The 277,060-nt window shown below is 37.2% G+C and overlaps 1 protein-coding gene across 4 annotated transcripts; it reads right to left on the bottom strand.

Moving 5' to 3' along the window:
• Positions 1-60,089: 60,089 nt before the first annotated feature.
• Positions 60,090-207,069, bottom strand: LOC131694164 (endothelial zinc finger protein induced by tumor necrosis factor alpha). 4 transcript variants are annotated; one of them, XM_058982639.1, is made up of 6 exons: positions 205,796-207,069; positions 79,515-80,060; positions 78,667-79,459; positions 76,851-77,392; positions 76,684-76,788; positions 60,090-73,843 (listed from the first exon to the last, which is right to left on the bottom strand). In XM_058982639.1, exons 2-6 carry the CDS (start codon positions 79,938-79,940, stop codon positions 73,313-73,315), a joined length of 2,397 nt encoding a protein of 798 aa, XP_058838622.1. In that variant the 5' UTR covers positions 79,941-80,060; positions 205,796-207,069; the 3' UTR covers positions 60,090-73,312. The 4 variants fall into 4 exon arrangements, with proteins under 4 accessions (XP_058838622.1, XP_058838623.1, XP_058838624.1 ...); XM_058982640.1 differs by having other exon boundaries at positions 76,687-76,788; XM_058982641.1 differs by having other exon boundaries at positions 78,757-79,459.
• Positions 207,070-277,060: the final 69,991 nt, after the last annotated feature.

The raw sequence follows: 277,060 nt of genomic DNA, 5'->3' as shown, positions 1-277,060 counted from the left end.
TTAAAAAGTATTTTTCGTTCTCAAGCCTGTCGGAAAACATGCTCAAATATCTTAAAAGTTTGTCCTTGTTAAGAACTGCATTATAAAACATATTAAGTTCCTGTCGTTTCGAGTAAGAAACAACAAATCCAACTAAACAAAACTCCATTTCCTCCCAGGGAATTCTTTCGTAAGTTGCTCTTATTTGACGTTTTAGAATATGAATGTTTTGAGCAATTGATTTTATCATGAATAAAAATCTTTCGTCAATTTGACGGATATCTGAGTAATCCGCTTTCAGCGAAGTAATGCTATCCAGTATTAATTGCATTCGCGCTCGAATGTTATCGAAGTGTTCCTTAACATTTGGACCAGGGCGAGACCGGTTGGAAAAGAAACGTTGGTCTATTAATTTATTTTCAACGTAATATTCCATTTCTTCTGTCAGAGCCACGTTCCGCAACTTAAGCTGTTCGTACTCCTTCGAAAGAATTTCATCTAATGCATCAATATGCTGTACAAAGTATTGCCCAGGCCATTGATTAATTAGCATATCAAGAAGTTCCACATTACCTGATCTGATAGCGTAATAGAATGCATTATGGTATGTCTCGTCTTCATCCGTTGGTTTTAAAAATGCGCACCCAACCTTATCTAGCATCAAGCCGTCACTATTAAACAAAAATTTCAGCATTTCAATGTTGTCGTGTTTGCAAGCCAACACGATCAAATTTGATTTTTTGAGAATGTTTTTTAAGTGTTGTCCCTTTTCTTGTGTGTATAAATGTTTGATTTTGGAGATTTTCTCCATGACGCCACTAATATTACCATGCGATGCAACCCTGCTCAACTCAAATAAAATTTCACTATTGCTATCCCTTGATTTGCAATCGTTATTGTTAATCAGTAAATTTTCCATCGATGATCGAATCTCTGCGTATTTGTCGTCGAATCCAGAACATGTTGCTGATACTTTATCAAACGGAGTGTTAGGGGACGAATCATCTTTAGGTACTGATGAGCACTGTGGCGCAGTTTTCAGCATCATTTTATGACTCTCAAGAAGTTGTTCAACATCTTCATGTTGATTATTTTCGGCAAATTCTCGAACCACAGTTTTTGTTTCAGTGTAATTGTGTTGTTTGCGGATTGAATGAAGTACTTGTTCGCTAACATTTACACATGCAGTCGTATCCTTGTATTTTGCATCAGGTTCAGAAAAATTTGGCTCGTGGTTTTCCATAGCTTTTTTGTTCTCCATGAACGACAACAAACTGTAGAAGTCTTTTTCGGGCGTGTGGAGCGTTTGGTGGCTTTGATTGGAATCAAGGAGACAATTATATATTTCTGAAACGAAATAGTTAAAAAATTGGGTAAATAAAATGGATTCTCGTAAATAAACGTACTTCAAATAACATCATGCAAAACGCATTCAATATCAACGAATATTTTTGTTACCAGTTGCAACGTTAGTGAAACAGTTATTACTATTTTCCAAATCGGTTGTTTAGTTGGCGTTGTATTCAACCCATTTTTAGCCGAGTTCAAATCTTTGTGTATAAATTTAACCATTATCAACATATGAGAATAGCTCATATTTGAATTAGAATCTGCACAAAGTGCCACAATAATCATACAGTTTTCAGCTTTTCTGGTCTTAATGGATTGGAAGTCGAATATGTTGAACAAAACCCAGTAAGTCCTACAGGAAATTAGCCGAAATTCTGACTGGCTCAAATTAGTATCTGGCTCCAATGACATAACCGATTACTAGGTAATAACACTGAGAACTGACATCCAAGTAAAGTTTTCAATATGTGTAATGAATAAAACTGTCGTTTTGAAATGCCACCAGCAAGTAGCAATTTGCCACTAGCCGGCGCTACCATCGGCTAGCATACGCTATGCGGACGTTGCGTGCAAACTTAGATACAATGGTGATTCATTCATACGAACCTGTATGCGATGGTGATTTTCAACGTGTTTTCATTTAAATGTTTTACACAGGCTTTTCAAGAAACTTTGTTCCGGCTTATATGTCTATTCTCTGTAGCAATAATGTCGTCAGAAGAATTTAATTTGCACTCATTTTAATACATTTTGCATTATTTTGATAATGGTGATAGTGCTATGGTAGTGGTACCAGTTTAAATGAAAAATTACTGTGTGGCTGCACTTTTGAAGCCGTAACTCCAGAGCCGGAATCCCGATCGAACCGAAATCGATAGCAGCCGATGGGAAGGTTGTACCTTTCATTCAAGAGTAAGTTTGTGCAAATTGGTCCAGTCATCTCTCAGAAACATACACACACAAACAGTTTTCAATCTTGTCGAACTGAGTCGAATGGTATATAAGCTTCGACTTTCCGGGCCTTGGGTCAAAAGTGGTTGTTTGGAGTGATTGCATAATCTCTCTATATGAGAAATGTCAATTTGAAATCATAAAAAATGCCCCGTGTTACCGAGAGTGGAGCGAGTAAAGTGATCTTGACGCATTACCAAATACATCACGTGGTTTTCACACGCACCCTAAAACGATACCACATTTAAATTATACGTAAACAGAAACAAACAAAATAGGCCAAAAATCGAAATGTATTCCTATCGATGTTCTCAAGACAGAATTGTTCAAAATTGTTTCATATTTTCTTACACATAGTTGGGTTTTACTAAATTAAATGTCTCGATATATCAAGTATGATCAGATGTATTCAATAGATGCAAATTTGTCGGTCATTGGATCTGGTGAAAAAGTTTAAAGTATGCTTGGACAGAAACTACGAAATCTGAAGATAATCTCAGATCATTTTTGATTTGACATGTTTAAAGAGCCGACAGCTAGTTGTGCAATTATTTATGAATCATAATAACTATACATATTTAGTATGCATCAGGATTCAACTCAGTATTATAGCAGCATAACAAACATACTTTGTAATCGAGATACTTTCGCGTATGCACTAATAACTCGAAACCAAAACTACACAAAGATCATTTGGTGTGGGCAATGTTGCGAGAACTTCGTTCAAAATCAATTTATTTGCCGTGCTTGCAATAATCACATTTTGTGGTTTTTAACTTTTCAAGTTTTATGATGGAAGAGATATATGGGAAATTTTATGGGACCACCACTAACCAGATAGGGCTGAAATTTAAAAGCAACCAATTGAAGCATTGCATCCATTATTTCAAATTGGGAAGATGGTGGACAAGAGTCAAGAATTTTATGAAAAATAGGTGTGAAATTAACTGTGAACATTGGCAAGTTCTCTTGCGGTCAAGATAGTCCTAGATTGCCAATGTAATCAAAGCGGCAAATTTATGTAATTGAACACCAGTTTTAATAAGTTTTGCATCATCTAAGTATCACGGTGGCTCTAGTTTATATGGGGGTTCACTGTATTACCGCGCTTCTAAAAATTCTCTAAATTCAATAGCACCCTATGCCTTTCATTTGAGACTAAGTTTGAGAAAATCGGTTCGGTGAACTTGGAGTAACCGATGTGCGATTGTTGGTAACATACACACTCATAAGCACACACATATTTGCCGAACTCAACGAATTGAGTCGAACGTGTGAGGTGAAGATTTAATCACCTAGTCTCTTACCCCTCGCTTATGATGCTTATGGCATACTTGCTGTGTTGACAGCACTGTCACTGCACAGTGGATGTCAAATATGGTTGACACAGTCCATTTTCATCCTCGTTATACATCAGCCGTCTATAGAGGTAAGTCTTGCTATTGTATCTCTGGTGTCAAGTGATTTCTTCCGAACTCATGGAATTTCAATTTTCACCCTTCGGGCCTCTGTTAAGCAATCGTTTTGTGATTGCATAACCTTGCTATAAGAGAAGGGTAAAATGTTTTGTATGGGAAATTCTCGTGTCATCGGATTATTTCACTTATCGCCGGAACTAATACTTCGTTCAAATGAAATTCGGGAACAATTAATGTGAATACTATACCCTTGATTTAAGACTAAGATTTTGAGAATCGAGTTAGCAATATATGAGAAATAGGTGTGAATCCAATTTTGGAACTTGGCCATTTCCTGGAATTTCTGGGATCCTTAACAGTTCTCAATGTGATCAAAGAGAGTGATTTGCAATTAGTGATCTGGACCAACAATTGCAAGCAACTCATTTTAATTAGTTTTGCGTCATTTAGATATAATGATTATACCGGTTTGTATGGAAATTTCGCATTTTATCACATACTTCAACATGTAACACGGGAACCAGAGCTCCGATTCCAATGAAATTTAATAACAATAGGGATTCTGTAGCTTTCATTTGAGACTAAATTTGAGAAAATAGAGTCAGAAATTTCTAAGAAACAGATGTGAATTCACTTAAGGAACTAACCCGAAGCAACCGGTTTCGCCGAAGTTGTCCAAAGTAGTCAATGTGGGCTTGATTGGCTAATGAAATTTTTCGGGAGCAAGCATAGGAAATTTCACTCACGCAACGGTCTTTCGCCGCGGATTACAAAGAAGCCAAGCTTTAAGACTCACTTGTAACAATAAACAAAACTATAAAGCGAACGGTGCAAAAATAGTCCACGCTGGGTCACTAGAAGTGCGAGCTGCGAATGAGTGATGAAGCCGTAGTAACTAACGAATAGTGTACACGATTAAATAAAACAACCTGCAGAATAAGTTCTTTTAACTTACTTTTGAGTTGTGCGTCGCTTTCGCACTTATTAGTGTTGTCAAAAACAAAAAGAGAGATTCGACTCAGTAGAGGTCTTCCGTGGAGGAAGGTACTTTTGAGTTGTTTGGGGTGAACTCAAAATTAGGTAAATTCAACTTAAATTTGAGTATAAAAAACCTATCAATGAGTTGTAATTTTTGCCGTGGTTAAATGGAAACTACCTTCAACACGGTTTACCTAATTTTAAGTTCCCCCACGATACCACGAGATTGAGTCAAAGGAACTCAATTTTAGGTAGTTTTTCGTTTCCGTGTATATTCTTCGTTCACGAATCTCCGAACTTCGCCTCACGAGGCTCGCGAATAATCCTTGATGTGCTTTTATACAATGAATTTACAGCCCATAAAAGCACGAGAGTCCCATATGGATTTTTGTCGAAAATGAGTTATCTGTTGAATTGTAATCTGTATCACCACTGAATTACAATGCACACCAATAAGCTTACCAGGTTTGTTTAGAAAACATCGAAAAAATACCAAAACATGCCTGCATCGGAGTCCGTGGCGGAAAAGGAACATTTCGGCAATGCTCCGAAAACAACGGCCGTTTAGATAGGGTTACCAAATAGACTGAGAGCAAATTAAGGACAATTCTGCCAAATGTTTTGCCAGTTATGTCACTTGATGCAGAATTCTGAAAAAAACAGTCCAAATTCTGGCTAATTTTCCAGCGGTTGAACTGGGACGTTGTATCTCAATCGAGAAAAATTAGAATAGTATATTGACAATACCGAACTTTGGCCAAACCTCATATTGAGCTATCCAACAAATTTTGGTTACTTCTGAGTAAAACAAATTTTGGTTGCCATGAGTCGCAGAGAGTATACTAAAAAATCGCTGGAAGAAATTGAAAGTGATTCTTTTGGAATAAAGTTGATCTGAATAATTTAATACAGGGTGATTCGTCATGACGTTTTTTTAATCTAGTAAAAAATTGAAAAATGCAGTAAATTGCGAATTGTTTATTTGTCAATCAAAAGAACATTTTTTGCCATTTATTGTTTGAAAACAATTTCTTTTAAATGTTGACCATGTTGGAGCTTCAGGTAGTCCATTCGACTGGTCCAAATTTTAATGACGGATTCGAGTTGGTAATGTTGGTTTCCAATGCTTGGGGATGTCACCGCCGCTATGTTTTCTTCACTGCGTGCTGGATGTGGTCGATTTGTTCGCTAATCATCCAATAACGGGAACTACAACGCTTACTTTTTGGTTGTATGGTGAATAGTTGAGTCAGTTGGCCGATTATGTCGACCATATTATGGACGGAGTTCACTAAACACATTTCCCATAGATCGCTGATTTTCGAAATATAGTTGAACAATTTGAAGATGGTGAGCCAGTGTAAGTCGTTCCATTATGAAATGGTAAACAATACTAAACTACAATAGCACGACAGTTTGCAGTTAGTACCCGTTAACTACTGGAAAATGCTCTGTTAAAAAACTTCATGTTGAACCACCCTGTATATGCCAAGGTTTAAGACTAAAATTAAGGACATTTGAAGTAAAATAAGGACGCTTTCCAAAAACCTCGAAAATAAGGACATGTCCTTTAAAATAAGGACGGTTGGTAACCCTAGTTTAGACTACTGAGGATGCTGCAAATATGCACCAGTTCGGCATTTTTAGAGCAGCTAAAAGATCCAGCCAAAAATATATCCAGTTGGCGGTTTTATTTTGTTAAGGAGTTTTGCAATAGGATCTCTATCTAGATTCCTATACTTTTATAAGGAGGCAATAATGTGAAATGAATGTTATTTTTTTTTAAATTCAGAAATAACTCTATTAACAGTATTTTTCATTCTGGTGCGATTTTCATGAATGGGTATTTTTTACGCATTTTGTTGTTTCTGGTTGCAGTTGAAAATCGAAAAATTGACTTGCGCCTTTCGTTTTTTCCCTACTTGCAGAGTGGGCAACTAAAGCGCATCTTGTGTACATGATAGAGAATCGACTCGCATCATCTACACCAGTTGCGCTTTAGTTCCGCACGCTGAAAATAGGAGAAAAATCGAAAAGCGCAAGTTCACTATTTCGATTTTCAACTGCAACCAGAATACCTAGGTTGGCGTACAAGGTTTATGGGTAAAAAAACTCTTTACCCATGTAATGGGTTATTCCACTTTTATTGAAAATGCGTAGTTTTCTACGCAACAATGGACACTTTATTTTATCATTGTACGGTGACAGCGTCGTTTATACACTGAAAGTAAAACAACGCAAAGTTACAGTGTCAAGCACGAGGCCAATGTCAAATCGGTTGCGCCGATATTCTGATTTATTTCAGCAAGCACAATAATAACCTTTTTTCTTCGGGGATGGAGTCAACACCCGTTGACAACTCGTCCCCGTTCAAATGGGAAACATTTAGAAACATTCCTTTTCTGTGTTCATTTGATTTCTGGTCAAATTGTACCGAGCTTGCCGCACACGAGTACTACAGTTTTGATTTGATTCCTAAAAGCACTGAGAACTGACATACAAGGAAAGCTTTCAACTTGTGTAAGAAATTAAACTGTCGCTTTGCAATGACAACAGGAAGTAGCAACTTACCATTGGTTGGCGCTTCGATCGGCCAGCAATCGCTATACGGGACTTATATGCAAACTTGGATACAATGGTGACTCACGCATGCAAACCTGTATGCGATTTGGTGATTTTCAACGTATTTTCATTTAACCCTCTAGTACCCAAATTTTTTTGGCTTGAAAAAACTTTTGGAGGTGGGCTTCGTGATGAGAAAAACGAAAATAATGTTGAAAATTCTTGAAAGTAATGGATTTTTCATTAAAGCCTTAAAATAAGTAGGCCGCCTAGATGCGGTGTTGGGCACCTGGGCGAATAAAAACAAAAACTTTTTTTTTCTTCTAGTTTACTTCATCATAAGCGAATACAGATGGTTGCTTAAATTTTGGACTCCATCAGAACGCAAAATACCTAAAGTGTAACGAGTATTTCTCTTGTGCTTTGGTTGTTTAATTATTGACTTCTAATTTATAGTAGGGGAGTCCAGGATCTGCTGGCGATGGTTTCTCTTATCATGTTTTATGTTTTTAATTTAAGAAGATCGTGTAAAAGTGAATGCGTTGCATAAAAAAGCGGACTGTCAGCTGCATTACAGAATTTTAAATATGTGACGCGGGAATTTCGCCAATTTACGACTATACGCACAATGATGCCACCTGGCCTTTTTTGATGATAAAGTATTGATGGCGTGAGATGTTTTTTGAATAAAACTGCAAATCAATCGATACTTGTTATAATTTTTCAGCCTCAATGCTCCTGCATTTTAATTTCGGCGCACACTTTGTATTCAAAAGCTAAATTTTTGAAATTCTTCAGGTGAAATTCCGAAGTAAATAAACAAAAAAAACCTGTTTTAATCCACCTAGCGGTGCAATTGTGCCTTTCTCATTTCTCTAAACTATGGCACGGAGGCTTTTTATGTTCAACATAATTGTGGAAATGTCCATTACATTCTTAGTACACTTTGCACTTATACACAATGGCATGCCAGCCACGAACTTGATGAGCTCCGTGTCGACGGTGAAACACTTGAAACAAAAAAATATCATACTCCATTAGTCTAATCAGCATTAGATCAATGTTATCTGCTTGCTAACTCATTTTGTCATGCGGGGATGGGTATGTGAGGAGGGCGAAAGTCCCATGAACGAATGACTCCCCAGCTTAAATTGGTATGCTTTGTAATATAGTGGTGGTTTAAAGATGATGGGGTTGAAAGGGAGGGGTATGAGGTGGTGGTCTGAGGGGTGATTTAAGGAGATTTTTAAAGGAGGGGAGTGAACAGTAGAGGGGGAGTGTAACCCCTCTCCGCAAACCATCAACTACGCCCCTGTTAAAATCCAGAAACCTTAAGCGAGTCGAAAAAAAAATTAGGGCCGGGATTAGGTTGACGTTGTTCAGAGTGATTGCATAACCTTTCTATATGAGAAAGGCAAAAATGTGCAAAATCCAAAAAAGTGAATCTTCGTCAAATTTTTTTCGTGTTTGCATCAAATCTCGACGTTTTATGCACCTTGAATACATTTAGCATCAAAAATAAAAATTCTATTTTTAATTTTTCCTATAGATTATATGAGAAATTTCTGTGTGGCCGCACTCTGAAACCCGTAATTCCGGAACCAGAATTCCGATCGATCCAAAATTCAATAGCAGCCGATGGGAAGGTTGCACCTTTCATTTGAGACTAAGTTTGGGCAAATCGGTCCAGCCATCTCTGAGAAAAATGAGTGACATTATTTGACACATACGCACATACATACACACACACACATACACACACATACACACACACATACACACACATACATACACACATACAGACTTTTTCCTATCTCGACGAACTGAGTCGAATGGGATATGACACTCGGCCCTCCGGGCCGGGATTAGGTTGACGTTTTTCAGAGTGATTGCATAACCTTTCTATATGAGAAAGGCAAAAATGTGCAAAATCCAAAAAAGTGAATCTTCGTCAAATTTTTTTCGTGTTTGCATCAAATCTCGACGTTTTATGCACCTTGAATACATTTAGCATCAAAAATAAAAATTCTATTTTTAATTTTTCCTATAGATTATATGAGAAATTTCTGTGTGGCCGCACTCTGAAACCCGTAATTCCGGAACCAGAATTCCGATCGATCCAAAATTCAATAGCAGCCGATGGGAAGGTTGCACCTTTCATTTGAGACTAAGTTTGGGCAAATCGGTCCAGCCATCTCTGAGAAAAATGAGTGACATTATTTGACACATACGCACATACATACACACACACACATACACACACACATACACACACATACATACACACATACACACACACACATACAGACTTTTTCCGATCTCGACGAACTGAGTCGAATGGGATATGACACTCGGCCCACTAAACACAAAATAGTTTTTTTTCACGTTTTCCTCGAATTTTCAACTTTGAGCTTCAATTGCCTTTGACAGAAAGCTACGAATATTCAAATAATGTGTGTGTGTGTACGAAAGTTGTGAGCGTTGGGAAGAAATGCTAGTGCGGATGACAACATACAATCATGTTTTAGTAGTTTTTTTAGATTTTTATAGAGACCGCCTAGAGGCGGTGTTGGGAACTGGAGGGTTAAATGTTTAGACAGGTTTTTCGGGAAAGTTTGTTCTAGCTTATATGTCTGTTCTCTGTGGGCGTTAAAAGTTCGTCGCGAACCACTCTCGAAAAGCTTCGCGAGCGATACTTTCCGCATTGGGAATCCACAGACCAAATAGCAACCATTTTGCTTGTGCAAAAACTGTTTCAGATTTGCTATGCGTACGTACACAACAGCAAGTTTCTATGAAAGATGGATGCTTTAGATGGATGCTGTTTGCTTTTGAATTCCGATTGCGAATTTTCCCACGCTTGTTTGGGAGTTTAGTTAGTCTATTGGTCTTCAATCGTGAACACCGCAATCCTCTCAAATAAAAAAGGTTTTCGGGGAAAAAGCCATAACTCCGCCAATTATATTTGAATAAACTAATGCTTGTTTTTTTCACTGAAAAATGTACTATAAAAATACTAAAATTTTAATGTAACAAAATCATTGCTTTATGCTTATTCAAACTTTCTTGAAATTTTTCTCGCAAAAAGGTACCCCTTAATTAATACTTGACACACAACTTTCATCACTTGGAAAAAAACTTTCTTGAAATTTTTCTCGCAAAAAGATACCCCTTAATTAATACTTGACACACATACTTTCATCACTTGGATGTCTATTTACTGAAATTAAAACTGCTTATATACATCTCACCAATGAATATTTGTTAAATAATCAAATTGTCGATGCTATCGGATGTAAAATAATTACATAAAATAATGCCTTCGCTATTCACCTGATGCTCTGTGCCATTGCTGTTTCTGGAGATATTCTGTGGCCTGATCCTCGGACATCGTACTGCAATCTCTTTCTTGAGTTTTCCTTTGTAAAACCGGCAATTTCACCACAAATTAAGATAGCAAGTAGGAGTAACAGTGGAATTAAATAACAAATTCGAAATGAAAATAATTTTCGTGTTCGTTGTAATATATATATTGGTGCTCGCAACTTAAATTCTTAAAATCAGCTAGTGCCGATAGGTACTATATTCGGCGGTAGTCAAAACATATAGTAGGTACTTGAATAAATCGAGTGGAATTCAGTGTGCAAAACAAGAAGGCCATTTCCGCTGGCTTAAAAACAGTTTATATTTTACGATTTTCTAGCATTTATTATTGAAACATTTTTCGCAATTTACTCGCACGTTGCATATTTGAAATGAATATTTTAACCCAATGTTAAATTACATCAAAATACATTTGATACTTTTCTTAAATTCCTTGAGACTACTATTATTTTAAACGTTCGAATCCCTGTTTTCAAAACGTTAAAATTTACTTTCACTAAGTTATATTTTTTGATCAATACTTGTTTGTCTACACATTTAACTTACCTTTTAAATTCCGCTTATTTTATTGTTATTCTGCTACAATTGAACACACTACATGAAATGTGTAGAACTGATTTGAACATCATATATCATTGTGAACTGTAGACTTCTTCGGCACAATCCAGAGTGATTTTACACATGAGCATGATCCGTTTGAATTCTCTGTATTAGGCGAAGGGACGATCGTTTTGCTTTTATGCTTAGTGCATGGGGTAAATGGAATAAATATTGCCCATTGATAATACATAGTTGATATGCTGTATGCTTTATCGCGATTTTATGAAATCGCGGTGTAAAATTATGATCAGAAGAAAGTTCTTAATTCATTTAAAATATTTGCGGCATTGAGCGTAAAAAGTGCTTCTAATAATTTTTGTTCAAAACAATAAAATTAAAAACATTTTCAAGTTACATAAATTTATTTCATATACGCAATTCCTCGGTATTAAATTCTGTTGCGGAAGTTGACTTTCTGTTTCGATAGACTGTATGACAATTGCGGGGAGAGTACCAATCGTAAAAGGTGAGACGCTAATTATTGTGACACGTTAGATTGATTGGTAAATTGGATCTGAGTAAGATGCTCGACATTTGCGATTGACGTCCTCAATTGGATCTGAGTAAGATGCTCGACATTTGCGATTGACGTCCTCAATCAGAATTTGTACATTATTTTCCGGTACGTTTTTCTCAGTTTTACTCAGTTTTCACCGTTCGCGGAAGGATTTTGTTCACCCACATGAAAAAATCCAGGATTGTCGTTTCGCCAATTTCTTTAATTAATTTCATATATTAACCTATAACTGAACTGTATGGAAAACGTGTATTTTCGAGATACAATTTTGACTTCGACGTTTAAGGGGTTATATACAAAGTTGAAACTCAAAAAATCGGAAAAAAATTATTAAATATTCTGAAAGTACATACTTTTGAAAGTATCTGTGCGAAATTTCATCGAGATAGGAGTACTAAATTTCAAATTACAGCCTTTTGCAGCGAGCTGGTTCTTCCTCGAATGAAGTTAACACACAATCTTAAACGCAATTATCTCGGAATGAAATGTTTTGAAAAGTACTGTTGCCGTTAACGTGATATCTCAAAAATTACATCCGATCTTTATAAATTTTTGTTTGAATTATTTGTATTTGCATTCTCGTGTACTTGAAAGGTTCCTTTTTCATCAAAAATTTTTTGATTCTTTGCAATGGATTTTTGTTTAAAATTTGGAACACCAAAAAAACTCATTTTTTTACATGTTTTTTGCAAGAAAAAAATTTTCTATTGGGAAACCGATCCGTTCAAGTACACCATAATACATTTTTCTTCAATAATCTTTTTAGTTTTTGGATTTCAGTTGAGCGGTTCGGTTTGGAGAACGTTCACCATTAACCTCTGCCAAAAAATACGCTTCGTGGGATGGGCAATAACTCCAACAACCTTGAATATTTTTTTAATTCAACCTGGTTTTTATATCGTCGATAGTAGTATCAACGAACTGTCTTTCGCTTTTTCAAATAAAATTTGCATAAAACGCATTAAAAAATACGATATTAGCTCACTTTTCGCCACAACTTTGTATTAATAGGAAGAAAATAAAAGGCTGGTTTGAACTAGACCTGTGCGCCGCCACGCCACGCCGCCGCCGCCGGTAAATTTTAACAAACGCCGACGCCGAAAGGTAGATCGGCGGCGCGCCGCCGATGCTTTTTTCCCACGCCGACAATTCGCGAACTCGACAATCGTTGGCTCAAAATTTTAACCACAAATCTAGAAACATTGTCTATGGTCCGAATATACGACGTTAACTGATTCATGATTAATCAAATATTGATGTTTATTTGGTATTAGTGGTTGTGAATTAGATCACAACATTAACAAAGTCTTGATATTTTCTCGCAAATCATTACACGACACTCGGAATACAATTCATGGATCCATTCTTGCTTCGTCAACTGGTTATGATTGCGAGCATATAAGTTACAATTCACCATTCGTGCGCGTGGAAATGTCCACAAATTAAAAAAAAACACTTCAAGATATAAGTAATGAAATTTACGATAATTTGCCTGATCTTAATCTTTGCACGTAATCAATTTCACTGGAATACAGTGTATTATTCATCGATTTTTTAACCGATTCATGATAGTATGCTAGACACGATTACCCGTCGAGCTCGTGAAACTGTTCATGATATAGTTCATGAAGTAATTAATTTTCCACATAATCTTAATTCCACTTTCCACTTTCAAGATATAAGTAATGAAATTTACGATAATTTGCCTGATCTTAATCTTTGCACGTAATCAATTTCACTGGAATACAGTGTATTATTCATCGATTTTTTAACCGATTCATGATAGTATGCTAGACACGATTACCCGTCGAGCTCGTGAAAAATACATTACTTAGCCACAATTCAAATCCGTGAAATAATTAAGAAAACTATAAGACACGTGACTCTGTGTAAAAAATCCGACGATAAACTCAAGACTAAAACATCACGTTAACACGAAGAGAATTTACGAAAATCGTTGCACATCATTCAATTCTTGACTTTTTTAGTCAATAAAGTTAATACAAATTAATGTATCATCAAGTTATGAACTAGAATCATAAAAATATTAAGCATATTTAGACACAACCACCTACTAAACATTTGAGTATAATGCCATATTTTTTGCGCGAACTAGTTTTTTGAAAACACAAAAATTATTTTCAATACGAGGTTTACTTATCATTGATTGAATCGTGACCTATTTTAAAAAAAATTTCTCGAAGAATAGTTGGACAGAATGATCTTGACTTTTCGCGACGCTGGTGCACTGATGTGGCGATGCAGAGGGTAAGATTTCTGGTCTCAAAAATTATTCATCGTGTGATCTAGCCAAAAAAAGATTTTCAGTGTCAGTTGCATCAACCCGGTATCACAGACAAAAAAGACGTAACACGAGATGAATTTTCATAACTCGTAGAAAAAACGGTCGTTTTACATTACAAAAAAGCGCCATATCAGCGAGCGTGGTGTTAGTGAAGAGATTTTGACACAGAGCTAAATGCGTTACTTAGTTTCCGCACCCACCCAAAAACGTTACCATCTTTTTAATCTCATGCAAACCAAAACAAACAAAATGGGCCGGAAATGTGAAATTCATTCTTGTCGAAGTGCCCAAGGCGGGAGTTTTTCACAATTATTTCTTAAGTTACAACACGATGCCGATCGCCGAGTAAGCACTTAATAGGATGTTAGTAATTTAATTGATTCGGTGTATCGAATCTGACTAGATTTATGCAATGGATTCGAATTTGTTGGTCCCCGGATCTGCTGGAGCAATTGGCGGAGTGCAGGTGCTACGAAAACTAGAGATACCCTCAGACCATTTTCAATCAGACTTGTTTAGTAATCAGTTTCAACCCAACATCAAGTCGTGGAATTATTATGAATGATAGTAACTGTATATTTAGGTTTCGTTATGGTGTAGATCTGTATGACTCCAGCACATCGAGCATACTTTGCACTCTAGAGAGAAGCAAATCTTAAGTTGAAAGAAAATGTGGTGTCACGGAATCGTATGCGTTATTTTGTACTTACAAGAAGTAAAAGTAAATGCCAACCAGGAAAATGAAGTAAAAGGTCCTTACATGACCATTAAAAGTGACATTTCTGCGCAGTAATGCCATTAATGCCATTAGTAACGCCTCGTGTTAGGGTACCCGATATCTGTGGGACTCTTAAAGAGCGACGGTAAAGAAGACTAAAATGAAACAAAAAACAATGAAACGACAACAAGAATTAATTTCCTCAAACAAAACAAAAACTATTTTACCGTTTTAATTTCCCAAACATAGAACTATAAATAATTATTATGGGTTATTGAAATACAGTCGTTACTCTGCATTCTTTAAATTTGTCCATTGCAATCATTATTTCATGCGAAGTCGTAGTATGCGACATCGACAATTTTTATATTTCGTTCTTTAAATTTTGCAACTGTAAAATAGTCCCGCCATTCATTTATTATCTTGCATTTGGCAAGCAGGGTGGGCACTTGTGACGCATCAGCGAAATTAAATGCATTTCTTTCCATCAAAATAGAAATTCATAATGCATTTTGCGTTGCAAGTAAGACGTCAAAACCCTACAAAAAACTAGCCCTACATGCAACAAAACATCTAACAAAGTGGATCAGCGTAGGACGATTGTTAAACAATCTTTTCTGCGAAGGAGTGCAAAGTTGTTGCAAAAATGGAAATTAAATGCATTTTTTTCTAATTTGAAGCAAATTTGTAATACATTCTGAAAGTGATCTGCCCCTAGGTGGGCACTATTGGGGCTTCAGTTGAAAAAAAAATTACTTGATATGATTGCGAGAATTCCATTTTGTGCAATGTGTTCAACAGATGTCGCTAGTACATCGTGAGCGATGATTTTTTTTAGAATTTTCTTCAAGCTGGTAACGTCTGTTTGTATGTGCTGCGAAATCTGTTACCAATTTGGGAAAGGAATTTTACTGCTTAGAATTGTTTTTAGTTACATAGGCGTCAATATTCGTCACGCCGACACACGCCGGCGCGCCGCCGCCGATAGGGTCTAACGGCGTGACGCCGCCAACGCCGCCGCCGCCGGCCAAATATGTCGCTTACGCCGCCGCCGATTAAAAATGCATCGGCGCACACCTCTAGTTTGAACTATGAATTTAGATTCATGAAGAAGAAAATTCAATTGTGATTATTAGCTTTAATTTATTTCAAACGCCAGTCCAAAAGAAATTCAAAGTGAAATGTGGAGAAAATACAACAAAGAGTAGAAGTTCACGTTCGTTCATGTTTCGCATACCTGATTAACGATCTTACAGAATACATCATTAAAATGCAAAAAAAATGGAGCTGATAATAACAGAGATCTAATTTTCGAGTGAAATTTTTTTAATTCACTGATCAGAGAAAAATTGAATAATGCGAGCTATTTTGATATATAAAATGTTCCGTTACTCGAAAGATGGTTTTAGGTACACACGTATGTTTCTGATGGCATGTTTCTCAGAATCTTCGGGATTTTGAGGGAAACCTGTTAAGAATTCTGACATAATTCTGCTCGGAGTTCTGTTTGATTTTGACGTTCCAACGTTCCCAAGGAATCTGTCTCTCTATTCCGTTGCGCTTTTCAGGATTCCAATGGAATTCATTTCGAGGTATTGGTAACATTAATTTCAAATTTTGGTGGCTGAACGAAAATCCTCTTCAGTAGTGGGTGAATGAAGAACAGTGAGTCTAGTTATTCACGGTATGTAAACTAGGCTGGTTGGTAGATCCAAGATTGGTTTTCCTCGATCATATTCATTTATAGCAACGTAAGATATTGCTTCAAGCTTTTCTCAATTCCTATTTGATAGTTTTCACGACGCCACCTGCGCTCCGGTTTGACAAGGAAAAACTGGTGTCGAAGGAGTTAAATTGTGATTGTCTGGCGTACTCTTGATCGCACATCGCACAGTGGCACGACGAGTGATAAAACCATACAAACAATATCTTGCACTTCTTTTGCAAATATTTATTTTATTTTTCAATCAGTTTGAATAATATAATGTCAAAATTTTACTATAATCCGACGAAAAATGAATTTTTAACATGTCAACAGTTGGCATTAGAAATGCGAATCACCTGAGTCTACGGCGTGTCCGGACAAGCGTAAAGTAACTTGTTACTTCATGCTGTCGGAACCGACTGAACACTGAAATTTAACATGTCGTTGAAACAAGTGATGTCGAGGATTTTTGTTCTATTCCATTCATAAGGATTGTTCGCACCTCCGAACTTCAAATAACGATATTTCAAGAAATACACGGCCGATTGGAGTAGAGTAGTTTTGAGAGCAATTGAATGACATAAGTAATTTATCTTTATACGTCTTACAATTTTTGAGATGTTCTTCCATGGGTGACTTATCATAGAACTAACTCATAATTTAGTATAGTTTCAAGATATGCAAACCTCATCGTGCGCATTTTTGCGCCGAAGTTTTTATATCTAAAAACACTCAGATTGAGACGCCCCGTAGTCCTTATCATCCAAGATCGATGCTTTAGCTATGTGATCATCAGAGAAAGGCACCAACTACTGCCGGTCTTAGTATGGCGCGCAATCCGAACGACCAGGGACTGGAAGAGGAACGAATCTCTAAAAACGGATGGACGTAGTACGTCGCTGTTGTGCTATCTTACGACAAACGCCATTTTGGGGTAAACTGAGTTAGATATGCCATACTACTGAATTTTAATATCTGTACAAAGTGACGTTTTCAGAATTTTGAAATTCTGCTGGATTGATGAGATATAGCAGTAACACATTAGAATGGACGAGGCACCTGTGAGAAATGCTGTGACTAGGAGACGCTAGTCGCTCATCCCCACGGTGGCATAAATGCGTTGGATCTTGCGGATGACGGAGCTGAAAAAAATCCATGGTGCATTACTACTACATTTGCACAGAGCTCATAACCTAAATGATCGGAAGACTTGAAGATGAGACGTACTCAGAGCTTACCGGAATGCGATAAACATAAAGTGTAAACCAATTTAAACGCAGGAAGAGATGGACAGAAGGAACAGTAGGGCGAGCGATGTGTAAAGCCATTGGCATGTGAGGGTCGCGAATCCGTAGCACTGACAGTGGTATTTGCAACTGAAGTATTGTCATTACCAGACGACCCACCACTTGATCTGCAGCTTTTACGTGATATGGTCTTCAATATAGATGAAGCGGTTGTACAACATCGCGACACGGACCCAATGGCACTCCCGGAGCTGTAGTATTCTTACAAATTGACTTGCGCACTTCAGATAATAAGTGGCCACGTTCTGCTGATGTACCTGGAAAGTGGGCAGACCCCGAAATATTCGCAGGTAATGGTGTTCTTCACTGCAGTTGCGACGGGTGAATTTTTGACATCTAGAGGGAACTCCTCGCAACATTACCGGTTGTGAGTTAAGTTTTCGGTATCTCTGGGTCGGTTCACGTCTCGACGGGTTCCGACGTTGGCAACGGCAGTCGCTTGTGGACCGGTAACACAGTAAGCTATACGTGGGCGGAAAAAATAATAAAAAACTAAAAAAAATAATAAAAAACTAAAAACAAATGAAAATAAAAAAAATAGGAAGAAAAACCACTCACACAGCGAACAAGAGCAGTCGAGTAGCCAAGGGACTCTAGAAAAGAAGTGGTGCACGAGCACAATCCCCTCCCGAAGTAATACCCAACGGCGGTCCTGGAAGAAAAAGAATACAGAGATACAGGAGGTTGCAGTTTAGTTGGTAGGCTTGCTGGAGAAAGAGCTGCAGTAAGAATCCAACAGTAACAGCCAAGTTGGAAGTGATCTCTTTTGAAGATTCGCCCTTGATAAAACAGAAAAAACACACGCGCACATATACACACTTACTATATTGCATATTCAATGATATGCTGGAAAAATTTCTGAATTTTGGTTGTCATTTTATGTTTATTGATAAATTGAAGCGAAACAAAAGAAGATAGGGATAAAGTGTGAAAACTGAAATAAATGAGAAGATATAAAAATACGATTTTTTGTTCGTTTCCAAATTCGACTTTTCGAAAATAGGAATAGTTAGAGTTACTGTGTTAATTCATTTTAGTTTCTGTTTTCAACCCTCCCATTTAAATACATTAGTTAGAGCAGTGCCTGGTATCTCTATTCAACGCATTAGATCAAATGGTAAGCTGAATAAGGGTGCATTGTACTCGAGTTTTTGTTCCGCTCAAAGGCGAGTATTTTACATTTTTCAAACCAGATTTTTTATGTTACTGCTTATTAGAAACAAAGCAAGGCTGCTGATACCTAATTTAGCGGAATCCAATCACTTAAACAGTGTTACAATTAAAATAGTGTGTCATCCTGACTAATGAGATGAATAAGGGCTCGTCTACCCTTCAGTCTATTGGATTCAGAGCTCGGATATGAGAACATCCCCGGGTGACATTGAAAGAGGATCGAAAGGTATTTTTCATCTGGTTGTTTCATCATTCATTCGTTAAGTGCAGCACAGCTATTCAGTCATTTTCGATTGAAATTCTGCTTCAGTTACAAATTGAATTTTGTTTCTATGCTGGTTTTGAGTGGGTTTATCGAGATAAAATGCATCAGACATAGATTACGCAGTTCCTTTGATGATGATGATGATGATGATGATATGATTGTCACCCATTGTAGCAAGGAAACAACCAGTAGCAATGGACAGTATCTCTAGTATAAATTGTTCATGCTACACATACTCGTCATATTCAGCCTGTCATTGTCTTAGGGGCCAAAAGGGAAATGGGTGGACCAGCCCGCAATTCCACGGATTGTTATGATAAGGAGCTGGCATTCCCACTCTCCCCATCCAATACGTTTCAAAGGGTGCTCAGACGGTTTCTCTGCTATATAAAATAGGAAAGCATATAACGAATGTAATGAATATAATTCGAATAGTGAAAATAAAAAGTAATGAAATAAATTGACAGAATAAAATGAAATTTATGAATATAAAAGAAATTTGTGTATATAGCACATATAAGAAATTTGTGTATATAGCACATAAATTAAATAAATTAAAATTAAAATTAAATTAAAAGCATATAATTATAGTAATGACTATTATACTGTATTACATGAATACTGAGATGTAATACATATTCTGCATGTTAATACTACCCAAGCTGTAATTAAATTAATACACTGTATATAATGCATATTATTATTCATAACGAGTACCATATAATAATAAATAAAAAAGCATATAATAAATACAATGAAATGAGATGAATGATATTAAGACAATTGACACAATGCACGTGATGCTGAAAATAAAATTTTACTAATAAAATGAAGATAATATATAATGAATTAAAGTAACAAGTGCATCATAGTTATATTTATAATAAACTAGCTGTAACCCGGTGCGCTTCGCTACACCCATCAGGACCAAACGAAATATTTTAAAAATATTAAAAATAACAAATATTTTTGCTCGCAGATAGACAATGCTCTTAGTTTGACCACCTGGAGCACAATTAAATTAATTGCTCTGTTTTCCTACACACAATTGTTTGAAATCCCGTGATATCATTCGAATTCGAGGTAGCAGTACATCTGTTCCTTTATATTTTCTAGTTACAATGGTCGCTTAATTGAAATTTTTCAACCAAAGCAAAGTTGTGGTGGGTCGATGTTGCGCAGTAACTAATATAATAGGCACACAAAGTTTCAATTGCAATACATGCGGTGCACAGTGTTGCAAAACGACGTTTTCACGACCAAAATTCAATAACTCCTGAACCATTGGTTTTGGAGAATGGTTTTTTTCGAAGAAGTTTCTGGATATAAATAGATGCATCTTTTGATATAATGAATTGGGTGATTAATCCCCTAAAAGTGAGATAGAAAATTTATTTCCCCAAATAATTTAGCTAGAAGCTCACTGTCTTCAAGTTCTAGAAAATATTATTGTGAAAATCTTTACTGAAGATACTAAAGCTCTATAAAGTAACAGTAGCGAGATATGTAGGTTTGCTTGGGATAGACCCCTTCAAAACAGTTTTTCGAATATAACTTTTTACGATTACTTTTTATTATTAAAAGTGTCTTCTACAAAGTTATTAAAAGCGATGAAATACACATTTTTTATAACAACGATGAATCTGTAGTTCTCGAAACAATAAAGTTATTGTCAATTAGGGTTGGGAGTACCGGTTTTACCGTTACCGAAAACCGGTAAAATCGTCCAAATATCCTATACCGAAATACCGGTTATATAAGAATGAAAAACCGGTATTTTCGGTAATTTGGTAGGAAGGACTATTTTACAAAAGGGTTTAATTGTTGCACAGCTTTGAAACGCTTTAAAAAGCTTTTCACTTGCTAGTGTTTTCAAATTAGGTGCCATGCACAGTAAGTGCTTATGTAAGCAGCGATAACAACCCGAAAAAATCTCACATGTCAAATAAAACATATCAAAATATGGAGGAACAAGAAAATTTGCTAGACAAAATCAATCAACTCCATATTTCCATACTCCATTTTGTATTCAATTTATTCACACTACTGGCAAATCTATAACGCATAGACCCATCATAGAACTCTAACAATAGATAAATACTGCCTCAGGGTACGTTGAAATGAAATTAAAAGAAGATTTGTTACAAAGCACTGGCTTTCAAGACAAGGCGGAATTTATGCTCAAGCGATTTCATAAATTGAGTATGAGTGTTTGAATGACACTTTTGGATACCAGTGACAAATTTGACCTTGATCAACCTGTCCTATAGCGTTTTCGTTTTCGCTAGGCTGAAACCCGTTCCAATTTATGGTAAACATCACCTTCACGTCCGAGCATTTGGGTAACCAGAAAACAATAACTTCAGATCTGATTTTCTATGTATTTGTTTTTCAAATCTCGGAACGCTTACTGCATCTAGCTAACCAATATGCTTTTTGGACTAATAAGCGACGACACTTTGCATAATACGATACACAAACCAGATGCTGAATCGTATCCCATTTTTTATTTTGATTATAGAGGTTTTGATCTTAGGGTCATATGACTCTCTTTTTGTGTTAGAAAAATTTCTAACCCTTTTTGCGGGATTGAGAATCGAACCCAGGTGAGCTGCGCATAAGGCAATCGATTTACCAACTACGCTATTCCCGCCCCTTTATGTGGACTTTAAAAAAGATCATAATACCATAAGAGTAATCAAATCAGCATTCATAAAGCTTATTCGATATTGGAGTACTGTAAGAACCAATCATGTTCTCTGTTAAATGATCAAATGCCCAATTGGCTTTGTACGTTGAGCGATTATTTTGTTAACACAGTTTGTGATTTTTTTTAAATACCGGTTTTACCGGTTTTTTTCATTTTCAATACCGAAAATACCGGTTTTTTAAAATCCTCCGGTTTTCCCAACCCTATTGTCAATTTTCGAATATTTTTCATCAATTTACACCTTAAGCAACTTCCTTAATCGCAAAAATTCGTAGAAAGAACTTTATTCTTTCGATTAAATATAAAAACCTTCGTCTGACGGAGACTGCTGGGATTTAGCATCAAAAGGCTGAAAATCAAAAGGCCGAAAAATATAAGGCAAAATTTCAAAAGGCGAAAATTCGAAAGGCCTAATGCTAAAAAGGTCGAAAAATCAAATGGCCGAAAACTTAAAAGGCGAAAACTCAAAAAGCCGAAAACTCAAAAGGCTGAATCTCATAAGGCAAACTTTTTTTATTATTCGATTATTTCATATTGTGTTGTTCCTGATTGATTAATCGCCTCATGTTTGAGTAAATCGGGCGGATCGCACGTTGACGTAGTTATTTGGCATACAGATTCCAAGAACTGCTCATATTTGAAAGATGGAATTAATCCCTATGTTCGAGTAAACCGGGAATACGAACAGTTATGCAGTTGTAAGCAGCTGGCATGTAGCTCAAATGTTTGAGCATAACTGCAACTACCTAAACATTTAAATAACTTTAAATGAATTTGTTTACCAATAGTACTAATATTGTACTTGAACCAAAATTAGATTATTCTTCTTTACCAATTAATAAAAACATTTACGCCTAATGTGGCTACGCCACATGGCTTCAAGTCGCGTGCTGTCCGACATCGCTGTCGCTCCGTCGGACCTAAACTAATTTGTAGCCCCTATGTTTGAGTAATTCGGGGCGAACGAGTGGATCACAGGTTTGTTTGCGAGGGGCCGCCGCTTCCGACGGCGGGTCGGCGGCCACCTCGCCCGGCGGATCCTCAGCGGCTTTGCGCCGCTTCGGATCCTTGGTCTCGGTTATGCGGCAAAACCACATTACACTGGCTTCGTCCCAAGTGCTAGAGCAGTGTAACAACCGATGGTTGAATATATGTAAGTTCATTCCATAAATCATCGTTTGAAAAATTTTGAAATTCACAAATGATGAAGTATATAATTCGAAAGAACAGCTCATGATATAAAGAAAGATAATAAGGATAATTTTAATTATTGAAACGCTGTATGGAAAACCAAAACCCACTGGCGATCATAATAATTATGGTCAAAACAAAATATACGTCTGGTGAATCGCAGTTTAACATTATACTATACTAAAACGTAAGTCATAACCAAGTATTCATAATTGCAACATTAAACAATCATAAAAATTTCAAAAATGAAAGTAAAAAGAACTGCTCATATTTAAAAGAAGGCAAAATCAATTATAAAATGTATTCACTCGAAATATAATCAATATCAGGTAATGGATAATAGCACATTATTATCATTGCTTTGTCTGTTTTCTTTCGTCCTTTAAAAAGGTTTGCCTTTCAAAATTCTGCCTTCTGAAAAGTTTGCCTTTTGAAATTCCGTCTTCCAGAAAGTTTGCCTTTTGAAAGTCCGCCTTTTGATTTTTCAGCCTTTTGAATTCGGCCTTATGTAATTTCGGCCTTATGATTTTCAGCCTTACGGCCTCGACCCGACTGCTGAGTAGGTTACGTATAAAACCAATACTCCTGAAAGCATGGTGGATAGACTGAATTAAATAATTCAACTCGATAATCCATACATTTATAGGCGTAACAGAATTACCATCGATTTTATTTTGGATGGAGTAGTGTATGAAATTGAAGTCAATATACGCAATCGATTAATTCTTCAACAGATTGTATTATTTTACAAAATCATGTGAAAATGTGGTGCAATTTATTTTTGCATCGATTAACATTTTCCCAATCCATATATCTAACTTTTTTTGGTGAGTTAACCTGCGAAGGTGACTATAAGAATCATTCAATAAAATTATGCACATATAGTGAAAAGTTCTGTTTTCGAACCATATTTCCAATGATACGAAGACATAACGGAGTGTTGGTGGACGTGGGTAAAGTTAATTCATAAAATATGGCACATTTAAAAAAATATTTTGGCGATACAGAGAGTGTTAGTATATTCATTCACTTTCCATATAATCACTGCACAATTGAACAATATTTCTTCAAATATCATAGCAGAATACTGAAAATTGAGCCAGTGACAGAGAATCTCTGGAGGTATCTCGTTCAAAACTTGCTTTGTGGTGTACATCATAAATCAAAATATATTGGACCAATCGTTTTCAAGGCTTGCACAGTTCTTTTACATATCCCCAGGTATTGATCGAAGCTTTTATTTTTTTCTTGATATTTGAATTTTTCATAGCATTCTGCAGCTAAAAATGCACTTTTCGCTAAAAAAAATCATTAAACTTATTTTTGTGAACAAAGTTATGATATTTAATGATGTTATGATATGAAGGAGAACTCTGCAAAATTTCAAACAATTTGGTTCAGTAGATTTAGAGTTATGCTGTACATCGTATTTATTCGAGGTGTCTCCTGAATATTCACTGTAACACACCCAATTTTCAATATTTTGCGGTTAACATTAAGGAAAAGATTGCTTAAATGTTGCATTATTATCTAAATAGACTAACACTCTCGCTATCGCCATTTTTTTTATTTGAGCACGATTTTTTTTCAACAATAATCCTACCCCCAGCAAGAACTGATTTCATCAGTAGGTGTCGACTAACGGGCAAAATTTGACGAAGATCGCCGACCACGCCCCCAAATATTCGATTAGTTCCTTTTGAGGGCCATCGTGAATTCGTCCTATATAACAGTGTTGCATTCTTTCAGCCTTTTTCTTACACCCGAATTTTGATTGATATTGTAAGTAACGTTTTCCGCAAGCGCAAGATTTGGTGGCTATTTTAGTGCAGAGCTGTTCGTCCATAATCCAATGTTTATTTAACTTCAGATGAAGCGATCACAAGTGCAATTTTTAATTTAATTTTCAATTTAATTTTAGACAAATTCATGCAATTCATCAGTATTATATTGTCATTCGCGTAATAGATCTCTATCAAATAAATTCTTGCCATTCCATTTATGTGCTGGTAAACATACATGCAACAAAATTTTAGATTTTTGAAGCAAAAAATAGATATTGCATCAGAAACCCTCCCTCTCCTTCAGATTCCGAAACCAACAATCATGTCCACCGTCTTGGTGGAAGAAATACTTATGGCAAATCATATATAATATATAGCTAAAAAAGTTCTTCAGTTCACCCCCCTCTCTCCCTTTCCTAGGCTTAGGTATTTCTCACCCTCCCCTCCTCTGCACAAAAACCACCCCATGACCATCTCCTTAGTGGAAGGAATACTTATGTCAAAATTTGAATTCATCGCTAATAATAATACATTGAATGAATTTATTTATTTATAATTAATTAATATCAACAGACACAATGTGGTCCTAATGATAATTTCTTAGTCTATTTAAAAAGTCAAATTGTAATCTGCTACGTGGAATGTGAAGATCGAACTCGGATGACACTCTGTTGAAGGTCCGCTGCAAATCAATGATGGCACCGTTTACTCCATAGTTAGTCCGGCGAAGAGGTAATCGGAAGGGCGCGAGGGCGAACGTTCATGTTTATCGCACTGAGAAGCTCGGGGCAGTCAATTCGATCATGCAAAATATCCGAAATCGTCATAGCACGGAATAGATCCCGCCGCACTTGCAATGTATCGAGGCCAATAAGCAAACCCCGGCCTTCGTAACTTGGCAGTTGGTGAGAGTTGCTCCAAGGCAATCGACGAAGGGCAAACCGAACAAATCTGCGCTGTACTGTCTCAATTCGATGGACACCGTTAAGATAATGAGGGTTCCACACAACTGAACAATATTCCAGAGTTGATCGGACGAGTGAGCAGTAGAGAGATTTCAAGCAGTAAATATCTGAAAAGTGCTTAGATATTCTCATTATGAACCCCAAACAGCGTGATGCCTTTGCGACAATATAGCTGATATGCTGTTTAAACTTCAGTTGTTCATCGAGAAAAACTCCGAGATCTTTGACGCAATTCGCTCTGTCAATTGTGGATTCAGCTAGACAGTAATCGAATCGAATAGGCTTTTTTTCCTCGAGAACGTAATGACCGTACTTTTCTTAAGGTTTAGGGTCATTCGGTTGATCTCGCACCATTCCGCAAAGGTTTCCAGTTGGCGTTGAAGGAAAGCTGCATCATCAGTATTCCGGATTCTATGGTATAACTTGAGGTCGTCGGCGAAAGACAACCGTGGTCCTTCTAAACAAAAGTTAACGTCGTTGAAATACAGAAGAAAAATCAATGGACCGAGATGGCTGCCTTGCGGAATACCAGATGAAGCAAAGAACTCTTCGGATACACAATCACCTATCTTGACTGCTAGACGACGATCACTGAGATACGATTGCATCCAACGGAGAATATTAGTACCAAAGCCAAGTCTATCCAATTTTGCCACTGCAATAGCGTGATTTATCTTGTCAAAAGCAGCTGAAAGGTCCATGTAGATAACGTCAGTTTGAAGGCCGTCCGACATAGCATCTGTAACATATGTTGTGAACGACAGAAGATTCGTAGATGTTGAATGTTTCGGCATAAATCCATGCTGAGTCTCGGAGATATACTGTTTGCAGTGGCTGGAGATGGGTTCCAACACAGCCATTTCAAACAGCTTAGGAACTGCGCTTAGCGTTGTAATACCGCGGTAGTTGTCAACTACCTTTTTATGAATAGATAAGGATTACTTCAAAACCCTCTCCCCCCCCCCCTTTCGTGGTTCACTCCCATCAACCATTGGCTCATTGGGAGAAATACATATGTCAAATACTAATGAATATGGAGATATAAATAATTCTTTGCCTAAAAAACAACCCCCTCCCCCCCCCTTAAGCTAGGTTAACCCCCCCCCCCCCCAAAAAAAACCATGCAATGAACATCTTCTTGGGGGAAAAAGATATAGATATAATTAATATTGTTCATATAATAAATATATGACGAACATAAAGACAATAGAAAAAAACGATCCGCCTTTAAGAAAATAACGAATATGTGTGTTATAAGAAATAGTTAAAAAGTACTAGTTTACGCCGTTCCCATCAAAGGTACAACGATTGGATGATGGACAGTAACTCTAGCCTAACGTTTTCGAAGAACGCCTTCTCGTGATATTGTATACATTCAACATCATTGTTCGATAAGGAAACTGCCAACGTTAACATTTCAACAGTAAAATGTGTGACAAATTGAACGAGCTCAAGCTTTACTTTATTACTGCACGACAATACGATTTCCAGCAGTTTGATGCATTATGTACATAATGGAAATCAAAAAGGAGTGGTTAAAAAAACAAAAACAATTTTTATGACCTATAGAGTACACATGCCACTGGTTGGAATACGGTCCGATCCACGATGACGTATCATTTGAATATTGACAATGGCTGTGATCAATGTTTTTCTTCATCTTGTGTTGATTTTACCTGAAAACGTGCAGGTGTGTGGTTGTAACTTAGGTCGTTACCAGTTTCTAATAATAAATCGAACCAACAACATTTTGTGCTGGAACCTTAATCGGTCTATCGCAAGCTACGATCAAGTGAAGTAAATTAATTGCTGCAAAAGCTGGAGTTTAATGATGTGGCCAATTCCCGATTGGATACATCAAGGATATGAACCTGCAGTTGGTTGATTTAATCGATCGATACTCTGGTGATTAGAGTTTTTTTTAATTTTGATTATAGAGGTTTTAAACGATCTAGCAACTACACTATGCATGTCCCCCGATTTGAGCTTATTTTCGCTTTGAAGGCAAATAAAATGGAAAGATCATTTGATGAAGAATTTTTATTTAGCTTTGCTTTATATTCAGACTACATGCTGATGCTTACTGCTCAGTACCAATATTGTCAAATCAGGAAAATTAGAAATACCTATGTACTTTAACATATTTTACTTGTAAAAAAGACATTAATTCTCTGAACTGAAAGACATTAAAGCATATTTGATACAAAGTTTTCTCAGTTCTTGGGAGCAAGGATATATTATATACTTTTTGGATCAGAGACTTTTAAGCACATGCCTGGGCGACATTAAAAGATGAGTTTCATTTCATGATTTACCACGTTGAAAGGCATGTTTCGTTTAGTTGTTTAATAATACATTCGTTAGGGGCAACGCAGTCATTCAATTATTTTCGATTAAAATTTAGCAACAGTTACAAACTGAATTTTAATTCTATGTTGGTTTTGAGTGGGTTTTTCGAGACAAAATGCACCAGACATAAATGACGCAGGTCCTTTGTGCTCGAAAATGTAAAAATGTAGACTTTGGTTCACCATCTAAATATTATTCATTCTAATATTGCAAAGTGCATCGGAGAACCACCAATTTAATATTAAAATGAAAATGATCGATGATCGCACTTATCATTTGAATACTATCAAAAGTACAACGATTAGATGGTGGACAACAATTGACTAGTAACTCTAGCCTAATGCACTATGGTCCCAAAGCCGTATTTAGGAAGACAAAACTGTTGGCGCCCATTTCGAGCACAGCTCTAAACAAAGAAGGCTTTACTTAAGTGTGCATATAATAGATAAATTTTGTTGGCCGGTTTAGAATTAATGGTAGTTTGCTATTAACACTATTGTTATTTCACGCTAACATTTAGATGTACGGTAAACTGATATTTCAAGAAGTATCACATATCCAACAGACTTACCAGTGACTTTTAGCATTATCACACAAATTGACTAGTTTTCAGTTGACTTTACCATAAAACATTGAAAGGAATTTCCATGATCTTCTCTGGCAATTACAGTAGAATACAAGACCAATTTTTCAAAAGGGCGTAGACGTTTCTAAGTGCATTAAATTCAGAAATTGTTTGGTCGACTACTCTATTGTAAACAGCAAAATTACCTGAGAACGAGTTACAGGGAATGAATATCCTTGCACGAACAAAATATACACTGGAAAAATTATTGTGTCATTTGTCACAAAAACAAAAATTCCATATTAAATTTGCAAAAGGGCGAATAAGATTTCTAAACAAACTTTTATTTCGATGGTTTCTCTTAATTTATTATTATTTTAAAGTAGAAAACAATTGAAATTACTTCTACGAAGGGTAAAAATTTACATAAACGCATATTTTTCATGAAATTCCACTCTGCAGCAGACTAATGAGCGAAACAAGTTTGTTTACAAAAACACTCGCCCTTTTGACGAATTAATATTGAATTCATGTTTAAAAAATAAATTGCAAAAAACCATTTTTTTATTTTTTTAAAAATATTTTATCAACAAAAACCTAAAGAGAAAACAAACATTTTGAATATGATTGCTTGATGGAGAACTTATCGATAAAAAAGTTTTTCTGGACAATAACTTCATACAAGTTTTTAAATTTCATACGAATTGACATACAAAACTGTAATTTTATTGCAGAATATAATTCTAAGTATCATTTTAATTCAAAATGCATTTAACAAAAATCTTCCAATATGTGATAGGTTTCGGGATATTCGAAACTTTGCTCCAATAAAAACAATTAATTTGTGTGATTATGCCCTTTTAAAAGTTATTCGTGTCACACCATCATAAAATGTCAACACTTTAATGTTTATCGTTTTAAAGACGTAAAAAAAACTTTTTCAGTGCATTTGTGTCATAGAGAAGCTTTCAATAAAAAAGCTTCTCAGACAAAAACATTTGATATATTTTTTTGTAATTCATACTATTTGCAGTCAAAAATACAATTTTCTCTTTGAATATGATTCTTGACGCCATTTTAAATTGAAATGCTTTCCAGTGTTTATTTATTTCATTAAGAAGTATTCATTCCCTGTAACTCGTTCTCAGATAGTTTTGCTGTATAAAATAGAGTAATCGAACAAAAAAAAAAATATTGCGCGTAGAAACGCCTACGCCCTTTTAAAAAATTGCTCGTGAGTCAAAATATTTTATGTATCTTGTCAAAAGTATTTGAACGTATTTTGAAGAAGCAAACGTGTGATTACTTGCAAGAAGGGAATTTAATTTCAAAATATTCAGTCTGGATACCGTCCTAGTCATAGCACAAAGATGGCCATGTTGAAGGTGTGTGACGATATAGGAGCTCTGTAATCCATACAAATGAAAAAGTTGTTTTGATTTTGTTGGATTTTCCCAAAGGATTTGATACCATATCGCATGTAACGCTATGTCGAAAATTGCAATCATTGTTCAATTTTGTAGGAAATCCTACAAAATTAATCCATTCATATCTTAGCAATCGTTACCAAGCCGTTTTTTTCTAAAAATAGTATTTCAAAATTTTTACCAGTGTTTTCAGGGGTACGTTTTAGGCACAATGTTATTTAGCTTGTATATTAGACCTGCCCGGAGTACTGCTCGGTGGACTTGTTCGCAGATGATGCCAGCTTTATTTCAACTGTAGCAATTTTACCGTCACTGAAATCAGCAACATCATAAATAATAATCCATATCTCCGTAACTAGAATTCGAAACGAAACAATTCACAAGCATACGGATAAATGAAAAGAGACTGCATTGCAATCGGCTGAATGCTCGGCCTTTGTGCTGTCGACGATAAAATAAGTTCTTGCCGATAAATTTCCACTACCTCGTATCGACACATTGTTAGATCTGGGAAGAGTAAAAGATTTCAGTACTCTTGATATAACGGCCGGATACCATCAAATCACTTTAGACCAGGAGTCTAAAAAGTATACTGCGTTCTCAATACCACATAGCCATTTTAATTTCAAAGGTTTTCCTTTCGGTCTAAATATTTGTTTTGACTAATATTTAGACCGAAAGGCAGCGAATGATGAAAATCGCCAGTAACATCCGAATACGCTTATAGGTACATAGATGATATTGTGATTTTTGGATGTTCCATGAACCAGCATCTGATCTCAAACTGAACGCTAGTAAATGTAAATTCTTCAGCACTGAGGTTACGTTTCTCGGTCATAAAATTATACATAATTTAATATTATAGGATAGTTCCAAATTTGAAACCATACAAAATTATCCTCAGCCGATAAATGCGGATGAGGTACGTAGAATCGTAGCATTCTGCAACTACTACCGGAAACTCGTGCCAAATTTCGCACATTTGGTTAAACCGCTCAATAACTTTCTAAAAAAGGGTGCAGCGTTCCAGTGAACTCTAGAGGTAGAAATTATTGTCCAAACCAGGGTTGTTAATCGATAATTAATCGTCATCGTCGATAACGTTAACCACCCGTCAACGTCATCGGAAACTCCGTTAACGATAATTTATCGTCGGATTCATCGTCATCGTCGATAATTCATCGGTGGTTATCGCGATACATTTTGCGTTACTTTCCCGTTTATTGGAGTTGAAGTTGATGCGGTTAACTTTCAATTGTTTTGAAATAAATAACTATTGGAGGACATGTTGTTGGCAGTTGAAAATCAATAGTTTTGGACATTTTCTATGCACAGGGGGGTCCGACGATGTGTCAAAATGGAATTTTTTTGGCAACTTTTCGGGAGTTTTATATTGAAGGGAAAGTTATTGGGAGTTGACAATCAATAGTTTTGGACATTTTCAATACACAGGGGGTTCGACGATTTTTTCAACTTTTTGCGAATTTTTTATATTGAAGGGCAAGTTGTTGGCAGTTGAAAATCGATAGTTTTGGACATTTTCAATTCACAGGAGGATCCACCAGTGCACAGTGTTTCCAAAGTGGCAAAAAGGTGAAAGAAATTCTTTGAACCACGAAAAATATTTTTAGCTATAGTGTCTTCAGCAAAGTTTATTTATATTTTTTTGCATTTAAAAAGTATTAGTTGGGTGATTAATCCCTCTAAAGCTGAGCAGCAAGTTTTTGTTTGGTCATTTATGAAAATAAAAAAAACTTTCTTTGGCAAAGTTGTTGAGAATATCTTAAGTATAAACTTCGCTGAAAAAAAACTTTCTTTGGCAAAGTTGTTGAGAATATCTTAAGTATAAACTTCGCTGAAGAGTCTATGTGTCTATTTGTCGATTTTAAATTACATTTGTGAAGATTTCTTTCATATACCCCTGAAAATTGCTTTTTAAAAATACTTTTCCTGGTAATTTTGTAGAATTTCAAAATGTTCCAAGATTTTGTTCAGCATAAGAAAATACAGAATTTTTGTAATGTAAGTTTATATGTATCTCTTACAACTTAGAAGTTATCGAATGTTTTAGTGCCCAAAAAGCAATATTTTGGTATGGAAGCCTCAAATTCCTTCAGACGAATACCAATACGAATCTGTAAAACAAACACTATCAAAATCGTTTGGTGGGCTCTAGCCTACGTTCAAGTCAAATTCGAGTAAATTTCGTCTTTAGCATATTTTTATTATCTTAGAGATGCCAAATATACAAAAATAATAATACTGTACTGTAAGACCTCCTTAAGGGAAATTTTTACTAAATGATCAGAACGGGTTATGAGGCTTTGTCGAGGGACTAAAGAAGAATATTTTAACCGCTCAGATTTATTAAAAAGAAAGAAAAAATATGTTAGTCCAGGTGTTTGCGTTTCGACTTCGTCTCTTCAGAATCAGAAAAAATATGTGCTGATTTTGCCAATGTCATCGTTTTATTAGCCTAAAATTCGCCAAGGGGCTGATAAAAACGGGTCTTCACTGTATTCAAAAAACGACTAAAACTATTATGAGGCCGTTCATAAATTACACTACATATTTAAGGATAAAAGAAGGAAGAATGAAGCATCTTGTTACATAGTGTAGAGAAGAAACGGAAGAGGGGGCTAAAAGCTTCCTAAATAGAAAAGGTAATTAGATATATGTTGTCTTCGAATTAATAATTTTCCGTACAGACTTAAATACTATACTAACTTAAACCTATTTTCAATTTGAACATTTCTCTACTTAAATTAAAGTCAAAATGATGAAAAACGCTATTGAAGAGCTGACAGCAAACATCTACCGGGTTATTCTGGCCGTACTGCTTGCGATGAGTAGAGCGCCGAAAGAAGTCCATTCTCCGCAGAGACCTACCAGGAACGCTGAAGTCCAGCTTAGCGAGAAACAGAGTCAATGTTGTCAGCGAGAAATCAAACATTCGAAATATGTATGCATATTCTCTTTTTTAAATTTAAAATAAAATCTTCTAGTTTTATAAATTAAAATTATAATAAAATCTGTTAATCACCACACCACTAAAATGTGTAGTGTAATTTGTGAATGGCCTAATAATAGTTGTTTAGAAATTTTTTACACTACAATTTTGCGTGCAATAAATTACTAATTACACAATAGCTCAGAATTTGTTTTTTTCATGGTTAAAACAATTTTGATCACCTTTTTGCCGCTTGGACACACTGTGCACCTGGGACTCTTCTGTGCACAAACTTACTCGAAAAGTTGAAAAATTCAATTTTGACACATCGTCGGACCCTTCTGCGTATTGAAATGTCCAAAATTATTGATTTTCAATTGCCAACAACTTTCCCTTCAATATAATACACTTTCCCGAAAAGTTTAAATAATTTCATTTTGACGCATCGGTGGACCCCGCTGTGCATAGAAAATGTCCAAAACTATTGATTTTCAACTGCCAACAACATGTCCTTCAATAGGTATTTATTTCTAAACAATTGAAAGTTAACCGGATCAACTTCAACTCCAACAAATGGGAAAGTATCGCAAAATGTATCGCGATAACCGATGAACCGACGATGACGATGAAAACGACGATACAATTATCGACGATGACGATGAAGGCGACGATACATTATCGTTAACGGAGTTTCCGATGACGATACATTATCGTTAACGAGTAACGCCGATAAATTATCGTGAGAAATGTATCATATTAACAACCCTGCCAAACCCTTAGACAATATCTGGTAGTTAACCATCGACTTAACCTCACTCAATCTCACTTGGTTTCACTTCTGTTTAACTATCACTAAACTACTCAGGAAGAAGGTCAATTTTTAAAGAGACTTGAGTTTTCTTGCGTGGCAGCGAAATTCTCTGATTTTAGAGCAATTGTTTTTACTTTGTATTGAGCGCTGCTATCGTTGAAGGAAAGATATGACAAAAAAATCTTAAATGAATTGCGACATCGTCTTTGATGCTACAAAACGTTTACGACATTGTCACATGGAAAGCGCTTAAATGCAACTAGCCGTAGCATTCGAGGTTACAGCCGAACAATTAAACATGGATGATTTCGAATAGGAAATGTAATACAAACTACTCTCACATTTGATCACTTCGTCATTTTTATTTATTATTGTAATCGATTTTTATGGTTCGATTTGGTTATGTTCAGAACATGGTCATGTCGAATGAAAAGAATTACAATGGTTTGTTTTCGATCACATATCGATTGTGTTTCTGACAGTTAATTTCGCTTCCTGCATTGGAAAACATTTTTATTATACAAACATTTTAAATTTTTCTTTCATACATTTCCGTTACAATATTTTTGGGTAGTAAATTTTTCACATATCTTTACGTTGTAATTCATATTTGCATTACTATACTCCAAAGTTTGGCCCGGAATTATTAGCTTCGATCGTGAAAACCTCGATATGGAAACGTTTTCGTAGTGAGTGATATCGGGCCGTTTTTCAAATCACGTTAATTTGTTTTCTATTGCATGTCATATAAACATAAATGAAAGTTGATTTCCTGTATAACATAAACTCTGCGTCGGTTCTGTAGAGATGGTGTGTGTATATTTTGAACTATTGATTTATATCATATTTTTGGCTATTGTTCGGAGTGTTGATATGCAACCCCTGCATATCATTCTTCGTCGACTGATACTTTAGTTTGTTCTGTAGTGTGTGGCACTGTGTGATAGTTTAAGAAAGCTGGTGGGACAAAGTGAAATTGAAATGGCGAATTGAAATAATATTTCGGAATAGTATTACATATATATATATATATATATATATATATATATATATATATATATATATATATATATATATATATATATATATATATATATATATATATATATATATATATATATATATATATATATATATATATATATATATATATATATATATATATATATATATATATATATATATATATATATATATATATATATATATATATATATATATATATATATATATATATATATATATATATATATATATATATATATATATATATATATATATATATATATATAATATTTGCCAAGAAGTACTAAATAAATCTAATCGCAAAAATTTCTCATAATTAGTTGAAAAACCGGTTTATTTGTTCTATAGTTATTTTGTATGTGGACCAGCTTAGCAATGGTTGTGTTAATGATTTAAAACAATTACAATACAACGTATTGGAATGCTAGAACACTTTAATTGCGTTCGCTTTTGGGAACACCACAAACTATGGACATCATGAAAGTAATTGAATCAGTGCATTTGGGGGACATTGAGAGCCTGCTGAGATGTGTAGTGACACCGGATACGTGATTCAATCCATTTCTCTGTCAAAAATCATTATTCTCGTTTATTTATTTAAGTGCTTTTAGCATACCGATCAAATTTATTTTTAATAATAATAAATATAATCAAAGCATTACAATGATTTCCAAAGACGCTAAAACTTACACAAAATAAATATTGTGGTTGCATAGGAAAATCGAAACATTGTACTTGCGCAACTAGTGCTCACCTTGTGTAGGGGAGCCCGGGCTAGTTGGCGGTTTGAGTAACTTGGCGGAGTTCCTTTTTCTCAGTTTCTATCAGACTTGTCTTTCGCTGCGTAATGTAAAATACATTCTCCCGTTATGTTGCATAGCATTTTGTTTTGTAGAAGTTGTGGGCGATATTGTGTAGTGGGTGAACGGAGAACTGTGAATCTAGTCATGTGCGGTATGCAAACTAGGCTCGATGGCGGATCCAACACATAGTGTCTCGATCATATACATTTGGAACAACGCCACCTATGTTACGGCTTGGTAAGGCGAGTTTTACAAGAGGGAATGAGACACTTACTACACAATATTCGATTCAACAAAGCTAAGAAATAAGTTTCCAAATGTGTACTACTAATGTCATACAATACAGCGCATTCGCCGGAAGGTTAAGTATGGAAGGTCTTCTGAGTAAGTGAATTCAATCGTTTATGATCGTTACATTTACATATTTAAATACACTGAATACATGTCGATTTCTTCTTTCCGGGAAGGAATCGAAAGTTTTACTGAAATGTTAAAATCCAATTGATATAAACATTACATTAAGGCGGGGCTGGTTGATGGAACGATGACCTCGGAACATGTCTGGCGCTGTATACGAAATGGGTCATCGAAAAGTCAATTGAGCTAACACCTAACTAAATCCATGAACCAAGTTATTTGCATGAATATATTTAAATACATGCAAACATCTTTTTTCTGTAAATCACTACCATCTAGTGGGAGATAGGATGGTTAACATACACACAGTTGTGGGCGATATTGTGTTTTGAAGCGTAATAAGGAAATTTTCTTACTTTTAAAAATTATCTGTTATTTATGTTTACATCAATCATTGCACATCATCAGTGATTTCATATAACAACTTACAACTTTTCCCTTGCGTAATCAGGTCACAAAAAGGGCATATGCAGAAAGCTCTTATTTTTTTGCTTTACTTGGAAGAAATCGTCTACCTGATCGCATCAAATGCTTGTGGAGACCTATAGTGACAGTGCGTTATCGAAAAAAATAAATAAAAGAAAATACCAAAAAAAACTGAAACTGTAAATGCTGCGTGAAAAAGGCCAGGTTATGAACAAAGACATGGGAATCCCCCATCGCATAAGTCAAGAACTACCAAAACTACTAAGGGGTCGTACACAAATGACGTAGCTTTTTTTCGGCGATTTTTGACCCCTCCCTCCCCCCTCGTAGCATTTGGTCACAAAGTTCTAACCTCCCCCTCATAAATAACGTAGCATTTACCTACCCCCTCCCCCTCGACCAGTGCAAAGCGGCCGGGGGATGAAAAAAAAATTGCATATGTTTTTCAATTATTTTAAGGGGTTATATATATCTACAGGTACATATACTAATGAATTTTTCTAGTTTGGTGGTTTCTGATGAGCTGTTGGACTGGAATCGCACACAGAAAAAAATATTTTGTAATTTTTAGTGCATTTTCATGCACATATTTGGAGCATGAATATAAATGTAAAATTAAGTTCCACCAAAAATCCACACGACTTGTCGTGCTTTCTTCAACGAATTTTATTATAATTCTACACGTGGAATGAAAATTACAGTTTCTTTAAACGGAAAACCAATGCACTTCAATGTATTTTTTACACGCTTATTGCTGTAAAATGAATGACATGTATTGATGTAAAATTGTATGCTTTTTGATGATCCATTTGAGTGCATTGATTTCAACGTAATTTTCAATCAAAGTTTTGATTCAATCTTTGTATGTTTACATTCGTATTGATTTACATGTAGTTTAAATTTCATTATTTTTTGTGTGTAGTCACGGCAAACCTCTTTGGAAAAAAAACGGAAATTGCTATAACTTTGACAATTATTAATATTTATTTATTTTCTCAAGTGGATTTTGCAAATTGGACATTGTACTACGCTAAACGTATAACAAATATTTCATAAAAATATGGCTACATACCTTTATAAAAATTCAAACTTTTCCATTTCTTCCCGCATCTCAACATATAACCCCTTAAATACATGTCCTTTCAAAGTTTTTGACGACTTTTATCAACATTTTCATTACAACAGCAAATTGCGTGCAAAATAAGCCCATTTCATGACAAATATAGTGTTGATTCTTTTGTTTTGAATTTTATATGTCAATTGGAGCATGAGGAGAAGTTCTCTCAGTTCACAATCCTGCAGCTGCCAATGATTCTAAGAAGCATACGTCCATCTAAATTACTGAACTTTGTTTGGTTGAATCCGAACTTAAAATTTAATTCAGTTTCCAAAATAAGTCTACTAATTAGCAACATTAGCTAACTAGTGTAGCAAGTTACATCCGCATACAAAATCTTTTCGTATTTTTGCCAACTTGTAATTCCACGAATCGTAAAATTTACCTCATGAAAAACCGCATTCTCTAAACAATGGCTTTTAAACTTAATGCTACGTCGCACATCTTCTGACCCTACCCTCCCCCTCGTCACACTTCGTCACAAATTTAGTATACCCTCCCTACCCCCCAAAATGCTACGTCATTTATGCATGGCCCCTAAGAGACACTCAACTGGGAGGTGCCATCTCATCCCGCTAATTCACCAGACCCGGCCCCTTCCGATTTTCATCTGTTTTCATCGGTGGGTCATACGCTCGGAGAATAGAGACGGAGAAAACGTCCAAAAATGGCCTGACGGGTGGTTTGCCTCGGATGGTGAATTTTTTTTTGGTATGGTGTACACAAATTGCCCGAGAGATGGGAAAAATGTATAGTGAGAAAAAATACTTTGAATAATTTATTTTTTTTGCATTCTATATAACAAATGTGTTTTTTTTTGACAAAAAACAACGGATTAAAGCTTATACACCTGGTACTATGTCCAATGAAAAATATTCAGAAATAATGTTTCAGAGAACCAGTGAATTCAATAATAGTATGCTTTTGCTCTCCCCTTGCTAATAGGTGTTGATGATAATTTGAATGTGTCTACAAAATGCTATGCTTACAATACAAATAAAATTGTAAAAGGTCTCGTGCAGGATGCAAAGTTTGCTTATTGAATATATTGACTGGGCTTTTTCCAGGCATGGGATGAACTAGAACTATTGCAGATCGGTTCTTGAAAAGAAATACGCCATATTTTGTACAATAAACGTGAATATTTTCATCATCCAGCGAAAACCATACAATTCCGCTTAGTGACAAGGTTGCCACATTAACTGATTTTCATTATGGTTTGTGGAAATGTCGGCTTTGTAGTTGATTAATAATATAATAAATATTTGCTTTTAATGTTTCTTGTTCTTTGGTAAGGATACAGAGCTGATCTTTAACAAGCACACAGTTAAGACAAGTCAATAGAAGGAAATCTCTAACTCAATTATATTTCCATTATATGTATTCGTCCTAATAAGGATGGTTTCCTGATAACTGTTCCATGATTCGGTCGAGAATATTATGAAACGATTTGAACCTTACCGGCATGTTATTGTTTAAAGTTAATAAATTGAAAAATTATCTTAAAAACTCAACGTAGGGGTATTTTTACATAGAATGTGTATGCAAAGTTTGAAATAAATCGGTTAAGGAGTTTCTAAATGGCAGGTAACACAGCAAATCATGTTTTTTCCAGAGACGTTCTACAAAAAGCTTCGTTGCCGAGTAGTTTGTCGATATTTTTGCATAAAAAATTACGGAATGTTATTGAAATGATTAATCAGAGGAAGATGGGGTAAAACGCACCCCCGGAGCAAAATGCACCCCTCGCTTATATCGAAAACAGCTGAAAATTTCTAGAAAAGGGTAACACCAGTCGGAAGTCTGACATAGCAAACATACACTGTCAAAGTTTGATAACCGTACATCAATAGCAGCTCCAGAAATAAACAATAAGCAATAACGTGCTCTTCTCATGTAATTATTGTGGCTCGAGCAACAAGAATTTTCAGCTCTTATAAATGCTGTTTTACTAGTATATCAGAGAATTCCAGTTCTACTGCACAACGGAATTATTCTGTCGCACTACATATGAAAAATCTACTAAATAATTCACTTTTTGCTAAATTTATATTAGTGCTCCATCGGGGGCGAAATGCCCTCTTCTTTGATTTGACAGGTTTTTTAATTGAAAACAGAAAAATTGTTCTGAAAACATACTAATTGCATAACCTAAGGCTATTTAATGGCACACTGTAGTGAAATCTCGTCAGAAAACAAAACTACTTGCTTGTTCGCCGAGCATTCTGCCCCGTTGTTGCGGTGCATTCTGCCCCATTGTTGAAGTGTATTATGCCCCGCATTTTGCCCCCGCGCAGGTGCGTTTTGCCCCGCTTATTTTTTAAAATGTTAGTTTTAATGATTTTCAAGAATTGAATTATTTTCATGTTTTTGAATATTTTGCAAAGCCTTATGATTGTGATTACAGAGAAAAATGTTGGCTAAACGCTATCATTAAATAAATTCTCCCAATTAATGTTCTATAGCTGAGTTATGATCATATTTCCTTAGGGGGGTGCGTTTTACCCCATCTTCCCCTATAATGTACAAAAGTTTTGGTCAATTCCCTTCACGAAAAGTTCTAAAAAATCACAAAAAAGTGTTTTTTCTCACGCTGAAACCATTACCCCTCCCCTTATGAATCGGCTTTGAAATTTTCGAAATTCATGTTCTATAGCGGAAATTAGAACTAATACTTTCCTAGGGGTGAGCATAACGATCGATAAAACGATTGCCTTGTACGCAGCTCACCTGGGTTCAAGGCCCAACCCCGTATATAAGATTAGAGATTTTTCTTAAGAGATTTTCCTAACCCGAAGAGGCGAATGACCTAAAGGTTAAAACCACAACAATCAAAATAAAAAAAAAATCCGACAAATTATCTTTGATAATGTGAATTTAAGTTGGTATCATTAGTGAGAAAAACCTGTTTTAATCCACCTAGTGGTGCAATTGTGCCTTTCTCATTTGTCCAAACTACGATTTCATGGTTAGTTATGTTCAATACAATGATGGAAATGTATATTAAATATTCAGTATGGTTTGCAGATACATACAATCAGTTCCGTGCGCAGAAAAGTCTCAAGGTGCGGGGGGGGGCTTGATTTTTTAACGTTTATTTTAAAAGAAAAGTACATAAACCCTCAAACATTGAAGTTTATTTTAAAAGAAACGTACAGAAACCCTCAAACTTTGAAGATTTTTTCGGAGGCATGGACCTAGTCTTGTGAATCAAACGACTCTGCTCAACAAATTGACAAAAGACACCGCTGCATAGTGGTCGGAAACCCCAAAAACGCGAACTTATTTCACTAGAGGCCAAACCATCGAATATATTCACAGGGTATCTTTGGACGAATTGTACGTAAGAATATTCCCCACAACCTGATAAAACTTAAAATTAGGCATGTCTTACTACGATCAAATTAAAAAAAAATGAACTTTTTAAGCTGACGAGGTAGAAAGTTGGTGTCTTCGACAAAGTTTTAGAAATGCTCGTAATAAAGAATTTTGTTGAACTAGTTAAACTTGTAGGATTTAATGTTATCGATTTGTAAAGCGTTTTTTTGGCAATACCCTCAAATTTAGTTTTTTTAATATATAACTTTTTCCACTGTGATTTTTCGTGCAAATTGTGCTCTAGACAAATATGGAGGCATTAAAACCACATAATATTGTTGAAGACTGCAAGTAAAAATACCCAAGGAAAAACATTACAAAATGAGCTTAAAACCTTCTTACCTTCATTATGCGTAGTCCGGACATTAAAAATAGTGCCTGCTCATCCATTTTGGTTTGCACCTTTCTTTCTTATACGCAGTTGAAGTTGGTGTAAAAAAAAATAAAATTCTTCAATAACTCTGAAACGAATGAGTATTTTTACAAGAGGTGTGCGCGGCGCCGCCGATTTCAGGTAAAAAATTTATATGCAGTGTTCAACAATATTTTTACATGCAGTCCTCAACAATATTATGTGGTGTTAATACCTCAACATTTGTCTGGAACATCGTTTGCACGAAAAGTCACAGCGAAAAAAGCTATATTAAATAGCTAAATTTAAGGGGTTTGCCTTAGAAAACGCTTTTAAAATCGATAACATTAAGTCCTACAAGCTCAAGTTATTCAACAAAATTCTTCATTATGAGCATTCCTAAAACTTTGTCGAAGACACCAACTTTCTACCTCGTCAGTAAAAAAAGTTAATTTTTCTATTTCAATCATAAGCCATGCCTCAATCTATTTTTTATCAGGTTATGGGGAATATTCTTACGAACAATTCCCCCAAAGATATCCTATGAATATATTCAATAATTTGGCCTCTTGTGACGTTTTTGGCACTTCCGACCACTGTGCGTTGAATGCTGGCTCGTGGTGGATTCGGATTGGTTTGTAGTAGTTGTTAAGCCAACCGACTAAACTTAAACCTCTTGTATCTCGTAAGCCTCATCCATCCGGGGCAATTGTTAAGTACTGCTTTAGTAAGGATTGTGTTCTTGCTTATTTTGTTTTGTGTGAATCGTCATGTTTTTACCCATAGCTACTTTTCCTTACTTGCTGTCAAACCTTCGCGATATATCTCACCTGCTCATCTGCTGCAAATATCGTACCCTGTTGAGACATGAACCGGTCCGGGGGTGTCGACCATAAGGATTTACATCTGTTTACAACCACCTTCGCCGGGTTTCTTATCCTTCTTGGTGCTAGTCGTTCCTATTTATCTGCTAGCTGGTGCTGAGAACTTCTTGGCGGCAGTATTTCACCCTATACCGATGCAAATTTTCGCGATCCATTTCGCTGCCACTCTAACGGAATAATCATCGGCGGTAAGAAATTTTTAGACAACGATATCCCGATTTTCTCCAACTTCGTATTTTTCCTCCTTAACTGCCGTTGCTAGCCCTCTGACCGACATTTGCTGTCTACTCACTACTTTTGCTAATATCGAAGCTTGTCGATACGTTAACTGATCCTTCAGAGAAGCCGTCCAATTTGACAAACATCCTTTTCCAGCCATCCTCGAAAAGTTTCGTCCTTGGTGTCTTCATTGACTTGTTTCTAAAGTGACCGAACTCAAATGACATTTTATGTGTCCAAACGGTTTGTAGTATATTTATTTTACTGGACAGGAAGATAATAAATTTTTAAAAGTAATTCAAAACGCTCATGGGGGGTTTGAACCCCCAACCCGCCCCCCACCCGTGCGCACGGGCCTGCATACAATGGATCGTCAGCCAAGATCTTGAGACACTGAAACATCGCTTGAAATCAGCGGCGGATCAAGGAGTCCGGGGGGTCCCGACCCAGCCGAAAATTTTCAACTTGTTGAGAATTAGTTTTAATTTTAAAGTGCATACTCCTACCTTAGCCCATAGATTGATTGCGGGATTAGGTTGACGGTTTCTAGAGTGATTGCATAACCTTTCTATATGAGAAAGGCAAAAATGTGCCAGTCCAAAAAAATCAATTTTCGTCAAAAAATTTGTTTCCTGAATTCATCAAATATCAACGTTTCATGCATATTAAAGCCATTTGGCATCAAAAATGCAAATCCAATTTTGAAATGATGGTGAAATGGTTGGGTGTCATTTGTTCGAAACCGAGAGTTTGAAATTTCAAAAACCCTATTCCGAAACATTCAAACCCAAAGCCGACCCGAACCCGAGAATAATAAATTTAAAGAACCCGAACATGACCAGAAACCCGTCGGATTCGGGTCGGGTCCGGATTTGGAGTCTAAAAACCCGAACCCGACCATCTCTACTGCGCCATAGACTTTTTATTCTGACTATACTGCCGTTCTAAGCATGTCTCATGTCACCGTTTAATCGATTTTGTCTTTTCATTGCCACACGTTTTAAATTCAAGTGTATTTTTATTTAAACACTTCGAAACGTGAATTTGATCTGAACATTTGGGGAAAGAAAATAGAGCCATTTTGTCTCTACGTGAAAGGTATATTTTGCATAGGGCAATGAAATCAACATATGTTAGATGAAAGTATAAATCCTTATTGACTTTTGAATAGGGCAAACAAGATTGTAAACAAACTTTTGTGTTGCTGATTCCTCTTAATTTATTACAATTTCAACCCAGAAAACATTTTAAATTGATTCTACTAAGAGTAAAGATGTTGATTTATGTGTATTTCTCATGAAATTCAACTCGGCAGCGGAACAATGAACAAAATAAGTTTTTTTTACAAAAAATCTCTTTAGTCCTTTTGAGAATTAATATAGAAATATTATTTTTCAGTTAGCAGCAAGCTTCCGTGCTGATCGGTCGATTTATCTCGGACGCGTTAAACCGAAAGTTTGCTCACGAACTATACCACTCGTTTATTTGCCAATTTTTCATCGGTGTTCTAAAGCATTGCGCTTTCGTCGCGACAGTGCCTTTCCGCCATGCGCGAAAACACGTTTCGCGTAGACTATTCGCAGTTTCCGAAACACCTTTCCCACGATGTAATCTTAAAACTCGTCGGGAAAGAACTCGGTCTCACACGAAATAATGTGTTACAAATTCAGCCAAGCAGAAGGCTGGGTTGTACCTTCGTGAAGGTCAACAACCTTGCCCTGGCAGAAAAGATCGTCGAAGAACACGATAGTAAACACGAGTTTACAATCGACGGAAAAAAACACAAGCTGCGGATCATGATGGAGGACGGGGCGGTGGAGGTGCAGATCTTTGACCTACCCGAAGACATCACCAACGAACAAATATCGGCTTTCCTAGCCGAATACGGTGAAGTACTCAACGTTCGTGACCTCCTGTGGGACAATCGCTATGGCCCTTTCGAAGGTGTGAAGACCGGCGTTCGTGTCGCTCGGATGGTGGTGAAGAAGAATATTCCTTCTCTCGTCACGATCCAGGGAGAAGACACCGCAGTCGGATACAAGGGGCAGCGGCAAACTTGCCTACACTGCCGAGAATTTGCACACATCGGCATTCCATGTGTGCAAAATAAAAAACTGCTTGTACAGAAACTTTCAGCCGACCAGTCATACGCAAACGTGGCAAAAATGCATGTACAGCAGAAAGGACCGGTAAAACCGAACAAAAACCTACCCAAGTCGGGCGAACCACTACAATCATCGGGATCAAAACCCCCGACACGAGAGCCGTCGACAGCCAGTCAAACAAAACCTCGAGAAGCCATCGAGACACGATCTGCAGCCGCACAGCAGAAAAACACCATGCCTCCCCCTGCGGCGCCAACCACCACCAATCAGAAACCCACACCAACTCAAGCGACCATCCAACCTCTCTCGGCCCTCGCAAACGTCGTCACACAGCGCAAAAGTGATGGAAACGAGACAGACAGTTCTCAAGCCTCGACTAGCAACCGACGCTCACGCAGACTGCCGCCGGGGAAGAAAATGCGACACGGCGAAGACGATTTCACCACCATCGAACACGGACGCGTCCAGATCTCCGACGAAGAAATGTAAACAATGGACTTCGTCAGTTGTAACATCGGAACCATCAACATCAACACAATCACCAACACTACCAAACTCAACGCCCTACGCACATTTGTTCGCTCGATGGACCTTGACATCATGTTTCTACAGGAGGTTGAAAACGAACAACTCACCATACCCGGCTACAACGTCGTCTGTAACGTCGACCATGCGAGGAGAGGAACGGCAATTGCGCTCAAAGAACACATTAAATTCTCACACGTAGAGAAGAGCCTGGACGGAAGATTGCTTGCTTTGCGCGCAAATAACATCACACTGTGCAATTTGTATGCCCCGTCGGGATCTGCCCAACGAGCCGAACGAGAGCGCTTCTTCAACACAACGATCGCCTACTACCTTCGCCACCGAACCGCACACACCATCCTGGGAGGCGATTTCAACAGCGTGCTGCGAGCGTGCGACGCGACGGGAAATAATTCCAGCCCCGCTCTACAAGCGACCGTCCAACAGCTACATCTACAAGACGTGTGGCAGCAACTCCGACCCCGAGAGATCGAATACACTTACATTACACACAACTCTTCCTCCAGACTCGATCGCATATACGTCAGCGCAGGGCTTAGAAATCAGCTGAGAACAACAGCCGCCCATGTCTGCTGTTTCTCAGACCACAAAGCAGTCACAGTGAGAATATGCCTTCTTCTCCCCGACCGAGCACATGGTCGCGGGTTTTGGTCTCTCCGTCCCCATCTCTTGAGCACCGCAAATATCGACGAGTTCCAAATTCAATGGCAATATTGGACTCGCCAGCGCCGTAACTTTCCGTCGTGGATGGATTGGTGGCTGTCGTGTGCCAAACCTAAAATAAAATCATTTTTTCGATGGAAATCAAAAATCGCATTCAACATTTTCCATTGCGAGCAACAACGTATTTACGGGTTACTACTAGGGTTCGCAGTACCGACCCTTTTTGGCGAGAACCGGTACTACGGTACTGAAGCCCTTAGTACCGGTAGTACCGGTAAAGTACCGGTACTCGAATATTTTTTTAAAAAATTCGAAAAAAGCTTCAAACTGAAATTGAATGCTCAAACTTATGATCTTATTCTCAGATGATTGATTTGTGCAGATTAAAAAACATGTTTATTGTTTTCAATTGCTGCGGAATGGCAAGACTCATTTCACAGAAGATATTTTTGGTATAGGGCACCTTCTTTTATTTGGAAATCTAGGCCACTTTGAAATCAATAACTGCTAAATGGTGCGACTTTCGTCGACTTGAACAGATGGTAAATTAACAACAGTAAATCAAAGCGAAAATGGCAGTAAATCCGAGCAGGTTATTCGCATTTCCTCTCTTGCTTTTCTGAAAATTGGTTTCGACCTTTATGTCGTTTGCCTACTATTCTCTAATGCATATCAAGGCTCCTTGCTTTCCTGTAAACTAAGGAGATTTGCTGAATTTTCCGATCACCAATAATTACAAATCGCCCCATTTGAAGCAGTTCACCGAGTCAAAAACTGTTAGCTACTAAATCGCTGTTCGTTCTTTTGTAGATAAAGGTTTAAGAGCAAACCAAATACAGACATGACTTAGACCATAGTCTTATTACGCGCCACCCAGTGGATAATGGAAACCAATCAGAATATCGCTAATAAAACTTTAACTTCTAGAATTATTATGATGATGGCCCCACCTCGTTCCGACACAAAGGTGTTATCTCAACGATTTATCTAGAATGCAATTTAATATAATTAAACGTTATCTTGCGGACCGATATTTTGAAACAGATTCCCCTGCAGAGTTAACATATTTGTCATAAAAAATTGTATAGTACCGAAAAAACCGGTACTGGCATTTGTTCAGTACCGGTATTACGGTACCAAAAATGGGTCGGTATTCCCGGGATTTTCGGTACCGGTATTACCGGTACCACAACCCCTAGTTACTACGGCAGGCATACGACAGCTACCAAAACAATCGTGCAATGCTTCCCACCATCAACCGACTAAAAGCTGAAATGCTTTCACATCAGCGCCACTTCTCAGAGATGTTCGTGAGAATAAACGAAACACGCGTGGCGGGAGAACCCATCTCAACCTACCAGCTGGGGGAGCGCGAAAAACGAAGAAAAACCATCGAACACCTACGGAACGAGAGAGATGAAATCATCGACAATTCAACTGCCATCCAGAACCACATGGTTCAATATTTTACTGACCTATACGCACGAGCCGATGTGGAAGAACCACAAAGCGACAGTCCTTTCCAATGCGAACGAGTCATCCCAGAGACCGATGTCGAAAATGAAGCCACCATGAATGAAATCACGACTGTTGAAATACTAACTGCAATCCGCACCAGTGCTTCCAGAAAATCGCCAGGGCCTGATGGATTGCAGAAAGAATTCTACCTGCGAACTTTTGACGTCATCCACCGTGAATTAAACTTGGTACTGAATGAGGCTATCAGATCAAACATTCCAACCCAGTTCGTCGATGGGGTAATCGTACTGGTGAAAAAACGAGGGGCAGGCGACACCGCTCGTGCGTACAGGCCAATAAGTCTGATAAATTACGACTATAAAATTCTCTCTCGGATCCTCAAACAGCGTCTTTAAAACGTTCTTCGTTCCCACAGCGTGCTGACCGACGTGCAAAAGTGTTCAAACCCAAACAGGAATATTTTTCAAGCCACCCTGGCCTTGAAAGATAAGATCGCTCAACTAAAAGCCAACAAGCGAGGAGGAAAATTGGTTTCATTCGACCTCGACCACGCGTTTGACCGAGTCAACCACAACTTTTTGTTTCACACCATGCGATCGCTGGGTTTCAACACGGCTCTGGTAGAGCTACTTTCCCGCATAGCAGCAGCATCATCATCGAGGCTGCTAATCAATGGACATCTGTCGGTACCCTTCCCCATCCAGCGATCAGTTCGGCAGGGTGATCCTCTGGCCAGCCATCTCTTTGGAATCTACCTGGAACCGCTTCTACGACGCCTAAAACAGGTGTGTGGAACGGATCTAATGGTTGCATACGCAGACGACATCAGCGCCATCGTCAGTACCGCAAACCAGCTGAACGAAATGCGGGCTTTGTTCAAGCGATTCGAACGAGTCGCAGGCGCCCGCTTGAACGAATCAAAAACGACAGCAATTGATGTGGGGTTCACGGTAAATCAAATATCAGTACCGTGGCTCAGGACCGAAAACAGCATAAAAATCTTGGGTATAATTTTTACCAACTCGGTCAGGGAAATGATATCGCTAAACTGGGACATCCTCACGACGAATTTTGCTCGCCAAGTATGGATGCACTCGCTGCGCATGCTGACCCTACACCAAAAAGTCACACTACACACCAAAAAAATCTGAAATTTATCGTTGACGTAATTCTAAACTTGCCACAATCTAACAAGCCGTAATTGACGAAGTGACGAAATATAACAGTGTTCTGTTTAATTTTACATGAAAGATGTACTTTCCATGTGCAATGCCATAAAATTACATCCTTCAACATTTTAAACAAACGCCAAATGTGGAGTAAAATTACGTGTCTCGCAAAATTCAACGACATGTAAAATTAAAATCAAACGTAAAACTATGTCATTTGTGATGCTCGTATATGTCATGGTCAGGAGACGTAAATTTACACGATTTTTTCTAGGTGTGTACTAAACACCTTCATTTCATCGAAGATGTGGTACATGGCAGCAAATTTACAACCGACAACAGCTCAAGCGGCTAAACTTACAGCTACCATGCGGTCCTACCTCTTCCGTGGCGCATGTGCGACGGTACCTATGCAGCAACTAGCACGCAGCAAAGATCACGGCGGTTTAAAACTACAACTGCCTGCGATAAAATGTAAAGCGCTGCTGATAAACCGCCACTTACAAGAGATTGAATCCCTCCCCTATTACTCTTCCTTCCTTTACCAAGCAAATCCACCACGAGCAAGAGCAAGGGAAGAGAAATCCCTGCCTAAAAACTATCCTAGCAAACATCCCAACACTTCCTATCCAAATTCGCCAAAGCCCAACCACCGATCTAATTACCCGCTTCTTCATTGAACGCACCGACAGAGCCAAAGTGGAAATTTCCAACCCAGGAGCAAACTGGAGACGCATATGGAAGAATATATCCTCCCGTGCGCTTCTTCCCGAGCAACGCAGTATATTATTCATGTGGGTAAACCAAAAAGTCCCACACAGACGACTACTACACACTATGAGGAGAACAGACGGTGAGAACTGCCTGTACTGTGTAGAACCAGTGGAAACCATACAGTAGAGATGGTCGGGTTTCAATTTTTTCGAACCCGAACCCGACCCGAACCCGAGAGCATGAAAATTTAGAAACCCGAACCCGACCCGAGCCCGAAATTATAAAATTTGAAAAACCCGAACCCGACCCGAGCCCGAACATTTTAAAGCTTAAAAACCCGAACCCGACCCGTACCCGAGAATGAAAATTTTGTAAAACCCGAACCCGACCCGACCCGAGAATTTTAAAATTTGAAAACCCGAACCCGACCCGAACCCGAAAGTTAAAAATTTGAGAAGCCCGATCCGAATCCAACTTGCTACGGAGAATCAACCAAAGATCTCGAAGATTTTTAATTCTAGGCACCCGATCTGGACCCTAGGCTCATCAAGTAGAATCACTCGAATCTGAAGTAGCAACATAGGCATTGAGTTATATCTGCATATGGCAAAACAAATCACTGCCGAGTAGAATCCGCATTTATATTTACTATTATTGAACGTCGAATTTGTAATGTTCTGAGAAACTTCTAAATCGTCGATATCTTAACCGGAAATTAAGTTAAATCGGTGGCTAACTCATGGGGAAACAGAAAGCTTGTTCACAGTTTCCAACAACCTTGTTCGTCGTCCTTAACCAAAATTTCTGATTTTTTTTATCAGAAACCATTCCTGCAAGGCAGTTTCGTATAATTTATTACATGTATTAAATTAAGCTATGGCAATTGGCAATTCGTATTCGACAGTTTACATGACGTCACCCACGTTACTGGTTGGTAGGGTCAAACCTGTATCCCATCATTAGCGATAGGACGATCTATGATGGGGTATCTAAGTTATTTTATGCTTCAGATTATACGGTAAGCACGCCAGTAAAGATGCTTCGACTTCTCCAATGGAGCTCTCGGAACGACTCCAAACTTTTAAAAATCCGTTAATTGCTTCAACAGAACACACAAAATTTTTGCGATCAATTCCTTAAGTTCGTGGAAATTCATGTATTTTCATGAAGGAATCCGGATCATGCAAACAGCTCAGCCCGGGAACAGATAGAAAGTGCTTGTTTCATATATGTACCACTGATTTGATAGTGATGCTATTATACCATCACCATATGAGTATCATGAACAACGGAACCTGGCGGAAGTGAAGCTAGGTTTAGGTCTGATGGAACAAAGTCTCTAGAAAATAAATTTGGCCTAAACTATCCGCTTTTAAAAAAATAATGTGCCCTTTTTAAATTTGAGCCTCCATAATGACACCAAAGTACCACCAAATCCTTAATTTTCCGTTATAGTTTATTTAAATTGCAAGCAATCTTTATCATAAACCAATTTGATTATTAAACTTCCGTTAAAGCAGGTACAACCTATTTGTTTCATTTGACCAACTTAACAGTGCTCGCTTAAAGTTTGTTTGGGGTACAAATGTACCACACAAACCCGTTTGCGTTAGTGTTTTGTCATGTGTACATAATTAAAATAAATTATTTTATCTCTTTTTCAAAGCAAAATATCGATACATAGAAAGCGAGAAACTTGTGTAAAATTGTAAGTTCCAGCTCTGCCGAATAATAGTATCTGTTATTTGCAGGCATTGCATTTATCGCTCATATGAGTAAATGCGCCCAAATAGTTTGCTACTGCGACAATAAAAACTCACATTTTCACACGAAAAGTTATTGGCACACACACAACTTCTCCGGATAAATACAACGTGTTATTTCTCCGGATAAATAAAACAGCCGGAGAATGAGTGAATGAGTTTTTCACGGTATCTTTTCTTCGCTCGCTGCTTTCCTGCCGTTATTCCAAAAAACGAAAAAAACAAGTCTATCATTTTTCTTTGCCGCTTTTCTTTGTAATTAAGTGTATTTTTTAAGTTTTTATTGATTTCCACGAAATTAAAATTTTATCGCCTTCTCCGGTGAGAAGGAAAAAGTCAAATAAATTTTATCCGGAAAATCATTCTCATGCTATTTGTGGAGACGGAGAATTTTGCGACTTATCTTATCTCGGAAAAGTTAGACATCGGATAAGCTTCTTTTCGCGTGAGTGAGAGAGAATTACAATGCCTGGTTATTTGATATAACAAAGCACTATACCAAAGTAACTAGAAAATGCGCTTGGATTGGTATCGTAATTTTTGCTTTTGCGGATTAAAGAGGCAAAACACATTCATGAATATGATTTGTATATAGTATGCAAAACGCATCATTCGATTTGTTATCTTCTGCAGTCCAGGCTCTGGAACATACTTACTTATATACACGTATAATGCACCGGCTCTACCTGTTCCTTCAACGCCTTCCTGTTTCATCTCCGTTACTGCATATTGCTGTATTTTGAACGTTTGTATTGGCGTTTGGTTTTCAAAAAAGCATCGGATTAAATACGCTTTTTGAGCGGTTTTTGAATAAAATGTTCAAAAGGAAATTTAAAAGTCTTTACAAGATCGTATAAATGGTCGAAATCGATTTGAAACTACCGGAGTTATAGCAATATGAAGAAAAAGAGAATTTTGACGTATTTTAAAGACTTACTCTATACAACATGAAATATTACATAATTAAATAGTCAAAACGCGAATATTTTTAAACAGGTTACTTTACGATTGATTTTAGAATAAGACTACCTAATTTATTTATTTATTTATTTATTTATTACTACAAAAAAGACTGTCATGAAATGGTTGGGTTGTTTTGTTAAAAACCCGAACCCACCCCGACCCCGATAATTTGTAATTTGAAAAACCCGAACCCGACCCGAGCCCGAAAGTTCAAAATTTCAAAAACCCGACCCGACCCGAACCCGAGAATTTCAAATTTGAACACCCGGAACCCGACCCGAACCCGAGAAGCTTTAATTTACAGAACCCGAACCCGACCCGAATCCCGTCGGGTTCGGGTCGGGTCCGGGTTTCGGGTCCAAAAACCCGAACCCGACCATCTCTACCATACAGCACAAATTTTTCGAGTGCGACAGAGTACAAGAGGCCTACACACTACTACGAGAAAAAGTGCTGGTGGTGACCGGCGGACGGCGTTTACAAAACGACGAATTGATGAGACCTTCATTAGAACGATTTACGGCGACAACAAGAACAAAAGTCCTCAAACTTTTGTTTTGCTACATCTCCTTCATTCAGAACAACCTAGACGTTAGGGTGAATGCAAGTAATTTGGACTTCGAGTTTTAAATTCTTAATTAACACCAAAACAATTTATTTTGTGATAACATTTTAACTATAACAAAACCGACCAATAAACATATTTTACAAAAAAAAAATTAGAAAGGGGTGGGGCAGGAGTGAGGGGACTGTAGTCGGTGTAAACAAGACAGTTAAAAAAACTTAAAATTTGTTTAGGCGATATACTTCACATAAAAGCATAAGAGTCCCATATGGATTTTTGTTGAAAATGAATTATCTGTTGGATTGTATTCTGTATCACCATTAAATCTCAATTCACAAATAAGATTACCAGGTTTGTTAAGAAAATATCGAAAAAATACCAAGATGTCTGGTTGTCCTATCCAGAAGGCTCAATGTGAATGTAAATATTGAACAGCGTTTTGCTCGGCTTGTTGTTTTTCATCTTTTGCTTTTATGGGCAGACAGATAGTGGTAGTATGTACATCAATTTACATATAATAAAACAACATTCGAACAATATTTTCCAATTTTTCCGTGAATTGGAACATAGGACAGATATGATTAGCACGGCAGTATACTGTAAAAAAACATTCTAAAAAGTTTTAACAAAGTGCGCAATTACATTCTCAACGCGTTTTTGTATGGAGGACTTCCACGCGGAGCCCAGCGAATTTTAGTTTATAGTATTATCTGGTTGATGCTAGAGCCGCCATCATGCTTGTAATTTTTCTGGATTTAGTTTATTCGACTACATATCGATCCAGACAATTCCGAAATAAAAATTGTTCGCAAATTTATTTATGTGTTTCAATGTCGTACTATAGAAAAATTCACAAAATTTTGGAAAATGTGTTTGGATACTCACGTAATAGTTTCGGTAACATAGGTAGTGGACACCTAGAAAAAATCGTGTAAATTTACGTCATCTGACCCTGACATACACGAGCATCAAAAATGACTTAGTTTTACGTTTGATTTTAATTTTACATGGCATTGAATTTCGTAAGTCATGTAATTTTACTCCACATATGGCGTTCTGAATGCCAGTAAATGTAATTTTATGTCATTGCGTTGCGTTGCGTTGCGTAAGCACGGTATACTTCGTAGATTGCAGACTGATGACTCTCATTTCCAGCCAGACTACTTGAGGAGCATTGTTTTGGAATAACAATTGATCTAGTCCAAGCAAGAATTTCGCCTGAGAGCCACCATTGCGGACCACGACCATCTTTACCGTAACTTGGGATGAGAAAGAAAGTGTTGATGTGGTACTTACTTAACGGAAGGCCCCGACTCAGTGACACTCCCATAAGTACCACGGATTGGGTAGTGGGTGGGTTGTTAGTCAGGATTCGCTTCAAACAAGCGATGCGACTGAGAATATACTTTCGTACATAATATGTTTGAATAGTTTATTGACTGTAGGATACGTGATGTGCTCCCCTCCCATTTATGTCACAATTAGTCATATCGCTCCCTCCTAATAGCGTGGCAGAATTTATAAATGGTCCTTATTGGTATAATCACAAGCATATCGAGATCCCGTAACTTGAAATTTTCCACCTCGTTCGAGTAAAAGTTGCGATATTACAATGAAGACGCGAAACACAAAAAATATAAATGCTGTGTTCCTAATCGATATTGACATCATGCACAAATCAAACACCCCCCGTTTCCAAATAGAACGTACTTATTCTTAGCTCAATATGATTGACTGATGAGTTAATGGACTAAAAGTAAACCATTAAATATGACCATAGAACATTTGTATTTTGTGCCGAGGGATGAATGGCGGGGGGCATCAATATTTCGAACCCCAACGCTACGTAAAACGAGGGCTGCGATCCAAAGTATTGAGAAATACAAAGCCGTGCCCTTACCATGTCAAGCGAGGCTCTGACAGGGTTGACTTTCTTTCCCTAGCTATTCGTGGGAACCAAACAGAAAACACTAAGAACACTGTAAACATGAGTTTGAAGGAGATTGCGACGATGGAGGTAGAAGAGGAGAAGGATTGCGTAGAAAGCAAACTTGGAGCGCTGCTGAACTCATTGGAGGATGATGTGTCCTGCACTTCGTCCATTCTCAACTCTCCAAATAGAGTCGAGGATTGGACAGTGAACAGGAAGGACACAGACCAGTCCGGCGGAGCAACCGGTGGGTCGGAGGACTCCGAAAATAAAACAAGAGGAACAGGAAGAGTTCGTGACTTCAGCGGAGTTGCGAAGAAACGCTATGGGTGGCTGCTGAGAAACGGCCACAGACCCACTGAAGCGCTGGAGTTGGAAAACCTCCCAAGTGACAGCGTTCGACGGACACGTCGAACAAGAATGGATTCGGGAAGGAACCGCAACCGAAAAAGATCAATCGCCTGTCTAGACAAAGATACAGCCAAGTGGCTTCTGGATGCCACAGCTGCGATCAAGCCCTGGGAAGGCGCTTCATTGGAAGCCGTTGAAGCGCCACAGATTCCAAAACATACGTTTTACGGGTATTTCATCGACAGCATCGAAAGGTCCGATAGGAACATCCTACGTCTAGTGCAGAATCAGAACCATAATTTCTGCACAGAATGCTGTAGGGTCGTGGAGAAAACTACGGTCCTCAAAACGGTACAGCTCCTGTTGGCGGTAGATTAGGCTTCAGTTAAATTGATAACCTCCCAACACAACCAGCTGAAAGTTCTAGGCAAGCATGGACTATAAAAGCTCCTGTGGTTGATCCACCACGGAGCACCTCACGACGCACTTTTGATCATAGCAAGCCTGCAGCAACGGTAGCGAGTGCATCAGCGGCAGCCCGTCTTACGATTTATACACCAAAGGACCCTACCGTATGTGGCTCACGAACTGATACACAAGGAGAGGATCGAAAACCCCCTGTAGGCGAAGGAGCGCAAACGGCAAGAGCCGAAGCAAATACTGGGCTACAAAAGGCCACTGGAACGTCGAACAGCACACAGCCTGTGACTAACCGTCGGGACAATAAATGGGACGAAGCATTTGCCCCAAAAATCGACAGCAAAGAAACACCGCAAAATGAGCAGCATTCGCTGCATTCAACTGAACGTTCATCTTGCAAAAGGGGCCACAAGCGTCCTTGCCCGGAGGTTCAAGGAAAACCGTTTGTTTATCTGAACGATTTCTCACGGATCGACTCAGATTTTGACCGATTCCCCAAAAAAGCAGCCTTTGAGGAGGAGACAAATGAAAGAAACGTAAGCGTGCACTGGCGGAAGCACACAAAACAGCGGTAGCTGTACAAAAGCTCACTAAAGCTGCCAAACTAAGTCTAAAATAATCAAAAAGTAAAGAGTGGAGTTTCTTTGCACCTCAAAATGAAGTTTTCTCACTAATAAACGTTTTCCACTGATGCATTTGATGTGTATCACTTATTTTGCCCAACTCGGCCAACCCTGGGATTGGGTGGCCGATTTTTCTTTCCGCCTTTGATTGTTAATAACTCTTTTCCTGATTTTGTTTTATGAATGAAATTTTTTTACATATTTACTCAAGGGTTGAATCTTCATGACAGCACAAACCGTTTATTAAAAAGTCTAACAAGAAAGAGCACAGAAATTCTGAAAACAAAACTCGGCCAACCAGCCCAGGTCTCCCTTACCCTTAGTACGTTTCGAACATGGATACCTTGCTTCGTCCTTCGCGACAAGTGCGCTGCTTTCGCTGCCTGAGCTATATTCGAATGCAATGAAGCATGCAGAGTTTCAAGAGGAACAGTATAACGAGTAAACTCACAGTATCACATTAGCATTATGTCGCTTTATATTTGCTCTATAACAGCACTAAATGCATATGTGAGGCATATATGCTTGCTAAAGATCCTTAATGCATGTATGCGTTATATCAGCTGCAATGGCTTCATGATTATGGTAACTTGAGAGCTTTGGGCCTCCAGCACACTACGCTTCTATGAACGACGCCATCCTTGTTTATTTAATGAACTGCATTGCTCGGGCAAGCTCATTCGCCTAGTGAACAGCGAACACAGCGTGCTTTCCCAAGCAGTTAAGCAAATTACAAATTATTGTTCATCACCCAATCAAGCCTGATAGCAATCTGTGTTTTCGATGCATATAATGTAACTCTTTTTAACATAACAAGGGTGGGGGTACAGATATTACCTACGCTTGTCCACGGGGGTGGGGGTGTAGGTGTCAAAAGCAAAGGTTTTTCTGTCCGGGTCATCAATTTGATTGGAAGCCTCTCAATTGAGTTCACTTACCCTCATGATCTATAAGTTGCTGGTAAAAGCATGTCATTGGACATCTAATGCATTGATCCAAATATTTTCGACGGCGACGGATAGTATCTAGCAACAGCTGGGAAGGACATAAAGAACACTGCTCGGCTCGAGAAACTTAAAAAAATGAAATCTGTCGCTTGAACAAACATGATTGCTATAATTTTTGAACCCATTTGTATTTTTTCTCCAATATTCCAGGACGAACTTGTTTTCAGATAAATCTCGGATGGAGCCCTTATACTGGTATTTCACTGACAATACGAGTTCTAATTGACGCAATATTTATTTATTTTCCATGGTAATGTTCTATGCCGTAAGAATATTTTAGCCATAGATTATGCATAGCTGTTGTAAATTTTGACTGAAAATATGTTACACGTTCATTTTGGGATTATAGGGGTCTAGGGATTTACATTTTTCAAGACATTGACTTTTCGAGGTCCCCCTATATCATATTAGAAACCTATTCGTGAGAAGTAATTTGCAGACATGGCACATGCTAAGGTGTAACTTCGTTAACATGCATTTCTCAATTCATGTTCATTCATGATATTTGGAGCAGGCTAACTTTCGACATTTTGTTTTAGAAAGGTAATCTAAATTACTTATCAATGGTTTTTAAATTTATAGGGAGGGAAATATAAACATTCACATTCACTTTATTGTTTCGTAATAATGATTTATCGTAGTAATTACACACATCTCATTTCAAAAAAATTAAAAAGTATTAAGGATAACGTATCTCAGTCTATTGTTTGTTGCTTGATCAGTATTAACTCAGGATGCCTTACTGCGCATTGTCTATGTACTATGATCAGGAAGCTGTTCATTTGGTTACCGTTTGTACTATTTGTAATCTGGTTTTTGTTTGCTATAGATCAACAAAAATCGACCTGAACTTTGAATTGAAAGGATCGAATATGTTTTCTTCTTATTTATAACCATTGCATGTTCCAATAATTACCAATTTTGATACGAACTAGTACACTATATTTCAAAACAATATTACAAGAAATGTAAAAATCGCTCTATCCATAGGGAAATGTATAGAATTCGCTCGGAGTAGGTCAAACCTTCGTTGCGAATAGTCGTTTTTCCAGTTCTCTGCAAAATTTATCCGCCATGGTCGCCTAAGCTACATGAATTGAATTATCCTGTCATGTCATTATTCCCATTCTAGCATTACCTTTCCGGAAATAACCCCTTTGGATTTCGACGCGAGTGGCATATACAGATATTCATACCAAAAACCTATTTTAATCCACCTAGCGGTGCAATTGTGCCTTTCTCAATTATGAATCACGAGAATGTGTGCGTTGTTTATATTCATTAAAAGAGTTCGAGTTCTAAAATTTTGAAAAAAAACAGCCACGGTAATATTGCGAAATCGGCAAAGTCCCAAAAAGTCGATTTTTACAAAAAAAATTTTTTTTCGAGATAACATAAAATCTCGACGTTTCATGCATTTTAAAGATGTTTGGCATCAAAAATACGAATTCGATTTCTGAAATTTCATGGGGTCCCCACTGTGAAAAAAAAAATTGAGCTCTGGCTTATATGGGAATTTCATAAGTGACCGGACGATTTAGTCTATATTTCCGGACCCATATAAGCGATCCGTACGAAATTTTATAGACATCTGTGGGGATATTATAGCTATCATTTGGAACTAAGTTTGTGAAAATCGGCCCAACCATTTCAGGGAAACTGATGTGAGTTCGTAAATTTTGAAAGATGGCCGCTTTTCCCGGGCACTTCCGGAACCGTCTATGGTGGTTAATGTAGTCAACGAAAGTTTGGTTGGCCGTCGGTGACCTAGAACAGCAAATTTAAGTTGTTTGAGGGACATTTTAGCGAAATTTTTACCTTTTTTGCTTTCATCGGAGTATCGGTTTGAATCACAATTTGCTATGTGATCGCACGCCACAACCTGTAACTCCGGAACCGGAAGTCGGATCGGGATGAAATTAAATAGCCATTTACGGGGACGCAATACCTTTCATTTGAGGCCAAGTTTAGTCGAATCGGTCTAGCCATCTCCGAGAAACCGATGTGACTGTTATTCTGAATTTAGATACTTCCGACGGGGCTTCCGGAACCGAGGATGGTGGCCAATGTGGCCAAATAGACTTTGAATGGATGTTAGTGACCTAATACTACAAATCGAAGCAGTTGTGGTCATATTTTGGAAAAATTTTCACCTTTATACATTCATTGCAGAATTTATTAAAATCGACATTTTCTGCGTGTTCGTACTTATCACCCTGTAATTCCGGAACCGGAAGTCGGATCCATTAGAAATTCAATAGCAGCCTATGGGAACGTTGCACCTTTCATTTGAGACTAAGTTTGTCAAAATCGGTTCAGCCATCTCTGAGAAAAATGAGTGACATTTTTGGTCACATACACACACACATACACACACACATACATACATACACACATACATACATACACACATACATACACACACAGACATTTGCCGAACTCGACGAACTGAATCGAATGGTATATGTCACTCGGCCCTCCGGGCCTCCGTTAAAAAGTCGGTTTTCAGAGCAATTGCAATACCTTTCTATTGAGAAAGGCAAAAAGGTGCGAAATCGGCAAAGTCCCAAAAAGTCGATTTTTATAAAAAAAAATTTTTTCGAGATAACATAAAATCTCGACGTTTCATGCATTTTAAAGATGTTTGGCATCAAAAATACGAATTCGATTTCTGAAATTTCATGAGGTCCCCCCTTTGAAAAAAAATTTGAGTTCCGGCTTATATGGGAATTTCATATGTGACCGGACGGTTTAGTCTATATTTCCGGAACCATATAAGCGATCCGTACGAAATTTTATAGACATCTATGGGGATATTATAGCTATCATTTGGGACTAAGTTTGTGAAAATTGGCCCAACCATTTCCGGGAAACTGATGTGAGTTCGTAAATTTTGAAAGATGGCCGCTTTTCCCGGGCACTTCCGGAACCGTCTATGGTGGTTAATGTAGTCAACGAAAGTTTGGTTGGCCGTCGGTGACCTAGAACAGCAAATTTAAGTTGTTTGAGAGACATTTTAGCGAAATTTTTACCTTTTTTGCTTTCATCGGAGTATCGGTTTGAATCACAATTTGCTATGTGATCGCACGCCACAACCTGTAACTCCGGAACCGGAAGTCGGATCGGGATGAAATTAAATAGCCATTTACGGGGACGCAATACCTTTCATTTGAGGCCAAGTTTAGTCGAATCGGTCTAGCCATCTTCGAGAAACCGATGTGACTGTTATTCTGAATTTAGATACTTCCGCCGGGGCTTCCGGAACCGAGGATGGTGGCCAATGTGGCCAAATAGACTTTGAATGGATGTTAGTGACCTAATACTACAAATCGAAGCAGTTGTGGTCATATTTTGGAAAATTTTTCACCTTTATACATTCATTGCAGAATTTATTAAAATCGACATTTTCTGCGTGTTCGTACTTATCACCCTGTAATTCCGGAACCGGAAGTCGGATCCATTAGAAATTCAATAGCAGCCTATGGGAACGTTGCACCTTTCATTTGAGACTAAGTTTGTCAAAATCGGTTCAGTCATCTCTGAGAAAAATGAGTGACATTTTTGGTCACATACACACACACATACACACACATACATACATACACACATACATACACACACACAGACATTTGCCGAACTCGACGAACTGAATCGAATGGTATATGTCACTCGGCCCTCCGGGCCTCCGTTAAAAAGTCGGTTTTCAGAGCAATTGCAATACCTTTCTATTGAGAAAGGCAAAAAGGTGCGAAATCGGCAAAGTCCCAAAAAGTCGATTTTTATAAAAAAAAAAATTTTTCGAGATAACATAAAATCTCGACGTTTCATGCATTTTAAAGATGTTTGGCATCGAAAATACGAATTCGATTTCTGAAATTTCATGAGGTCCCCCCTTTGAAAAAAAATTTGAGTTCCGGCTTATATGGGAATTTCATATGTGACCGGACGGTTTAGTCTATATTTCCGGATCCATATAAGCGATCCGTACGAAATTTTATAGACATCTATGGGGATATTATAGCTATCATTTGGGACAAAGTTTGTGAAAATTGGCCCAACCATTTCCGGGAAACTGATGTGAGTTCTTAAATTTTGAAAGATGGCCGCTTTTCCCGGGCACTTCCGGAACCGTCTATGGTGGTTAATGTAGTCAACGAAAGTTTGGTTGGCCGTCGGTGACCTAGAACAGCAAATTTAAGTTGTTTGAGAGACATTTTAGCGAAATTTTTACCTTTTTTGCTTTCATCGGAGTATCGGTTTGAATCACAATTTGCTATGTGATCGCACGCCACAACCTGTAACTCCGGAACCGGAAGTCGGATCGGGATGAAATTAAATAGCCATTTACGGGGACGCAATACCTTTCATTTGAGGCCAAGTTTAGTCGAATCGGTCTAGCCATCTCCGAGAAACCGATGTGACTGTTATTCTGAATTTAGATACTTCCGCCGGGGCTTCCGGAACCGAGGATGGTGGCCAATGTGGCCAAATAGACTTTGAATGGATGTTAGTGACCTAATACTACAAATCGAAGCAGTTGTGGTCATATTTTGGAAAATTTTTCACCTTTATACATTCATTGCAGAATTTATTAAAATCGACATTTTCTGCGTGTTCGTACTTATCACCCTGTAATTCCAGAACCGGAAGTCGGATCCATTAGAAATTCAATAGCAGCCTATGGGAACGTTGCACCTTTCATTTGAGACTAAGTTTGTCAAAATCGGTTCAGTCATCTCTGAGAAAAATGAGTGACATTTTTGGTCACATACACACACACATACACACACACATACATACATACACACATACATACACACACAGACATTTGCCGAACTCGACGAACTGAATCGAATGGTATATGTCACTCGGCCCTCCGGGCCTCCGTTAAAAAGTCGGTTTTCAGAGCAATTGCAATACCTTTCTATTGAGAAAGGCAAAATCAGACATAAAATGTTAATAAGTGAAGCTCTTGTTCCATTTTTCCAACCTTTCAAACAAAATCCGAAAGAATAGTGCAACAAAATTACCAAGTTTGAAGAAAAAGTGAAAATTTGATCACCAGGTTTTGTACCTTCAGCCACCAAAAACCAACCACCAAATTCATGGTTTGGCGGAAGCTTTGCCGCACTTTCAGGAACTCGTATTTTTAGTGAAAGCACTGGAACAAGTGGAACAAGCAAACATTTAGGATATGGTTCTTTGTTTCTCACTCATTCACAAATGTGGGTTTTTATCTGGAGTTTACAGGTAAACTCAAGGGCATGAAAGAGCACGGGCGATCTACAATCAATGTCGCCAGCACCACAATGGGGACAGCAGTTGCGAGTGTGTCAGGTTCTGCATCAGCATCGGCGCGTATTAATGACCGGTGAGCTCGTTCTAATATTATTCATATTATTATATACTATCTGTTATCCGTCGCGCGTTTCTGCGACTTTCAGCGAAATAGAAGTAAAAAACACAAATGTCTACTATGTATAAATTTTTACGGCAATCGGTTAAGCCATTTAGGAGTCCATAGATTGCATACAAGCGGATATAAGTCGATTTCGGCGAAACAACGTTCAAATTTTTATATATTTGGACCTTCTTCGGTAAACTGTTCAGAAATGAGTACAATACAAATCCGCGATAGACTGACGTTGGGTAAGTACCGCATCAACGCTTAGGGCTCGTAGCGGTTGCGATCCAGTAAGACGCTTTTAACCGCTTTTTGAAGTGCGGGTATTTGCTGCGCGGTATTGCCACACACACACACACACACACACACACACACACACACACACACACACAGCAATCGATGCCAAGAGTTGTGTTTGTTTGTTTTGGTGGTGCATGGCATTCAACTTAATGTTTGAAAATTGTTGCAAATGTTCACCGCGATAGCGTTTTACAAATTCCATTCGGTCGATTCGGTTTATGATCATTTGGAATCATCAATTCGGTCATTGGAATTACAGTAAAAATACTAAACACGTTTTCATCTATGGGTAAAAACAAATAAATAGATGCAGACAGGTGTCTTCCATGGAGGCGTTGCCGGCCAGTGGTGGAGGGATTGTATATACACACACAAACACACATATGGATTGAAGAGTATGCCAGAAGTACGCATATCGACTACCAGGCGATTCGCTACCGTATCGGCCAGCGGAACCCTGCTGCAGCACGGAGAAGGATGCCCGGCGAGCAAATGTGGAAGACGAAAGCTTTCAATAAAGACCACTTCGTTGAGGCACTTCGGCCGGACGGCGGGGCCAAGAGCGTGGGTGTGGTTAATCTAACAAGACGGATTGTGACGGCTTGTGACGCTACAATGCCGCAAATTAGACGGCGTCCAGCTTATTGGTGAAACGGGACATTCAGTACGCTACGCGCTGCTTGTATTAGAGCCAGAGGGTGGGTTCAGAGAACAGTATCGGAGTCAGATTGAGAGGAGCGCAAGGCAGCGTTTAGGGAAGTTAGGACCGCTTTAAAACGGGAGATCAGGCTTAACAAAATAGATTGCCATAAGGAACTGTGTTGAGAAGTAGGCGCCAATCTTTGGGGCGACGTGTACCCGGTCGTGATGGCGAAAATGTAGGGCCCGTCGATGCCAGCCGAAGTGTGCCCGAGTAAGCTAAAGATAATCGTTGAGTGTCTCTTCCCGAAGCACGATCCACCGACACAGTACGACGAAGAAGAAGGAGCAAACAAGAACGATCGGCAAGTGACTAATGATGAGCTTACAGAAGCATCGTAGCGACTGAAATCAAAGAAAGCCCCTGGTCCTGATGGAATACTTGGTGCTGAAAGCTGCGATCCTGGCATACCCGGATATGTTCAGGATGGTGCTGCAGTAGTTGCAAGATGAAGGCAACTTCTACGAAATTTGGAAAGTACAGAAACGGGTGTTGCTGCCAAAGACAGGGAAGCCACCGAGAGATTAGACCTCGTATAGGATTGCTATTTGCTGGATACACTTGGAAAACTCCTGGAAAGAATCATTCTTAACAGGTTGAAATGCACGGAGGGCGAGCACGGAATTTCCCAGATGCAGCTCGGATTCCGCAAAAGAGTATCGATAATGGATACAATGCGGACAGTTCTCGAGTGTGCGGAGAAGGCATCTAAACGGAGGCGAAGAGGAGATCGATATTGCGCTGGGGAGCCATCGCCGCAGCGCTACACAGAATGAGGAACTATCTATGCTGGATCGTGAAGAGCTACTTCCAGAGTAGAGTGCTGTTTGTTGTACGCGAAGAACGAAGGGCAGAAGTCAATGTGAGTGACAGCGGATGCTTCTCAGAGCTCCATTATCGTTCCTATTCTTTGGAACGGGATGTACGATGAGGTCTTAATACTGCGGCTGCTCAGGAAAGTGAAAATCGTGGGTTTCGTGGACTATGTGGTACTAACGGTGATGGGTGAGACACTTGAAGAAGTGGAGGCATCTGCAACGGAGACAATAGACGCGATGGAGAACTGGATGAACGGGGTCAGATGAGCGCCTACAACATCGTCGGAGGCAGTATGCGTTATCGCCAGGATAATCCTCATCTGCATCACCCTGGCGGAGGATATCGAATACTACTATCGAATAAACACCAGAAATGTGAGGAACCTGGTGAGAATCGATTCGATGGCGAGGTGGCAGCAGGAATGGGGCACTACGGAGAAGGGAAGGTATGCGAGGAGAATGAAAAACCAACAACTCAGAGGCTTGGTGGGTAAAGGCGGTGGGAATGAGAGAGTTATGGGTCTGTAAAAGGTGGGATGGAGTGGTATCCTGACGAGGGGAGGGGTGCTGGAGTGTGTTAGCTGTAGATTTCAACAACAATATGGCATATCCACTCAGAACAAAATTGAAAAAAGTTTGGTATGGATCTTGCTTACCGAAATTACCAACTAATGTCAATGCTAGGGTCCACAAAAGATCCAATAGACACTCTAAGCAAATCTGAGATATACAAAATATTATGTTCTCATTGCGATAAAGTTTATATTGGGCAAAACAAGAGAACATTAGAAAGTCGGTTTATGGAAAACGTCGCAGAAATTACCAAAACTTTTAGGGAACTGGAAAAAGATGTACCATTTCACTTAAAATCTAAGGTAGCAGAACACGCCTTTTTCAAAAAACTCGACCTGACTACCAATCCCTGGAAATACGATGTAGCTGAGAGCTTGGAAATTTTCAAACAGTCCGGATATTCATGACTTTTCAAACTACTACTCGCACACAAAGTACGGCCAGCTTCACGCGTCTAGTTACCTACCGATCTTTCTACCTGTTTCTGTAAAAAAGCTTATAGCAATAACAATTTTCTTTAGACTGATATGACCAATGAAGAAGACTGTAAGTAATAGTTGAAATACTAGTATCTGATTTATGGTGAAAAGCAACTGTTTTTCATTATTACTATTATTGCGGAATTAAGCGGAAGCCATCTCACAGTGGCACGACTTAGAACAAAAGGTGGACTAAAGTCCAAACTTTGCCGTATCGGTTCAAATAGGACGATTTTATGTAATTTTGGTACGCTGAATTAGTTTTTGATATTAAAACATTTCAAAAATAAGCGTTTACCATTCATTAGAGTGCCTCAAAAAAATTTCAAAGCAAACATTTTGCGCCTCTTAGTGGAATGTTTAACTACATTCACTAATCAACAAGATGGCTTACGATTTTTTTTTCGAAGGTGTGTTTTAAGTTACTTAGATTGCTTATTTCATATCTTAAATGAAAATAAATCCAAACCCCTTTTTTCGTGTATATGGTTCATTTAAAAATGGTCTTATTTTATTTGGATAATATCGCATACCCTTAAGCTATATCACTCTATTTGACAGGTATTGCGTAAGTTAGCAAGAAATAGTTCCAGAAACATTTTATAACCTATTTCAGATGGTTGAAAAGATTTACTGATTTTCAATCATTCTTAATACCCCTACCATCTAAAAAACATACTTCCCACTCGGCTCCTTACTCTTGATCACTAGTAAAACCCTTGTAGATCATGCTCTCAAAGCTATTTGAAAGTTGTGCATGTATTCGTGTCATTATTCTAGCTATAAAGTGATTATTCGAATTCAATATCAGTAGTAACCATGCGTCTCCATTCACAGTTTTTTTTAAAATTTGATTGCTTATCGCAAGTTTTCGCAAAACTAGCATATACTCATTTTAAAAAGGAAATTAAAAGCTTTCGAATGAGTATAGTGTGATCGTGGGCATTCACGGGCGTCGCTGTTGTTATCGCATTAGAAGTTCGAATTCCATAAAAAAATCATGACAAACAGTTATCTAAACATTAACTAAACCAACTAGTGGCGATTTTACGATGTAATTTTATCATACGGATAATTTTGGTGAAGTAATGAAATGCATAAAATCAACCATTTCTTTGAAAAACAAAAATAACTGGATGTAGTTCCTATGGTCAAATTATGCAAAAAACACCTGAATTGTGCGCTCAACCCTAGAATGTTGCACTGGGGTACAAATGTACACCACGCCTTCTTTGGGGTCGTGTAAAAACGAGAATTCGGCATTTGCCGACCTGGGACCCTAACCATAATTCAATTTAGAGTTCCTAGTAAGAGTAGGAAAATATTCTATAGCCAGTTTCCTTATAGCCTTCGTGGAAGCAGGTGTCAAAGCTGGCGTGGGGTACATTTGTACCCCAGTGTACGGTTGCCGTTAGTGTTTCGTCAGGTTTCGTGCTGTCAGTGATTCGTGACAATACCAGTTTAAATACCGATTGTTTTACTACGGTAGTAACAATTAGTATTATATAATCGTTTTTAATCGTTTAATTAAATTTTGAAGCGGAGCAAAAAAATTGTTCTAATTTTTTCTGATTTTTGTTTTATAGTTAATTTTTTATACTTTTTCAAAGCTATGGCTCGCAAATATAATTTGCACATAATAACAGCTGTAACAGTACTGGTCAGAAATATTTTTTTCATTTCAATTTCGACCCCATTTCGTGGTATTTTTCCAAACCCGATTTTTAAACTTTCACTCTTCAAAATAATTGAAGTTTTTCAAATATATCGAAATTCCATTTTATACCGTATCAAGATCATTCTTTCAACTTTTAGAATCATTTGATTTTTTTTCAAATCGGTTAAAAATTCGCAAAATTATATTAATTTTCGTGAAAAAAGTCAAAGCAGCGATTTTTTCACTTTTTATTTTGTTCAAACCAATGTATGTATCATTGATTCAATAAATTCCGTACTTTCACTTACACAGCTGTTTTCGCAATTAAAAAAACGAAGAAAATGGTGTATACATTTCTTTTGTTTGCATTTTTACCTGCAAAAATTGCGATCAAACGCGTGGGGTGCATTTGTACCCCAGTGCAACGTTCTAGGATGGAAATCGCAAGTGCAACGTTCTAAGGTTAAAAAAGCTGCCAAAAATCATTTTACGTTCCAATCACTTAAAATCTCGCAAAAATGTCTCTGATGGCTCAGCTGATAGGAGAAAAATACTAGTGAGAATATCGCATAACATTCCGAAGAGAATATTGAGAATATCGCATTAAGTCCGGGCTTTTCCTACTGTGCATCTGTCCAAATATGTTATTGACCAAAAATTATAGTACACTATAAACAACTAAAATAAAAAATAGTATTGATCCGATCAATACAACCGAAGATAAGGAATTTTAAGTAGCAGATGAATCATCAGTTAATAAAGCGCCTAATCTTCGAAAATATATTTGTTAGAAATCCTGAAATACGTGTGAAGTAATTTTATAAACAGCATTTAAATAAAAAACTCAGACGATTTAGAAACGTCAAGTTTGGAAGGTGTGTGATTTGTAAAAGAATGAGCCGAATGAATGCAGTCCAGGGAATCATTCAAATGCATGTAGGGTTTTATCATTTTGTCGCATATCTGCCCCCTGTTAGTATTAACCCATTCCCCACAAAAGACAAACGAAAAAACCTGTTTTTCTCCTCATCATTTTTATGATTACGACATGATAGTTGAACGAATCATGATTTATTTTACATCAAAAAACATCTCTCTTCATTAAGTATAAGTAGAAGTTGTTGCTAGGAAAATGAACAAGACTTAGTCGTGCCTGGCGATGCCATATGGCATCGCGCGCGGGGAATTCGTCAAGGTAGGTTTTTACTTGGTTGGAACATAAAACAAATTTTGTTTTGAAAATTTACATTAAGAAAGGTACAATACATACGATATTGAAATTTTCCGTACTGACTATAAATGTATTGATGGAAATGAAAACAATTTTTTGAAGGCCACGTATTAAGGAGGAGGCGGGAGGTTTGGTTCTCGAAACCACTTTTTAAAGATTACGGAAGTCGTTCAAGGCGCTACCGGTGAGCGATGGTTATGAAAATTTTCTGAGAGATGTAGCTAGGATGTGTCCGTGGTTAGTACTAAAATGAGGGGAAAAAAAAATTCCGGAAATTTTTTTTTTAACGAAAAGTTTTCATTTTTTTTTCCACTTTCTAATGCCAGCCATGCACACACCCCAGATACACATCTCAGAAAATTTTCATAACTATCACTTTACTGTAGTACCTTGAAGAACTTCCATAAACTTGAAAAACGTGATTTTGAGAAAGCTACCTGCCTCCCCTTTTATATGTAATCCCCAAAAACTTGTTTTAATCTATGTCAATACATTTACTAACAGTACGCAGAATTTCAATACTGTATGTTTTGTACCTTTTTTAATGCAAATTTTCAAAAAAATGTTCGTTTTATGGCTCAACAAAGTTGAAATCTTCCTCAATTAATTAAAATGTTGGTCCAATTTTAGTATATTAGAACATGCAAAAGTTTTTAGTTAGTACTATTAGTTTATAAAAATCTTCCTTTGCAAAAGAAGTACACTGTTTCGTCCAAAAAAACAATAATTTTACTTTGATTTATTCTTAAATATCCTCATCTCTAAGGTGGTATACAGACGTATTGCTTAGATTTAGAGATTTCATTTTACTTACATTTAGATTATTTTTGTTGCATAACAAAAAGTTATTTTCATTAATATTTTGCACTGAAAAACGACTTACACTTGAAAAAATCTATTATGCGATTAAATTGTCTCAATTCTATGGCACGTGCCGCTTCAGTACAGGAAAAAATGATAATTAGATTTCGCAAATAAAATAATTAAACTACACAAATGCATATGTCTGGATAAATTTCTTTTCATTCTGGTTTTTATGCCTAAACTTTTCCTAAACGTTGTTGGTCGTTCCAAAATACTTTTTTCTGACTCGCGATACATTTTCTGGTATATAAAAATTTGTCCTAAAATGGTTCTTGCTTTCCTTACAACATTAACGAAAATTATAACTAATTGTTAAAATCGTTTTTTTTCCGAGACATTAAATTAAAACAATAATTTAGAGCATTTTCTTATCACAGATTTAGTTTTCTCTTTTGACTCCACGTCTAATTTCTAGCAATGATTGGGAAGATTTTAAATACGTAAATAAGAAGAAACATGAAACAAGTTTCTTGGGAAATATGTTACACTAAGTCCAAGTTTGACAATACGCTCCTGTCTCCATTAACGCTTCGATGTTCATTCGTGCGCTTACTGAGATGATAATTATTGGGTTTCTAGAAGTATCAGTAAAATTGGCCTAAAAGTCAAATATCACGAGTCTTTAGTCTTTTTAATCGTTCGAATTTGAGTTCTTTTTAATTTTTTGCTTGGCGACTTTTGTTTTTAACACAGAAATAAAGGAAACTAAATACGTTTGATTGAAAATGTGAAAACCAATCATTCACTAATATTTAATATTGAGTCAATCTGTTCCATAAGTTGACTAACTTCATTCAATTTATCGTACTTTTTCACTTGAGTGTGCAACACGTTAGTTTACGGATCTAGCTGAATTAATAAACGGCAAGATATGTAATTTCGTTTTCTGACAGGACAGAATAGCATTCACAATCCATTCGGTTCATTCGCTGTGTACACTCTATTTTATTGTACCTGTGCCTGATTTCCTGCTAGATCCTTAGACTTCAATGTTTTGTTTACAAAAAAATATCTCGTTACATAACCGTAACTTTATGTTGCATTATCCACTACATTTAGTGTTGTTTTCTATGGCAATTTTCTTACAAACTATAATTCGCCATCCGTTTCCTTCGAGTTTAAGCATACACTCAGTTGTCTGCTTGAGTGTACCGAAAGAAAATGCCACTATATATCCGGTTGTTTGTGTATGTGAGGTTGTTCGTTCCTATTACATTCACTTACCCTTAAATTGGTTTGAAGACGTAAGTTTGCAGTAGCTATCACCTGTAAATAATGATTTACGTCACCCGGCGGTGTTAACACCGTATGCGTGCAGTTTGCGAGTATGAGTAGAAACAATTCAGTTAGCATAAATAAAATTTGTCTGTGGCACATAAAACAAGCGCGTTCGGGAACAAAAGTCTGATAAAAATCCACATATGTTACATTTTCTGTAGTTTATCTTGCTATATTCCGTTTTGTATATATGAGTAAGAAAAAGAAATTCTTGGGTAAATATTTGATTGTAGTTTCTGTTCCTGCTTCAATTATGTTCTGGCCGTATGTTCCTCTATTGTTGGCTTGTTTCGATTGCAATATAAATATAATAATGAGTGTCGTATTTCATATTGTTCTAGTTTGTTTACCGTTTTATCTATTGTTGGTTGGTGTGTATGAGTTTGTAAAACTTAATTATCCTATTGTTCTCTTGTTTGTTGTTTGCTTGGTTTGTATTACTCTATTGCATCGGTTTCGCGATCGATTTCAATTATCAATTAACTATTCTTGTTCTGTTAATCACTTAATAAAGTTTTCCACTGTTAAAAAAGTTTTAATAAAAATAGCACCATCTGTTTTGTTGTTGTGGAAGTTATATATCTATATTTTATTTCTTCGGTTGCTCTATGTTTAATTAGTTTTGTTTTGCATTTACAGTCGTGTTCTTTCATTTGTGTTTCGTTTTATTGTAGAGGTATCTTTAACGTCGGCTTTTTCTTTCATTCTTTTGTATGGACTTTGAAGTGGAATTCACATTCGTGTTTTATACTGGAAAGGAAACGGGTGGAAAATTCCTAATGTACAATAACTAGGCACTCTTGTTTCTTAAACTTTTATATTTAACTCATAGAAATCAGCTGTTGCTTAAATGCATCTAGTGCGTATTCTCAGTTGGAATCAGCTGAAGTCACTGTTTCATAAATTCCAAACATTGTTTCTTTATGAATTTGGCATTTATCTTACTGGTAACAACTGCTTCTCCGTATAAAGAGTTCGACTCTACTTATAGCGATAAAGGTTATTCTATGCAGTTTCGGTTTAATTTTTGTTTTACTCTTAAACACACAAGAAAAATGTTTCGAATATTGATTTTGGAAATGCATTGTCAACGTTCGTTTCCATTAAATGTTGTTTAATTTCTACTTTGTAGCTGAATGGTTCGTTTTCTATGTTTGTGTGCAAATCTTCCATAATCGGTCTAAATTCATCTCGTATACGTTCAGTTTAGAAGCAATATCTTGCCATATCAGTCTTTGGTTTCGATTTCTGTCAGACCTACACATTACTGAACCTGTTAGAAAAACGTAGTTACTCTGTGAATAATTTTCTTTGCTCGATTTTAATGCATCTGAGAAGTTTCATTGAGCGTAGCCTTGTGTAGAGAAATGGAATAGGAAGAGAAAATGTAAAGAGGAAAATAAATCTCATTGCAGTACAGAGTGAGCGTTTGCTTTAAAATACAGAAGTATAAGTTGACAGTTCAACGTGAAATAGTTATTTGCCGCTGCAGTTGTTCACGACATCGTCAACAGAAGGAAATTCATTTAAGAATTGAGTTCATCCCTCGTATCGAACCAAGGTAAGCTGCGTACAAGACAATCGATTTACCAACTACGCCATGTTCGCCTCCTGTCTTCTCGATGATAATCAATTTAGCTCACTCCACGAACTTTGCTATGTTTGCTAAGTAAACGAGCGACAGAATTTGCACTATTTTTTTCAATTCGAAGTCTTTTCATTTTAAGTTTTCGTGTCGCACAATAAAAACACGAATGGTATTTATTTTTGTATACACTTTAAATTTGAGAACATCATTTTGTTGTGAATAAATCTGAATGGAACTGGCCGCCGTAGCGTGGTCTTCTGGAGCCTTTTGAGGAATCTCGGGTTTTGCGCCCCTTTGGATTTTACATTGGCTTCCGTTTTCAGTTCGACTAGCGAACAATAGTGTATACCTGGAAGTAGCATACGAATTTCGACTTATTTTATGATGTATTCGAATTGTCTTATAAAGTAGTTTAAGATTTCAGTACCCCTAGGGTTGGCCCACACTCAGGGTATACATAAGAGGCGTTGATGCAGATGGAATGTACCTCAGAGTAAATAAAGAGATGAATAAACACGCTCTTTGTACTTTTCATGCGAATCACCGCTCTTCTCTTTTACAATAAACCTCTTCACTTCGATGTGTGTTGCTCCCATGTGTGCATTCTACTCCTTGGTTCCTCACATTAAAAGAGCAGAAATAACAGACTCTTTCGTGTGCATCTTGGTCCCACGCGCACGAAAGCAGTGAAGGGAACCAGAAAACATGTTAAAAATATACTTCCGATCCAACTTTTTCTGAATTGTAGTTTGATACGACTTCCTCCCTGTTTGGGCAGTCACAAAAAAGTGGCTCTTCAAGGTGACTCTTTGTGCATCTCTCGGTGCACAAATCTTTCTATTTTTCGTTCTCAATTTTCTCTTTATGCGGGTGATCTGCACATCGCATTGTTTTTGTGCTGCTAGGGGTATCGGTGTATCTCGCATCTTATGCACATTGTGTGAGCAAATAACAAGCCTGCTTTTTATATTTTAACATTTTTAGGCAAAAAAAACGATTCTTTAAAAACACTACAGTGAAGTAGCCCGTTAATAGGAAGATTGAAAAGAATTTGAAATAGATTAGACTTCCACATAAAAATATAATATCCAATCATATAAGTTTTTGTTCTCTGATTTCGGTTGCTTGCCGAGACCATCCTGACACTAACTCAGTAGATTATCACCAAAGGCTCATGAGAGGTAAACTGCTCTGTTTCGCATTATTCCATTAACACTACGTTTGGTCTGATCCAGTAATTATTGTGCATCGAAAATGAAAAATTTGCACATAAATGAAAATTGTAATTAATGTAAATTGTTTTTCACCCTAACACTCTGTAGATTATTTTAGCATCGGAAGATATTGCAGTGTAGGAGATCTAGTCTGAGACTGTAACATAGAAGTCTTCGGCACTGGGCTACTATTGGAAACTGCCTCGATGTAATCAACAACAATATCTCTTCAGTGGTGTATCGCTATCAAAGCTGGTGGCCCAACGTGGGTTGGTAGTGTTGTCTGTGGGACATTGGGAGGATACGGACCCTCCAGCGGATGTCACTGTGCTACTACCGCTTGGGGAGCAGCTATGACCGTCGCTATGGATGTTGAACCTGTCGCTATCGTTGCGTTTGTGTGGGTAAGTTGTAAATTTGCATTTGGCCCACTAGTGCCGTTTCCAGTCGAAGTAGGCGGTGCGATGGGACCATGGGTAGTATTGCTGGTAGTAGTGGTTGGATTTGCGGATACTACTGATGCGTTTGCTATAAATGGTTGATTGAATGGTGGACCGTAGCATTGCGGAAAGTACAATTCGTGTTTTACCGGTCCCATCCGCTGGACGAGATTATTTTGCTTATCCATCAGGAAGGTAGGCGATACCTTTTGCTCCAGAGTACCGTTGTTGTTGTTATTATTATTGTTTGTATTATTATTGTTGTTATTATTGTTCAATGCTGTCATCGTTGCCAATTTACGCGCTTTTGAAGAATGTGGATTCATGTGATTGTCGATGTGTTTTTTGACTTCCTGTTCGGTGGCAAAACGTCTTCGGCAGTTTGGCATAGGGCAACAGAATGGTCGGTCTCCCTGGATTTGAAAGAAATGGAAATATTAGTTATATTCATACTTATACTTCGAAACCACGATGTAAAGACCTAGCTATATTTCACAATACGTTTGGATATAAGAAAGCATTGGTCAGTGGGTTGTGATGATAAAAGAAAACATATAGCAGCTCTAGTAAGGATCATGTGTGGGTAGGAATATTTTGAAGAAATTTGAAAAAATTGAATATGTTCAACAAAACTATGCCAAATATTTTAAATGGAATTGTCAAAGATTTATTTGCAAAAGTTATCTTGCGAGAATCTTTCTTTTTAGTGAAAATCGGCGGTAGACCTCGACACTTACCGGTCGGCTCGTTGAGGAGGCTAGGGCCGAGGACTACAACGAGTAAATCGCGGCGAAGCGAGGAGCTAAACGGCTCCTGGTGTCGTGACAAAACTGGGAGCCTTATGGTTCACGAAACGGACATCGGTACTGAGAGAAATTCCGCCACATTCTGTAGTCCTTGACTTTTCGGCGAACATGGACTGGAGAGTGTGCGAGAAGTATCCCCATAGCGACCACCAGGGTTTCGCTACCGCATCGGCCTATGGAACTCTGCTGCAGCACGGAGAAAGACGACCCGCAAGCTAAAGTGGAAGACGAAAGTCTTTAACAAAAACCTCTTTGTTGAGTCACTTCGGCGAACAGCGGAATCAAGTACGTTGATACGGCTGATCTGATAAGAAGGATTGTGACACCTTGTGACGTTGCAATGCCGTACAAACTAGAACCACGCAGTAGACGGCATCCAGCTTACTGGTTAAATAGTTAGCTCATTACGCTTGTCTCAGAGCCAGATCGCGGGCTCAGAGAGCATGATCGGAGAATGAGAGAGGAGCGCAAGCGACGTTTTGGGTAGCTAGGACCGCTTTAAAGCGGGATATCCAGCTTAGTACGCCAGTTTGCCATAAGGAGCTGTGCTGAGAAGTAGACGCCAATCCCTGGGGGACGCGTACTGAGCCGTCATGACGAAGATGAGGGCTCGTCGACACTAGCTTCAATTTGCCCGGGTTAGCTAAAGATAATCGTTGAGGGTCTCTTCCCGAAGCACGATCCAAGTAGCTGTTTACCGACACCGTACTGCGAAGAAGAAGGAGCAAACACAGCCTAGTGGCAAGCGACTAACGACGTGCTCAAAGAAGCGTCGATGCGACTGAAATAAAAAAAAGCCCTCGGTCAGGATGGAATACCAAACGTGGCGCTGAAAGCTGATATCCTGACATATCCAAACTTTTCCAGGATGTTACTGCAGACGTATTTAGATGATGGCAATTTCCTAGAAATGTGAAAGGTACAGAAGGTGGTGTTGCTGTTAAAGTCAGGGAAGTCACCGGGCCATCGAGCCTCGTATAGGCTCACCGCTCACCACATGACGGATATGTTGTAGGTCAGCAACTGCAAAGCTGTTCAACGGATTCAGATCACCGTCGAAAGGAACGTGATTGCATCGAAGCATGCACTGAAGCAATTGGGAGTGATAATCGACGACCGGTTGAGCTTTAACAACCACGTTACACCTTACACCTGCGAAAAGTCGGTCTGTTATCTAGTGTTTTGTCATTGATACTACGTTCCTGCCTGGGGTGCGGCGCGGAGAACCAAGTGGAACCGCGAAAAGCTGAACAGAACGTTCCGGTTGGTGGTCGTACGAGTTGCGATTGCGCACAGAATAAGATCCTCGGAGGCTGTTCGCGTTATCGCCGAGATGATCCCCATCTGCATTACCTTGACGGAGTGCTACAATCAATGAAATTCCAGAAACGTATGGAAGATGAATCGATTCGATGGCCTACTGACTCAATGTTGGTTAATTTGAGCCGGATTGAGTTACAATCTTCGACAAAGTTGTAGACAATTTAATTATCTTTCTTATTATCACTTACAGTGAGAATACGATGCGTACAGTGCCACCTAGCGGCAAAAATGCGAGCATCACCTGTTAGAAAATCATTCAATATCGGTGTTAACCTTCCCTAAGTCACTCTAGTGCACAGAGTGCGCGCCACTCAGAAAATTAGCGCTCACGCGACTTCAGGAGGGTCGGACATAATGCTTTCAATAGTGAATAATTTCTGAAAGGATGTTTATTGACAAACGGTTAACCTTCGTTTTTGTAGGTGAAACACAGTTCTATGAGAATAATTCATAACATAATTAAGAGTGTTTGCCAATAGTGAAGTTATGCGGGTTCAAAAACAGGCTAAAATAAAATCAAAATCGGTCATAACTCTTTATAAAGAATTCACAGCAATTGGAGAAAGTTACGTGTTTTGTAATGATAAAAAATATCTTCGAGTATTATTATCGCGAACAATCAGAAACAAAAAGGTATAAGTAAAAAAAAGAATTTAAGTGGTTCGCAATAGAAAACGTCTCGTAACTCGAATACTGTGAGTATCACTCGAGAACACGTCTTCTGCAAAATTTATAAAAGTACTGTCCTCTGAAATTTTGTCGAAGATAGCCATGCGCTATCTATTTTGGTTCGAAAGATAAATTTTCTATAGCCTACTATGATAAATTAAAAAAATATATTGCCGGAAGATGGGGCTTTTTTCACACACAATCATTGTGGAATATGTAAATTCCCTAATGTGGGCAGTTTTGACTCCAATGAATGAAGTACCTCAAAACGCTGTTTTGTGTCACTGTGTGCAGCAATGAGCTTCTATTGTGAACTAATTGTTAGTAAAAATGAATGCTTCCAATGGCGATGTTGGTTTTGAGGTTTAAATGAAAAATCGTTTATTTCGCTTTAAAAGGCGCTTTAGTTTCCTCAATCATCACCACCCACACAGAATAAACCATAATTTTACAACTACCTGGTGTGTTCTAGTGTGCTGATCTAGTATCGCTTTCTGCCTGAAGTCCTTGCCACACTGTGCACATTTGTATGGTTTTTCGCCTGTATGTATGCGTATGTGCTGAAATAGTAGAAACAATAGTTACTGGATCGGTCTTCTTTTGTTCCTACACCTACACTTACCTGATTGAGTATCGTGCGCTGTCGGAAGAAGCGTGGACAGTACGGGCATCCAAACGGTTTCTCATTGGTATGAATTCTGAGATGCTGTGTGAGATGGGACTGTTGTCGGAATCGTTTGCCACATTCTGGACATGGGTAAGGTCGTGATTCAATGTGAATGCAACCGTGCTGAAGCAATGTGCTTTTCTGTTTGAATTCTTTCTGGCAGATAGGGCACCGTACATACAGAGGCATTCCTGCGGATCGACCATGTTGAATCACATCCTGCAACATTGATTTACCACCAGGAGCTTTGTTCAAATATGGAAGGTTATTTCCGAAGATGGAGTGATTCACGCTTTTCGTGTCCTTGAAGTACGACGAGTACTGTAGGTTAGCTTCTGGTGAAAAACAACCGCGAGACTCTGGAGTTCCTTGGGAGGCCTCATCGCCAAAAGTTTGTTCGTCCTTCGGTTGACCTTCCTGTTCTGGTGGATACGGTACATCCTGAGGCCACAGTGTGGCGTGAGGGCCGTTTTTGAATATTAGATGAGGAGAAACGTCTGCAGAGAGATTTAAAACGTATATATTTAATTATTTTGGTCTTCATTACTTCTTCTCTCAGAGCTGTTTTTATTCTTTTTACATTCGAACAATTGCGAGGAATTTGGGCCAATTAAAATAATTGTGCTGTGCACCCATGTTATGTTAAGGTCGACATTTTAATAAACAACGGAAAACAGCAGTTAGTAAACAAAAGTTAACGGAATTTTATACTGCAAACAAAAAGCGTCCATATTCCCCTTGCATTTTTGCATTGACATTTTTATTGTTTGTAGCGTTTGAACTGTTTGTATCGCTTATTTTGTTTGTAATGTTTGTATTGTTTGTGTTGCTTCTATTGTGTGTATTGTTTGTAATGTTTGTATTAATTGTAATGTTTCTAATGGTTGTATTGTTTCTATAGTTGTAGTGTTTGTATTTGTTTGTTTGTATTTGCATTGTTTGTATCGTTGGTATTGTTTGTGCTGGCTGTATTGTTTGTATTGTTTGTATTGTGTATGTTGTTTGTATTGTTTGCATTGTTTGTATTGTTTGTATCGCTTGTATTGTTTGTATTGCTTGTATTGTTTGTAGTGTTTGTATTGTTTGTATTGTTTGTATTGTTTGTATTGTTTGTATTGTTTGTATTGTCTGTATTGTTTGTATTGTTTGTATTGTTTGTATTGTTTGTATTGTTTGTATTGTTTGTATTGTTTGTATTGTTTGTATTGTTTGTATTGTTTGTATTGTTTGTATTGTTTGTATTGTTTGTATTGTTTGTATTGTTTGTATTGTTTGTATTGTTTGTTTTGTTTGTATTGTTTGTATTGTTTGTATTGTTTGTATTGTTTGTATTGTTTGTATTGTTTGTATTGTTTGTATTGTTTGTATTGTTTGTATTGTTTGTATTGTTTGTATTTTTTGTATTGTTTGCATTGTTTGTATTGTTTGTATTGTTCGTGTTGTTTGTATTGTTTGTATTGTTTGTATTGTTTGGATTGTTTGAATTGTTTGTATTTTGTATTATTTGTTGGTTTCCATTGTTTGTATTGATCGAATTGTTTCTATTATTTATTTCGTTTGTATTGTTTATGTGTGATCCCAATGCAAGGCAATATATGTAATATATAGCATTGTTCGCATGGTTAGGTCCTCGCATTCGATTATAAATTAGGAAAATCACAAACTGCATTTCTTGAACAGCAATCAACGTTAGAAAAAGCAGGTGTAAAAGGAAGGCAGTGGGAGAATAAGTAAATATAGGAGTATAAATAATCAATAATCGATCGCTCGCCTTGGTGGGTGCGCACGTGCTGATTCAAAATGGCCTTTTGACGGAATTTTTTTCCACATTCTGGATACGGGCAACCGAACGGCTTATCACCTGAGTGAATTCGAATGTGCTGGTTCAGTATAGCTCGCTGTCGGAATGCTCGTTGACAGAACGGACACACGAACGGTTTTTCGTTGGCATGAATTCGGAGGTGTTGTGTTAGATGGGATTGTTGGCGAAACCTCTTTCCGCACTCAACTGCCGGACACCCGTAAGGCCGAGAGTCCGTGTGAATTCGTTCGTGTTGCAGAAGAGTACTTTTCTGTTTGAAGTCCTTCCCACAGGTCAGGCATTTGAAAAGTCGGAGATCAGAGCCTTTGGATTTGAGCGTTCCGTTGGATGACACGTGATGAATTTGATTACTATGAACTAAATCTGGCATGGTATATTGTTCCAGAGGATTTCCCTGCTCGATGCCAGGAGGCATTCCCGACAGTACACCGGATTTGTTGAGATAATGATGCAGCGGGGTGAATCCAGGAGGTGGCAACATGGATCCCTGTGGTCCGTGGTGGCGTTGTGCGTAGTATAGTTCGGGTTGTGCAGACTCTGGGTAGCACTGCTGTTGGTTAGGTCCTGGAGCATTATTTTGTTGCTGTGGTTGTGATGTTTGACTCTGTTGATTTTGACTATTATGAGGCTGTTGATTGGGGTGTTCGGTGTTTTGAGATGGTGAGTTTGTTTGTCCGTTGGTTTGGACATGACTCAATTGCCCGTTTTGTTGCTGATGAATGCTTTGCTGCATATTTTGAACCTGTGTAAGGTTGGATTAGTACACATGAAAGTGATATCGGAAATTCTGTCCTTACCTTAATTTGGTCGTCCATTTCTGTACCGTTATTCTGTGGGTACGGACTTGTTGCTGGACTGTGTAGTTGGCCATTGGCTTGTTCACCTGGTTGCCGTGATCTACTTTCCTGGTGTCCATTAGTAGGACTATTTGGAGTTGGCTGTTGAGGTTGTTGTGCTTGCTGTGGTGGTGCACCACTGGAGACGGAAATTTGATGCGCTCCATTATTATGCGGAGGAATATGAGTTTGAGAACTCTGTTGCAGTGCTGGATAAATTTCACCACCCCACTGACCACTGAGGGCAGCCGTTCGCTCAGCTACTTCCTGAGAATCTTTGTAGAGAACGTAGGGAGTATCTTGAGAAATGCAGTACATAATTTGCCGTGGCACTTTAAGGCCCGCCGCTAGACATGCCGCGAATGATGCTGAAAAATTGATAGCCATGTTGTCAGGTTTCGCACGAATCTAATTTTGAAGATTTTTGCATAACCGGGGAAGCAAGTTAGCCAGTAGTAAGTGGTTCAACGACTCATTTTTTCGTGTTTTGAGATGCTCTAAAATGATCTGGAAAATAAGATAAACGAATACTTATTAATTACTTTATTAAATGTTTGGAAAGGTAACTAAAATGTATCGATGCATTTTATTTTTCAGAAGTTCTGATAGGGTTTACTGATATTCCAAGAACGTGGATTCTGAATCCTGCTGCTGTGTCCGTGTTAGTACAAAAGTTCTGATTTTTTACTGATGAGAACCAAATTGACCAAGCATTCGATATTAGACTCATAGATAGTAGACTAGTATAGCCCTTGCGGACAAAAGTTATACTTTTTCGGTCCCGCTTATCATCATTGAAGTATCACCATTAAGTTTTTTACAATAACTCCCGTTTTACGCCATCGATTTCGTTCGAGTATTCGCAATAACGATCATTGCTACTATTTACAGTTGGTATCAGCATGATAATTGTCAAAAAATGCGGAAAAAACGAAAAAAATGCGATTTCGAGAAAAACGAGCTTAAAGTTTCAATCGCAGCATCCTTCACATTATAATTCGAAATTTATTTGTGCCATAATTCATACTAATTATAACATATTACAATTCTGGAAAAAAGTTGAATGTAGCTGAAGAAATTCTTTATCCAGTCATGTCATTACCACTGAGTTAATATATTTTTAAAACTCCTTTTCCTGAAACAAAAAATTGAACGGTTTCTACGTCTTTCTTTTATAGCTAAGCTACCAATGTAGCTACCAATAAACCACTCCCGAGGATGGCTATGTGCTATGCGCAAAAACAGCTTTCGCCGAATTGCATTTTCACATAACATGCAATGTATCGGAATAACGGACAAGCATGTGCATTTCTAATATTTAGGAAAAAATAACAATCTATATATGGTGTTTACCCCATTTTAACTCTATCATTTTTGCCAACCTTCATTTGAAGTAATTTATGTATTAGATTTTTCAGAGCAGATTCAACCATCTTTGCTAAATGCACTGTTAGGAGAAAGTAGGTAAAGCCGGACACTATGAGGTCAAATTACAAATCGTGCTTGTCCAGTAATTTATTGCTCACAAATGGTATACAGGCCACGATTTGAGATCATGATCTATCAATATAGTTACTTATACTGAAGAAATTCAAACAAAAAGATGTTTAAAATGGCTAATAAAAAGTGGTATATTTTAAAATTAGGATGGGAGCTGTATATTCCAGAATCATTGGACGTCATATAGAAATTTTATTTTATAGTTTTTTTTTAGTTTCGCCGTTTGTGTGAAACAAGTAGTGTTCATCTCACCTACAGTTTCCATAGCACCATACTGTCCCCTATAAATTGCTGGGTGAAAGTAAAGGCGCTTTAGCTGCATTTTCGTTCCAAGAAATCATGAGTAATTCGCAATTTTCATGGCATGTTTGCTATCATACTGATTCATAGAAACGAAATAGAGAGACCGCGGCAGATTGGTACAAAATTGATGCACGGGCAAGTTAATACAGTCAAGAGATCTTTTATTCATAATCTTTAGGGTTCATAGATCCGCGTATCTCAGAATATCCTAATAGCTGCACAAACACTCTTCAAATGGTACGTCATTTTATTTACTAGTTTCGTTTGTGTATTCAGTTCGTATGGTTTTTACCCCAAAAGTCATTTTTTACTTTTTGTGTAAAAAAGTTTGTGAAAAAACAAAAATAATTTTCCACTTATCGTTTAAATCGGTTTATGCAACGGAACTCTCTCGAAAAAAATTCCAGTTTCAGTTCAGCAAGATCTACATCGTAGAAAAGCAATTGAGGAAACAGCTGAGGCTTGTGCGATAGTCTGAATAGGTGCATAAGATTTAACATGAAGATTTATGCATGAAAAAAATATCCGTGCGATGGGTGCCGCGTTTGTTGACGATCGACGAAATACGCTTTCAAATGGACATATCGCGCGAGATTCTTCAGCTGTTCGAAAAGAATTTACACCACAACACCAACAAATTCAACACCCACATTACTCATTTTGTTTCCCAAAAAAAAAACGAAAACATTTCTGGGTTGGTCAACATATGGCTCAAATGCCGAGGTTTAAGGGTCAGTAAACCAGTATTTTTCAGGATTACCTAAACATTTTTTTTCTGATTGGCTAAACTGCCGCTATACGCATAACTCTCCCATGTGCTATGGGATTCCCTATACACATGGGACAATTATGCGTATAGCGGCAGTAAAGGGTTGAGAAAAGCGTTTGACCAAATGAATTGGTGAGTACGTCGAGAAATAAATTTTTGATTGACTTGAATTATGTGTGTTGCATTGAGAGGCCGGGAATTTTTCAATTGATCCTCGTAGCAATGGATGATTGGTTTTGAGTATTATTACAGAGAAATGCTCTCGTGTCTTTATGCCGAGGTCATCATCCTTAAACCTGTTTTGGTGCCCGCGATCAGATGTTCTTCCTTGCTTCTTGTACTTACGGGTGACTAATCATTCATAAGAAGACCATATCTTTCTGTACGAACTATTGGTAGGAAAATAAAAATGTCAAATGTGTTTGTGCGTAATTCGAAGAATCGTTAAGGAGTGATGCTGTTCAACAAAATTACTGCTATGAACCACAGTGATAGGCAGAATGTGTGTAATTGAGTAATTCTGACGATAAACAAGTCGAAGTTTCACAAGAAATATTAGGATTAGCAGGTCTTGTGCAACAATAGCTGAACCAGTGAAAACTTCGTACCAATAGGAAGGCATACGAGAATATGTACAAGATTGTTTACAGAAACGATCTTAGGCACTTCTGTGCAGTCATAACATGCTCTTCCTGTTTAAGCCAGATTTTGCATCCTCTCACTACGTCAGTGATGTTTTGCATGAAATGAATGAAGCGCAAATTCGTATTTGCACTGAAAGAGCCGAATTCACCAAACTCTCTAGAGTTACTTCCAATCATGCGAAATTGGGCTTTCTTGATGAGAGAGCTGTTTAAACGCAAACAGTAGGTTAAACCAAAAAAATGCCAAAAATTGTGGAACAAAGCAACTAAATCGATGGCAGAGAACACTGTACAAACTCTCATGGCCAGAGTTAACTTAAAAGTTCGTCAATTTTACATGTTGTAGAAAAAGGTTATTTTAAAAATTGTGTGTTCAGACTTTGTCGCAAACAAACTTTAGTCAAGTAGGAGGGAATAGTTTGTTCGATCCGCATCCTAACTACAAGAAAACCGTTAGGAATACCCGGGAAGCACCAAGTATCAGGTATGACGGTTTCGACTTCTCCGCATTGCGACATGCATTTTGCAATTTGCTCAAGAAGGGTACGTTGTGATAGATCATATAGCCTTACCTCTTTATAGTCATTTTCTATATACACGTTAATCTTAATTCCAACATTGTCACTTTAAATTAGGCGTTTTAAGTTGTTCTGCAAAACGATACGTTCGGCTTGAGCTTATGTACTGAATGATATCAATCTTACATATTGAAGATAGAGATCCGTAATTCTAAGTTCCATTTTCACCACCAGAAGGTATTCCATTTCACGAAAACTCGGTCATATTTTACAAAATTTAAAGTCGACGACCACAGAGGTGGGCAAGGGTTGAGCTTTTTCATCAACTTTACTCATGATGACAAGAATAAATACAATGTTTCCGTTGTTCTCTAGTCAATGCACACTAGATCGAGAGGCTGCTCGGCCTTGGCTCGATAGTAGGTCTGACTCGCACAGAAGTAGAACGTAGACTGTGTTATAAATGACTTGTTATGAGGCGACCAGTCGTTGTCAAAGTAACTTCAATAAATCAAATGTTGGTGTTTTTAGAACAACCTTCCACGAAAAGTATGAGTTTGAAGTGCGTAATATGTGGAACCCAGCCCCCTGTCAAGGAAGGCGTGTCTGTGCAGCCAGCATCACTGCCATGAATATCAAACCAATAATGTTGATCGAACCTTTAAAATGCTGTATTTGGATACGAAGTGTCGGTTTTCTTAATGAGATGGTATCTAATTATTCCGTAAGATGCAAAACGTCGTTTAGAATACCTGAATATTATGCAAATCGAAAATAAATAATTGTTTGTTTGGGGGGTGAATAGCTATAACGCCCCATATATGTTAGTCGATGTCAAACTCCGTATGTTAGTATAGGGTTGCCAGGGAGCTGGTGGAACCCATTTGAACTAAACAGAAAGTCTATGCTGGAAATGTTGTTGTGAACTATCATGACATTTGATTTCGTATTAAATCACCCTTTGAAGTGTAAGGTTGAATTGATGAAGAAATGTAGATGGATAGGAACATTATTTTCTCAACATTAGAATTATTAGAAAACAGTAAGTAAGTTTGAGAGTAGATGTACAGTAATGTAAGCTTGAATGTAGTGCATTTAGATTTAGAATGAGGCAACATTTTGTAACTTATAACCACAAGGACGAAAACTGTATCGACTCGTCACTGTCTACCCTACCCCCTATTATTACTAATTTAAAGGGTTTCTATCGGATGCAGGCCGGTTAATTAACGAAATCATGCGGTTCTGCTACTTAACTGTGTGAAAATATACGAAATACCCTATTTGCCCAGTTATTCTGATGTCGGCATTGCATTGTGAAACGATGCAAAAGCGTATGAGTTTGTATCGTGAACTTCAAAACGGGAAAGAGTCGGATTCATTTTGCATGCGAACATGTGTCTAGTTTGGTAGAGTGTAGATAATCTAAAACTACTACACAAATCAAATATTTATTATGCCACTCTCGAGCTGCAATCATTGTGGTAATTATTCATGAGAGAAAAATTCAGATAGGAAATCGACAATCCTTTTATTTTCTATTGAATGCAGAAGTACAAGAGACGATCACTATGAAATTGAAAATGAATTAATTTGAACAACTGTACCCAGCTAACAAAATTTTATCTTTAGATGCACTTAAAAGGAGCGTCCCAATAATAGGCGTGCGCAGTCTTATCCATTAGGGGAGACTAACTGCTCAAATGCTTTCAGTATTGTCAAGCCATTATTATCAGTTAGATTTTTGGTCTAGGTTTCGATACCAAATACAAAAAAATATTGCTTATTTATTGTAGTTTTTATCGTCTAGAATAAAAATTTAAACTTTGGGTTTGATACATGTCTTCAACTTCTTCACAAGCTGCTGATTAACATCGCTAGCTGCTATTTACCTGTATCTGGTCATTGAAATAGCATCTTTGGCCATTTTTTCACTCTATAAAGTTGATATGCATTGTTTTCGAATTAATAATCCTAACAGAACAGAAGTACTAACAGTGTGGTTTGTGAATAAAATATTTGAGTTTTTCATTCAATGCATTATTAATGGAAAAATTCAATTTTCTTAATGGACAATACATGTTGTGCTAGGCCAAAAAGTCGAAAAAAAAATTGAATATATTTGAAGTACATTTACTTAATAGCGCTTATTCAAATTTTCATGGCGACCTGAGAACTAAGCTATACTACCCCTACTGCAATGCACGACACAGATCCGCTTGCTCATCTTGGAAGATAAGATGCATTTTGCAATTTGCTCAAGAAGGGTACGTTGTGATAGATCATATAGCCTTACCTCTTTATAGTCATTTTCTATATACACGTTAATCTTAATTCCAACATTGTCACTTTAAATTAGGCGTTTTAAGTTGTTCTGCAAAACGATACGTTCGGCTTGAGCTTATGTACTGAATGATATCAATCTTACATATTGAAGATAGAGATCCGTAATTCTAAGTTCCATTTTCACCACCAGAAGGTATTCCATTTCACGAAAACTCGGTCATATTTTACAAAATTTAAAGTCGACGACCACAGAGGTGGGCAAGGGTTGAGCTTTTTCATCAACTTTACTCATGATGACAAGAATAAATACAATGTTTCCGTTGTTCTCTAGTCAATGCACACTAGATCGAGAGGCTGCTCGGCCTTGGCTCGATAGTAGGTCTGACTCGCACAGAAGTAGAACGTAGACTGTGTTATAAATGACTTGTTATGAGGCGACCAGTCGTTGTCAAAGTAACTTCAATAAATCAAATGTTGGTGTTTTTAGAACAACCTTCCACGAAAAGTATGAGTTTGAAGTGCGTAATATGTGGAACCCAGCCCCCTGTCAAGGAAGGCGTGTCTGTGCAGCCAGCATCACTGCCATGAATATCAAACCAATAATGTTGATCGAACCTTTAAAATGCTGTATTTGGATACGAAGTGTCGGTTTTCTTAATGAGATGGTATCTAATTATTCCGTAAGATGCAAAACGTCGTTTAGAATACCTGAATATTATGCAAATCGAAAATAAATAATTGTTTGTTTGGGGGGTGAATAGCTATAACGCCCCATATATGTTAGTCGATGTCAAACTCCGTATGTTAGTATAGGGTTGCCAGGGAGCTGGTGGAACCCATTTGAACTAAACAGAAAGTCTATGCTGGAAATGTTGTTGTGAACTATCATGACATTTGATTTCGTATTAAATCACCCTTTGAAGTGTAAGGTTGAATTGATGAAGAAATGTAGATGGATAGGAACATTATTTTCTCAACATTAGAATTATTAGAAAACAGTAAGTAAGTTTGAGAGTAGATGTACAGTAATGTAAGCTTGAATGTAGTGCATTTAGATTTAGAATGAAGCAACATTTTGTAACTTATAACCACAAGGACGAAAACTGTATCGACTCGTCACTGTCTACCCTACCCCCTATTATTACTAATTTAAAGGGTTTCTATCGGATGCAGGCCGGTTAATTAACGAAATCATGCGGTTCTGCTACTTAACTGTGTGAAAATATACGAAATACCCTATTTGCCCAGTTATTCTGATGTCGGCATTGCATTGTGAAACGATGCAAAAGCGTATGAGTTTGTATCGTGAACTTCAAAACGGGAAAGAGTCGGATTCATTTTGCATGCGAACATGTGTCTAGTTTGGTAGAGTGTAGATAATCTAAAACTACTACACAAATCAAATATTTATTATGCCACTCTCGAGCTGCAATCATTGTGGTAATTATTCATGAGAGAAAAATTCAGATAGGAAATCGACAATCCTTTTATTTTCTATTGAATGCAGAAGTACAAGAGACGATCACTATGAAATTGAAAATGAATTAATTTGAACAACTGTACCCAGCTAACAAAATTTTATCTTTAGATGCACTTAAAAGGAGCGTCCCAATAATAGGCGTGCGCAGTCTTATCCATTAGGGGAGACTAACTGCTCAAATGCTTTCAGTATTGTCAAGCCATTATTATCAGTTAGATTTTTGGTCTAGGTTTCGATACCAAATACAAAAAAATATTGCTTATTTATTGTAGTTTTTATCGTCTAGAATAAAAATTTAAACTTTGGGTTTGATACATGTCTTCAACTTCTTCACAAGCTGCTGATTAACATCGCTAGCTGCTATTTACCTGTATCTGGTCATTGAAATAGCATCTTTGGCCATTTTTTCACTCTATAAAGTTGATATGCATTGTTTTCGAATTAATAATCCTAACAGAACAGAAGTACTAACAGTGTGGTTTGTGAATAAAATATTTGAGTTTTTCATTCAATGCATTATTAATGGAAAAATTCAATTTTCTTAATGGACAATACATGTTGTGCTAGGCCAAAAAGTCGAAAAAAAAATTGAATATATTTGAAGTACATTTACTTAATAGCGCTTATTCAAATTTTCATGGCGACCTGAGAACTAAGCTATACTACCCCTACTGCAATGCACGACACAGATCCGCTTGCTCATCTTGGAAGATAAGAGATGAAAGTAGCCCTTCCACTGTTTTCACAGGCAGAGATCGAACCGGGGATAGCAGACAAGGTTATCAATATGCCACTGTCTCAGCTAATCTCCGGTCTACCTGGTGAATATAATAATGGTACACAAACCCAAGTCCTAAACACTACTACAGCAAAGAAACCACATCATGGAACAACATCATCACATCGATCAGCCATTTCAAACAACCCATAAAACGTGCCAGAACATTGTATCGCCATTCAATGGAACGTGAATGGTATCAGAGAACGCTATGCGGAATTGCAACTTTTAGCATCGGAATTCGAACCAGGTATCATTACTGTACAAGAAACGCGCCTCGCTCAAGCAGACATAATGACAAATTTCACAGAAGCTAGTATAAATGGTCAATTCGTCCAGGGTCAATATCTTGGGCTCAGAATGGAGTAGCACTCGCTGTCCACATAAGTTTCTGAGAATAAATACAAATCTACAAGTGGTAGCCGCAAGGCTAAACCATCCGATCGAAGCCATATATGTATCAATTTACATCCATTGTCACAGTGGCCCAGGTATTTACACAACGAGCTAGAACAACTAGTGACCGAGATACCACCTCCTATTGTCCTGAAGGGTGATTTTAATGCCCACAGCTTACTTTGGGGTAACAGCAAAACCGATGGTGAAGGAGCAGTAATTGAAGACTTAACAGCCAAACACAACCTTATAATCCTCAACACTGGAGAACACACACGCCTAGATCCAAGAAGGGGAGCCACCTCGGCTATCGATCTAACTATCGCATTATCACAAATTGTATCTAAACTACAGTGGCACGTGGACGCAGATAACAGTACGAGTGTTCACTTTCCAATGATAAGCACCTCATCGCAACTTGTACCAGAAATTCGACGTCGAAGGCAATGGATATATGATAGAGCGAATTGGACGATATTGGAAGATATCCTGCTAGAAGAATTTACCGTGACCAGTCATATTCAGCAGAAGAACTTTGCGACGAAATAATCAATGCAGCAGAACAGTCCATACCAAAATTATTTGGAAAACTTGGCACTAAAAGCGTTGCTTGGTGGAGCACAGAAGTACGAGTAGCAATTAAGGTTAAGCGAAAAAAATAGAGCTTTGAAACGACTACACAACGATGATCCAATGAAGAAGAAGAATTTCAACAAGCACGAAATGAATCCAGAAAGGCTGTAAATGAAGCAAAAAAGGCAACCTGGGATATCTTTGTCTCCAGAATCAATTCTCAAACACTCGGAAGCGAGTTGTAGCGTAAAGTGAATGCATTACGCGGCAAAAGGAATATTCACAAACCGGTTTTACCTTTCTCATATAGAAAGGTTATGCAATCGCTCTAAAAATCGTCAACCTAATCCCGGCCCGGAGGGCCGAATGCCATATGCCATTCGATTCAGTTTGACGAGATAGGAAAATGTCTGTGTGTATGTATGTGTGTATGTGGAAAAAAATGTCACCTCTGTTTCTCAGAGATGGCTGGACCGATTTGCACAAATGTTGCACAAAGTCTCAAATGAAAGGTACAACCTTCCCATCGGCTGCCATTGAATTTTTTGTTGATTGAACTTCTGGTTCCCGAATTACGGGTTGAAGAGTGCGACCACACAACAAATTCCCATATAAACTGAAATGAAAAATTCTCAAAGGGGGAGTAGGGGAAAATTTCAAAATCGAAAATCATATGGAAAGGTCTCTAAAAATCGTCAACCTAATCCCGTCCAAAAATTTGTTTGGCTTGTATTGGCTTAGGTAGGAGTATGCAGTAAGGGGTTGCTACTTTAAAATTATAACTAAATTTCTTATCGGATCTTCCTCCTTGATCCACCGTTGGTTTCAAGCGATGTTTCAGTGTCGACACATAGTATCTCAAAATTGTGGCTGTCGATCCATTGCACTATGTACAAATCGTACTGAATATGTAATATACATTTCCACCATTGTACTGAACATAACCAGCTATGGAATCGTAGTTTGGACAAATGAGAATGGCACAATTGCACCACTAGGTGGATTAAAACAGGTTTTAGTGGTGAATAATCAAACAATAGAGGATCCCCTGCAGATTTAAGAAAACTTTGCCTGCTACTTTGAAGCTGTTTCTCAGTCACAGTCAACTAACTCTTGCTTAGAAGTAACAGTGCAATATATACTTTTAGAACAGAAACTGTAAATTGAAATCAATCATCAACAAAATACTGGGCCCAAGTATAATCGAAGCTCATAAAATTTCTAGAAGACACAAATCTGTTAAAAGAATTGTAAGTTACCATTAATCAATAAAGCATGGAATGAATGACCGTCAAAACGGTAAAAATCCCCCCCACCCAAAAAAAATGCCAAAAACATCTTAATCCACCTAACAGTGTGATGAGAATATTTCTTATAACTCTCACAGCTCCCTCTTCAGATATTATAACGATCAAATTAGTATGGGACAACATCATTGCAAGAGATTTCGAAAGTCCAAAGGTAAAGCGAAAAAGAAATACCCTTTAACATAGGCGAACAATATTTAAGTTCTTCATTCAATGCATTATTAATGAAGAAACTCATTTCGCTTAAAGGACTGTATATGTTGTGCTAAGCCAAAACAACAACAACAAAATGCATATACATATTTGAAGTATTAGTATATCCTTAATAGCGTTAAATCAAATTTTCATGGCGATCTGTGACCAAGCACTGAAATTGCAGCTTTTGATAACACGCTACCTCAGTGCTATTATTTCGATATCGATCGTTCTGAAAGTCTGTTTAAAATTGCTTTCTCCAGTGACGCACGCAAGATTTTTTTTTAAATGAGCATTTTTGTGTCGATTTTCATGACATCTTCAGCGTTCTTCTATTAAAAAGTGTGCCATTTCGCAGAAATTCAAAATATCTAAACAATCCTACGTACGTCGTTTTTTATTGTTTTTCTGGATAAGCAAAAAAGGCGATGGCAATATTTTTTTCTAAATTTCTCAAAATTTATTTGAAAAAATCATATATGTTTAATCATAGTAGAAGATAGGGTTTTGATTATGCGCCTCTTCAAGAACTCTGAAACTGAACTAAAAGGTATGTATGCACTAAACTAAAACTGCAAAAGTAGTATTGAATGTTTGATGTTTCATGAATTGAACCTTAGTGATATGTTGAAATTAATTTCACAGTGGATAATAAAAAAGATATAGTTTCTTTTTTACGATAAAAGTTTGCACTTCGCTAGACTAAATTTATTAAAATCTGTGAATTTATTTTTTGATAGTTCGAGATAGAGTTTCCTAGTCTTTCAGAAAGTTGTTGAAATAAGTTGTATTTAAAAAAAACTAAAATAGTGAAGCTCATAAGACATACTTGTACTTTTCATTTTACAAAATATTTACTACAAAAAATTAGGCTCATCTGAAGAAAATGTTCTGTTTATACAACTTTTACAGCTTTGACTTTTTTTAAGATGGCTTTAGAAACAACTTCGGATATGTTGAAGGAGAAAAGTTTGTCTCAATATATCGCACCTCTTGTTTCTTTCGTTAGAAAGTTATTTATATATTTTACTCAAAATGGACTACTTTTTGAGTTATATTGCAATATATAAACAAACATAGTAGTTTTTATTTGTTGATGATGTCTGCTATGAAGTAAAATATATCATATGGCAATAATTATATTTAATGTTAAGTACTTGAATCAAACAATATCTAAAAAAATATTTTAAAATTGCTTATTACTTTGAAACGAAAATAGGTTGGTGTTTACCAACAAATTATGCGCCCTAAAATAATTTTAAATTCTCCAAAGATTACAAAAAATACAAAATATAAAAGTCGTTGTTTAAGGAACACTATAGCTCACATTTTGATTTCTCGCGGAATGTAAAAGCTAGAGTCAATCAAGCACCAAGATTGATTAGTGAAAAGGCAATTAGTTACTAAATGATTTGCATTTCACGTATTGTATTTTTATACCAAAGCAGACATAACCTGCAAAGCTGACGAATACCCTTCCCATATGTCGTTTAGACTGAATATGATTCGTGTCCGGAACGCTCGGTGCGAAGTGAGGATCGAATCGTTTGAACCTGCCGCCCAATTAATCCTGGGCCACTCGCCCTTGATAAAGTGTTTTTATCATGCCCACATCAGCACAGAGTGCGTGCGAACCTGTTTCAGCGTTGTGTTGTAACTTCTTCTCGCGAATCATTCCCTCGACTTTCGGCGACCACGTTTGGCAATTGTACGGGCCCTGCTGTCTGACCGAGCAATAACTTAATCCAAAAGGTTCGAACCAGAAAAAGGCGAACCACAACGGTTGCGACTTGGGAAAAGGTGGCGTACAGCGAGGAATGGTAAACATTAATCAAGATTCATAATTACCACGATTCGGATGTCAGGAGAAATTTATATATCAGAACACACAAAGGACGGCACTTGCTGTATACCCACCGGAGATATCTCCAGTGATCCTCGCGCCGTCAGTACACTGAGAGTTAAAGCCTTGTATTTTACGATCGCCCACATGCCAATTTCGGTTTATTGCGAGCCTCGTCAACAAAGTGAATTGACAAATTTTCCATTGTGGTGTCATTCCTGCAAACAGCTAAATGCAATGAGACTGTCTAAGGATTGACAGCACGTGCGAAATATTTAAGCGTAAGATTAAATGTTCCCACACGGCTATATAGATATTTTTTTTATTTTTTTTTAGTTTCTTTTACTATAATACTATTGTTTATTTAGGGTTCATAGACATAGGCGGCTCCATCTGGCTAGCAAAACAGGGGCACGCCTTCCTAGCAAAATAGTGTCAAATTTTGGAAACACATTCCTCAACACGTTATTTAGAGATTAGCGAATAGCTGGATAAATCACACCATCCTTGAATGCAGCGAATAGCTGGATAAATCACACCATCCTTGAATGCAATCACTATTGTGTTTTCTCCGCTACTGCACGGAGTCCATTTCGCCATTGACTTGTTGAACTTCAAGCATGAAAATTGGATGAGATCCTTCAGTATAAGAATCGCTTAAAAACTTGTCAACAGCAAAACTCGGATAGGATGAACCTCCATTATACGAACCGGATAAAAATAAATAATTCGTAAGCACACACCTAGAAAAAATAGTGTAAATTTACGTCTCCTGACCATGACATATACAAGCATCAAAAATGACTTAGTTTTACGTTTGATTTTAATTTTACATGACGTTTAAATTCGTAAATCATGTAATTTTACTCCACATATAGCGTTTGTTCTGAATGGTAGGAAGTGTAATTTTATGTTATTGCGCATGTAAAGTATATGTTTCATGTAAAATTAAATGGAACACGGTAATGTTCTGTCATTTCGTAAATTACGGTTTGTTGAATTGTGTCATGTTTGCAATTACGTCAACGATAAAATTCAGATTTTTTTGGTGTGCAGGATCTGCTGTATATAGCGACCGTTTTGCTAGACAAATGAAATGCTAGTCAATTAGTGATCTTTTTGTTAAGATTTTTTGACCATTAAATTGACATCGTTTACGTTTCTTTGATTTAGGCAATTCAGGTTCCGTAAAATTAAGACAATTTGTGTTGATCCGTCAAGGCAAATATGAGAAGATTTAGCACAAGTCCAAGTGCAAATATCGATTCAACCACGTTCGTTATAGGTCAGCATATTGAGATGCGTTGTTTCTCAGTTCTTGGCCAATTGATTGAATTCCAATGTCTTATCACAGCCGTTAAAGGCATGGTACCTCAGGCTCAAACTTAGTACGAATGACTATAAGTTTCATACAAAAAATTACTTAGCGCCTACAACCTGTTAGTTGTACAGCAAAGTGCTGTCGAACTCGATGGATATGTCTAGACCGACCATGAAACTTATGCGAAAGCCAAGTTAAATTAAATCCCGGGGCTCGAATTTTCAAAGGCTACGCTGTTTCTAGCAGATTAAAGTTTGTTTTCTCGATTAAACAATATGTTTTGGCAAGAGAGTTGTGGCAAGGGAATCAGCATTTTTGTGACGCATAAGACTAACAATTCGGATGAATATAAAAGGGTTTTTGCTCAATAAACGGATTTTACTCTTCATTAAGTCCCATGATGGTCAAGTTATGTTATGGCCAGATCTAGCCAGTAGCTATAATTGCAAGGACTTTGCTATATTTCACCCCAAGGAGGAATATACTTCCGCGAAACCGATGTGAACGTTTCATGTACTCCCCCTCCTTTAAAATATTCTTAATTCCGGCTTATATGGGAATTTCATACCGAACAATCCGGACTACATTTCCACAAACATATAAAAGTCATACAAAATTTAATAGTAGATCTATACAAAGTTTAATAGATAATAAAACTTTCATTTGAGACTAAGTTTGTGGAAATCGACCCAACCCTCTCTGATAAATTTATGTGACTTGGTGTTGAAGCATGACCACACTTCCGGTACCGTCTCCTATATAATAATCAATCTGGCTCACGTGACTTGACATTGCCGATAGTGACCTAGAACTACAAATCCAAGAAATTAAGCTCACCCACTAGGACAATTTTAACCTTTTATTCCAATGCAGTATCCGTTCAAATCGGTATTTTATGCGTGATCATATTCATCATTCCATAATTCGGGAATTGGAAGTCGGATCCACAAAAAATCTAATAGCAGTCGATCGGAACGTTGTGCCTTTCATTTAAGACTAAGTCTGAGAAAATCGGATCAGAAATTTCCGAGAATCCGATGTGGACAAATTACAACTAGATTTTTTATGTGACCGCACTATTCAGCTTGTAACTCCGGAACTAAAAGACGAATTCAAATGAAATTCACTAGCAGCCAATGGAAGTATTGTATATTTCTTTTGAATTTTAGTTTGTAAAATTCGGTGCAGTTATCTCCGAGAAACTGATGTGGACATTTTGTTACCATATCCGCATACACACAGCATTACGCACATACATATACACAGATATTTTCCGATCTCGAACGAACTGAGTCGGCTCGGCTTCTAAGATTCGGCCCTCTGGACCTCGGTTAGAAAGTAGGTTTTTGGAGCAATTGCATAACCTTTCTATATGTGAAAGGTACAAAGGTAGGGGAGATCGGGGCTAGTTGACGGTGTTTTCAGTTTTCATTTTTACTGCTTTAATGTAGGTAGATCGTACTATATAGAACACGTTGAATAAAAGGGCAGACTGTCGGCAACTTCTCTGAATTTTATCGGTCTCGTAGTAAGTTAGTAAGATAGCAGCACCACAGGAAATAACAATCAAATGGGAATTCAATTACTTCATGGGTCTCAATGGAAAGTGATGCATGACGTTTCGATTAAGCTGTATATGAACCGACATTTGCCATTATATTTCAGGTTAAGTACCACGGCATTTTGACTTCAAAGTGTACAACATATTCAAAGGAAATTTTTCGAAATGCTGCAGGACTTGTGTGTTCCCTGCATTGAGATACACGAGAAAAATGTTCTCTTACTTTGGAGTGAATTCTAGAAATCAAAATATATGACTGGAAACATGCCCTGCGCATATTTTATAAACAAGTTTTTAAAAAATAACTTATGATTATGAATATTGTGTAATATCTAGGGTGATGAGCCTATTTTCACCATACTAAGCAAGGTGCCTCACTAATTCGGTAATTTCTTGCCTTACAATCAATGGAATGCGTAAAAATTAACATAAACCGCTTTGCTTCGTTGTTAAGAACCAATATAATAACACAAATGCGTTGAAAACAGTAAAATTCTCGTGTTTGAGCACAATGAAAACTCGAATCGAGTGCCCCTATTGTTGCGCTACCATTTGACTCAATGCGTTGAACAAAGATGGCAGACACTGCTCTAACCAACGGCTTCAAAAGGGGAGGGTGATAATAGGAACATGGTGTTAATTAGGGTTGTGGTACCGGTAATACCGGTACCGAAAATCCCGGGAATACCGACCCATTTTTGGTACCGTAATACCGGTACTGAACAACAGCCAGTACCGGTATTTTCGGTACAATACCATTTTTTATGACAAATATGTTAACTCTGAAGGGGGATCTGTTTCAAAATATCGGTCTGCAAGATAACGTTCAATTATATTAATTTGCCTTCTAGATAAATCGTTGAGATAACACATTTGTGTGGGAACGAGGTGGGGCCATCATCATAATAATTCTAGAAGTTTAAGTTTTATTAGCGACATTCTGATTGGTTTCCATTATTTACTGGGTGGCGCGTAATAAGACTATGGTCTAAGTCATGTCTGTATTTGGTTTGCTCTTAAACCTTTATCTATAATAGAACGAACAGCGATTTAGTAGCTAACACTTTTAGACTTGGTGAACTGCTTCAAATGGGGCGATTTGTAATTATTGGTGATCGGAAAATTCAGCAAAACTCCATAGTTTAAAGGAAAGCAAAGAGCCTGGATATGCGTTAGAGAATAGTAGGCAAACGACATAAAGTTCGAAACCAATTTTCAGAAAAGCAAGAGAGGAAATGCGATTAACCTGCTCGGATCTACTGCCATTCTCGCTTTGATTTACTGTTGTTAATAGGGTTTCATACATTTACCATCTGTTCAAGTCGACGAAAGTCGCACCACTTAGCAGTTATTGATTTCAAAGTGGCCTAGATTTCGAAATAAAAGAAGGTGCCCTATACGAAAAATATCTTCTGTGAAATGAGTCTTGCCATTCCGAAGCAATTAAAAACAGTAAACATGTTTTTGATCAGCAAAAATCAATCATCTGAGAATAAGATCATCAGTTTGAGCATTCAATTTCAGTTTGAAGCTTTTTTAGAATTTTTTAAAAAAATATTCGAGTACTGGTACTTTACCGGTACTGAGGGCTTCAGTACCGTAGTACCGGTTCTCGCCAAAAAGGGTCGGTACTGCGAACCCTAGTGCTAATAGGCTCATCACATCTATAGTAAAAAGTATTTTCATGCACTATCGAAAAATTATAGGTAGATTGAAAATCATTTTTAATACCACATTTTTAAAATTAAGAAAATTTACTTAGTATGCCCGAAAACACAATATTGCCCACAATTTCTACAAGATATAAAGTTTTGCACATAGGATAATGTGTTTTATATTACTTGAGATACACAACGAGCGGTAGCGCTTTATGTCCAACACAAATGGGAAAAAGAGACTCCGCCAACTTACCCCAACCGCCATAGGGTAGCCCCGGGCTACCCTATGCATCAGACATTTTGCATATTGTGGCAACATTAAGAGAATGTTAACATGGGTTTAACAATACAAATAAAATAAAAACATTGCCTTTTTAAGATGACATTTATTACAAACAATTGTAAATTATATGTTCAATTAATCTTTAACCTTTGTGAAAGCGATGCTGTGATATGATCCAAACTGTTACCACCCAACTGCGGCTTCTTTTCCGCCTGTTTCTCGAATGACTTTAGTCGTCGTCGTTCTTCGCGGTAGAACTCCTTCTTCTCGGATGGTTTCATGAGCGTGGCTTTGCGCATCACTCTGGCATTCCTGCAATACTCCTGGGGATTGTATGCTGCCACTTTCCAATCATCCCAACATTCATCGTCATCAAGGAGCGTTTTACCTGGAACTTTGGATGGGGTATCGTTGTGATAAACTAACTCCGGAACAGAATCCCTCAGCAGCTTCTTCTGCGCTGATTTGCCCTGGTCGTGGTAGATCAGTCGAGGATTCTGTTCTCGGTATCTCGAGGTTTGATTCGACGGCATGGTAGATATGCAGTACTTGTAGAGTTCGTACGATGCACGATCCGGGCAGGTTTTGGTGTGGTGTCTCAGTTCTGGAAATGGAATACGATGCGCAGTATTAAATGGGCATTTTGCTAACTTAACCGTTGGGTAATTTTTTCGACACTTGAAGAGATGCATCGGCAATGCGTGTGGCATAATTCGATGCGCACGATTGTATGGACACTCCACGAACTCATCGATTTCCGGCATCATTAATGTTCACTTTTATGGGTTATCTAACTGAATGTTTCACTTGATGTTGTTAACTGAAAGGAATATCGCTTTCTCTTATATAGGTGTTATAGGTACATTGTGTACATACCCAATTGTTTACCGTATTTATTGCATACCTCCGCGTGCCGGTATTTTTGAATATTATCTGAACAGGTAAGGTTAGTCACTATACTTTTTACCTAAGTTTGAATGGTGTTTAATTTTTTGAGAGGAGTATATGTGCTTTTTCATGCACTATTTTTAAAAAATGTTCGACATTCATTGTTGGTACAGTACAATTATTCAGGATGTGTTGCGAAAAATCAATTCAGCTTTCCGTAATAAATATAAACGGAAAAGATAGTTGTAATACTAGGGGAACTGTGGGTAAGACGGACAGGTGGGTAAGATAGACAAATGGTTATTTTAGACATATAACATTAAAACTTCATTTTTTATTAACCAGATTTCGATAAATTGGAACCACCCTGTCTAACTCGTTACTAAGGACTACCCCACTCTTCGTATTTTTGGGTAACATGCGGGAGCTCGTGAGAGCTTTATCTGAAAAATCTTTCCAGTTTACCTTGGCTTGGGTCCCATCTCATTGCTCCATCCCGGGCAACATGAGTGCGGACTCTTAGCTACATAGGGTGCTTTATAATGCGACATTTATGGAAGACCAATTTTCAACGAATTTTTCATAGAATTCTCGGAAGTTGACAAACTTTGGGGAGCAATGAGAAACCAGGAAGATGGTGATAGCCTCGATAGTTTCGAAGGTATCGATGAAACCTTGGTCCAAGGGATGGATGTGGGTCGTGACTTTATCCGTGTGGTGTCCTGACTTAGTGACTCATGTCAAACGATTACATGATGGATGTACATTAGAGTGACAGGAAAAAATGACCCCTATCGGCAAATGCCTGAGTCTATTCCTAGTCCCACTAGGAGTACTTGTTCCAAATTTGAAGCAAATCGGACAAGTCTAGCTACCGGACCTACGTGCCTGAAGTTTATATGGGATTTTTCGACAATTTACATGGAGGAAACCCACTAACTCACATTTTCGCCGCTAGGTGGCACTGTATGCATAGTATTATTACTGTAAGTGAAAATAAGAAAGATTATTCAATTGCCTACAACTTTCTCGAAGACTGCTAGTAAATCCGGCTTTGTTAAAAGAAGTTATTAAACTTTTAACGAAGTGATGTCTGAGTCAGTTTTGCATGGGGCCTAGCAGTGGATGGTTTTGTATCAGTACTTGATTCACACGAACTAAAAATTTTTGTGAGATAATGGTTAGATTTAGGTCAATAGTATGTTCAGAAGATTTATACTAAGTAATACGAGTGTTTTGGTTAGAAAATTTTAGTGCCACATTTTACCGCATAGAGGGCAGCAACACTAACTTTTCAACGGAAAGAGATAGAGATTAGATGTCTTCCACAAAGTTGTAGAACAAGCATTTTTAAATAATTTATCTGAACATCTCGATATTCTATCTCATTTCTATGAAAAGTTAGTGCCGGCGCCCTCTATGCGGTCACAGGTGGAACTACAATTTTCTAACCAAAACATAACTAGTATTACTTAGTATAAATCTTCTGAACATACTATTGAGCTAAACCTAACCATTATCTCACAATAATGTATAGTTGTTGGGACTCGAGTACCGATACACAACCATGCGCTGCTAGGCCCCATGCAAAACTGACTCGGACATTACTTCGTTAAAAGTTTAATAACTTCTTTTAACAAAGCCGGATTCACTAGCAGTCTTCAAGAAAGTTGTAGGCAATTGAATGATCTTTTTTATTTTTACTTACAGTGATAATACTATGTATACAGTGCCACCTAGCGGCGAAAATGTGAGTTAGGGGGTTTTCTCCGCGTAAATTGTCGAAAAATCCCATACAAACTTCAGGTACGTTGGTCCGGTAGCTAGACTTGTCCGATTTGCTTCAAATTTGGAACAAGTACTCCTGGTGTGACTAGGAATCGACTCAGGGGTGGCCCGATTGAGTTTTCAAAAATTCACCATTTTTCTGGGCACTCTAATGTACATGTCTGATGTATTGGGCTTATGAATAGTGATGTCTGTACTTGTAACGTCGGCTATTACGATATCGAAAACATTATCTGGGCGTGCACCGAGTATAGTTTCGCCAGGTCTTTGTTAATGGACTTCTTTTGGGTCCAAGGGAGAGCACCCAACGTACCGGTTCGAGAGGTTATGGCAAGCCGCAATCTCTTATATATGTCCCTTAACTATCTGTTACTAAAAATCAATCAATATCAGAATTTAGCCCCTCTCTTTCTCTTTTTGTCGTTCTCAGAAGTCCATTGTATTGGTGTCGATTTGCGCCAGAGTGCTACTATCCGATCATTTTCAATCTCACCACTGTGGTAGCATGTACTAAAATTGAAGCCTAAAACGATGGTCTTACCCATCGTAGAGAATTCCTTGTCGGCCCTACAAGAACCACCCGACATCCCGCTATGAGCTGTTTTGGTAGTCCAAGTCTGTCATTACAAAAACAAAAGCTAACGAGTATTTATATTCAATTCCGTAGTGAATATCCGGTCAGCTTAAAACCCGAGTAAACAAACATAAAAGAACATATATTCAATTTCCCTTCTCCCTTCAAAGAACTAGTTCAACTATTTTGGTTTTTTTTGTTAAAAAGAAATCTAAGACTGGTTGAAAGGTTCCGAAAAGGACACAATAGCGATTTTTACGTAATTAATAATAAACGTGTCCATCTGAATAAACTACCTCTCTACGACGAATATTAACCTTGGTCCGGATTTTCAACTCAGCTGATGAATTATATATTTACTTCGAAACCACGCATGGGATTAACATCGTTTATTCGGATCTTGAACTAAATGTAGAAAAAGAGACCATCAGAATTGCAATCTGAGTGGTGGAAGTGAGTAAAAATAAACAACCAAAGTTTGAATGCATCGTTTCACGGTGAGTTTTCAAAAAATGAACATGCTAATTAATAGTTTATTTATATACGTAATCACTGATTGGTCTATAAGTTTCAAGAAAATACCAAATTTTTCTTTGGTATTTTCTCGAAAGCGATACAGTAAGTTTACTTTTGGCATTCATCAATCGAGTAAACGATGAATTTCTTTTCGAGCCGACATTCACAAAGCAGTTTTTCTTGAACGACTGAAAAAAATTCACAAAGAACAAAATTAATCCAATTGTTTATATCGTAATTGTCGCATTCGAATTAAAACAGTGAGAACAATGTCCCTACTGTAAATCCGAGCAGGCGAAAAAGTGTAGGCGGAATAGGTAAAGGTGAGGAGAAAATGTCACGAGTATTGCATAAAGGGTAAAGCGCTTATTTTCACCCTGTTAGGGAAGATGCCTTACTAATTCATTAATTACTCGGCCTACAATCAGCTTTGCTTCGTTGTTAAGAACCCAGATAATAAACCAAATGCCCTGAAAACGAAACTTGTGCTAGATCGCAACGAAAACTCGAGTAGAGTGCCCCTATTATAGCCATACGATTTGACTCAATTCATTGAACAAAGAGGGGTAGGGTGATAATAGAAATATGGCGAAAATAGGCTCATTACCCTATATATATAAATATTAAGATCACTTGTAGGGAACTACCAAAGTGGTGGAGCGAATCAACGTAGAAAAAATAATACGCGTGCGACAGGAGATATGAACGTCGTCTATAAATATTCAAGACTGTTTCTTCTGAACTGAATCGAACTTCTGAACTGAGAATATTGTTGTCCAAGATCAGTGTTGTTGTTGTGGCAATATTGAATCGGGCAAATCAGAGCAGATCTACAAAATTGGTACATATTTGTTAAAAGTTGGAGTATCGGTGTGAAGTCTAACCAGATTAAGGGCAAACTGGTATATTACTCCACAAGGAGAAAATTAGTTTTAAAAGCGTCATTATGCATTACGGACACAAAACATAACTATAACTAGTCAAATCAAACTGCTTCCACTTTATTTCTTCAGACCTACTGAACTTGACCAATCCACCGGACTGACGCCAGTCCAACATTGGAAATACTATTTGTGAACACATTTATTATAACTCTTATCACTCTCTGCGGATATTATATCAATTGAGAACATTTAGAAAATGATTTTTTGCGATATTTTTGATAACACATACTACACGAGACTGTGGCAGGACTCAGAGAAATGCTCAAATCAGCATGGGACAATATCAGTGCGAGGAATCTCAAAGGCTAAACAAAAGGATATTTGAAGTGTATACTCTCAATATCGTTTACTAAAAGTTTCAATGCGACTGAGAACTAAGTACTGACATTGTAGCGCTTGATATCAAGCTAATTATTTCGAAATCAGCATTATCCACAGTGAGCACCAAATTTCGAATTCAATTGAGTCAATCGATCTGAAACTTTCCAGTATTATCTTTGATTTTAACTAATCCTAATGCCGAAAAACAACTTTAAGAAACCCAGCAGGGGAAATCACCATCATTACTGGAACAATTTGGTCGTGAAACATTTCGATAATCCTGCGTCACTCGAAAGAATCAGAATATATTGGCTCAAATGGCACGTTCCCCGTATTTAGTTGGGGATTTGTGCCTTGTCGTGTCTTCTCATAATTTCCTGAGCGGAGGAAAGAAGAAGGAGGAGAGACGACGTAGAATTGGAAGGGTGGGAAATATAACAGTATAAAAACAAACAACAGGTAAGTTAAACTCACAAGTAGTTCAAAAATTTTTGCAAGTAAGCCTAAAGCTCTTCATTATATTGGATAAGGAAATTTAGTATGTCTCTGAGTTTCAGTCGTCCAAATACGGTATCGTCTATGTAAGGACGGCCGAAATCTCGAAATCGCAATTGCGCTACTGCTGAACAGTTGTGTATCAGATGATTTGATGTTTACAAAGATAACATGAAAAAGACTCAGCGCGCTGAATAGTTGCCATGTGATAATTGAGTTTGCAGTGATTACTTAAAGCCCTGGATAGCATTCCGCAGTAGAGATTCGAAAAATGTAGGAGATTTTTCGAAATCACTGGGCACGGTTGTATTAGAAACGCCTTTATTTGACGACACGTCTGCGATGCTCGGACGAAGCCCATGACCGCATTTTTTCTTTTATTTAACTTGTAGAAATTGGCAGGTCGGGCTCGGGACCAACCAAGTCAATCGCTGCACCTGCTCTGGCTAATTCGTCAGCCCATTCATTTCCAGTAATGTCGGAATGTCCGGGCACACAATCAAGGTAGATAGTGTTGACAATGCTTAGTTCTTCGATTTGAGTTCGGCACGCGATCACTAGTTTGGACCGTGATTTGTTTGAGCTAAGGGCTTTGATTGCAACCTGACTATCGGGGCAGAAGTACAGTATCTACCTAGTGCGTGAGACTGTTCCAATCTCATGTTTATGTGAATCATAAGATGCTCTTATGAAACTCAAGCGAGTAACGTATGCAATGCCCAATAAAGTCGTATTTTTTCATAGTCATCTTATGAAAACATAGTTTTGTTACTTTTCTATACATCATATGATAATTCTTATGAATCTCGCTGTATGTTTTGGCTGAGTGTAATAATATCACCCTATAATATAGGTTCAATCAGGGCTCTTAGTTTGAGTTCACCAGTCTATGTATAAAATATACTCTATTAATTAAATATTAATTAAAGAAAAGGCCTACTCATCATGGCTACCGTATACTGAGAGGTGGATTTTTGTCGTAGAAACTAAGGAAATATTACATTGCATCAGAAGTGGGATTCCTTTCCCAACCATCGGAATTCGAAAATATCGTTTCCGATGCAGCGTGTCGTCGTCGAAGACAGTGAACAAATTCTAATTCGACCGGATAAAGACAGCTGAATGGCCAAAGTGGAAGCAGACGTTTTTGATTTACATGATCGCTAATAAATGGTGACTTGGAACAGAGCAAAATTTCAACATTTCTGTGGTTGATCGAACAACGGGGAGTTGAAATGTTTAATACGCTATTCCCGAATGATGGAAGTTTTGATGATTAACTAAATGAATATGATAAATATACGAAAACATCTTGTCATGCTTGCTGACATACTACGACTGACGACCTTCTAACAAACAAATTCGTCAAGCTGGAGTGAACGCCAAAGTGAGTTTTTTGGCCAAATAACGGCCGGAGATTCCAGTATTCTTTTGCATTGCTCTACTGATTTTCGCTCGTGTTATCCAGTCATATATTCCACCTCTAGATTTGTTTTACTTTGCATAATCAAACGTCAGTGTTTCCCGGTAACGTTTCAGCATGGTATTCCTGATCGATTTTTGAAATTTGGAATCTTTGACGATCATTTCTGTTGACTTCATTGGTTTTCAATATGAGCGACCAAAATTATTTACGTCTTTTGCGTTTCACTTTTAATAACTGTTGAACATGTTTATGAATCTCGATGAAAATTTCACCACTAAATGCACAATTCTTCCTGCGCAAAATGCAGTATTGTGAGCTACGACAACCGGAGGTGCAGAAGTAATCAAAAGTACGAGTCCAAAGCTTAACTGAAGATTATTATTTTAATTCGTTTATTTGACACGGCTCAATGCGTTAGCTTAGAGGAGCCATGGGTCTTTTATATATTTACACAAAGTATAAAATAAAAATAATAAATTTTATTTTTAACCTGTAAGATCCCGTGCGCGCAACTTGGTATTGCGAGCGGAGATCTTTTTACGCGTCGGGAAGATGTTCCTTCTTTCGACAACTTCGGGGCCGAATAATCACGTTTTGTTGATGAGACTCAGTCATCTTGATAGATCACGCAAGAATAAAAATAACGGTATCCTTTGTTGTTCAGACAATGCGCACAAGTATCTGTTTTTTTCGTTCGCTTTGCACTGGCTTGGACAGAAGCAGGAGCACACTGAGTATCGTGACCGATGCCTTTGATGGTTGAAAATAGCCAATTTAAGCTGAAGATCTTATAATCCGTCTCCGTCTCCACTTATTCAAAGATTACTCAAAAACGGGCAAGAATTCTATAATGTTCCAAATGTAGAATCGTTCAAGGAACACAAATTGTCTTGAAACATAGTGGACATACGTGGACAAAAAAGTATTTCAATAATTTAGCAAACATGTGTGCTGAAGCTGTCTGCTACAAAAGCATGAAAGTTATTGACATTTTCAATAAACAAACAAAGAAATATCTTATGACATCAATACATATAAATAAAGTACATACCGTCAGCATAACTTTCCATTATTCCAAATTCGAAACCGGCATTTTTATCAAAATCCAACTATACTTAAATAATACTGATATTTCGAGCGCTCGACAAAAATATGAGCAAAAAGCGATGGTTATGGAAATTTTGGAGCGCTTCACTTAAAATAGCATGCGGTGGCATCATCTGAAGGACAATATATGTACTAGAACCCAAAGTACTACCATGAAATTTTCAACTTTTGGCCAGATTTTTAGGCAAATCCGCCACTGTGCGCTGCTGCCAATAAACAATTGTAGGAGAGAAAATATATTAATGCCGAAGAAATTATAGAAACCGGAGTGCAAGAGGTAACAGTAGTGAAACGTAACTGTTATAATTGCGGTCAAGCTTTCAGTGCTCAGCACTGTCCGGCGTTTAACATCCGGTGCAATAAATATGGCTGAATCGGCAATTTCCGGAAAATCTGCAAAGGAGGAGCAGCTGATACTACCAAGGGGAGACCACAGAAGACGAATATAATGAAGAGGAGTGCATGAAGTCTGTCAGATCAATTGACTGGCGTGACCAACCCGGGGACAACATGACAGATAGTGTTTGTTTCATATATGTACCACTGATTTGACAGTGGCGCTAGTATACTTTCTCCATATGAGTACCATAAACAACGGAACGAAATATTTCCAAGGAAAAAGCATGTTTTGCTACGTGTGTTATGAACGCCATCAATGCAGCTAGACCAACATTTAGAAAAAGCGTATTAGAAAATGTGGATAATGTGGATTTATCACTAACTGAAAAGCAGCAGCATTGTTTGTGATTGTTTGTGAAATACACGTATACGAACGATAATATTGAACATGGAAAGGATCGTTAACCTGATGCACGGGCTTGTTAGCAATAACGGAACTTAAAATTAGATTCATAAAAACAGACGCGGCGTACGTATTGATCCGTGATCATCGATACTAGTAAGATTGAAGTCTTATTGGCGCTGATTCCCGAACAACTATTTGTTGAGAAAAATATTAAACGAGGGTTGTATACAAACCGAATCTACAAACGAAATCCAAGAAATAATTTTAAGTTGCCCAAAATAACCATTAACGGTACCGAAAGATTCACTTTGCAAGACGGATATACCAGCAGCTTCACGCACGCGTCGTTTGTCCCCCTTCCCTGTCAGCATACGACCACAGATCCTAACAGATCTTCACTAATGCCACTATCGCTCGAAACGAAACTGAGACAGGCTCCAATCCGTCAATCTGTCGAAGTGAACGAATTGACAGCGGTTGGGTATAGAACCCGACCCAGTCCCGAGTTTAAGCAAAAAGGGCAAATGGTGGCTTGTACTCCGGTTTGTCAAATTGCAGAAGCAGGCTTGTTAAAATAATTGAACATGTAATACACATATGGTCAAGGCTTCTGTCTGTCACGTTACATTTTTACGCATATTTCATAAGATAAGTCAGCAAAAACAATAATCATGAACCGTTTTCACTTTATTGTCATTTTAATACGTCTGTCACGTTACACAATTTTCGCAGTTAGTTTGGAGGTCGCCCGACTAAATAGAAAAAGTTCGTTCGGTTGGCCCCATGAAAACATTGGTTGGTTGCATGAAAACAGTTTTAAGTTGAAGCTTAGAAAGCAAGGAAGGGTTTGAAATATAGTTTTTCTGAAGAAATTATTTTATGGAGATTTTATGGAGTATTAGCAATGATCTGTCACGTTACAACCAGAATCTGTCACGTTACAGTTATGCATGAAGCAAGGATATCAAGACAATCGTACACAAATAATCCTTAATCTAGAAACTGAGTATTAACGGGAAATTTCATGTTTATTTTGAAAAACATATTGGTTTTGATGAACAAACGTGAAAAACTTTGGAAAAGGTCGTAATTTCACGAAGTAACATATTATGTGGAAAGAAAAACCAAAATAACTTGAAAACATCTGCATTTTGAAGGATAATTTTTCGTGAGCATTTTGAATTGAAACCCCATTTTGAAATACATTCTATAACTAAATTATTTAAAGAATAAGAAAAATAAAAGAATTCAGAAAAACTGGTGCCAGACTGGAAAGAACTAGCTTCGATGCCTTTCATTTCGTTCAAGGTTGGAGTAGATTTGAAACTGAGAAATGCTGCATTGTCACCGTCAACTTGGCCGAGAGGGACTTGCTTCCGGGAATATCACGAGAAATTTAATGTATGGGAACCTGCTGAATAAGTGTTAATGTATATGTAAGGTTATGTATATGAAAAGTAATGTAAATGTGATATGCAGTGACTTTTGTGATGAAACGTACATATGTAATTAGTTTAAATAACAGTCTGTATGGCGCTTTGCGTCAAAGATGAAGTTAATAAATATAAATATAATATAAATATAAAATGAAAAAAATTCAGAATTAAAATAATTATTGAAATATGTTAAAACTTTTTATTGTTTTTTCTCTACGATGCAATTATATTTTAAAGTTTTTTTTATTACCAATTATATTTTAAACGAGTTATGTTTTTTTGCGTTTGGTATTTGTGAGTGATTTATTAAAAGGGCGCATTTTCAATACTAGATATTTTTGTTAAAAAAAATCAAAATATTTCGAAAAAAAAAATATCTTAAGAGCATTAAATTATTTTTAGTATTAATATTGTATAAGAAAATTATATTTATGATTGGCAAATACTATAAAATTTAGAAGAATACTTGAAGTTAAAAATGTTTTCTTACTAATAACTTCCTAATAGTGCAATTATAGTTTCATCAGTTTACAGGCTTTCGTAACAAAAAAAAACATTGTTTTTCTGTAATTGTATTTTCATTTTTTTGTTTTTTAGCAATATATTTGTATTTTTAACATTTTTTTGTTTTTTTTTTTTGAAAAATTTCACCAAAAAATATTCACACAGAACAATTAATTCCCTAGAACTCGCTATCATATAGTTTTGCTGCACAAATGGCGAATTTCGAAAAATATATATTGAAAGTAGTGCATTCAAGATCTCATACGCCCTTTGTAAATATTACTCTTGAATAAAAATTGTTTGTTTAATATTGAAAAATACTTAGTCTCCCATATACATGAAACCTAAAAGGTTTCATCAGAATCAAAGATGGTCACCAATATTGACGCAATTGAATCAAACTTGATAGAATTGCTTTACAGCAAAAAAATCTGTCACGTTACATAAGATAAACTGTGTTTTCTTAAAAATTAATAAAACTTTAAAGTTTTCACAATACAGTTTCAAAAAGTAGACTCAACGTAGTAAGAAAAAAGGCAGGTTAGATATTGTATGCTTGGTGTGGCCCACAAAACTTTTTTTGAATTTTTGATCTGTCACGTTACAAGTTATTTGGTTTCCATTACTTCACAACTGAAAATAAGTAATAATCCATATTCGTCAAAATTTTTCAAGCAATATCATCAAATTTAAATTAGATTACGATAGAAAAATGTGGTTGCAAGCAAAAAGTTGAAAATATGGATTTTGGTTACCTTTTTATCTCCTTACGGTCTTTTAGTTGAATTTTTTTCTGGGATCACCATTCATATTTTTTTATATTAAAGTTTATATACATACGGAAAACAAAAAGTTTGACGCAAAATTTGATAAAAAATAATTTCGCCTGTGGTTGCCATTTTCGGAGCCTTGACCATATGCTCACATAAAAAAAATCTTGTAACTTCACATCTTGCCAGATGCACATAAAAGGAGCGTCCCAATTTACATAAATTTACATTTAATTACTTGTAAACATGTGAGTTGTTCGGCTTTCCCTGGTTCATTCAGTCTGAATTTTTCATCAAAAGAGTCACAAAATTTAATTTTATATATCGAAACATGTAAAATCCTAGTATCAAACAGAAAAATACGTCGCTACATTGTTTAAGTCAAACGTAATTTTCATTTTTTCTAAGAGTGCTGCTTAAGTTTATCCATACCGACAAACAAAAAAAAATATTTTTTCCTGGTGGCTCATATGAGCGACCGAAAATAAAAGTCGCAAGGATAGAACATTTTTCGCAAAACCCGTTTCAAATATATTAGAATATAAAAATCGGAAATAAACTTGAAGCATAAAAATCGGACAAAAATCCTTCAGCATAAGAATCGCTTAACAAGTTCTCGTAAAACCCGTAAAACACGGCAATGATGAACCTCCAGTATAAAAATCGTTTGAAAATAAATAAATCGTTCGTAGGAGCATCACATGCATGGTCAGATAAACTCAAGGTTACAAATGGTTACAAATGGAACAAATTCTGAACGCTTCATTCTGAGTTGATCCGACAACATCCCAAAATTCTTTTTGATAAAAGTATTCACAAACCAGCAAATGTAAATCCGAAGATAATACGAAAAAATAATTATCGTTTATTGCGATTAGTCTAGCAGCAATATCTTGATGAGGTTACAATGAAGACAAAAATTGTTGAAATAAATTAAAAAAAGAGAAGTGAGATTGCATAAAAAGCGAGTTGAAGAAGAACAGATGAAAACGAGCAAGCAAAAAAACTTTTGACGAAGAATATAAAGAAAGGAAACTGCAGTGTAAAAACCAATCCAATCTAAAAACTAATGATGTAAATGAAATGAATTAATCCGCAATGCGTATTCATAGCAAAAAAACAACCAAAAGAATAGGTTCTTTACCGTGGTTAAATGGAAATGTTCTTCACCACGGTTACCTAAATGTACCTTATTCAAATGTTACCCCAAAATTGAGTAAAAATTCAATTTCAGGTAGTATTTCGTATTCTTGAACGATACGTTCATAAAAAATCCAATAGATGTAGATGAGTTACCCCATTTGTTGGATTCTTGCTAAAAATGCGCTGCGCGGAATGAGAAACATCGGTGCGCGGAATTTCAATCAGCGCAATATATGATGCGTGGAATTTGGTACACATCTTTCATTTTCGCAATTTTTGGAAAATTCTGTTGAAATTCTCCTGTCATTATAATTTTCCATGAAGAATGAAACATGACAAAATTGCTATCCAGTATGGTGTTGTGCATTACTCTATCAATTTTGGTTGATTTTTCGGAACAAATTTTGGTTCACTTACGCCTTAGATGCTCGGAATTATGTGCGTTCACGGTACTTGACCTGAGGGTTTTGGCAAATGGAGCTATACCGCCAGAGTTCGGACTTAACAACTTCCATGACTCGTTTCGGTCGATAGAGGTGGAATAGAGTGCCATTTGGCATAAACAGTGCACCCGAAATGTTTCAGAAGAAAATGGTGCACATATTTGGAGACATACCTGGGGTTGAAGAGGCGACGTGTCGGCACGTTCAACCTGTTCATTGAACAGGTAAGCCAAATCAGACGAACCGAAACTCATTTTGAGTTTAACTTAACTGCAGTATGCACCACGTAAAATATTTTCAATGAAAACAAAATTGTCAAACACTAAAGTTGCACACTCAGATTGGAACTATAAGGCAATCAAGCGTCTCCAGTAGAATTTCAGAATTTTCCGTCTTCATGGTTTCATCGGTCCAACCTCAAATGTTCACGCATCTCGTACTCTCACCGAGCGCTTTGAATTGAGTAGCAGCATTGGCTGAAACAGCAACGTGAGAGCCATAGACGACGTTGCGTTTCGGCTTCGCCTCATCAGAAACCGACACTAACACATTGTCGGAATAGATTAGCGCCGGCTTGACGCAAATCCCTTAAAACTAAAACACACTATGTGTTTCAATCAAACGACTGATCAAACGCGATGTCCCGTTTGAGCAGAAGTTCTGTTTATGCCGATGAGACACAAGTGAAGCCGAAACTTGTCTTGGCTTAGCAGGCCTATGCGAAAGCACTATGCTATATTTCACCCTAAGGAGGAAAATTTGGTAAAAACCAAAATTTCTCACTAGGGTGAAAATTTGTTGGTAAAAACCAGTCTTTGTACAGGAGGGCACAAATCCTTATTTCATACTATGTTGCGTTTCGGCTTCGCCTCATCAGAAACCGACACTAACACATTGTCGGAATAGATTAGCGGCGGCTTGACGCAAATCCCTTAAAACTAAAACACACTATGTGTTTCAATCAAACGACTGATCAAACGTGATGTCCCGTTCGAGCAGAAGTTCTGTTTATGCCGATGAGACACAAGTGAAGCCGAAACTTGTCTTGGCTTAGCAGGCCTATGCGAAAGCACTATGCTATATTTCACCCTAAGGAGGAAAATTTGGTAAAAACCAAAAATTCTCACTAGGGTGAAAATTTGTTGGTAAAAACCAGTCTTTGTACAGGAGGGCACAAATCCTTATTTCATACTATGTTGCGTTTCGGCTTCGCCTCATCAGAAACCGACACTAACACATTGTCGGAATAGATTAGCGCCGGCTTGTGTTAGTGTCGGTTTCTGATGAGGCGAAGCCGAAACGCAACATAGTATGAAATAAGGATTTGTGCCCTCCTGTACAAAGACTGGTTTTTACCAACAAATTTTCACCCTAGTGAGAAATTTTGTTTTTTACCAAATTTTCCTCCTTAGGAAGAAATATAGCATAGTGCTTTCGCATAGGCCTGCTAAGCCAAGACAAGTTTCGGCTTCACTTGTGTCTCATCGGCATAAACAGAACTTCTGCTCGAACGGGACATCACGTTTGATCAGTCGTTTGATTGAAACACATAGTGTGTTTTAGTTTTAAGGGATTTGCGTCAAGCCGGCGCTAATCTATTCCGACAATGTGTTAGTGTCGGTTTCTGATGAGGCGAAGCCGAAACGCAACGTAGTATGAAATAAGGATTTGTGCCCTCCTGTACAAAGACTGGTTTTTACCAACAAATTTTCACCCCAGTGAGAAATTTTGGTTTTTACCAAATTTTCCTCCTTAGGGTGAAATATAGCATAGTGCTTTCGCATAGGCCTGCTAAGCCAAGACAAGTTTCGGCTTCACTTGTGTCTCATCGGCATAAACAGAACTTCTGCTCGAACGGGACATCACGTTTGATCAGTCGTTTGATTGAAACACATAGTGTGTTTTAGTTTTAAGGGATTTGCGTCAAGCCGGCGCTAATCTATTCCGACAATGCGTTAGTGTCGGTTTCTGATGAGGCGAAGCCGAAACGCAACATAGTATGAAATAAGGATGTGTGCCCTCCTGTACAAAGACTGGTTTTTACCAACAAATTTTCACCCTAGTGAGAAATTTTGGTTTTTACCAAATTTTCCTCCTTAGGGTGAAATATAGCATAGTGCTTTCGCATAGGCCTGCTAAGCCAAGACAAGTTTCGGCTTCACTTGTGTCTCATCGGCATAAACAGAACTTCTGCTCGAACGGGACATCACGTTTGATCAGTCGTTTGATTGAAACACATAGTGTGTTTTAGTTTTAAGGGATTTGCGTCAAGCCGGCGCTAATCTATTCCGACAATGTGTTAGTGTCGGTTTCTGATGAGGCGAAGCCGAAACGCAACATAGTATGAAATAAGGATGTGTGCCCTCCTGTACAAAGACTGGTTTTTACCAACAAATTTTCACCCTAGTGAGAAATTTTGGTTTTTACCAAATTTTCCTCCTTAGGGTGAAATATAGCATAGTGCTTTCGCATAGGCCTGCTAAGCCAAGACAAGTTTCGGCTTCACTTGTGTCTCATCGGCATAAACAGAACTTCTGCTCGAACGGGATATCACGTTTGATCAGTCGTTTGATTGAAACACATAGTGTGTTTTAGTTTTAAGGGATTTGCGTCAAGCCGGCGCTAATCTATTCCGACAATGTGTTAGTGTCGGTTTCTGATGAGGCGAAGCCGAAACGCAACATAGTATGAAATAAGGATTTGTGCCCTCCTGTACAAAGACTGGTTTTTACCAACAAATTTTCACCCTAGTGAGAAATTTTGGTTTTTACCAAATTTTCCTCCTTAGGGTGAAATATAGCATAGTGCTTTCGCATAGGCCTGCTAAGCCAAGACAAGTTTCGGCTTCACTTGTGTCTCATCGGCATAAACAGAACTTCTGCTCGAACGGGACATCACGTTTGATCAGTCGTTTGATTGAAACACATAGTGTGTTTTAGTTTTAAGGGATTTGCGTCAAGCCGGCGCTAATCTATTCCGACAATGTGTTAGTGTCGGTTTCTGATGAGGCGAAGCCGAAACGCAAAATAGTATGAAATAAGGATTTGTGCCCTCCTGGTTTTTTACCAACAAATTTTCACCCTAGTGAGAAATTTTGGTTTTTACCAAATTTTCCTCCTTAGGGTGAAATATAGCAGAGTAAAGCCATGTCAAGTGATCCTCGAATTTTTCGCAAAATCACCGATCTTCATGAGGTATATTTTATTGGATAGGGATTATGGTGAATAGCTTTTGGTATAAATATTTCGTTGAAACACCTTTTATCTTTCAAGATATTAACCCTTAAACTTTATTGCATGATAAAATTGTAAATTTTATATCCCAAAAACCACTGAAGACAATTCAATGATTTTTTTGCACACTTATGGAATGATATTTGCTCTATCTCATAAAAATATTGTTGCTGTATGATTATGCGAATAACGGTACTTTGCATCTATTTAAAAATTTAAATTATATTTTTTCTTGTGTTCTTCACGCTAAAAATTTTCAAAGCGTATGTCAAATTATGCGGCAATCTTTCACCTTCAATAATCTGTATTAATCATTTTTCATTTTTGCTCCTATCGAGAGTTATGGAGGATTTTGTAACAGTGCGCTCTTTCAACGCACGGCCCACTTTGATGCAGTCCGCGAGAACGTACATATTGGCAACGCCGCACGTCGCAACGTCCTAATGCGCATCGCTTTGAAGGAGCGTATCTCATGTGCAAAATTGGCATCTATGAGATTAAAGAAAAAAGCCAAGCTTTTCTTTATGGATTATTGAAGGTGAATGTTTTATTCAGGACTTATTTAATTTTCTTTCACTCAATACCTCGGACAAACGCGCTCGGATATTGGCAGCCGATGAGCAAAGTTGAGCAGTGAGCATGTTGACTACGTTGACATATTTTTTGCAAATTGACATACTTCACCACATTTTATTGTCAGTTCATTTGTCTGAGAGGTAGTGTGGTTTATTGCGAATCTTTTCTTAAATACACATTACAACTTTTCAGCCATGCGCCATCGGGCTTTACGTTAAATTACGCGTCCATTTAGTTTGCATCAGTGCGAGTGAAAAAACGTTTTGACGTTTGTTTTTGTTTCGATCGCACTCGAGTGTTTCCCATATAGCAAGAACTCGACAATGGTAAAATGCTAGATTATCTCAAAATAGACAAACTTTGCTAAAAAACATTCGATTGTTTCATGTTATAAATATGGGTCGATCACACGAATGATTCATTCCGTTAAAAAAATTCATAAATGTGTTCGTCGTATCTGGTTATTGTGGCATCCATGTGAAGTGATAAATTTAAAAATTATATTGGTCAACCCATGTGCGGCATATGTCGTAATGGGTGCAAAAAATACAACGAAAATAAATATGGACATGAACAAAACATAATGTTCGTTAAATTTTCAATTTTTCATCCCATGTTTATAGTAATGGGTTTCTCAATTACGCGTTTAGAATATAGGATTTTTTTCTTCTTATAGTGTTTGCCAAAGTAATGGAACTGGAATATTCGTTGACTCAACAGGTTCATGCGGAAAACTGTAACGATGATTTATAAATAAAGATCGTTGATGATTAACTGAAATTTGATAAAATAAATAACATCTTACCAGAACTTGGAGCACCACAAATTTACAGAATTAACAGAAACAATAGTGATAAAAACCATCGATGCGATTGAACAACAGATACAAAATAAACTTTTTTCAAAAGATACATCGTTGTTTAAAGGTAATATCACTTGGTGAAAATAAAAACGTGAAATAAAATGCTGTTGTCATAAGATTTTCCTATATTAATGTTGTAGACTAAAAATGAATTTGGATATAACATAGATGTACTTTGACTAACAGAAGTGTTTTTGATGATGTTAATTGTTAGAAACGTTAAATTATATTAATAGAAAAAATATTAAGTAACTATAATTTTTGTTGTTTACTTCGGTCAAAAATTTTTAAAGCATCTCAAAATATTTGAAAAAAGTCATCTTCGATAATACATATAGAAAAGTTTACCCTTTTGCACTAATCGAGAGATGTGGTTTCTTTTAGTCATGCGATGCGCACTTCCAACGCGATGCGCATTCTGTCGTAGCGACGTGCGGTGTTGCCAATATGAACGTTCTCGCGGACTGCATCAAAGTGGGCCGTGCGTTGAAAGAGCGCACTGTTACAAAATCCTCCATAACTCTCGATAGGAGCAAAAATGAAAAATGATCAATACAGATTATTGAAGGTGAAAGATTGCCGCATAATTTGACATACGTTTTGAAAATTTTTAGCGTGAAGAACACAATAAAAAATATAATTTAAATTTTTAAATAGATGCAAAGTACCGTTATTCACATAATCATACAGCAACAATATTTTTATGAGATAGAGCAAATATCATTCCATAAGTGTGCAAAAAATCATTGAATTGTCTTCAGTGGTTTTTGAGATATAAAATTTACAATTTTATCATGCAATAAAGTTGAAGGGTTAATATCTTGAAAATAAAAGGTGTTTTAACGAAATATTTATACCAAAAGCTATTCACCATAATCCCTATCCAATAAAATATACCTCATGAAGATCGGTGATTTTGCGAAAAATTCGAGGATCACTTGACATGGCTTTACTCAATATTAACTTCGTCATCAATTTTAAAGTTTCCCGAAAAATACTTCAGTTTTAAATCAATTCCGCAAAAGTTATATGAATAAGAAACGTTTTTCTGAACGCCGATTTTTAATGTCCTGTAAAATTGAAAAGTTGACAGATGGAGCTTAATTAGGGGATAACAAACTGCAAAAACTACCCTTATTAACCCTTATTATGCCTTTATAAGGGTAAGTTGCTAAGTTTTAGTATAAAGTTGAAATTTAGTATGAAGGTAAAATTAAAACAGAATACTGCAAAATCTACATTCTGGAGCACTGTGCAATAGGCCACGCAAGCACCGCGAATCCAAGAAGAGAAAACTGCTGAAATTATGTTTGCAGATAACCTGGGAGATATTGTCGATTTTGGGGCGTAATAAAACTACGAAACCATTCTTCAATCATTTTGTTATGTATTTCTTTTCTACATCGCCCAGAGCATCCTGGATCGAATCTTCTACAAGATCGAGAAAATTTATTTTTGTTCCTTATATAAACTATCTAAGAATACACGACAAAAATGTTCGAACTCAATCCAAAGTATTTTCGAAAACATATAGCGCAACGCATAGGTGCGCCACATAAGTTTGCGAGTGCACGGACGAATGTGATTATAGTGAATATAACTCACTTGATCACTGGGTCATTTTTATAGCACGTTTTAGTCAAAATTTTATCCCAAATCCGATTTCACGAACATATCCATTTTTAGGGACCTAATAGAAGTTATACTTATGTGAATTGGAAATCTCCGTGGTTTCATTGTTTTCAATCAGAATTTCGAGCTGCACTTTTCACGCTCAATAGATGCTGCAAAAGCGAATTGATCCACAAAATAACCCATAACTGCGCCAATTCGTAAATTTCTTTAACGAAAATATGTTATTTGAAGTAATAATTCAATTATTTAGTTTTTAACGTAAGTGCCCATACCTTTTTAAGATATTTGTGGTGGTATTTAATGGGAAATATTAATCGAAATGATGAGTGAAGCGATTATAAGTAACAAAAAATCCCTCAGAGACAAGTTTCGAACCCGCAACCTTTGAGATTTGTGACGAACTTTCTTAGCGAGGCGAAACCACACAAATCTAAAGAGTATCATATAGATGGTGGGAGGGTCGTTAACGCATCTGTCACTTCAAGTGCGACTCTAGGAGGACTCGGCTAATCACTTTCAGTCTGTAGAATACTACTAGCCGATTAACTGAGGGAAATGAAGCTGAATCTCATACAAGCGAAATGGTTCACGTAAAGTAAATCAGTACGGTATCGTTAGCTACTTAAGAATACATCAATTTATCATTTCAAACTTATTTCTGTTTGGTTCACATGATTTTACAGACAAGCTATCCTCAGCGCTATGGTGTCGGTAGGGGCCCCGTGTCGTTGCAACTGCTGCTCTGCATCTCTTGCTGTCGATTGATGCACCTGCTGAGTCGCGCGACCGGTGCACTGCTTGTCACACCGTTATACTCTCGCACCGGGCATCGTCACGAATGCACTGCGGTCTGTCACGTTGTGCCTGTGTCGCACTCGTGGTACTTGCTCACTGTGCGACTCCTAGCACACGGACGTGGCCGTTTCTTCTTTGTCGCCTGAACCACGTAGAACGAATGATTTGGTGGAAGATAGCGAGTGGTGGTTGTTCGTCCGGCTTCGATATTATTGGCGCGAGATCGTCGTCGCACTGGTAAAGACGACGAGTCTGGACTGTAAATAAAAAACCCTCTAACGAGGTTATGTCTCGTTTAATGAGGTTTGCTGGACACTCACATAGGCAATCAAATGTACCTGATGAAGGGCTTTTGATTATTTGTCGTAACTATTGCTTCGCTCTAACCTATCAGATGCACTATTCAATGGAATTGCGTGGAATTTATCACGATTCGGTGTGCTTTCAGATAATGAAATGTGGCTAGGATTTACTCTGCGTCAATGGTTGTTGTCGCTTACTTTTGACTTTGAAAGGTCGAGCTGAGCGACACCTAAGGTAATATTGCTGTCCGAATCATATGATTTTTCGATTCTAAGGCAGAACACAAGCGTCAGCAGGACATGCAGGAAGAACTCAACGGGATGATCGTTAGATATGTCGTGTATTATCACCAACAATCCTTCGGTGCTCGATTGGCACGCGGCAAATTGCATATGAGCCGTATTTTTACCTTCTATGGTTGGTTTAATCTGCTGAGGATGAATATACTCCCGCGAAAGTACTTTTAATCCAGACTTTTTTACTGGCAGACACCATCCTAACCCTTAAATTAAGTTTTTGGACGATAAATTTGTACTGTACTGGAACTGGCTGCGTTCTTATTTGGATCGTGGAGAATGCACTCCAAGAAATGTTTCGGCATTTAATCAGCAGAATCTCGAATGTGTAACAGACTCCGGCCCAATGCACTACCCCTTATGCTATCCCTGGAATAATATAACGTCCCAGGAAGAACATATGATTATCGCACTGGCGACAATGATTGTAACCTGCCTGCAAAGCGCCATCACACACAACCGCAGCTGCCAAGGTATTGACACTTACGTCAAAAACCAAATACCAAAGCTCTGTTATCTGGGTAAGGGACGAGAAATCGACAATCTTCATTGGCTCTGTCCCCATTGAAGTGCGATTGATAATGAACTAAAAATTAGACACCAGACAATAATAAAACCCGGGCCTTGGTATCCAGCGGATAAATTTAATAGATCAAATGTGTTGGGTGGCAGCTGCGGTTGTGTGTGATTTCACTTTGCAGACAGGGTACGATCACTGTCGCCAGTGCGATAATCATATGTTCTTTCTGGAACGTCATCATATCCCTGCGATAGCATAAGGGTTAGTGCATTGGGCCGGAACCTCAAAGGTTGCAGGTACCAATCCTGCTTCTGTAGATTTTTTCCAATATTTGCATATAAATAGCTCAATTATATTTATTCATTTACGACCATCTTACCCACCCTAGGTATTTATCTTTCCCGCATAAAGTGAAAGTAAAATTTCAATGTGATAAAGAAACTAAAAATAACTAGAACCATCCGGGAAAAAGATTCAAACTTAAACCTTGGACACCATCCTTTATTGGCAGCTTCCTAACTGTATTGTTCCGATAGCATTGGGCACAATTTCAACTCGCCTAGGTCTCCCCTATTATGGCGATTCAGCCCAAATCCAAGTCCAAGTTCAAGATGTAGTGAAAACGAAAGCAATCTATCCGCCGGCCGGTTTGTCAGATGTCGACTTTTCTTAGTAATGGCACCCGTTCCATTCATGGTTTCGTAGATGAAAAAGAATCCACACTAGATGACAATTTTTCGCTCGGCATGAGTCGCACACTAAATATTAGCGCACTGCGGGAAATGCTATTTTTCAGGTTCATATTCCTGGCCACGGTCCAATGTGCGATTTCACCTTACACGTGAGATTGATTTATTCGCGATGAAATGGTTGGCTTGTAAACCAACCTAGATCACTCGCTCTGCTATGGGCGACAGTAATCGATGTAAAAGGTGCCGCTTAAGCAATGGGTTTGGCTCGACACACATCGCCAACCACATCAAGAACCGACTTATATGGGCAAGGCAAGGAATAATCTTTGCTCATCTGGAGCAGTCCATTCAGTGCGAGCTACGAAGAAGGTAAATTTGTCACTGCATGAGGATGCTGCGAACGTTCGGTATCCAAATCCAAAAACCAACCCCAACGCACGAGGGCTTGTGGTAGATTTGTAGCTGGAGATAAGTTTTGCACCGCAGGTTATCGGCGTTTCGCTTTAGGCTGTTAAAGTAACTAATTGCGTTGTTCGTGAAAGTTCGAAAGATGAAATCGAAATGAAATACTATCTAGTTTGAGGGTTTCACTCCTTGGTTGAACTGAAATAAATAAATATAGGTACTATGAAATTCACATTTGTATCATGTATCTTTTATAAGTTTACCAACCTTCATAAGATGTTATTTACTCGGACAGGATCCTGTAAGTAGTCCTGTCATGAAGCATTGCTCTTTTCGTTTAATGTTTGGTTAGAGCTTCCTAAACTCCAAGCATTTTTAACGCTTGGTGAGATAAATTTCTTTGATTGTTGTACAGTGAAGACCCGATTTTATCAGCACCCGATTTTATCAGCCCCCGACTTTAGCTACCCCCGATTTTATCAGCTTTTCGCCCCGATTTTATCAGCTTCATATGAAAATTGGTAGTTGGTAGTTTGATGGGCTCTAGCAGACGGACCAAATTGAATTCGAGTAAATCCTTTCTTAAGCATATTTTTCATATCTTAGAGATCCGAAGTATGCAAAAAAAATCATTTTTTTTAATTTTGTACTGTCAGACCTCCTTAAGGGAAGTTTAAGCTAAATAATCAGGAAAGGTTATGAGGCTATATCTAGGGACTAAAGAAGAGCTTCGGTTTTTTTTAAAAAAAAAGGAAAAATATATGTCCCGATTTTATGAATGTCCCGGTTTTGTCAGCTTAAAATTCACCAAGGGGCTGATAAAAACGGGTCTTAACTGTAATGAATTGTGGTAGTCCAATTGTTTTCATAGCTGCGATTTCCCACTTTTCCAATTCCTTTTTAAGGGCACTCGATGAGGAAACAGAAATCCGTAACGATTGGCTCAAATGGCACTTTCCCGATGTTTATCAGTGATTTGAACATTGCCGTGATTTGTCTTTTCAGCATTTTTTTTATAAAACAGATTGGGGGAGTGGAAAGACTAGGAATAAGGAAAATAACAACACAGAGAACATAGACAATACGGAGGTATTCTTCTATCGCAGGGATCTCGATGAGCGGACAACACCGCTGAAGAGATATTTTCAGTCAAATTCGGCTTAAACCCATTTAGGTATATAAACTTTCACCGTGACATTTTGGAAGCTATAGTTCAGTTTATTACCCTTTTTCGCCAGAAATTCCAGAGATCGGTCATCGATACTGCAAAAATACTGCTGTATTTTCTCTGTAATTGACTTGGTTCTCAGAACTTCCCAGCAAACTTCACGCGAACAAGGATTATGCACTGATAGAATGTATTCGAAAATCGCTACGAATTAGTTCCGTACAGACAATTTTCGTAAAATATGCGAACTTTTCGTACATATGATAAAACATTCATAGTTCTATTGAAACACTTTTATTTTTTATTACAAATTTTTCGTAAAAAACACGAAACGACTTTCGTTGGCTTATTACGAAACGGCTTCATTACGCAAACGAATTGTTCGCCGCTATATACGAAAGTCTTTATAATATTTGCGAGCACCATTCGTGAAACCGTCAACGTGAAAAGAGCTTCAAAGATGTTGAGGTGTCCTTGTTGCTATACGTCAGATAATTGTATAATTGAAAACTTTTCGTAGGGGTTAGGTATTTTTAACATATAATATGTATGCAATGTTTGAAAGAAATTGGTTAAGCAGTTTTAGAATGGCAGGTAACACCGCAAATCATATTTTTTTTTTCAAAGACGTTCTACAAAAAAAACTACGTCACCGAGTGGTTTGTCGATATTTTTGCATAGAAAAACTGCAGCATGTTATTGAAATGATACACTATAATGTACAAAAGTTTTGATAAATTTGCATCACGCAAAGTTCTAAAAAAATCGCAAAAAAGTGTTTTTTTCACGCTGAAGCCTTTCCAACCCCCCCCCCCCCCCCTTAAGAAGAGAGTGCAAAATTAGGAAGAATAGGAAAAAGTGAAGTGAGTCGAAGATGTAGCGTACGGAGACGAAGCTGACAAGCAGCTGCAACGTTGGCTCGCAGCCGATAAAACGAGAATTTAGTCCGCATTGTCTCAGCTACAGATCGGCAGACCTGGGTGACCCTATATACATCTATTTCCTCACCTCTGTGAAGTTGGCCGGAAAATTCGCGGAAATTCGATGAACTAAATTTTAATCGTTTGGTGGCCGTTTGGTGGTGATTGGTAGTCGGTTTTTAACGTTTGGTGGTGGGCGGGTAATTAATAAAAAAAATATTAAAAAATTAACGTGAAGTTGGCCGGAATAAAATGAAACATCATTATTTCACTACCAAATCTATTCAGATCGATAGGAAATCGTTTGGTGGTCACGAATATGCAATTTTTTTGGTTTGGTGGTGAATAGTTAGTTAGTTATTCGCAAAAACAACAAATCGAAACTAACAACCAAGCATCTCCATTAAAATTCTTATCGGAGGAAGCGCATGGTGTTTCGTATTTTCAAAGCTTTACAACACGTGCTTTCACATATTGTTTGTAATGCTAAATTTTCTTTATATTCAAAAGCATATATACCACCGTTGTTTGCATATTCGTCCCGTCCCAATATCACAGAATATGTGTCAATTATGCGTTCCGTAAATTGACTGTCTACGCGAGGGTCAAAGGACTGAGTCGTGTTATTGCATCCGCGGTTATAACGTCCGCATGGAGTGCGTCGCAACGTATGGGACATTATGACGCACAGGCATGTATTATAATATCCGAAAGTAAGAATGTGTCAAAAGATCCGAAATCGTTCGTGTTGCAAGTCCGAAACGATACTGCGTCAGTATGTCTGGGATCCTATAATGCATATGAATGTTATGATGTAAAGTTATTGTGTTGCAAGGTCTGGGAATAAATGGCAAACTCATAGTTTCGAATGTAATGTTACATAAGAACTGCGTAATAACACGGGGATGTTTCATAAAGTCTGTGACGTTATGAAAACGAATATGCGTCATGAAGTACTGAACTGTATGACACTTATGATTTAAGGATCATATTTCGTTATCAAAATCCTGGACACTGTATCGTACTTTTACACAGCAATAAATAAGAATTTTATGTTAGACGTCATTCCAAACTTGATACAAATTACCAAACCATTATTCACAAAATGACGAGACTTGCATGCGAGATTTTAGAAATAAAGCGATATGGTAAATCAAATCAATCGTTAAACTATATCATTTTTTATGATCGTATATATCAGGGTTACACTGAGCGACTATATTCGTAAATCTGGCACATATAGGTTTCGTTCAAACACAAATATAAGCAATTCTCCAGGTAAAGTTTCTATTTTAATTGCGAGTATTTTATAAATACCACGAAACGACTTTGGGAGGCTTAGTACGAATCGGGCTTATTAATCGAACGATTTTTTTGATGGAATATTTGAGAAAGTTTCTAATATTGTGCTAGAGAGCGCTATTTTGAAACAAATGTATTCCAAATAATTAGATTTTTGTTAGTAATAACACTTAATTAAAACAAGTAAATTATCATTTTTATGGATCCGCTGTATGGTATCTTTCATCATATATCTTTCTTTAAGTGAGACTATCAACTATGTTTGCTTAATCGGTGTCTGAATTGTAGAATATACGTTGGTCAAATTCGGACCTGATACGAGATCGCAAAAAAACCGTTTGAGGGGATAGTGTGCGAAATCGGTCAAGCTTTCAAGAAAACATTAGTTATTGCAAATCGATTGACAGATTTCAATGTTACACTTCAAAAAATTATGAATCTTATCGTTGACGTAATTTCAAACATGACACAATTTAGCAAAACGTAATTCACGAAGTGACGAAATATAACCGTGTTCCATTTAATCTTACATGAAAGCTGTATTTTTCATGCGCAGTGCTATAAAATTAAACTTGTCAACATTTAAAACAATCACCGTATGTGGAGTAAGATTTCGTGATTTAGGAAAGTCATCATCATGAAAAATGAAAATCGAACATAAAACTATGTCATTTTTATTCTCGAATATGTCAGGGTCAGGTGATGAAAATACACACGATTTTTTTGGGTATGTAGCTCGTAACTCCATTTTTAGATGATTTGGGTCAGCTCCTACTTTTATTGTATATTTACTATAAAGTTTCACATATCGAAGAGAACTTTTCATTTCCGGACCAATTGATCAGACTTTCGCAAAAAAAACAAATATATTAAAATCTGTTGACATGGTCGAATCACTCAGTCCCCCTACGAATTGTTTGTATGTATTCAGATGAAATTGTTATTTAAATTAATTGATTGTGAATTCAAATCTACTTAATAAATAATTAGATTGTTTGATGAAATGCACGAAAAACTTCGTTATATCTATCGTTCGTAATATACACGAGAAATGTTTGGGTATTTTATCAAAGAATTCGTACAATTACAATGAAATCGATTCGTTATCGACCAACGAAATTTTTGTTGTACTATTTACGAGCTACTACTACTAAACTAACTTCAAAACTCAATTTTGATAAATTTTACGATAGAGTTTTCGTGAACATTACGAACAACATTCACACTATTAGCGCAAAAGATTCGGAGTAGACCCATTTTTTCTTCAAATGATCTTATTGCAAACCATGGAAATAGTTTTAACAATAATTATTAACTGGCCCATTCTAGTACCAAAAAAATGGTAAGCATTTTCCGATACAATCGATTTTTGCTATTCTCATATAGAAAGGCTATGCAATTGCATAATTTATTGAACTAAATTTTAATCGATTGCTGGTTGTTTGGTGGTGATTGGTAGTCTGTTTTTAACGTTTAGTAGTCAGCGGTTAATTAATAAAAAATATTAAAAAATTAACGTGAAGTTGGCCGGAATAAAATGAAACATCATTATTTCACTACCAAATCTATTCAGATCGATATGAAATCGTTTGGTGGTCACGAATATGCAATTTTTTTGGTTTGGTGGTGAATAGTTAGTTAGTTATTCGCAAAAACAACAAAGCGAAACTAACAACCAAGCATCTCCATTGAAATCCTTATCGGCGGAAGCGCATGGTGTTTCGTATTTTCAAAGTTTTACAACACGTGCTTTCACAAACTGTTTGTAATGCTAAATTTTCTTTATATTCAAAAGCATATATACCGGCGTTGTTTGTATATTCGTCCCATCCCAATATCACAGAATATGTGCCAATTATGCGTTCCGTAAATTGACTGTCTATGCGAGGGAAAGGACTGAGTCGTGTCATTTCATCCGCGGTCATAACGTCCGAATGGAGTGCGTCGCAACGTACGGGAGATTATGACGCACAAGCATGTATTATAATATCCGAAAGTAAGAATGCGTCAAAAGATCCGAAATCGTTCTTGTTGCAAGTCCGATACGATACTGAGTCAGTATGTCCGGGACCCTATAATGCATATGAATAATTGGATGTTATGATGCAAAGTTATTGTGTTACAAGGTCTGGGAATAAATAACGCACTTACAGTTTCGAATTTAATGTTGCATAGGAACTGCGTAATAACATGAGAATGTTTCATAAAGTCTGTGACGAAACGATTTTTCATGACACAAATGTAATTGCTAAACGGTCGTCTATATGTCAAATAAGAATCAAACTCAATTTTTTCCATCAATTCCCCCAAAAAAATTACAGTGATTCTATTTTTTTTTTGTATAAATGCCACCACTGATTGATTGTGAAATTTAATTATCGTGATATTTTCAATTCAATTTTATTACCCTCTGGAAGTCGCTGATGTTCGAAGACGATTTTGCTAGAGTTTCTGAACATGGTGTATTCAGTGAAATAGTATGTACGTATGGCTGCTGATGGGATAATAAGGGAAAGTTAGTTCGATTTATTTTTTAGCACTCTGCACTCATTAGCACCGAAACATCTGGTTGTTGAAAATTTACTTTATATTAGTTCTGTCATGGCTAAAAATAATGGTGTGGATATTAGAAAAAAATTAGCAATAATCAAACATTTGTGGCTGATCGGGAGTCTATCGTTGCATCTCTAGAGAAGATAACACTTGGGCTCGCGTAAATGCTGTTGCTTTTCACAAGCCATTTTTGCTCATGGTCATTTGATCGTGATTGGTAGTCGATTTTTAACGTTTGGTGGTCAGTGGGTAGTTAAAAAAAATATTTAAAAATTAACGTGAAGTTGGCCGGAATAAAAACGAAACACGGTTTATGATCGTTACGGTTGAAATCTGGAAAATGCAACCAGCGATAATCGTTTTTTCTCTACTTCAGTGCTAATCCATGATGTCGGAAGTAGTGCGCTGTATAGTGCATCATTGTACGAATACAGCGCACGACTTCCGCCGGGATTCCACTGTTTAGAACTAGATAAAATACGATTGTCGTTGGTTTGATTTGACAGTTTTCAACTGCAACCAGAATACAATGCTTAAGGCTGCTTACAGAGTGGTGGTGAGGAGCTGAGCTGGTGCTGAAGCTGACATTAAGAGGCGAGATGCGAGAAACCTGCTTGCTGCATACCAAAGGAATAATGCAGAGTGAAAGCCGAGCGGATCTGCGCCGACTGCCTGCTTTTACTCTGACAGGCTCCATTTGATATAATGCAAGCAGGTGTCTCGCATCTCGCATCATACTGTCAGTACCAGTACCTGCTTCTCGTACCAGCATCAGTTTCTCGCAGCCACTCTGTAAGCACCCTATGTTTATATATACATACAAAACCATGTGTACCGGCGTTGTTTGCATATTCGTCCCATGTATATAAGGAATACCACAGAACATGTGGCAATTATGCGTTCCGTAAATCGACTGTCTACGTGAGGGTCAAAGGACTGAGTCGTGCCATAACATCCGCGATCATAACGTCCAAATGGAGTGCGTCACAACGTCCAGGACATTATGACGCACAAAAGTGTATTATAATATCCGAAAGTAAGAATGTGTTCGAAATGATATTGCATCATAGTGTCCGGGAAGCTACAATGCATTGGGGAACCCGGGGCTATTCGGACCTACCTAAGCTAATCACCCTTTTAGGTGGATAGACGTGAAAAAATTTATCGGTCCCAGGTCCTAAATGTTAGTTTGAAACCTCAGCTACATTTTTATGCTATAAAAGTTCATTTTCATTCCTTCACGGCAGCGCTAGGCGACGATTTGCAAAACTCTACGTTTTTCCATCCTTTTACATTGTAGGGGTAATTCGGACCTCCCTACGGGGCAATTCAGACCGTCAATTTTTTAAGAAAGTCATACGATTTTCTGAGAAATCGAGGTTACCCCCACGATCTTAATAGCTCCGGGTTCCCCTATAAATAATTAGATGTTATGATACAAACTTATTGCGTCGTAAAGTCCGGGAATAAATGGAACACTCATTGTTTCGAATAAATTGATGCATCGGAACTGCGTCATAACGCCCCAGATCAAAGCGTGTCAATCGAGGATGCTTCATAAAGTTTGTAACATTATGAAAACGAATATACGTATGGAAAATAATATACGTCAAGAGGTACTGAATTGTATGACGCACAAGAATTTTTGGATCGCATTTCGCAATCGACATTCTGGACACTGTAACGTACTTATAATCAGAAAGAATAGAAATTTTATGTTTAACTTAATTCCAATTGTTTATAGATCTGCTGGATAATATCTTCCATCATATATCTTTCTTTGGATAAGACCAACAACTGTTTTCGCTTAGTTCATAATTCCATTTTAAGGTGATTTGGGCCAGCTCTTACTTTTTATTGTATATTCACTATAAAGTTCCACATATCGAAGAGAACTTTTCATTTTGCGATTTGAAATTAAGTTTAAAACAAATAGGTATAACTTCGAATTCACTTCTACAGCTTTCAACTCATTTTTTCTTCAAATGATTTTATTGCAACCATGGAAATAGTTTTTTGATATGTTTATACAGTAGGATTCCGTTTTTGGCAACAATTTTTTTTTTCAGTTGCCAAAACCGGAACCGTGCCAAAGATGGAACCTTATTTTTATAGTTTGGATTTTCAATTTACGACTTCAAAAATGTTGCAAGGATTTTTAATCATGAGAAATGAAATGGGATGAAAGAAAAAATATGCAAATTCAATTTTATTCATGATTTTATCAAATTCAGACGTCGTACAGTGGGACAAGCTTTCGACGCTCAAAACCTCTACCGCCCTGGGTATATATCCTGGAGGATCAGTGTCTTTAGCAAAACATCTTAGATGGAAATGATCATTATTTTGACAACTTTGGTTTTAATCTAGATAAGTAGAAACAGATATAGATCAGTTCTATCTTTTGATAGAGGTGTTCTATCAAAAAACACATGTACTGAAGACATTTATACTTTATAACCTATGTAGATGGCGCTACATGACATTTAAAAAAGTACTCGAGAAAATGAATTTTAACATTTGTTTATGAAAAATATAATATAGAAATAAATGTTTTATTCCTAAATCTTCGAAAATATACAATAATAAAAATGCTGAGTGATAAATGTTATAATGACATTTTAAGGTTGTTTTCATCAAAAATATTAAAAAAATATGTTCCACAAAATTTTTAATAATCCACGAAGCGGAAGATGGCGGCAATTTGGTGGAATTTTGTTTGTGACTAGTAAAAACCTTTAACTTTATAACCACGAAGAGAAAAAGTGGGGCAAGGTGGGCCTTTTGCAGACAAATGAAATGAGGAAAAAATATAATTAAGTTAAATAGTTCCTACTTCGCTAGAGAATTTTTGAGTAAACTAAAATATATGCAAATATTTTCTTGTTTTCGAATTCAAATATAATATTTAGAACTGAGAATAAATTTATCAAGTAATTTATAAAGTAATCTTATTTAAATCACTGCTGTGTCTAGTCCTTTCTGCAGTTTTCCGAATTGTAGTTCAGTCATAAGGCTGTGCTTATTCTTTGCAAGCAAACGTTTATCAGTCAGTTGTCAAAATAATGCTCATTTTCATCCAAGACACCTCTCCGAAGACATAAATCCCTCAGGATACACACCCAGGGCGCTAGAGGATTTGAGCGTCGAAAGTAGCATTCTGCCCACTGTACCGTCCTGTAGAATTCTCACAATCTTCGCTCACTTTTCGAGTGCAATTCCCCTCATTACGAATATGTAAAATAGCATTTAATTCGAATCGCTTTTCTTCGGCCCACTGAACGTCAGAACTTGAACAATTCACTGAATGGTAGTGTTGATTTCGCTCCTGGGGCTGTTATGTCTTCTTTCTGAAAATTATTGAACAATTTTGTTTAAAAAACACAGTTCTTTTTAAAAATTAATAAATTTATTGCTTCTCCATAACTAACCCTTCGTTGATCTTTCAAATGGAATTGATAGATTGAAAATTGAACTGCAATGCTTGAAGATATTTAGGTTTGAAGAAAACCATTTTTGTTGTGAAAATCACTTGCAACTTGTCCATATTATAGGGAAAAGTCGTCGGTTGCCGGCACCTCTATGTAGCTTTTGACAGAAACCAGATATGGACATTCTGAAATACATTATTTGTGTTATATATTAGCGCGATCTTTTTGTGCCGATTGCTGAAGCAGACTCGAATGTTCTGTTCTACAACCAATATATTTTTTGAACAAGTGAAACTCTACTCAAAATTTTTTTTTGATGATTTGCTTAGTGTTACAGAAAGAAGTAAATCGATCGAAAAAGTATGAGCATTGAATATTTACGATGTGAATTTATTCTATTTTGTGATTCAACATTGAATTGCACCGAAATATTCGCCACAAGTTTTCTTTTGATCAGTTTTCAAAAAGGTTACTAAAATCCCCAAACATTACCTAAACATGGTCGGTTGTTGGCACCCAATTTTTTGTGGCAAATGGTATCAATAACCTAATCAATATGGGTATTTTGGAACGGGCTTTACGAATAGATACCAGAGATCGGTCTTTGGCACCATTCTGAAAACCAGGAAGGCGACTTCCGGTTTAGCGTTTTACATTTACATGAAGAAAGCCCACCTGGTCGTGTTTTCACCGCTAGGTAGCACCGTATATACCAGATTGTCACGAACAGATAATTTGGCGGGGGTCGGGGTTACCCTGTAGCTCCCCTCCCGTTTTGACTGACTTCTATCTGATCTGTCTGAAGCCTTGGTAAACAACTGGAGTGCCTGAAACTAACTCAATGGCAGTGAATGCGATCCATCAGTGCCTTAGCAGTGCGTAATATTCGCACTAGTTTTTCACATACAAATATTGTGGTTCTGATGAAGAATGATGTTCATAATGCCTTTGATGGGTATTGAACTGAATAAATTTCCTTTTCCCTTTGAATCGTGATGATCATCATTCATATTTTTCCATTTTTAGTAATTTTTTTAGGGTGCCTACAACCGACCACATTTTTCAATATAATAAACAGTTATCATTTTACTAAATTGTTAATAACTTTTTTTAAGTTGACAAATGAAATTAAATTCATCGATAAGTTATTAGATAAGGCCTCTAGCTTTCTATTGGTATGCTTATTCCCATATATTGTTTAATTGGAGTAATGTTGTGAGCCAAAAACAAAAGTGTTCCGACAACCGAACACATTCCCCTACATAAATAATGCATCTCTACACTTATTGTAATGATTAAATAAAACACGTATAGTGTAAAATATAGGTAATCCTTAAATACATAACACTGTTTTAAAACAACATTACGAAAAACATCTCAAAATTATCACAGTAATGTATTGAAGCTATGAGACAATTTTCACAACATTAAAAAAATTGATTTGCTCCTTTGAGGGTTAATATGACTCCCATGTTTGGAAATGAAGTCAAATGTGATATAAATTGATACAAAAAATATCTTTTGCACATTTCTAAAAGACTTGTAATGACCAACAAAAATGTTGCCAAAAACGGAACCCATTTGTTGCCAAAATCGGAGTTTGCCAAAAAGGGAGCATGCCAAAAACGGAACGTGCCAAAAACGGAATCTTACTGTAGTTTGTTTTGCGCCACTCGCGATTTTTGTTTTTTCCAAAAACACAATATTGAATTGAAAAAACCTATTTTAATCCACCTAGCGGTGCAATTGTGCCTTTCTCAATCATGAATCACGAGAATGTGTGCGTTGTTTATATTCATTAAAAGTTTTTAAATGCATATATTACATTTTATTATTATACATCACATGACAACTATTTCCAGGAAAATAAATCATTATTCGAGTTGTAAAATTTTGAAAAAGAAAAAACAGCCACGGTAATATTGAACTGTATAAAGGTGCGAAATCGGCAGTCCCAAAAAGTCTATTTTTATAAAAAAAAATTTTTTCGAGATAACATAAAATCTCGACGATTCACGCATTTTAAAGATGTTTGGCATCAAAAATACGAATTCGAATTCGATTTCTAAAATTTCATGAGGTCCCCCACTTGAAAAAAAAATTTGAGTTCCGGCTTATATGGTAATTTCATATGTGACCGGACGGTTTAGTCTATATTTCCAGACCCATATAAGCGATCCGTACGAAATTTTACAGACATCTGTGGGGATATTATAGCTACCATTTGGGACTAAGTTTGTGAAAATCGGCCCAACCATTCCTGGGAAACTGATGTGAGTTCGTAAATTTTGAAAGATGGCCGCTTTTCCCGGGCACTTCCGGAACCGTCTATGCTGGTCAATGTAGTTAACGAAAGTTTGGTTGGCCGGTCGGTGACCTAGAACAGCAAATTGAAGTTGTTTGAGAGACATTTTAGCGAAATTTTTACCTTTTTTGCTTTCATCGGAGTATCGGTTTGAATCACAATTTGCTATGTGATCGCACGCCACAACCTGTAACTCCGGAACCGGAAGTCGGATCGGGATGAAATTAAACAGCCATTTACGGGGACGCAATACCTTTTATTTGAGAGAAAGTTTAGTTGAATCGGTCCAGCCATCTCCGAGAAATCGATGTGACTGTTATTCTGAATTTAGATACTTTCGCCGGGGCTTCCGGAACCGATGATGGTGGCCAATGTGGCCAAATAGACTTTGAATGGATGTTAGTGACCTAATTCTACAAATCGAAATTGTTGTGGTCATATTTTGGAAATTTTTTCACCTTTATACATTCATTGCAGAATTTATTAAAATCGACATTTTCTGCGTGTTCGTACTCATCACCCTGTAATTCCGGCACCGGAAGTCGGGTCCATTAGAAATTCAATAGCAGCCTATGGGAACGTTGCACCTTTCATTTGAGACTAAGTTTGTCAAAATAGGTTCAGCCATCTCTGAGAAAAATGAGTGACATTTTTGGTCACATGCACACAGACGCACATACACACACATACATACATGCACACATACATACACACGCACAGACATTTGCCGAACTCGACGAACTGAATCGAATAGTATGTGTCACTCGGCCCACTGGGTCTCCGTTAAAAAGTCGGTTTTCAGAGCAATTGCAATACCTTTCTATTGAGGAAGGCAAAACGTTGCAAAAACGCATCTTGTCCATATATAAAATTGTTTTCGATTTTTGTATATTTATAGTTTCGATATATAATTAACCGTTGTGTGTCCGATGCGGTACCCGGGTACCTTTTTAAGTTTCAATTAATTAAATTTTTATGTGTTATCCATAGCTGGAAATTTAAACTTTGTGACATCTTAGAACTTCACTAAGTCAAGCTTTTGGGTTAATAATATTGTTGATATAGTAAGGGTGGAAGTGAGGAGGGGCTCCTGCATTTTTTTACTACGTAACAGGCCGACGTGGGTACCCGGGTACCCACAAAACTAAAATGTCCGTAACTAACGTAATATCCAACCGATTTCGATACTTTTGGCCGTTTTGGATTCAGGAACTCATCCACTTTTGGCCTTGGTAAAAATGAATCAGGTTACTTCATTCGATTCCCGGGAACCCGGGTTTCCGGAAGCAGGTTCCAGTGCTGAGGTATTATTTGCAAACTTAAATGGAATACTAGCAATAATGGTATCAAAATTCTTGGAATTGCATCAGTAGGCTGTATCTCGTGATTTTGTAACCATTTAGTGATTTGTCCCCGGAACGGACATTCCGGAGCAGGTTCCCGCGGGGCCGTGACTGGCCATTCCATTCCATTTCCATTTTTTCAAATTGCCATAGGGTCCCGTAACAAAAAAACAGACTTCCGAGACAATTTGAAGAGTTTTGATACACATATTGCTAGTACATTAATCAAATTTACAAATCATATCCTAGTACTGGAACATTACTCCGGGAAATTCGGATTACCAAAAACCAGATCCATTATTCCGGTTCTATTGTACAGAATCAAAAAATGGACGAGTTCCTGAATCAAAAATATCTAAAAGTGTCCAAATCGGTTGAGGGAAGCCATAGTTATGAGCATTTCAATTTGTGTTGTTTTTGTTGGACACATAACTGTTAAGACGACTGCATTCGCTATATTTGTATGCGTACTTCAGGAAAGTTACAATAATGACAAAATATAATTTGAATGCTTGGTCTATACATAAAATGTGATTATATTGTCTAAAATTTGATTTTTCTTCACTGGTCCGGGTTTTTTACCACACACAATGGAAAAGTTTTTACAAGCTAATCTTATGCTACAAAGATTTAGTTCCAGATATTAGTTCGGTCACAGTTTTCTGTCTTCTTTCTTCAGATCTTCTTAAATAAGTTTAATCGGATTCGATCACCTACTACAAATGAAATGACCTGATAACCAAGAAGGTTTGGTTCAATATGTAATATTCGATGTTGATTGGTTGTGATTAAACCATACGTAAGAAATATGTTTGATTTATTATTACTATAAATGTTCTAAGAAAATAAATATTTTACATTAAGTAGTATAGTCCTACGTCTACAGCTCGCCCTTGTAGTTTTTTTCTTGACAAAAACCTTTTCACAGTATTTTCGAAACTTGATAAAAATGATTTCATCAAATATTGAATATTGATGCAGGATTGATTTTAAGAAATGTGCGGCACCTCTCCCCAAATTACCCTAACTTTCAGCTCTATTGAAGACCGGAGTATAGCAAACAGTGTTATAAATTTTTAGAACATGAATATGAGAGTTCCAGCGTCAGGCGCGATGCCGCACTCTCCACATTTCGTGTATAGTGTCGCTTACTACCCTATTATGATATTGTGAGTTTATCCTTAGACGAATTATAATACTGGAGATGTAAAATACTTCTTTTTATTCATCTACAATTATATTACTAATTAGAATTAAAAATAATCGAAGCTCTTTTTTGACGGCTGTAAATGAACCTGATGCGACTAGCGGTGAATAGAAAAAATATTCATTCAAATATCCATGTTATTCATTCAGTTGAATATCGTACAATATATTCATTTCACTAATTATCTAAGAAAATGTTTTCAAATGTCGGTAAAGCATATGAAACAACAACCGTCGCTTGCATTGTGACGTGAACTACATTGAAGCGTTTGATTCGTTGCCAAGGCCGTCGAGGGCCGCGTCAGGCCCCAAGGCTTGTATTACTGCCGGCCCTTTTTAACCTAAGTCCTCTAGTGTAATATGAGTTAGTATCTCTTCAGCCATGGGAAACTCGTGAGTCCGTGGTTTCTATTAGACTCCGGTTGACTCATATTGCCACATCTACAGATTGCGTGCCAGACAGGCGAATTTCGACAGCTTCTTATTCCGCGGTATCAAAATAGGGTAAAATTGCCATAGTTATAAGTTTTTAAATTTGTCGGTATTCAGGAATCAGCAGCGTCTGGCTCAAATGGCACATTCCCCATGTAGATCGGAGATCTGTGCCTTGCCATGAATCGTTTTTTCATCATTTCCCTGATGGGAAGGATTGGGGAAGTGGTAAGGTTAGGGGTAAGGAAAAAAGGATCTGCAGGTGCTACAATAGCAGGAATAATGCTTCCAACCCACGGAGGGATTTAGAATTTGTATTTAAACAGTGAGCGGATATATTTCGTTTCGCGAAACAAACGCTTTCATTGATGGTCTGGAACATAATCAGCACGCTATGTCTAACATGGTGAAATTGTATGGCGTAAACATTGGCCATCTTCAGCTCCATTTGTACTTTTAACAATAGATCTTAAGGAACATCTCAAAAAGTAAATAGGAATATATTTTGACCGCAATAAGCCACTTTCTGCTTGTAATCGTCACTCTTTTTTTCGACACAGTAGCTTGGAATATAATATTTTGCTTCTACTGTGCAGACAAAGCAACACATGGATTGATTTACTTGCTGGTGGCGGTGGAGCAGTTTTTGGCTTTTGTTGTAAGCAAAATGAGAAGGTAACAGATGCAGCTCAAAATTCTCGTTTAAAATTATCAAATCAAAAAGATTTTCTATTTACATAAGTAAACTGTGAGAATATGTGGGACGTGACAACAATATTAACACAGAACACAGTAATCAGACGCAAATAACACAACTGTGAGTACAGTAGGCAATTGAGCACTGCTGCTGTCGCATGAGCTGAACTGATTTGATTTCTTTATTTCGCACATTATAATTGGGTTCTTATAGACATCACACGCATCTTTGGTGAGTCCCAAAATCACCGTTCTATCTCAACACAATGCATTTTTAGAGGGAAAATACTAGTACGTGCTATAACAATACAAAAATATAAAAATTAACCATTTTATTCAACAGTTAGTTAAGGTCAGTCTACCTTCTCATCTCGCCCAGAGTAGAACCTAAAAATCGTTCCGCTATAGATACACGGTAAAAACGACTGCATACGAATTGTGTTGATATTGATTTGGAAATGTCCTGTAAGATCAGCTACTCGGGAAGCGAAACAATTACTAAACGTGTAGATTGTCTGACATAAAATACTCCAACATTACGACCTGCAATTCCGCTACTAAAATAATCAATCGTATGTCATCACTTCTAAATGAGCATGAAAATGACTCTCTTTTGGCTGACATCAACAAAGCGTCAAACAACGCTTCGAAAAGGCCTTTACTTATATAGAGTCCAAAATTGACATCATGGAATCACATATAGAAGAAATACGAAATAGCAAATCACCATGTAGCATCGCAGCGTAAGACTTTTTAGGCGGATGAAGACCTTGCCAACCGAAACCTTCATTGAAAGAAAACAAATGTCGGAATTCCATGCTAGTCTCGTTGAAGAGCTAGACGCCTTACCGCAACAACCACAATCAGTGGCGGAAATCGACTCTGAAATTACATCTGGCTGGCGCTTCATTGGAACCAAAAAAATATGGAAACGCTTCTTAAAGGCCAGACTTTGCGAACCAAAAATAATGAACATTGTACGCCTATACCTGTCATATATGAAGGACCAACACCCATATATTTGCGTGGGAGGAATGACGCCGACCAGTATCAAAATGACGCTCGCGTCCGAAGGACTACCGACCGCTCCTGACCATCTCCGGCGCATATTCATCGAAGTCTATCAGGAATATGGGCTGAATTCAGACGAAGCAGCAACAGACAATGACTCCTATGGAAAAATTTTGTCAAGCGAAAGAACTCGCCGCCTTCAACAACTCCGCGAAGCTACGCATAAATTTAGAATGTCGATTTTCGCAAGTAACGACGCCTGCTATAGAGGAAGAAAACATAAATGTAAGTAATTTATATATTCCCAAAACTTCTTCGCATCCCCAAAAGACTTCTATTGAAATTTAGTCTATTGCTGAAATTTTAATCGAATGAAAAACCCAGCGAAAATTAAAGAAATCCATCAAAAAATAATTTCTTCCTCTTTTAATATAATTCTTGGAACGGAAAATAGCTGGGATGAAAGCGTAAGAAGCGAAGAAATTTTTGGAAATCAATTTAATGTATTTCGGCATGACCAATAGAAACCACGAAACACATAGAATTTGAACATATATGGGCAAAAGCAGTAATATCAGGAGAAGTACACATACTCGCCTCTGTGTATTTTCCACCTAAAAATTATTCGAGCTGTTTTGTAAAACTGTAAAATCTGTCATGTCAAACATGAAACCTGAAGTAAAACTGCATATTAAGAGCGACTTTAATCAACCTAACATTAACTTCATCGTAGACATTGAAACGAATATATGTTACTCCCAGTCGTAGGCGAAAATGAAACACTTCACTTATTTGACAAAATATCAGAATTTTGCTTGTACCAAATGAACCATGTAAAAAATAAACAAAATTCATATTTAGGCCTCTTATTCACTTCTGTGTTAATACATCTTTAACTCCATTATGGAAAAAAAGTATTTCATACAACAATCGAATGTTCAAATTTCTTTCATCAAAACTCTTCCCCGGACGACGAGTATGAGGAAGTGCCAGAATACCATAAAACCGACTTTGAAGAAGTTAAACTTAGACTATGTAGAATAAATTGGCAAACTGTATTGAGTATAGAGGAGGTGTCGACGAATAAGTGACTAAATTTTATATAAGTGTAACGAATTTAAACAGTATGTGAAAGCGCGTATTGTGAAACCTAGAACAATATAGAACACCATGCGCCTCCTCCAAGGAGGACTTCAATGGAGACGCTTGGTTGTTTGTTTCGCGTTGTTGTTTTCGCGAATAATTAACTAACTATTCGCCACCAAACCAAAAAAATGTCACATTCGTGACCACCAAACGATTTCCTGTCGATCTAAATAGATTTTGTAGTAAGAAAATGATGTTTCGTTTTTATTCCGGCCAACTTCACGTTAATTTTTAAATATTTTTTTTAACTACCCACTGACCACCAAACGTTAAAAATCGACTACCAATCACGACCAATCGATTAAAATTTAATTCAATTTATTTTGCAATTATATAACCTTTCTATATGAGAATGACAAAAATCGATTTTGTTTAAAAATGCAGACCTTGTTTGTTACGTTTTAACGACATTCAATTAGCTAAAGATTACTGGGTAGGGAAAGTTATGAAACTTAGAGCCATAGTACTCAATTGAGAGCAAGGTTGTCACGGTAAAGATAGATACGTCTACCTTTATCAGGACACATGTTAGTGAACTTGGGTGATTCGTAGTTATTTTGCCTAAGCTCGACCCTCATTAACAGAAAGCAAAAATTAAGCTCTTACGATAATAAGCCTGTTCTAATGACCCTGCCACTTCTAGTTTTCCGATCTGTTTACTTCACATCCTTGCTCTCACTTGAGTACTATGGCTCTAAGTTTCATAACTTTCCCTACCCAGTAATCTCTAGCTAATTGAATGTCGTTGAAACGTAAAAAAGAAAATGTGACAAACATAGTCGAAATAAAAAAAAGGAAATAAGACCTTGTTTGTAGTACTAGAATGAACCAGAAATAATTCGCGATATCTCAGCAAACCAGCAATCGTATTTCATATTGCTTAAAATAAATTACAAATAATAAGCTTGAGCTTGTGCGATCACCCCTGGCTGCTTCTCTGTTATCGATCTGGACTAGCTGAAGTTGCACAGAGAATCAGTAGATAATTATGTTTGGGAGTAGCGAAAACATCTTTCAAAGTGCAACTCCTGGTTATCCTAACATTTGCGGTATTGATCAATACCGGTACCGGCCAGGCCCGAACGTAGATCGCAGAAGGAAAGGGAAGGAATGGTTAGTCCGATACTTGCTTTTGCTAGAGGCCGTATATACTACTGCGCACTCCACAAGTATCACGGGAGGAGGATACTTTGTTAGTAAGGATAGAAGTTGGATTCTAGTTCTTCTACACCGACACCAGAGAGGTGACTCCACTATCTGGACTAGATATCGATCCATCAACTCATGGACCGGGGACCAACGGCTTTACTTCCCTTCCGAAGGAAGACATAACCACAGATTTTTTCACCTCAGAAAAATGTCAACGACTGCGGCTGGAATTGAACCCAGGACAACTGGAATGAGTGGCGGTCACTCTTACCACTCAACCACCGGCGCCGTAAAAAAAATAAATTACAAATAATTTATTTATTTATTTCGTTTCATCTTTGCGACAAGCGCATACAGATTACTGTTTAACGTATAAAACTTATACTATTTTGTACCATCACTAAAATTTCTTAAGTCTAGGCATATACAAACACAACCAACGATTCAACAGTTTACAGCTTACTTTACACAACAATCACAAAATTGGTCAAATTTCAAAATTAACGCGAATCGTTCGGATCCCACACTCCGTATTGATTGTGAAACTCACGAAAACAAATTCCATGTGGCCATGTCGATGGGCGAAGAGCGATTCGTTTTAATTTAGCATCTATTCCAACTTTGAATGAAATAAAAGGCATCGAAGCCTCTTCCTTCCATTCAGGTAACAGTTTCTTCACCACTATAGCAGTATGCCCCAGTGCGGTAGTAACCATATTGGAGATATCTTTTTCGCTCGTAGAATTTTTGACTCGTGTGAAGAATAGCCAACATAGAGGTACGTTAGATGTACCAGACGGTGATGAATGGGCATAGTTGGTTACATTCCGGGTACCGTGCATTAACCTTGTTGACGATAAAGGAGATGCTTGAACCGAAAAAGAATCCTCTCGTGCAGGCAGATTAGAGCGCGAGCGTGAAATTTCGGCTACAGCTTGCTGAACACCTTCAATTTGCAATTTCATTTTACGCACCTCCTCAAACAAATCCGAAGCACATTCTTCCGTTTGAGATTGTGTGTGACAAGCAACAGATGGGGTACGGACAGGAATTATGGCAGCAGCGTCGGACAACAGCTCACGCTTATCACGAAATGCTTGGATGTGACAAACGTCGTTAAAAATTTCCGTACACGGTGTACACATCCAGTGAATATTCCGGTGCTTATTACAGCTCATCACTTCGGCGAGAGTTAACACAACGCATTCTGCGTGATACCGATCTGAGCAAAAACCACCGCACGAAATGCCGTTCTCGTCCGGTGTTATATATTCAGCACATTTTCTACAGGTCATCTCGACAGCTTTGGCAGTGAGCAGTGTTTCACTTCTATTGTCTATAACAGTCGTGCGGGTAGTACAGATGAAAGTTGTAAATAACTGAGCGTTTGATGATCGGGCGAGCAGTTATAACTTTCAAGGTAATTATCACAGCTGGCAATTTAATATGATCCGTGGTCCTTCATCTATTAAAGCAGGAACTAAGTCACTTTGAACACTTTAACGTTCGTAACAGCGTTAATTTCGCAATATTAAAAGGCACAGCGACAGGACACAACAATCTTGCACAAAAGCAGAAAGCAGAATGACTAATGACAGACTAAATCAAAATTACAAATAGTGCAAGCAAAAATTATATTCTGTTGTACAAAGTTCACATAAAATGCAAATCTATGATCGAAATACAATGTTTACTTAAAGTTATTTATGAGTCCACTCCAACTTAAAACAAAATTATAAATCCAGCATATTTTTGACAGTTTGTAAACATTGTATATTAATCAATTTGAAATTGGATTAAACTGCAAAACTGTTCGTAAAAATGATCATCTCTTTATAATACTTCACAAAATGTCTTATTCGCAGAGTTGGATGTTTACGCAATAAACAATGTACGCATTACTTATTGAGAAAAAATGGCTTGTGAAAAGCAACAGCATTTACGCGAGCCCAAGTGTTATCTTCTCTAGAGATGCAACGATAGACTCCCGATCAGCCACAAATGTTTGATTATTGCTTATTTTTTTTCTAATATCCACACCATTATTTTTAGCCATGACAGAGCTAATATAAAGTAAATTTTCAACAACCAGATGTTTCGGTGCTAATGAGTGCAGAGTGCTAAAAAATAAATCGAACTAACTTTCCCTTATTATCCCATCAGCAGCCATACGTACATACTATTTCACTGAATACACCATGTTCAGAAACTCTAGCAAAATCGTCTTCGAACATCAGCCACTTCCAGAGGGTAATAAAATTGAATTAAAAATAAAATCACGATAATTAAATTTCACAATCAATCAGTGGTGGCATTTATACAAAAAAAAAATAGAATCACTGTAATTTTTTTGGGGGAATTGATGGAAAAAATTGAGTTTGATTCTTATTTGACATATAGACGACCGTTTAGCAATTACATTTGTGTCATGAGAAATCGTTTCGTCACAGACTTTATGAAACATTCTCATGTTTTTTTTTTCAATTTGTTTATTTGATAAGGCACGTATGCGTTAGCTTAAAGGTGCCATTTTTTCATTGTTTTACATTTTGAATTTCTTAAAACTAGGGGGTTACACATTTCAATATTATTTTGTTTTATATAATGAAACTAAAAAAAAACTTTACAGCTAACTTATACATATAAAAGAGGGTATAATATAATATTCGTAAGATTTGGGGGACGGGTCATTTTGTGTGTTCTTTTTATAGTAATTCACTTTATGATTTTTAGAAGGGAGATTGTAGGAGAAATTAATTATTAACTAAGCGGAACATTTTACAAGCTTATTAACTAGAAATAACTAGAGAGAGTGGTTCAAGATTAGGGGAAATAATTAGGGCTATTTTAAAGTAGTGGTACTGTTGTGCATTTCTTAACGAGATTAAATATTGATCAACTAAAACTAGAAGATAGGGGGGCACATAAGTTTTGGGAAGATATTCAAGGGGAGAAGGGGGTGAAGTCATACATCTGTGTATCAGAGACATGGGAGGGAGGGTGGACAAGGCTGAACGAGGGGGGATATAAACTTTCAGTTTCCGGCATCAGGAATTAACGGCCAGGATTACAGATTCGAACGGATTGATCAACTAAAACTAGAAGATAGGGGGGCACATAAGTTTTAGGAAAATATTCAAGGGGAGAAGGTGGTGAAGTCATACATCTGTGTATCAGAGACATGGGAGAGAGGGTGGACAAGGCTGAACGGGGGGGGATATAAACTTTCAGTTTCCTGCATCAGGAATTAACGGCCAGGATTACAGATTCGAACGGATTGATCAACTAAAACTAGAAGATAGGGGGGCACATAAGTTTTAGGAAAATATTCAAGGGGAGAAGGTGGTGAAGTCATACATCTGTGTATCAGAGACATGGTAGAGAGGGTGGACAAGGCTGAACGGGGGGGGGGGATATAAACTTTCAGTTTCCGGCATCAGGAATCAACGGCCAGGATTACAGATTCGAACGGATGCATCAAGTATTGGGACGCCGGGCGGTTTTTCTCGAGCCGGCAGGGGTTCCTCCAGACGATTTCGTAGTACGGCTCAGATACGGATCGGAAACACACCGCGTTGCGCGTGTGATGTTGTACTGTAGATCTCGTGTTGTTGGTTCATTCGACAGATGTTTTGTCTCGTCTTGGAGTCGTATCAAACCATCGTTGGGGTACGGTAGGCGGAAGAAGGCACTTCTGGGAATGATAAGAGAAAAGATAGGGGCATTTAAATTTGGATATTGATGGTTTTGAGGAACGTGTATATAAGGGATATGTAGAGAATATCGCGGCTTGCTAGTACATCTCGGACCGGGACATTAGGTGATCTTCCTCGGGCCCGAAGGGAATCGAATAGTTGAGATCTGGCAGAACAGTACTCGGCGCATGCCCAGACAACTTGTTCGATTTCGTGATAACCATTGCCACAAGCGCAGATACCGCTATCCACGAGCCCAATACGCAGGAGATGTGCGTCCAGCGTGTAGTGATTGGACATGAGCCGAGACATCACGCGAATGAAATCCCGACCCACATTCATCCCCCTGAACCAAGGTTTCGTCGATACCTTAGGGATTATCGAATGTAGCCACCTTCCCAGTTCACCATTGCTCCATGAAGTTTGCCAACTTTCGAGGGTTCTGTGATGAGTAATACTGAAAAATTCACTGAAGCTAATTGGTCTTTCATATATGTCACCGTGTAAAGCGCCCGCCTTAGCTAAAGAGTCCGCTTCTTCATTACCTGGAATGGAGCAATGCGAGGGAACCCAAACTAAGGTAATCTTGTACGATCTTACAGGCAAAGCACGCAGGCGCTCCCAGATTTTCCCCAGAAAATATGGAATGTGCGTTCTAGGTTTAATTGAACGGAGAGCCTCGATTGAGCTGAGGCTATCCGAGACAATAAAGTAATGATCGGTGGGCAAATTATCAATGATCCCAAGGGTATACTGAATAGCAGCAAGTTCTGCGACGTAAACTGAAGCAGGATCATTGAGTTTGAATGAGGCGGTGAGGTTTTGATTGAATATACCGAAGCCAGTGGAGCCGTCGAGGCTTGATCCGTCGGTGTAAAACATCTTGTTGCAGTCGACTTCTCGAAATTTACTATGAAAGATGCTTGGGATCACTTGCGGACGTATGTGATCCGGGATTCCACGAATCTCGTCTTTCATGGATGTGTCGAAGAATACAGTTGAATCATGAAAGAGATTAACACGGTTGGGATAGTATGAAGAAGGATTGATATTTTGTGCCATGTAATCGAAGTACAAGGACATAAATCGGGTTTGAGAATTGAGCTCGACAAGCCTTTCGAAATTTGCAATTACTAACGGGTTCAAGATATCGCAGCGGATGAGCAATCGATATGAGAGTTCCCAAAATCGATTTTTCAGCGGAAGGACGCCCGCCAGCACTTCTAAACTCATCGTATGTGTCGAGTGCATGCAACCCAAAGCAATACGCAAACAACAATATTGGATTCGCTCTAGTTTGGTGAAATATATGTTCGCAGCGGAGCGGAAACAAAAACTCCCGTACTCCATCACCGACAATATTGTTGTTTGGTACAGCCTGATCAGGTCTCCTGGGTGGGCACCCCACCATGTTCCGGTTATTGTACGGAGAAAGTTGATCCTTTGCTGGCACTTCTGTTTCAGATACCTAATGTGACAACCCCAGGTTCCTTTAGAGTCGAACCAGACCCCGAGATATTTGAAAGTTGAAACCTGAGCAATAGTTTGACCCATTAATTGAAGCTGTAGTTGCGCTGGTTCACGCTTCCTTGAAAATACAACTAGCTCAGTTTTCTCCGTGGAGAACTCGATACCCATCTGGAGGGCCCAAGCAGACAAATTGTCCAAGGTATCTTGCAATGGTCCTTGCAGATCGACGGCTTTGGGACCTGTAATAGAGACCACACCGTCATCTGCAAGCTGCCTTAGCGTGCAGGAATTGACAAGACATTCGTCAATGTCATTCACGTAAAAGTTATAGAGTAGGGGGCTTAGACATGAGCCCTGGGGAAGACCCATGTAGCTAATTCGTGATGTCGATAAATCACCATGCGAAAAATGCATATGTTTTTCAGACAGCAAGTTTAGCAAAAAGTTGTTTAGAGTCGGTGAAAGACCATGCTGGTGCAGCTTCTCAGAAAGAATTTTGATAGAAACTGAATCAAAAGCCCCCTTTATATCTAGGAAAACTGATGCCATCTGCTCTTTGCTAGCATAAGCCATTTGAATTTCTGTTGAGAGCAACGCAAGACAATCGTTCGTCCCTTTGCCTTTGCGGAAACCAAATTGTGTATCTGACAGTAAGCCATTTGCTTCAACCCAATTATCGAGGCGAAACAAGATCATTTTCTCGAACAACTTTCGGATACAGGACAGCATCGCAATCGGTCGATACGAGTTGTGGTCGGAGGCTGGTTTTCCTGGTTTTTGAATGGCGATGACCTTCACTTGCCTCCAGTCATGAGGGACAATATTACCCTCAAGAAACTTATTAAATAAATTCAACAAGCGTCTCTTGGCAGAGTCTGGCAGATTCTTTAACAAGTTAACAAGTTACATGATAAGAGAGCAAGTGAGAACTTCACCATCGAAAATGGTGTTTCGTTCGCGTTATTGTGAGGGGACGCGGCGCGGTAGATCTTCTGTGCCGGGGCGGAATCCGGACAAACCTTTTTGGCAAAATCGAATATCCAAAGGTTTGAATATTCCACGCTCTCATTGGTACTGTTTCGGTTTCGTAAGCGCCGGGCCGTACTCCAAAGAGTGCTCATCGATGTTTCTCTCGTTAGTCCGTCGACGAACCGGCGCCAGTAGCTACGTTTTTTGGCTTTTATCAAACTCTTCATGCGCGTTTCCGCCATCGCGTACTGTCGGTAGCTAGCTGGCAGCCCGTCGTCCCGGAAGGTCTTATACGCAGCGGCCTTCTCCGCGTACACGTCTGAGCACTTTTTGTCCCACCATGGATTGGGAGGACGCCCGCGTGAGTTCGCGTCTGGTACGCGTTTAGTCTGAGCTTGAATCGCGGTATCGAGAATCAAGCCAGCCAGGAACCCGTACTCTCCCTCCGGAGGAAGCTCTTGTGTCGATTCTACTTTTTCGGATATCGCGGACGCGTAGCTCTTCCAATCAATATTTCGTGTGAGGTCATACGAAACATTGATTGTATTCGGTGGCCCTGAACCGTTAGCAATATTAATTACGATTGGCAGATGGTCGCTGCCGTGGGGATCAGAGACTACCTTCCACATGCAATCTAACCGCAGCGATGTCGAGCAGAGGGACAGATCTAAGGCGCTTGGTCGCGCTGGAGGGGCAGGAATCCGTGTCATTTCACCCGCATTCAAAATACTCATATTGAAGTTGTCGCAAAGCTCATGGAGTAGGGTAGATCGATTATCGTCATGAAGGCAACCCCATGCCGTACCGTGGGAGTTGAAGTCACCTAAAACTAGCCTCGGTGCGGGGAGGAGTTCCGCAATATCGCAAAGCCGTCGGTGGCTAACTGAGGCTCTAGGGGGGATGTAGGTGGAAGCAATGCAAAAGTCTTTGCCTTTAATTCTGGTTTGGCAAGCGACAACTTCAATGCCTGGTGTCGAGGGGAGGTCGATCCGATTGAAAGAATAGCACTTTTTGATCCCCAAAAGTACTCCTTCGTAAAAGTCTTCTCGATCCAAGCGAATAATATTAAAATCGTGAAAGTGTAGGGTTATTTCTGAAGTGAGCCATGTCTCGCATAGGGCAAATGCATCGCATTTCAAATTATTTAGTAAGATTTTAAACGAATCGATTTTCGGGATAATGCTTCTGCAATTCCACTGTAGAACAGTGATTAAATCCTTGACCTCGTTCGATGAATTAGCCATCGAAGGATACAATCGCTGAAAGGAGGGGCCATTTCGCAGTGAACTGCATCAAGAATGTTTTTACTGCGGGGAGAAAGCTTATCAAGATACTTTTAAGGGGGTCAGAAATGTTCAACGCTGTAAGAATACGGTCCACAATGTCAGAGAAATTTATTAAGCCAGCACTGTTTTCTTTCTCTGGCTGAGATATGGGAACACTTGGGGTTTTTGATGTTCCTGGAAGTGCTGGGAACTCCTTTTCTGAGCTCAGGTTACTGAGACCGGGAGCGACTTGCTTCGGTTTTACAACAGTACTTCCTTGAGTAGTTATTTTAGGGGGACCATGAAGAGACACCTTCTGGCCTTTACGACGAAGCTTGGAAGAGGAAATGTTCTTCCTTTTTCTACTACTTCTAGGCACAGCAGAAGATGTTCCCTCCTGGGGTTCATCACAGTCGCCTTCGTCAGTAGACAAGTTGGTAAAGATGTTCGTAGAGACAGGTGGCGTAGCTATCTTAAGCATTTCTGCAAAAGATCGCTTAGAGCGTCCCTGAAGGGAACGCTTAAGATTTTCCTCGCGCTGTTTGTACGCGGGACATGAAGGGAGATCATGTGGGTTTCCCCCACAGTAGAGACATTTTTCGACATCTCTACCACAGGAATCATCCGCATGATTCCCACCGCATTTCCCACAGCGGGCTTTATTGCTACAATGGGAGGCTGTGTGTCCCAATTGTTTGCAATTAGTACAGTTCATGACCCGCGGCACAAAGAGGCGAACAGGTAGACGAACCTTGTCAAAGAGGAGGTAATTGGGCAGGGCAGAGCCGGCGAAGGTCACCCGATAAGAGTCTGAGTTGACGTATGTTTTCTTCCCGTCAGCTGCGACTGATGCTGAATGCAAACGTTTGCATTCCAGTATCTTCACTGGCTTAAGCATGGGGTCTTTGAAACAGCCAGTCCCATATTTCAGCAAGTCCTCGCAATTCAGACTCGAATCGGAAACGACCCCACTGACTTCAACCCTGCTAGCTGGAATATACACCCTGTACTCCCTCGTAAAGGGCTCGTAGCCAGCAATATCATTTGCCTGAGTTGAACTGTTAACAACCACCCGAAGCTTATCAGGGCGAATTTTCGATATTTCTGTCACGGCCGAATACCGGTCTGTCAGAACGCGAGAAATCTGCAACAGATTCAAACACTTTTTTGCTTTGGTCCGAAAGAAGATCACAAATGGCCCGGTGGCCGAGCTCGGATATACTTTGAGCCGGGGAGCCGATTTTATTTCGACGTCCATCTCACCTTGAGACGAACCGCTGTCAGGGGAAGTCATTTTTGCACGGGCCTATTGCCCAGTGCACGTTATTAAGACAACCAAGAAGGGGAAACGAAAACTAATACTTAGCTTGTGTAGGTAACGGTATCCAGACGGCTTACTAGAAGAACACTGCTTCACCGGCTAACGGTACAGAAACAGAAACACAAAAGAAGGGAAAAAATACTGAAACCTCAACTAGGCGTAGAGTGTGCAAATAACCATGAACGCGGATTAACACTATTTGTCGCTATAGAGTGTACGGACCGATGACAAAAGACTTCTATCTCGACTGAGTGCTCGATAACGAATGAATAAACGCATTTTGAACATTCTCATGTTATTACGCAGTTCCTATGCAACATTAAATTCGAAACTGTAAATGCGTTATTTATTCCCAGACCTTGTAACACAATAACTTTGCATCATAACATCCAATTATTCATATGCATTATAGGGTCCCGGGCATACTGACTCAGTATCGTATCTTTTGACGCATTCTTACTTTCGGATATTATAATACATGCTTGTGCGTCATAATGTCCCGTACGTTGCGACGCACTCCATTCGGACGTTATGACCGCGGATGAAATGACACGACTCAGTCCTTTCCCTCGCATAGACAGTCAATTTACGGAACGCATAATTGGCACATATTCTGTGATATTGGGATGGGACGAATATACAAACAACGCCGGTATATATGCTTTTGAATATAAAGAAAATTTAGCATTACAAACAGTTTGTGAAAGCACGTGTTGTAAAACTTTGAAAATACGAAACACCATGCGCTTCCGCCGATAAGGATTTCAATGGAGATGCTTGGTTGTTAGTTTCGCTTTGTTGTTTTTGCGAATAACTAACTAACTATTCACCACCAAACCAAAAAAATTGCATATTCGTGACCACCAAACGATTTCATATCGATCTGAATAGATTTGGTAGTGAAATAATGATGTTTCATTTTATTCCGGCCAACTTCACGTTAATTTTTTAATATTTTTTATTAATTAACCGCTGACTACTAAACGTTAAAAACAGACTACCAATCACCACCAAACAACCAGCAATCGATTAAAATTTAGTTCAATAAATTATGCAATTGCATAGCCTTTCTATATGAGAATAGCAAAAATCGATTGTATCGGAAAATGCTTACCATTTTTTTGGTACTAGAATGGGCCAGTTAATAATTATTGTTAAAACTATTTCCATGGTTTGCAATAAGATCATTTGAAGAAAAAATGGGTCTACTCCGAATCTTTTGCGCTAATAGTGTGAATGTTATTCGTAATGTTCACGAAAACTCTATCGTAAAATTTATCAAAATTGAGTTTTGAAGTTAGTTTAGTAGTAGTAGCTCGTAAATAGTACAACAAAAATTTCGTTGGTCGATAACGAATCGATTTCGTTAATTGTACGAATTCATTGACAAAATACCTAAACATTTCTCGTGTATATTACGAACGATAGATATAACGAAGTTTTTCGTACATTTCATCAAACAATCTAATTATTTATTAAGTAGATTTGAATTCACAATCAATTAATTTAAATAACAATTTCATCTGAATACATACAAACAACTCGTAGGGGGACTGAGTGATTCGACCATGTCAACAGATTTTAATATATTTGTTTTTTTTGCGAAAGTCTGATCAATTGGTCCGGAAATGAAAAGTTCTCTTCGATATGTGAAACTTTATAGTAAATATACAATAAAAGTAGGAGCTGACCCAAATCATCTAAAAATGGAGTTACGAACTACATACCCAAAAAAATCGTGTGTATTTTCATCACCTGACCCTGACATATTCGAGAATAAAAATGACATAGTTTTATGTTCGATTTTCATTTTTCATGATGATGACTTTCCTAAATCACGAAATCTTACTCCACATACGGTGATTGTTTTAAATGTTGACAAGTTTAATTTTATAGCACTGCGCATGAAAAATACAGCTTTCATGTAAGATTAAATGGAACACGGTTATATTTCGTCACTTCGTGAATTACGTTTTGCTAAATTGTGTCATGTTTGAAATTACGTCAACGATAAGATTCATAATTTTTTGAAGTGTAACATTGAAATCTGTCAATCGATTTGCAATAACTAATGTTTTCTTGAAAGCTTGACCGATTTCGCACACTATCCCCTCAAACGGTTTTTTTGCGATCTCGTATCAGGTCCGAATTTGACCAACGTATATTCTACAATTCAGACACCGATTAAGCAAACATAGTTGATAGTCTCACTTAAAGAAAGATATATGATGAAAGATACCATACAGCGGATCCATAAAAATGATAATTTACTTGTTTTAATTAAGTGTTATTACTAACAAAAATCTAATTATTTGGAATACATTTGTTTCAAAATAGCGCTCTCTAGCACAATATTAGAAACTTTCTCAAATATTCCATCAAAAAAATCGTTCGATTAATAAGCCCGATTCGTACTAAGCCTCCCAAAGTCGTTTCGTGGTATTTATAAAATACTCGCAATTAAAATAGAAACTTTACCTGGAGAATTGCTTATATTTGTGTTTGAACGAAACCTATATGTGCCAGATTTACGAATATAGTCGCTCAGTGTAACCCTGATATATACGATCATAAAAAATGATATAGTTTAACGATTGATTTGATTTACCATATCGCTTTATTTCTAAAATCTCGCATGCAAGTCTCGTCATTTTGTGAATAATGGTTTGGTAATTTGTATCAAGTTTGGAATGACGTCTAACATAAAATTCTTATTTATTGCTGTGTAAAAGTACGATACAGTGTCCAGGATTTTGATAACGAAATATGATCCTTAAATCATAAGTGTCATACAGTTCAGTACTTCATGACGCATATTCGTTTTCATAACGTCACAGACTTTATGAAACATCCCCGTGTTATTACGCAGTTCTTATGTAACATTACATTCGAAACTATGAGTTTGCCATTTATTCCCAGACCTTGCAACACAATAACTTTACATCATAACATTCATATGCATTATAGGATCCCAGACATACTGACGCAGTATCGTTTCGGACTTGCAACACGAACGATTTCGGATCTTTTGACACATTCTTACTTTCGGATATTATAATACATGCCTGTGCGTCATAATGTCCCATACGTTGCGACGCACTCCATGCGGACGTTATAACCGCGGATGCAATAACACGACTCAGTCCTTTGACCCTCGCGTAGACAGTCAATTTACGGAACGCATAATTGACACATATTCTGTGATATTGGGACGGGACGAATATGCAAACAACGGTGGTATATATGCTTTTGAATATAAAGAAAATTTAGCATTACAAACAATTTGTGAAAGCACGTGTTGTAAAGCTTTGAAAATACGAAACACCATGCGCTTCCTCCGATAAGAATTTTAATGGAGATGCTTGGTTGTTAGTTTCGATTTGTTGTTTTTGCGAATAACTAACTAACTATTCACCACCAAACCAAAAAAATTGCATATTCGTGACCACCAAACGATTTCCTATCGATCTGAATAGATTTGGTAGTGAAATAATGATGTTTCATTTTATTCCGGCCAACTTCACGTTAATTTTTTAATATTTTTTTATTAATTACCCGCCCACCACCAAACGTTAAAAACCGACTACCAATCACCACCAAACGACCACCAAACGATTAAAATTTAGTTCATCGAATTTCCGCGAATTTTCCGGCCAACTTCACAGAGGTTATTTCCTCGTTGATGCGTACCACAATAGGAGAGCGTTGGCCATAGTTGTGGAATCTCGGCAGCGCGAGCACCAATCTGCAACAACGTGGTTGCAAAACCGCGAGATAGTCTATCTGGGGAAAGTAAACCCTGGCGATCAACCCCGATTCAAACAGCGAAAACCGAATTCGGCAGGTCCCGATCCAGTGCTTGCCATCCAACAACGGTAGCTATCGACAAACTACCAATCGTGAACATCAGCTCCATCCCGTGTGGTAAAATTCGCTGCACCTAGTACCGACACCGCACAGTGGCTTGAGGCTGGCTAAAACCTCAAAAATTTATTTTTGTGATATTGGTATTTTATATTTTTCCTAAATTTTTCTTGTATTGAATGATGTATATTCAAAATTTTATGATCATTGGATAAGAATACGATTTTTAACATCAGTTTAAACGTAGCAAAGTCCGGACTTTTTAATGATTTTCATTTCTGAAACCATTTGCTCTGTTCACTTCAAATGAATGTTGCTCTTTTGATTTTGGTCCGATTTTAGCACAACTAGTTTCATTGTGTAGGGGAACGAAAGAACTTGGTTAACGATTAAAATACATTCGGTAAATTTGCTTGAAACTATTACTTTTTCGTTTAAATATGTTTGAGGTGGTCAGATCAAAAATACTTTTTTCACTAATGTATTCTGTACAAACATGTGAATCATTTCGGAACGGTCCCATAGTATATATTCTATGGGAAATAACCTCTACTTTTGGAATATCATGGTCTAGTTCTGCGCCTAGGTGCGCAAAAAGATTTAAGGAGATTTTTAAGCTTTGTTGCTGATATGGAGGCGCATGGTGTTTTGTGTAAAATAGTTAGACAATCTACAGTAAACCAACACGTTGTACAATAGATTTAAAGTAGTGTTCTTCATTTTGCATGATATTACTGATATTTGTGAACAGTAACGGAAAATCAATCATGAAAACGGGATAATAGTCATAAGAAGTCACTGTTTGCTACATTACGGTCGTCAGTAGAGCTGATAGTTTTTTTTTTGATTTTTTAGTGTTTTACACTCGCGATTATTTTTATTCTCGTTTTATCTGTATATCGTTTTATTCGGTAGTACGTGTGCATTGAAATTTCGTGACTTCAAGCACGATTATATCTGCCGGTGTGATTCGTGAAAGTGATTGTTTTTGGTTGAGATTTTTGTTTTCACTTGTCATTATCACTGCACAGACGTTACGCTCAATTTTTTCGCCTAAAGCGACATCTGCTGGTGGGTAGTTGAGTTGTCACACGTTGCGTGCAAGTTTGCTTCCATTGACGCACGTTACGTCTCCTGCGCATATTGCATACCCGCTAGGCGTTATTTCTACATCAAAACCATGGCTTGTAACAACTGCTCGAAAGTGGTTAATGATTCTGATCGAATCACATGTCGTGGATACTGCGGAAATTCGTTCCACATGATATGCGTCAAGATGGATTATGATGTTCGTGACGTCCTGGGAACCCACCCACGGAATCTATTCTGGATGTGCAATGGCTGTGCTGATTTATTCTCGAATGATAATTTCCGTAGAATGGCTTCGCGTTGTTGCGATATAGTGCCTGACGACAATTCTCTGAAATCTATAAAGAACGACATAGCTGATTTGAAAGATGTCGTCAAAGCTCTCTCGGTTAAAGTTGACTCTAAACCGCTATCCCCAACTATAACGCCTTGGAATCGAATTGCTGAATATAATCCAGTTTCAAACACGCCTAAGCGCAAACGCGAAGATGATTCGCCCAAAACAAAAATTCCTAATATTCGTGGATCCAAAGCTGCGTTTGAAACAATAAAAACAATTTCACCACCTGAGGAGCTGTTATGGGTTTACTTGTCAGCATTCGATCCCAGCACGACGGATGACGAAGTTTCTACTCTTGTGAAAGATTGTCTGGGGGAGAATCTGCAACCGAGAATAGTTCGTCTAGTTCCTAAGGACAAGGATCTCTCATCTTTGAGCTTCATTACTTTCAAAGTTGGCGTTAGCAAATCATACAGGGATAAGGCTCTGTCCAAAGATTCTTGGCCGGAGAACATCTACTTTCGTGAATTTGTGACCAATTCAAAAATCCAACGACCTATCATCAGGATTGCGGCGGAGAAGAATCCATCTGGTGGTGGACAGTAGCGCCAAGCTGTTCCGGATAAACTCATCTGTCCAACTTCTTGCATCCCGGCGAGCGATTCAGGTCTACCTGGCGAATCGGCGACTTCTTCTGTGTCAGGTAAAGCCAAGAAGGGTATATGTCCTTCCGAAGCAATACAAGATGCTGCACCCCCTCAATGTAAATTCCACTTACAGTCTGCTGATGAACACAACTCTACCGCCGCTGTGAATCTTCAATGTCAAAAACAAAATTTGGATCCCATCGTAACGAGCTCGTCTCTTCACAGCACATTCGGCTCTACAACGATCACAGAAGGACTAAGCACTCTATGCTATGCTGGTATGACTCATCGCACCCTGGGACGCACTGCAGCTAGCACTATGGAAGCCCTTGATCCCCCTGCCACAGTCGAGCCATTGCAGCTAGCGTTCACCAGTCGTCACGGTCCTGTGTGCAGGAGTGGTGAAGCGGTCTTCCAAATCGATACCAACGACAATCAATCGCGGCATTCAAACCTACAAATATATTACCAGAACGCCGGTGGTATGAATTCAGTAATCGAAGATTATCTGGTAGCAAGTTCGGATGAATGCTTCGACATAATCGCCCTCACAGAGACGTGGCTTAGCGATAGCACTCTGTCAGTGCAAGCATTTGGTGCCAACTACGATGTTTTCCGAACTGATCGCAGCTCACGCAACAGTCTCAAGGCTACCGGCGGCGGGGTACTTGTGGCTATCCATCGTCGATTGAAAGCGCAACTGATTGACGATACTTTGGGGGTCTGTGTTGAGCAGGTGTGGGTGCGAATCAAACTGGCTGGCTACGCACTTTTTCTTTGCGTGGTTTATCTTCCACCGGACCGTACTCGCGATTCGACATTGATTGATTCACATACTGAGTCACTGGAACGGATTTCCGCTCAAGCAAGCCCGGTTGATGAGATCCTGATTGTTGGTGATTTCAATTTCTCCGGATTAAAATGGCGCTCTGCTTCTGCCGGATTTATGTTCGCTGATCCCGAATTGTCATCTTTTCATGCTGGTATCACCAGTTTGCTTGACTGCTACAGTCTAAATCTGCTGCGCCAAACGAATAATGTGGCGAACGAGAACAACAGAATCCTTGATCTCTGTTTTTCGAGCAAATCTGACTGCGCGTTAAAAGTTATCGCAGCACCGTTCCCCCTGGTAAAGACTGTTAGACATCACCCTCCCCTGCATATATTGCTTGAAGCGATTCGAGTGAAGCATGACTGCAATGTTTCTGACACCGTCAGCTATAATTTTAGAAAAGCCAACTATAATAGCATTATTGACTTCCTGTCGAATATCCACTGGACTGAAATTCTCGACAATGATGATGTCAACGTTGCAGTGCAGACCTTCTCCAATGTTATGAGCTATGCTGTCGATCGCTATGTACCCAAAAGAAGTGGCCTTCAATCTAAGCACCCAGCGTGGCACACTGCCGAGCTGAGACGGTTAAAAGCGACTAAAAGAGCCGCTCTGAAGAAGTACTCCAAGTTTGGGGGCTACGTGCTGCGACAACACTACGTTCATGTTAACCAAGTCTATAAAAAGACATCGAAGCGTTGCCATGCCGATTACTTGCGAAACGTGCAACGTAAGTTGAAGTCCGAACCTAAAACATTCTGGAAGCATGTAAACGAGCAAAGAAAGGAATCCGGGTTGCCATCAACGATGAGCTATGGAGGACGTATGAGTTCTAGTTTACAGGAGATCTGCCAACTATTCTCTGAAAAGTTCGCGAGTGTTTTCTCCAACGAGAAACTGACACCGACCCAGGCTTCACGCGCGGCTCTCAATGTACCTCAATCATACCAGTCTTTGAACTCTATCAATATCGACAATAATATGGTACAACTGGCGATTAGCAAAATGAAGGCTTCAACCTCGGCAGGCCCAGATGGTATACCAACTATTATTCTAAAAAAATGCTCTGCCGGTCTAATTGAACCTCTTTGTCATCTGTTTCAATTGTCGCTAACAACCGGAGTATTTCCCGAACTCTGGAAATCCTCCTTCATGTTTCCAGTTCACAAAAAAGGTGATAAAAAGGTAGTTGACAACTACCGTGGTATTACAACGCTAAGCGCAGTTCCTAAGCTGTTTGAAATGGCTGTGTTGGAACCCATCTCCAGCCACTGCAAACAGTATATCTCCGAGACTCAGCATGGATTTATGCCGAAACGTTCAACATCTACGAATCTTCTGTCGTTCACAACATATGTTACAGATGCTATGTCGGACGGCCTTCAAACTGACGTTATCTACACGGACCTTTCAGCTGCTTTTGACAAGTTAAATCACGCTATTGCAGTGGCAAAATTGGATAGACTCGGCTTTAGTACTAATATTCTCCGTTGGATGCAATCGTATCTCAGTGATCGTCGTCTAGCAGTCAAGATAGGTGATTGTGTATCCGAAGAGTTCTGTGCTTCATCTGGTATTCCGCAAGGCAGCCATCTCGGTCCATTGATTTTTCTTCTGTATTTCAACGACGTTAACTTTTGTTTAGAAGGACCACGGTTGTCTTTCGCCGACGACCTCAAGTTATACCATAGAATCCGGAATACTGATGATGCAGCTTTCCTTCAACGCCAACTGGAAACCTTTGCGGAATGGTGCGAGATCAACCGAATGACCCTAAACCCCAAGAAATGTACGGTCATTACGTTCTCGAGGAAAAAAACGCCAATTCGATTTGATTACTGTCTAGCTGAATCCACAATTGACAGAGCGAATTGCGTCAAAGATCTCGGAGTTTTTCTCGATGAACAACTGAAGTTTAAACAGCATATCAGCTATATTGTCGCAAAGGCATCACGCTGTTTGGGGTTCATAATGAGAATATCTAAGCACTTTTCAGATATTTACTGCTTGAAATCTCTCTACTGCTCACTCGTTCGATCAACTCTGGAATATTGTTCAGTTGTGTGGAACCCTCATTATCTCAACGGTGTCCATCGAATTGAGGCAGTACAGCGCAGATTTGTTCGGTTTGCCCTTCGTCGATTGCCTTGGAGCAACCCTCACCAGCTGCCAAGTTATGAAAGCCGGGGTTTGCTTATTGGACTCGATACATTGCAAGTGCGACGGGATCTATTCCGTGCTATGACGATTTCGGATATTTTGCAAGATCGAATTGACTGCCCCGAGCTTCTCAGTGCGATAAACATGAACGTTCGCCCTCGCGCCCTTCGCAATAATTTATTCCTCCGATTACCTCTTCGCCGGACTAACTATGGAGTGAACGGTGCCATCATTGGTTTGCAGCGGACCTTCAACAGAGTTTCATCCGAGTTCGATCTTCACATTCCACGTAGCAGATTACAATTTGACTTTTTAAATAGATTAAGAAATTATCATTAGGACCACACTGTGTCTGTTGATATTAATTAATTATAAATAAATAAATAAATAAAATCAAAGAAGGGTTCAATGACACTGTATAGAAAAATGTATTTAATATTTTACGACTTTTGACATCAAAAAATGAGCTCAGCACCTCAAAATTAGCTTAACTTGTGATTTTCAGCCAAATTAAGTAACATTTGAGGTTTTGTCCGACTATTGTTTGAAGATCCGCCATTGTGCACCGGCTCAGCAACAGTAGTGCGAGCTGTGCCCAGTTAACCTTCCGGAAGTCGCGCTAGTGCACTGAGTGCACGCTGCTCTGAAAATCTAGCGAAATCGTCTTAGCGCACCAGCGGCTGCTCGTTCAGTAGGCCATTTGCGCGACTTCCGCAGGGTTAACCGACTGCTCGATGCGACCAGCCTTTGGCCAGTGATCAAGCGCGGCCAAGCATTACTGGCTTTCCCGTCATCATTTGACGCACTTGGTCGAAAGATACATCAACATCCGCAGCATCAAACCACCCACTGCCCACTGTGGTGGGGTTTGTAGACAACGAACGACTGTAAGAAGCTGATCATAAAGAATCCAGTAAACACGGATATCGAACACACCACCAACAGGTAGTGGTCATAGAAAATTATTAAGTAGAGGGAGAAATTACCAAACAAAAGAGATAGGCACGATCGACTCACGAAAGACACATACACAAATGGTCATAAGTATGGTTTCAGAAACCATCAGACGGTTCGTCCCCGTTGGTCAGCAATTACGCTCCGGGAGAACCGTTTGATAGTCTCTCAGAACTAAAGTGTGGATAGGAGAAAAAGAGGAGTATAGCACAGGGAGGAATAAATTGGAAAGGAACCTTGCAAAACATGGATTAGGTTTTTAGTTTTTTTTTAATATAACCGTTTGACCGCGATTAGTGTTTTTACGTTCACTTCAGATAGGATTACCCTACCCAGTACTACTGCAGGCCAGTACCAGTACACTACTGGCCAGACTTTTGAAGCTATTTAAACCGTACTATAAAAAAACACATACATAGACAGTTTCCGATCTCGGTGAACTGAATCGAATGTTACAAGAGACTAGCACCTTTGATTCCGGAGATACAAGAGGGTTACTGCAGTAACACAGGAATTCACTATGGAAACCGGTACAATTGTAATACCTCGGAGGCTCAAATCTATTGAAATGGTCAGAAAATTACCTCGATTTGCATTTCTAGACCACTCATGACAAACTACAGATTCTTTGAATATATTATCCACTATCGATAATTCCGGAAGTTGTGAGTACCAACCACCCAGCTACTTCGGTGATGACTGAACCAATTTTCACAAACCTAGAAATGGAACATATAATTTGCGATGGGGTAGTGGACCCTCTCCTACCCCTTACTCCCCCTCCTTCCTCTTACTCCCCTTTCCTTACCCTTACTTACACAGATAAAAAAATTCGTGTAAAATTATGCTAACTATACTGCACATAAAGGGAACGCGACCAATAGTGTAAAATTATGTGAGTGATTAATTTTACATTGGCCACAAATCGTACTATAAATAACTTACGTATGTATTGGTGACGATACCGACATCAAAAAAAATCCGTTAAATAATACCAAGACTTGAACCGACAATCATTGACTCACCAGAGACACCCCCTTATGACCTAGGCTAAAGCGACACATAACAACGTGACTGCAAAGTGGCGTACATAAGCTTCGCTTGAGCGTGGACGGTCCAAGCGCATTGAGTTGCGGCTCGTGCTTGTATGTGTATGACGCAGTTAGTTTTTCTCTCTGCTCAACACCGTTTCGTGTAAAAATAAGATATTTTATCTGAAAGTTGAATGAATAGCGCGCAGGTCTCGAGCAGAATAATGTAAATTTCCATAGGAACATACAGAGTTGCATAATTTTCAGGGGTCGTTTTATGTGCATGATATATAGCGTAAATTTATTCGTGAAACATAATTACACGAATAATTTTTCTGCGATATCATGAAATACACTTAAGTTAATTTTCATATTTTTGTGATGTGTACTCTAAGTAACTATAACGGATGAAAAATTTCTTGGATTTGCCAGTCTAGATAACTACAACCAAAGTCGCTTTGACCACATTGGTCACCTACGACGGTTCTTGATTCCATAAAAGCAGGAACTGAAAAATGTTCAAAGGAGAAAGTAAAGAAAAATTTAAATCAAAATCGGCAAATCTATTAAGTATTTTTGATGTCAATATTCTTACAAATGTATAAGACAGCACCAAAAAAAAATTTTTTTTGACGAAGATCGACTTTTTTGGACTGAGTTGATTGACATTTTTGCCTTTGTCATATAGAAAGATTATACAATCAACCTATTTGTTTTTGAATTTTATTTCTTTCGTTTCTCTTAGTCTTAAATTTGTCGAAAATAGCCAACAAAATCGATACAAAAAAATTGCGGCAATTAAAACATAGTAACATATGAACTAGTTGGTAAAAAGAAGCTAAAAATTCGTTTTCTGCTAGCTAAGCTATGTCAGTAATTGCTATCAGCCATCCGTGCGTGCGAAACGAAAAAATCAATAAGTAGTTCAATCACAATAGCATCGGCGCGGCACCGATAGCTTGGTGTCGATTGAATGCATACGTTACGGCTTGATGCTAGCAGAAAGAGAAAAAATGATCGCATGATCGTTCCAGGCGAGGATTCGTGAAGAATTTTTTGCCGGCGTATGCGGTAAAACATGATAATGATATGTACTATCAACGACCATGTGGTAGACTTGGGTTGAAGGCCCAACTCCTACTGACAGAAGGCAAAGGATTGTTCACATTTTCTTTCGATCATGTTCATATGAGCCCGCCTAGTCCTAATTATCCGTTCTAAATTTATAACTGATTCACTCTAGAATACCTATCCGTCTTTCAATTTCATTCCTTTCGTTTCTCTTAGTCTCAAATTTGCCAAAAATAGCCAACAAAATTGATACAGTACAATTATATTGACCATAACCAGACATAGTTTGGAGAAATGAGGAAGGCACAATACGCACCACGAGGTAGATTAAAACTCCCGATTTTGTTCATACCAGACTTTGTCCGTTTTTTGACCCGATTTTTCAAGTCTCACATAAAAGTGCTTTCTATAACAAATGAGCCAACCGAAATTCGAAAGAGGAAGGAATTATTAACCGTAGTTTTCTTATACTGTAGATGCGAAATATGCAAAATAAAAAAATACATCCTTTTTAAATTTTTCATTGAAGAGAGTCTTTGAGGAAATTTATACTAAATAATAAAATAGGATTATTAGGCAATGTAGAAATACTAGAGAAGAATATTTTAGCTGCTTAAATTAATTAAAAAGAATGAAAAATGTCTTGGTCACTGTCCCCATATTGTCAGACTAAAATACACCATGGGGCTGATAAAAACGGATCATCGCTATAATATTATTTATATTACTCATTCTGCTCATTGCATGATCAAGTTTGTATTTTCTTTGCATGTTTATTTCTTATCCATTCTTCAATTATTTAAATTCATTCATTTTCCACAGATAATATAAATTCGTAAATATAATGGAATTGATCATGCAGTGCACCAATTCATTCGGCTTTTTTCTGAAACGAAGTATTTTCGTGAATTGTAAATAGTAGGTTTCGGTCATTTCATAAACAAGAATGGCCGCATGGTGAACGAAAGTTTTCGTGAATTTAAAATATTTAGTATACATTGCACGAATGTTATCGTTGATAATGACATTATTTTTCGTAAATGAAACGAAATGTTTCGTTTATTCTAATAATCGTTTATGTATATTACGAACGATTTCGTTAGTCGCACTAATTCATTTCGTTCAACTTAGAAAAGTTTTCGTATTTTTAAGCATATTATTTTTTCAATCGTTCTTTTAGGATCGATGTTTGACAACGATTTTTTTTAACTAGAAAAATCGATCTGGCAAAATCGATTGTATTTCACCTTGATCACCCCTATTGAGGACTAGAAAGATTGTTGTATGAAGTAATGGCCGCTTCATGAACGAAAGTTTTCGTAAATTTTATATATTTAGTGTACATTGCACGAATGTTATTGTTGATAACGACATTGTTTTTCGTAAAAGAAACGAAATGTTTTATTTATTTTTAATAAACGTTTATGTATATTACAAACGATTTCGTTGGTCACTTTCGATCTTTTAGGATCGGTGTTTGACTGCATCGATTTTCTTTTTTAATTAAAGGGATCGATTTGGCATCATCAATTTTATTTGAACCTGATCATCATTATTGAGGATGACAAAGATTGTGATGTGATGAAATGGCCGCTTTATGAACGAAAATTTTCGTGAATTTTACTTATTTAGTGTACATTGCACGAATGTTATCGTTGATAACGATATTATTTCAATACACGTTTGTGTATATTACGAACAATTTCATTGGTCGTACGAATTCATTTCGTTTATCTAAGAGAAGTTTTCGTATTTAATAGCACATTTGACCTTGCTCCGGCAGAGAAAAACTCAAAGAATTTCGTATATAGCAGCGAACAATTCGTTTGTCTAATAAAGCCGTTTCGTAATAAGCCAACGAAAGTCGATTTGTGGTTTTCACAAAAAATCTCGTAATAAAAAATAAAAGTGTTTCAATAGAACTACGAGTGATTCATCACATGTACGAAAAATTCGTATATTTTATGAAAATTGTCTGTACGAAACTAAATCGTATCGATTTACGAATATATTCTATCAGTGTCAATGTTTAATTTCATTCATTTTGTTGAATTTCTATAAGATAATTTGTATCAATATTCGAGCTTTTATTCGTGTGTTCACTCCATTTCTAGTTAGGTGTATACTTCGTATGAGTTCTGCAAGCTAATGAATTTACACACATTCATATGTATAAGAAATGTATCACAACAAGGTGCATGGATTTGGTTTTAGAAAAGGTGATTTCTCTTTAATGGGTGTTGTATCCCTCATTGAACACACGACAATTTGCTACCAGCTACCGTTGCGGCAATATTATTTTGACAGTTCTGATGCACCTGAAACCGTAGTAGTTCATTTACTTGACTAATTTAATTCATTTTTTATTCATTACAATTGAATATTTTTTCCAATGTCGTAAAAAAGGTAGCTGAATCAACTCAACTGAGCGACAATGGCCATCAGCAAAATATTGATTTTACCAACCTCTAGCTGGTCGAATTTATGCGACATGATGAAAAGCAAGGACATCACCGGTACTGTGCACTGTTTTTTTTCTGGTAGCCCCCCATATATATACACCAGATTTTCGCGATGCTGCAAAAACCAGGAAATGCTCGAGCTCAAACTGGTCCCCCTTTTCCGTAGCCAGTCATTTTTATCTCATTTCAAAAGCCTCCAACATTTCGATAAACTGGGTACAGTGTCCAGTGCAGCAGTTGCGATCGACTCACGAAAGACACATACACAAATGGTCATAAGTATGGTTTCAGAAACCATCAGACGGTTCGTCCCCGTTGGTCAGCAATTACGCTCCGGGAGAACCGTTTGATAGTCTCTCAGAACTAAAGTGTGGATAGGAGAAAAAGAGGAGTATAGCACAGGGAGGAATAAATTGGAAAGGAACCTTGCAAAACATGGATTAGGTTTTTAGTTTTTTTTTAATATAACCGTTTGACCGCGATTAGTGTTTTTACGTTCACTTCAGATAGGATTACCCTACCCAGTACTACTGCAGGCCAGTACCAGTACACTACTGGCCAGACTTTTGAAGCTATTTAAACCGTACTATAAAAAAACACATACATAGACAGTTTCCGATCTCGGTGAACTGAATCGAATGTTACAAGAGACTAGCACCTTTGATTCCGGAGATACAAGAGGGTTACTGCAGTAACACAGGAATTCACTATGGAAACCGGTACAATTGTAATACCTCGGAGGCTCAAATCTATTGAAATGGTCAGAAAATTACCTCGATTTGCATTTCTAGACCACTCATGACAAACTACAGATTCTTTGAATATATTATCCACTATCGATAATTCCGGAAGTTGTGAGTACCAACCACCCAGCTACTTCGGTGATGACTGAACCAATTTTCACAAACCTAGAAATGGAACATATAATTTGCGATGGGGTAGTGGACCCTCTCCTACCCCTTACTCCCCCTCCTTCCTCTTACTCCCCTTTCCTTACCCTTACTTACACAGATAAAAAAATTCGTGTAAAATTATGCTAACTATACTGCACATAAAGGGAACGCGACCAATAGTGTAAAATTATGTGAGTGATTAATTTTACATTGGCCACAAATCGTACTATAAATAACTTACGTATGTATTGGTGACGATACCGACATCAAAAAAAATCCGTTAAATAATACCAAGACTTGAACCGACAATCATTGACTCACCAGAGACACCCCCTTATGACCTAGGCTAAAGCGACACATAACAACGTGACTGCAAAGTGGCGTACATAAGCTTCGCTTGAGCGTGGACGGTCCAAGCGCATTGAGTTGCGGCTCGTGCTTGTATGTGTATGACGCAGTTAGTTTTTCTCTCTGCTCAACACCGTTTCGTGTAAAAATAAGATATTTTATCTGAAAGTTGAATGAATAGCGCGCAGGTCTCGAGCAGAATAATGTAAATTTCCATAGGAACATACAGAGTTGCATAATTTTCAGGGGTCGTTTTATGTGCATGATATATAGCGTAAATTTATTCGTGAAACATAATTACACGAATAATTTTTCTGCGATATCATGAAATACACTTAAGTTAATTTTCATATTTTTGTGATGTGTACTCTAAGTAACTATAACGGATGAAAAATTTCTTGGATTTGCCAGTCTAGATAACTACAACCAAAGTCGCTTTGACCACATTGGTCACCTACGACGGTTCTTGATTCCATAAAAGCAGGAACTGAAAAATGTTCAAAGGAGAAAGTAAAGAAAAATTTAAATCAAAATCGGCAAATCTATTAAGTATTTTTGATGTCAATATTCTTACAAATGTATAAGACAGCACCAAAAAAAAATTTTTTTTGACGAAGATCGACTTTTTTGGACTGAGTTGATTGACATTTTTGCCTTTGTCATATAGAAAGATTATACAATCAACCTATTTGTTTTTGAATTTTATTTCTTTCGTTTCTCTTAGTCTTAAATTTGTCGAAAATAGCCAACAAAATCGATACAAAAAAAATTGCGGCAATTAAAACATAGTAACATATGAACTAGTTGGTAAAAAGAAGCTAAAAATTCGTTTTCTGCTAGCTAAGCTATGTCAGTAATTGCTATCAGCCATCCGTGCGTGCGAAACGAAAAAATCAATAAGTAGTTCAATCACAATAGCATCGGCGCGGCACCGATAGCTTGGTGTCGATTGAATGCATACGTTACGGCTTGATGCTAGCAGAAAGAGAAAAAATGATCGCATGATCGTTCCAGGCGAGGATTCGTGAAGAATTTTTTGCCGGCGTATGCGGTAAAACATGATAATGATATGTACTATCAACGACCATGTGGTAGACTTGGGTTGAAGGCCCAACTCCTACTGACAGAAGGCAAAGGATTGTTCACATTTTCTTTCGATCATGTTCATATGAGCCCGCCTAGTCCTAATTATCCGTTCTAAATTTATAACTGATTCACTCTAGAATACCTATCCGTCTTTCAATTTCATTCCTTTCGTTTCTCTTAGTCTCAAATTTGCCAAAAATAGCCAACAAAATTGATACAGTACAATTATATTGACCATAACCAGACATAGTTTGGAGAAATGAGGAAGGCACAATACGCACCACGAGGTAGATTAAAACTCCCGATTTTGTTCATACCAGACTTTGTCCGTTTTTTGACCCGATTTTTCAAGTCTCACATAAAAGTGCTTTCTATAACAAATGAGCCAACCGAAATTCGAAAGAGGAAGGAATTATTAACCGTAGTTTTCTTATACTGTAGATGCGAAATATGCAAAATAAAAAAATACATCCTTTTTAAATTTTTCATTGAAGAGAGTCTTTGAGGAAATTTATACTAAATAATAAAATAGGATTATTAGGCAATGTAGAAATACTAGAGAAGAATATTTTAGCTGCTTAAATTAATTAAAAAGAATGAAAAATGTCTTGGTCACTGTCCCCATATTGTCAGACTAAAATACACCATGGGGCTGATAAAAACGGATCATCGCTATAATATTATTTATATTACTCATTCTGCTCATTGCATGATCAAGTTTGTATTTTCTTTGCATGTTTATTTCTTATCCATTCTTCAATTATTTAAATTCATTCATTTTCCACAGATAATATAAATTCGTAAATATAATGGAATTGATCATGCAGTGCACCAATTCATTCGGCTTTTTTCTGAAACGAAGTATTTTCGTGAATTGTAAATAGTAGGTTTCGGTCATTTCATAAACAAGAATGGCCGCATGGTGAACGAAAGTTTTCGTGAATTTAAAATATTTAGTATACATTGCACGAATGTTATCGTTGATAATGACATTATTTTTCGTAAATGAAACGAAATGTTTTGTTTATTCTAATAATCGTTTATGTATATTACGAACGATTTCGTTAGTCGCACTAATTCATTTCGTTCAACTTAGAAAAGTTTTCGTATTTTTAAGCATATTATTTTTTCAATCGTTCTTTTAGGATCGATGTTTGACAACGATTTTTTTTAACTAGAAAAATCGATCTGGCAAAATCGATTGTATTTCACCTTGATCACCCCTATTGAGGACTAGAAAGATTGTTGTATGAAGTAATGGCCGCTTCATGAACGAAAGTTTTCGTAAATTTTATATATTTAGTGTACATTGCACGAATGTTATTGTTGATAACGACATTGTTTTTCGTAAAAGAAACGAAATGTTTTATTTATTTTTAATAAACGTTTATGTATATTACAAACGATTTCGTTGGTCACTTTCGATCTTTTAGGATCGGTGTTTGACTGCATCGATTTTCTTTTTTAATTAAAGGGATCGATTTGGCATCATCAATTTTATTTGAACCTGATCATCATTATTGAGGATGACAAAGATTGTGATGTGATGAAATGGCCGCTTTATGAACGAAAATTTTCGTGAATTTTACTTATTTAGTGTACATTGCACGAATGTTATCGTTGATAACGATATTATTTCAATACACGTTTGTGTATATTACGAACAATTTCATTGGTCGTACGAATTCATTTCGTTTATCTAAGAGAAGTTTTCGTATTTAATAGCACATTTGACCTTGCTCCGGCAGAGAAAAACTCAAAGAATTTCGTATATAGCAGCGAACAATTCGTTTGTCTAATAAAGCCGTTTCGTAATAAGCCAACGAAAGTCGATTTGTGGTTTTCACAAAAAATCTCGTAATAAAAAATAAAAGTGTTTCAATAGAACTACGAGTGATTCATCACATGTACGAAAAATTCGTATATTTTATGAAAATTGTCTGTACGAAACTAAATCGTATCGATTTACGAATATATTCTATCAGTGTCAATGTTTAATTTCATTCATTTTGTTGAATTTCTATAAGATAATTTGTATCAATATTCGAGCTTTTATTCGTGTGTTCACTCCATTTCTAGTTAGGTGTATACTTCGTATGAGTTCTGCAAGCTAATGAATTTACACACATTCATATGTATAAGAAATGTATCACAACAAGGTGCATGGATTTGGTTTTAGAAAAGGTGATTTCTCTTTAATGGGTGTTGTATCCCTCATTGAACACACGACAATTTGCTACCAGCTACCGTTGCGGCAATATTATTTTGACAGTTCTGATGCACCTGAAACCGTAGTAGTTCATTTACTTGACTAATTTAATTCATTTTTTATTCATTACAATTGAATATTTTTTCCAATGTCGTAAAAAAGGTAGCTGAATCAACTCAACTGAGCGACAATGGCCATCAGCAAAATATTGATTTTACCAACCTCTAGCTGGTCGAATTTATGCGACATGATGAAAAGCAAGGACATCACCGGTACTGTGCACTGTTTTTTTTCTGGTAGCCCCCCATATATATACACCAGATTTTCGCGATGCTGCAAAAACCAGGAAATGCTCGAGCTCAAACTGGTCCCCCTTTTCCGTAGCCAGTCATTTTTATCTCATTTCAAAAGCCTCCAACATTTCGATAAACTGGGTACAGTGTCCAGTGCAGCAGTTGCGAGTTGGTAATCTGTAGCACCACATCACCATACAATTCCGCGGACAGAATTTTCCATCAAGTCATGTGCAAGTAGCAGCAGGAAAGGGGTTGAACAAATAAATATAACAAGCTCTTGGTGGACGTTTTTTCCACGCGAAAAACAACGTGTGTGCGCGAGGATATCAAAAAAGTACGCGTGGTATCCGACTCAAAACTTCACCCTTTAGTTAAAATGATGAATATAGATTGCTTTTAACTCGGCACAGCAACATTCAGTCGCATTCAATTTCGCTCAGTGTTCCTACAATCGAAAATTTCGTAGTGAATCGAGGGAAGGGAAATGTACGGGGAAAGTATGCATTACAGAGGCTTTCAGAACGGATATGGAAATTACGAACACACACGACACATAACGTTACATAGATATACTATTCAGAATTCAGGTAACAGATGGATTTCCCAATCAGTCCCCATTCATATTTTTCTTTTGTCGGATGGAGTTGGAATACTTTAAATGTATAATACTCGGATTTGACTCAGGTCCAGTTAATTGATAAACAAGGCACGGACGGTAGAAAAACAATTTGAATATTTTGGGATTACTAGTTTCGTTAAATTTACCAGAAAAAAGTACTCCTTAAATTTACCCGAAAAAATTATCCACCTGGGAGTGTGTTGCGATATGTCTTTTAACTCTAATTATGTTAATTAACAGTTATGTGTCCAACAAAAAACACCTTTAACAGGCCGACGTGGGTACCCGGATACCCACAAATTGAGATGCTCATAACTATGGCTTCCTTTAACCGATTTGGACACTTTTAGATGCTTTGGATTCAGAAACGCGTCCACTTTCTGATTCTGCAAAATAGAACCGGATGAATGGATCTGGTTCTTGATAATCCGGATTTTCCAGAGTAATGTTCCAGTACTAGGGTATGATTTGTAAATTTTAATAATGTCCTAGCAATATGAGCATCAAAAATCTTCAAATTGTCCCGGACCAGTTTGCCTTCACATCTCGCCCTGAGCAGAAGCTAAAAATCGACCCGCACAAGTGAAACAGTCTATTCTACCTACAAGCCGATCGGGTTTCTATCGCACAAGCAGTCCATATCATATCAGTGCACAAACAATATTGTATTGTTACCCCCGGCTGCGGAGTGAAATGAGTTTGCCAAATGAAACAAAAGGGCCCGTGCTACGGGATAACACTACTTCGATCAACTTTAATAGAACTCGTGTTAGACCCACAGTTCAGGAAGTGGAGCAATTAGTTAAAGTTAAAATGGAGCTTAATCTCGCTGAAGTTACGTACATTTAGCTATATCACGTTAAAAACTGTGTTTTGATCACGTTTGGAAGATTAGCACAGGCAGAAAACTTCATTAAAAAGAACAACTTGCAACACGAGGTCGAGTTTAATAACACCAGAATCAAGATACCGGTGCATATGGAAAACGACATGGTGGACGTACGAATCCATGATTTGGCCCCGCGCACTAAGAAAGATTACATCAAACAAATCATGTCGCAATATGGAGAAGTAGAATCTATTACGAATGACACCTGGAGAAATTTTGTAACCGGCATTCCCAACGGCGTTCGTTCTGTTGGACTTTACTACACACCTCAGACGAACAATTACGTCAAGAACTAAAAATAAATTGTGCAATACCTTCCCAAGTAGCAATTGAAACTTGTTGAAAGTTTTAAATGTTGCACAACTGCTACACAATATTTTTTATTGTTGGATATATTTGAAAAGAATTTCGACGGGTTTTAAGTATGCAAACATCAATAACAGTTGTGAAACTAATCAGAAACTTTGCTAACTTGCACAAACAGCCTAACAAGTTGTAAATGCCTCTTTGTTGGCATTCCACCCTAAAACAGAACTGTCCAACTACCCAGTGCTCGACAAACGGCACAGCTATTGTTTTCAGTATTTTGTTGCTCAATTGAACAGTGCTCAATTTTTCTAACGACTGATATAAAAGAAATGTATAGAAAGAATACCTCTAGTTGAAAACAAGGAAAATATCCACATAATAATAAATAGTAGAGTAAATAAAACAGTATTCAATTAAATACAAACTAATCACATTCGCTACTAATTAGGTCGTAGGTATTGTTCTATGACGATTACTCAGTCAATGGACATTAGAGTGACAGGAAAAAAATGACCCCTATAGGCCCACCCCTGAATCGAATCCTAGTCCCACCAGGAGTACTTGTTCCAAATTTGAAGCAAATCGGACAAGTCTAGCTACCGGACCAACGCGCCTGAAGTTTGTATGAGATTTTTCGACAATTTACATAGAGAAAATCCGCTAACTCGCCTTTTTGCCGCTAGGTGACACTGTATACATCGTATTATCACTGTAAGTGAAAATAAGAAAGATAATTTAATTGTCTACAACTTTGCCGAAGACTGCTAGTGAATCCGGCTTTGTTGAAAGAAGTTATTAAGCTTTTAACGAAGTGATGTCTGAGTCAGTTTTCCATGGGGCCTAGCAGTGCATGGTTGTGTATCAGTACTCGATTCCCATGAAGTAAACATTTTTGTTAAATAACCGTTAGATTTAGCTCAATAGTATGTTCAGAAGAGTTGTAGTAAATAATACGAGTCATGTTTTGGTTAGAAAATTTTAGTTCCACATTGTACCGCATAGAGGGCGCCAATACTAACTTTTCAACGGAAAGAGATAGAAATTAGGTGTCTTCTACAAAGTTGTAGAGCAAGCATTTTTCAATATTTCTTCTGAACATTTCGATATTCTATCTCTCTTCTATGAAAAGTTAGTGCTAGCGCCCTCTATGCGGTCACAGCTGGAACTAAAATTTTTCAACCAGAACCAGACTTGTATAAATTACTACAATTATTCTGAACATACTATTGAGCTAAATCTAACGGTTATTTCACAAAAATGTATAGTTCGTGGGAATCGAATATTGATACACAACCATGCACAACTAGGCCCCATAGAAAACTGACTCAGACATCACTTCGTTAAAAGTTTAATAACTTCTTTTAGCAAAGCAGGATTTACAAGTAGTCTTCGACAAAATTGTAGACAATAAAAATGTCTTTCCTATTTTCACTTACAGTGATAATACGATACATACAGTGCCATCTAGGGGCAAAAATGCGAGTTAGTGGGTTTTCTCCATGTAAATTGTCGAAAAAACCCATACAAACTTCAGGCACGTTGGTCCGGTAACTAGACTTGTCCGATTTGCTTCAAATTTGGTGCAAGTACTCCTGGTGGGACTAGTAATCGAATCAGGGGTGGGCCGATTGAGTTTTCAAAAATTCATTATTTTTCTGGGCAGTCTAATGGACATTTGTAAAAAATACATTCGGCCAAATAACTCTTGAACCAAAACCAGCCGGTCCAATGGCAAAATAGCCTTCGGACAAACGGCATTCGACCAAATAGCATTCGACCGAATGACATTCGGCCAAACAGTTCGTTTGGTCAATCGACATTCGGCCAAATGACCCATTCGGCCAAGTGGTAATTGGCCAAAAAGCGTTCGATCACCGTCCATAAATATTGGCACCCTAGAACCAGCGATGTTTTTGTGAAATGTCAGTAGAAGAATAATATAAATGTCTGTAAAAGTCTGTAGATGGTTGTGTAAATCCTATTTGCACTAGGTCATTACTTTAAAAGTAGTTTGAAATTAGTAAACTACTGTGAAGGAATCACTCGTTTTGGGATCAAATTTTTCTAGTGCAATTTTGTTAAACACTGTTACTATTTTAAAAGTCTGTAGAGTTCTGATTACGTCTGCACACCAAAAAAATCTGAATTTTATCGTTGTCGTAATTGCAAACATGACACAATTCAACAAACCGTAATTTACGAAATGATGGAACATTGCCGTCTTCCGTTTGATTTTACATGAAACATATACTTTACATGCGCAATAACATAAAATTACACTTCCTACCATTCAGAACAAACGCTGTATGTGGAGTAAAATTACATGATTTACGAAATTAAACGTCATGTAAAATTAAAATCAAACGTAAAACTAAATCATTTTTGATGCTCGTATATGTCAGGGTCAGGAGACGTAAATTTACACTATTTTCTCTAGGTGTGTGTAGGAGACCATCAAAAGTCTGTTAAATACAGACATGTCTGTAAATCTGGCATCGCTGCCCTAGACACACACTTTCCGATTGCGTCGAACTGAGTGGAATGGTAAAATTCAGTTTTGGAGTGATTCGCAGGCTCTCTTATATAGGAAAAATAACCAACATTTCCGCTAAACGTATTGTTCATTCCAGCTCTATTTTTATCATATCTATTATATCGTTTGTGACGTCCATACCATTGGAAATCTCATCAAACTGTTTTGTAAAACAATAAGAGTGTAAAAATAAATAAACCAAGTTTAATTCAAGTGCATACACTCAAAATTATCTCCCTACTCCCAAAAGCAATTGAATGTTAATAGCTATGCCCAGAAACGTTTTTGGCAGCTAATTAAGTTTTTATTATTTTAATTTACATTTATCAGTTTTGTCTTTTTCGAGCATTTCGTTCCCTTCCTGTGCCAGTCCGCCTTAGTCAGATGAACGATTTGATATATTATGTGTTTTCAATTTACAATAATGCATGCATCGATGCATCTTTGGCTTTTTTGTGTTTCACATGGACATACGATTGCGATAGGTTTTCTTGCATAACATTGCGCTCGTGAAATGGTAGTTTTGGGTTTTGATTCTGTTACATTAATTATTTTAATTATTACCAGTAAAAGCGTTAACTGAATAAAATTAAGTAAATCTATCAATTGTGTCACCGATATAGAAAACTCACAATTGTTTATTATTCAAATAAAAGGGTTCATATTCTATAAAATAAAATGTTGCACTCATTCAAATATGGTAAAATGCAGTACCAGGTAGGCGAAGCGCAGAGGTATTTATGTATTCACTGGCATTGGTATGCAACTGGACCTCAAGTACATACACATATAAAACATAGAGTGGGTGGTGAAATATCAACCACTCCGCTTCGCACTCGAAGTCCTATCCTGGAGAACGCTTCCGCGCGAATCCAGGCTCGTCATCGCGTATGCAAATGATTCAGGGTGCATGCGGGAGTTTTACGAACCACAAAAAATAAATTGGGCAAAAATCAATATCAGAACGAGGAAAGGGGTGTGTCAACATTCCAGAAACCACCCAATTTTCACAGATTGCCTACCGTGCACTAAACCGATATTATTAATTTTACCGCTGACGATGCAGAAATAGTTAAATTCACGTAGTACCCTTAGTACTCGTTCGATGTTTTTTTTTGCGAAAGACATGAACATAATATGGCGAAAACAGTGGGCGAAAAAGTCGTGAAAGTATGACACGCGTTCAATTTTTGCTTGAGCGACCGAAATTAAAAGTCGCAAGGACAGAACACGATTCGCAAAAGCCGATTCAAACATATTAGAATACAAAAAGCGGAACTAAACTTCAAGCGGAAAAAATCGGACGAGATCCTTCAGCATAAGAATTGCTTAAAAAGTTCTCACCCGTAAAACTCGGAAAGGTTGAATCATCAGTATAAAATCCGGTTAAAAATATTTAATCGTGATGTTCAAGATTAAAAAAAACCTACTTTGTGAGAATCGGATATGTTTTTCTCCGGTTTTTATACTGAAGGTTTTCTTTCCTGACTCTTAATAAGGAGAGTCCTTGTCCAACTTATATACTTGAAGATTATATCCGGTATTTAAATTCTAATATATTTGAAGCGGGTGTTACGAAGCATATTCTGTACTTACGACTTTTATTTTCGGTCGCTCAATTCAGACAAATAAAATAAAAAGTGATAGGGTGATGTACCTATTATGGCAGTAGAGCCTATTGTGACCCTATTTCGTACCCCTTGGTTTCGAACCAAGCATATGAGATAATGACACTATCGATTTGGCTAAAGCAGGTGAGAAAAAATAAGCTCAAGTTATATTCTTTATTTGTTGTGCACATATGTATTTAGAACTATCCTCGAAATTCAACTTTAAATTAAAACAAAATCACCTTATTGAAATATCTACTAATCCGCCTCACTCACGTAGTGAACAAAAACTGGATGCAACGGCGCTTAGCAAAATAAACACTTACGAGCTAGCATTTACCGCCTCATATCTCGTTATTCCAGCACAAATATACTAAACATTGCACTGATACGTACCTTTTTTTTAGCTGGAGAATCTTTTTACGATAATTTCACTTTAAAATCACTCGTCAAACACTAGAATAGGCCTAGTGTTATAATAGGATAAAACTAAATACGGGGGTTCCTATTATTGGCATGTTTTGCTGATACACTACCACAATCAAAACCAACTTTTTGTATCCATCATACAGAAAAGAATCACCAGTGCGGCCATACCAAAACATGAACTTGTAAATATAATGTAATGCAATTTCAGGTATAAGTAATCAATTACTTCAAGTTAGTCAACTAATTGTTGATTGCAGATATTTTATTTTCATCTGCACATACAATTCGGATCGGGAGAAAGCAATGTGTGATGTGAAACTTGTCATTCCAGTTGCTAACCTTCGAATGGTTTTTTTCTGCGTGCGCAATTCTGGGCGTTCTTCTACTAACAGCTGATGAGCTTCATTGATGTGCGTGATGTTTATGTTTGTTTTGATCGGCTGAAAAAAAAACAGAATGATTCGTTTTACAAATCACACATTGGCGTCCATGATCTGGATACCTAGTTAGAATCGACGCAAATGGAATATGAGGCATTGCGTTTCAACTAGATTGTTTTTCGATGAGGTGGAAATTGGCACACCCATGAGGCGATAATTGGATCGTTGAGGTGGGAATAGATGCACAGAATGGAACATTTATTTTCATTTATGCTGAAAATTGAGGCAATTCTGCTAAATAAGCATTATATAGATGTTTCAGAAACAGTACACTGATATTTTATTCTGAGAAAGGTTATAGATAATATGGCTTCTTTTAAAGTTGTTCAAAAAATAGTGCTACCCTCTCCCTAATGGTGCCAAAATAGGCTCATCACCCTAAATAGCTAATTTATAATCTAGTTGCTTTTTGAACTAAAGTTAGTGTCACTGGACGCAATTGTTGAGCCTTTCTGGTAGCTAGACCTGACGTATTCGGTAGTGAATAGAAGGCTAGGTATTAGCTGCCCTGTTGAGTGCAATTACATTTTGGGAGAGATACCGCACATTTTAAAAAATCAATATTGGATTTAAGTAAACCATACAATATTTAATGAAATCGTTTTTATCAATGGTCAATGGTTCTTGTTATGAAAAAATCATTTAATTTCCACGGACGTTTTAAAAAAATAGGTGAATTCGGTAGAGATGCCGTATGTACAGGTGAGACGCCGCACCGTTGTCCCAATCTGAAAAAAGGTGAATAAAAGTATTTTCACTTAGGTTTATCCTTAAAAGTTTCATTCTTAAGAAAGCATTAATGTTCATTTACTGACATTCCGATGTGATAAAATACATTTTAGTTAAGCATCCTCCACCATCGAGTGCGGCATCTCACCCACAATTTCGATGCGGCCTCTATCCCAATTGTTGGGAGAATGTTCCGCTTAGACCCTTCCAAACTACCAACTCCGCGACACCTATGGAAGAGTCTGATGAATCGTCGTCCTTCCGTTAAGTAGGTGGAGCATCAACACTTCCTGTCTATCTTATCCTTTATCCTTCCCCGTGAACGATGGAGATGGGGGCGGCCGGCAATGATGGCTATCATGCTGTTGAGGTTTTAATATGGGTAGGATTGGTATGAATTCCTTCTTACTATTTCCTAAGCAACTCTTATTAGATAATCAGCAGTCAAACATGATGAAGTCAGTGTGCAATCCGCCAAAATCATCGTCACAACGCAACGCTTGTAAAATGTTCCGCTTAGTTAATAATTAATTGCTCCAAAAATCTCCCTTCTAAAAATCCTAAAGTGCATTACATTACAAAAAACAAATGACCCTCTAATCTAACGAATATTATATTATCCCCTCTTGTATATGTATAAGTTAGCTGTAAAATTTCTTTAGTTTCATTATATAAAAACAAAATAATTTTTAAATGTGTAACCCCCTAGTTTTAAGAAATTCAAAATGTAAAACAAAGAAAAAATGGCACCTTTAAGCTAACGCAAACGTACCTTATCAAATAAACGAATCAAATGAAAAAAACCTGTTTAATCCACCTAGCGGTGCAATTGTGCCTTTCTCAATCATGCACACGAGTATGTTTGCGTTGTTTATATTCATTAAAAGCTTTCAAATGCATATATTATACTTTATTATTATACAACATGACATGATAAATATACAAGAAAAGAAATCATTATTCGAGTTCTAAAATTTTGAAGAAAAAAAACAGCGACGGTAATATTGAACTGAAAAAAGGTGCGAAATCGGCAAAGTCCCAAAAAGTAGATTTTTATAAAAAATAATATGAGCCTGCCTAGTTCTAGTTTTCCGTTCTAAGTTTATAACTGATTCGCTCTAGAATACCTATCCGTCTTTCAATTTCATTGCTTTCGTTTCTCTTAGTCTCAAATTTGCCGAAAATAGCCAACAAAATCGATACAGTAGAACCTTGCGGCAATTAAAACATAGTAACATAGTAACAAAATAATTTTCGTTATAACATAAAATCTCGACGTATCATGTATTTTAAAGATGTTTGGCATCAAAAATACGAATTCGATTTCTGGAATTTCATGGGGTCTCCCCTTCGAAAATAAATTTTGAATTCCGGCTTATATGGGAATTTCATATGTGACCGGACGGTTCAGTCTATATTTCCAGAACCATAAAGGCGATCCGTGCGAAATTTTATAGACATCTGTGGGGGTATTATAGCTATCATTTGGGACTAATTTTGTGAAACTCGGCCCAACCATTTCCGGGAAACTGATGTGAGTTCGTCAATTTTGAAAGATGGCCGCTTTTTCCGGGCACTTCCGGAACCGTCTATGGTGGTCAATGTAGTCAACGAAAGTTTGGTTGGCCGTCGGTAACCTAGAACAGCAAATTTAAGTTGTTTGAGAGGCATTTTAGCGAAATTTTTACCTTTTTTGCTTTCATCGTAGTATCGGTTTGAATCGCAATTTGCTATGTGATCGCACGCCACAACCTGTAACTCCGGAACCGGAAGTCAGATCGGGATGAAATTAAATAACCATTTCCGGGGGCGCAACACCTTTCATTTGAGACTAAGTTTGATTGAATCGGTCTATCCATCTCCTAGAAACCGATGTGACTGTATTTGGATACTTCCGCCGGGACTTCCAGAGCCGATGATAGTGGCCAATGTGGATGTTAGTGACCTAATACTACAAATCGTGATTTACAAATATGTCATCTTCAAAGAGCATGCCTGTATAAATATGTTATCTCCAGTAGTCCTCTGCTCGTTCCGTTCCACGACTTAACCAAAGACAATGTTTTAAATATAAACACGCGCGAGAGAAATCCCGTGAACTTGGCTGCACGGTTACAAAGTTATTTTATCTACTAGTTTTGGCAACCAGGAGTTTTGTGCAAACAGCAAATGACTTGTAGTTTTAATGAATGTTTGACGAATTCATTTTTTGAAATATTTCACAAAATACTCCATTATGCAACTCGGAAAAGTATTGATTTACATTACTGAGGCTGTGTACATGTTTTTCGTTGCACTAGAGAAGATATATGGTGAATGCAGTTGATGAGTAATAGCAATATTGCCCGGGTGGTCGGCTACTTTGCTGATGCCATTCAAAATTAATATCACGATATTAGCAGAAAGCCAGTCGATAAGATTATTATGTTCAGGTTTTGCATCTACGAGCTATATATAATGAGGGATTAGACAGCCGATCAATGGTTTTGTAATTTTTAATGTGTTTAAAAATACTCGTATTTTATTTGTATCGTTAAGTAGTAGAGTAGAATGGGGTCATATAGGTATGGGGGGGTACAATAGGTATAGGGCATTATCTTTGCTATGTTATTGCAAAGATCGATATTCTTTTGTGAATTAGATACACGGTAGAGAACATCGTTGACGACAGCCATTTCGGCTGTTACCGTGGATCAGCTCTATTAGTTACGGCATAGTTAATGTTTTCGCGTGTTGTTCTGAAAAAAAAGATTGTATTTCGTCCTCAGTACAGTACATTTAATCAATAAATGTCAAATGGGTTTTTTCTTACGTAAAAATTAATGCTGAACACGAATTTTGTGTTGGTTATTCGATATTTTTGTTTTTGAAAAAAATATGGACGTCAATATGAAACATATGCTTGGGGCACGATAGGTCAGCTATTTGGGGGCACTATACAGCCCATATATGCATAAGAGTCCCATATTGAAAAACAGTAAGCTGAGAAAAACGCTGTTCAAGATTTACATTTTCATTGAGCCTTATGGATGGGACAACCATGTTTTGGTATTTTTTCGATATTTTGTAAACAAACCTGGCAATCTTATTTGTACATTATGATTCAGGGGTGATACAGAATACAATCCAATAGATATCTCATTTTCGACAAAAATCCATGCTCTTGTGCTTTTATGGGCAGTATATGTCGCTGCTGATCGTCTCACAGCTCAGCAACCACGTGAACCGGAATGAACAACTTCAATTCTACTCTCTGGCGTCGACGAGGGTACCGAAGAAGTCATTCGCAAGTATACCCAGACACAGCTGCCGAAAAAATATAGTTTTTCAACATTTTCTTTCGCGGTTTCATGATTTTTCACATCATTTGCCACTTCTCACCTGAATGACTTTAATTTTGATTTTGTAATAACCTGTCGTACCCGCCAGATTTTAAAAACATCGAAAAAAGTACCTTCGCCATATTGGATTTATCTTGAAAAATATTTAGCCAAGCAAAAAACCATTAATGCCAACATTAGAGGTGTGCGCCGATGCATTTTTAATCGGCGGCGGCGTAAGCGACATATTTGGCCGGCGGCGTTGGCGGCGTCACACCGTTGTACCCTATCGGCGTCGGCGCGCCGGCCTGTGTCAGCGTGACGAATATTGACGCCTATGTAACTAAAAAAATCTTGGCAGTACAATTCCTTTTCCAACATTTCGGTTTCTATTGTAACAGGCACATACAAACAGACGTTACAGCTTGAAGAAAATTCTAAAAAAATCATCGCCCACAATGTACTAGCGACATCTGTTGAACACATTGCACAAAATGAAATTCTCGCAACCACATCAAATATTTTTTTAAACTGAAGCTCTAGTAGTGCCCACCCTGCTTGCGAAATGCAAGATAATAAATGATTGGTGGAACTATTTTTACAGTTGTAAAATTTGAAGACCGAAATAGAAAAATTGTCGATGTCGCATACTACGACTTCGCATAAAATAATGATTGCAATGGACAAATTTGAAGAATGCAGAGTAACGACCTAGGGGCAGATCACTCTAAGAATGTATAACAAATTTGCATCAAATTGAAAAAAATGCATTTAATTTCCATTTTTGCATCAGCTTTGCACTGCCTCGCAAAAAAGTTTGTTTAACAAACGTCCTACGCTGATCCACTTTGTTCGACGTTTTGTTAAATGCAGAACTAGTTTTTCTGTAGGGTTTTGACGTCTTACACGCAACGCAAACAACATTGCACGCGACGCAAAATACATTATGAATTTCTATTTTGATGGAAATAAATGCATTTAATTTCGCTGATTTTTAAAAATGCATCACAAGTGATCTGCCCCTAGGTAACGACTGTATTTCAATGACCCATAATAATTATTAATTGGTTTATATTTGGGAAATTAAGCAACGGTCAAACAGTTTTTGTTTTGTTTGAAGAAATTAATTCTTGTTGTCGTTTTATTGTTTTTTGTTTCTATTTAGTCTTCTTTACCGTCGCTCTTTTAGAATCCCACAGATATCAGGTGCCCTAACACGAGGCGTTATTATTGGCATTACTGCTCAGAAATGTCACTTTTAATGATCGTGTAAGGACACCTTTCAAGGTAGACACATCCCAGTTAAACTCAGCCGGAAATGAACCGGAATTCTGGCTGGTTCCAGTTCGTATTCCTGCTCCAGTGACACAACCGATTCTAGTAAGAATCGGTTGTGCCACTGGATCTTGTGTATGATCTGGAACCAGCCAGATTTCCAGTTCAATTCCGGCTGAACTTTACTGGATTACTTCATTGTCCAGGCTGGCGTTTACTTTTACTTCTTGTAAGTACAAAGTCGCCGAGGCATATACGATTCCATGGCACTACATTTTCTTTAAACGTAAGATTTGCTTCTATCTTGAATGCAAAGTATGCTCGATGTGCTGGATTCAAACAGATCTACACCCTGACAAAACCTAAATATACAGTTACCGTAATCCGGGATGACTGTGATCCTCGGGGTGACTTTGATCACTCGAAACTTTTTTCGTAGATCGCTTATTAAACCAGAATAGTTTACCGAATCATTTTAATTTTAAATGATTTTTACTCTAAACTTATAAAATACTTATTAGTTATACTTTTTGAATATATTGTTCGGTTTTTTGGCACAAAACCACAAAATGATGATACATTGACTAACTTTATTGACTTAAAAAGTCAAGAATTGAACGATGTGTACTAGGGGCAGATCACTTGTGATGCATTTTTAAAAATCAGCTGAATTAAATGCATTTCTTTCCATCAAAATAGAAATTCATAATGTATTTTGCGTTGCGTGCAATATATTTTGCGTTTCTTGTAAGACGTCAAAACCCTACAAAAAATTAACCCTACATTCAACAAAACGTCGAACAAAGTGGATCAGCGTAGGACGTTTGTTAAACAAACTTCTCTGCGAGGGAGTGCAAAGTTGATGCAAAAATGGAAATCAAATGCATTTTTTTCTAATTTGATGCAAATTTGTTATACATTTCTAGAGTGATCTGCCCCTAGGATGTGCAACGATTTTCGTAAATTCCCGTCGTGTTATCGTGATATTTTAGTCTTGAGCTTACCGTCGGATTTTTTACACAGAGTCACGTGTCTTATAGTTTTCTTAATTATTTCACGGACATGAATTGTGGCTAAGTAATGTATTTTTGGTGATCAGCGCAGTTTCATTTAATTTCAAAAATTACACTGAATCTTAACAAAAGAATAACAGTGTTACAGGTCCTAGTAGTTTCCTTGTATCTAATGCTCGCGCATATGAGACTTGTTGTACACAATAGCTCACATAGAAATTTCAAAACCAAAGAGTAAAGCGTATAATCCGTGAATAATAGTCTGAGTTCCTTGTAATTGTTTACGTAAGTATATTAAGATTATGTGAAAGATTTATTATTTTATGAACTATATCATGAACAGTTTCACGAGCTCGACTGGTGAATCGTGTCTAACATATTAAGAATCAACTATATCTTGAAAGTGGAAGTGTTTTTTTGAGTTTGTGGACCATTGTAACTTATATGCTAATATGGGTGCAACGCCCAACTCCTACTTAGCAGAAGGCAAAGAATTCTTCACATTTCCTTTCGATCATGTCCATATGAGCCTGCCTAGTTCTAGTTTTTCGTTTATAACTGATTCGCTCTAGAAAACCTATCCGTCTTTCATTTCCATTGCTTTCGTTTCTCTTAGTCTCAAATTTGCCGAAAATAGCCAACAAAATCGATACAGTAGAACCTTGCGGCAACTAAAACATAGTAACATATAACTTAAATTTAGGTAGTTTTGAGTTTTGCGTCGCTTATTGGTGTTGTCAAAGACAAAGAGAGAGATTCGACTCAGTCGAGGCCTTCCATGGAATAAGGTACTTTTGACTTGTTTGAGGTATATTCAAAATTAGGTACATTCAACTTAAATTTAGGCATATTTTACTCAAGGTTGAGTATAAAAAACCTGTCAATGAGTTGTGGTTTTTGCCGTGGTTAAAGGGAATCTGCCTTCAACACGGTTTACCAAATTTTTCCTTATTCCACGATACCCCGAGATTGAGTCAAAAGAGCTCAACTTTTGGTAGTTTTTCGTATCCGTGCTTACACGCGCAATAAAAGTGTCATTACTATGTATGGGAATTTCGTCATTATTCGCCTTACACGATCATTTAAAGTGACATTACTACTCAGTAATGACATTAATAGCGTCTCGTGTAAGGGGCCCTTATAATCATCATCTCTGGACATAAGTATAACTATTCAGCCATGTATACTCATTCTTACATCTATACGATCAAATCAATCACTGGAAATTTCGGCTTTCGCAACTAAACGGAAACACTTTACTTGCCGGTTTTGTGTTTTATGTTCAAACATGTACATTCACGTACGCCTGTGTTCGTTCCTGTAGCTCTTTCCCGTTTATAATGACAACGATGACTGATGCGAAAATAATTTTGAAGTTGATTAACAGCAACTCAGAATCGAAAACACTCACGCAGGACGTCTCAAATATAAGGAAGGGCGAGGTAATATACTCGTAATAAGTAATAAAATTAACACGAAACGCTATCAACGAATCAAAAGTAATTCTGCTTACCATTTCAACGGTCCTTCATATTGGTCCCGTTATTTGAAGTCACTTGCTTAAAAGCAATGTCTATTGCTGTAACACCGTAAGAATGTCTTTGTAGTGTGTATGCAATAATTTGGCACTGATTCGGCTTACCATGTCTATACCCCAACATCCCCTAACGTTCGTCTAAACCAATGTGTAATTACGAGAGAGAACAACAAACCAACAACGTCGACAAGTGAAGCCAAGAATCCCATAAAAATGCGCCGAACAATAAATTCCTTTGCATGCACTTCGCGTTTCCTTCACCCCCAGCCAGTATACGACCCAAAGTGCCTCGTCATCATTCTTTACGGTAAAGATTTCATTTCAAAGATTGTATACAAATTTGCGAGATTGTTTCCCGGAACACTCATTCTATTTTGTTTCGATATTATATCCACGGAAATTTGATCGCAATTATCATCCCGAATAAAGATTACACTAGTTTACAGTGATTTGTATCCCCACAATATTTTTATCATTTCTCTAGTAAAATGGCCCACTGAAAACGAAAATGCGGTCGAAAAAATTCTATATGAAACAGATTTTGAGATATTGCGAAAAAACGTTCTCGTATTTTAAAAAGGTGGCCCTTCACTTCATCATAAACATATCCAATTGTACTCTACCGTTTTTAATGATTTTAATATCATTTGAACGACAATTGCAATACCTATCGATTATTCCTACATCATTTTTTGGTCACTATTACAATTAGATCTCTATTCAGTAATTAATTAAAAAATAATTGCCATATTCTGCAAAAGTTGGGATTTTTTTATTTGACTGTAAATTACTCAAAGAAGAACGATTTTTTTCAATATTTTTGTTTTTCTTATATAGAAAGGTTATGCAATCGCTCTGAAATTCTGCAACGTAATCCCGGCCCGGAGGACCGAGAATCATGTCCCATTCGACTTAGTTCGTCGAAATCGGAAAAAGTCTGTATGTGTGTGCGTATGTCCGGAGTTCCAGAGTTTGAGAGTGCGACCACACAGAAATTTCCCATATAAACTGGTACCACTATGATATCAAAATGGTGCAAAACGTTTTAAAATGGATGCAGAATTAAAATTATCGATATTTGATGTAGTCTCGTAAAAAATTTGACAAAGATTGACTTTTGTGGATTTTGGCACATTTTTGCCTTTCTAATATAGAAAGGTTATGCAATCCCTCAGAAATTCATCAACGAAATCCCGGCCGGCGTAAATTTTTTTTGGACTTGCGTAGGGTTTTTGGAGCTATGATTAATAATGAAATCCACTTGTTTTGAAGTCATGCTGCTTCTTCAGCTAATAACTTTTCTCAGCGATTTTTCACAAATTTACAATGTTCCACGAAAGTGTTCTATATATAGTGTTCTCATTTATTGATTGATGAGGAGATTTTTTTTAAGAATTTATTTTCAATGTTAACCGATTTTCCATACTAATTTCCATATAAACTACCAAAATTTGCACAATTACTAAGGGCCATAAGAGAAATCAGTAGAGCCTGGTGGAGCTAATAGTCAAAAATTTAACCTGTCTAGTTACCAGTTTATATGGGAATTTGCTGTGTGACCGCACTCTTCAACCCGTAACTCTGGAACCGGAGTCCGATCAACTAAAAATTCAATAGTGTCGTATGGGAGCATTATACCGTTCATTCAAAACAAAGTTTGTGCAAATCGGTTCAGCCATCTCTGAGAAAATCGAGTGATATTATACATACGTACACAGACATTTTACGATCTCGACGAACTGAATCGAATGGTTGGAAAGTCGAGTTTTGAAGTGATTGTATAGCCTTTCTTTGGGGGAACATGGGGAGGCTCGACCAAGCGCGAAATTCTACAATTGGCAATAACGTGTTCTATTTGGTTTTTAAAATTTTTAAAAAATATTTTTGTACTTGTTTTTGGTAATTTTGAAAGTTTGGAATGAAAAATCCTTTCCTCATAGAAAATATTGCGTAATTAATAAATTCGCGTTAAATGATGTATTTTGTTATCAAACTTTGTATGGACATAGTTACTCGAGTAATGATTTTTTAAAACTAATATATCATGTAATTCCATAATTTTCCATGATTTTACATAAACTAGGATATTGGAATAGCTGTTACTAAAAATTGCACAACATTGAATGCAAGAACTAATGCTGGGGAGACTTGACCAAGATGTATGGGGAGACTTGACCAAGTGGCAATAAGCTGAAGAAAGATACAAATTTCTGTTATTTACTCTTCTATAGCACCTACTGTTAATTTTAAACACATCACACAAAAAATCCGAGCACCAGTCTATATCTTTATAGCACTAGTAAATAACATTAGCAGTTATATCACTGATTTCATGCCGTGTGAACATGCAATGTAAGTGGTACAGTTAATCACTAAAAGGAAATGGATTTAAAAAATCCAGATTTATAAAATGCAAGCCTTTTATATTTTTTACTGGTACCTAAGCTGCCCATAACAGCATAAGAGTTCCATGTTGAAAAACAGCAAGCCGAGAAAAACGCTGTTCAAGATTGTCCCATCCATTGAGCCAAATGGATGGGACAACCATGTTTTGGTATTTTTTTTTATATTTTCTGAACAAACCCGGTAATCTTATTTGTGCAGTGTGATTCAGTGGTGATACAGAATACAATCCAACGGATAACTCATTTTCGACAAAAATCCACATAGGACTCTTATGCGTTTACGGGCAGTAAGGATATCGACAATATGAAAAAAAATGGCTACAGCAAGTTTAGTGCCATTATTTTTTGCTCGGATCTTTCAAAATTCGCTTGGGCAAGTCTCCCCAGGCCTTGGTCGTCTCCCCGCAGTGGGGAAACTTAACCAAAAAAAAACGATCTCAGAAAAACTTTTATAACTTTTAAAAAAGAAAACCAAAAACTCTGCAAAAAATCATGAATACGCATTACACGGTAATCACAGCAAACTTTATTATAACTATGAAGTACGCATTTTGGAGGGAAAGTGGGACTACCCATGAAATGAAAATATTGTTTTTACTCTCTCTTGTGTAAACAGAATGTACGTCAGAATCTGCATACTTTCTACTCAACACAACAAAGTAAAAAATGCATAGTTTTGACTCTTTCAACAAAGTATAAAATGGGTAATTTGTACTCATGTCTGCAAAGCTAAATGTATAGTTTTTACTTTCTTGAAGAAGTAGAAAATACCTATTTGTTAATTCTTAGAAGAAGTCAGTAATGCGTAAATAAAATTTTTGTTCTTCAATTTCTTTTAGAGAAGTAAAAAAATACATAAACATTGATTTATCTAATTTATTTAAATACAGTCAGTTTTTAGGGGCTATGCGCCGAAATCGACTCACGCATTATGTAGGCTAAGAGTCGGGAGCTGTTATTTCTAACTTTGTAACACTAAACTTGATCATAATTGGGATTCATGCGTTCGTATGTCTGTTGAATATAAAAAGTTAAGAAACTTGATATTTTAAAGAAATTTACCAGAAGGAAGCATACGTACCATAGCTCTAATATATGATTTATAATGAGGTTTAGATTTTTGTCCATATTTCTCTTCCTTCGACAAATAATCGCGGAAGTAAAAGAGAAATGTTGTTTGCAACACGAACACTTATTTGAAAATGGCCTCACGTCGAAGTGTAAAATTTCTTTTCTCTGTGGGATATACTTTTACGCATTTTTCTTCGTTGTTGACATTCTCGAAAATGCATAAAACATACTCTTCGTTCATAACTAAAATCTAATCACTTTTTGACGTATAAATGATATTCTCAAAAATGTGTGAAACATAGTCATAAAAGAGGTAGTCTAGATTTACCGTGTATACTACTGTACATTACGTTTTATTGATTTTTGAAGGATCAAGTTTCCCCATATTCCCCTATATGAGAAAGGCAAAGGGATCATCCATAAATGACGTAGCATTATATGGGGGAGGGGGGAGTTTTGTATTTTGTGATGATGTGTGACGACAGGGGGGGTAGGGGGTCATGTCATGCTACGTAGCTTTTTTAAAGGGGAATAGAATAGAATTTTTAAAAAAATTACGTGGAAAAGGGGGGGGCAGAGTTACCGTCAAGCTACGTAATTACCAGGGGGTATTTAGAGGTTTGTGACGAAATGCTACGATGGGGGAGGGGGGTGTTACAAATCACTCAAAAAATGCTACGTCATTTATGGATCATCCCAAAAAGGAAAAATTGACTCACTCTCAGTCGTTAATAAAAAAAAGGAAAACAAATGAATAATGTTCATAAAATTGTGAACTAGTTCACAGACATAACTGCGATAGCTGAATCCATGTCTAAAGTTATAGAAAAAAAAGAATATTAAATTTTTCACAATTAAGAGCGTCATGTGGGCATTACGAACATATGAACACAAAATTGAACACGGAATTTTGCGTAACCTAAAAACGTGATCGTTTCATAATTCACGATAAGTGATTTACGAATTTTAGAGCATTTTTTCCGAGTCGCCTTACACCATCATTATAAGCAATATTACCGCTCAATGGATTGCCTACGATTTACGATTGACAAACAGTGCCAAATTTAACGATTTCCAATCTTTCTTTGACGATCCACACGGAAACGCGAAATATGTTGAGGTAGGGTCCCAGATGATGCTCAGAACAAGTCGACGCATCTCATGCCGTGTTTGTGCACTTGGGCATTCTACGTCTTAACATCAGACACAGTCAACCCACACCAAGCAGAATAAAACAGTCACCCTCATTCCTCTCATTCTCTTTAGCCACAAAACGCACACGGAAACAAAAAACTACCTAAAATTGAGTTCCTTTGACTCAATCTCGTGGTATCGTGGGGGAACTTAAAATTAGGTAAACCGTGTTGAAGGTAGTTTCCATTTAACCACGGCAAAAATTACAACTCATTGATAGGTTTTTTATACTCAAATTTAAGTTGAATTTACCTAATTTTGAGTTCACCCCAAACAACTCAAAAGTAACTTCCCCCACGGAAGATCTCGACTGAGTCGAACCTCTCGTTTTGTTTTTGACAACACTAATAAGTGCGAAAGCGACGCACAACTCAAAAGTAAGTTAAAAGAACTTTTCTGCAGGTTGTTTTATTTAACCGTGCACGCACAAAAAATAAAACAGGTTAACCGAATCGGAATTGACGCGACAAGTCGTGACGTTGATAATTGAAGTTTCTTTTGATTCATGCATACAAGAGTAGCAATTTTCTCAATCAGCGTTAATTTATGATAATACGGTAAAAGTATGATTTCCTGCTCTCCTGTACAGTGTGCAGTTACAGCGAATTTAAAAATTTTGCAATGAGTAGAAAAAATCATAGGACGTAAGGTGAAACGTAAAAACAAAGAAACACGCCATTAATAATCAACATCCGGCTCTCTATCAGAGAGCACTACCTTTGTGTGCCTGTGTTGACGATGCTCACTGATGCACTCAATGATGAGTGTTGGGAGAGCGCGAATTTTCTCACTTTCTAATCATGGGGTGGATCGCCCCCACTCAAAAAAAAATAGATAAAGAATTGAGTGGCTTGATCATCTTTGTCGAACGGCATATACACGATGCGTTTTATCGAACAATCAGGTGCACGTTTCACATCGAACCGACTTACAGTGGAGCATTGAATACATCAAATCTGATCAAAATTGTTTGAAGGTTTTCGCTCAACAAAACACTTATAAATTAGTAAAAAGTGTATTGGAGGGTTCAGAGAGAAAACTTATTCGAATCAATCCACCCTAAAGTGATGTTTTACTTTTTTCGATATTCAATTCATGTGTTTGATGAAATATGTAAATAATTAAAATTACGTGGATAGTTCTGAAATAAAATATGTATGGATTAATCTACCTAAAAGATATATACTGCTTTTCGTATCACTTGCAAGATAGATTCTACAAAAATAACAAGGCTCCAGAGGAGTAAGTTTCTGTTGTTATTTAATTTCTATAAAAAAAATTTAGTGCTTCAGATGCACTCTTTGTGACATGATGCACGAGACAGCAGCATTCCCAAAAGCCAGTTATCGGCTTTAGCCCTTTTGAGCAGCGAAAGCTAATTCTTCAATAGAATTTCATATTTATTTGATTCTTTCCTTCTCACCGGAGAAGGTGATAATATTTTAATTTCGTGGAAATCAATAAAAGCATCAAAATATACACATAGTTTCAAAGAAAAGCGGCAAAGAAGTACAATAGGCTTATTTTTTCGTGTTTTGCAATAGCGACAGCAAGGCTGCGAGCGCAAAGAGTATACCGTGATAAACTCATACGCTCATTCTCCGGCGGTTTTATTTATCTGGAAAAATAAAACGTTGTATTTATCCGGAGAATTTGTGTGAGTGCCAAAAACTTTTCGTGTGAAAATGTGAGTTTTTTTTTGTCGCAGTAGCAAATTATCCGGACGCATTTACTCATATGAGCGATAAATGCAATGCCTGGTGTGTTTCAATACGAAATCGGAAAAATACGGTGGATTTTTTAAATTCCTTCTAAAAGAATTGTATAGGTTTTGCTCAAACTTGGAAAACTGTTTCCGAAACCCGAAGGGCCAATCTCATATATCAATCGACTCAACTCGACAAATTGGGACAATGTCTGTATGTGTATGTCTGTATGTATGTACACTAATGTCATGCAATTATCTCAGCAATGGCTGAATCGATCTTAACGAAACCAGTTTCAAGCAAAAAGCCTGACGTCACTAACGCTTAATTTGATGCTATTACTTTTGTTTTTGGATATATTGTTTACTTTCTGAAATATTGGTGATTTTGTCAAAACACGACATGCTTTAAGCGTACAGCTTTCAAACAACGCAATTCAGTCATGCAAATATTTAGGAGACTCATGAAAAAACATTTGTATCAAGTTATAGATTGTCCAAATCCGTTTACGAACGGCGGAGATATTAAACAATTTATGTGTTTATTCCCCCTTTAATGAGACCGTCACAAAAAGAGTATTGCTTTACTAGTATTTTAGAAGCGAAACTAAACCGATTTTGAAAATCGTTGTATGAAAACAAAACAAACATGGAATTCGATTCCGAAATTATTTTGTGGCATTACTCAATAATAAATGAACTATTTCTCAAAAATTATTATTGAACCTCACTTCAAAGACAAGAAAAAAACGTAAGTTCACTTTGAAGTGAAATGTTTTTTCCAAAGTTGATGTATTTACCACTTGGATTAAGCGTTGGATTCGGCCGCGGGTAGATATTGGATGGTATAGGAATACACAGATCACCAAAAAGCCACCTAATAGTAAGATACTATATTTCTCATATAATTCATACTCATATTATAGACATGGCATCATGGAGAGAAACTATATTTTTTTGATCCAGAAATTCTAGTGATAATTAGCCTTCTTTTGCAAGATTTTGGTTATACTGGTAATGGTGCAAGAATTACCAGTTGCATTATTATCCATGTTATAATAAGGATGTAAAGAATCAAAATACCGCATAACGCTAGTTTCCAAAAAAGGTTATGAAAGAAAGTATTTTCTAGGTTCTGTTTAGCTCGCTGAGCACGAAAACTTTTTTTTCTTTTTTTTTTTCAAAAAAGATTTCATCGCAAAAACAATTTTTTCGTTATTGGGCAATATCTCGCGAGAAAATTTTCCTATTAATGCCCAGTTTAAAAGGTATTCATATGACTTTTCTTTTCTTTCGAACTGTGAATTTGGCACGTAGCTGGTTTTTTTAATTTTGTACAGAGCCGTAACAATCCTGTTTTGCGTGAGGAGGCTTTTTTATTAAACTTAACGTATATTTAAAGCAAGGGACTGGAGAAAAAAAGGTATTTTTAATATTTAGAGCCACAGTACTCAAGACGATACGGACTCCTGCGGTAGAGCACTAGGTTACGTCGTCAATAAACTCTAAGCTTGCTCATATGACCGTTTCCACGCTGTTCTAAACTTTCTTCCTTCATCGTCTCGCTCATTACAAGATAAAAACAAAAAAATGATTCACTCTTAGTCGTTAAGAAACAGGAAAAAAGAGACCCACCCCTTGGTCGGCAGTTGCTACATGATTTGGTATTTAATGTGGATGAAGCGGTTGCGCAATGTCGCGAAACGGATTCAATGTCGTGCCCCAGGAACCCAAAGCTGCAGTATTCTTTTAAGTTGACCTGTGAACTTCAGGTCATGAATGGTAACGTGCTCCCAATTCACCTGGAATTTGTGCAAAACCTGGAAGTATTCTGTGTTGCAGTGGCAACCGTAAGATGTTTACGATACCGACTTACACCTAGAGGCGACCCGTCTCAACATGACCGGAAAAAGCAAATACCTCCAGTGTAGCGGAGATTCGAGAGTCGGATCTCACACAACTCAGCCGCTATCATTGTATCTACTGAGCTTCGCATGCTGGGAGCTTGCCAGCTGACGAAAAAACACGACACACTAATACAGTATCTTATCCAAATGATTAAGGCGTTAAACTTCTATGACCAAATCAGCCACAAGAAGCCCAATTTCAGCGAAGATCTACCGGATATCAGCGATGTTATAGCTTTTGAACCAGTATTTGGGAGGTCCCCGTGCAATATCGCGAAGGGCAACAATGGCTTAGGCGCTAGGAGAAATGAACAGGCGAAGAAATCGACGAGATGTCATCTGTCAGCTGTCAGATGAACGCGAGGATACGCAGTATCTTAGAAATTGGGTGTTACACGAACCCCGTTTATCGCCAGATTTTATAACCCGTGGTACCACAATTCTCAACCTCCATCAGGGCGATTGGTCGGGACTGGAGACTGCGACGAAGGTGAGATGATTCGGGACACTATTCGCGGCGAATCATATCAGTATATCGGATTCCTGCAGCTCCCCGGAACTCGCCACACCGACATCAAACTAAAGCTCCGAAATAACGTTCTTGAACCAAGTGAACTGTATCTTGAAGTCTTTCTTGAACGCGTGAAGTAAAGTCAGAGAAATCAACACGTTGGCTGTCCCCGTGTTAACCTACAGTTTCGGCATCATCAAATAGAGTTGGTCAGTTCAGCTCTGGAAAATCTCGAGAGAAAATTGAGGAAGGCGTTATAACCAGCGGCAATGCGCCATCCTCAGTCGGCGCTGGAAAAATTCACATTGTCACGGAATTAAGGAGGACAAGAAAAACATCCAGGCTATATGTGTAGCGCAGGTGCTACAGCTACAAGAAAACTTTGTAGAAAATACCAGCCGACATGGAGTATATCAAACAATTTGTGCTACGGACCGCAATTACAGCGCAAGCGAACTACAATCTTAAATGTAATTTGCAGACTACAGAGGAAAAGATTGCAGAGTGGAAGTAGATAGCTGTGCACGGTGCCTATCCACACCAGTTGAAGCAGCCATACATCGACAAGACTGCATCTATTTTTTGAACAACTTGTGTTCTCATTCGGCCCTTCGTTATGCAATTTCGGGTCGATACTAATTACCACAGTATAAACTATACAAATGGATCTCTTGATTTTTATTTGATTATTCTTTAATTTCGTTCGGCGCAAAACACGTGGGGGCAAAGCCCCCTCTTGCCCCTTAGGTTGCTACGGCTCTGATTTTGTATACTAGTGTACAGTAGAGTCAATCGCAGAAACAAATTTAATGGCACAGCCTACTTGCCAAATAAAATATTGTTTTGTCCCGAGGAAATTAGTTTGTGTTATGAGAAAGCTATAACCAAGGCTATAACTATAATTTATGTATAACTCCTGGTATCGCCTGAAGTTGGAGGTGTATCCCATCGAAATGTTGCACTATGGGGAGATATATGACCAAAAATCGAAAAATATGTTAACTCCAATGAAATGTAAGTCTATACTGAGTGTTTGATACACTATAATTAAGGAAAACTTTGGACATCCCAGAAAAAAAAATATTTAAGTTAGCTGGGTAATAAGGAAGCTTGAAGATGAAAATTTTGTAAAGAGACATTCCACGTGCGTTTTTTAAACTCTTCGTATTTCTATTGAATTTTGAATGCAGCATATCTTCAAATATGTCGTTTGAAAACTAATAATACCTGTTTTGTGTTGATATTACAGCAAACGAATGTTCAATGTATTTCAACTTTTATGAAAAATAGCGGATCAAATTCTAAAAAAAATTCAACAATTAGCTCCGGAAAAAATTCCCAAAGATCTTCCGAACACTCGTATACTGCAAGTTTGATGTTTATTCTAACTAATAGCGAAGGCTTCAGTTGTCCATATTTGCTCTGGATACACCTTTCGTTTGAGTGCTCCGTATTCTACAAGTAAATTAGCGAGGATTACAATCAGAGCTTATGCGTTGGACAAATAATTGATCTGACTACGTTTTTGCCATACACATTATTGTATAGCATTAAATGACAACGATTTGCATTGAAAATCCCAAGGTAATAATCATAATCAATGTGATTAATACACATTTATTGGTAAAAAAAGCCTTGTTTTTTTAAGGATATTCAAGTCTCAAAAGTGGTTTATATATCCATGAACTTTTTTAATGGTCACTTGCTTTTTCAAGCATTTAAAAAATATTATATTAGTTCGAACCATTTCGTTTTCATTGTACTGATTTGTAAAGACTGAATAATCATATCTCCGGCACAAGAGTTCCGAATGAAACGATTCTCAAGCTGTAAAGATTAACGGCATTGCACTACAAATTTTCTCTCAGTTTACTATGACCATTTGCGCGTTAAAATACTGAACCTGAAAATTCTATTCGGCCCAAAAATTATTTTTTGAAAATAGTGCAATTGGTATCGTGTCTAAATTATTTAATTGCTAGTTAGGGATGATCCATAAATGACGTAGCATTTTTTGAGTGATTTTAAACACCCCCCTCCTCCATCGTAGCATTTCGTCACAAACCTCTAAATACCCCCTGGTAATTACGTAGCTTGACGGTAACTCTGCCCCCCCCCTTTCCCCGTAAATTTTTTAAAAATTCCCCTTTAAAAAAGCTACGTAGCATGACATGACCCCCTACCCCCCCCCCTGTCGTCACACATCATCACAAAATACAAAACTCCCCCCTCCTCCATATCATGCTACGTCATTTATGGATGATCCCTTAAACAGATGAAGATTTATAAATCGAACAAAACTTCAGTTTTTCGTTCGAATATGGCATGGTGTAAAACTGCATTGTAAAACTTCAAATATGGTTTTGAAAGATTTGCATAAGAAAAGAATATAGTGAATGTAAGAAAAAAAATAAATGAACAAAAAAATTATGCTAAATATCTATAAATTATAATAATACTGTCTTGTTTTAATTATATAATAAAAATTCATACGTTTTTCCCAATTTTATTTCAGAACCCTGTATTCCGTATAACGGCATATTTTCGTTCATGTAAGTACATATTCGCATATCAAAATCTATAAAAGAACGCGTATTGAAAAATGCTGTTCACGGTGTTGCATTGTTCTATATTATCACAAAAAAATGAATCACATTAACCTTTCAACGCCAGTTGATTCATTCGCAAATGGAAATATTTAAAAAGACGCTGGACATTTTTGAGACACGTCCTTTTAAAGACATTTAGACACTACGTTTGGCAATTTACAAGCACATATCGACTACACAATGAATGATTACGGCATTCCCTCACAAATAAAGTTGAATACTAGTAAATATACTACATTATAGGGTGATATTATTTCACGCTGTTTTCTTTTTTTTAATAATAAGCTTAAGGCTACGGGCATCTATATAAATGTGAAAGGATAACAGTCATGCAAATATTTAGGAGACTCATGAAAAAACATTTGTATCAAGTTATAGATTGTCCAAATCCGTTTACGAACGGCGGAGATATTAAACAATTTATGTGTTTATTCCCCCTTTAATGAGACCGTCACAAAAAGAGTATTGCTTTACTAGTATTTTAGAAGCGAAACTAAACCGATTTTGAAAATCGTTGTATGAAAACAAAACAAACATGGAATTCGATTCCGAAATTATTTTGTGGCATTACTCAATAATAAATGAACTATTTCTCAAAAATTATTATTGAACCTCACTTCAAAGACAAGAAAAAAAACGTAAGTTCACTTTGAAGTGAAATGTTTTTTCCAAAGTTGATGTATTTACCACTTGGATTAAGCGTTGGATTCGGCCGCGGGTAGATATTGGATGGTATAGGAATACACAGATCACCAAAAAGCCACCTAATAGTAAGATACTATATTTCTCATATAATTCATACTCATATTATAGACATGGCATCATGGAGAGAAACTATATTTTTTTGATCCAGAAATTCTAGTGATAATTAGCCTTCTTTTGCAAGATTTTGGTTATACTGGTAATGGTGCAAGAATTACCAGTTGCATTATTATCCATGTTATAATAAGGATGTAAAGAATCAAAATACCGCATAACGCTAGTTTCCAAAAAAGGTTATGAAAGAAAGTATTTTCTAGGTTCTGTTTAGCTCGCTGAGCACGAAAACTTTTTTTTCTTTTTTTTTTTCAAAAAAGATTTCATCGCAAAAACAATTTTTTCGTTATTGGGCAATATCTCGCGAGAAAATTTTCCTATTAATGCCCAGTTTAAAAGGTATTCATATGACTTTTCTTTTCTTTCGAACTGTGAATTTGGCACGTAGCTGGTTTTTTTAATTTTGTACAGAGCCGTAACAATCCTGTTTTGCGTGAGGAGGCTTTTTTATTAAACTTAACGTATATTTAAAGCAAGGGACTGGAGAAAAAAAGGTATTTTTAATATTTAGAGCCACAGTACTCAAGACGATACGGACTCCTGCGGTAGAGCACTAGGTTACGTCGTCAATAAACTCTAAGCTTGCTCATATGACCGTTTCCACGCTGTTCTAAACTTTCTTCCTTCATCGTCTCGCTCATTACAAGATAAAAACAAAAAAATGATTCACTCTTAGTCGTTAAGAAACAGGAAAAAAGAGACCCACCCCTTGGTCGGCAGTTGCTACATGATTTGGTATTTAATGTGGATGAAGCGGTTGCGCAATGTCGCGAAACGGATTCAATGTCGTGCCCCAGGAACCCAAAGCTGCAGTATTCTTTTAAGTTGACCTGTGAACTTCAGGTCATGAATGGTAACGTGCTCCCAATTCACCTGGAATTTGTGCAAAACCTGGAAGTATTCTGTGTTGCAGTGGCAACCGTAAGATGTTTACGATACCGACTTACACCTAGAGGCGACCCGTCTCAACATGACCGGAAAAAGCAAATACCTCCAGTGTAGCGGAGATTCGAGAGTCGGATCTCACACAACTCAGCCGCTATCATTGTATCTACTGAGCTTCGCATGCTGGGAGCTTGCCAGCTGACGAAAAAACACGACACACTAATACAGTATCTTATCCAAATGATTAAGGCGTTAAACTTCTATGACCAAATCAGCCACAAGAAGCCCAATTTCAGCGAAGATCTACCGGATATCAGCGATGTTATAGCTTTTGAACCAGTATTTGGGAGGTCCCCGTGCAATATCGCGAAGGGCAACAATGGCTTAGGCGCTAGGAGAAATGAACAGGCGAAGAAATCGACGAGATGTCATCTGTCAGCTGTCAGATGAACGCGAGGATACGCAGTATCTTAGAAATTGGGTGTTACACGAACCCCGTTTATCGCCAGATTTTATAACCCGTGGTACCACAATTCTCAACCTCCATCAGGGCGATTGGTCGGGACTGGAGACTGCGACGAAGGTGAGATGATTCGGGACACTATTCGCGGCGAATCATATCAGTATATCGGATTCCTGCAGCTCCCCGGAACTCGCCACACCGACATCAAACTAAAGCTCCGAAATAACGTTCTTGAACCAAGTGAACTGTATCTTGAAGTCTTTCTTGAACGCGTGAAGTAAAGTCAGAGAAATCAACACGTTGGCTGTCCCCGTGTTAACCTACAGTTTCGGCATCATCAAATAGAGTTGGTCAGTTCAGCTCTGGAAAATCTCGAGAGAAAATTGAGGAAGGCGTTATAACCAGCGGCAATGCGCCATCCTCAGTCGGCGCTGGAAAAATTCACATTGTCACGGAATTAAGGAGGACAAGAAAAACATCCAGGCTATATGTGTAGCGCAGGTGCTACAGCTACAAGAAAACTTTGTAGAAAATACCAGCCGACATGGAGTATATCAAACAATTTGTGCTACGGACCGCAATTACAGCGCAAGCGAACTACAATCTTAAATGTAATTTGCAGACTACAGAGGAAAAGATTGCAGAGTGGAAGTAGATAGCTGTGCACGGTGCCTATCCACACCAGTTGAAGCAGCCATACATCGACAAGACTGCATCTATTTTTTGAACAACTTGTGTTCTCATTCGGCCCTTCGTTATGCAATTTCGGGTCGATACTAATTACCACAGTATAAACTATACAAATGGATCTCTTGATTTTTATTTGATTATTCTTTAATTTCGTTCGGCGCAAAACACGTGGGGGGCAAAGCCCCCTCTTGCCCCTTAGGTTGCTACGGCTCTGATTTTGTATACTAGTGTACAGTAGAGTCAATCGCAGAAACAAATTTAATGGCACAGCCTACTTGCCAAATAAAATATTGTTTTGTCCCGAGGAAATTAGTTTGTGTTATGAGAAAGCTATAACCAAGGCTATAACTATAATTTATGTATAACTCCTGGTATCGCCTGAAGTTGGAGGTGTATCCCATCGAAATGTTGCACTATGGGGAGATATATGACCAAAAATCGAAAAATATGTTAACTCCAATGAAATGTAAGTCTATACTGAGTGTTTGATACACTATAATTAAGGAAAACTTTGGACATCCCAGAAAAAAAAAATATTTAAGTTAGCTGGGTAATAAGGAAGCTTGAAGATGAAAATTTTGTAAAGAGACATTCCACGTGCGTTTTTTAAACTCTTCGTATTTCTATTGAATTTTGAATGCAGCATATCTTCAAATATGTCGTTTGAAAACTAATAATACCTGTTTTGTGTTGATATTACAGCAAACGAATATTCAATGTATTTCAACTTTTATGAAAAATAGCGGATCAAATTCTAAAAAAAATTCAACAATTAGCTCCGGAAAAAATTCCCAAAGATCTTCCGAACACTCGTATACTGCAAGTTTGATGTTTATTCTAACTAATAGCGAAGGCTTCAGTTGTCCATATTTGCTCTGGATACACCTTTCGTTTGAGTGCTCCGTATTCTACAAGTAAATTAGCGAGGATTACAATCAGAGCTTATGCGTTGGACAAATAATTGATCTGACTACGTTTTTGCCATACACATTATTGTATAGCATTAAATGACAACGATTTGCATTGAAAATCCCAAGGTAATAATCATAATCAATGTGATTAATACACATTTATTGGTAAAAAAGCCTTGTTTTTTTAAGGATATTCAAGTCTCAAAAGTGGTTTATATATCCATGAACTTTTTTAATGGTCACTTGCTTTTTCAAGCATTTAAAAAATATTATATTAGTTCGAACCATTTCGTTTTCATTGTACTGATTTGTAAAGACTGAATAATCATATCTCCGGCACAAGAGTTCCGAATGAAACGATTCTCAAGCTGTAAAGATTAACGGCATTGCACTACAAATTTTCTCTCAGTTTACTATGACCATTTGCGCGTTAAAATACTGAACCTGAAAATTCTATTCGGCCCAAAAATTATTTTTTGAAAATAGTGCAATTGGTATCGTGTCTAAATTATTTAATTGCTAGTTAGGGATGATCCATAAATGACGTAGCATTTTTTGAGTGATTTTAAACACCCCCCTCCTCCATCGTAGCATTTCGTCACAAACCTCTAAATACCCCCTGGTAATTACGTAGCTTGACGGTAACTCTGCCCCCCCCCTTTCCCCGTAAATTTTTTAAAAATTCCCCTTTAAAAAAGCTACGTAGCATGACATGACCCCCTACCCCCCCCTGTCGTCACACATCATCACAAAATACAAAACTCCCCCCTCCTCCATATCATGCTACGTCATTTATGGATGATCCCTTAAACAGATGAAGATTTATAAATCGAACAAAACTTCAGTTTTTCGTTCGAATATGGCATGGTGTAAAACTGCATTGTAAAACTTCAAATATGGTTTTGAAAGATTTGCATAAGAAAAGAATATAGTGAATGTAAGAAAAAAAATAAATGAACAAAAAAATTATGCTAAATATCTATAAATTATAATAATACTGTCTTGTTTTAATTATATAATAAAAATTCAAACGTTTTTCCCAATTTTATTTTAGAACCCTGTATTCCGTATAACGGCATATTTTCGTTCATGTAAGTACATATTCGCATATCAAAATCTATAAAAGAACGCGTATTGAAAAATGCTGTTCACGGTGTTGCATTGTTCTATATTATCACAAAAAATGAATCACATTAACCTTTCAACGCCAGTTGATTCATTCGCAAATGGAAATATTTAAAAAGACGCTGGACATTTTTGAGACACGTCCTTTTAAAGACATTTAGACACTACGTTTGGCAATTTACAAGCACATATCGACTACACAATGAATGATTACGGCATTCCCTCACAAATAAAGTTGAATACTAGTAAATATACTACATTATAGGGTGATATTATTTCACGCTGTTTTCTTTTTTTTAATAATAAGCTTAAGGCTACGGGCATCTATATAAATGTGAAAGGATAACACCAGTAACAATTCACGGGGTCCATTCATCATACATTTGCGGTGGTTTGACAATGCGACCATTTCGCGTACGAGATTTCCATCAGGGGCGGATCAGAATAAAATTTTGAAAAGGGTTTGAAATTTCGATTTTAAAATCTACATATTTATTACACTGCTCGGAGATAAACGGAATATTGTCACATCTGATTTCAGTAGGGTAACCATATCGACAAAAGATGTTATCAAAAGTTTTTACTACTTGGCTAGCAGACTTATCCCTCAACATTTTCGCACATAGCAGACCAGAATAAGCAAGAAAATTGAATCCACCATATTCAAAAATATTCATCGTAACTTTATGAAAAGGATACTCGGGCTTACTATCTTGCATCAGAGGCTCTTGCTGATTGTTTCATTCCGAGGGATTGCCCTTCTTATGACCATTCTCAGGGATGAACCGTTTCAACATCAAATTTTGGTCTTGTCAAACTGCAAATGACGTGAAAACCCAAGATGATACTACATAAGGTGTAAGCATACGTAAAGCGAGAGTTTTGGTTTTACGATTGACAAGATCGACATTGCAAAAATACTACTTTAATCCCCAAATAAAGCGATTATTAAAAACGAAATTGATTCCAACATAAATTTTTGAATATAGAAACTAGTGCTTTCAGCCTTTTTGAGGTGCTCAAGGCTTTTGCCACCAATAATATTATTGTACACACATACATACATCTTATGTAGATTATCTTTAATCTGTTTTGCATCTGTCAAATCTGCGATTCTTCGTATTCTTATGCGGATACGCTCTTCTTCCCTTTGAGGCAGACCCTCGTTTTGTTCATAAGCGAATATAATAGCTATAAGCCCATTCTCTATCTGTGCCCACTTTGCTTCATTTTTGGTTATACAACGGGATACATAAGTTTGCAACAAGTTTCTGAGTTCCTCATTCTGAGCTGCGGTCCACTGCTAGACCGCATCCTTTCGTATTATCTCAGGCATCATCAAATTTTCCGGACAAATTGGGTATGAACTTTGCCAAATACTTGAACAGTCCTAGTAACCTCATACCTCATTACGTTTGAAAGACACACTTAATTTTTTCTGCCGAATCTCAGCTTTCTTCGCATATTTTGCCGAAATCTCAACAGCTGAGACCTCAGCAAACAATTTTTATGGTGAGTCTCAGTAAACGTGATGTTTAATAGCTGAGACTCGGAAAATATTTTACCGAAAATCAGCAAACAATCTCACTTTACTGAGATTTTAGTTTCTAAATTTACTGACTACACTGCTGTTGGGAAATTACCGAGCCGAATTGAGTGTGTATTATTTGGGCGAATAGTACTATTTGAAATAATATGCCCCATTAATCTGATCTCGGAACTTTGATATTGAATTTTGCTGTCGTTGAACCAAATGCTAAACTTCATTACTCTTTCCAAAACGTACACAGAAAAAAATATTTTGCTATTTTAAGTTTATTTTCATGTACATATTTGGAGCATGAATATAAATGTAAAATTAAGTTCCACAACAAATCCACACGACTTGTCGTGCTTTCTTCAACGAATTTTATTATAGTGGATTGAAAATTACAGTTTCTTTAAACGGAAAACCAATGCACTTCAATGTATCTTTATACGCATATTGCTGTAAAATGAATGATATGTAATAATACACGAATGAAAGTGTAAAATTGCATGCTTTTTGATGCTCCAATTGAGTGCATTGATTTTAACGTAATTTTCTATCAAAGTTCTGATTCAATCTTTGTATGTTTACATTCGTATTGATTTACATGTCGTTTAAATTTCATTATTTTTTGTGTGCAGGGTTCTATCGTGTTCTTCGTTATCCTTGCCCGAAATTGTAAGGTCATCAAAATAGACTTCAACCCAGAGTCGACGCGTGGTTCCACCGTCAGCCTGTTCAATACCACAAAGTCCTTCAAAATCGTCGATTCTAATATCGGACTAATAAGACCAACGAAAGATGTTCGTCGGACGGGTTTTTTTCTGATCGCAGAAGTCGAGCAAAACAAATTTGGTGTCAAAACCCATTGGTGAATCGTCAAACAAACATCTTGTGGAATACCAATTCAACGCAGAAATAAAGCAAACAAAAACTTCCGTGTATGCAACTAATTGCTTCGCTTTGAAAAGATTTCTCATGTTAAATTTAAACAACACAATCATGTCTAAAGGCATTATTGAATACTCATAAATCATGTTGAAAGATAGGTTGATACATTCATTACCCTATTTAAAATCAATTATTAATTCTACCAAATAGGATAAAAATTTAAATGTTTTATATGCAATTCAATGAATCCAGAAAAAAGAATTCCTCGTGAAATGTCGTAAGAAAGAGACTTTTAACATTATTAAAATAGAACGCGAAACGAGTCGAACAAAATCTTTTTTGAAGTTATGTCCATTTTACATTTTAGTATACATGTTTTCAATATGTAAATGCAAATAACCAACGATTTCTGCGAAGCAAAAACAGATGGTTCATTATTATCGTTGAACCAACCAAATCCATATGCGCTTATAACTAGTGTGTCCCAAGGGCAGAAAGACCTGGTTAGACTAGCCAAGAAAACAAGCATTTGACCGACAGCTACGAACGTACGGTGCAGCTGCGAAACGAAACGTGTTTGAAATTTATAAAGTGCTCCCGTTTCGCACACAGAGCTCTAACGAGCATATGGACATCCCTACAATGCACGCTGGTTCAATATTTCATTTGAACCGGTGCAAAAGAGAATAGAAAAGCCGTCGTCTATGCACTATGCATATTATTATTTTGTATCTCGAGCTAAATTGGCTAATTATGATATTGTCGAGATTTAAAACCACTTCTGTAATCAATCATAACCCTCAGATTTCTTTTCAAATTGAGCTCGCTTTTGTAGAGATGTACTGTAATAATGGTCTTTATTTAATAGGAAGCGAAGTTGAAATTGATTTAATGTCTATGAAACTTAGAACTGCTCACCAAAAATGCATAACTTTCAACATTTACTAAAAATGTTTTTGCCTTTCTCATTCACTCTAAAATTCGTCAATCTAATCCCGAACCGAAAGGCCGAGTGTCATATGCCAATCGACTCAGTTCGTCGAGATCGGAAAATGTCTGTGTGTGTATGTATGTGTGTGTATGTGGAAAAATGTGACCTCTGTTTCTCAGAGATGGCTGACCCATTTGCACAAAGTTAGTCTCAAATGAAAGGTACAACCTTCCCATCGGCTGCTATTGAATTTTTTATTGCTTGGACTTCCGGTTCCGGAGTTACGAGATGAAGAGTGCAATCACATAGCAAATTCCCATATAAACTGAAATGAAAAATTTTCAAAATCAAATTTGTATTTTTAATGCCAAATGACTTTAAAATGCATGAAACATTGAGATTTGATGTAAACTCGAAAAAAATAATGTTTGACAAAAATTGACTTTTTTGGACTTTGGTACATTTTTGCCTTTCTCATATAGAAAGGTTATGCAATCACTCTAAAAATCGTCAATCATACCGGCCCGGAGGGAGTATGCCGTGAGGGGTTGCTACTTTAAAATTAAAACTAGTTTAAAATTTCTTAACAAGTTGCAGGACCCGGACCTCTCGGATCTTTCTCCATGATCCGCCGCTGGTTTCAAGCGATGTTTCAGTATCACATAGTATCTCAAGATCGTGGCTGTCGATCCATTGTATGTATGTGCAAATCGTACTGAACATGTATTTGATTGATTGTATTGATTTTAGTTGTATGACCAATTATATGTTTAGGTCAAATGTTCAAAAACAGTAATTTAAGGTCAAGATAGCATCATTTTGAAACCGCCAATTTCGGAGGTTTAGTATCTTGGATGAGTTTTACAAACGTTAAACAGCGCATCATTTGATAAAATTTTTTTGACGGTATTTATGGTGAATTTTCTCAGGTTAATATTCATGACTACAATAAAGTCTCAACAAATTCGCTAACGACACGAACTCTGTTACTATTTTCTGAAAAATTAATTCTGCATAATTTTAAAACTTCAAAAATTACGGTTTGGGAATTATGCCGTTGGGACAGTGAGCTCGATTTTCACCAAACCCCCACCAAACCGAATTTCTGGCTACGCCGCTGACTTCAAGTAAGTAGCAACAAATTCGTTCTACACTCGTTCACAAGAAACTTCTTCGAATGCTGAATATCTATTATACATTGAAACCCCGATTTTATCAGCCAAATATGAACATATGTTTGATGGGCTCTAGCAATCGAACAAGACTGAATTCGAGTAAATCCTTTCTTGAACATGTTTTCCTTACCATGAAGATGGAAATATGCAAAAATAAAAAGTTCATCATAATCAGAAATAGTTATCAGACTACATCAAGGGACGAGAAGAGTATTTTAACAGATTTAGTTTATTATAAAGAAAAAAAAATGCCCGATTTAGTCAATGTCCCCATTTTGTCAGCCCAAAATACACCAAGAGACTGATAAAAATGGGCTTTATTGTATGTATTATTCACCGTGTTTCACATTAATAGGTACATTTCATTTTTTAGGATTTTTTTATTACATCGAACTACAACAATTTTTAGGTAGTTTTCAAGGGGTTATTTTATAGACTTCTTCCAAAATTTGGCGAACCTATTCCAATTCGTATACCAATTAATTGGTATACTAAAGGGCAGATAGAAAAAATACTGAAATTTTCAGCTTTTATCCTACGCAATATTACGAAAGCTTATTAAACAATTTTTCCTAATAAGTTTGTGAAAATTATAAACTATTTGAAATTTTTTAATAGTTTTATTTTTTATTTAACCGTGATTTTTTAATTAGTAGTGACCATCGCTTCACAACGTAGTCTATTTTTCATGGCTTGCGGTAAGCACGATCTCTCTAATTGCTGAACTGAAAATTATGGAATAGAAATTAATTTTTAGTATTCTTCACAGATTTAACTCGCCGCGCAGATAGCTCTGAATTAGACCCACTGGTTCCCTAAGACGATTTCGCTAGATTTTCAGAGCACTGTGCACTCAGTGCATTAACGCAAGTGACGGAAGGTTATCGAAAAGTTTCGTGAAAATGAAAATTCCAGTAATGATGATGATTTTCCCAAACGGTTCGTTTTCGAGAGGTTTTTATTTGTTCTTCGGCATTAGGATTAGCGATAATAATTCAAATCAAGGATACTACTGGGAAGTCACCTTTAGAAAAAGTCGATGTTGAAGTAAAATTTGGAACTATGCACGCATGCACTTCAGAGATAGCGTGATATCAGGAGCTGCGATTTCATTTCAACGCTTTTTTTGTGGAAAGGGCGATACTTACAAATGTAAACATAAAGCTTTTTTCATACATGCAAATGAGGGCTTTGAAACGGAACAAATTAACCTAAAAATTTGGGTTCTACGATATTGCTTTCTTAAACTACAGCAAAAAATACAACGGGCGAAACTGTATTTAAAGTTTCGCCTTCCACGCTCCATGCAAACAAACAGGGCGATACTTTTTTTGCTAGCAGTTTAGAGGCGAAACTGTTTTTTCGTATTTTTTTAGGATTATCAAGCTGATACCAGCTGTAAATAGTAACAATGATCGCCATTGAAAAAAAAAAACCCGGACGAAATCGGTGGTGTAAAACGGTAGTTATTGTAAAAAAACGTAAGGGCGATACTTCAATGCTGATAGGTGGGACCAAAAAAGTAAACAATCGCCAAAGGAGCGATACTATCATTTTGTCAATTTCAATAGCAAAAACAAATTTTAATTTAATAATTTCAAATACTTTATGAAGTTTTGGGTCTCGATCACTTAATTATGCAATCTAGACACACATAGTTCTTAAATAGGAAAAAAAACCAAGTCTGGAAATATTCACTGTTGATTTTCTTTGAATGGTATCACTGCTAGTATCGCCCTTTTCAAGAAAAAGCGTTGATTTTTTAGTTCTCAGTTGCGTTGGAAATTTGAGTAAAGTATAAACATCAAATCGATTAAAAAAAATCGATTTTTTTGGCTCAGTACAATATATAACCCCTTTAGGAAAATTCAGTTTTCCCACCACAATACATTGACTGAGGAATTTAGATATTTTCTTAACAGAGCATTAGCAATGATTCGTTTGAATGTCTATTTTATGGGCCATTTTTCGCTTTCCCATTGATTTGGTTTGAGATTTCTAGCACTGATGTTGTCCTATGCTGATTTGAGCGATTCTCTGAGTCCTGTCACTATCCCATGTAGTATGTGTTATCAAAAACATCGCGAAGCATTAAGTTCTAAATGTTCTCAAACGATATAATATCCGAAGAGAGTGATAAGAGTTATAAGAAATGTCTCATCACATTGTTAGGTGGATTAAAAGCGTTTTAATTTAAGCGTACGAAATTTTTTGCACGAGATATTTTCATTCTCAAAACCATTTTAAGCGGTGATTTTATTTTTTCCATAATCTTTGATACATTCTTTGGTGGAATTGAAAAATCACTGCATTTGGCTCATTTTTTGAAACCCCTGGGTTATAATGGGTTAATCACTCTGATGACAGCCGGTTCAATCTGACATTTGCATGCTGGATCAATTTGACACGCGTTATTTTTTTCCGCATGTCCCGTCACAGTAAAAACGAAGAAAATAATAAGTATATTATACATTTCTTTTGTTTGCAGTTTTACCTGCGAATTTTTTTTTTTGGATTTGTACCCCAGTGCAACATTCTAAGGTAAGAAAAGTAGAACGAAATCGCTTGGAAGTGATTTTGTGTTCGTTCGGTATTTTTCAAAATTTTGCTGTCCCGTATATGTATTTTCGATTGATTGACACCGGTGTAGTGGAGTGCACCGAAACTGCACCATTTTTGCACTTTCTAGCAGAAGTGCAGAAAATTGGGTATGTTCCATTGACACTTCTGCTAGAAAGTGCAAAACCAGTGCACTCCACTATACCGGTGCACATCAATCGAAAATCTCAATAGTATATTTAACAGGAAATCGAAGCTAATCTCTTAGTAGGTCGTTTCTCCTGTTGTGTTATGTGTTAGTAGGCAAAAATATTGCGAGAATAGTGTAATTTGACGTAGTGATTTTGTCGTCACATCCTAATTATTTTGCGCGAATCAAACCCAGGGATGCCACATTGAAATCTGTGTTTCTATCAAAAAAAAATCTTTTTACCATCTGTGATGACTAAAACTGGAAAAAATCTGCAAAAATCTGTGATAAATTTCCAAAAAATCTGTGATAAATCACAATATTTCCAAAAATCTGTGAAAATCTGTGAAATTTTCAACAAAATGCCAAAAATCTGTCATCTGTGAAAAAGAATCTGTGATTAAAAATTATGAAAAAAAATCTGTGACATTACAGAAAAATCTGTGAAGATGGTAACCATGATCAAACCACCAAAAATACACCCACTTAGCATCCACAGCGCCATCTGAACTTGACTAGTTGCTGCAACGATTTCACTGATTGTGGATTGTGGATGGAGGAGTATTCTTCGCAGAAATGACATCAATTAATGAATTCAGAGCAACACGCCGGTGAGATCGTTTTGTGTTGTTCTTCAATTATATGTTTTACCATATTGTAAATACGTGCCAGAATCAAAAATATTATTTTTCATTCTACAAGTGCGAATATATTGCACATATCCAATTGATACGTGGATGTATTCTCGCGGGGCTTATTGTATATGAAGACGGTCTAAGAATGTACGTGTAGGAACAGGCATTCTTGAAATGGGTCGTTGGATGAACAGTGGAGCTATCGCCTTTCATTTACAGGGTTAAACATGTGTACATCTATGGATAATAAACAATTTATCAATAAATAGATGTAGATAAGTTTCTTCCATAAAAGCACTGCCGGTCAGTGGGATTGTAAAAACACACACACGTGATTAACCCTAGAACGTTGCACTGGGGTACAAATGTGCCAAATATAGACTTTGTAAATTAATTCCTCGTTTTAGAGAGAGAGAAATGTAATATGTAAACGCAAATTATTACCTACTATCTTTATAGTTCGCAGTTCCGATTTCTCGAAAATTTCAAAATAGCGCGGTTACTAAACGTTAATAACATAATTCCATATCAACATTTGAATAGGGCTAATAAGATTTGTAAACAAACTTTTGTTTTTGCTGATTTCTCCTAATTTGTTATCATTTCAACACAGAAAACATTTGAAATTGATTCTACCAAGAATAAAGATGTTGATTCATGTGTATTTTTCATGAAATTCAACTCGGTAGCAGAATAATGAGCGAAATAAGTTTGTTTACAAAAGTCTCATTAGCCTTTTTGAATTACTATTGAATTGTTTTCATACAAGTCTAAACAAACATATGATTACGGCGTAAAAGCCAACTGTCAAAATTCTCTTTAAAGGGGGATTCCGAACAAACCGTTACTAGCCGTCTTCTGTTGAATACTTGCGTATTAAAATGCAAATATTTTCTTACCTTCGTCCACCGTCCCACAAATACTTATCGCCAGCTGATTTGTCTTCTCGAAATACAAAATGAAATCGATAATTTCTCGCTCTGCTTCACTGTTTCACGACAGTGTTGATATATGTACTGATGCATTTATTTATAAGAATTGAAGTTTTTGCTTGGTTCCACACTACCACTTTAAATTTATTGTGCAAGAGTAAACTGAACTTTTTTCTTGATTACGATTTTGTTCCTTTATCCAAAGTTGTTATAATATGTAGTTTACAATAATACACTAGACATTTATACACTGTACATATTTATTTTTTTACAAATTTCATACGATATTTTTCAATTTTGCATAATTTTTCATTTTGTCCGAAGTACATTAATTTTGTTCGCAGAAATGATCAACTGCTGAACTAAACAAAATCACCCAAACAGGTCCCGCTTTTTGTTAGAAAGTCCAAAATTTGTCCGAAACTACACAACTGAGAACTAAAAACCAACGCAACTCGCCGCTTCTTCAATTCACATTTTTCTTACACATTTTTAGTCAACAAAGAATGACATTTTTTGTTTCCATGTAAACCGAGGTAAATTTTTAATCCATATTTGCAGGAGCTGTCCTTCTTCTGCACCGATACATCGAGTCCTTTCGCTTCTCGCCAACGCTTTTCTCTCACATTTTCAAGGACTTTGTGAGTGCGATATGTTTGTTCGTGGTGTCGCTATGATCTGGGTGCGCGATTGCAAATTTCAGCATCCATGTCCAAAAGTTAGACAGGTAAATTTTCACTTTTTTCTTGGCGGTCAGTTCCTTGTCGATTAATTCCAATACCGGATGGAATAGGCAGCTGGCAGTTCTCACTTCTTCGTTATATCGGTTAGGTAGAAGTGTGGGAGGATCACAACCCCTTTCGGTTTTCCTTACCGTGGATAATCACAAATACTATTTTTTTTTACTCCTGCTGTCTTTCATTGGCCTCGAAATGCGACATAAAGAAAGTCGTGCATTCTCGAACAAAAGAAAATCACTTTCCGAAACTTTTCACTTCCAAGATTCTTGTTTGTCGTTCTTAGTGAAAATCCGCTTTGTGCATCAGTCACGTTGGAAAAACAAGGGCAAAATACTACACATACGACGGCGGCTGCGATGGTGAGGAAGCTGTCTCAAGTACACAAAAGAGGATACAGGGAAAACTCAGAGTAGTATTACCAACTCTTAGCTCTTTTTTTGCAATAAATTGGTTTGGCGCACATTGAGAACAAAATCAAAATGTTTCTGCGGAGACCGGCGACCGAACGGATAAAGAGTACATTATAAACTGTGTTTCTGTTTTCTATTTTAATATTGGCATAGTCGTTTTGGAGCAGTGGTGGAGCATCAAGCATCCCGCGTGAGAACATGCAGCAAGGTTCACACAAACATGAGCGCGAAATGTTGGAGCACGAGTCTCCTTCTCCTGAAGAGTGCGACAGGTCGTGGTTGTCCCTTGCTTTGCGCCATGGCACTCACTGCTGGGGAATTTGTTGGGAAGGACATGGCTTGATTGGATGCGTATTGAGATCCATTTCGGTGTTATTGCTTTGTGATAGCACATCATAATTCATAGCACAATGCCTTTCACCCAAATATACAGGAAAATACAATTAACACTCAGACGAATATGAGTGTTTTTCTAATTCTAACGCGCTTCTTGATGCGTGAGCTTAATGACGGGTGTTATTGCAGTGCGCATATAATAAAATAATTAAACAGCGATTTTTTTATTCAATTCATTTGTTTGGTAAGGCACGTTGGCGTTGGCTTGAAGGTGCCTTTTTTCTGTTTTACATTTCGAATTTCTTAAATTAGGGGATGTGTATTTAATTATTATTTTTTTATAATCAAACTAAAGAAATTTTACAGCTAACTTATACATATACAAGAGGGGATAATATAATATTCGTAAGATTAGGGGTGAGATGTCATTTAGTGTGTTTTATATAGTAATGCACTTTACGATTTTTAACAGAGGAATTATTGGAGCAATTAATTACTAACTTAGCGAAATATTTTAAAACATTAAAACTAGGAATAACTAGAGGGAATGATTCAATTTTATTAGGATTAAGGGGGAGTGGCGAATCAGGGCTATTTTTAAATAGTGGTACTGTAGGGCATTTCTTAACGAGATTATATAATGAGCAACTACAACTTGAAAAGACAGGGGGTACATACGATTTGGGAACATATTCAGGTCCTACATCTGTGTATTAGAGACAGGGGAGAGAGGGTGTACAAAGCTGACAGGAGAGAGAAATATATTAGTTTTCAGTTTCCGGTATCGGGAATCAACGGTAAGGATTACAAACTCGGGCGATTTTCATCAGGATGCATTATGTATTGGAACGCCGGGCGGTTTTCTTCGAGCCGACAAGGGTTCCTCCAGACAATTTCGTAGCACGGTTCAGATGCGGATCGGCAACACACCGCATTGTAGGTCTCGTGTTTGTTGGGTCATTCGCCAGAGATGTTTTGTGTCGTCTTGGAGTCGCATCAAACCATCGTTGGTGTACGGTAGGCGGAAGAGGGCACTTCTGAGAATGATAAGAAAAATAATATGGGCAGTTAAATCTGAATATTGATGGTTTTTAGGAAGGTGTATACGAGGGACGTATAAAGGAGATGGCGGCTTACCAGTAAATCTCGAACCGGGCCTTGGGCGATCTTCTTCGGGACCGAAGGGAATACAATAGTTGAGATCTGGCAGAACAGTACTCGGCACATGTCCAGTCCATATACTCAATATCGTGATAACCGTTGCTACAAGCGCAGATACCGCTATTTGCGAACCCAATATCATGGAGATGAGCGTCTAGCGTGCAGTGATTGGACATGAGCCGAGACATCACACGAATGAAATCCCGACCCACATCCATTCCTCTGAACCAAGGTTTCGGGATGATAGACTGTAGCCATCGTCCTAACTCTTCATTGCTTCAAGATGTTTGCCAACTTTCTAGCGTCCTCCGACGAGAGATATTGAAAAATTCATGGAAGAAGATTGGTCTATCGTAGATGTCACCTTCTAAGCGCCCCGGAGAGCTTCTATTGAGCTGAGGCTATCCGAGATGATAAGGTAATGATCGGTGGGAAAGTATCAATAATCCCAAAGGTATACTGAATGGCAGCAACTTCTGCGACGTAAACTGAAGCAGGATTATTGAGTTTGAATGAGGCGGTGAGGTTTAGATTTAATATATCGAAGCCAGTAGAGCCGTCTAGGCTTGAACCGTCGGTGTAAAACATTTTGTTGCAGTCGACTTCTCGAAATTTACTATGAAAGATGCTTGGGTTCACTTGCGGACGCCCGCATGAGTCGAGTGAATGCAACCCAAAGCAATACACAAACAACAAAATTGGTTTCACTCCAGTTTGATGAAATGTAAGTTCGCATCGGAGCGGAAACTCCATCACCGACTGTATCGTTGTTTGGTACAGCCTGATCAGGTCTTTTGGCTGGGCACCCCGCCATTTGTTAGTTGTTGTACGGAGAAAGTTAATCCTTTGTTGGCACTTCTGTTTCAGATACCAAATGTGCATCCTCAGGTAGCTTTAGAGTCGAACCAGACCCCGAAATATTTGAAAGTTGAAACCTGAGCAATAGTTTATCCCATTAATTGAAACTGTAGTTGCACTGGTTCACGCTTCATTGAAAATACGGCTAGTTCAGTTTTCTCCGTGGAGAACTCGATATCCATGCAAACAAAATGTTCAAGGTGTCTTGTAATGGTTTTTGCAAATCGACAGCTTTGGGACCTGTAATAGAAACAACACCGTCATCTGCAAGCTGCCTTAGCGTGCAGGAGAATGTCTCGTCAATTGCCAATGTCAATGTCATTCACGTAAAAGTTATAGAGAAGGGGGCTAAGACATGACCCCTGGGGGAAGACCCCAGTAGCTGATTCGTGATGTTGATAGACCACCATGCGAAAAATACATGTGTTCTTCAGACAAGTTTAGCAAAAAGTTGTTTATAGTCTGAGAAAGAACATGGTGGTGAAGCTTCCCAGAAAGAATTTTGATAGAAACTTAATCAGTCTAAGTCCCCTTAATATCCAAAAGAACTGATGCCATTTGCTCTTTGCTAGCATAGGCCGTTCATATTTATGTTGAGAGCAATGCAAGACAATCGTTTGTCCCTTTGCATTTGCAGAAGCCAAATAGTGTATCTGACAGTAAGCCATTTGCTTCAACCCAATTGCCGAGACGATATAAGATCATTTTCTCGAACAACTTTCTGATACAGAACAGCACTGCAATCGGTCTATACGAGTTGTGGTCGGAGGCTGGTTTTCCTGGTTTTTGGACAGCGATGACCTTCACTTACCTCCAGTCATGAGGGACAATATATTTCGCTCGCGTTATCGCGGCACGGCAGATTTTCTGTGTCGGGGCGGAATCCGGACAAAGCTTCTCGATCCAACGGTTTGAATATTCCACGCTCTCTTTAGTACTGTTCGGGTTTCTTATGCGTCGGCCCGTGCCTGAAAGAGTCCTCATCGATGTTTCTCTCGTTAGCCCGTTAATGAACGCCGGTAGCTACGTTTCTTGGCTTTCATCAAACTCTTCATTCGCGTTTCTAACATCGCGTACTGTCTATAGCTATAGTCGTCCCGGAAGGTCTTATAGGCGGCAGCCTTCTCCGCATACACGTCTGAGCACTCTTTGTCCCACCATGGGTTGGGAGGACACCCGCGAGAGGGACGAGTCTAAGGCGCTCGGACGTGCTGGAGCGGCAGGAATCCGTGTCATTTCACTCGTGTTAAAAATGGTCATATTGAAATTGTTGCAAAGCACATGGAGTGAGGTAGATCGATTATCGTCATGAAGGCAACCCCATGCCGTATCGAGGGAGTTAAAACCACTTAAAACTAATCTCGGTGCGGCAGGAGTTCCGCAATATCCTCAAGCCGTCGGTGGCTAACATAGTCACTAAGGGGATATTGGCGAAGCAATGCAAATCAATGCCTTTAATTTTGGTTTGGCAAGTTTTTAAAACCTGGTGTCGAGGGTAGGTCGATTCGATTGAAAGAATAGCACTTTTAATCACCAAAAGCACTCTTCTATAAGAGTCTTCTCTATGCATGCGAGTAATATTGAAATCGTGGAAGTTGAGGTCTAATTCTGGAGTAAGCCATGTTTCGCGTAAGGCATATGCATAGCATTTCAAGTTATTTAGTAAAATTTTTAAGGAATACATTTTCGGGATAATACTTCTGCAATTCTGCTGTAGAACAGTGATCAGATCTGTGACCTCGCTCGATGAATTAGCCACCGAAGCATACAATCGCCCTCCTGGTCATTTCGCAGTTTTTGCCGCAGGGAGTAAGCTTATCAAGATGCTTTTAAGAGGGTCAGATATATTTAATATGGTAAAAATACGGTCCACAATATCAGAGAACTTTATTAAGCCAGCACTGGTTTCTTTCTCTGGCTGGGATATGGGAACACTTGGGGTTTTTGATGTTCCTGGAATTCCTGAAAACTCCTTTGAGACAAGTGAACCCAAGCATCTCAGATTTTTGAGACTGGGAGTGACTTGCTTCGGTTTTGTACCAGTAATTCCTCGGGTAGTTATTTTCAGGGTATCTTGAAAAGACTTTGACTGGCCTTTACAACGAAGCTAGTGGAAGGAAATGTTCCTCCTTTTTCGATTGCTTTTAGGAACAGCAGAAGATGTGCCTTGGGGTTCATCACAGTTGCCTTCGTCAGCAGACAAGTTGGTATAGATGTTACTAGGTTCTGATGGTTATCTTTAGAAATTCTGCAAAAAATCGCTTAGAACGTCTCTGAAGGGAATGCTTCAGTTTCTCTCGCGCAGTTTGTTTCCACAGGAATCACCCACTTGATTTCCACTGCATTTCTCACAACGAACCTTATTGTTACAATGAGAGGCTGTGTGTCCTAATCGTTTGCAATTAGTGCGGTGACCCGCGCACAAAAAGGCGAGCAGGTAGACGAATCTTGTCGAAGAAGAGGTAGTTGGATAGAGAGACTGAGTTGACATATCAATATGAATTCTCCAAAAGGGATGAGATTTCTGTAAACAAACTTATTTCGCTCATTATTCCACTGCCGAGCTGAATTTCATGAAAAATACGCATGAATCAACATCTTTACCCTCGGTAGAATCCATTTCAAATATTTTCTGTGTTGAAATTATAACAAATTAAGAGAAATCAGCAAAACAAAAGTTTGTTTACAAATCTTATTAGCCCTATTCAAAAGTTGCTATAGATATGTCCTATTTTCGTTAGCTGCGACTGATGCTTAATGCAAACGTTTGCACCCCAGTATCTTCACTGATTGAAGTATGGGGTCTTTAAAACAGCCAACTTATGTATCAACAGGTCATTAAATCGGAGACTACTCCGCAGACTTCAACCCTGTTAGCTGGTATATACACACTGTACTCCTTCATAAAGGTCCTGTAGCCAGGAATATCGTTTGCCTGATTCAAACAATTTACCACCACCGGAAGCTTATCAGGTCGAATTTTCGACATTTCTATCACGGTCGAATACCGCTCCGTCAGAAGTCATTGCTGCATGGGCCTATTGCCCAGTGCACATTATTAGAAGAACTAAGGAGGGAAAACGTAAAGTAAAACTTAAATACTTAACTTGTGTATATAATGGTATCCAGGCAGCTCACGAAAACACACTGCTGCTGCTATCCTGGTCGACTAACGGTTAATGCACGTACAAGAGAATAAACAAGAATGTGCAAGATAACCTTGAACGCGCATTAGCACTATTCTTTGTCGCTATACACTACACGACCTGGAAACAAGATAGTAAGAGCCATAGTACTCAAGGGAGAGCAATGAGTTGAAGGAAGAAAGTTTACAAAAGCGTGGAATAGGGTTATATGACCAAACTTAGAGGCGATTTAATCTTTTGTCTCCGGGAAACTCTAAGCTTGCTCCTATGACCCTATTCCACGCTTTTCTAAACTTTCTTCCTTTAACTCCTTGCTCCCCTTTGAGTACTATGGCTCTTAATATTGAAAAATATACTCCACCTTCCAGTGCCTTGCTAATTAAATGCCATTACAACAGTTAAAAAATTGATTCAACACGTCGTTAACAAAAAATGGAAAAAAAGATTTGTTACTGTTCTACATTCTGCTAATAGGAATCATTCACTAATAAGTGACATACACTTCGCAGGAAACCTGGTTCAGACTTTTATTTTCTTTTATCAACAATCCACCGGGGTATACAAAAGATCATTGTCTCACTGTGTTTATGTAGAACAAACCAAGAAGACACTAGAATATCGGTTTGAGTTTATTGTGTAAATTGCAAAAACTTCGATAGAACTTGATGAACAAAAATTCCATATTTGATTTTTAAAAGACTTATAATAAATAAACACAATAAAAGCGTTTCTGTGTATTTCTGCTATTACCATGGTTTAGGGACAAAATGTCTAAAGACAAAAGGTCGAAAGGACAAAAGTTTGAAAAGGACAATAGGTCGAAAGGTCGAAAGAGACAAAAGGTCGAAATGGACAGTAGGTCGAAAAGGACAAAACGTTGAAAGGGATAAAACGTCGAAAGAATACAATATTGAAAAGCATAAAACGTAAGGCGCAATAAGACTTCTTCACGCAGTTTCTTATTATATCGCAGTTTTTCTTAACATAGATTTTTGATTAGAAGCGTAACTGAGGGGAAACAACTAAGACGATCAATTTCTGTTTTCTACTGTTTGTTGTTTTACAATTGCAGTTGATTTTTAACCATGTATTTTATTTGCTTAGTTCATTACTGTCTTGCGTTTTAGTAGAGTAGACTATTCCCTTTTATTTTTGCCTTCTCTGACTACTATTGACAGTGTGTTGTTCTGTTTTAATGATAATTTGGGGCCTTTGAATTAGATTGGAAATCTGTGATGACTGCTTTTTTGTACTCGGTTCTCTGTCATTCATCATCCGTTTCATACGCAGCTTATTCGAATTATTCTCTCTTCGGGTAGTATTTCCTCAACTTTAAAACCTACGCTGTTCTTGGCATATAACGAACTATATCCATAGGCAATTGCCAATGATCTGAATCTGAAAACTATGTTTTGAAATTAATGAAAACTCGCGCCAAGAGGAATACTAAACAAACCGAAAGATGAGAAACTGGTTCATTGTCACGAAAGAATTTGAAAACACTAGCCCCGAAGATTACAATTGCTTTAATTCTTAAGCAATATATATATACTTATTTTATACTTTTACTTTGTTATATTAGTTTTAACTTATATGTTAATCTTAAACAAACAATGAATTATAACATGAATTGAAATTTTACTATAAAAATTTTTACATTATTCATCGATGTTAATTTTTATTGCTGTTTTTCCATCTTTATATCATGAGCTGTTTTTTATATAGTGATTGATCTGCTAATTATATTTCTTTCTGCGATTTGGGGCACAACATATAATATTTGGATCGCTTGTCGCAAACAATTATACAGAAAATATTATTAAAATATTCAATTATCCAAAACCAATTTCGAATGTACCGGACACAAAATATGTTCGATATAGCTAGTACGGAACTGCTTTAAAGTTTACCGCAGCGTATTGCTGTGTAACCGCATAACCAAGGCCAAGGAACCGAAGCGGTGCCAAGCCACTGAGGATCCGCTGGACGAGGTGGCCGCCGATCCGCCGTTTGAAGCTGCGGCCCTTCGCAAGCAAACCTGTGATACACCCGTTTTCCCGGCTTACTTAACCATAGGGGCCATAAATTAGCTTAGATCCGACTGATTTATTTATTTATTTTATAATTATTTATTTATGCATCTATATATTCATTTATTTATTTATTTCATTTCAGGAAGTACTCTCCTGCTTTAAAATGATGTACTAACTATGATTGGTATGCGACATTTTTAATTCTATATTTAATATTGTTAAACATTTTTTTTTGTTTCACTGTAATATACAGGGAAAAAGATAATTCTAAATGTATTATTAACTATTTTTCTAGGCTTAAATGATATAAAATACAAACTCACCCCTTTATTTGAATATTGACAATCCTTTAAAGTTTTATCTATGATTATATTAGCAACGATATTTCATTTTTGGTTCCTTGAGGGGCACTTTTATCAAAAAGCAAAAAAAAAAATGAAAGGTTTAAAATTTGGTTTTGGCCTTAAATTTATCCGACCTTTTGTCCTGTCTACCTTTTGTATTTTCGACTTTTTGTGCTTTCGTCCTTTTGTGCTTTCGACCTTTTGTCCTTCGACCTTTTGTCTTTCGACCTTTTGTCTTTCGACCTTTCGTCCTTTCGAGCTTTTGTATTTTCGACCATTTGTCTTTCGACCTTTTGTCTTTCGACCTTCTGTCATAGATTCTTACCTTAGTGTTATAATAGTGTAATTGAAGTATCACAAAGATTTCAAGCCTTTCGTTATGAATCACGAATTTACACAACCTTCTGAACAGCGTGTCGGTTTTACCCCAACCAATAGGTGTCGGTTTCACCCAAACAGCGAAGATTTTTTCAAAAAATCATTAAAAATAATGAAAAGTTCAAACTTCTCTGCAACGTACCCAGTTCATCATATGAAAGTCCGATAAGAATAGATATTAAAAAAGTTATGATTTGAAAAGCGTTTGGTCGGTTAAAACCTTAAAATATACCAACAAAATCTTAACGATACGTTACATCTCCCCCCATCAAGCCACCTCCCTCCAAAAATGCACCATCTTCAGACCCCCTTTCACTCATCCCAATCACCTTAACCCAGTAGGCATACCAAGATAGGCTGGGGGTGGTTCTGTCGTGGGTTGTTCGTCCCCTTCACAATACATGATAGGGTGATGAGCCTATTTTCACCATACTAAGCAAGGTGCCTCAATAATTCGGTAATTTCTTGCCTTACGATCAATGGAATGCGTAAAAATTGACATCAACCGCTTTGCTTCGCTGTTAAGAACCAATATAATAACACAAATGCGTTGAAAACATTAAAATTCTCGTGTTTGAGCACAATGAAAATTCGAATAGAGTGCCCCTATTGCTGCGCTACCATTTGACTCAATGCGTTGAACAAAGATGGCAGACACTGCTCTAACCAACGGCTGCAAATGGGTAGGGTGATAATAGAAACATGGCGCAATTAGGCTCATGACCCTATAATAAGTTAACCAAAAGACAACATTGAGTTAATGCAAATTAAGCTACTTAAAGTTTTTGTTTAAAGCAGGGGCGGATCCAGAATAAAATTTCGTAGTGGGTCTGAAATTTCGATTTCGAAATTAACACATTAAGGGAGCCCGGGGCTAGTTGGCGCTTGGGATGAGTTTTTTTTTATTTTAAATACATTTGACATGGCTCAACGCGTTAGTACGACTGAGCCGTGGGTCTTCCGTGTTTTTACAATATGTAAAAATAGGAAAAATATCGTTGCAGCCTATTCGTCGGGTCTTGTTGACGCATCCTACTGCTGCTTGTTAAGATCCTCTTCCTTGGTGGTGAAATATTAGGTGCGTTGTCTGTCGCACCTTGGGGGTCATTCGGTGCGTCTTCTCTCGTGTTTTCGTTTATGTCCATGTCGTCATCGGTACTGCATTCATGTTGCTCACAGTCGGATGATCTTATTTGTTGTTTGTGCTTACGGGTCGCTATTGTAAATCCTTCTTCATCGGTATTTGATTCCGTATTGGTGGTGTTGGTTTGGAAACATTTGCTCTAATCGTTGTTACTTCGATGTTGGTAATGGCAGTTGGTTTAGAGGTACTGGGTTCGATCGTTGTTGAGCTGGGGTTAGTGAATGCCCGGTCCGCAGTCGTTGGTTTACCAACCGGTTGTGGTTTAGCATACGACGCCTGTATACCGGCTTTGGTCGTATCAGGTGGAATTTCCTTAGCAGTCTATGCGCAAGGTTTCCCGTGGTGTAGCGGCTGATCACAAAATTGACATGTGGGGATCTGCCCTAAATACGTGATTAGTGTTCGTTGAGAATATTCAGCACCTTTAGGTGATGTGCATGTGAAAGTCCAGTAAGAGGGAATAGGTTTTTTTTCGGACGCATTCTCACCGCGCGAATGCTGTTGCGGAGTCCTGGGAAGAAGTTCCTCCAAGTATTTTCCGTAACACTATTCACCTCTCCGTATTTTGACATGATTTTTTTTGATAACGGAGGAATTAGTACGTGATGCCAGGTCATGTATCTTTATTTCAATACTGTCAACATCTATATACGTTAGGATACTGTATTGTCTTGCTTAGTATTGTCAATCATTGTTTGCTCACGTTTCACACACTATGTAGAAGGGATCAATTTTTGCCTTTGCAAATAGCAGCGGAGCGATTTCCAGCGTCTGAACTGAGCGAGATGAGAAACCGAACTGATTGGGGTAGGTTGGCGGAGTGCCTTTTTCTCCGTTTCAATTAGACATGTTGCACTGTTTCTCGGTGTGTACCTCAAGTTGTGTGAAATACATTGTCCAATGTGTTTTTGTTGCATAACATTTTGTTTTGCAGAAGTTGTGGGCGATATTGTGTTTTCGAGCATACTATGTAAATTTTATAAATTTTAAACATTTTGTGTTGTTTAAGGTGATTTGAAATCTATCAAACGAATGATTATATTTTTCAACAGTGCGTGAAAAGAGCTTTCAGTATACGTATAGATATTGCACCTATCCAAAAACAAAAGTTGTTTTTTAAATACTTTTTCATAAAAAATGCGGTTGGGGAAAGTTGGCGGTGACGCATGCAGGGCAAGTTTGCGGTACGATTTACAGTGCGAACAAAATTGTCATCCAAATTTTTTATTTCCTGAATTCACTCCAAAATAAGAGAATCTTTTTCTGGTGTATTTCGTCATTTCAGGGGATATTTACTTCGGACAATTGTCTGAAGAATATTGAAAATGTGCGTTCGAATATGAATTACGCATTGAAGTTAATGTGGAAATGTTGATTAAGATACAATTTTATTGAAAAGACATTCAGTCCGTTCCATAAGGAAACTTAAAATAATTGAATTTCAATTCGATTGTTTATATTCTGGCAAACACATGCACACCGCCAACTTACCCAGGGGCTGGGGTCAGTTGGCGGGTTCTCCGCGTCATATACTTTTGTCTATAAAAACAAAGATACATTATATGTAATGCAACAAACACTTTGATCAAATTCAGAGATATTGCCAACGGTCTGCCCTTTTATGCGACGTGTTCTATTTTACACGATCTGCCCAACTCAAAATGGTAAAAAAAATGAAAACTGAAAACACAGCCAAATAGCCCCGGTCTCCCCTAGGTAATATGCAACAACCTAGTTTAATAAACCAGTGAAAAAATTAGTTTGAAATGATTTGGAGTTTGAAACTACTTTAAAATTGAAACTAGTTTAAAATTCCTAACAAGTTGAAAATTTTCGGCGGGGTCCGGACCCCCCGACCCTCCTCCATAATCACACATAGCATCTCAAGTTCGTGGCTGTCGATTCATTGTATGTATGTGCAAATCGTACTGAATATTTAATAGACATTTCCACCATTATATTGAACATAACGGGAATTGTAGTTTGGACAAATGAGAAAGGCACAATTGTACCACTAGATGTAATAAAACATGCTTTTGAATGTCAAAACAAATGAAAATGGTGTACTAATAAACAATCTCGTACAGCAGCTCGCCGTAAACAACTAAAACTCCGTGCAAGATTCAGCTCGTAATTTTTACCTGAAGCAAAAAGTTGAAATACTTCCTTTTTAGGAAGACTTTTCTGCACAGTATAGACTGTTATGGCGATGGAAAGTTGATTTTTTTTTTAATATTTTACTGTATCGATTTTGTTGGATATTTTCGGCAGATTTAAGAGTAAAGGAAACGAAAGTAATGAAATTGAAAGACGGATAGGTATTCTGAATAAGTTGTAAACTTAGAACGAAAAACTGGGATCTGTCAGATCCCTAACGGTAATGGTAAGGACATTTTTCCACTCTCCGTGGTTTCAAGTCATCTCGATTTCTATTATTAAGACTGGCCCTTGTTTTTAATATAATATAATACGATAATATGACTCAGTATATACATATACTATTTCTGCCAGCGTGAATCGATCAACAAAAACAGTTACATCTTGTGTGTGTAGTCTGAAAAACAAAAAAACCTGCTATTTTATTTCTACCCTTAGTGATCTATAGAGATGAGATGTGTCACAGAAGGAAGAAGTGGAGATCTGGCCAAATTCCGTGGCTATGTACGTCCGGTTATTACTCACTTTTTCAGGTATTAGTTGCGTGAAAATTTTGCATAACAATCTAACTACGATGATAAAATGTACTACGGCTACACGATCTGGCACTGCTGAGAAAGGAAACTTTTTCTTTTAATTCCACCAGATGGAATTTATTGAATTGAACATATGCATATTTCGTCGATGTCTTGCCGACTTCTTCAGTATCTGCACTTGTATGTTCAATTTAATAAATACCACCTGGTTGAATTAAAAGGAAAGATTTCGCTCTTTATTTTTTCATTTATTCTCAGTATATCACCAAAACGGTACACAAGAAGGAAAACTAATTCGGAGTATTGGAATCTAGGGGCAGATCACTCTAGGAATGTATAACAAATTTGCATTAACTTAGAAAAAATGCATTTAATTTCCATTTTTGCATCAACGTTGCACTCCCTCGCAGAACAGATTACTTTACAATCGTCCTACGCTGATCCACTTTGTTCGATGTTTTGTTGAATGTAGGGCTGTTTTTTGTAGGGTTTTGACGTCTTACACGCAACGCAAAATACATGCAACTCAAAATGCATTACGAATTTCTATTTTGATGGAAAGAATAGCATTTAATTTCGCTGATTTTTAAAAATGCAAGTGATCTGCCCCTAGATTGGAATCCGTTATGAAGGATACATGGAGAAAATACGTATTTCTAATGGAGTTTTGTGAAAGGCGGGTTTGACTGACCCATGCCTTTGCCTACAAAATAATACATAGAATAATTGCCTGACCTAACTTTCCATATAGCAGTGACAAATTATTACGTACTAATTCTGTGGTGAGAAGGCGAATTACGTAAAACTATGCCCAGAAACCACTACAAAGAAGTGAAACAGGTTGAAGTAATATTATTAACTGAAAAAGCTACATGAAGTACCATAAAATCAATAACCAGATGTAGGAAACCAATGTTAACAACCCTCGTAGCCCGTAGGTGAAGAAAGAACATCAAATTGCGAATATCAGGACAGCATTGGACGTGTATGACAGCGCGAGAGAAATCATTGAACCCCATAAAGGCGAAAGATTTGACGTTCGACGTATTTTTTTACATCTTTTAAATCATACAGCGTGTTTAGTCCACGGTTGAGAATATCTCGAGAGGTGATAGAAAATTATATTCGCGGAAAAAATGTTTTCCATGCACCATAAAATCTCCACCGCTGGATTGAGAAAATGTTCCAATAAATAATGCTAAATAAAGAAGGTAAACTAGTCAAACGTTAGTGTAAAAGATAAAGGTTTCATCCAAAATAACAAAATAAAAGCAATACAATTATTCTTATTAAAAACATGAGTTTAAAGATCCATAGTTCGTTCTTTAACATCATATTCCTATCACTTCTTGTGTCATTAGAAAGCTGAGATTTTTTTCCGTTGCAACGGAAGGATATAGTAATATCGTTTCAAAGTTAAATTGTGAATCTTGCTGATCTGCACTATTTGATGATTGTAGTAGTGATGTTTATTATTCACTTTTCCAGAATATCAACAAAAACTTTAGTAACACGAATTTAACAGTATTTTATTTCTAAAACATACTAAATTCACTTAACTGGAAAATTTTCTCATTCAAATTATCATAAATGACATATTAATTGAAGCTAATCCAGGGCAAATTTAAACAAAGACTGTCAACAAGTTTGATCAGAAAGTGTTAAATCTTGGTCTATGTAGTTTATAGATACTTTATATGTAGATTCGAGTGGTTCAAAGTTAAGTTGTAGACTACCTATTTATAATTTATTAGTAATGAGTGTGTACAACAATTACCTATGATGGTATTTATCTGTAGAGTTAACGTTTTGACAGACACACGAAGAAATGAAGGAAATAAAAAAAACTAGTCATATCTAAAAACTAATCTTGATTTTGAAAAACAAAATAGTCCATGTAGATACACTCGAAATTCCAATGTGTTATTTTACGCTGAATACCAACCTTGTCGTGATAACATTTTAATTTTTACTTTCGATATTCTTCTGGATAGGGGAAAATGAGTGCCCATTGACAGGACCAGGCAGGGGAAATCTCTCGCTCTCTGGTATGCACATGCACTTGCAATTTGCTAACCGGCTGCGTGGTCTCTTGCTCACTTTTTTGCTCCTCGCTCACCGGTTCAATGCCAAATCTCAACACATCTTCAGTCTGCAGCCGTGCAGAGTAGGACCAACATCATCAAGCGCGTATGTGTTGACTACTTTTTGTGCAACAAAATCAGTCAATTTTTTATAGTCATCAGCTACCGCGAAGCTGGTTGTTTTTTTGCTCGTTTGGACGCGCTTCTCCTGCCCATGCGCATTCGATTTGTTATTTTAGACATGTTATTCTTTGCCGCGTGCCGGCTTCTGCCGCCTGCGAGCCAGTCCTGTCGCGCTTCCTTCTTGGCCGTGATCGTGAACGGAGGAAGGACGCACACATCGACCTGACGGTCTGAATGCAATCTGAGCAGGTGCTGTGCGGGTGGTACTGGGTGGATTGGAGTAGCTGGTGTTTGGAAGTGAGCTGAGGAGGATGCTCTGTGCGGTTGTGGATGACTGCGCGACATTGTTGAAAGTTGTGATGCATTGGAGTATTCGATTTCAAACCATTAATACCTACAATCGCTTAACATGATGGTACTTGTACGGGGGAGTTTTCAACTACTAAGTTCTGTATGGAGCTCGAATGAATTTGATCTACTTGCCACAACATCAAAAAAAAAACTCAATTGCATAACCAGTAATTAATGCACACACTTTTGTTTTCGATTTGACAATACATTCTGTCAGCATAGAATACCATCATCGTTAGGGGAACTGGGGGTAAGACGGACATATTAAGCATATACTGAAATATAACATAGTAAGAGCATATTTTGTCAACATATAATACTCTATATTGTAGCTCCATATGTTGGCTTTGGAGTGCCCAGAGGAATTATATTACAAAAATCATTAAGTAGTATTTTTTAAAGAACTGGAAAACGAAGAAATATCTGCACTTTTTCCAGACTGCGGATGAAACGGACATATGATGGAGTAAGACGGACATGTTGCAGAATATATGATCACAATACCAAATATTAAAATTTACTGTTTCTGGCGGATGTTTAGAATAGATTGTGGTTCTTCTTAATATATATGTTCAATTCGAGCTGAAAAATGACGTTTTGTGGTTCGATTTAGAGTTGAAGCAAATGATGTATTTTCTAATATCGTTTTTGCCGTTGTCATAAAGAGAGCTAGACAATCAGTTCCAATGATCAGCCACAATCACTTATACAAATCTGAAAAGTAATATATTAAACGCGTAATTCGTAACATTAGTTCCTCGATTACACACAGCCAGAGTATGGGACCTGCACAAAATCGTCTACCAGGTCCTAGGAATCCCGTATTGAGCCTCGGTCACATTAACGTACATCCTGCAGTCTACTGCATGTGAGACTTCAGCTAACTGGTTCTTCACGTTTGACTGCTTTAATTTCGTTTCTACGGGCGAGACATTCATAAAAGGATGAATCAATAGAATTAATCAAGACTGTCCGTCATGCCCCACCAGTACATATATTTTTTAAACGTTTATTCGCGCATAAATAAACTTACCTGTTATCTTTCATGATGGTGTAACTTAAGAGTTACTTCATCGAAATAAAAGAAAAAATCCGCGAAAGAACTGATTTTTTATTGCTAAACCTTAAAGTCGGAATCTTGAAAATTACATCCGCACGAAACTGACCTACTGATTATCATTATTTGCTTAAATTTTGCACGTTTAGCACTATTTAAGGCCTACAAAGTGTTTCATAATTCAAGGTTACCCATAATGATAGGGTACACATACAATGCAATTGAAGTTTTAATATTATATCACTAAAGTAACCATGTGTCCGTCTTACCCCACGTACTACGTCTGTCCCGTAGTTAATCATACGAAAATTAACTTGAAAGTGAAACAGAACCTACACACGTAATCATATAATGTTCGAACTTTTCTAGATATGGTGTTGAAAATTGGGTCTTTCATGGAGCGAATTCTTCATTCGCGTGACTTATATTTGCTCCTTCCTTCATAATAAATTTACCAGACCTGTGCAGCCACCATAGCTGTCCATTCTGCTGCAAAGTTGGATCTGAAGATAAACTTGATATGGCATGCGTTAAGCCAAATTTAACTGAGCACCTAGTATTTTTCAACTACTACCTTTTTACATTTCTTATAAAAGAAATGTATAGAATTCGCTCAAACTTTCAAGATTTTTTCCGAGGCCCGGAGGGCCGAGTCTTATATACCAATCGACTTAGCTCGACGATTTGGGACAATGTCTGTGTGTGTGTGTGTCTGTGTGTGTGTGTATGTAACGGACAAATTCTCATTCGCGTTTCTCAGCAATGGCTGAACCGATCTTATCCAAACCAATTTTAAATGAAAGAACTAAAAAACAGTATGAACGCTATTAATTTGTTTTTGATTCTGATGTTTAGTTTCCAAGATATGAATGTTTGAATGCGTAAAAATGGCGTTTTTTGCAGTTTTTTGAAATTATCTGCCGAAATCGACAATATAGATTAACAATTTATATGTTTTTGGACAGCTTTAACGAATACCTTTCGAACAAGCTATAGATTGTAGAAATCGGACTATTATCAAAAGAGATATTTAACATTAAATGCGGACGAAAGATTTTTATCATTTCCCATAGCCAGAAATATGACCAAAAACATATAATCTATTATTAACGCCAAAACGGCTTATTTTAGGTCAATAGTATCTTCGGAGAATTTAATGGAGGTAATATGGCCTTTCTTCTGGGATTGTGCTTTTGGTGATTAATCCCCCTATGAGTGAGATATTTTCACAAATTTTCTTGGAAGTGATTATATCGAAATGATGTCTTCAGCAAATTTGTAGCTCTTACTTTTGCGAATAACTTTACTAAAGATTTTAAATATCTATTATGAATACTTTAAAAGTTATGGCTTGTTGTTTGTTGATTACTCTTTGTCGCCCATTTATTGTTCAATATAGTAATAATCCATTAAAATAAGCTAAACATTATTTCGATAAAACGACTTTTGTATTTCATTTTACTATCTACAACCGCTACAAATAATCACCGAACACTTCCAAGTTGTCTGGAAGGAACTTGATACCTTATCAGTACAAAAATGTTCATTTGTGCGAACCTTCTCACTGCAATTTTTCTAGCTTATAACCATCGGATCGATCTGAAACATATCGGAAAATGAAAAGCGAAAAAAATAACTCCAAGCAACGGCGTAGCCAAGAGAAGGTTTTGGGGTTTAACACCGTACAACACCCCCCCCCCCCACAACACCCAAAAAAAATATTGGATTGAAGTTGAAAATTTATTGATGCAGACTGATTTAATTCAATATTACAATAACAATTATCTGATCCGTGGATTGATAACCTGTTGTTGTTAACATCATTAGGACTTTTGATAAATTGTCGGAATGGGGTCCTGATATGTAACTGATCTATTGGTTTTGATTTCACAGTTGTCTAATTGCATCAATATCAAATTCCTGCCTGAAAACATTCCAATAGAAAATTCCAGAGTTCTGTAATCAATCATAATCCTCAGATTTGTATTCAAATTGATCTCGTTTTTGTAGAAATGTATTGTAATAAGGTTCTTTATTTAATAGGAAGCGAAGTTAAAATTGATTTAATGTCTATGAAACATAGAACTGCTCACCAAAAAAATGCAAAACTTTCAACATTTGCCAAAAATGTTTTTGTCTTTCTCATTCACTCTAAAATTCGTCAATCTAATCCCGACCCGGAGGACCGAGTGTCATATGCCAATCGACTGAGTTTGTCGAGATCGGAAAATGTCTATGTGTGTATGTGGAAAAAAATGTGACCTCAGTTTCTCAGAGATGGCAGGACCAATTTACACAAAGTTAGTCTCAAATGAAAGGTACAACCTTCCCATCGGCTGTTATTGAATTTTTTATTGATTGGACTTCCGGTTCCGGAGTTACGAGTTGAAGAGTGCAATCACACAGCAAATTCTCATATAAACTGAAATAAAAAATTTTCATCATCAAATTTGTATTTTTGATGCCAAATGACTTTAAAATGCATGAAACATTGAGATGTTTGACAAAAATTGACTTCTTTGGACTTTGGTACATTTTTGCCTTTCTCATATAGAAAGGTTATGCAATCACTCTAAAAATCGTCAATCATACCGGCCGGAGGGAGTATGCAGTGAGGGGTTGCTACTTTAAAATTAAAACTAATTTAAAATTTCTTAACAAGTTGAAAATTTTCGGCTGCACCTGGACCTCTCGGATCTTTCTCCATGATCCGCCGCTGGTTTCAAGCGATGTTTCAGTATCACATAGTATCTCAAGATCGTGGCTGTCGATCCATTGTATGTATGTGCAAATCGTACTGAACATGTAATATTCATTCCCACCATTGTATTGAACATAACCAGCCATGGAATCGTAGTCTGGACAAATGAGACAAGCACAATTGCACCACTAGATGGATTAAAACAGGTTTTTATTTTGGGAATGCGTCGAGTTGAGACGAAAACGTAATATGATTAATAACGAGGATAACACTTTCCGAATGTAGAGAGAAATTTATGAAAAATGACGATTTCCATTCGACTCTAGCAGGTTCTGATCGATTTTGATGAGCATTTGATTTTTGTTGTATGACCAATTGTATGTATAGGTCAAATGTTTAAAAACAGTAATTTAAGGTCAAGATAACATCATTTTGAAACCGCCAATTTCGGAGGTTTAGTATCTTCGATGAGTTTTACAAACGTTAAACAGCGCATCATTTGATAAAACAATTTTGACGGTATATTGTCCAAGAAGTATTTATGGTGAATTTTCTCAGGTTAATATTCAGGACTACAATAAAGTCGCAACAAATTCGCTAAAGACACGAACCTTGTTACTGTTTTCTGGAAAATAATTCTGCATAATTTTAAAACTTCAAAAATTATGGTTTCGGAATTATGCCGTTTAGACAGTAAGATCGATTTTCACCAAACCCCCGCCAAACCGAATTTCTGGCTACGCCGCTGACTTCAAGTAAGTAGAAACAAAGTCGTTCTACACTCGTTCACAAGAAACTTCTTCGAATGCTGAATATCTATTATAATACATTGACACCCCAATTGTATCAGCCAAATATGTATTGCCAAATATGATTTTTTTATTGCATCGAACTACAACAATTTTTAGGTAGCTTTCAAGAGGTTATTTTATAGACTTCTTCCAAAATTTGGCGAACCTATTCCAATTCGTATACCAATTAATTGGTATACTTAAGGGTTTATATGTTGCAGATACAGAAAATACTGAAATTTTCAGCTTCTGTCCTACACAATATTACGAAAGCTTATTAAACAATTTTTCCTAATAAGTTTGTGAAAATTATAAACTATTTGAAATTTTTTAATAGTTTAATTTTTTATTTAACCGTGATTTTTTAATAAAGAGTTACCATCGCTTCACAACGTAGTCTATTTTTCATGGCTTGCGGTGAGTACGATCTCTCGAATTGCTGAACTGAAAATTATGGAATGGAAAATAATTTTTAGTGTTCTTTACAGATTTAACTCGCCGCGCAGATAGCTCTGAATTAGACCCGCTGGTGCCCTAAGACGATTTCGCTAGATTTTCGGAGCACTGTGCACCCAGTGCATTAACGCATGTGACGGAAGGCTATCGAAAAGTTTCGTGAAAATGAAAATTCCAGTAATGATGATGATTTCCCCAAACGGTTCGTTTTCGAGAGGTTTTTATTTGTTCTTTGACATTAGGATTAGCGGTAATAATTCAAATCAAGGATACTACTGGGAAGTCACCTTTAGAAATAGTCGATGTCGAAGTAAAATTTGGAACTATGCACGCAGGCACTTCAGAGATAACGTGATATCAGGAGCTGCGATTTCATTTCAACGCTTTTTTGTGAAAAGGGCGATATTCACAAATGTAAACACAAGGCTTTTTTCATACATCCGAATGATAAATAAATAACCCCTTTAGGAAAATTCAGTTTTCCCACCACAATTTGGATATTTTATTAACAGAGCATTAACAATAATTCGTTGGAATGTCTATTTTATGGGACATTTTTTCGCTTTCCCATTGATTTGGTTTGAGATTTCTGGCACTGATGTTGTCCTATGCTGATTTGAGCGATTCTCTGAGTCCTGCCACTATCCCATGTAGTATGTGTTATCAAAAACATCGAGAAACATCAAGTTCTAAATGTTCTCAAACGATATAATATCCGAAGAGAGTGATAAGAGTTATAAGAAATGTCTCATCACACTGTTAGGTGGATTAAAAGCGTTTTTACTGTACTGTTGCCTTTCTCATATAAAGAAAGGCTATGCAATCACTCCAAAAATCGACTTTTCAATAGAGCAAGGTGCTTAGTGTTCCAAGGTGATTCGTCCTTGCTAGTGAGGTAAGCGTGCCATAGGCTGCGGGGAAAATAATGACAGCAAACAACTTTGTGTGCAAACTGAAATCAAAGCAAACCTATATCGGCATGCATGTATCAATAACAGTAACTAATAAACAATGTTGTTAGCTGTCGTTGTTGAAACCAACATGGATGATCGGCGTTTTTGATAATCGTATCACCTGAGAATAAAAGCTCCTTGGCCCGGAGGGCCGAGTATCGATTAGGTTCGTTGAGATTGTAAAATGTCTGTGTGTATGTATGCAGGGCCGTCGAGAGCCGCGTTGGGCCCCAAGGCTTGTATTACAGCCGGGTGTTTGTAAACCTACGCCCTCTAATTCAGCATGAGTTAGTACCTCTTCAGTCATGGGATACTCGTGGAGTCCGTTGTTTCTATTAGTCTTCGGTTGACTCATATTGCCACATCCACAGATATCGTGCCAGACAAGTGAATTTCGACAGATTCTTAATCCGTGGTATCCAAACCGTGTAAAATTGCCATAGTTACGAGTTCATACTTCATACAAAGTGGAGTGCCTAACTGGGAAGAGTGTGTATCTCAATAATGACAATTACTCATCAATAGTGATATGTCATAGTAGATAGTATACTTAGATTAAAGAAGGCGCATAGCACAATAGATCTAAATACTGGTCGCAGCGGTTCGTCTCCGACAAAAAAAAATAGTTACTAGTTTTTCAATTTGCGGGTACTCAGGAATTAGGTCAAAATTTACGTGTAAAAATTAATTGGGGGGGGGGGTGGTGTAAGGGATCCAACGCAAAAACAATTTTTTTCGCGAATATGTTTTCGAACTTTGCCTGAGGCGAATTGATCCAAACTTTTGTACATTATAGTGTATCATCTTAAGAACGTTCTGTAATTTTTCAAGGCAAAAATATCGATAATCGACTCGGTGCCGAACATGATTTGCGGTGTTACCTGCCATTCTAAAACTACTTAACAAATTTCTTTCAAAACTTTGCATACAGATTCTGTGTAAAAAATACATAACCCCTACGTTGAGTTTTCGAAATAAAAAATAACCCTTTAATTGAAAATTTATCTTAAAAAACAACGTCACCGAGACGTTTATCGATATTTTTGCATAGAAAAATTACAGCATGTTATTCAGATGATACACCATAATGTACAAAAGTTTTGATCAATTCGCTTCAGGCAAAGTTCTAAAAAAAAATCGATCGAAAAAAATTTTTCACGCTGAAACCTTTACCCCCCTCCCTTAATCAAAAAAAAAAAAAATAATTTGTATAAGTTTATCTCATATTGAATCCTAGAAAACTGTTTCTAATCGTAGAATTTCATGCAGGTTTTTTTAATACACAATGTGATATGTCTAACGTAGGAGCCGGTTTTGATATGCTGTGAAAACATATAGACACAGAACGCAGTAATCAGACACAAATTAAACAACTGCGGGTACAGTGAGCAACCGAGTACTGCTGCTGTTGGATGAACTGAACTGCTTTGATTTATATATTTCGCATATAATAATTGGGTTCTTATAGACATCACACGCATCTTTGGCGAAGCCCGAAATCACCGTTCTATCTCAACACAATGCATTTTTAGGGGAAAAATTCCTTTATTTACCGGTTAACTAAGGCTAGTCTACCTTTTTATCTCGCCCAGAGTAGAAACTAAAAATTGTTCTGCTGTAGATACTCGACAAAAACGACTGCAGACGAATTGTGTTGCTATTGACTTTTGGAAACGAGATTGTGCTCAATCCGGGATAAGTTAATGCCCTGCAAATGCACCATATCAAACATTGACAATTAGGCAATCCATGAGACGTTTCTGATCAGCTGATTATTTCTTGTTTACTTATTCTGACGTTACTCCGAGGGGTGCGACGTCCGACAATATCGTTGACTCGATCCAACATCAAACGAATCGGACTAACAAAGTTATTTGTCGGACGAGTTTTTCTGTTCGCAGGAGTAGACTTGTTGACAGAACCCACCGCTGAATTGTCAAACAAACGTCTAATGGATTGCCTAATTACAGTCGTTTATTTCGCAGAACAACGTGCAGCACACCAATGAAAGGTGCCACGTTAACATCATCCCCGTATATATAGGCAAGAGCTCTAGAGAGATGCGCTTACATGAATGATCTCCACACGCCCTTGACATCGTGATTGACAAATTTATGTCAAGGTTCAGAGAAGTGGCTTCCATAACAGCTGAAACTTCAAATTTCTTGGTGGTTCCTAACGATGCATTCGTACAAACCAACTCCTTCGTACGTAACCATTTTATGCGGATCAACCGAAAATCGGACGTTTCATCAGACAACACTGATAGACTCCCATTCTCGAATTCTGCAAAAAGACACTGCGCCATGGAAAACTTTGTGCAAAAGCAGCTAAGAAAAGCCCACCTACTACAACCGTAAACAGCACACCGTTGTCTTACGCCAAACCACAAACGACTACAAAACCAATATCTACGGATATGACAGGAACACATATTCACTCAACCACATTGTCTCCACCACACCGACACCACCTTGCTGGTGAAGCGAACATAGAAGAGGACGGATGCGTTTGTCCGTGCGCTCGCATTCCTGTTTGACACTCTTTTTCTTTCTTCGAAAATACTTTGAATTGGCTTCTCAATATTTTGTAGTGTATTCCGTCGATTCTAGTAATAAAACTTGTTTTTTTAACTTGTGTACAAAGTAGACAACTGCCTTAAGAACGTTTGTTTCAAAAATGTCAACTATAAAATACAGATTTGATTTTTTACGCTTTCATATAACAATTTAATAAGGTGAACGATTTCAAAGAAATTAATAAACATAAATACTGGACGTGTTCGCCCATCTTTCGGGTAAAATCGCGGGCCCCCAAATATGACCCGAGCCCCAGGGCATTTGCGATGCCTGACCCCCCTCTCATCGGGCCTGTATGTATGTTTGTGTTTGTGTGTGTGTTAAATAATGTCACTCAATTTTCAAATGAATGGTATAACGGGACCATTAGACGCTATTGAACAGATTGCTCATCAGGTTCGTGGCAGTCGTGCACTCATATATGCTTACCAAGTGTAATAAGAATGTAATAGCACCGCTAGGTGGATTAAACTGTTTTACTGTAAAAGTCTATATTACATTAGAATTTACCTAAAAAAAGTTAAAGCTTTTTTTGTGGCATAAAACAAAAACTTACTGTAAATTATTGTAAAATTATTGTACTGTCACAGTGGAAATCAATGTTTTGTTACTGTACATTTCTATTCGGGAAATCACAAACTGTGCAATTATAATTTGAATCTGCCTCGCTGTGTTCCACATCAAAAATACCAAGAAAATCATTTCTTATATAACTGCAATAGTTCTTTGGGATAATGCCTCAAATCTATATGCATTCGAGCAGACCTACAAGCTATACTAGTTCACTTGAAAAGTTAAAAATCATTGTAACTTCGTGGAATTCAAAATAATGCATATAATGTTAGGCCTTCTTTGGCCATCGTGTTATCAAGGAAGAATTAATTAAGATACGATATACTACCTCCTTGCCTTCATGAATAAGCGAATTTTTTCACACATTGTTTTACCAGTTGTTCTCGATTGAAGGAGGCTACTCCTACTGTCATCGGTCATAATACGATCGCAAGCTATCCCATATGATCATGATCCCAGCCTCATTTGGATTACATCCGACAGCTCATGGTTGTTTTACAGGTTCAAAATTTTCGCACGAGCGCTCAGTGCTCACGATAATCGATTGTGGCGTCTGGTTTTCGAAATATATCTCCACAGAATTGCTGCACACTAATTGAAAACATGTTGGTTGGTTAAGTAGTAGGCGAGGGAGAGGAGTGCCGAGATCCTATCAGCCAGGATCGAGTGATAATTAAAAAGGAGAGAAGAAATATGGGATTGCATTTACAGTTCAACAGATAGTGATCTTCATAAAAAGGTTCACTTTTACGAGTTTTTCGCTAAGTTATACATTTAAAGATTTTGAATTACTGTTGTGTTGCGTTACGTTGTGACGATGATTCTGGCGGATTGCACACTGACTTCATCATGTATGACTGCTGATTATCTAATAAGAGTTGATTAGGAAGTGGTTAGGAGGAATTCATACCAATCCTACCCATATTAAAACCTCAACACATGATAGCCATCATTGCTGGCCGCCCCCGTCTCCATCGTTCGCAGGGAAGGATAAAGGATAAGGTAGACGGGAAGTGTTGATGCTCCACCTACTTAACGGAAGGACGACGATTCATCAGATTCTTCCATAGGTGTCGCGGAGTTGGTGGTTTGGAAGGGTATAAGGTCTAGGATTCGCTCCAAGCAAGCGATGCGACCTGTAAAGAATAGTTTATTATGTAGTTGTTTAATTAGTCTTCGAGTACACGATCTTTCGAAAAAACAAAGATCTTGTTTAGTTTTTGGTTCTTTTTAAACTCTGGGCAGCCGGCTACCGAGAGTATCCTATATTTCCTAAACAAAACCAATTTGAACTCCACACAGCCGACCGTGGGAGTATTGCCTAGAAAAGCTAATCTTATCTGCGTGTTGGGCCGGATCACTATCTTTTGTAAGGGACCATCCATAAATGACCTAGCATTATATGGGGGAGGGGGAGTTTTGTATTTTGTGATGATGTGTGACGACAGGGAGGTAGGGGGTCATGTCATACTACGTAGCTTTTTTAAAGGGGAATAACTAACATAGCTTTTCATTTAAAAAAAATACAAGGGGGGGGGGGCTTAGAAGTTTGTGACGAAAAGCTACGATGGGGGAGGGGGGTGTTAAAAATCACTCAAAAAATGCTACGTCATTTATGGATGGTCCCTAATAGTATTTAGACAGAATTCGCTACTTCTTCTCTACCCAGACAACCATTTTACTCTTATATCACAATCTATGATTGCATTGCGCGTACATTTATGCGTAAACATTAAATCGCACAAGATGCTTCAAATGCGCCATATATGCGTGCAAAAGTGGAGGCGATATATATATGCATTATGAAAAAAAAGTTCTACAATATGAGATGTAAAAAATAAGTTTATGCGATTTATGTACTGCATGCCGAGTAATTTAAATACTCATTGCGACTTTAAAACCTCATATTTGCGATACAAAGGAACATTATAAACGAATTACTTTAGCAATATATGCGATGTGTGTCAGTTATAATTACGATTTTTTGGTTGTTATATGCGATTTACACCGTATTTCTTTTCAGTGCCAAAAAAACTAAAAAATAAACTAAATTAGTTCCAAAGCCAATATTACTATCCATGGCGTGGTTTTCTTGGAAGCTCTACGCACATTATTTTTGTATTTGTTCCTCTTATATCCGACATAATAAGTCTTCCATCCAGCCTCGAACCTTGAACATCTTAGTCGTCAAGCGGCACTCTCTTCTCTGATATATCAGGAAAGCCGATTTTTGACGATGACATTCTTCTTTCGTCATATATTTAACCAAATTATTTCGTATAACCGCAATTTACTTGCTAATGTCATTACGTGATATAATTTGCTACTTTGTACGAGGAAAATATTGCTTATATATGCATATGTTTTGTCACGATATATCGCTTAATTCCAATTTCATTGTATCTCATATCGTGAGTTAATTTGAATTTTTTTTACAGCAGACACATTACTTACATATATCACAGTATGGTTACTAACTCTTTTTAGACTTAATATTGCTAAATCAAGACTAAAATATCTGGCGAAATTGGGTACTTAATATTCTGGTTAACATAAACTTTGAATTTATAATCAATAACCATTCATGCATGTGGTATCTAAAAGGGGTATAAGCAATATTTTCTCACGAAATATGTTGAAATCAATATATTCTCTCGATAGGGCACGACATTAACTGAATTAACTCGTGTATTTGGTAAGTTGTGCTTTAGAAATTTCTTTATTTATACATCTGACGTAGTAAAAGAATTTTTCCTTTCTATCTAACGAACTTATAAAAGTATATCTGTGCAGATATTTCTGGCACAATTACAATGGCTAAACCAAACAAAAAACTTGAAAAATTGTTGCTTTAATTTTCAAGAAAATCTAAAGATCCCGTAAATCTATAAAGGTAAGTTCAAAATATATGTAGATTTATGCAAAGAAAAAATTTAATAAAGATTTAAATTTATTCATAGATGTTTATTGTTGCCAGTGGTGCAAATTTTCATTTTCAAATGCCCAATTTCAGCTCAATCAAACCCAACCATGATTCAAATTCAAAGCCTCGCTTAATCCTTCACTTTCAAGTTGGCAGGTTTTTCATATGCTATATTTCACCCTAAGGAGGAAAATTGGGTAAAGTGGGCTTTTCATAACCAAACCATACGTTTTCATTTCAAATTGATGCTTTTTCATCCACCAACCAAAGTTGTCATCTGCTCTGTAGAGGCCAGCTTGGGTTAAATGTTGACATATCTTGTGTTTTAAAGCTTACATGAACAGTAAGAAGTATGTTCAGAATAGTTTTGCTTGAAAAATCTAGTCAATGAAATCGAAAATTAATGGAAAATGATTGAACAGCCCGGCTGTTTGAATGAATAATGCAAACGAAAAACTGCGAATTGAACACAGTAGGGCATGATTTGAGATTTGTTCTTCTTTCAATTTCAAAACAACCTGGCGAAAATTTGCAGCTCTGATTGCTGCAAAATTTTTCGAAAAGCAACAACTACGTGTTCTTGCTGTTCCGCTTTCGTGAGTTCGTGACGAATTTTTGATGTGACCGAAACTTTCTTCCAACGAAAAGCTGGACAAACAAAGAACGGAAGGGTGCTACAAAGAAAAACCTAGTTATAGTGTGTAGAAAATATAAAATCCTGCAAGCCACGGAAGACCTACCAAAGCATGAAGTGTCCGACATCGAAAACAAACGAAATTCGTAAAGCTTAAACTACTGTTTCGCGGATATACCACTGTACTAGCGATATGACCGTTTATACCTTTTGTCGTGGATTTTAGACAACCATGCTTGCCGTTAAAATTTATCACACCTTTGATGAAAGAACCTGCTAGAGTCGAATGGAAATCGTCATTTTTCATAAATTTCTCTCTTCGGAAAGTGTTATCCTCTGTAAGTAGGGGTTTGCCCACTACTCGGGTTCTGGTTTGCCCGGCGAACCCTTCTTTTCAGGGCGGCCTAGGTGCCTCTACAGAATTTCGGATTTTCGTAACAACAAAAAACAAAAGTAAACAAACAAGTAATTTACTAAATTTACCGACTTTTATTTCTCCGCTTCTCTACTTCACTGCTGCTGCTGCTGCTTTTGATGACTGCGGAAGGCGGGGGTTTATCCGACCGGCCGGGACTCCGACGGCCGAGTTCTACTGCTGGTATCGTTGGCTGCTCCGGCAGCGGTCCTTGGCGTTTAGCTAGGGAGGTGAGCTTGGCTCCTTTGTTGGAACCTCCCTAGCGACGTTGGCGACGAATCGCCGGATCGTCTACTCGCCGTAAACGATCCCGGAAGTTACCGCAGTAAACTTCCCAGGGGGAACCTTTGTCCGCCCTGCTTCGTTCTCCTTGGCTATTAGCTATAGAGGAGAGCTAGGCTCGTTCGACTTATCCTCTATAGCGAGAACGGTTGATGTTCGGTTCCTTTTTAATTAGCCGGGGTAGCGAAAGAACTCCTTTGTAATTAGCTAACCCCTTTTGGCGAACCGACACCACACTATGCACTGTGCCCGAACCACAAACCGGCACTTTTCGACAGGGATTTTACTGTCACACGCGCGCACTAAACTCCACAGTTACGGTGGCGCAAAACTGTCCCGAAAGAAAATACTCTGGACGTCTGTTCTTGTTCGTGGTCCGTCACTTTCTACCTTATCTCGATGGCCGCCTTTTTTCACTCCACCAACCAACCACCAAAAAACACACCGCCGCATAGCTGTCATTGCCATGGTACAGCATAGTTAGCAATCACTTTTACAGCGAGAGGAGAGCGGAGACCTACCTAAACCCTATGTTACTAATTCACAAACGTAAAACAAAAATTATCTAACCTATCTGTACGAATAAAACCGTTCACAAACGCGAAAATGAACAAAAATTTACAACTAAATGTGAACGGTACCGAACAGCGGTGAGCATAATTTTACGTAAACAATACACTCTACGGAGTGTATACGCAAAAAAAGGGTATATTTCCACCCAGTGCAAAATTGTTACCCTGGCGGGTTACACCTCGTTATTAATCATATTACGTTTTCGTCTCAACTCGACGCATTGCTAAAATAAAAACCTGTTTTAATCCACCTAGTGGTGCAATTGTGCTATTCTCATTTGTCCAGACTACGATTCCATGGCTGGTTATGTTCAATACAATGGTGGAAATGTTCAGTACGATTTGTACATACATACAATGGATCGACAGCTACGATCTTGAGATACTATGTGATACTGAAACATCGCTTGAAACCAGCGGCGGATCATGGAGAAAGATTCGAGAGGTCCGGGTCCTGCCGAAAATTTTCAACTTGTTAAGAAATTTTAAACTAGTTTTAATTTTAAAGTAGCAACCCCTCACTGCATACTCCCTACGGGCCGGGATGATTGACGATTTTTAGAGTGATTGCATAACCTTTCTATATGAGAAAGGCAAAAATGTACCAAAGTCCAAAAAAATCAATTTTTGTCACTCATTATTTTTTTTCGAGTTTGCATCAAATCTCAATGTTTCATGCATTTTAAAGTCATTTGGCATCAAAAATACAAATTTGATTTTGAAAATTTTTCATTTCAGTTTATATGGGAATTTGCTGTGTAATTGCACTTTTCAACTCGTAACTTCGGAACCAGAAGTCCAATCAATAAAAAATTCAATAGCAGCCGATGGGAAGGTTGTACCTTTCATTTGAGACTAACTTTGTGCAAATCGGTCCAGCCATCTCTGAGAAACAGAGGTCACATTTTTTCCACATACACACATACATTTTCCGATCTCGACGAACTAAGTCGATTGGCATATGACACTCAGCCCTCCGGGTCGGGATTAGATTGACGAATTTTAGAGTGAATGAGAAAGGCATAAACATTTTCAGCAAATGTTGAAAGTTATGCATTTTTTTGGTGAGCAGTTCTATGTTTCATAGACATTAAATCAATTTTAACTTTGATTCCTATTAAATAAAGACCCTTATTACAGTACATCTCTACAAAAGCGAGCTCAACTTGAAAAGATATGTGAGGATTATGATTGATTACAGAACTCTGGAATTTTCTATTGGAATGTTTTCAGGCAGGAATTTGATATTGATGCTATTAGACAACTGTGAAATCAAGACCAATAGATCAGTTACATATCAGGATCCCATTCCGACAGTTTATCAAAAGTCCTCATGTTGTTTAAAACAACAGGTTATCAATGTACGGATCAGATAATTGTTATTGTAATATTGAATTAAATCAGTCAGCATCAATAAATTTTCAACTTCAATCCAATATTTTTTGGGTGTTGTGGGGGGTGGGGCGGGGTTGTGAGGTGTTAAACTCCAAAACCTTCTTTTGGCTACGCCGTTGCTTGGAGTTATTTATTTCGCTTTTCATTTTCCGATATGTTTCAGATCGATCCGATGGTTATAACCTAGAAAAATTGCAGTCAGAAGGTTCGCACAAATGAACATTTTTGCCCTGATAAGGTATCAAGTTCCTTCCAGACAACTTGGTAGTGTTCGGTGATTATTTCTAGCGGTGGTAGATAGAAAAATGAAATACAAAATTCGTTTTATCGAAATAATGTTTGGCTTATTTCATTGGATTATTACTATATTGAACAATAAATAGGCGACAAAGAGTAATCCACAAACAACAAGCCATAACTTTTAAAGTATTCAAAATAGATATTTGAAGTCTTCAGTAAAGTTATTTGCAAAAGTAAGAGCTACAAATTTGCTGAAGGCATCATTTCGATATAATCACTTCCAAGAAAATTTGTTAAAATATCTCACTCATAGGAGGATTAATCAGCAAAAGCACAATACCAAAAGAAAGCTTCGATTTTCGCAAACTTAGTTTCATCTGAATGGTATAACGCTATAAAAGCTGCTATTGATTTTTTAGTTGATCCGACTTCTGGTTCCGGAGTTACGGGTTGAAGAGTGCGGTCACACAGCAAATTCCCATATAAACTGGTACCACCATGATGTTCAAATGATGTAAAACATATTAAAATTGACGTAACATTACTCTAGTTTGCGGGTCTGGATCACTAATGATCCATTAAAGCAGCTTTGACCACATTGGCCACCTATGACGGTTCATGATGCCCCCGGGGAACCCGCCAAGTTCCTAAGCTAATATCACACCCATTCCCCAACGAATTCTCTACCGATTAAAAAAAAAAACTTGATTTCAAATGAAAGATACAGTAATACCATTGACTGCTGCTCAATTTCATTCGGTTCTGACTCTTGCTTCCGGAGTTACAGGGGTGTTATTAAGGATACACTGGAATTTCCCATATAAATCGGTACAATCGTAATACCTCAGAGGCTAAAAACTATTGAAATGGTCACCAAATTACTTCTAATCGCAGATCTAGATCACTGATTGCCAATCAAACATTCTTTGAATATATTGTCCACTATCGACGATTCCGGAAGTCCGGAATTTCGGGCATATTCCACAATTAAAGTCACATCGGTTCTTCGGTGATGACTGAACCGATTTTCTCAAATGGAAGGCAAAATATGCAGTTGAGTATTGCGTCGCCACCCCCTTCATCACTCTCCTCCCCTTGGATCACCCTCACGCCCGCATTTCCTTCATCCACCCCGTATACCGAAATAAGATGAAGGATTTCTGACGCATTCTCCACTCCCACTCTACTAACCCCCCATTCCCTCCACTTTCAAACCCATTCCACCAACATTTCAAAATATATTTCTTTTGCCTTTCTCATATAGAAAGGTTATGCAATTGCTCCAAAAACCGACATTCTAACCGAGGCCCGGAGGGCCGAGGCTCATATAACATTCGACTCAGTTCGCCGAGATCGCAAAATATCTCTGTGTATGTATGCGTGTATGTATGTATGTATGTTTTTTTAGAGAGCAGTAAAAAAAATGTCAGGAAAACCCTGAGTGAGGAAAGATGTTCAAAAACCCCAATGTCTCAGAGAAAGGGCTAAAAACACTGCTCTTGCCCAGAATCTGATTCCTCCCCGGCACTACCTTACGGCATTACTTCGGGGAGGGGTTTTTATGTGTATAGCACACACTCTAATTCAACTACTTACTAGTTCGTTTCTTCCGCAGGGTTACAGCCCCACTCCTCTACACATCCACAGGTATGTATGTATGTATGTATGTATGTATGTATGTATGTATGTATGTATGTATGTATGTATGTATGTATGTATGTATGTATGTATGTATGTATGTATGTATGAATGTATGTATGTATGTAGGTATGTATGTATGTATGTATGTATGTATGTATGTATGTATGTATGTATGTGTGTGTATGTGCGGATTTGTTAACAAAATGTTCACATCGGTTTCTCGGAGATGGCTGAACCGATTTGTACAAACTAAGATTCAAATGAAAGGTATAATATTCCCATAGTTTGCTATTGAATTTCATTTTCAACCGACATCTTGTTCCGGATTACGAGTTGAAGAGTATGGTTACAAAACAAAATTTGTTGATTTGTCCACATCGGTTTCTCGGAATTTTCTGAACCGATTGTGACAAACTTGATTTTAAATGAAAGGTCCATCAGCTGCTGTTGAATTTTGTGTGGATCCGAGTTCTGGTTCCTGAATTACAGAGTGATACGTACGATCACGCAGCAAATCCCAATTCTAACGAATACTGCGATGAATGTAAAAAGGTGAATTTTTTCCAAAATGTAAACACAACTGTTGAATTTGTAGATCTAGGTCACCAACAGTCATTCAAAGCCTCTTTGGCCACACTGGCCACCATCGACGAATCCGGAAGTATCCAAATTCAGAATGACGGTTATATTGGTTTCTCGAAAATGGCTAGACCGATTTGATCAACTTAGTCTCAAATGAAAGGTGTTGCGTCCCCGGAAACTGATATTAAATTCCATCTCCATACGACTTCCGGCTCCGGAGTTATGGGTTGTGGAGTGCGATCACATAGAAAACTCCGATTCAAACCGATACCGCGATGAACGTAAAAAGGTGCTCTTTTATATACTCACCAAGTGTAATAAGAATGAAAGACATTTCCATAATGTTATATTGTACGAACCAGCTATTAAATCATAGTTTGGAGAAATAAGAAAGGCACAATTGCACCGCTGCGCTAGGTGGATTAAAACAGGTTTTTATATATTGGCCCTAGATGAACAATTCTTCATAATTTGGTTCAAATCCGTGAAGGTCGATTTCAAGTTTGCATTTTTTTATCACTTCGCGTGGAATGACCCATATGCTTTTCAGATTGGTGTTACATTTCAAACAAAAGAAATGTAAAGCGAATTCTAGCTCAAACTTCCAAAATTTTTCTGAGGCCCGGAGGGCCGAGTCTTATATACGAATCACCACAGCTGTGTGTATGTATGTAGCAAATTCTTATTCGTGCTTCTCAGCAATGGCTGAACCGATCTTATACAAATCAATTTCAAATGAAAGTCCTAGCATATAGGTAGAACTTAGCTTGGAATAAGATCAAAAACATGAAATCTATTGTTAACGCCAAAACGGTTAATTTCAGGTCAATAGCATCTTCGTAATGTTTAATGGATGCAATATGATTTTTATTTCGATATTGTGGTTTCGATATTGTGGCCTATTATGTTTGATATTTTCATTCATTTTCTTTGTTCGTGAAAACAATTAAAATTGCTCTGTGATTGTTCTGGAACGCGATAGGATGAATTTGCCCAAGTAGACGATCACGGAGGCTGCCAAAAAGCTCGAATAGAAGCATGCGACTTCAACGTTTCTCTTAAACACATGCAATTGAAGCAATACTGATCACTAGAGGGATGGTGAGGGAACACGCACATTCGTTTCGATTATACTGATAATAGCAGCAGAAAGGAATGGAAAACAGTGCACGAAACGAGCGAGAGGATAATTTAAATTTTTGTTCCGTGTGCAAGCTACTTCTTTCTACACAACGTATTATGTTGCTTGTTGAAAATTTGTTACAAATCTTAAAATGAAAGTTTCAGTTTAACTCTCACTAGAACACAATTGATTGGTCCTGAAAAGAACCGTTGCTTTTATTGTAATTTACGCCCACTCCCAGCGGACACTGTGAGCCAGTTTGATTTCTTTTGCGAGAAAGTTACGTACTTGGTGCACTATTTTGTATCCTCAAACAAACCGACCAAGTAGGCATCACTGGCTTCATTACGGCTGAGTTTTGTAAGCGTAGCTCGACTTTGAAGTAATACACAACCTTACAAACCAGACGCTGCACAGTGGTTAAAATGAGCAAATTCATGCCTTTAATTATGTTGTGGCCAAACTATAGGGTTTTGAGTTTTGATGATTTCCGACAAGTTTTTGGAGTTATTAAGGAGGATTTTTTGAAGTAGACGGTCCAAAACGAAGTGTAAAGGCATTTCTGAAATATAACTTTTTACTGAAAGGAGATAGGCGGTTTGAGTCTTCAGCAAAGTTGTAGAAAATGTTATTTTAAGTAATTTATCTGAAGATACTAACTCTCTATCTACAGCGGATTCGTTGTTATGAGAAGTTTTCGTTAGCACCCTTTAAAAATCTGTTTTTTGGAAATAACTTTTGTCATATTCATTTCTCCACAACAGTGTTCTCTGCAATGTTTTAGATATTATAAAACGCCACAACTTTATTGAACGTTTTAAGACGATCCTATGCTTATATAAAGAGTTAGACATGTTTCTTTGATTAAAAATGTCATATTTCTTAGCCAGTTTTCTAAAAAAGTTGCAAAAATATGCAAATGAAATAATGTTATGTTGAAAGTACTATCAATCTACTGCAAAGTCATGAAGGAATGGTAAGTATCCGTTTGTATCCAAGAATGTTGCGCACAAATAAAATGGCTGGTATTTGAGTTCTAACGGCGTTTATATTCTATTCAATCTTAAATAATGGGAAAGTAGCAAAGGTCTGCAATAGAATGATGATGATCTAGATATCTTATCCTCTTTCGATGAACTGTTGTCTGCGTTGTTATGCAAATTTTTATTTGGATCGTCCTCGGTTTTACTCGAAAACTGCAACAACTTACGTTTACCAATTTCGACGACAAACAACATCGCTAACTAATAAACGGCTACATGAAAATGCTTGAAAAAATGAAAGCATACTGGAATGCCTAACATAAAATTTATTGTCAGTAATATATAGATCAAATAGAATAGAAGCATCCGATGAACAACGAATATCGAATTTGCTTTATTTCAATTTTGCACTTATACACGGTTTACAATATACCAAGTAAATATTAATGTAAATATCGACGAGGGGGGTAAGAGATTAGGTTCATTCGGTGAAAATTGCTTTTAATAGATTTTGATGATACACAAAGCGTTAGTCAATTTCCATATAATAATGCAACATTTTAACTTAATTTCTCTAATTTTCGCGGCAAAATATTGAAAATAATTGAGAGTTAATCTATGGAGGAGACTTTGTTCCACATAACTCAGAATCTACTGGACCAATTATTTCAAAATTTTGTACAGTACTTCTACACACAAATTCCAATGGAACTACGAGCACTTTTTGTTAAATTGTGATATTACTTTTACAATAACTCATTAATTGATGATAATAACTAAAATAATTTTGAATGCAGTACATATAAAATGGATGCATATATTGAAGCCAGATAGCGCTGCAGAAAAACCTCAAATGCTCGCCGTTTCATTCTTTTATAACATTCTTGGATACTAACAGATACTAACCACTCCTTTAGGATTTTGTAGTAGATTGTTAGTACTTTCAAAATAACATTATTTCATTTGCATATTTTTGCAACTTTTTTAGAAACCTTGTTAAGAAGTATGACATTTTTAATCAAAGAAACAGCTCTAATTCTTTTTATAAATATCGGATCGTCTTAAAATATTCAACAAAGTTGTGGGTTTTTACAATATCTAAAACATTGTGAAGAACATTGTTGTAGAGAAATGAATATGACAAAAGTTATTTCAAATAAACTGATTTTTATGGGGTTCATTGGAAAACTTCTCATAACAACGAAACAGCTGTAGATAGAGGGTTAGTATTTTCAGATAAATTACTTAAAAAACATTCTCGACAACTTTGCTGAAGGTTCAAACCGTCTATCTCCTTTCAGTAAAAAGTTATATTTCAGAAATGCCTTTACACTTCATTTTGGAACATGACCGTCTACTTCAAACAATCCGCTTTACTAACTCCAAAAACTTGTCTGAAATCACCAAAACTCAAAACCCTATAGTTTAGCCACAAAATAATTAAAGGCATGAATTTGCTCATTTTGACCACTGTGCGCTGGAATGTTAGCCAGCGGATTAGTTGCTCCGTTGCCCTTTAGTTGGGGCGAAATACTGGCATGGCGACAGTTCCTGATCGGTAGTTGGTTGCGATAGGCCACCAGTAGCTGGGGCACTTTTTCGAACCGTCACCATTGCCAACTGCTTTCCTCCGGTGGACTGGCTGCTTGCTAGTGCTTGAACGAATACGAATGATGAGAAAAACCGACCGACCAATATTCATATATGAACACACGAGAAAGCACTACTATCGCTCTCTCGCTCGTTTTCGTGCCATTCCTTTCCGTTCGGCTACCAATACTAGCATAACCAAAACGAATATTCTGTCTTTCCATCGCCTTCAATCTAGTGGCCAGTGCTAGCAAACTTGCATGTTCAGTTTTTCAATAACAACATTCCAACAATATTTTCAAAGAATGTTGAAGATTTGAAAAGAAGGAAGGAAAAGATTTTCACAAATTTAAATTCTTTTGTCTTATTTGTTAGCGCTGATACTGGTCATGGGATGGGGGGGGGGGGGGAACACGCACATTCGTTTTACGGAAAAGCAGTGCACGAAAACGAGCGAGAGAGGATAATTTAAATTCTCTTTCTTTCCTTCCAAACATCGTATTTCTTATATAGCTTGCTGAAAATTATTTGTTATGCACCATAAAATGTAAATTTCAGTTTAACTCTTATTAGAACACAATTAATTGGTCTTGTAAAGAACCGTTTATTGTTTTATTGCGGGAGCATAATTCAGACGCACTCCCCGCGGACACGGTGATCCAGTTTAATGTATTTGGCCTGAAAGTTATGCGCTTGGCGCACTTTTTTGCATCCTCGAACAAACCGACCAAGTAGGCATCGTTGGCTTCTCGGGGCATCATTATGACTGAGCTTTGTAAGCGTAGCTCGACTTTGCAGTCCTGTACAATCTCACGAACCAGACACTGGAACGATAGCCTACAGATTAGTTGCTCTGTTGCCCTTTAGTTGGTGCGAAATTCTTGCAGGGCGACAGTTCCTGATCCTGATCCTGATCCTGGTTGTGATGGGCCACCAGTAGCTGGGGCATTTTTTCGGACCTTCGTCATTGCCAACTGCTTTCCGCTGGTGGACTGGCTGCTTGCTAGTACTTGAACGAATACGAATGATGAGAAAAATCGACCGACAGATATTTATATAATCGCGCTAATATGCACTACTATCGCTTTCTCGCTCGTTCTCGTGCCGTGCATGAGCCTTTCCTTTCCGTCCGGCTTCTAATGGCCTAACCAAAGGAATATGCCGTCTTTCCCCCACCAACTGCTCTCGTCAAGCAACCCAATACGAATAATCATAGGAACAAACATGTAGTGGACCTATATATAAACTTTTCATTATTTTATTGTTCGGTTGGTCCACTATATTGACGGCTCTGTGCAGGATGGGCTAGAAATTTTCACTTTTCCGAGTCGCTTTCGAAAGATTTTTCAAACACACATTTTTTTTCTTAGTGCATGTTATACATACTCTAAATTTTAATACAGCATAGAGGAACATATTTTCAACAAATTGGCCTAAAAATCAAATCATTCTGTTAAGTATGATAAAAGTTATTAACGTTCAAAATCTGACGCGGCGCCGCAGCCGATATTTTGAAACGCCTATATTGAAAGCTTAAATGTATTCTACATTAAAAAATTTAATTTTCAAAAAAATGTAGAAAAATTGATCGATATTCCCCCGTTTTACGGTATTGCTTTAATCTTTCCAAATGAATCCATGAATCGAGCAAGAGGCGATTCTTTTTTTCGAGTGGTACACATGGTTGCATGGTTGAAATATTAAATACTCAGGTTTTTTTATGCGGGGGATACAGATCGCGTAAATGAAACAGCGTAAATTTCAAAATCCGCGTAAATTTTGAAATCCGCGTAATTGAAAATCCGCGTAAATGAAGACGGCGTAATTTTCAAAATCCGCGTAAAAATAAACCGGAGTGTATTCACTTTCGCATATCAACGAACGCGTCAATAATTTCCCAACAGTACTAATATTAAATACTGATGGAGCGAGAATACAAACCTCGAAATAAGCTAACCAGACGACTAACCAGAAAAACTGTGCCTCCACAGAATTGACAGAAAGAACATGGAAACACACTTGCTATCGTCGAAAGTAGAAAAATAACTGCTTCCCTGCGGAAGCGAAAGTGCTTTGCTTGGAACTAAAATGAAAGAAAAACAAGACTCTGTTTTTCCGCTTAGCTGTGGCCGTCGGTGTGTTTTTCTTGAATTTTTGACTATTTTCTTTGTGTGTGTAGACACAAGGCATTGAATTGGATTGCCGCAGTCCTTGCTGAACGAAAGTTAAAAATTCAATATATATCTGCAAACTTCCATAAATTATGTGAGAGCGAAAGAGGTAAAACAGTAAGCACCTATACTAGCGACCACGCTGTGCTATGATCAGATCCATAAAAAAAATCACTAGTGATTTTCGCTGAAGTGATAATATGCTAATAAAAAATCATTGCTTCATTATCACCGCCTGTGATCACGGCATGATTATGATTTTTTTCGATCGCGATTGAGAAGTTGAGAAAATCAGGCACGATAGAAAAGATGCAAAATCGGGGTTGATTATATTATACATACTTATTGTGAGAAACTTCTTTTGATAATGATTTAGCTAAATGATTTTTGGAGTGGAAGTGAAATGAATAGTTTTTGACAATGGACAGGGGAGTGCGTCTATGTGTCAAAATGGAGAATTCTGAGACCGGAAGAACGAATTTTAAGTGAAATTTGCCTTCTATATATTTTTCCACAGGTAGAAAACAAATTTTCTGAATCAAATTTACTTTTCATTAGATCAAATAACACATAATTATAATATTTATTAAGTTTATAAAATTAGCAATTTATTTTTCAATGCGTTTTAACAGATGAAAATAAAAACATCACTATTGAACTCTCGTGCCATCCGACTACACTAGTTTACAGCATTTCTGAACTAAATAAACTAGCGGTCATTTTCAACGTAAAATCGTGTGCTGAATCCGAAAATGAGGTCCAAAAATGTACAGTAGAACAGTTTTCGAGTTACAGTGAAAAATTAATTTTACCTTTAAAACTAAAATCCAAATATCTTCGGTTGTATGCATCGATATGAGGTTATATTATGTTGAATTAAAGGTAACTGAATGCACTTTCAATCGTTAGAACATTTTGTTTTAGTGCGACTACTGGTTCTGACGTTATTTACGAATCTATTGAACTTTTTCTTAATTTTTCGTCGTTTTTTGAACAAAAATGAGCGTGCGGTCAATATTTTCGGCAAGATAAAGCAATCCCAAAAATTATATTTTTATGGGAAATTAAAGCCTGCTAATAACCAGTGAAAAAGCACTAACTAGTTTAAATCCGATGAAAATTGCGAAAGTTATTCAATTTTTTGTAAAATGGCAATTTTGTGTTTCCCTGGGTCAACTTATTGAACCGGGTTGATTCCAATTTTTTCTCGGGCTTGTTTAATAATATATGTGGGATTCTCTGTCAGAATTCTGTTGAACAAGCAAATGGAAGAATTTAATGGTGGGTAATATTCGAACTCGTTTATCCAAATGATTAAGGACTTCTGATAACAATAATTTCAGCTTCGGTGTAATGTAATATAGTAATGTCACCAAAAATTCGGCATTAAAAAATACGCATAATATTTACATGTACAGAATCGTATATGTACAAAACACATTGTAAACTGCACGCTCCATAATGCCTTGATACACACATCGGAAGCTTATGACTGTGCAAAACGCTAAATTCGGGCACTAGCTTCACGAATGATGACTTATCCACCTACTTCGCCATGTTTTGTTCTACTAACAATTCATTTTACATTATTAAAACGTCTAGAAGTTTATAATTTGAAATAATATTGGATTCATATTGACTTCTATGATGTAACGATTTTGTTGTACTGGGTCACAAAACTTCAACATACTACAATATATTTCGTAAAACATCTAAGTGCAACTACAAAATATTCTACGTTCTTCAAATCATTGTTAAGTTCAGATTTTGAGATTTTAAACCTAAAATAAGTCTTGTTCGATGTCCTACATAGTTTCAAAACACGAACTGCTAGATGTTCTAGGAAGAAACACAAATTAAAAGTTTTACAAATTATTAATTTTATAATACTTGACGTATGTAGTATCACATATTTCTACGGATTCGTATAGTTTGTATTAATCTTGTATAAAACCTAATTGAGCAGCTAGCGTTTCAAAATACGAATTTTATAACGTATGCGGGTTTAGTTTACAACGAATTTTGTATCATAAGTGTGTTATTTTATGTAATACACTTGTAAATATTACACGCAGTATTGCATACCAATCATTCGATGACTTATAATTTCATTGAGCCTGAAATTATTGTTATCAGAAGTCTTTAATCATTTGGATAAACAAGTTCGAATGTTACCCCACATTAAATTATTTCAAAATTCTTCCATTTATTTGTTTAACAGAATTCTGACAGAGAGTCCCTAATATGTTATTAAACAAGCCCTAGAAAAAATTGGAATCGAGACGGTTCAATAATTTGACCCAGAGAAACACGAAGATTGACATGTTACAAAAAATTAAATGATTTTCGCAATTTTCATCGGATTCAAACTAACAAGTGCTTATTTTCATTGGTTACTGCCAGGCTTTAATTTCCCATAAAAATATAATGTTTAGGATTGCTTTATCTTGCCGAAAATATTGATCACACACTCATTTTACTTTAAAAAATGACGAAAAATTAATAAAAAGATCAATAGATTCGTAAATAACGTCAGAACCAGTAGTCGATTTAAAACAAAATGTTCTAACGATCAAAAGTGCATTCAATTACCTTTAATTCAACATAATAATAACATAATAACTAAGCTCGAACATTTTAAAATTGAAAAATCCAACCTGAGAATGAAAATTTTGTAAATCCTGAGCCCGAAAATTTTAAAATTTGAAAACCCAAACCCGAACCCGACATTTTGAAATTTGAGAAACCTGATCCGACTTGTTAATACGGAGAATCAACTAAAGATCTCGAAAATTTTTAATTTTTGGGCACCCAAGCTGTATTCTACTCGATTATGAGAAAATAACTGGCCAATTACTCGAGCATACTATTTGTCGTAAATTTCGGAAAGTCGACTAGCACACCACACGGACACGTCTATTCGTGGCAAATTTAGTTCAGTGAATGCCTTGCGAGGCCGATACATTTTTGCTTGTCGATCCGTACACATCATACACTCTCAAGCGGGCCTTACACGTTCAATATTTTTGTCAATACTAGACAGTATTGACTAAAGTATTGTACGTGTAATGGTAACAAGTTGTATTGACGATGTATATTTTAAATGGGATTGATGTATTGAAGCAATATCGTCAATGCTCGTATTGACGAAAATATTGAACGAAAATAATAAAATAAAATAGTATTTGTAATCAACCAATTGTATACCTCAATGAGGTATTAAGCAGGTAATGGAGAAACATTTTACAATATCTGCTTAATACCTCAATGACGTATAATTCTTTTTTGTAGTATTGATTCTGTATTCCTGCGATTTTTGCAAATACCAAATCAAGACCTTATTGAATACCTCCATACAATGAATTTTGATATTGGAGGATTGAAAAATGTTTTATTATAACTCACTTCTTTATCAACTAGTTATTCGTAGAACATGTCTGTGTCATTATTTTTTGGTATTTTACCTCCTACGTAGAGCTTATTAACACCATAATATGGTATTTAGTCGTTGGTATGAAATCAGTAATGCAAATTTTCATTTTCAAGTGCCAACTTTCAATTCAAAGCAACCCTAACCATGATTCAAATTCAAAGCCTCCTTCAATCATTCACTTTCAAGTTGGCTAGATTTCCATGACGAAACCGTACGTCTTCATTTCAAATTGCCTTGTAGATGCCAGTTTAGGTTAAATGTTGATACGTTTTGCATTGTGAAGTATACATGAACAGTAAGAAGTATATTCTGAGTAGTTTTGCTTGAAAAACCTAGTCAATATCCCAGTAGAGAGATATTCACATGGTCAATGAAATTGAAAATGAATGGAAAATGATTGAACAGCTCGGATGTTTGAATGAATGATGCAACTTCGATCTGAACATAGTAGGGCATGATTTGAGATTCGTTCCTCCTTCAAGTTCAAACAAACCTCTTGAAGATTAGCAGCACTGTATGGAACATTTGAATTTAGTATTTCTCAGTTTTTTCTACTCGGGTAAGCTTATCCAAGAATGATAGAATTACCCGAACTTGAAGTAGCACCATACGCGTCCAGTTTAATCTGTCTTTGGCACAACGATTAACTGGTGAGTGGAATTCGCATTTATATTTACTTTTATTGAACGTGGAATTTGTAGTATTCTGAAGAACTTATAAATCGTCAATTTCTTAACCGGTAAGTAGAATAAATCGGAGGCCAACTCATGGGGAAACAGAATTCTTAAAAATGTTTCAGTTTTCCACAACTTTGCCCGTCGCTCTTAACCAAATTTTTTTTTATGAAATATCATTCCTGCAAGAGCAATTTCGTATAATTTATTACATGTATAAAATCAGGCTATGGATATTGGCAATTCGAACGTTAACACGACGTCTCCCGCGCTATTGGTTGGTACGGTCAAACTTGTGTCGAAGGGTGCCAATCAAGATTTTTTTATGCGTTCTTGATGTCACATCATTAGCATTAGGACGATCGTCTATGATGGGGTATATAATTGCTTTTATGCTTCAGGTAGTACGGTAGGTGCGCCAGTAGAAATACTTCGATATCTCTAATGGAGTGAACTCAAAACTTTTACAAATGACTCCAAACTTTTTACAAATCCGCTAAGGGTTTCAACAAAAAACACCGTACTTTTGCGATCAACTGCTCAAGAACGTGGAGATTCATATATTTTCATAAAGGAATCCGGATCATGCGACGGCCCAGCCCGGGAACAATCTGACAGAAAGTTGTTGTTTGATATATGTACCACTGATTTAGTTATTTAGTTATTTAGTTATTTAGTTATTTAGTTATTTAGTTATTTAGTTATTTAGTTATTTAGTTATTTAGTTATTTAGTTATTTAGTTATTTAGTTATTTAGTTATTTATTTATTTAGTTATTTAGTTATTTAGTTATTTAGTTATTTAGTTATTTAGTTATTTAGTTATTTAGTTATTTAGTTATTTAGTTATTTAGTTATTTAGTTATTTAGTTATTTAGTTATTTAGTTATTTATCTTTTAGTTATTTAGTTATTTATTTATTTAGTTATTTATTTATTTATTTATTTATTTATTTATTTGGTTATTTGCTTATTTAGTTATTCAGTTATTTAATTATTTAGTTATTTAGTTATTTATTTATTTATGTAGTTATTTTGTTGTTTAGTTATTTAGATATTTAGTTATATGGTTATTTAGTTATCTAGTTATTATGTTTTAACGACTTTCAATTAGCAAGGGACTGGAAAGTGAAGAATATTTTTCAATATTAAGAGCCATAGTACTCAAGGGAGAGCAAGTAGTTGAAGGAAGAAAGTTTAGAAAAGCGTGGAAAGGGTCATATAAGCAAGCTTGGAGTTTACCGGCGACTTAAGCTTTTTGTGCTAAAACCATTAAAGTTACAAATATGACGTCCTCAGCAAAGTTGCTTGAAAAAGGTTGTACACTACAATTTTGCTGAACACTTGACTGTTCTATCTCTTCTTATTTCGAAAATAATTTCCAGATCGTACAAACAAATAGAACCACTTTAATAACACCCGTCTCAAAAGATGCCTCTATTGACACAAATTATTTGTTCCGAAGACATGAAAGCTCTAGAACCAGTAGATTAGTCTCAAATGTTTTGTCATTTGAAATTCTGGATTCGGAATACTGTGAAGTGGTGTAACCCCTTAAGTCTGATAGGACAAATACAGCCCTAGAAAATAAATTTTGGAATAAAGCTGCTTGAATTATCTGCTTTTAAAATAAATAAATAAGACGATGTGACTTTTTAAATGTTGCTCAATTTGAGCCGCCATGATGCCGCCAAAGCACCACCAAATTTCTGAATTAACAACGCCTTTGTAGTCAATGACGAATTATAGAAATTTTAGGTGAAATTAAATACGCTTATGAGTGTCATCCATTCGTATCGCGAAGTAAAGTTCATTACTATAAAAAAGACTAGGTGTTGTATATAGTTATGTAAACAACGTCAAGAAATGGTTGTGATTGATTTTTTCAAAACTCAAACCTTACCGAAACCTGAAATTGAAAAAAAACCGAACCGCCATGATGCCGCCAAAGCACCACCAAATTTCTGAATTAACAACGCCTTTGTAGTCAATGACGAATTATAGAAATTCTAGGTGAAATTAAATACGCTTATGAGTGTCATCCATTCGTATCGCAAAGTAAAGTTCATTACTATAAAAAAGACTAGGTGTTGTATATAATTATGTAAACAACGTCAAGAAATGGTTGTGATTGATTTTTTCAAAACTCAAACCTTACCGAAACCTGAAATTGAAAAAAAAACCGAACCCGACCCAAACCCGAAAGTTTAAAATGTCAAAACCCCGGATTCGACCCGAGCCCGTGAATATCTAGTTTGAAAACCCAGAACCCGACCCGAAACCCCTACTCGACAAACTGAATCGAATGGTATATGACATTCGGCCATCCAAGCCTGTGTTTTCAGAGTAATTGCTAAATGTTATATATATATATATATATATATATATATATATATATATATATATATATATATATATATATATATATATATATATATATATATATATATATATATATATATATATATATATATATATATATATATATATATATATATATATATATATATATATATATATATATATATATATATATATATATATATATATATATATATATATATATATATATATATATGTATACTGCTTCAGAAGAGTTTTATAACAGGTTTTTGTGCATTCTCAAACAAGCTTCCAATACTGTAGATTAGGCCAACTAATTGGAATGTGATCTTAAAGCGGTGGGAGGTTTTCATGAAGTTGAAAGTTTTAATGCTGCTTTTATAAAAAAATCCCAAAAACCGCTTATAGATTTTAATACAAAAAATGGTGCTTGGGAAAGGATCCCAATCTTCCAAACATACCGGAATTGCGACCAATTGAGAAATGCTGGCATGAATCCCATACAAAAATAAATGGCCCAAACATGGACTTTATGAGGAGTCTATTTTTATTTTATTTTCTGAAAGTTAGAAAACGATGGGTTAAATGAGTGAATTTCGATTAACATTTCCTTGTTTTTGATACCGTACACCTTTTATACTTTGTCATATTTTCCATATTCCAATATTGATTTCAATTCTTGTGTTTAAATGATCCTAGAGTATTAAAGTACGAAAAGCACATTTGTATCATTAGGTGGTTGGAAACAACCACCTGTTGCTACTGATTCGATGTTTAAAAAGAATAGCTACAACTAGAAATTATCAACGGTTTTACAACTTTAGGAAAATAGGCTTTAAATGACAGGTGTTTCATAACCGGGAATATTCCACTACAAGCGTAATGCAATTGATAATAATAGAACAATTTACGCCTACTAAATAATAATGTATCGACAACTTTCTGTTGTACAATTTGTAAAATTTGTGTACGCCCTGTTACATATACGTACTGTAATTACCCTATACCAGGACCCAAAGCCACCTATCATACCTATAAATTCTGCAGGTCAAATCGACATTCCCTCCATCAAGGGTCGCTCCAATCTGACAAAAGGCCAGCGGTAATAATGTGACCACATGACCAATTGGGGCCCTGTCAAAAGGAGGTCACAAGTGAAAGGAAGGTCTTTATGAATTTGCTGTTGTTTTCACTGCGTGTGAATAAGTTCCTTTTTGAATAAATGTCCAAGCAAAAAAGGAAAAAAGGCAAAGAAATAAAACAGATTAACAGCAACACGCCCTGGTCAGCTGAACACTGCCGGTGCAAGGAAAATTAGTGAACCCGCCCGAGCCTATAGAAGGATGCAAGTCTTACCGCATCGCGCCCCGAAATACGATGGAAAACTCGGGCAAAATTAATTCCATCTTGTGTCTCAGTCTGGAGCATGAAAGAAGCAGAGAAACGACAGGCTTATCAAACAAATCGCTTAATTGATTGATACTCGATTGACCTTTTACCGGGCCAGTTGTTAACTTAATTTACAACGTGCTTGACATGAAAGGTGCGACAACCGCGAGACGTTGATCGTATACGGAAAGCCTACGAAAACGCAGCGAGCTTCCAGCGCTTTTTGTGATCTTGTCCCGGCATAGCTTTAGGACTTACGCACAAGTTGGATATTATGCTGCACAGCAAGAGATGTACCCCCTCCCCACCCCTCTCCAACACTTGTCATCCAGCTCGGATCCTTTACGCGATTTTTTATGCATATCTTCAAACAGTACAACAGGCATTGAAGCGAACGAAGAAATGATTAAATCGACCTGAACTCGACCCGCGTCTCGCCTGTGACCGGTGTACACGAACAAGTATTAAAAAAACGAGTCAAAAAAGCACCCTGCAACTGAAAATACATTAAGCTTCATAATTTAAACGCAATATTTATTCAGGTCTTATCATTATTTTGCCATTTTTATTTAATAAAACGCACTTACTTTCGTATTAAAAACTAACAAAGGAGTATAAAAGCGACATGAACTGTCGAGCATAAATAACGCAGGAATCAATCCCCGTCGTTTGGATCGTGGTCGAGTTGGGAGAGAAGAATGGCGCTGCTCGACAATGAACAACATAATTTAGGATGAATGGAGTTATTGAATATTTGATTTGCATGTCAGGTCGTTTCGAAATTTTAGTGTTTTTAACACCGCTAAGGCGACAGGCCTGTGAGGAAATTTTAAACATAACAAGTTGCAATAATAGATTTCTGATTTACTCTATGCGAAGATCAGCTCCAATACAATCCTTGCTTTATGAGTTAGCAGGATTGAATTGTTTTTGTTTTCACCGACGACCCGTGCGGGAACATTGTTAGTCTAATAATGGATTGTTTAAAAGTTAGTTAGCATGAATGCTGCTTCATGCAATAAAGCAAACATGAGGTACCTACACTACAAAATAAAATTAACATATTTAATAACTGAAATTTAACCGGACACAATTTCTACATTTTGTTGGTAGACAAACTTTATACATTAATAATTATATACACATATAGAATGCATTTAAGGGAAGCGTAAAAATATTGTAAAATATTGGCCGTTATAAGGCAAAAAGCACTTTTGAGGTTATTTTCAATTAATCCTCCAACTGGGTCCAGTCGCAGAGACCACTTGAATATTTTTCAATTTACATGGTTTCAACTAAATAAAAACAAGTTTTGTTTATTGCGTTGAATATTACAAATTTCAGCGTGTTACATTTCATATTAGGTTGAAATAAGCAGCGCAATAGTCAAAACAACTGCCGAAGCATCAAAGTTTTGGAGTTTGTGGTTGTGCTCAGTGATGTACCGCTGGGAAAAATCTCATCTTGCCGGGTTTTATTTTTCGGTTTTAACCGGGTTTTTTCCAAAATCATTTTCATCCGGCTTAAATGTTTTTTTTTTTTCGTTTTATCGAATTTATTATGTTAATTTAATGTTTTTTTTTAAGAATCAAGCATTTACATTTGAACAACCGAAAATAAAAGTCGCAAGGATAGTCGGGACATCACGTTCGATTGAAACACAAAGTGTGTTTTAGTTTTAAGGGATTTGCGTCAAGGCGGCGCTAATCTATTCCGACAATAAGTTAGTGTCGGTTTCTGATGAGGCGAAGCCGAAACAACTGAGTATGAAATAAGGATTTGTGCCCTCAAGTGCAAAGACTGGTTTTACCAACAAATTTTCAACCTAGTGAGAAATTTTGGTTTTTACCAAATTTTCCTCCTTAGGGTGAAATATAGCATAGTTCGTAAAGATAATTTTCATAAAATATACGAATTTTTCGTACATATAATTAATCGTTCGTAGTTCTATTGAAACACATTTATTTTTTATTACGAGTTTTTCGTGAAAACCACGAAACGACTTTCATTGGCTTATTACGAAACAGCTTCATTCGGCAAACGAATTGTTCGCTGCTATATACGAATATCTTTATAATATTTAGGAGCACCATTCGTCGAACCGTCAACGTTAACAGAGCTTCAATATGGAGTCATTGTTGCTATACGTCATATAATTGTTGAGGATCACGACGGTCTCGGTCTGACTATTTAGTAGCCGTATCCGTGTCCGCCGGTTTCAGGAAGATTTTCTAAACCTCTTCCGCTTCTAGTTGATCCAGAATCTGGAACAGTACGGATTCAGTTGAGCCATCGCAAATCGATGGTTTTGTATGAATAATTTTGAGTCTTTCTCTGCCGGAGCAATGTCAAAAGAATATGCTATTAAATACGAAAATTTCTCTTAGATGAACGAAATGAATTCGTGCGACCAACGAAGTCGTTCGTAATATACACAAACATTTATTGAAATAAACGAATGATTTCATTTCATTCACGAAAAATAATGTCGTTATCAACGATAACATTCGTGCCATGTACACTAGATAAGTAAAAGTTACTAAAACTTTTGTTCATCAAGCGTCCATTTCTTCACACCACAATCTTTCTAGTACTCAATAATGATGAGCAGGTTGAAATAGAATCGAATTTGCCAGACCGATCTTTTTAATTAATAAAAAATCGGTGCTGTCAAACATTGATCCTAAAACACCGAATGCGACAAACGGAATCGTTTGTAATATACATAAACGTTCATTAAAATACACGAAACATTTCGTTTCATAATGTCGTTATCAACGATTACATTCGTGCAATGTAACCTAAATAAGTAAAATTCACGAAAATTTTCGTTCATCAAGCGGCCATTTCTTCGTACCACAGTAAAATCGATTTGGCCACATGGATTTCTTTAAATAGAAAAAAAATCGATGTTGTCAAACATCGATCCCAAATGATTGACTGAAAACAATAAGGGGCTAATAATACGAAAACTTTTCTAAGATGTACAAAATGAATTCGTGCGACCAACGAAATCGTTTGTAATTCACACAACTGTTTATTAAAATAAACGAAACATTTCATTTCATTCCCGAAAAATATTGCCGTTTTCAACAATAACATACATGTAATGTACACTAAATATGTAAAATTTGCGAAAACTTTCGATCATCAAGCGGCCATTACTTCGTACCACAATAAAATCGATTTGGCCACATCGATTTTTTTAAATAAAAAAAATCTATGTTGTCAAACATCGATCCCAAAAGATCGACTGAAAACAATAAGAGGATAATAAATACGAACACTTTTCTAAGATAAACAAAATTAATTCATGCGACCAACGAAATCGTTCGTAATATACACACACGTTTATTAAAATAAACAAAACATTTCGTTTCATTCACGAAAAATAATGTCGTTATCAACGATAACATTCGTGCAGTATACATTAAACGTGTAAAATTTACGAAAGATTTTGTTCACCAAGCGGCCATTCTTGTCAATTAAATGAACGAAACCTACTATTTAGAATGCACGAAAATAGTTCGTTGCAGAAAACGACGAATGAATTCGTGTATTGTGTGATCGATTTCATTATATTTACGAATTTATATTATCAGTGTAAACACCTACTTAATACGGGAAAAGTAAACATAAGTATTATGCAGAAACAGAGTGGCTTGGATATTCTTCATTCATATGCACCGCAATCAGAACTCTCCCAAATTACAAACCACATTTTTCGACATCAACTACATTAGTACCAGTAGAAAGATTTTTGGTACGTTGGTGATTCACTGAAAGAAACACAATCGACTTAGCTCGGAACACGTTGGAAAGCTATCATAATCGACCAATACTTATCAGAATTTTTAGATTCAAGCAAAACTTGATGACAATAATGCTCAAAAATCAAAAAAATGTTTGAATAACAATACATTGGTACTCAATTATTAAAATATCGAAAAATTGCCAAAACCCCAATCTTCCCATGAAAAAAACCTTGGGTTTTTTGCCCAAAAACTAAAAATCCCGATTTGGTACATCACTGGTTGTGCTACAACATCATTCTCTAAAGTAAAACACTTGTTTTGCAATAATGATAGGTAAAAGAACATCAAACATGAAGTGTTAAGGAGAGGTGAACATCAACACTCAGGCAAAAATGAAGCGAATTTCATAGCAATATAGTATATTTTTTAGCCACAATGATTATTTTTTGAAATGGCTTTTATTTTATCAAATCGGTTTGCTATGATTTCCTATTCCATAAGCCATCTTTGATTTATCATAAGACAATATTATACATTTTTCTTATGTTTATGAGAATCATAAGATGCTCGTATAAAATTCAAATCATTGGCACATGCACACCAAATTCTAGTTTAGACGTTCGGTAATTTTTCTTACGGTTTTGATCTGTAAAATTTCGTTTCTACTGAATGATCAGCAAAAAAGTTGTAATTGACAATATTTTGTCAAATCATTACCAAGTGTTCGGTAATTCGAATGAAAACGTTGTTGGACATTTGTTTTTTTTTCACCGATGGATTTTGTGAACAATAAAATGTCATTTTATCTAAACTGTTCAGTAACATTTTTACCAATTTTCAATAGTTAATAATAAATACTGAGAAACAAAACGTAAAAATCACTTTATTACTGAACGCTTTATTAACAATCACGCTTGTCAAATACCGCCTTTTTGTATGTACTAGAAAAGTATAGAAACATTGGCAGGTGTTAAAATATATGAAAATTATAAGTAGCCAAGAGATTGTTCGTTTCTGAATAGGTAGACGGGCTTGGACGTTTTTTCCTCAATGGCATACCCTTATAAGCATTTGAGGCAACAGTTTTTCATGTTCGTTTCTGTCTTGATGGATATCGGAACATTGACGACGATTGAGGGAAAACTAATGCATGAGTTGTTGCATTCTACCTATCGTTATATTTATACTTGTAAATATTCCGAAAGAATAAACTTTCACTGAGCCGCTATATGGACAATAAATATAAATAAATACCTATGGAATTAAATACAACTTATTCTTTGCATGTTTTCTACTGATCAGTACCCTTTATGTGACGGTTTTCAGCAAAATTTATCAGTAACTTTGCAATTTCTGGCAGTTGAAGTAATTTCCATTTTCACTATTTTTTGCAAAATTTTACCGAATTTCGGTATTTCGTGATGATCAAGTCAGTAACTGTTGACAGTTGAGTGTTCACTAGAAGTTTACCGATCTTTCACTAAACAAAATGTTTACTGAACTGATTACTGATAGTTCAGCTGTTTGAAAGTCAGTAAAAAATTACTGACAACTGTAAAAACAAATTGGTGTATATGTTTTCATAAGATTCACATGGAAAACATACGGTTTTTATGAATATCTTAACATTTTATAAGGTATTGCACACACCAATTAGGAAAATTACGACTTTTTTGCTTCAAAACAGAATATCTCAGGATGCGCTCAAATTATATTGAGATTATACGTGTTTTTTATGTAAAAATGTCTGAGGAACACGATGGCATTAGAATTTTCAAAATTAAAATTCTGTGGGGGGGGGGGGGTGCTCCCATGGCTCGAGGGGTGGTTCAATTGACACAAAAATTCGAGTTTTTATATATTGACCCTAGATGAACAATTCCTCCAAATTCGGTTCAAATCTGTGAAGGTCGATTACACGTGCCTTGATCACTTCGCGTGGAGTAACCCGTATTCAATTTAATTATGAGATTATCTAAATCTTGGCTGACAATTGGAACAGTGCAACGTGTACAATGTAAAAGCAAATAAATGTATTTTATACATATAAAAATCAGTTGATATATCATGGTTGTATCACACTGATAGATGGGATCAATGCGTTTTGGAGAGTAATTCGTTGCAAAATTACTGCCGAACGAATTGTGATAGGGAAATGAACCGATTTTCGCTTCTTCTATTACCCTATTGGTTCAAATAGTAGGGCGATAATTGGGGCTGTTTTAAATACATATAATGCATATAAGAACTCAGCGATAATATTGATGTTTATACGCATTCCATCGATTACAACGTGTGGCATACGTTGCACGATTCACGAATCAGTCCTCTTACTGTCAAGTTTTTGTTGAAATGAATGTTTGCAAAGGATTTTTAACGGAATCAGCGCAGCAAGCGCTGATCAGAGGCGTAATCAGATAAAGCCGTATGTTCCGCGTGGCGCTTCCTTTCATTTAGCCCAAGTTGCTACTGCCGAAACCGGTGTTCGCACATAATTTATGCTTTGCGCATGCTACCGAATTAATTTATTTAAATTAATCGCTTTTTTACAGCGCTTGTTCATTCGTTTGTAATCATCATTGGTGGCGAAATCAAATATATGAAAAAAAATTGTACAAGCTTAAAATATTGCATAACATCCAGAGATGTTCGACATACATGTCCCGTCAAAACTTTGGAATCGCTTTAATAGGTATTGCAATACCCATAGTGCAACCCCTCCCCCACCAAAACTTTAGCATCATCTAGTAAAGGATGCCGCAACTCAGTATGCACGAACATGGTGCGGTATTACGAAATCCTGAGCACTTACTTATTTACTCTCTTCTTTAAACCAATAGGGTCCGGTATATAGATATATATATATATATATATATATATATATATATATATATATATATATATATATATATATATATATATATATATATATATATATATATATATATATATATATATATATATATATATATATATATATATATATATATATATATATATATATATATATATATATATATATATATATATATATATATATATATATATATATATATATATATATATATATATATATATATATATATATATATATATAGGGTAAGGTGGGGCAAATCCGACCGTTGGGTAAACCCGACCCCCCTCTGTTATCGAAAATCGGAAGCACTACGCGAACTAATATCAATGTTGTCGTGTAGAGAATCGAAAATAATCATAATGGTGGTATAACAGAATTTTATTAGTCTACATTGAGATGCTCAAACGACAATAAGTGTGTTTTTACAACTTTTGTTTTGATTTTTGTGCATCATTGACTACAGGATATTTCTGATTGTTACAGTGATGGCATGAAAAATGTAAATGGATTTAAATTCTTTGATTAAAGTCCCACAAAGTGCATAGATGAATTTAGTCCAACATTTTTCCTATTTTTTTAATTGCATCGTAATGAAAAATAACGCGGTGGGGCAAATCCGACCTCCAAATAGTGGGGTAAATCCGACCGCTTTTTTATTAAGAAAATGTTTATTTATCAAATTGAAATATATTTTTATTGTTATTATTTATTATTTTTTTGTACAATGGTTCATAATTACAAACGACATCCACAAAAATGGGATGAATATAGTATTCGTCGAGTAATTGCTGCGATGCAAATTGAAATATCTTTACGTGCTACTGCTCGTGTTTTGACATTCCGAGATGGACATTGAATTCCATTTTCTTCATGTTACAATTAAATAACATAACATTCATTGATTTATCATCGAAAAACTATAAAATTTGGTTAATATCTGTGCTAAATCAACCAAAAACATAGGCGGTCGGGTTTACGGGTTTCCTAGGTTTCCCTTATATTATTATTCCTTTCCAATCCCACTAGATGCGCAGCAATATTTTTCGCGGATGCAATCCCGCTTTGGCACCATGACTTTTTCTTCACAACATTGTCGTGTGCTATCTTTTTCTTATCACCAGTTATTAATCTCTTCAAAAATGGTTCGTTTTTAATTCGATTTATTAACATATCAGAAATGAAAACTCGATCCAACAAATTCTTTGCTGATGAGGTAGCCACACCTCAAGTTTTTTCTTGCAGCCATTCTTTCTTATAGGATTCAGTATTGTCATTTTTAGGTCGCGTGCAATGTCATAGCAGCTTGCGTTTCGATTATTCTCTACGATTTGAACTATGACGTCCACCTTTTTCATGATAGGACGACGAGAACGTGGTGCATTCTTCATGTAGAAATTCCCAGATCTGAAGCGACGAAAAAAATACTCAGCTGTTTTAACAGAAATAACATCTTTCCCATATACTGCATAAATCTTCCTCTGAGTGGCAGCCGCGGTATTTCCCTTTTGAAAATAAAACAATAAACCGTACAGGTTTTTTTTTCTTTTGGTTAAACCCTTTTTAAATATTTTTCTAAACTTCTAACTAGCACAAATCATAGCACCAATCCCAAACAGCGTGAAGATATTCTTCTTTCAGGCGATACCAAAAGATTTCATGAAATAAAAGCGCGCCGTCAAAACTGAGTTTAATGCACGCTACCGAAAGTTCCCTCAAAACGTTTTTGACTACCTTATACTTGAATAAACCTTTGCTCAAATAAAAGAAGCAAACCGATTCCTTGGCTTGCGAAAACGCAGCTTGCGTTAATTTTTCGACGTACAACCGATGAATTTCATATTGCTAAAATAGATTCAAAACTCTTGTTAAATCTGTTGGTGTTGTTTCATGCCTACTGGAGGCAGCGTTTGATTGAAACCTAGCTCCAGGGAGCTTTTTCCTGCTTCAAATAAAACAAATAAATAATACCAAATAACAAATATGAATCTCATTTGTGGCAAGGTATGAATAACGCACATTAAATTAGATTAATTCTTACATACGTGCATCGTGCAATTGTCCAGGAAGAAAATATATGCCAAGAAGAACAGTTCATGGAAAAAAGAATGATGCATTTGCTGCTTCTAGATTGATTATCTCCCATTCAAATCAAAGATTATTGCTTGAGGCCATCAAAGATAGAACTTCCTTGACCTGATTCAAAGTCTGTACTAACAGGTTATAGTGCTCAATAAAATTACAAATTACAAATTACTACGGAAACTCAGTGGGTTCTAGTGTGAGAATAAATTAAACTTCGGGTTAGGTGCGATGAAAGAGATTCAATAGGTAAACATAAATATATTGCAAATAAAAATATAAAAAATGACGGCCTGAAGTACACCGTAGTGAGGTCCAAATTTCCCATACACTGTTAAATGATGGAAAACGTAGAGTTTTTCAAATCGTCGTCTAGAGCTTCCATGGAGTGGTGAAAATGAATTTTATGGCCCCAAAATGTAGCTGAGGTTTCAAACTAACAATTAGAACCTAAGACCTATAAAATTCTGTCACATCTATCCACCTAAAAGGGTGATTAGCTTAGATAGGTCCGAATTGCCCAGGTTCCCTTACAACGTGATGAATCATTACAGTTTTATTCCATTTTTTCAATTAACTGAAGCATAGTAAAATAAATGTTTTCCTATGAATTGCGGACGAACGATTTTGTATGTATAACGATGAAATACAGCTATCTTTCGTAGGAGTATGTTAATATTTAGAGAAATTGTAATATTTTAACTTGTTTCGAAAATATTTGTCATAAATGTACGGAATATCACTAATAAAAATCCAAAAGTTTTTTTATTAACAAAAAAAAATGAATAATTTTTAATACTATTTTTAAAAATACATCAATTTTACCGCATTACCGCGCGGTGCGGTGCGATAAACGGTGCGGTTTTATTATTTTTTTGCTGTCTGTTGCGGACAATCCGTTTACCATCCACATCCGCACCACGACGAACCCTATGTGTGAGCAAATCCGTGCAACTCAAACTCGAACCGACCCCACAGATGTCAACCCGACTAGCTGGTACATACAATTTGTAGTTCTTCGTAAAAGGCCCGTAACCAGCAATATCAGTACCATCCGAAGCATATCAGGGTGATTTCGATATTTCTGTTACGGCCGAATATTGTTCCGTCAGAGCTCGAGAAATCTTCAATAAATTCAAACACCTTTTGTCTTTGGCTCGGACGAAGATAATAAAGGATCCGGTGGTCGAGCATAGATATATCTTGAGCTGGGAAGCCTTGAGGCAAATCATTTGTCAGGAGAAGTCATTTTTGCACGGGCCCATTACCCAGTGCACGATAGTAACAGCACCTAGAAAGGGGAACGCAAAATAATGCGGTATTTGTCTTGGATACGTTATGCAAGCAGCTCACAATAAACGAAACACTGCAGCTGCTCTGCTAATGAACGAACGGTTAACGCACACACACAAAAGAAGAAAAAAGTTCGAATTCTCGAAGAAGTCGAGAATGCATAAGATAACCTTGAAGCCGGATTAGCATTATTATTTGTCTCTATACGCTGCATGAACTGGAATGATTGACCGATCGGCTCGAGATTCACTGCACGGTTTTAAATAACAATATTATTGAATCCACGCAAAATAATATGATGGCTTGATTGTAGAAGTACTATGGAGTCAAAGGAAATTGAAATTAGTTCCTGGTTTCTTAAATAGGATTTTTCTTAATTCGGTTGCGGTTTATTTTAAGATTTAATGTGGATTTCTCTGCCTATTACTAAGTTTCATACATGCATCAGCTTGCACAGGTTACTGAAAAACGGAGCAAAAATCCAGTGATCCCTGTATTCACATACTCTGTGACCTTTTGCCACTTACAAATCGTTTTGATTATGGTTTCACTGCTGAGCATCCAGATTTCCATTCATGTCTTATTAAAATGCGTGTAATCACCATCATCAGACGCTCTGGTTTTAATGTTACTATTTACGTCCATATACGCATCAAAACCGGGAGTACCCGTTGTCAAAAACTCGATAGGGTCCTAACCATTTAATGTAGGTTTACCAGCTCGAAACTTTCAACAAAATTATAATCATTAACGTTGGATGTATTCCCAACCTTCGACCGTTCGGTCTTTCGGAAGACACGGTTAATTTTAAAGTATCAAAAAACTGTTTTCGACGGCTCGAATTTATGCTCACTTCTTTCTTACCAGAATACAGCCATCCACTTATGGTGACGTCCCTGCAGCACCCTAGTGTGGATAGCAAGCATTGATAATATTCAATAAAACGAAACTACCACTGGTGGATAATTTTGACTGCAAACGACGATGTAATATATGGTTCGATTGATGGTGCGGAGGCTGCGGTAATATACAAGTGACCCTAATGACGATGAAGCTGTTTCATAAACAACACTTGGTTTCGTTGCCAGAAAAGATTGATCGATTCAGTATTCAATTTTATTTTAAAGCAAACATTTATTAATCGTATGCGAAAATTGCCAGTTATGCTAGAGGAGCTAATTGTATTTGCTGTTTTCTTCTATCAATAGCCAAATCTGTTCAGAGTTTACGAACAACGATAAGAATTGAAATTATATGTCCATGAACCAGTAGTATACTTTCAATATCGATCATTATTAAGTTTTGCCTTTCTCGTATAAAGAAAGGCTATGCAATCACTGTAAAAATCGACTTTTTAACCGAGGCCCGGAGGGCCGAGTGTCATACACCATTCGATTCAGTTCGTCGAGATCGGCAAATGTCTGTGTGTATATGTATGTATGTATGTGTGTGTGTCATTTAAACTCACACACTTTTCTCAGAGATGGCTGAACCGATTTTCGCAAACGTAGTTTTATCTGAAAGGTATAACGCTCCCATAAGCTGCTATTGAATTTTTAGTTGATCCGACTTCCGGTTCCGGGGTTACGGGTTAAAGAGTGCGGTCACACAGCAAATTCCCATATAAACTGGTACCACCATGATGTTCAAATGATGTAAAACATATTAAAATTGATGTAACATTACTCTAGATTACGGGTCTGGATCACTAATGATCAATCAAAGCAGCTTTGACCACATTGGCCACCTATGAAGGTTCATGACGCCCCCGGGGAACCCGCCAAGTTCCTAAGCTAATATCACACCCATTCCCCAACGAATTCTCTACCGATTTTTACAAACTTGATTTCGAATGAAAGATACAGCAGTTCAGTTTGTCTTCACATCTCGCCCTGAGCAGAAGCAAAAAATCGTACCGCGCAAGTGAAACAGTCAATTCTACCTAAAAATCAATCGGTGCCTATCACACAAGCAGTCCATATAACAATAGCTTATACCTACTGTGCGATATAGTGATGAGTGACGGTGCCCAGCAAAAAGCAACCCAGATGCGGCCGAACTGTGTTGCTGTTGATTTTTCAAAATGCCCTGTAAGACCAGCCATTCGGGAAGTGAAACAGTTATTAAAAGTGCAGATGAAACTCAATCTGGCTGAAGTGAAAACCCTACAAATGCATCATATCAAACATTGCGTGCTGATTTCGTTCAACAACATTAACCAAGCTGAGTCATTCGCCTCGCGAAACAACATGCAGCACACCGCCGAATGCGGCAATGTTAAATAGGGTGTTGAGCCCATTTTCGCTATGTTTCTATTATCACCCTACCCATTTGAAGCCGTTGGTTAGAGCAGTGTCTGCCATCTTTGTTCAACGCATTGAGTCAAATGGTAGCGCAACAATAGGGGCACTCGATTCGAGTTTTCGTTGCGCTCAAACACGAGAATTTCACTGTTTTCAGCGCATTTGTGTTATTATATTGGTTCTTAACAACGAATCAAAGCTGTTGATGTCAATTTTTTCGCATTCCATTGATTGTAGACCGAGAAATTAATGAATTAGTGAGGCACCCTGCTTAGTATGGTGAAAATAGGCACTTTACCCTATAGCATTCCCGTATACATCGAGAACGGCGCTGTAGAAGTTCGGGTCCATGATTTGGCTACGCGTACCCCTGACGGCGCGATTAAAAAATGCTTGCAAAAATACGGAGAAGTAGACTCCGTTATACATGACACATGGAGGAATTTTTTCCCGGGCATTCCTAACGGTGTTCGTGTGGTGAGAATGCGTGTGACCAAGTCAATTCCATCATACTTAAGCTTCACAGTGTTAGGAAGGGACGATGCTCTCATTCAACAGACATCACTAGTCACGTACCCAGGGCAAATTCCTACGTGCCAGTTCTGCACGAAGAAGCTGCACCTCGGAAAACCTTGCGTAGAAACTGTTAAGGAAAACTTAACCAATCCCACTGAAATCAGCCCAGAACCATCTTACACTAAACCACTAACAGCTGCAAAACCAACATCTCCGGATCAAGCAACAACAACAACGAAACGAATGCCGAAAAATACGAACATACAATGACGACCGATAAGAGTAAGACACAAACTGGAACATCTGACCGCGAGCAGCAGGAAAGTACTACGGATGAGGACAACGCGAAAGAAGACAAACGGATCGAACCTCAAATTGCAGTGGACAACACTGGCAATATTTCGCCCACTAGAAAAAGGATCTCAACACGCAGCAGAAAGCTGCGTCTGAACGAGACAAAAAACTTGACTTAGTTGTTTTTTTTATCTATTGTAAAAAACGAACAATCGGCCTCGTCGAGCTACCGCATTTGGGCCTAAATAAATTTAATAATTATAAAAAAGAAAGATACAGTAATACCATTGACTGATGCTGAATTTCATTCGGTTCTGACTCTTGCTTCCGAAGTTACATGGGTGTTAGTAAGGATACACTGCAATTTCCCATATAAATCGGTACAATCGTAATACCTCAGAGGCTAAAAACTATTGAAATGGTCACCAGATTACCAGATATCACTGATTGCCAATCAAACATTCTTTGAATATATTGTCCACCATCGACGATTCCGGAAGTCCGGAATTGCGGGCATATTCCATAATTAAAGTCACATCGGTTCTTCGGTGATGACTGAACCGATTTTCTCAAACCAAGTCTCAAATGGAAGGCAAAATATGCAGTTGAGCATTGCGTCGCCGCCCCTCCCCCCGTCTTGCCCTTACACCTCCCTCCTTCATCACTCCCCTCTCCTTGGACCACCCTCACGCCCGCATTTCCTTCATCCACCCTGTATACCGAAATAAGATGAAGGATTTCTGACGCATCCTCCACTCCCACTCTACTAACCCCCCATTCCCTCCACTTTCAAACCCATTCCACCAACATTTCAATATATAATCACATGAAGATAACATTGAACTCATGCTGATTAAGCTAATTAAATATTATTCTTTTGCCTTTCTCATATAGAAAGGTTATGCAATTGCTCAAAAAACCGACTTTCTAACCGAGGGCCGAGTCTCATATAATATTCGACTCAGTTCGCCGAGATCGCAAAATATCTGTGTGTATGTATGTGTGTATGTATGTATGTATGTATGTATGTGTGTGCGTATGTGCGGATTTGTTAACAAAATGTCCACATCGGTTTCTCGGAGATAGCTGAACCGATTTTTACAAACTACGATTCAAATGAAAGGTATAATATTCCCATAGATTGCTATTGAATTTCATTTTCAACCGACATCTTGTTCCGGATTACGAGTTGAAGAGTATGGTTTCAAAACAAAATTTGTTGATTTGTCCACATCGGTTTCTCGGAATTTTCTGAACCGATTTTGACAAAGTTGATTTTAAATTAAAGGTCCATCAGCTGCTGTTAAATTTTGTGTGGATCCGACTTCTGGTTCCTGAATTGCAGGGTGATATGTACGATCTCGCAGCAAATCACGATCTTAACGAATTCTGCGATGAATGTAAAAAGGTGATTTTTTTTCCAAAATGTAAACACAACTGTTGAACTTGTAGATCTAGGTCACCAACAGTCATTCAAAGTCTCTTTGGCCACACTGGCCACCATCGACGGATCCGGAAGCATCCAAATTCAGAATAACGGTTATATTGGTTTCTCGAAAATGGCTAGACCGATCAACTAAGTCTCAAATGAAAGGTGTTGCGTCCCCGGAAACTGATATTAAATTCCATCTCCATCCGACTTCCGGCTCCGGAGTTACGGGTTGTGGAGTGCGATCACATAGAAAACTTCGATTCAAACCGATACCGCGATAAATGCAAAAAGGTGCTCTTATATACACTTACCAAGTGTAATAAGAATGTTCGAACGAGCTATTAAATCATAGTTTGGAGAAATGAGAAAGGCACAATTGCACCTCTAGGTGGATTAAAACAGGTTTTTATTAGATACTATGACTGATGCAAATCAGTGGAAAAATCTTCAACAAATGTGAAGTACCATGGAACTGCTTTTATTTTACACACTTCGTAACACATGCCATTCAAATTTCGAATTAACCCTTTTATAAGGCAGTGGCAACTATATTGCCACCTTTTCGTTTCGTTCATAACGCAGGAATATGAAGTGAGAAGTGTTCCAATGTTATGAAATCGACTTGTTAGGAGTCTGACAACTCTTCTTATTACTTTTTATTAAGATACAGTGAAAATTGGCAGATTGGTGAAGAGTTTTTTCGAAAACAAAATACGATTTCCTTTTGGACAATAAAATTAGCTCGATTTTGAAAAAAATATTCTAGACCCTATAAGTTGGTGACGCAAACTTGTAAAAACAACTATTTTTAATCCGAAATTTTAGATTATGAGTGGTAAAAATGGCAAAGAAAAAAAATGAATAAATGAACGTCTGTAATCTGTGGTCTCATTTTTCGACTTATCCTCAGAATCCAGGGGTTATTTACTGTTAATCAGGTAAAAACTAGTAACCCACCTTAATTTCTTTTCGAATTTTTGATCCTGCTCGATATGTCTTTATATTTGCACTTAACTCGTTGGAAATACATCAAACATTACAAAGACTGACGTTTTCTAACGGGATGTATCAGTATATTTTCAAAACAGTTTTTATTACTAAATAAATGTAAATATATTCTAAACTAAGTGAGAGAACCGTGTTTCTATTAATATAACATTCATTAATAGCCCCAAACTCTGGGCATTATAAAGGGTTAAGCGAACGCACAGACGAGTATTTGAGTCAAAAAGCTGACCAGAAAGAAAATGTTAAAACTTTTGCAATGGCTTCGGATACACCAAAAGTGACTGATTTGATTAATTTATATCCTTTATGAGCCGCCATACTTCGAAAAATAAGAGCGATAAATTGTCGTCAAAAAAGTCAAGATATTTTTTGCATATGTTTGTGATCTATCGACTAGTCGTAAAGTTACTGCTCAAACTAGTGGTATGTGTTTTCAAATATCACATATCAATGATCCAAATATTTTCAATGAATACAACAGTTACAATCGAGCTAAATATATTGTACATAATCACACTTTTTTAAATCAATGTATTTTTATTCTCTTATTTTCTATTAATAATCTTTTTGATACATTTTATGTGATACCGAATTAAACTTTTCATACTTCGGTTGCTTTTTGTTAAACATGTTTATTTAGTTTAAACATTGTTTTGTGTAATTTACATAATTACTCTAATAATTTGTATTATAAAGTGATATTTATTTATGTTCTCACCAATTCTCACCGTAAATTTCAGGATCATTTGAAAACTCTGAGTCCAAGTAAGTAAATCAAGCGTTAAATTACTGCCACGTATGTGGAAAGCTCTACTTTTCTGCTTTAATCGGAAGAAATCGTCTGCCTAATCGTATCAAATGCTAGTGGAGGCTTATAGTAACAGCGCGTTATCGAAAAATAATCAAAAATAAAATATAATTTGAATAAATTAAAAAATTTAAAAAAAAAATAAAAATTGAAACTGTCAAGGCTCACCGTTACCAACAATAACTAATCAAATTGCGCCGTGCTTTGTATGAAAAAGGCCAGGTTATGAACAAAGACATGAGAAGCCCCCATCGCACATGTCAAATATGGTCCAAAACTACTTGAAGACACTCAACTGGGAGGTGCTACCTCAATCCGCTTAATCATTAGACCTGGACCCGTCCGATTATCATCTGTTTTCATCGATGGGTCACGCGCCCGAAGATCAGCACTTCGATTCGTACGAAGACGTCTTAAAATGGCTTGACGAGTGGTTTGTCTCGAAAGGTGAAACATTCTTTTGGTGTATAGCTAGCGAAGTAAAATACTTGAATTAATTTTGTTTTTGCTTTCTATATAAAAATTGTGTTTTTTGGCAAAAACAGCGGATTTAAGCTAAAACACCCGGTATTTCACCAGATCCCATTCATCCTACCTATCTTTCTCTGTAAGAGAAGGCGTTTCAATACCTTCGGCCAGGTTTTCGACCAACATACTTCTCTGCGGAACGTCTTAGGGACGATTTCTTTACCCTCGATTAGCGATTAAACCAGGTTTAAACGTACTGGTGAACCTGGTTTAAAAGTTAAGCGAGGGTGAAGAAATCAGCCCTTAAACATGTTTGGCACACTTTGTATGTGGCGCTATGATCGATGCAATGCAGTTGGAGTGCAACTATCAAACAAAGCTTCCGTATATACGAGATATAGAGAGTGCGGCATCTCACCCGAACGCAGCATCTCTCCCGAAATTACCCTATGCACGTGGTATTGCTTCAGATGGAATCAAGAACGGGGAATGCTTTCGCAGTAGTCAACGGTATGTGGTTGTTGAACCCCAATTTACTGTCGATTGTCACTCCTGGATCGCGGATGCAAAAATTCATATACAAAATTCAAATTTTTTACGCAAGCTGTTTGGCATGATTCTTAATAGTTAAAGAAAAACGCTTTTAATCCATTTAACAGTGTGATGAGACATTTCTTATAACTCTTATAACTCTCTTCGGATATTATATAGATTGAAAACATTTAGAACTTGTTGTTTAGCGATGTTTTTGTCAACACATACTTCATGGGACAGTAGCAGGATTCAGAAAAATGCTCAAATCAGTATAGGACATCAGTGCAAAAAAATCTCAAAGGCTGTTGGTTGTGTAGCCAACGTTATTCTTGGGAGTTGAACGGAAAGGTGAAGCATCACCTTTATCGGGTACTAATCACGTCTGGCTGACCGGTGAACGAAGAGGAAGCAGGAAAATCACCAACCACTGCCTTCCAATATGCAGTGATGGAACGAAGCGGATGCCGACGATGGCTGATGGTTGCTGCCGAATGTGCTGTCAGCACTGTGCATCAGGTGAAGCATCGTTCTGAAAAGAACGATATCAAAACTCTTTACTTTGGTGATGCACAGCTGAACTAAACAGCATCAAAGAGCCTGAACCGTTCAGCGCTGCTCTCAGGAATGCAGGAACACCGGAACAGTTAACCAAGGCTGGGATGATATTTCGGACTAAGGAACTTATTTTGACTTTACTCTTCGATGGTATATGAAAAACTGAATAAAATCTACTTATAAATGTCTCTATTTATACACAGTGATTTGCTGCTGTAGCCCTTGCGCGAGCGATGTCGATGATGATGATGATGCCGTTGTTGGTGCCGTGCGCAATTTCGCTCTCTCGTTCGGTTGGTGTCGTGTGCAAATCGGCTGCAGTCGCGATTGTTTATTAATGACGTGTGCAAAATGGATGTATATATTGGTGATAGGCTGTTTATTCGTCGGTGATGATTCTAGAACGTGGCGCGCGAGAACATTCTAGCACCTTTTGCTTGCAGTGTTGCTGGATCAACGGCTTTTGCCTATTTACGTCGATGGCGAGGGATCTAAATCTTTGCTGTTGCGAACAAAGGCTAAACCATATTAATGGAAAGCTGAAAAGGCCCATATAATAGGCGGGCAAACGAGTTATTACTAATGCTCTGTTAAAGACATCTAAGCTCTTCAATCAATGCATTGTGTAGAGAAAACTGAATTATCCTAAAAGGGCTATACTGCCTATGATCACAAGTCAGTCTCATTAAAATTGGAAATCCCATAGAAAATGGGACAAGCATGCGAAATTTTTTTGAATCTATTTGAAGTGCATACTCTCAATAGCGTTTAATCGAATTTCCAACGCGACTGAGAACTAGGAACTGAAATTGCAGCTCTAGATATCACGCTACCTCTGAAGTGCAGGCGTACACAGTTCAAACTTTAATTCGATATCGACCTATGGAGATTGTTAGGCTGACGAAATGGGGGCATTGACTAATTCGGAACATAATTCTTTCTTTCTGTATAATAAATATAATATTCTTCTTTAGTCCCTTAATGTAGTCTCATAACAATATCTGATTATTTTATATAAATAATCAATTTAATATAATTTCACTTAATTTAAAAATTGTTGATTTTTTTATTTTTGCATATTTGCATCTTAAAGATAAGGAAAATATGTTCAAGAAAGGACTTGCTTGAATTCAGCCTTGTTCGTCTGTTAGATCCCATCAAGCATATTTTCATATGAGACTGACGAAATCGGGTCAAAAAGCTGATAAAATCGGCGGCAGACTGAATTGGGGGCAGACCAATTCGGGGGCTGATCAAAGCGGGTCTTCACTGTATTATGATAGATTGGCAGTATTCGAAGAACGACCTGGTCTCTACTTATTATGAGTCAGCGGCGTAACCAGAAATTTGGCTTGATGAAAATCGAACTTACTTTCAAAATGGCGTAATTCCCAAACCGTCATTTTTGAAGTTTTAAAATTATTGAGAATTGATTTTTCAAAAATAGTAACAGACTTCGTGGCATTAGCAAGTTTGTTGAGACTGTTATTTAAAACAACTTGTTTGAAGGTATGAATATTACTTGTAGGGAGTATATCGAGCTACAAAATGGTATTTACGAAATGTTCTTAAATCTATTTTTTCTAAAATAACTTTTTATTGTGAGATTCACAAACTGAAACTTTGAATAAAATGTAAATTATATTGTTTATAAACAGTAGAAGAGATTTACCATAAACAGCAAAACCATAATAATCATATCCTTGAGCTGACATACAGTCCTGTACTGACAGAACTTCGTAACCAATATAACAAAATATTACAAATTACATAAAAACATGTTCCAATTCACCTAGTGTCTGAATCTGATAAAAACATGTCCACATTCACACTGACGAACTTGAAACAAACCAACATGTAGGGTGATGAGCCCATTATCGCTATGTTTCAATTATCACGCTACCCATTTGAAGCCGTTGGTTAGAGCAGTGTCTGCCATCTTTGTTTAACGCATTGAGTCAAATGGTAGCGTAACAATAGGGGCACTCGATTCGTGTTTTCGTTGCGCTCAAACACGAGAATTCTTGGAAGCATATATGTTGTTATCTTGGTACTTAACAACGAAGCAAAGCTATTGATGCCAATTTGTATGCATTCCAATGCTTGTAGGCCGAGTAATTAATGAATCAGTGAGGCGCCCTCCTTAGTATGGTGAAAAACATCACCCTAATTAAATTTACCCTAATCAGCGTGAGTTCAATGTTGTCATATTTTGAAATGCGAAGTGGTGGGGAAGGGGTATAATTAGTGGGAGGAGCATGCGCGGGAGCCACCTAACTAATTTGGAAAGGGAGGGGTGGCTGAAGCGAATGCAACTTTGAGGTTGGTTTGAAAGGGCTGGTTAAGAGGATGGACGGGGAGCGGTAAATGGGAGGTCCAAAACTAAACTGCATATTATACCTTCTATTTGAGACTAGGTTAGTGAAAATCGGTTCAGTCATTACCAAGTGGCTTAAACTCTGGAGTATGCCCGAAACCCGGACCATCCGGAATTATAGATAGTGAACAATATATTCCAAGAATCTTTGATTTTCTATCAGTGATCTAGGCCTGCGAATCGAAGTAATTTGATGTTCATATCAATAGTGTGGGGTTGTGCACTCATAAAATGATGGAATTTTTCGTGAAAGTTAGCTATTTTTATTTCAAATGAGTAAAAAGCGCCCTCAATTGAGAAATTATCTAGAAAAACTCAACGTAGGTATTTTTACATAGAATGAAAAATTTGAAATACATCGGTTAAGTAGTTTCTGAATGGCAGGTAACACCGCAAAACGTGTTTTTTCCAGAGGCGTTGTAGAAAAAGTTGCATGTCGATATTTTTGCATGAAAAAATGGCAGAATGTTATTTAAATGATACATTATAATACACAAAAGTTTTGGTCAATTCGCTTTACCCAAAGTTCTAAAAAATCGCTAAAAAGTGATTTTTTACCCCCCCCCCCCCCCCCCTTAAGACGTCGATGGTTAATATTCCGCAAGTCAAAACAAAAGTTGATACAATCATACAATGATCGCTTAAATCAGTGAAGATGATGTCATTCATATTGTGACAAATGTCAAAGTTAGCTCAGAGCCCAAATTTCACATCATTTGGACATCTTTAGACCCCTGCCCACTTCGTTTGAGGTTTTCGACATTGATAGGGGAAGCCGAGGAAAGTTGAAACAGAGGAGACTTCAAACAACGCTCATTGCTAGCGAAACCATGCCGTTAGGAATCTAGCCAAAGTACTTTTTTTGTACATCTTTATGTTTAACAAAAGCATTTTTGTAAAATTCCCAACGATTTCTCCTTGGTTTCCCGTACTATGGGAAAACATGAGGATAAAATATATTAAATGCTATAACTTTTGAAGTAGTATTCAGAAAATTACATTTTATGCCTTTGTTTAAAGGAAACATTCTTAGCATTTCAATGGAAATATTTCCATTACACGAAAAAAACGAGAAGTTGGAGTTTTGGAACATTCCAAATAATCCCAATTTCTAATAAACATTCTGCTCTATGCTGCAAATCATACGTATTTTGCCGTTTTTCCAAAGTGAAAAAATCTTAGGAATCGAACGGGACTTTACCTTTGTCAGAATACGAGAAGTTGAGTTTCTAAAACATTTCGTCACTCATATTAGATTTTATCATCTTCTCGAGCATATATCTCTATTATTCTTCAATCAAATTTTATTAAATGTACATTGTTGAACGTAAAAATCACGTGAAATAAAATAGAAGCAATTTGCTATCGGTAAAATTACGATTTTTTACATTAGTCTCGATTCCACAAAGTGGGCGGGGGACTAACATTGTCCAATTGTTGTGAAATTTGGCATCTGAGCTCACTTTGTTATTTGTAACAATATGAAAGGGGAGGACTTTGAGATTTCAGAAATGTGTTTTTTGCAATGCCCTAACGCACAGTATCGACTGGTTGGAAAAGAACCTATTTTGGATTTTTCAACATTGAACATTTAAAAAATAAATATTATATCTTAAATCTTGAGGACAACATCTCCAATGTTTGCAGAACTCCAAAGGTGAAATAGATGATGAAATCTAAAAAACTATGTTCAAACAGCTGTTATTTAAATGAATATATCTGTTAAGTTAAGAATCCGATTGAAGTCAAATTGATTTCATTTGAAAGGTTATTTGATGTGCATATTCCCACCGTTCGATTTAGTCGATACAAGCCTTTCTTCTAGCTCAGAGATGCATATATCGTTCATTGAATAAAAGTCGCAATGTTCACAGTGGTTGTACTTTTTTAACATTTCGGAGCGATGGTTTCTACTGCATTTTATTTGAAAATTAGGGTACTTTCCGGAAACGAATATCTTGTTCTGCCCCTTTTTGCTCGGAGGTATGAAAAAACGTGATTTTTCATAAATCTGAAGGATACGCATGGTAGTATTTGATTACCCATGGTTCGTAAAGTAATTTATGAATGTCTCTCAGAACTATGAACAATTGAAAAAGTATGTATTCTGTTAAAAAATCACTAAAATAATTTTTTGGGCAAGAGAATATCATGTATAGTGCACTTTATATTCGTACATGTTGAATGTTTGAACCGCCCTAAGTACCAGAATAAAGTTGGTAATAAAAATAAAAAATATATATCAAATGTCACTAATCTAAGAGGGGAGTAAGCCGCCCTAAATACGGCTTTCCGGAAAAACGGTTGACATGTATTCTACTACATATTGAGCAATTCTTAAATTATCGCGGTTGTCTAATGTTGATGAAAGTTGCCATGAAAGTTCTGCTACACACCTAGAAAAAATCGTGTAAAATTACGTCTCCTGACCCTGACATATACGAGCGTCAAAAATGACACAGTTTTACCCTCGATTTTAATTTTACACCACACTGAATTTCGTAGATCACGTAATTTTACTCCTCATCTGGCGTTTGTCTTAAACGTTGATACGTGTAATTTCATAGCACTGCACATGTAAAGTACATATTTCATGTAAATTTAAACGGAACAGGGCTATATTTCGTCATTTCATGAATTACGGTTTGTTGAATTGTGTCATGTTTGAAATTAGGTTAAAGATAAAATTGTTGTTACTATTCTATTTCATTCTATACTAACTCCTACACAGCCAGTATTAAAAAGCAATCTGGAAAACACAACATACTGTAGTGATATTTCTTGTCAACATTAATATTTGAAGCATATTTTCATATGTCGGTTATTAAAACGGTTAGGACTACTATGCAGAGTTGGGTTTGAAGATGTTTCAAAATTAGACGGCAATTAAATTATTTAATAATTGAATAATTTAATTAACTAATTGTTTTGAATCTTGAAGGAGGAAGAAACGAGGACAACCGTACCGACCGTTTTAGTTTAAAGGGTATATAATAAAATGTTGGAAGTGACTTGGCTTAGAATGTTAATGTCACTCCTTTGGTCCTTTTGGATGGGACAAAGGTATTTACACCTTTCTCTGGCCAATAAGCCTAGGTTATAGCGCCTTTAACCCTTGCATGCCAAACTTATTTCCATTGTATATGGACCAAAACGCGAAAAACGAAACCACGTGAAATATAAAATTTGTTTCATTTCCGCACTTTTTTTAATTTTTTGTGAGTGAAAGATATCCTGAAGTATCGAGCAATACAACTGTCAACTCAAAATTGTTATTGATATCGAAAGTATCACGCTCAATTTTACATTGCCTCTTAGTGAGTAAAAACAAGCAAAAATTGAACGGTAAACTAAAAAAATAGTTATATTCAACTTATGTTAATTTTTACGTGCTATAATTTTTCCAGGTAGATTAAAGTTAAGTAACGTAACTGTAAGGAGTACTCGAAGAAACAAATATTCATGAGTTTTTTGTATGATAAAGTATTCGATCGCTTTTTTCAATGTATCGTAACAGTCCAAAATCCCAAAAAGTCATTTTGTGCGTCGTTTACCACGCCAATAAACCATAAACATGAAACTTTCTTCGAGCATTTTTGACCTATTTTCTAAAAAATAAAACGATGGAGGTATATTTAGGTATGTCATTGTGTA

The sequence above is a fragment of the Topomyia yanbarensis genome, chromosome 3 (genome assembly GCF_030247195.1).
Source record: "Topomyia yanbarensis strain Yona2022 chromosome 3, ASM3024719v1, whole genome shotgun sequence".
NCBI lineage: Eukaryota > Metazoa > Arthropoda > Insecta > Diptera > Culicidae > Topomyia > Topomyia yanbarensis.
Note: the sequence above shows the minus strand (reverse complement) of the source record. Positions and strands in the feature narration are given on the sequence as shown.

What these genes read in the sequence shown, in the direction of transcription:
- LOC131694164 (XM_058982639.1), bottom strand. Translation starts at nt 79,940, where the DNA reads ATGGCTATCAATTTTTCAGCATCATTCGCGGCATGTCTAGCGGCGGGC. An exon ending in AGCGCACGATACTCAATCAG is followed by an intron (nt 76,789 to 76,850) that starts GTAAGTGTAGGT and finishes CTACTATTTCAG; the next exon opens with CACATACGCATACATACAGG. An exon ending in ACACTAGAACACACCAGGTA is followed by an intron (nt 73,844 to 76,683) that starts GTTGTAAAATTA and finishes TTTCAAATCCAG; the next exon opens with GGAGACCGACCATTCTGTTG.